Source organism: Sprattus sprattus (assembly GCF_963457725.1).
Source record: "Sprattus sprattus genome assembly, chromosome: 10".
Taxonomy (NCBI): Eukaryota; Metazoa; Chordata; class Actinopteri; order Clupeiformes; family Clupeidae; genus Sprattus; species Sprattus sprattus.
The window spans coordinates 20,119,931-20,337,460 of NC_137908.1; the positions used below are offsets into that span (position 1 = coordinate 20,119,931).

General features: G+C 43.1%; 8 protein-coding genes across 10 annotated transcripts in view; 3 read left to right on the forward strand and 5 right to left on the reverse strand.

Annotated features, from left to right (window-relative positions):
- srgap3 (SLIT-ROBO Rho GTPase activating protein 3) overlaps positions 1-41,265 on the forward strand; it is a gene marked incomplete at its 3' end in the record, with an annotated part of 71,021 nt that extends 29,756 nt beyond the window's left edge. The window contains exons 3-22 of one of the 3 annotated variants that reach the window (XM_080846148.1): positions 3,908-4,070; positions 8,239-8,301; positions 15,566-15,751; positions 17,707-17,835; positions 20,031-20,252; positions 20,515-20,616; positions 22,155-22,352; positions 23,165-23,249; positions 25,723-25,750; positions 28,585-28,687; positions 29,714-29,774; positions 30,863-30,940; positions 31,228-31,362; positions 32,504-32,609; positions 34,036-34,263; positions 34,556-34,629; positions 37,568-37,748; positions 38,911-39,060; positions 39,236-39,551; positions 40,744-41,265. In XM_080846148.1, the coding sequence (XP_080702274.1) occupies positions 3,908-4,070; positions 8,239-8,301; positions 15,566-15,751; positions 17,707-17,835; positions 20,031-20,252; positions 20,515-20,616; positions 22,155-22,352; positions 23,165-23,249; positions 25,723-25,750; positions 28,585-28,687; positions 29,714-29,774; positions 30,863-30,940; positions 31,228-31,362; positions 32,504-32,609; positions 34,036-34,263; positions 34,556-34,629; positions 37,568-37,748; positions 38,911-39,060; positions 39,236-39,551; positions 40,744-41,265 (3,130 nt within the window). Of the gene's footprint in view, positions 1-3,907; positions 4,071-8,238; positions 8,302-15,565; positions 15,752-17,706; positions 17,836-20,030; positions 20,253-20,514; positions 20,617-22,154; positions 22,353-23,164; positions 23,250-25,722; positions 25,751-28,584; positions 28,688-29,196; positions 29,228-29,713; positions 29,775-30,862; positions 30,941-31,227; positions 31,363-32,503; positions 32,610-34,035; positions 34,264-34,555; positions 34,630-37,567; positions 37,749-38,910; positions 39,061-39,235; positions 39,552-40,743 lie in introns of all 3 variants that reach the window. The other 2 variants (XM_080846149.1, XM_080846150.1) reach the window with 2 other exon arrangements.
- A 24,739-nt stretch (positions 41,266-66,004) lies between these two features.
- Positions 66,005-126,937, forward strand: rad18 (RAD18 E3 ubiquitin protein ligase; the record flags this gene model as incomplete). Its single annotated transcript, XM_080845805.1, has 13 exons — positions 66,005-66,055; positions 66,462-66,540; positions 66,815-66,876; positions 68,507-68,577; positions 75,154-75,575; positions 86,763-86,862; positions 88,366-88,547; positions 90,844-90,917; positions 91,023-91,083; positions 97,013-97,138; positions 100,938-101,082; positions 111,475-111,528; positions 126,814-126,937. 12 exons carry the CDS (start codon positions 66,005-66,007, stop codon positions 111,497-111,499), a joined length of 1,398 nt encoding a protein of 465 aa, XP_080701931.1. The 3' UTR covers positions 111,500-111,528; positions 126,814-126,937.
- Positions 126,938-152,450: 25,513 nt separating this feature from the next.
- On the forward strand, positions 152,451-159,924 carry oxtra (oxytocin receptor a). The gene is made up of 2 exons (XM_080846263.1): positions 152,451-153,368; positions 159,598-159,924. Exons 1-2 carry the CDS (start codon positions 152,453-152,455, stop codon positions 159,849-159,851), a joined length of 1,170 nt encoding a protein of 389 aa, XP_080702389.1. The 5' UTR covers positions 152,451-152,452; the 3' UTR covers positions 159,852-159,924.
- Positions 159,925-161,199: 1,275 nt separating this feature from the next.
- On the reverse strand, positions 161,200-163,389 carry cav3 (caveolin 3). Its single transcript, XM_080846264.1, has 2 exons — positions 163,133-163,389; positions 161,200-162,132 (listed from the first exon to the last, which is right to left on the reverse strand). The coding sequence occupies exons 1-2, from the start codon at positions 163,241-163,243 to the stop codon at positions 161,791-161,793; spliced, it is 453 nt and encodes a 150-aa protein (XP_080702390.1). The 5' UTR covers positions 163,244-163,389; the 3' UTR covers positions 161,200-161,790.
- A 4,174-nt stretch (positions 163,390-167,563) lies between these two features.
- Positions 167,564-169,817, reverse strand: LOC308371253 (caveolin-2-like; the record flags this gene model as incomplete). The annotated part of the gene is made up of 3 exons (XM_080846099.1): positions 167,564-167,714; positions 168,871-169,058; positions 169,575-169,817. The coding sequence occupies 3 exons, from the start codon at positions 169,815-169,817 to the stop codon at positions 167,564-167,566; spliced, it is 582 nt and encodes a 193-aa protein (XP_080702225.1).
- Positions 169,818-175,365: 5,548 nt separating this feature from the next.
- Positions 175,366-178,508, reverse strand: gpr61l (G protein-coupled receptor 61-like; the record flags this gene model as incomplete). The annotated part of the gene is made up of 2 exons (XM_080845495.1): positions 178,490-178,508; positions 175,366-176,743 (listed from the first exon to the last, which is right to left on the reverse strand). Exon 2 carries the CDS (start codon positions 176,653-176,655, stop codon positions 175,366-175,368), a length of 1,290 nt encoding a protein of 429 aa, XP_080701621.1. The 5' UTR covers positions 176,656-176,743; positions 178,490-178,508.
- A 1,071-nt stretch (positions 178,509-179,579) lies between these two features.
- parp3 (poly (ADP-ribose) polymerase family, member 3) lies at positions 179,580-192,226 on the reverse strand. The gene is made up of 11 exons (XM_080845439.1): positions 192,131-192,226; positions 190,919-191,120; positions 190,444-190,569; positions 190,140-190,319; positions 189,863-190,001; positions 184,569-184,792; positions 184,176-184,325; positions 183,668-183,754; positions 183,244-183,421; positions 181,869-182,012; positions 179,580-180,341 (listed from the first exon to the last, which is right to left on the reverse strand). Exons 2-11 carry the CDS (start codon positions 191,090-191,092, stop codon positions 180,172-180,174), a joined length of 1,572 nt encoding a protein of 523 aa, XP_080701565.1. The 5' UTR covers positions 191,093-191,120; positions 192,131-192,226; the 3' UTR covers positions 179,580-180,171.
- Positions 192,227-194,316: 2,090 nt separating this feature from the next.
- On the reverse strand, positions 194,317-216,943 carry grm2a (glutamate receptor, metabotropic 2a; the record flags this gene model as incomplete). The annotated part of the gene is made up of 5 exons (XM_080846606.1): positions 194,317-194,390; positions 195,032-195,209; positions 198,940-200,006; positions 202,051-202,888; positions 216,434-216,943. The coding sequence occupies 5 exons, from the start codon at positions 216,941-216,943 to the stop codon at positions 194,317-194,319; spliced, it is 2,667 nt and encodes an 888-aa protein (XP_080702732.1).
- Between the last annotated feature and the right edge of the window lie 587 nt (positions 216,944-217,530).

A 217,530-nucleotide genomic window follows, 5' to 3' on the forward strand; every position in this document is an offset into this window, starting at 1 on the left:
TTCTTCTTCTTCTTCTTCTTCTTATTCTTGTTACCTTTTTCTGCGATAACGTAGAAACTTCATTCAAACTTTGTCGCGTAGGTCTTGTAAAGGACACTTATGCTATGTATTTTTCACTTTTCTAAACTTTTATACTTTTTAAGCTATTAAATAAAAACGAATCAAAATTTTCCCATTGACTTACATTGGGCCATTATGACGTTATAATAGGGTCTTTAAACTGGCTTGCACCTGTGCTTCACTGACAGCTGCGCCAAATCAAAGGAACCTCTTCTCTGTCCCTCTCAATTTAACTGTAACTAGGAACATTAAGACACCTTCCATTCTCTACTTTTTTTCTCTCCATCTCTCCATCTTTCTCTCTATCCCTCTCAGTCTACTTTCTCTCACACTCAATCTCTCTTCTTCACTCCATTTGTATCTCCTTTTTTCAATATTTTCACTCTCTTTTTCTCTTTCACTCTTCTTTCCTTCTTCCACTCTTCTTTCCTTCTTTCACTTTTCTTTCCTTTCTTCACTCTCCTTTCTTCTTTCCTTCTTTCACTCTTCTTTCCTTTTCTTCTTTCCTTCTTCAACTATTATTTCCTTCTTTCACTCTTATTTCCTTTCTTCACTCTTCTTTCTTTTCTTCTTTCCTTCTTTCACTCTTCTTTCCTTCATCCTCTCTTCTCTCCTTTCTTCACTCTTCTATCCTTTCTTCTTTCCTTCTTCCACTCTTCTTTCCTTTCTTCTTTCCTTCTTTCACTCTTCTTTCTTTTCTTCTTCCTTTCCTAACTTTTGCATTTCATGCACTGGTATTTCCTTCAGGAAATGCATTTTCTAGTTTCTTTCTTTCTTTCTTTCTTTCCTTCTGTCTTTCTTTCTTTCTCTCTCTCTCTCGCTTTCTGGCTCTCTCATTTGTACAGACACAGTGTTGCATCCCATCTTCTCCGGTCCTTGATCAATAGCTCCTGTGAATGCTAAATATGGAGGTTGCAATAGCAATGGTAGTAGGGAGTGCCCAGCCTGTGAATCCAGAGATGTCTTTCAAGAAGACATGGGCCTGTTAGAAGCCTCCACTCATATATTCTTCAGAGGAAACTGTGGCCTAATTGTCAACCCTTTGCACTGCTGCTAATGAGGACAGTGGCTGAAAATACAGAGCCAATTTTTGTTGGAAATTCCATTGAAATGATTGGACTCTGAGGATTTGAATACATTCGTCTCATGGAAGACAACCTCCACAGCTCTCATCATTGGAAGCTTAGGCCGTTCAGTTTTCTGCCTCAAGAGCGATTGTCTGTGCCGAGTTGCTGATCTTACAGAGTAGTTAGAAAACTCAATAAACACTATAAAAGTCGAGGCACAAATTCCTCCAGCACATGCACAAACATTGATGAGTGCTCTTCTGCACGGCACGTGTCCATTGCAGAGCTCCCAGGAGCAGCGAGAGTGTGGGCTGTGGGAGACGGGCCTCAGGCCTCTGTCACGCAGAACAGCTGACTTTATTTAAATAAGCAGGAAGAGTGTTTATTTTCCATGGGATTACACTGCTAAGAGCTGTGTGGTCAGCACTTGTGTAGACGGGAGGCTTTGAAGGGAAGGCTGACCCACTCGCGTTGTCTAGTACATGTCAAGATGGCAGTGAGGCAGAGATTTCAAGCGAGAGTGTATGTAAGCCTGTCATGCTTAAGGCTGCTAATTTATCATCACAGTGTTCTGAAAGGGATTGATGGATAGAGGTGTTCTTTTTTTCTTCTCCCTTTATTCTTTATCAAGGCTCTTTGAATGAGATTATCAGGCGCCAGTCAGGGGTCGCCTACACTGATGATGTGTTGAAGTCTATAGCATTGGGCGACATGTTCAATGTGCTGCAATGAAGAGAATCTGCTGCAAGAGAGCACAAAAGCATTGGTTTAAGGGTTTTACAATGGATTCTGAAATTTCCTAATTTTTGGTTTCTTCCAACTTTTCATGAGAATAAAGGAATCTTGCTATAGAGAGAATAGAAGAAAGGCGAACCACACAATTCAATTAAAGCATAGGCGTATTTTCATATTTCCAATTCAGTTGAGAAATATAATCCCTCCTTTGATCTGCAATGCCCTTTCAGGGTGAAAAAGTTGTTAGCAAGAGGGTTATAAAGGACATGAGAGGGTGGTTCTCAATCTTTTTTTTTCTCAACCAAGCCTCCCTTCCTTCCTCTCTCTCTCTGTCTCTTTCTTTCATTGGCCTAATCTGTTTCTGGGAATGGTGGCTGGGGGTCCTGTAGTGAGTGTGACCTATTTCCAGATAGCTGCATACTCTAAAAGGAGACATTTGCCTTACAGTCAATCTAGGCCTTCCTCCTCTGATTGTTTGGAAAGCACAGATTCATCTGAGCAGAAGAACATTCCTTGAGAGAGACCCCCCTCCCCAACGCTGTTTGTATCCCATTTCTCGCCATTCCGAATGGAGGGGCCGGATTGTGACATCTCCCCCAAATCATCTGGTCTTTTTTCCTCTTCGCCCCCCCCCCCCCCCCCATTTCTTTCTCTATCTTTCTTTTTTTCCCTCTCTCTCTTTTGCTCTCTATCTGTCTCTAGACTATCCCTCTCTATTTCTTTTTAAATGGAAGTGAAATGGCACCATAGGTCAGCTGAGCTAATCTTGACAGCAGTGACTCCTATCTCAGTGACTCCTGAGGGCTTCTGTGCCTTGCGAGCGCTCTTCACTGCATGCAGCCTGGTGCTTAGAGTGGCTGCTGTGAGCTTCAGCACTACCCCTCGCCATCACTACTCCACCACTCCACCCTGCAGAGCGATTAGGCATGGCCTGGCCTAGTCTAGTCTAGTCTGGTCTGGTCTGGTCTGGTCTGGCAATGATTTCAGCCGTGCATCATGCATGTGTCTTTGTTTGTGTGTTTCTGTGTCTGCTTTGAGGTTTAGCGAGGATTAGAGCGGTCCAAATAAGGAGCTCTGTGCTGGAGCCGGCTGATATGAGCTTCATTAAAGGTGATTAGCCATTCGGAAGCCCCGCCGAAGGAGCAGGGGGAGGGATGGTGAGGGGGTGGCGGTTAGGGGAGGGGTGGCGAGGGGGTGGTGGTTATATGCTCAAGCACTTTGATGTCCTCCCTTCGTGCCTTCTATTCCGAAACGTTGTCGTGTTCACTGGCCTTCGTCTCCATCTGAAACCTCCTCGCCGTCTTTCAGAGCTTGACACCCAGGGGTCTCCCTCGTCTCTCGCTCGGGCTCATTGATTGATGTGTGCTGAGATGGGATTCAGATAGAGAGAGGTGGACGACGGTGAAAGCCTTGAAAGCTGATTAGCCCCAAGCTGAGACGCTCCCCTTCAGGGGTCATTATGGCAACCGGCATCAAGGAATTAAGCAATCAATGGAGTGGTGTCAGACCATTGCCAGGCGGGGAGTGGGCTGCCTGCCGTATGTTACCCACCAACAGCAGCATGGCAGTGAGACCTTGCTTGGGCATGGGCTCTCCTTCCTCTCTTTGAGTGGGGCACAGCGGGCTGGAAACGTGCCAGCTTCCTTTTTGTGGAGTAGGCACTTCAAAGGGCTGAAAACAACCCAGTCTGACAGAAAAAACAGGGGCAAATGTAAATGTAATGTGACTGCCTGTGTATGCCCCTCTGTGAAACATCCCTGAGCTGTAAACACAATTCGCTGGGGACATCACAGAAATGCTGGCCTTTGGAGTCAAGTTTAACACGATCTTTTAATGTTATTGTTTGCCTGTTTGCTTTTTAATTGTGGCATAATGCCTACATTTTTGTTTAAATTTTGTCAACTCAACAGATGCTAGATACTGACAGGAAATTACCTCTGTTTTTTTTTACCTTATGCTAGTTCTTTGTTTTTAGCTATTGGGTGCTGAAAGCTGACCAGTCACCTAAAGGATTCTAACCCTCCTGAATTTCTATTGTGTTTCAGGAAAGACCAACACCTGCTGTCCTCTGTGAACTGCTGGTACTTGGTCCTGAATCAAACGCGTCGGGAGAGCCGGGACCATGCCACCCTCAACGACATCTACATCAACAACGTCATCTTGCGCCTGTCCCAGATCTCCGAGGACGTCATCAGGCTCTTCAAGAAGGTCAGTGGATTCTGTAGGGAAATGTTAAGACCATTTATCCTCTATGTCTAAATGTCAAGGTCATCTTCGTTCTAGAAAAAGAAGATAATAGTTTATTTGTTTATGCACATCATTAGGTGTTGACAAAATTATTCAATAGCAGTTAGCATGAATAAAGACATTTAAGGATCAAAGATGACGGGGATAGTTTCTTTAGTTATCTTGATGCCATCAGGTCGTAGATTTTGTAGGCCTAAAACTTGGTATGACTAAGAATTAAACTGTCTGTAGGGTTTTGACCTCACAGGCTTTCACTGTGCAGTCGCCATGGGTTATTGGGCTGTTCGGAAGAATGAAGTCATTGTTGGGATGGAAGTCTTTCTGGATGTGTTCTCATGGTGATCAAGTTGCTTCATGTGCACAAGCAATCCTACTTTGGAAAAGTGTGTGTGTGTGTGTGTGTGTGTGTGCGTATGTGTGTGTGTGTGTGTGTGTACGCGTACGTGTGTGTGCGTATGTGTGTGTGCGTACGTACGTGTGTGTGCGCACACGCACATGTGTAGCTCTGTTGGAGAGAATGTGTGCGTGCCTACCCCTCTGAGTATATGTGTTTAAGTCTAGGTGTGTGTGTGTGTGTGTGTGTGTGTGTGTGTGTGTGTGTGTGTGTGTGTGCAGTATTTGTCTTTAAGTCTAGGTGTGTGTGTGTGTGTGTGGAGTATATGTGTTTAAGTGTAGGGGTGTGTGGGTGTGTGTGTGTGGGTGTGTTTGTGTGTGTGTATGTGTTTGTGTGTGTTCAGTATATGTCTTTAAGTCTAGGTGTGTGTGTGTGGAGTATATGTGTTTAAGTGTAGGTGTTTGTGTGTGTGTGTGTTTGTTTTTTGAGTATATGTGTTTAAGTCTAGGTGTTTGTGTGTGTCTGTACATGTGTGTGTGTGTGTGTGTGTGTGTGTGTGTGTGTGTGTGTGTGTTTAAGTCTTGGTGTTTGTGTGTGTCTGGCGAGGGTCTGTTGCTGCAGGGTGCCCCTCTGCCCAGCCTATCCTCTAGACCCCAGTGGGACGTGTTTGGAGCGCTGTCAGCACATAGCAGAGATGGCTGAGGTCTAAGCTAAACACAGGCACCGTGTTTTCACCTGGCTCAGCTTCCTGTAGGTGAGGCCCTGCCTGCCACCCTGGGTCTGCTCCCATTGCAGCCAGCCTGCCCAGAGTCCTTGGCCAGCCAATGACAAGCCTCGCACGACGAGAGCAGCCAAATGGCCTAAGAAGTTGTCCGAGAAATATGTCCTGGACTGACTTACCTCCTGTCACAGGGAATTAATGCAACTCTTAATTTCATTCCTGTCGTTCATTTTGTGGAAGAAAAAAACTAAATCGGCACATTCCACAGTGAGAGGAAAGGTGCATCAAATGAAGCCCTCTCACACTCTTGAATCCCACTATGGAGGTGGCGGGGAGAAGTGGTGCATAGCTGAAAGCCCTGTGGAAGAAACCAGGCAAAAACACTGGTGCAGTTATTTTCTTCTTCTTCTGCACTTGGAACATCCAAGCGCAAATACCTCAGCCTTGCTTCACAGCAGGAGGTTGTACAGCCTCTGGCTAAACCTGTTCCTCCCCTTGCACTGGCTCTGAAGCACACCGGGTTGTTTGGCTGGTATGGTAATGATGGTGTCTTGACCCGTGGGAAAAAGCCCCTTTGACGAGGACGTTTCTTAAACAGGACATTTGTTCCTTTTGAACGCATCACTCAGGCGCCCGGATGTTGCCTGTGAGTGCTTCAGTCGCCTGCCTACTTTGCCCATAGCTGTGGTCCACTGAGGTGATTCAGCAAACTCATTGAACATTGGAGAAGAAACAGAAATGTCCTTTATTAGTATTTTCATAGCTCTAGGATTCAATAAGGCCACCATTGCTATACATAAGACCACCATACTTAAGAAATGCTATACATAAGGATAGCAGAGTCCTCTGCTAGCCTTAATGCTTTCTCTCTCTTGCTAGCTCTTGCATCAGGGCTGTCCACTCCCTCTCCCTCTCCCTCTCTCTCTCTCTCTCCCCCCCACTCCCTCCCTCTCTTTCTATCTCTCTCTTTCTCTCTCTCCCCATCCTCATCCCTGTGGGCTCAGTGCAGTCCTCGTTCTCCGCAGTGTATTTGACATCACAGCCAGCCAACCATACAAATGCCATACGCTCGCCCTGATTTAATTTGATATTTCATTGAACCCGAGACATCCACAGCTCCTGCTCCTGTTTTTAAGATTAAAAATGGAGCACACATGGGGCACACAGATCAGAGAGGGTCAGATCACAAGGCTTTCATGCCAGTAAAACGTGGTGCTTCTCAGCATATCAAGGAAGCAGTGGATCCCCACAGACGCCCAAAATAAGGTTCAACGATGATGCAACAACTCTGCTACAAGTCTTGTATGGAGTATTGGCTGCTGGAATATTCCATAGGTGTCAGTGGGTTCTTAGGCATGTGTGTGTGTGTGTGTGTGTGTGTGTGTGTGTGTGTGTGTGTGTGTGTGTGTGTGTGTGGAGATAATCTCTGATCCATAAACATTGCTCGGAGCCCAGACTGGAGCAGTGCTGTGGGGGCTGTATTGATCTGGGCATATTAAGCTCCATTATGATTTATGTACAGAAAGGGCCTCTGTGGGAGTACAGGGTGTAATACATCTTTGTTGATGGCAGGAGGGGCGGGGGGGAAATGCACTGGTGTAAATGGAGCTCGGGTAGGAGTGGTTCTTAAGTAGAGAACGAGAGAGAGCAGGACATTTGGTGGTGGTGGGAGTGTAAACTATCCTGTGAAATATTCTCCGTGGGCAGAACGAGCCATTAGCAGTGACCAGCGAGGGGTGTGATGTCTGAAGCGGGGCGGCAAGCAGCCATTCTGTCACCGAACGGATCTCTTTTCACACTTCCGCGCTGCCACTCCTACATTCAAGGCCCATGCTGTGGCAGGTGGCTCTATCTCTCTCCAGTCAGGCCCCCTCATGTCAGGGCAATGCTTTTTTTTAACAAGTTTTACCAGTTTTTAGTGTATGTGTGTGTCATTATAATTCATTTATTTCGTTTTTTAGCACTCTCCGGAAGGCACAAGTTCTTCGTAGCTGTCGCCTTCCCACGTTGTGCTGTTTGTCGCACATGTAGTGCAGTTTTGCAAGTGTGTCGTCTTCTCACCTCTCTGCTCACAGCCGTGTGTGTGTGTGTGTGTGTGTGTGTGTGTGTGTGTGTGTGTGTGTGTGTGTGTGTGTGTGTGTGTCTTCCGATCATACCTGCCGATCATAACTGTGTGGGAGATGTGAGGAGCTCACTTGTCCATCCTCTTGATTCTCTTAACCTAGAGAGAGAAGTGCTCAGGTTCATTTGATGAACTTTCTCCACCCTTCTTTCAGAAGATCATTTTGATTATGCTGTCCCAGTTTCCTTGTTCCTAGTAAAGTGAAGGCCTCCAGCACGCGAGGAGACGCTTCAGGGTTTGTGTGCTGCACCCTCGTGTCTTCAGAGAATACGCAGAAAGCAGATCCACCCCCTCAGCAAGGTTGCCAGGCGCAAGAGGGAGTTGTCAGTCACAACGTAGCAGATGTGTGCCACTGTAATGAGAGGATTGACATTTAGTCAAAGCGCAGGCTAAGCATAGAGCGGCGATAATGACAGGAAAGGAGGAGTGGAGCAGAGTGGTGCTGGTGGCGGCAGCTTGGTGGGGTATAAATTGAAACATGAAACTTAAACGCACACACACACACACACACACACACACCCACACACACACACACACACACATACTGCAGCACTCTCGTAGAGTTGCCGAGAAGGCAACTACGAGAAGAGGAAGTCAAGTTAATCACGTTACTGTCATAACACACCCGACCAGCACGCGCTCCTCCAGAAAGCAATGTGGGTGATGGTGGACTGGAGACCCTTTTAGACCAGCTCACTGAGGGGCTCCTCTTATCTGGTTATGGATCTGATGGGTTTTCCATCCCAGACAGTTAATGATAATGTGCCCACCATGGTCTCTCTATTTGGGCTCAGTGCATTGTTGTAGCTTATCTGAGCTTTGTGCTGATTGTGGAGCTGTTGGCCCACATTTTGTTTTGAATGGAAATGTACTGGAGGTAAGTGGCTTTGTCTGTCATTGCTAGTTCTCAAATGCATAATTTATGTTTTTCTTCTTTTCTTTCTATTTTTAGAGTAAAGATATCGGGATCCAGATGCATGAAGAACTGGTGAAGGTGACAAATGAACTCTATACTGTGAGTAAAACCTGTTTCCTGTTTGACTCTCTTTTTCGCCTTTGCTCTTTTATGATCTGTCTACTTGTGTATCAAACATATCTATATAGCATATACCCTTAGCCCTCTGAGTGGAAGTCATCCTTGTGTTCCCCCATTTTGTCAGGACAAACATTAGTTGGAGCCCTCATTTCACATTTTGTATCTCTGTGTATTTTATCTTATCATCCTCCCGTCGCTGTCATTGTAATAGGTCAAATTTCTTATCTCTCATCTGAGTCCTCCATCTCTCTCTCACTCTCTCTCACTCTCTCTCTCTCTCTCACTCTCTCTCTCCCTCCCTATCTCTCTCTCACTCTCTCTTTCCCTCCCTCCCTCTCTCTCTCTCACTCTCTCTCTCTCTCTCTCTCTCTCTCACTCTCTCTCTCCTTCATCATCAGCCCTTCACTCTCCCAGCCTGATTCAAATTAAACTCTCTTCCAGGATTTATTCTTGTGGTGAAGTGAAAGGCAGATTATGCTCAAATACTTCTATCGCCCACCCTACTTGTCTTGATTTCCTCCTCCTTTCTCCTGCTCTTGTCTCCCCTCCCCCGGCTGAGAGAGTTGTGCTCTGAAGGAGACACTGTACCCGCTGCTGGATGAACTCCAGGCAACTTCAGCACTCCTGTCTCCCCCCGAGGAGAACAGACTGAGATTACTTATTCATCCCGTGTCAAAGGAGACAAGCTATCAAAGACTAACCTGGCCCAGATGACTATCTTTCACACAGGCCATCCAGCTGTCCGGTCAGGGACACAATTTGAACAGGTGGCCTCTCCAATATGCAAAATTATATTCTGACGGTAAAATAAAGGCACATCTAAGAGTCAAGCCAAGATTGAAGAAAAGGGGAAAAAACTCTGAACTCTGCACCACCTCATAGAAATGAAGTCACCCAGTGTATTCTCACTGCAAAGACAGCATGCATTTGTAGCTCTCTGAGTTAACATCCAGTTAAGACAATCTGGATTACATTAACAGAATTCCACTCTGTCTGTCAGCAGTATTTAAGTGAGATTGCGTAATAATGGGAGAAAGCATAGCAACCAGTGGAAACCGTGCTGAGCTTAACACCTCTGAGGGCTTGGTCCCTGTCAGGGGTTATCCCAGAAAGGACTCTGGACAAATGGCTGAACATCCATCAGCACTATGAAGATTTGTCTAGGGAGCAGTAGGGATTGGATACTGATTGGCTCCTTCAAGTCAGGCAGTATAGAGGATCTGACAAGACGGTGAGAAAAAAACCTTAATCCTGTAGTATCTTAAGTCATTGACGGCTTTAAGAACACCAGGTAAACAGTGCAGTTGACCTCTAATCCACACGAGACTTTTAGAGCAGCACTTTCATCTGCCCTTGAGCTTTTACTCCATTTCCTCAGAGATGATGTTTATGAATGAGGATGCAATTGCTCCCTCATCCGTCTCCCCAAAATGGCCACAAGTGGAGCTGCACTCTGTTCACTCTACAGCGCACCCCCATGGGAAGCGGTGTGCCTTTCAAGGTCACTGCCGGACGAGTGCGAGTGCCTCTCATTTTCCTCCCTCATCCTGCACAGTGAGAGCTTCCGTGGATATTTGTGGAGTCACTGATAAACTTGTAGGTTGTATCTTATGTGAGGATAAAGGAAGCGTGTCTTGTTCGCTTTCTACTAATTTCTCCTGTAGAGTACATACTTCAGAAGCGTTAACCTTGTGTGCTTTCATATGTGGTGTGGTGCTAAATATACTGATACAGGAAATGGAAATGTGTACGTGGAAAGGCATAGATTATGTTCTAGCGGTTAAAGTGGTGTGCAGATGAATGTCAACATTGTTCGACATTTGACATGTATACTTAAAAAGAGGCAGGGATTCAGGAAGTCTAAAATATGGTTGAGAAAGTATGTGTGAGGAAACTATGATAAGATCGGAGTATTTGTTGGGTTCACAGCTACAAGATGTTTGTTGTGTTCAGTTCAGCCAGCACACGAGGGCCCCTGGGAAACGCAATCGCACAAATGCTCTGCATTGATTCAGTAATGAAAATTAAAGGCTGTATCCATTTGGTTGTTGTGATATATGGCTGTTATTGATTGGAGGTGCAAGGCCCCTTTTACCCTGAGGGCTGTGGAGCTGTGTCTCGAATGTGAAATGAGAAATCTCAAAGCTCAACACACCCTGGCATTTCCTATAAACAAAAAGCAGTCACAGCGCTGATTACTCACCTTACTTAAAGAAAAAGGCCTAGAGCACATTGAATTTCATTTGGTTGCTCTGCGGAACCAGGAGCAATTTTTTTAATGAATTTGAAGCCTGCACTCCCGCTTGTAGTTCTGTTGCAACAAATTATGAAAATGTGCCATTCATTCAACCCCTGGCTTTTAAATCGCCACGGAGGCATTATTTTGGCTCCTCTCTCTACCCGCTTAGAAAAAGTAATTTCTGAAGCAGACATTTTTTTTTATTCAGGCTGGGGACCTCTTTGCTGACAGCCATTGAAACGCAATTGTGTTCCCAGAGTGTGATGATGCTCAGTCAACCAGGTTTGCACAATTTCTACAGATAAAGCCAGAGGTGGAAACGGAATAAAAGGAAGGGCTTGTGCAGTACTATTGCTTTTTGTCTCATTACATACCTCAGCATTCATTCATAACAGGTCTCCAAGGTCTGGGCAGTTGCTTTCAGTTAAAGCTCTGTCCTGGTGTGGACACAATAGCCATGTTTCAACTATCAGACCAGTGCGACCTAGGGCTATTTTTTGGCCAACCGGGGTTAATGGCCTGGGGCAATCACTGTAAAAAAAAGATGGACAGCATGGTGTCATGCACGTACATTCTGCAGTAATGAAGCCAAAATTGGTTGGCCATATTGGCTAAATTGGAGCCAGAGTCTGCACAGTAAGTGCTTTTTAGAGTCAGATGCATAGTCAACAGTTAATGTCCAGGTCCGCCCAGAATTAACCAAATTTGGTTAAATAATTTTTAAATCCCTGCCTCAGGCCACAAGAACGAAAACCATTTGCGTTTCTACTGTTTGGCTGATAGCCCCGCAGTATTGCCGTAAAACCATAGTATAATTGAGCATTTTGCGAATTGTACATGTTTACACAAGCAACAATATCAGCTTCATTGTATAACTTGGGTACTTGGCATTTGTTTACAAAGTTTTGAAAAATATGCATGTAAATATAACATGTAGAATTAATAGTTTAAGACAGGAATATGTTTTGAAAACAATACTTAATGCAGAGTGAATGCTACTTAAAGGCCTACAAATATCAATATCTATAACAGAACTTAGGTAGCCTGGATACCAGCCTGAACCCCGCCCACAAAAAAATGTGGTCGGGAAGTTCGGTCTGGCTCTTCGACCGTTGGGGAGAATTTTTTCCTGGTAGAAAACAGTACAGCCAATCAAAGTGCCAGGGTGGGCTTTATACGATGATGGACAGATGATCAAGCGGTAGATTCGAAATCCAACAAAGATGGCGGCATCTCGTGAGCCTGTAAGTGCAGATATTGACGGCACATTAATTTTGAAAGAGGAACAGAGAAACGCGATTAAGGCATTTGTCGATCGAGAAGATGTTTTTGCCGTCCTTCCTACGGGATCCGGTAAAAGTTTAATGTATCAGATGGTCATACTACGTTACTCTGATTAGTTCTAGGTATCCAATTGAGCGAAGAGGCATTTTCTTTCCTGGTTCGTTGAAACACGCCCCATAATCACAGCTCAATGGAGCAGACTCAGATTAAAGCAAGTCCGAGGAACAGAGGAAAACATGTTGTAGCATGTTGTAGCGTCACGCTATGGCTGATTTGTTTGAAATTGGGTAAAAAGCTTCTATATGCCATTATGAATCAGCCTACAAAATGTAATTAAAACTGGCCATATAGGCATGTATTGGCTGCTGAATTGTGTTTGGCTGTTGGCAGCCATTTTGTTGAGCAAGCCAAATTGAACTTTGGAAATGGAACTAGATTTTTGCTTTGAACATTATTCACTAGGTGGCACCATTCCACGAATTAATCGTAATGAGCTAGAGGCTAGTTTGCTTTAAAATGCACACAGCTGCAGTCCTAATACCCTTTATAATGTTTCATAATGTTATAATGTTTTTTTGTGAAGAACAATTAGCATGTTATGCTAGCCCACGTTATTAAAGATTATCCATTCTGAAATTGACGATAAATAAACATCCAAACATATTGTGTTCATCTGAGGCAGCTGGGATTTTTGTATTAAAATATATTGAGATTTGATCCACGACTGTTGTGGATCATGACGTGTACCATGTCTATAGCCCGCCTGCGACATGTCTGGAACACTTTTACCTGAGTCAGCAAGGACACCTATCAGAAGTATTATAGTTGTGTTGGTTGTTCTTTCCTACTTGCACATTTATGTTAGCCCAAATATTAAGTAGAGACCTGATTTTGCATTCTGGCCAGCTGGAATGATTCTCCATTTTAAATGTTTTGTTAAGATTACTCTGTAGCGTGTAGTTTACTTGATAGTGACTTGTTATCTTGTAGTTTTGAGGCTGAACACTCTTACCTAACCACGCTAATCCCACCTTTCACGTTGTCACGGCTTCAAGCACCATTTTGGTCCTGTTTGCCACAAGAGTAATAAGCGGTTCAAAAGCCCTGCTGTCTCCGAGTAAGCCCTGAGGAGGCACAATAAAGCCCCGGAAGTGACAGTGGAAATGCAACTGGCCTTTGCAGCACTAGCTCTTCTGCATTTGGCCTGATAGTGGAGATACGGTTAATGAAGGCTTTGAATTCAGTGACCCTTCTTTTGGGCTCAAGCCTGGACTTTTAGGTTTTGGGTGAAAACAAACATCCCGTCATGTGCTGCTTGTAGTTTAATCCTGAATCTCGTTATCACAAGCCTCTAATTGTCAATGTGAAGAACACTCCCTGTGCATTTCTAATTAGGCAGAGGGAGAAGCTGCTGCCGGTGCAGATGTGTTATTCAGTTCCCTTCCTCAGTTTGCGTAGCGCTCTCTTTAAAGGTGTAAAGGCAATCACAGCTGTTGGATCTGTGGGCACCTCGCCTCGCGGCAGCTCCACAGTGGTGGTTTTTAAAGCCAAATAGCTTAAAGCTGTCGAGCGTCATGAGAGCACCACCACCTCCAACTCACCACCCCTTTCCCCTTCAGCTGCATTCTGTCACGGTAGGGCTTTCAGTCAGGCAGGCCAGCCAGAGCTGTCTGAAGACATACTACATGTATGAAGAAAAGAAATGGGTCACTAGGCTGGTACAGACGCACAGGAAAATGCAGTAGATTCTTCACTCATGAAAACTCATAAAATATGTATGTATAGTCATGCTTTGATGAAAATATCTGTTCTTTTTATCTGTAAAATGGAATGATGCAGAACCCCAAGGTGGAAATGACTAACTGCGGCGCTCTGCCTAGAATGGTAGAGCCGACCTCAGTGTTTGCATGTTTTTGTTTGTATCTGTTTTGGGGGTTAAGAATACAAGCCTGGTTGACAAAGCAGTGCACTTTTAAGAGTGCTTTGAAGTTGGCAGTTTCTAGGTTAATAGCTTAGCCTGTTGGCTTCCCCTGTCAACAGCTGAGGCGCCGAGTGTGTGGCGTTCCCATGTTTAAAGATGCTCCCCACATCTGGGCTCTGTTAACGAGCCCCTGTAACTGTCGGGCTAGGGCGATGCAGGACATCCCAGGGTGGCCCTGCCTGTCCTGCAGGTCTTAGCGGGAGGGAGGGGAGCATCCTCTCATTAGGAAGCAGCCCAGTCTGACTACAGTGTGCTACCATCATCACATAACGTCTCTTATCCCTGAGCGTACAGGGAGGCATGCTCTTATTGCGTAAGTGCTGCTGCTCTTAGACACAGTCTGTGAGGAGGAGAGGCCATCTCCCCAGGATCATTGAGGGGAGGAGGTGAAGCGGAGGGCAAACGGTATACTAGCCATGAAATGACACACACCGCATACACACACACACACACACACCCACCCACCCACAGAGAACAGCAGGAATCTCTACAAACATTAGGGGATGAACAATCCCTTCTTCTCACAGAGTGTGTGCAAACAGGGAGGGGGGTGGATGCGTTGGTGGCGGTAGTGGTGGCGGTGGTGGGTGGGGGGGGGGTTGTGTCTGTATGCGCGTGTGTGTGTGCGCACATGTGTGCCAGTGTGCCTCTGTGTTTGTGTGTGTGCCAAGTCTGCCCCAGATGAGTGGCGCACGGATCCCCCCCTCCTGCTTCCTTTGGCAGCTTGATTCAGTCAGGCCCTTACTGAAAACATCATGTGACTGGCATCTGCACTGTGCATGGGAGACAGGATCTGGCTGAGTGGTGTAGCTCCACACATTTGTGTGTGTGTGTGTGCATATGTTTTGTGCAATAAGATTTGTTTATGCCCGCATGCCACAGTATGTGACGTTAGTTACACTTTGCACGCTACATTAAAGCCAAAATGCCTGACAATACCATTGTTGGTTGTTTTAGTGTGTTTTTTATGCAAATAATGACAGGCTTCAGGGTTCTGCTGGTAACACCCCAGAGGGCTTAACGGACCCTGGGTGTTTGGTGAACTTGATCATTTTGACTTCTACTCTCTTTCTACTGTGGGAGTGGCGTGTTGGCTTTAGTTGTTGTTGGCTCCGCTGGGAACACACATTGGAAGAACACACATGTATGTATTCGTATTGAGTGCGTATGGCTATAGCGTTTGTGTACATGTCGAAGCATCTGCTCTGTGAATAAAGTGTAAGCGGGCACAGGAGAGGGTATGGCCTTGGCACCGGAGAGGGTTAGCAGCCGGGGTTTGGCTGGCGTCCCTCTTGTCCTCCTCTCTGGCAGCCATTCTGTCCCCTCTTTCCTCTCCTCTCCTGCAAGCATATTCATGCTCTTCTCCTGACTGCAGAGCTGTGATGGGAATACTGATGCTCTGGTGTCGCAGGAGGTTGTGCACACAGGCGGCGGCCCTGAGTGTGACTGGGATCACAGACTGCAGATGGGCCACAGTGCCTTTCAGAGGGGAAAAGAGAACTGGAGGAGCTCGGGGAAAGGGTTGCATGATTGTTGGCTTAGTTCAGACTCATAAGGCAGGAATGGGCATTCACTATTTCAGATTTGACCTTTCAAGCAATGTGTGCAGTTTGCTGTCATGCATTTGGGTGTGTCTGTCCATTCTGACTCCTCTCTGTGTGTGTGTGTGTGTGTGTGTGTGTGTGTGTGTGTGTGTGTGTGTGTGTGTGTGTGTGTGTGTGTGTGTGTGTGTCCCGCAGGTGATGAAGACGTACCACATGTACCACACGGAGAGCATTAGTGCTGAGAGCAAGCTGAAGGAGGCTGAGAAGCAGGAGGAGAAGCAGTTCAGCAAGTCTGGTGAGCTCAACGTCAACCTGCTGCGCCACGAGGACCGACCTCAGCGCCGGAGCTCTGTGCGCAAGATCGAGAAGATGAAGGAGAAGGTAAGAGCTTGGCCCCAGCCACCGCCGCCGTTATGACCGGAGGCAACGGCCCCGCAATTTTCACTTCATTTCCGTCTCCACACAGTATCTCTACACATGCCTGCACAGACGCACACACACACACACACACACACACACACACACACACACACACACACAAACACACAAACACACACACATACCCGAATCTGATTGCAGACCCCCTCAGGCTCACAGTATTGCAGAGCACTGAGACACGTAAGTTGGAGGCCTTTGCAGTGGCTTAGCTTATAGCTCTCCCCCCTGCATCTGATCATCCCACTGGCCTTCTGGGAGATCATAACAGTAAACAAATATGGAGTTGATAAGCCTTGATTAGCCTCTGTGAAACAGCCTTGTGGAAGTCAGAAGAGATGAGTCCAGATGTGCGATGAGAGCTGGGATATGTAACTGAGGCCGAGGCCAAATGAGGCAGCCAGGCACAGTGCTGTGAGGAGCCTTAAACTCGCTCTTGGAGCCGGAAGGCATCCCTCGGCTCCGACCAGCCAGCCTAACAGACCAGCCCACCATTTCCAGATCACTGACCCGAACCCCGGGTAATCTCCCCAGCCCCAGCAGCGACTCTAATTCATGTGAGGCCACTGCCCGGCTGTGTGGCTGGGAGTGTGCCACCAGGGCTGACGGATCCCACTGTTCTCTGTGCTTGAGACACTGGTGTTGGTTTATCTTCCGGAGGCAAATTTGTGTGTGTTTTTTTTTTTCTTCTTCTGGGATGCGTTGTATTTTTCATGTAAATGAGCTGGTTGTTAGGGACAGTGCTGGAATCTGAAGGCAGTCGGAGGCACAGCTCTCTCCTCTTCCTCAGGCATGTGGCGAGCGCACTGAGAGGCTGGCAGCAAAAACTGCACAGGCCTGCACTATTTATATCTCTGTAGCTATGGATGCTGTCTCTCTGTCTCTCCTACCCACCCCTCTCTCTCTCTCACTCTCTCTCTCTCTCTCTCCGTCTTGCTATCTCTCACTGACTGTCTTTGCTGCATGACCTGATTCTGCAAGCTTGCAGTCTGCACTCCAGTCCTACCTGCACAAGGGATTTAAGAGGCTAGCAGAGGCCCTTGGTCCCTTACCTTTATCTTGCTAGGTTTAGGACAAATCTTTGGGCTTCTGTCCTAGGCATAGCAAAGAGGAGACTTCAGTTCTGTCATGTGTGTTTTCAATTTGTGTTTGAGGTTGAGATAAAGACTGATTTGGTGTTTATGTTTGTGCTTTGGCTTGCTAGACATTTTCTGTCAGTTCATTATGTATTGGCCTGCCAGCACGCACACTCTATTGCATGAGAACAGTTGACAGGTTTGGAATGCTGTTGTGTATGTTAAAATATGGAGGTCTTCCCATCTGGAGTCCACCAGCTGAGGAAATATGGGAAATGTTGGGAATATGGGAATATGGGAATATGGGAAATGTTAGGGGAGGCCATAAAATAATCAAACGTAAATAGCCTTGGATTTCGAACCTAATGAACGACCGCGTCTGAAGGCAGTGGCTCGTGTGTGCGTGTGGACAGGCCTGACACACATGAGGCGTAGACTTGAGTTAATTTCAGTTACTGTCATCTGTCCAGAGGCATGAACTGCGAGGACTGGGGTAAACAGCTGCTAGTTCTCAGTTTGTGTGCCTGTGGCTTGATAGCACTTAGATGCCAGTATCTGGAGAGTGTTCAGTGGGGAGACCAGCTGACTGCAGACTGCTGTGGTCCCTCCCAACCTTTTCCTGTGTCACCACTTGCCACGCTGCCTCAATTACGGCTGATCAATCCACTGCAACAACAACAACACTACAACCATCAGCCCAGATTTGTGAAATGTGAAATGTTGACTCGTGGTCTGTTTTGTCCTGTGCGTGTTTCACTAATGACTGTGACTGTGGATGGTAAAGTCTGTTGACATGTTTCCCCTCTGCTCTCCCTTCACCTCCAGAGGCAAGCCAAGTACTATGAGAACAAGCTGAAGTGCACCAAGGCGCGCAACGACTACCTGCTGAACCTGGCGGCGACCAACGCGGTGGTGGCGAAGTACTACATCCACGATGTCTCCGATATGATTGATGTAAGTGGATGCAGTGGGCCTGCAGTTGTTTTATCTGTTTATTTGTCTTTTATTGTCTGCTGGGACTCAGAACGGTGGGGTTGAAACGAGGCTACTGCGCCGCTCTGTTTTCCGACCGCAGTGTGAGCTGAACTTGCCGTTACCGCTTTATAACTCCCAGGGTTTAGTCCTACACCTTGGAAAGCTTCTAGCCATTTTTTCCCTTGCCTTGTTCTGTAGTCGTTTGTCAGAAGGGAGCCTGGAAAAACAGGCTCTGACATTTGAAATACTGCTCAGGCTTGCGGTGCTGGAGCAGGCCAGGGGTCCCTAACTCCTGCGGTTTCCTGATTCCGTGAGGCCGAGGCAGGGAGGAAGCATGGACCCATGTGGACCCACACACCCTCACTGGATGCCCCAGGATATTTCTTCTGACATGCTCTTCTCTTGCACTGACCTAGCTGCCCACAGCTGTTTCGGCTTTCCGCTTCCATGTTGTTTTTGATGTGGACGGGATGTGAACTGGAGAAGGAGAGGTCCTATCTGAGGCATTATGAAAGGGGGGGGGGGGCCATGAGCTTTTTATGATGGCCGAAAGAGCATGCCAACATTAACTTGGGGCTATGTGGAATTACCTTTGGTCACATTGGTGAGTTTGCTTTGAAAACCACTAATAGCAGTCTTGCACAGACAGACCCCTGTGGTTAAATGGTCTCACCCAGCTCCTTCCTGCACACTGGAGCTTTATTGGTGTCCATTTTCTGAGCTGAACGCCTGTCTCCTGCTCCTATGCATTTGAGAGCAGAGCAGTATGGGAATGAACTACCACAGTCTGGAGGGATAGAGACCGTAAAGCAATTGTATGTGGGGTGTTCATGTTGAGAGCTCACATATAGTGTGTGCTCTTTACTGAGGGCTGGGACTGCATTTGCCTCAGATGCTGCAGACTGTAGATGTCTGCGATTGGTTGCTCTGACGGCAGTGTGTCTTTTTTTTCTGTTTCTTGCTGAGGTGGACTCTTGAGTCTGTCATGTCCACTGGCCACGCCTCTCCGCGTGAGCCGAGCTAACGGCGAAAATGACTGTGAGCATTACATCCTTCGCTGGGAGCGGATCCGGTGTCAGAGCCAGACATTCGCTGGCAGCCTGACGCTAAGCAGGCCGGCTGCAGAGTGTTTCATCTGCACAAAATGCCAGGCACTCCTCCAAAGCGCTGAGCGTGGAAACAACCCCCCCCCCTGAAAAAAATAATAGATCTTAGATGATTAGATCAGACATCATAATAACACTATCCTTTCAAACTCTGTCTTTTTTCTCCATACTCATCAACTGTTCTTGTCATAGAAGCGAGATGCCTTTATCCTAACTTAACTCCGCTATTTACTGTAAGTGTGCCTTGTGTATTCAGGTGCTAATCTGTTATGCTAATAACCCCCCCCCCCCCCCCCCCCCCCCCTCCTGGTGGAACTGCAGCGCTACTGGGATTGCTTAGCTCTTGACGGCAGCTGCTAACAATCTGCTTAGTAAAACGCACACATCCTCGCCTCCAGCCCAGCTCAGCCCAGCTCAGCCCAGCCCAGCCCAGCCCAGCCCTGCACTGCGGTGGAAGATAAACGTGTGGCGTCACGCGCATTACAACACGCCGACCTGACTCTTGCTCTGGGGCTTTAGGAATCTTTTATTCCTCCTCTCTGTTAACCCACAGACTGGGTCACACCATAGCCATGTGTTCATTAGGGACGTTTAAGTGATTCACACTAGTTGCAGTCCCCTCTGGCATGTTAGGAAGTTGAACCTGGAGCGCTGCTAAATGAGGTTAGTTTTTATGCAGTTCTACTCTTTAACTAATTATGCCAGGATTCCCTGCTGTGCTTACGCTTCTAATTTTGTGTTGTTATATAGAGAGTTATATCACATTTTGCAGCAGGCTTTTACGTATTAATTTGCCGAAATGCGGAGCCTGTTTTATGTCTTTATCTCCAACATCACAGGAGCGCCTCCTCACAGCGTTTTTTTCATCAGCCAAGCACTGGCAATACTGTACTGCATTTTAAAGCCTTGATTTCATTTTGCAGAAAGAAGCGACTTTAGCTTGATTCAAATAGAGCTGCGTTTTAGCCAGATCGAGGTCTAACGTTTGCCTTTTCTGGAATACTAGATGAAGTGAACGGTGAAGTGTGAATAAGTCTCTCCTTTCCTGCCTTCTTCTCCATTCTTCAGTGCTGTGACCTGGGCTACCACGCCAGCCTGGCGCGAACCTTACGGACGTACCTGTCAGCAGAGTACAGTCTGGAGACATCCAGGCACGAGGGGCTGGACGTTATTGAGAACGCCGTGGACAACCTGGACCCTCGTAGCGACAAGCACAAGCTCATGGACATGCACAACCAAGTCTTCTGCCCGCCCATGCGCTTTGAGTACCTACCACACATGGGTGACGAGGTGAGACGGCACTATGCCTCTTCTAGTGCGTCTGTTTTTTCTTCTTTTCTGTAAACCTTTGAACATCAGCACCATGAGTGTGACATGATCTTGTGCCTTAAGCTGAGACCCTGTATGGGGAACCAGCTAAAAGAACAAAGATGTTTGAGTTGCTAAAGCCTAAGCCGGCTGCAACTATCTATTATGCTGAATAGTGACTGAACAATTGAATGCCACTGGGGTTGCCTGACGGATGCGTGTGCCCATGTTGCTCTCATCTCAGGTGTGCCAGGTGAGCGCCCAGCAGCCTGTGCAGACGGAGCTGCTTATGCGCTACCACCAGCTGCAGTCCCGCCTGGCCACGCTCAAGATCGAGAACGAGGAGGTAAGTGCTCCACTTGAACGCCCTGGCTCTTTTATTCCCTCCTTCATTTATTTTTCTGCTTAATTTGGGATTGGAGATATTTTTTCTTCTTCTGTGGATTGCAGTTGCACTCATTTCAATTTCAATTTGCAGGCCGTATGCCCTGGGAGCTCGTAGAGTATATATTTAGCATTTGTTCAGGATGCGGTGGGTTTTTTCAGAAGGTGATTCAGTTCACTCAGGTAGTCAGAGATCAGTGCCCACCCAGTCACAGCACCCAGCAACAGAATATGAGTGTAGCTCTCCTGGCTAAGTGTATGCAGGCTGCACTGGAGGCCATAATGACCCCTGTCGTTCTGTATTGATGGCTGTGTCTTATCCCTATCATCCTGCGTCTCATAAGTGCCTGGTAATGGACAACTGGTGCCACTGTGAGAATGAGGCCCATTCATCACTTTGCTCTGTGAATGGAACCACAAGCCATTTTACAGGCAGCCATGCAGACCCTGATAGACTGCCCTCCCTCAGTGCTCACAGGCTGAGGGGCGTGTGAACCTAAGGCCAACACGATGATAGGCAGACCTCCCTAAATTACAAGTGTATTTAACAGTAATTTCTTGAACGGTCTCCCAGTAAATCTTTTGAGATAGATGACGAGCAGCAACTTGTGCCTTATTGTCAGTATAGCCAACTCCAATTCCCTACTTGTGGATTCAAAGCTGTGCCTATGTGAATACCTAAAAGTGAGTCAGCGATTCTAATCCAATACACTTTCTGTCAAATTCAGCAAATTGCTCCTCACAGTCTTCTAGCTGTCCGTTTAGTCTGCGCTTTAAAAAAACTAACTCCTGGCTCTGTAAATGGAAAACAAACAAAGTGGCTCGCTCTGAGTCATAAACCTTTCTAGCCAATAAACACTCCGTCTCAAGAGGACGGAAGGGATGGTTGTAGTTTGATTGGCTGTTGAGCATAAATATGAACATCCTTTTGCCAGAATTGCAAACCTTACCTTTTAAGTCTGACATGACATATAAATCAGATAGATTTGTATCATGTGAGTCCTTGTGCTGTTGTTTTTGTAACATTTTATTTGGATAGACTGGCTACAGAGACTTTACAGATAGTTTGTTGTTAGTCTTTCTTATTGTTCACTAACTAAATCACCTTAACCAAACCCATCCCCTAACCTTAACCTTAACCATAAATTGTAGTTAACAGAGTTTAAACAGATCGTTTATTTATAATCTGAGCATCTTTAGAACTAAGGTCTAAAGGGGAACATCCAAAAAAAAGTGTGACCACTGTGTCCTTTAAAACGATCTGCAGACCTCATAGACCTCTTCCCTGCAATGACACTACGTGTTGAAAGAGTGTGTAATCTTTGTTATTCCCCATCCCTTTGTGCTTTTCTGACTCCTGTGTAGCTTCCAAAGTAAGCATCTCTAAGTAGCCATCAATATGAACTTATGGATCAATAAGGTTGAATTTAAAGGCCCCCTTCCAGCCAGCATATCACAGTATCACAGCATGTAAAACACCACTCCCTTTCCCTCTGTCAGGTGCGTAAGACCCTGGATGCCACCATGCAGACTCTGCAGGACATGCTGACTGTGGAGGACTTTGACGTGTCTGACGCCTTCCAGCACAGCCGCTCCACTGAGTCTATCAAGTCTGTGGCCTCCGAGACCTACATGAGCAAGGTCAACGTGGCCAAGAGGAGGGCCAACCAGCAGGAGACCGAGGTCTTTTACTTCACTGTGAGTGAGGATGGCCCTTTTTTGCTCTCGCAAAGCTAGACATCCATAGCTCCCCCTAGCCTAGATAATTCTCAGGTGCATGGCATCACCTTTACAGCCCTGTATATATACATAACAGTCTGCATATATACCACATATATACAATAAAGCTAACTTTACCAGAGTACACTGTCTGTATACAGTACTCTAATCTAGCTTCCCACTACCTGTAATACTGTTCCACTCCGTTGCATGCAGAATTCTACCACACTGTCACTACCTGGAGCTAAGTTTAGTTATCTTAGTTTTTCAGTAGTTTCAACGGCTACATATACCACATGGCTATAGCCAGCTGTACCCCAAAAGTCTAGCTTTCCACAGCTACATGGCCAAAACCTAGAAGATTTTTTTACACCCTTGCATACTTCCACACTCCATACATCACTAATAGCTTAGATTAGCTGTCTTACTTTTCCGTTATTTTCTATGGTTTTGCCTTTCCGGCCATAGCCCTGTGCCGCTCTGTAGCGATTCAGGAGCTGTGGTCTGCAGTACTGTTGTCTCATCTGTCAGAGCTGTCAGCACTCCCCCATCATCACGTAAACTCACCCAAAACACTCATGACAGGCCCCATGCTTGTGAAAATCATATGGAGATTAAATCCTGCGTGGAACAGATTGAATTTGGGGCCGTGCGGAGGGGAGCAGAGCAGGGGTGAAATCTGTTCCCCCGGCTGCCGCCATGGCCCACTCCACCCCGCCCCGGCCTGACCAGCTCCCGTCAGATAGCATTAGCTGCATTTGCTCGCTGACGCCTTCATCTTCTTCCTGCAGAAATTCAAGGAGTACCTGAATGGCAGCAACCTCATCATCAAGCTGCAGGCCAAGCACGACCTGCTGAAGCAGACCCTGGGAGAAGGTGAGGACACACACACACACACACTCTCACTATCTCTCTGTGTTCGGCACTTCATGTGAAGTGTAACTTTTCTAGTTGCTGAACGGTCACCTCTAATTAGCCTCCCAAGGGTCCGTCTGAACGAGCCTTTCTAATGAGATGGTGTGCTTTCATGCCTGCCTCTAATGGGATCGTATGTAACCGGGGCTGATTTCTAACGCAGTGCCTCACCATTAAGGGTCCTCTGCCCTAAGGGCAGGGAAATGACATGGATGACAACTGAAGGAAGTAGCCCAGTTTAAATGCAACAGGGGTGTAGGCTTGTGGGAGTTACTGGCTGCTGGATCAGGATGTCTCCATCTATGGCTGGACTGGCGGAAGGAAAGCGGAGGCCTTTTTTTTGTGAGGTGGTAATGGAGAGCCTTCTCTGTCCACTGCTCAGTGCTCGCCACATGGGTGTTGAGGGGGAGCGCTTGTCACCTTTTGCCAGGGGCCATTTACGCCCAATCTATCACCTCCACATTGCTCCACGGGCTCATTGCAGGCAGCTGCTCCCAGACGGGGATGCAATCTAATGGAGGGGATCTGAGGGAGGCGCCAGCTGAGGCCGGCCATGCCCTCGGCCTCCTCCCCCGTGTGGACCACCTTCAGCCCAGACGCCCCTGCTGGGGTGGAGTCGTCGGGATGCTGTGTGGTCTGGGCCAGAGCTTGAAATGCAGCATGCAGCTCACGTGGGAAAGATCTCCACCTGTCTCTGCAAATGGGTTTCCATCAGTCACATATGGTGGCTCCAAGCATTGCCCCACCCATCTAAATTATTCACGTTAATCGATCAGATGTGCATTCTGTTAATGAAGTCAGCTGTGTTCAGTCATTCTGCCTGCTTGTTGGGTGGGGTGGGTGAACTTGGCTGGGGTGGGCACCACCTGGCATCCACTGTCCAACACCACTAGAGGAGGAAAGACAAAGAATATGTAGCCCTGGTCATGAAGAACCACCTCCTATAATGAATAAGATTGAATTAACTTCTATTATTTTCAATGCAAATAAACAGTTTACCAAGGTTCTCAGTAAGAATAGCTGAGGCAGCATTGTGAATAAAACTGAAGTGAGTTTGCACACATGGCGTCGGATAAGGAGTTGCTGCAGACCTACTGCCGTTGTAGAACACTGATGATTTGAGAGCATATGATTCGCATAAAAATTCCTCCCTCTTGCAATATCCGCGTTCACAGTTCATTGGCTCTAGTGCATGAAATGAAATGAGACATTTGGAAGAAGAGGAGACGAGAGCTCTGCAGGTGCAGAAATGTAATTTTGGGGGTGGTGGGGCAGGTGGCCGAGTGAGGCCATCTCTCATGGAGATGACTGGCAGGAAATGCACTGTTGTTTTTCTCCCATGAACGCTCCAGAGACCTCATAGGCCTTCTCCCTGCACTAAAAGTACATATTGAAAAACTATGTAATCATAGCTCTCCCTTTTTTCAAAACGCCATGCTGTTGTAAATTGACAAAGCAATGCAGTTCTAAGTATCAGAGTTCAGTATCAGCTTATGGATCTGTGAGGCGGAAATTAAAGTGTTTTTGCTGTACCGGCATATGATTTTCGTATTGATTTTGAGATGTTTTTCTTTTTCTTGGGGTGTTCGCTATGATGGGTTTTTAGCTATGGAGAATCTCTCTTCCAGTAATTGCCAGGTCCATGACTTTTGACTTGAGATAGATAGAGACACACTGTGAATGTGTGCGGGAGAGAACATGTGCGTGAGAAAGAGCGCACATATTAAGGACAGAAAAAAAAATGCATGTCTGTGTGAGCGAGGCGGTTTGTACTGTAAGTGTCTGGCAGAGTGTGTCTGTGTGTGTGTGAGAAAGAGAGCGAACAAAAGAGAGAGAAATGAGAAAGACTTGACTGTGTGTGCGTACGTTTAGTGTTTAAGAGAAAGTGCGTGTGTGTCTGTGTGTAATGTGAGTTTGTGTTTTCTGGCAGCCCTGTCCATTGCTCTCAGATGGGAAGGGCTCGAGACAAAGAGCTCACTGAGCCGGCACAGACATCGCTCAGTGTCACCACTAAAATGACCCTCCCCTCCCCCATCTCCCTGCCATGTCCCTCCAGTCAAACCCCCCCCCCCCCACACACACACAGCCAGTCCCCAGACCCCCAGCCTTCCTTTCTTCCCAACTGACAGAGCAGGCTTGCACCCCACTGGCTCTCTGCAAGGTTTCTACGGAGACCGCTGAAAGCCTTTGTATCCAGAAGGGTGTTGTGGCTAAAGCCATTCATCTCCCCTCAATGGCCACAGCTATTCTCCTCAGAGTCCTTGCTGGGTTTGGGCCGATGCTTTTTAAGAAATGCAGCACAGGCAAAATGCATCAGATGCCAACTTTTAATAACATTTCACTCATGTCTCTCTCTCTCTCTCTCTCTCTCTCTCTTTCTCTCCCTCTCTCTCCCTCTCTTCCTCTCTCTTCCTCTCTCTCTCCCTCTCCTTAGGAGAAAGGGCTGAATGTGGAACTACGAGGTAAGTCACTCTGACAGAACTGAGAAACCAAGACATTTTCTGAAGTCCTCCCCCAAGTCCCAGTGTTGAACTGCTAATTCTCTCAAACAGATGTAAAACCTTCTAACGCACAAAGTGTAGACAGGATTTGAGAGATTAATCAGAAAAATGTGCTCTGAAAAGTTCATGCACTTGCGTCTCCAGTAGTATTTACTTTAAATATGAAAATATTGCTGACAGGCATAAATGTTTCTCTCCTTGTAGGTGTTTACTTTTCATTGTTTGTTTAGACCTATTGAGAGCTTTTAGCGCAATATGGTGTTACCCATGTCATCTTCACGTTAGTCAGCAGTATGCACAGATGAAAACAGTTTATTCCAGTCCATTAACTCTTGGTGGCAGTTGTAAAAACAAGCCTGACTGGCATCAAAATGGACAGATAGAAAATCAGTAGCACGAGGAGTCAGTGAAGTATGCACAACCGAGGTCGAACCAGGAACCATCAGTGAGCTGTCACTAGCCGCACCCCACCCCATCACCACCCCCAGTGCGTTGTGGTTAGTTCTCGGGTACACTCAGGCTGTAAATGGAAGCAGCACATTCCCCAGTGCCTTGCCTTGTTCTAAGAGCTGGCCAGACGCAAGCATCTGGATCCACATAAATCTGGTAACACATTAACCCATTTAAGCCGGGAAAGCATTACCGCTGTTCTACCATTAAAGCCGGAAGCGCTGTTGCGTCATTCTACCTTTAAGGCCGGGAAAGCATATACGTCGTTTTCCGGTATAAGGGGGGTTTTTGCCCAAATTGTCGGCCTCTGGGCCAATGAAATGCATCAAAATAGACACGTGATAGTGCCCCAAATGTTTTGCCATTAGTAGCTTCAAAAAAAATTAGTTGGCTTTCTCGCTTTGCTAAGTAACGTCTCCTCCACGACAGCCAGGATTATAGCTCAAAGTAAATTAGGCAAGGAGTGAGTTGTGAGTACTGGTAGTTACAGAATATGGTTATCTGTAGTTGTTAACGATTGTTACTTGCTTAAATGTAGGTTTACTTGAGGTAAATGAAAGGGAATATGGTATCATAGAGGGCTATATTAGCACTAAGCTAGCTTGCTATGTTGTTAAAACTTTCTCCAGTGAGCAAGAGTGTGAACGAGCGAATTATATCGACATCTCTCTATTCTTTGCATTATTATATATTCTAGTATTTCGAAACAATAATCAGTCCCTATAGAATGTTGTTTATAATCAGTTAATGCTACTGAATCCTCGTTTGACTTTATTATAGTGAATGCTTTGGTTGCCTTCCATTTCAGCCCAGCATACAGTATTTATCAGTTGATAAATAAGATGTACTCGAAATTAGTTTTTTATTTGAATTATTCCTTTTTTCTCCCTTTGAATGGAATATTTGACACTAAACTAGTTAATCTGTATCTCAGTGATAGTATCCAAATGAGCATAAAAATATGACTGGTATGTAAAAACTACATGGACAACAAAATAGTTATAATTGTTGATCAAATTCTTATTCCCTTCTGCTCATAATACAACAAGTAAACAACTCAGAGGTTGACACTGTCAGATCCATTCTCCATCCATAGTGTCCAAATGAGCATAAAAAAATCCCTGGTATGTAAAAACTACACAGACAACAAAATAGATGTTAATCGTATTCCCTTCTGCTCATAATAAAACAAGTAAACAACTCAAAAGTTAAAACTTTCCCTTTAAGAATTATAAACTTATAATGATATAGTTATATACTTAATTCACTTTGTTATATACTTTGTCATATAGCCAATTTATTTTTTTTCTACTGTTTTGTGCTGATCCTGCACTTTTACATATTTTTTTTACTTTTGAGAAGGTGTATGTAAATATTGTAAATATTTGTAAATAAAAATAAAAATTCCCATGAAAGCCACAAGTGTAAGCTCTCATATACTTTTTGAATTGTGTTCCTATCTGTTACAGGGGCTGAGAAATCAGTAATTTAGTAGGCGTCGACACAATTGCTGAATTTCTAGAAAAACTTCAGGTTTTGGGGGCTTTTCTGAAATCGCCTATAGGTTTTACAGGCATTTTTTTCAGGCGCTTTAGGCCTAAATGGGTTAAGAGAGATACTGCTGCTCAATTTTATGGCCTCTGGGTTTCTGTCAGGAAGATCTAATATAGCGTTCTTTTTTCTGCTAGAGCCTTAGGACATGCAAAAATATGGCCAGGATCACAGTTTAGCTCTTTGTGACCACTGGAAGACATCTTTACCCGTTCTGTCTATTAAATGCATGATGTACTGGATGCCTTGCCCACAAAGCTTAGACTTAGGCCAAGGTTAATGGGAGAAACCTCTGCCGTGTTTGTAACATCCTACAAACAGATATGTAATATTTCAGTCTTATTTTGCCCAGTTCTTCGTCCGCGGGCATTAGGGCTGTTCTAAGGAGGAGCAGTGAGGCCTTCTGGAGGCCGAGGGCCAGGTGCAGGAGGCAGGAGTCAGGCAGAAACTGAGCACTCAGCTGTGCATGCTATGGGTCAATTATGGGTCATATCCATCAGAGACGCAACAACAGCACTCTACACTGAAGCATTTCTGTTTGCTTAAAAAAGAAAAGACTCATTAATGACCACGTCCTCTCCCCAAATGCATTACCTTTTAAATAACAGGAAAGGAGGGTGGTTACAAAAAAAAGCCTGCTAATGCAGGATCAGCTTTCATTCATACATGCTCTGTGTTGTAAAAGGTCATTGGAACTGTTGTTCTTGTGTGTATGTATGTGTATGTGAATCTGTGTGTGTGTGTGTGTGTGTGTGTGTGTGTGTGTATCCCCCCAACACTCATCATTTCCCCAGGCCCCCAACCCTCCCCCCTAAGCCACAGAAACTACGAAAGCCTAGACCACGCTCCGTCTATAACCATAAGCTGTTTAATGGCAATATGGAGACCTTCATCAAGGTACCAGCTGTGCTGTATGAATGGGCTCCCCCTAGAGGGCTGGAGGCAAACTGGCAGCCTTTGACCTCTGAACTGTCCCTTCATCTTCCTCCCTCAAATTGATGTCACCACCCATCCCTTCTCTTTTCATGGCTCTGATGATGCAGACTACCAGGGTGTCAGCTTGTATGCCGCCTATCCCATATATGTCATATGACCTTTTAAAAGGTTTCCTAAACAGTTCGTATTCACATAGTTTAGTGTGAAACATTAGTGTTTTAGTTTAATAACATTGGTTGAACACATCCTATGCTAACTTGGCAGTCTTGAAAGCACTGTTCAAATCGATATCGAGGCATTCACATTTAAACTGCACCCTTATATCTGCATCTCGAGCCACCCAGACACACCTGCACCATGCCTCCAGGCCCACAGTGGGCACTCTCAGCTGTCTGCTCCTCTCTCTAACTGTTTGTGGTTCTCTGCTTCTCTTCCTCTGCTCCTCCTTGCTGTGGTGCTTTCTCTACCAGGGGAAGAAGGAATGCCCGTACCCGCAACCAGGTACCAGCAGCAAGGGTTGGGAGGGCTAGATACTCTACAAACATCAAGGGGTGGGGGGGGGGTTCTGTTATCACTGTTAGCAAACTTTGATTTCTTCTTCCCCTCACCGCTGGTACTAATGAGGGTGTGACTGGTGTGTCTTTCTCTCTTGTCAGACAGCTAGTTTTAATAGGGGACCATGAATAATGATGATGCCATAATGTTTTTGTAATGAATGCACCATGTAATTCATATTAAACCTTCTTACAACTTTCACTTAATACTCTGTTTGTGGTGTGGTGTCTAGGTGACTGATAACACTTTCATGCTTTGCTTTTGCTACACTTAACAAAGTGCCTGAACTGATCTCTTTAATTTCATAACATGTACGCAACGGATTGACATGGAGACTATGGAACTATATCTGGCAAGGTCTTTTAAGTGAAACTAATTGTTGTAGTTATGGGTTTCATCACTTATTGGACCTGGAAATCTTTTTTCTTTCAGGATTCCGGTCAACCCATCCCGTTGGTTGCCGAGAGCTGCATCCGCTACATCAACCTATATGGTAAGTTGGCATTTAGGTCTTTCTTTAAAAAAAAAAAAAGATTTTGTAGGCGTTTTTGCCTTTATTCATATAGGACAGTGAAGGTTTTTTGGACAGGAAATGAGATGGAGAGAAGAGGTGGGGAGTGGGATCGGGAAATGATAGCAGGTCTAATTCGAACCCGTGTCCCCGTGGGCGTTCAAGCCCGTATATGGTCGGGGCTACTGCTTGCACCACAGTGTCCCCCGCATTTAGGTCTTTCTTTGATAATTTGAAATATGAACCCATTCAAAATGATTGTTTCTGTTAACTAGCTGTATTCAGATCAGTCATAGAATGTTTATGCTATGACAAGTTACAAATTGATCAGGCAGCAGTGTGGCTAATTTAAATGCACACTCATCTGTTGCCATTGCTCTGTAGCTCTGAAGTTTGTTACTCCCAAGTGGCTTGGTGTGAAACTCGTCCCTCCAACAGATGGGTTTTATGGGAATGCCTCTGTAATATATTCCAGGCACTCAGTTGCCAGTGTGTAAATATTTAGCGGTGCCTTTGCTATGTGCTCTTTTGAATGTGTTTTTGTTTGGGTTGTGCTCACTCTCTAGCATCTAGCTGAGCATCAGATTCGTGTTTGGCTTCTGTTATCAAATAAATGACTCTTATGGAGCCACCAGAGCAACCCATCCATGCGACATTCAAGCCTTTGTCTCTTTAAACTGACGAAAAACACGACAGAACTGAGACTGAATGTTTTAAGCGGGGAGTTTAGCTGCAATGGTCTTTATTTAGTTGCTTTGGTCTTGTCTACCTTCATGTGTTATTTCATCCATGTTAGCCCCCAGGGTTTTCTACTTCCCCCTCAGACCCCTGCTATAATGAAAGTCCAGAACCTGATTAGGACTTCTCTAACAAAGACCATATGAGTCCAACAGAGAAGGGGTGGTTATGGAGGACTTCTGGAGGAGGGGAGAAAAATAAGTCTCTTTACAACTTGATCACATTCCCTCTTCTTTGCTGTGCCTTTGTGTTTGCTTTCATGTACCGAGGCATTCTACTGTCAGCGTAATGGCAGCTTTTTTGACCAGCGGATCATGTTTCTCTGCCTGCAGGCTTGCAACAACAAGGAATATTCCGAGTCCCAGGATCTCAGGTTGAAGTCAATGATATTAAGAATTCATTCGAGAGAGGTCAGTAGTCTATGTGACGTGCAGTAAATTATTATTTATTATCTGCCTCTATGAGAAAAAAAGTTTATCCTCAGATGTCAAAAATGGTCAATCAGGGTAAAGAATAATGTAATTTAAAAGAGTTGTGTTAGTCATCTTGTTTTAGTCTGTCTTTTGCCAAATGTAAACCACACATGGCCTGGCCAAGCTTTTCCTAATGATGTTTACAGACCTGTACTCTTACAATGATTAGGACCACCAACGGGAAGACCGGTGCTAACTCAGACCACATGTTGCCACATTCTCAGGTGAAGACCCCCTGGTCGACGACCAGAACGATCATGACATCAACTCTGTGGCGGGGGTCTTGAAGCTGTACTTCAGGGGCCTGGAGAACCCTCTCTTCCCCAAGGAGCGCTTCCTGGACCTGATCTCCACCGTCAGTAAGTCATGACTGTAGAGTGCGGGCTTCAGTGAGCCAGGTGCACAGTCAGGTGCTGACCTGGAATCTTAGCTGGCCAAGCCTTAATCAGGGGTCCCAGATGGAAAGAGACTGACATAGGGCGATAAGGCAGTGCATCACTGCCTCTAGCCCCTGTTGAGCAAATAGGACAGTCAGCTTCCTGAGGGAAAGAACTTATGACTCCCAGCTAATGAAGAATGATCCATCAGGCTTTTGGGTGAGACACTTAACCTAAAAAGGTATGCTCATGGGGAATGTGCCCCAGTTCTCCAAGGTCTCCTCCATGGCATCACCTTCTCTCTGGCGTCTGCCACAGGTTAGCAGCACGAGCTATAAGCAGGCCCCCAGTGGAGCAAGGGTTAAAAGGAGGAGAACTGTACAGGGCTGGAGGAGCAGCCCTCAGTAGGCTAATGCCTGAAGGGAAGGTAAGTGGAGAGACTGAGAGGCTTTGGCAGCGTTCATCCAGGATCTGCTTTTCCTTGAGCTCCAGCCCAGCACTGAGATGTGGATCACATTGCACCAGAGCTTTGCAGGACTTCAGGAGCAGCTTTTTTTTCAGGGGGTAGACGGAGTGTAGAGAGCGCCACATGGAAACAATCGTCACGCCACGGCTCTCTGTGATTTAATAGAGAGTGTATTGTGGCAGTGGAAGGGGGCCACATCAGGGCTTTTGTCGGCACTCATTTCTGTTAAGGACGTTCTGCCCCTTTGCAGCCCAGCAACCATGACATCAGTCTCTCTGTCAGTCTCTCCCCTTTGACCCTTCTCTTTCTTCTGATTGGAAAATGTTTATGAAACACTCAAGTGGTTTTGACAAACCATAACTAATATACCTCGCAAGACTGGCTTGTATTGAAACTGTGTCTAAGCCCTGGGAAAGTTAAAAGATAAAAGAGTAAATCAAATCTTGCCATGATGATAATAACAGTAGGAAACCTGTGTGTTTGTAACTGTCCATTGGTTTACCTGTGCCCCCCATTCTGATGGGCGTCTGATGTTTTTTCACACCTCATTGCTAATGTTTTGCTCGCTGTCAGATAGAGATGGAGCAGTGCTCTGTAATTTGTGACAGTGTTATGAATTGCCCTGCTAGCCCTCACATTGTTCTTTGTCTATTCCAGAGCTGGAGTGTTCAGCTGAAAGAGCTCATCACATCCAGCAGATAGTTGTGACTCTTCCTCGCAGCATCATCATCGTCATGAGATACCTGTTTGCATTCCTCAATCAGTGAGTGTGTATATCCTCTTGTGTGCCACTTCCCCCAGCATGGCAGCCTTTTGATTTTAATGATCCAGGATTTAAGTATGTGTGTGTGTGTGTGTGTGTGTGTGTTAACTGCCAGCAGGAGTCTTTGCTCTGAAATGACTAGCGTGCCATAGTTGTCAGGATCTGGATAGAGAAGGAGAAAAAAACAACACGCCTGTTGTCTCGTAAATCAGAATGTGCTCAGAAATCACGGCAGCCCTCGCAGCCCAAAACATTCATTTACAAAGAGTCGTGGAATGGCCCCACTGCTCGCATTCAATTTATGACGCCGTCTGTCAGCTCCACTTTAGAAGTTATTTATGAGCGCTGAAACTCATCTCTCTCTGAAGTAATATACCTGTCCCGGTTTATTGGATTGCTATTGATGCTGCCTATGCCTGGGTCCCCTCCAGAACAAAGAAGTTGATTTTGTAGCTGTAGTTTTTACAATATTTTTTTCAAACTCTTCTCCCCCCTTCACCCTTAACTACCAGAATGTAAACCTTCACCAGGAGTAAAGCTTAATGGCACTCCTTCTCTCACTCTCTCCCCCTGTCTCTCTATCTCTCTTGGCGCATGTGAAGAGTAAAGCTGGGGTTAATGTTAACAAAAGCTGTGTTTGTGTTCATTAGGGGATAAAGGCTGGATGTGCGTGAGAGGTATATGATGGCCAGTTTCTAGGTAGGGCAGGCCAGGTTGGCCATCATTGAGTCCCATTAAGCAAAGAGTGAAGGACATGATATAGACATGATATCCATGTTTGAAACTCTATTGGAAACAAGAGCAGTGATGGAGAACACGTTCTAATGGCAAACCGAGAACGTGGCTCAGTTCAGGGAGGAATGGTGTGTAAGGGAGCAGTATTTACCTTTAAAGACTTGAAATGGACTGAATGTTTTTTTATATCCAGTGTTTCTTTTCAATGGTTTTCAAATACTGTTTTAAATAAAGGGTCTTAAAAGTCCAAATCTCTCCCTCGCTCAGTGGGTCAGCATTCTTTAGCTGTGATCATGTGTATTTTCTCGTGTGTAGAGGAGTCTGGGGGCCCTGAGCTTTGCACATCATGAATAACAGCGCTTAATGCGGATGATGCGAATGCAGGCCTGCTGAACTTACATGTGTTATGAGGATTTGAGGAGACGTGTAACGATTTTCAGTGGAGAAGTCAGCATGTTGTAGGCTTACATTTAAAAAAAAAAGATTGGGATGTCACAGACAGATATTTACTTATCATGAGATTATGCTCACTGGTGCTGGGAGCATGTTATCGCAAAGTGAGTCTTTAGTTACTCCACAGAGTCATTTCTTTAATAGATACTAGCAAAAGAAGCTTAAAAATCAGGTGTGGTTATGCTCTGTTGGGATTAAACAAACGCCTCTTCTCTCCTCTCTAACTCCTCCCCTCCAGCCTGTCCGGGTACAGTGACGAAAACATGATGGACGCCTACAACTTGGCCATCTGCTTCGGCCCCACCCTCATGCCCATCCCGGACGGGCAGGACCCCGTGGCGTGCCAGGCCCAAGTCAACGAGGTCATCAAGACCATCATCATCCACAATGAGCTCATCTTCCCCAGCCCGCGGGAGCTGGACGGCCCACTCTACGAGAAGTGCATGACGGGAGGAGAGGAGTACTGGTGAGCTTGGCACAGGTTGTTGCATGGCAACACCAGGCAAGGACAGTATAAGCGAGGGCTTTTTGGATTTGGTTGCTTAACAGATTGTGCTTAACAGATTGTGGTTGGTTGTTTGGGTGTGTTCTGAAGTGTTCCGTGTTTTGAAGATAATGTCTATTCATTTCACAGTTAATTGGATAGCACCTAATTATAAGAGGTGCAAATTGTAATTATTGTTATTTTTAGGGTTAGTGATCAGGATTGTAAATGTTCCTTATTGAGTATTTGGTCACCTCCCTCCGTATCCCTGCAGTGACAGCCCCCACAGTGAGCCTGGGACCATCGATGAGGCCGACAACGGCACTGAGCCTCACACCAGTGAAGACGGTGAGTGGCCAACCTCTCCACATGGTTTCAATACTGGATGCTGTTTTTTTTTTTCCGTGGATGTTTATGTCTAGGAGAAAGAGCAGACACACAGGAGAACATCACATGGTCAGACATCAAACCATTTTGAACAGAACGTGATTATTCAGGCATTACATTTCAGAACTGTTTCAAACTTCCAAAAAGAGAATAATCTTTTGGCCTGCTTGGCAAATCGAGTTTTGAAGAATCTCCTCATGCTGTGGTGGTTCTCTCTCTGTAGCGAGGGCCAGTGTGCCTGCGTCTGACCCGATGCAGTAGTCAGCACTTTGGCCACGGGTTGCACACTGGCCTGATATATAGACTATATAATTCACCAAATGAGCCGTTCAGCTGTAGCAACGACTCCGAGCAAATCCTGTGATTTACACCATGGCAGAGCCGTGCGTATACAGTTCCGAGATGATGACTAATCTCAGCGCACAATGACCAGGCTTAGCGCTGACTGCAGCGGATATGCCACGCCAATAAGCAGAGAATGACACGGAGCTGTCTCTGCGCTCGACTCTAAAATGCGCACTGTTGATTTTGCGGTTCAGGATGGATAGATGGTTTTGTGAGGTGCGGAGGATGGTCTTGGCTGCGCGCTGCGTGCTGGGCGGGAGGAGAGCTTGTCTGCACAGATGGTTCTCCCGTCAGCGGTGGCTGACCTTATTCGCTGGCAGATAATGAGGAAGAGTCCTGATGAGTTGTGACAGCCGAGGCCTTGCAACGGGCCTTGTCTAACAAGAGCCCAGAAACACACTGTTAGCCAGCTCTCTGTCTCTCTCTCTCTCTCTCTCTCTCTCTCTCTCTGTGGCATTGTCTGCGGCCCCCTTTCACCAGCCTTTCACCTTTTAGCTTTTTTAAGAGCATTTCCTCCCTCTCCGTCCCAGACTTCCTGCATGTTGTCGTCTTTGTGTGGAGGCAGTGAGTACAGCCTGAAAGATCTCCCTCTTTGTGGCGCTGGTTCCCATGTCTTCACCACCCTCTGACAGATTTGTTTGGCTAGATGCTCTCCCAAACCACCCAAATGAGAGGTAGCCCGGAGGTCCTGACCTCTCTGCGGTCAGCCGGCTCTGAAGGGACCCACTCTGCCACAGCCTGTTAGGGCGGAAGAGAGAGGGTTGCAAGGCCTGTTCACGGTGACTGGTGGCTCAGTCATTTGGAACCATAGTTGGAGAGGAACTCTGAGTGGTCCTCCCCTCCCCTCCCCTCCCCCCCCCCCCCTCCCCTACCCTCCCCCCCTCCCTGTCACCTTTAATTGGAGTGCTTTGAGAGGAAGTGTGTCACGTGGTCTCAACCCTCCTGTCTAGCTGCACCGAGGGGTCGCCACAGCAACAGCAGTACTCTATGACACAGAAATAAAAGAATCACATGCTTGATATGCGTGTCTGACTTTAGTGCACGTTTGAAATCAAGAGTTTAATAGGCAATGATGACAACTGGTTTTCTGTGGCACTAAATCACTGTCCCGTTAGGAATATTCTTTCATATGACTTTAAAGTCTAAGCAGCCAATCTACCTTATCTGTAGAAGATGGCTTCCTCTGGGGTATATTCTATCCATCTACCCCTGTTCCTCTCTCTCTGTTTGCCCCCTTCTGCTGTTAGTACCACACCCTCACCATGGGTAATTTCACCCCTGGATGGAGCTGCTAATGTCATTGATTGAGCTCTGTGGTGAACGTGGAGATATCCCACTGCCGGAAGATTTAGTCTCTACATCTAATTAACCCGGACTGACCCCTGCTGTCTGACTGATTGAGAGACGCTGAGGCGTGGCCGAGTCTGTGGCCCTTACCCTCCAGGCACCAGTCTGAGGGCCTGGCGGACCTGCCCCTTTCCCTTTCCGCGGCTCACAAGCTAATCTGAGGGAGAGGATTGCTCAGCCTCCGAGCAGTGTGTGTGTGTGTGTGTGTGTGTGTGTGTGTGTGTGTGTGTGTGTGTGTGTGTGTGTGTGTGTGTGTGTGTGTGTGTGTCCCTCCTCTGCATTCAGGCTTTGATGGGATACTTTGAGTTGTTTTGGCATCAGCTGTGATACTTCCTATTACTGGGTCACATTACCCACTCTGTGTGACAATAATGGATGGATGGAGGATAACAATAGTGAATCTTGTGTGTGCGTTTGCGTGTGTGTGTGTGTGTGTGACTGTATCTTCTTTGACTTGCTCTGTGCTGCTGCCAGCGTGCCAGACGTGACCCCTTTGGCACATTTCTCTCCCTCTGGGACTGAAGAGCCCCTGGATGGCAGTGGAACCCACCAACCTCAGCCCCATGGCTGCATACTGCCGTCCCCTGTGGGAAAGCTGCAGATGGGCCGGCGTGTCTGTGCAGGCTGCTGTGAGGGAAGCTGAATGCGCTCCTCTCCGTTCTCTTTGTGAAAGGAGGCATGCTAGAGTGGGGAAGAGCGAGAGGGGATTGGATAGGCCTCTTTATGCTTTTTGATGAGACACACAAGGACCCTTTCAAGATTACAATGATTCCGAAGGTTTTTTTCCGCTGGCCACCTGAACACTTTTACATTGTATGCATTGAAAGATTTATTTTCACATCTCTGTCCTTCTGTTAAGTGTCTTGGTACGGTTTAGGTCAACGCACTGTAGTAATCCATACAGACACACAGCTGTGTGTAAACAGCAGCCGGTATCAGTTTCAGCACTTATTGGAATAACACAGAGCCTAAGGGGAACAGCTGAGGACTGTAGTATTAGCATTACTAGCATTAGAGCCTCTCAAGCTGCATAGACACAAGCTACTAGGCTGTTATTCGAGCGTGCACAGTCAACAAAACAAGAAAACACACTGAAAGCAAACGCAAAAACACATCTTCACAACAGACAATGTCACAATTTTGTGTATTTTCTCCTCCCTCCTCTTCTCTCTCTCTCTCTCTCTGACACTATTTCTGTCATGTGCAGAAGTGGAGCAGATTGAAGCCATTGCCAAGTTTGACTACACGGGCCGCACCCCACGGGAGCTGTCCTTCAAGAAAGGGGCGTCGCTGCTGCTGTACCACCGTGCGTCGGAGGACTGGTGGGAGGGCCGACACAACGGTGTAGACGGCCTCATCCCTCACCAGTACATCGTGGTGCAGGACCTGTGAGTGGACATCTCCTGTGTCATGGAACCACATTGTTGTATCCACTCTTCCATGAAGTAAAAACATGGCTCACACACTCTCAAGTCCATAGCTTCACATAGCTCTCATGGGAGGACGTCTAGTTTGAGTTCAGTGCAGGCTGCTTTGGATTAGGGCCTCAGTTCAAGTGAATTAATGCGGATTAGAATGTAAACACTGTCAATAACATCAGCAGCACCGAGACAAATAGGCAACCTATCGGGCAGCTGACCTTCCCATTCCAAAGAATTAGAACAGTTACAGACCAACAGAACAGGAGAACCTTAAAGGATTATAATTCAGAGGAGATAGCAGGATAGAAGGGTTGGGGTGATGAAAGAGCAGGTTTAAGTACCTCGGCGCACACAACCTTGATCTGATCACCCCCCACCTTTCATCAGCTCCATCCATAATGAGGCCCTCATAAACGGCGCCATGCATAATTCATGGCTGCTCCACTGACTGTCTCACTGATCTTGGCCTAATTTTCTGCCATGTATTTGCATACCATACACCCCATTAACGTTTGGGATTGTGATTGGCCCAGGCTCCGTTTCAGATGTGTGGTGTTGGCAACTGTGTATTTGTGTCACGTGTGTGTGTGTATGTGTCTGTGTGTCTGTGTGTCTGTATGTGTGCGCGCGCGCCATATTTGATCAAGCAGATTGTCAGTGGCATAAATTAAGTCAAAAGTAGGGCTAAGGCAAATGGTTCTTTCCGTTATTTGATTCTACAAACGGATCTCCCGGATATTAATTACTTCTAGAACTGAAGTGGTGTCCTTATAAAAGCGTTCATATGGTAGCTGAGTCAGAAGACACAGGTCTCTGCATAATTGCTCTTAATGGGGAATGAAAGAGGCAGAAAATGGATAATTTGAAGCTCTTAATGTGTGCCAGATAGTGCTGATGTGAGTTCTGCCAGATTGAGACATCATAGCCCAGAGAGAACATTGAAGGGCCCAGGGGCTCAGCTGGGTCTCTATCTGAGGCCTAAATTAGATCATCAAATTGATATCCGTGGCTCAATGGATTTGCAGCATTTTGGTAGGGGCATTAGCAGCCTGCTAAGTACCATCTCTGGTGATTCTTTTCCATTTCTGGTGGTTTATTCTTCCATTTGGTTGTCTGTTTGTGTCCACAGAGATGATGCGTTCTCAGACAATCTCAGTCAGAAGGCTGATAGCGAGGCCAGTAGTGGACCCCTGTTTGACGATAAGGCTTCGTCCAAAAATGACCTGCAGTCTCCCTGTGAACCAAACCCAGAGTACCCCTTTGGTGCCGTTATGGGCCGGTGAGTTTGCCGTTCGCTGCTTTTTGATCAGTTTTGTCCCATTATGCTTTTGTGTTTCATCCTAAAAAAGCATAGGATGAGCTGACCACTGAACATGGTCAGGGACGTCGGAGGCCATTTTGTTTTGTGTTTTTGTCATGCTGTGGTGCTGTACTGATCCTGATGATGCCTGCAGGGTGCGACTGCGCTCAGACGGGGCAGCGATACCTCGCCGCCGTAGTGGTGCAGAGACCCACAGCCCCCCAAGAGGTACGGACACCCCCCCACGCGCTGCCGCCTGTCCCAGCAGCCCCCACAAGGTGGCAGTGAGCCGCGGGCGCATCGACAGTCCGGAGAAGAGGCGCCTGGGCACGTTTGGTAGCGCTGGCAGCATCAACTACCCAGACAGGAAGGCCTACCCAGAGGGGCACCCACTCAGGCCTGTTCCTGGGGCCACGCGCCACAGCAGCCTCGGAGACCACAAGTCCCTGGAGGCCGAAGCCCTGGCTGAGGTAACTACCACCAATAGACTCGTCTTCACTCTCAGATCCCTCGCTATCATCCAGATTTCACACAGATCCAGTGTGTTCACCTCTGTTCAAAAGCAGTGTGTTTGGGTGAGACAGTGGAGGGAAGGTCAGAAGCCCCTGTGCATCCCATTCTCTCTGATTCAATCCTGTTCCATATTCCAACTGTACACTGTGCCAGCATTACCTATTACAATGAGTCCAAAGCATATTACTTTATTCCAAATATTAACGGGTGCATTAACTCTTGCATGGAGGTGAACTTATCCTTGGTGTGGTTGCATTCATAAAAGCAACACAAACCCCCCAGAGGGCTTTCTCTCTGTGGCAGCTGGTGCCACTCTGATTGCTCTGGTAGGTAATAGTCCATATGTAAATGGATCTGTGATGCTCTTCTTGTTCTCGCTCTCTGACAAAGCCCAGGCTCACATTAGTAGATGCGGATAGGCCTGGGTCCAGGCTGATGCACACTCATCTGTCTCGCTCCAGCTATAATGAAAGCCATGACGCAGTGGGCTAAATGGTCTTTATAATAATGGCACATGCTGTCGTCTTTGTCGGCTAATGCACGCTGGGGCTGTTAAGAGGAGTCAGTATTATGACCATGCAAACAACCCATTGAGGGCTCTGTTCTCAGAATGGCATACATTTGCATTCAAACTACTATGACTAAAAATGTGTGATTCAGTCTGTATCACTGTATCAGTAATTGCTCCATTTGTTCACTTTAAGACGAACATTCACAAAGGAAAAATTTGAGGCAAATATCCCCTATTGGTCTGGCAAAATTCAACTCGGTTCCAATGTAGCCTGACGGGAACAATCAGTTGGATGCTATTGGAAATGGCACTCGTAAAGAGAACTTTGTTTAATCCTGCAGGAATATTATAGTGTTTGGTCAGAGAAATCAAACATTATGTCCTAAATGCCCAAGCACTTGACCATTATGCAGTAATTACACCATCTTGGATGAAACACTCCGGAGCATCTTCTTTGAAGGGTCTTTAATTAGTGCTGCAGTAAACACTACATTAGCTTATTTGGTAGCAGCAGCAGCAGTGGCAAACAGTTAGACAAATTGCTTATTGAAATGCTAAAGAATCTCTCAAAAGACAATTCCTGTATATTGTACATGAATCATTTTTCAAGGTATCTTATTCAGTGATTTTCTTTTCAGTCTGTCATGTGTGTCTACTCGCAGGATATAGAGAAGACCATGAGCACAGCTCTGCATGAGCTCCGCGAATTGGAGCGCCAAAACACGGCCAAGCAGGCTCCGGATGTGGTGCTGGACACACTGGAGACGATGAAAAACCCGACCAGCTCCGAGCCGGGCAGCCCACTGCACACCATTGTCATCCGCGACCCGGATGCCGCCATGCGCCGCAGCTGCAGCGGCTCCACCAGCGAGATGATGACCACCTTCAAACCGGCGCTCTCAGCCCGCCTGGCCGGGTCTCAGCTCCGCCCGCCCCCAATGAGGCCCCAGCGCCCCGCGCCACCCCAGCTGCCGCACCACCACCACCATCAACACCATCACCAGCAGCCGGGGCAGGGGCACCGCTCCAGCAGCTCCAGCTCCTCCGGGATGGGCAGCCCTGCTGTCACCCCTACTGAGAAGATCTTCCCAAACAGCGGCGCCAATGCTAATGCTAATGCCAACACGGCCGCCGCTAATGATAAATCGGGCACCATGTAGTGACCAGGCTGGTGGGGTCCGTCCTCTCCAGGAAGCCTGGCTAATGGTTGCTGCATTTGGCCACTGATGGCCTGGTGCTGTTTCCTTAGAAAGAGGAAAGAATGAAATTGCAAAAAAGAAACAAATGAGTTCTTCATCCTCTGCCAGTTTCTATAAGTTATAATTAGTCCTTCTCTCCCTCTTTTTCTCCACTAAAATTCTCCCCCTTCTGCGGGTGAACCTGGGTTGCCATGGTGACCAACCCTGTGGAGAAGCTGAAAAATAATCAAATTTTAGCAGAGCTTCTCGAAGCACAGGTGAAACACAATGGAGGTGGAAAAAAGATACAAAATGCTTTTTTTGTTTTTATACTCTCCTTTAGTCACCTTTTATTTGACCTCAGAATGAATTCCATTATTAAATTCTGTATCTTTGGCTAGGTCCCATTCCTTTAGACCTTTTTTTGACTGTTAATAGAGCAATACGTTGTTGGCATTAGGTTTTTCTTCTCCTGCACTGGTTATCCAGAGACCTCCCTTCATGACGAGGGGATGATTTAGCTCCTCCTGGTTTGAAGGGAGGTTTCTATGGCACTTCTGCCCTCCTAAACTGGATTATAAATGTACATTTAGACTACCAGACTCTCTCAAAGACTGTGACCAAAATGGCTTCTTGCCTTTGAGCTGTACCTGTACATAGAGACTTCCTGTACTTGAAATTGTAATGCCTTTTGTTTGTAGTATAAGGGATGTTCAACTAAGTAATTACAATACATAGCCAAGTTGTAAACATAATGTATGAGATGCAGAAAACAAAAATCTGAAACAATATACCAACTAATTGTAAGAAACCTGTGGTATAAAAATAATGATGTAGTTTAACTTGTATATACAGTAACTCCTGAGCAGATTTTTTTAAGTGTATAGTCTAAGACAGACCAGGCATGGACATGACAATGGGAGGCTTTTCCATAGAGCAGGCAACCAACCCACCACCAAGCAACCAGAAAAGCATAGATGGAAAAACAATCATAGATCTGTTTTCTCTTTTCCGTTTCTGCATGAATGGGCCACACAACAGGCTTTGGCGGGGAGCTCATCCCACACTTTCTCCATTGCATTTTAGAGTATTCCAGTTATGCATAAACCACTAATGCACACCGTTCATCATGTCTAATTTCATTTAAAAAGCTCATTATTATGTTTTTCTTTAGTTACCATTTTGTCAATTGTCATCCAAGATCATCGGCCTTGATTCGGAATTCTATTAATTCTTCTGAAAGAGTCAAAGGGACTCTTCTTCACGGGTGACCAACCCCTCCCCTGTGATGTATGTCAGTAGACTGTTTATTCATGTGATGAAGTAATGAGAGATCTGTTCTACAGCTTGAATATCTAAAGATGCATTTCAACAGAATCATGCTAACATGGGCAGACATGATGACCCGCCCACTCAAACCCAGAGGATTACTCACTGAGGCGCTGTCTAAAGATGCCCTCTGTCTGAAAGCACGGGCCTTTAGCCTTACTCTCTTACACATAGTGTGATTGGAATACTTTTCTCTCTTCCATGTGTGTGTGTGTGTGTGCCACCAGTGTGAACTCTCATCCAGAGTAGATCGTTATGGATTGGAGAATTCACGCAGTGCCTGAACCCCTAGTGTGGAGGTCCTTCTGGGCATTTTATTAGGTCCACCTACAGAAAAGTGAAGGCCTGACCCCCCCATGCCTTCCGAGTCTCTTTCACTTGGCCCCAATCTGTCATCCTAGCTCCCTTTCAGATTAAACGGGTGCCCGTTTATGCCTACTGAAGGGATAGAGACAAATACTCACTCATGTACGAAATATTCGCCTGATTGACCCAGATACGCAATCAGATGGACTCCGATGAGATCTTTGGACAAAGTCCCAGCCTGGCACCTAATTTAGCATGTCCCTTTCAGGCAGGGTCACAGAAGCCTCTTGCTTGTATGGGTCTCGAGATGTAATGCTTGTATTACCACATACAGTACTATGCTGGAAAATACTGTTTTGTTTACTTTTGAAATGTACTAAAACTATGACAGCCTTGCTTGAGCAGATCTTAGCACAGTCCCAGTTAGTTTGTGTTTCTTGCCCTTTCTTTTCTTTTGCAGTGTCACAGGTTAGCTGTCGGTCATGTCCTTGTCTAATTCCTCGTCTCCTAATCACTGAATTAAATGATTATTGAGGAATAGGAATGAAGGGGAAAAACAAAGCGGTCGAATGCTGCTAGCATGTTGAATAGACATATTGACTTCCCTGTGGTTGTCCTCTGTCTCTGCTCAATGCTTCTGTGCTGGGGCAACACAAACACGTTCTCATAACCTGCATGGCCACTACAGAGGAGGGGCCTGTCAGAAATCGTGTCTCTGTTCAGATAGTGATTAGTAGCAAGGACTTGCTGCTCCTTACGCTCTTAAAAAAATGCATGAAGGAACATTTTAATCATGTACTGGCTGATGTACTCATGGTTTAGTGTTGTGATCGATCCGGATCCATGACAAAACAAACTGTTAAATCATAGGAGCTGGTTTACAGTGGGATTTTCTGTGAAGGCATTTTTTTTCAACCACAGCCTTGTTGACGGTTACTAAGCCTTTGTAGTCATTCTTGAGGCTATAATTGTCATGTGACCTCAAGAAACTTCTACTGACCTCTGGTGGCAAGGAAGAGAATCAGTGATGGGGGTTGGAGCATGCTGTGGCGTACTAGACACTTAGTAAACTGGTACATGAGCCCCCCCTGCAGGCTACTGCAGGAATTAACCCTTACAGAATAATTTAGTGTAGTGTGCAGTACAAGGTAGGCTCTTTGTGGACGTTTCTCAGGTGGAGCCCCATCTGTTTGTGTTTTTTTTGGTTATCTTTTTTCTTTGTTGGTGCTCCTGTCATTCAAACACACTTTACACCATTGCATCCATCAAGACTTCTCAATCAACAAGATTCTAAAGTGTCCACATGCCCAAAGAAAAGCACAGACTTGAAATAGTCATCATCAACATATCTTAACTCTCTCATTCACGAGGATATCGTTTATCATTTGGACATTTCCAAGTGCCTTTGGTGCACATCATTCATTGGTTACAGACTTGAATACTTTTTTGGAGAAGTAGTTTGTTTTGTATCATTATGCCTCTGTAATGTTTAAGTGCATTCCCAATCGTAATATCAGCTACCATCCCTGATTTATTACATCAGAGACTGCACTGTACTAGCTCTGCAAGATATTTTAATAGCATTAAAACCTTGCCTGTGTTGCCAACAAAGTTAGAAATATTTAGGGTTTTTGCAGAGATCGTGTTGGAAGCCATTTGATCAAATCCTATCATCTCATGTGGACATAATCGCTCTCAGTGTCTCCATCTCTTCTTTTCTGACATGTAAGACCCCTGACTGTCATAGTGGAGCTTGGCTATCCTAAGCAGTATGCTTTTTCTATCTACCGAATGCATTGCAGTATTTAAGTGAGCCTGTTTGAAGATCTTGTCACTTGCACGGTTACAGCAAGCACTCGTCGCACCCCTACTGTATGCGGTGCTCTAGGAAGAAGTCTTCATATCTGTATTAGGGTTTGATTTTAGGAATGTATGCTAACACAGGTTGTAATGGATGTTTGCTAACATGCCAAGCTCGCTCTTTTTTGACTCCTCTGAGCTCAACACTCACATGACCAAACTGGCTGTCTGTCTGTGGCATAGGTTGTGAATCTTTGTCATACTCTTTTGCCCTTTCGTGTCAAGTGATCCTGTCTGTGAAATGAGTGTCTGAGTGGTTGGATTCCCTGTGATGTAAATGTACACCAATGCCACTGTTTGGATGTGAAGAATCCTGATGTTTAAATAAATACATATAACTTTTTTTGCCCTCAATTGAAGGTGACTAGAGCTAGCCTCTTTCTACTTCTTATGCACGTATCTGCATGTGTGGTATGACACGTATGAAAATATTGTTCAGAGGAAGAAAGAATTAAGATCTAACATTGCACTATTTAATTATCGACTTTGTTAATGCTTCTTTAAATATTCAGTAGATTTCTAGAATAACACTATCAATTGCTTTTAAAGTCTCCTATATGGTAGTAGGGAATTTGTTCTAATAAAAAAAACAAATGGCAATCTGTCGTGTGTTGCAATAAAATCATAGGTTGGTGATTCCAAAATGTTTTGATCCATTGCACTGGCAAACCAAGAGTCCAGATATAACAATGCAGTGATTAGTATGTGTTCCGAAATATCTCATTTAAATCAAGTTTATACAAGTAGTCAAAAGTAAACATAGGAGCTGCGATGGGAGAGAATGAAGACATTAAAACCTGCACCTAAAAACCCACATTTTATCCCAAAGAATATGCCTGCTGGTGATGTGCAGCATGTACACATTAAACGTAATGCTAAACACCAGGATACCAGTTAAGCAGATGTTAAATAATGTCCTGGTGGAGGAATGTCATATCAAACGAGACATTTGTCACCATCCAAAGTGCCGGATCTAGAAAAACACCCTCTGAAGTTCCGCTGATGGCCACATGATGGAGAAATTGCATTGTGAAAAAACTGAGGCTGGGAATGGTGATGGACTGTTGTTCACCTAGGGTTATGAATTGGCAGTTGCTTTTAGGCTGATGACTTTTTCTCAGTATGGATTGGGCTTTATTTTGTATCATGCCACATTTACATAGGGGTCATCTTTCCATGATTATCCACAAGGAAGAGAAAGAGCATGAATTCAGACACGAGAAAGGAGAATTCGTAAAATAAATGCAATGCCATTTTCAAACATGGTAAAATCACCAAATTGGTTTCTGTCACTCAATGCAATCTCCTAAAAAGAATGAGGAAACCGCAGTGACTGAACTCCTGCTGAGAGCTGCCAGGGCACACTGGAGTTTTGCGACCTGAATGTGACTGTGCAGGGAATGAAAGTTGGGGAACCTGAGGGAGGAGGTGAGGGATCGCTGCCTTGGTGCTTTAAAGAAGCTGCTCAAGGGCACCCACCAAAGCACGGGAGAGAAAAATCTCTCCTGAGGTTATAGGTTATCATTATTAGTTGAGCCAGATTTACAATGTGCAGTTAAAGCAGAAACTGTTGACTAGGCGCAACAGGTTGGTATGATATTGCAGACTTCAATCGGCTTTGAATTTACTATAAATCTTCACACGGTGCCAGAAAGCCACCCTCTCGTCCTGTGTGGGTCCACAGATCTACACCGCTGACTGCAAATCACCATGGCACGGCAACTCTCAGGTGGGCAGCATTTAAAATCCAGATGGTGCAAAGCGGGTAAGTTAAATCCAGATCACGTCTCTCGGACAGCAGCTCCCTCGAGACATTTCAGTTATGCAGACCACTGCCAAATCAGATCGTGTATAACCTACAAAAGACTCGGATCCCACTATTCTAGGTTGGTTTCAGGTTGGCTTCCAAGGGCTAAATTAATCTGATGTTCTATTGGGACTTCCTGTCATATTTTAATATACATAAACTACCATAAGAGTACTCTATTGCATTTTCACCTGTTTCCCTGTTTTCACATTTTTCTGTTTCTTACAAGTAGTATTTGTGTACATTTCTAGGGGGATTTTATACAATGTTTGTCATCTAAAGTCTGTTTGTTAGTCTATTATTGTACATCAGACAAAGCCTGTCAGATTGTGCATATAATCTTTTAAATCTAAAGAGCAAAACTCACTGAATGCCAATTCACCTCACTTGACTTCACTCAACAGTTGTATGGGTGATAGCTGAACTTAGCATAAAGAAAGAAGAGAGACAAAATAAATCAATCCATCTGAAACAGTCATCCCAGGAGTCACAAGTCCTTCCAAAGACCTTGTAGGAGTCTCTCTCTCTCTCTCTCTCTCTCTCTCTCTCTCTCTCTCTCTCTCTCTCTCTCTCTCTCTCTCTCTCACTCACGCTCAACTTCATCCAATGTGCCATACAGGAATGCTGAAAACCATGTGGCAGACTGACAAAATCTGGAAACACTTGGAACAACAGGTTGCATAAGAATTCTCCAAAGACCCAATTTGGCCTTTTCTTCATAACAATTAGCGGGCAAATTAACGGACTATGTAACAATGCATAATTTCTTAGCTGTATGTCAGAGCAGGAAACATTATTCTAAATCCTCCCCTCAACATCCTCTACCTCATCTGGCTCATTTTTGCTTGATTGGGAGAAAACAAACGACCCAGTGATTTGTCGCATAACGGATAGTCCCAGGGGAGAACATACTCGTGCAGAAACATAATTCAGCATCTTTGTAAGTCTCTCCGTACATATAGGTTAGACACAAACTAAGGCATTTCAAAGCAAATCTGGTTTCAAAACAATTGGGGTAATTTTTTTTTCAGCCTTCACTAAACTCCTCAGTTCTTCAGGTTAGACACTGTTCTGAACTAAAAGCCTCAGTTCTTCAGGTCAGACACTGATGATGTCTTCCTCTCTTCATTCATTGTATAGAGACTACATTCTGTCCTCCTGAGTAATATATCTATCTGATAGTTGACAGCAGTTACTGACAATAAATAACAATAGAGTTACTGACTTAACAATAAATAACAATAGAGAAACCTCATCCATCTAAGTGGCAGACATTCACTTAGAGAGAGAGGCTGTGAAGGCAGACAACTGTTTGGTTGTGAAGGCAGACAGAAAGTGGGGTAGTGGTAGAAATTTCTCTCTCTTTCTCTTCCTCTCTTTCCTTGTCTTTTCTCCCCCCCATAGATTGACCATATATCTCTTCGGCACAAACACTGTTTATATAACATCAACCTTCCTCTATTGTGTATTTGCTTTCAGTCACACTGGCCCAGACATTATTTCACTCAGTCAGGCAGGGCGGCTGGCCAGGGATTTGAGCGGCCCCTCACTTCAGACACTCCTGTCTTAAACTCCACCGTCCAAAGAGGACTTCTTCCTATGTACTGTAGGAGCTTGAGACTCCACATGCTCAAAGTAACAAGCCCCCTGTCTCTGCCTCCATGGTGTTTGTATATTTAAACTGTGTTAACAATGCCTTGTTATGGTTGGGTTATTTGGTGCTTTATCAGAGCACAGAGAATCAGAGCTGCAACAGCTGTGGCTGAGACAGGGAACAAACCGACAAATCTAGCCTGCAGCGACATCTTGTATTTATATTTCCACAGCCAAGGTCTCCCAAGTGAGAATACACAAGACACTGCATGATTTGTTTGTTTTCTTCTGCTTCCTGAATTGCTCTCACATTCCGCCAGCGCCATTTCTCAATTTGTTTATTTTTCTCTCCTTGGATTGACAGTCGAATGTCCGTCGCCGCTTATTTATCTGTATGCAAGAGAGCTGGTAGTCCTGTAACCTCTGCTGATGACTTCTGTGTCCTTTGACCAGTGGGATTAGAGCATGTTTGTCTCCCAGTGTTGTTCCACAGCAAGATCACAATGCCCTGGAGGCTCTCGACGGAGATGGTCTACTCTCCGGTGTGTGCTTAACTGCCGCTGTGAAACAAATACACAAATGCCCACCCGCTCCACCAACCACACACACACACACACACACACACACACCCACACACACACACCCGCACCCACCCACCCACATACACACACAAACACACACACACACACACACACACACACACACACACACACACACACACACACACACACACACACACACACACACACACACACACACACACACACACACACACACACATACACACACACACACAAAATATTGGCTCAGACTGACTGCAGTTGTTGCATCCAATTGTAGCATTGGTGAAGTGACTTTTAATTCAAAGATTTGACAGGACTTGGACAAGCATGGGAAAGCAGCTATGTGTAAGAACATTAGAAGTTGATGGTTATGGGTATCACTTATTTATCATTTCGTTTGAATTTTTAGTGTTGACCGAGTGCAGTCGATGTGACAGACTTAGCTGCATAAAGTCATTTTAGAAGCATGTGTATTGGTTGATTGTAAGCCTTCTGACCCTTCTCATTTTAGCTTTAGTATGTCCTTCTCATGCTGGAGAAGTATCAAGAGCCAAATACTAAAACTAATTGTGCTTTTGTAGGTACAACAGAATGTGGTTTGCAGTGGAGATGGATGACGTTTGCTTTGCTCAAAATAAAAGCTGTTCAAGTGCCTCCAGACAAGTGAAATCCAAACAATCCATGTTTCATTGGCACTTTTTGTCTGCTGTTGAAAGAAGATTGATTTGCAGATCTTTTCCTTAAAAGACACATCTTTAAAATTGCAGAGTGTATTCCTTCTTAAAGGACTAAGTTGATAATAGTCTTACTCGTCGGCCTTTGTTGGATATTGACAGCTTAAGGAGCATCTTTCTCAGTTAGGTTCCTCCATCCATAAGGACCGAAAACACATCGGAGAGCCCTCCAAACCAGCTTGTCTCCAGCCTTTATGGATATGAACAAAACATATTTGACTGGATGACTTGTATATGAAAGACTTTAACATACAGTAGCACTCACTTTTTATTTAGATTCACTGTTCACCAGCATGAATTGCTAGCTTTAATTATTAACATCGAGATGAAACAATTTTGGTGACAGGGCGAAAGAAAACATTATAAATATATGTATTTATATGTATATATATTTTGCATAAGCATTGATAATATAGCTGGTCAAGAAGAGCTACATTTTTACAGATACCTTTGGCAGGACTGAGCTTTTGTTACAGGATTTCCAGGCAAAACCTTCTCCTTTGTCTCTTGATGCAGCTGATAGTGTCCCCATAATCGGGCCACATTAATTATGTCTGGCAAATGGTTCACCGCTGCTTCGTCCACTGTGCACATAATATATCAATACAGACAGCTCATCTAGCCCGTTGAGCCTGGTTTAGAAATGAAAGCCACTGTAATCCTGCCTCGTTTGAATTAAAGACGTTAATGACTCTAGGGACAATAGGAATAAATGAAGAGGATTCATGTTTTGAGTCAAGTACACAAGAGATGGCAATACTCAATCAATTTATTTGGTTGGAGGCTTTTGACTTTTAATCATTGGTGAACTGAATGGTCAGGTCACAGTATGGTCATTTGTATAGAACAAAACAAATACAGTACATACAGCAAAAGGAATTGTGAGTAGGGTGTCTAAAAAATGAATAATGAGTTCAAATTCTGGCTCCAAGGCAGTGTTACAATGTCGCCACGCTCCAGGGAACAAGATGAGGAAGATAGTGTGGAGTTCTGATTCTGAGAAGCTTATATCCAGAGAACTGTGTATCTACCTGAAAAAAAAGGAACTGCACAGGTAATGATTTTCTACATGGGTCGTGATAAATGCCTCTGCATTTTGCATTTGATTAAATCACTGGCCCCAGACCAGCCACCAGATTAATTATCACAGAGCAAGGAAGCTGCCTACTTTGATCTTTCTTAGAAACACAAAGTTGGCTCATCAGAACATTGAGTTGTTTACTGCTGAAGAGTGAGCTGTCAAATTCTCCTTGAGGCCAGCAGACAGCATGCCTTTAATTTTGCAAATTTGGTCCGAGAGGGGAGGACATTGTCTTCTGCAGTGAGCAGGCAGTCAGAATGACCATTCCTGCCAGCTGGGGAGTGTCTACCGCTGTGAACGTGCTTGAAGGTTTGGAGAAGCACTTTGGTACTCTGCCATGGCATCGCCCATGATCTGTGTGCAAACACAGCAGATATAGGTCATAGCAAGACCAAGGGAACAAAGATCGTGTCTGCAATAAAGAGTGATACGGCTCCAGTGTCCAGTGTCTGACCTGATCGAACGTAACCACAGGGGCAAGATGCATCTATTACCTATTGAAAAGATGAATCTGCCAGGCCCAAACCACAACGTTGGTTGGATTTCCTCTGTGTAATTAAATGAGTGCTTCTCTTCTCAAATGGAGGACATGGTGTTTTTGTAATGAACAGGGTTATCTGATTGGCTGCTATGTGCTTAACGACAGAGAGAGGACAGAAATAGGCAGAACAGGGTACAGGGTAAGAATGATGGAGTAAGAGGGAAGGGAGAGACAAAAAAGAGAATTAAACAGTCTGAAAGGGCAAAAGCAATTAGCAATAACAACAATGCACACACTGTAGCTTAACTAACTCCACTGATGTTTTGACAGGTGATGGAGTAGCTGCAGAATTAGCTCTGAGAGAAAGCTGGCAGCCATAGGATACTGCACTGCATAACTGGCAACTTCATGCCAGGGTGGAACCCATTTTAGGACTTAAGGATGTATTCTGCAGAAGCTTTGGAAGTGTGCACCACTTGACAACAATAATTTTGAGTTATAGTGTGGAGCTATGTGGAGCTAGAAACCAAATGTCCAAATGTCTGCTGTCAGCTACATAGTATAACACTAAATTATTAGAAGTTTGGTCTCATCCTGTTTTTTCGTGCTTCAGTTTTCGCTTGTAATTTATTGTCTTCAGAATAGTCAAGTTTTCCTAGAGTTGCAAACCTTCTCGAGATGTCAGTGCCCAAACACCTGGAGCATTTATGACCTACTTCTAACAGGATTTTAATTTCTGCCTGGCCACTTTTCATGCAATCACTGATGCAATCACTGATTAAAGCTGTCCGAACATACATACAGGACATACGTCCATACATACGTCCATACATACAAACATCAAGGTCCCACCATAGGTCACAGAATATTTGTTTTTTATTTTTGTATTAAGTGCAGCATATCCCCTCTGCTTAAAAAAAAACACGTTGGTTCTTGTCGTACCAATCAGGGAGACATTTTACACCTACATATAAACATTTGTCAGTACTTCACATAATTATTTCAATTCCAAGCACTGACTGCTTTTAGACCCAATCATCCTGCAACCATTTTCAGTGGTGAATCATGGGATGTGCGTTGCCATAGACACTCATTTTAATATGTCCAATTAAATGCCAGTAGCCTTCACCCTGCTGCAGGGGCTGCCTCTCCTGTTTGGACATCTGGATATCAATGTGCAAGGCTCAGTTTAGCACTACAACTACCTGAGCTTGCAATGGAGAGGACCTACAAACTGAATCCATACCAGATTGGGACTCCTTCATGTACAGTTCCACGTGCAAATATAACTGTCATAAAGGGACCATGGCCGGCTCGTCTTCTCTAAAATGTCCCACATGTCCCTGGGTTTAGTTTGAGTTCAATGTTAAATTCAGGAGGGTTCATCTATCAGGGAGCTTTTTTACCCCCGTGCATGTCTCTCCACATGACCCAAAGGAACTCTTTGTTAAGCTCTTTAATTTTCCTGGCCTCAGTGTGTAATAAGTCTGTGATTGAGGAAGGTACCATCCCTATCCATCACTGACAGTTCTGCTGTACCTGCGCTGGCCTCTGGTCTCTTCTCTCAGTGCGTCTCCGTACTGGCAGCAGGAGCCTCCCAGTGTCACAAATGGCCCTTTGGGGTGTGATTTGGATGGCCTGCGCTATTTCCTCCTCTGTTCTCCAAATTCTCATGAACATTCATTCCCATGACTTCCTCTGAGCCACACATTTGCTGAAGCAATCGACAAGAGACACTTTGTTTGGATTTACGGTAGTACTGGGTGTCCCAAGCGTATCTGTGCTGAGGAAGCCAGATAAATGATTCTGTGGTTATCACTTGTCCATATGCAAATGATTAAACACAGCTCTGACAGTTGATTTAGAGTCCCTCTTTCTAGGCTGACGTTCAATGGATATAAAGCCCCATCATTTTATTCCTTTTGTCAAGCTTACAAAGAACTTTCCTTTCTTATACTGAATATTATCTGGAGAACTTTTAAACTGCAGATCAATCTGGTGTGAGATCATTTCTGAAACAATATTTTTGTTTTTTGAAACATCTATCTTGTCTCCAATGAAAAGATATCCACTGTGTATTAAGGGACTAATACTCACTGTGTGTGTGATTACTGACCTTTTACAATGGTCTGGCCTTTTTTCCACCATATATTATTGGTGAAACCTACATAGTAATATGCACTTAAATTTAGGTTTGCCCATGGAATGTTAATACATAGGAATGAATGTAACATTTTACTGCATAGTATGTATTGATGATCAAATACAAATACAACAATACAAAGTCAAATGAAATCTGTCAGTTGGAGAACCGTCACTGACATGCATCTCATAAATGTGTCAGAAACTAGTGTCACCTTTCCATGGTGAGGTGTTGGTGCTTTATTAAGGCAAAGCTCGCTGAAGCCATGACAGAGAGGTGTCCAATCATGCCCAGGAACCGAGCCAAATCCTACAGCATTAGCTGACAAGCTCTGCACACTATGGATATGAAGACCTCTAAATGGCTCACTAATGCTTGTCACATTCTATCAATCCCTATCTTTGCTTCTCTGTGTTGCTTTATCCATTCGTTTTAAAAAGGAAGGCTTTGAAATGTCTGTCAACCTGAATTGGGAGGAACAGCTAGTATTATGTGTGATCACTACCCATTCAAGCAGTGCCATAGATTTTCAGTTGAACAACTGGCTTTGATGAACTTGGTGCTCTTTAATGTTATAACCCAGTAGATATCAATCTGGTTTCATTGTAATCCTGACAGAAACATCTGAATAAGGGTTAATGCAAAGATTTTGTACAATACAAAATGTGTGGCATCTAGCTAAACCTAGTGATGACATCTGGATTTATAAGAGATGACACTTAATATTATAACTTATATTATCATATATTTTAGTCTAATATGATTTTCTACTGCATGCTTAGAGACTTTGCATGTGGAACTGAAAACTCTAACGCCTGCAACTCTTCTTCTCCCCTTCTTATAATCTCTGGTAACTTGACCTCTTTTTGTCCTTACACTAAAATTTTGTAGACGTGACTGCAGACTGCAGATTGCATGATTAGACTCTTTTATACACTGTATACTTAAAAGGCCCAAGTAGGTATGGGTTGCACTCCAGCTGTTTTTAAACTTGATTTTCCATATTCAGTGCAAAGGGAAACTGAGTAGAGCCTAGATTTGTATTGTATTCAGAGTGTGGTGAGTGAGCTACTTTTTGCAGAAAATGATTAACTGCTTTGCAGAATCTCTGCAGTTCAAGGTGACTTCAGTATCTGTATGTGTGTGCTGGTAGTTACAAGTTCAACAACATACTGTATACACATTGTTATTCATATCACATAGTTTAAAAGTTTGACTGTGGTTATACAGGTATTAAGACGTTATCCATGAAAATTAGCAGATAATGACTGGAGTGGGAAATATAACAGAAAATCTGGATAATTGCCCAAGTTAGTAGGGGTAGAGATTTGTCATTAAATTATATAAAATGTATTTAGTTTTTCTGTTTACCTCTAAGATGCAGTAATAACACATACAATGTTTTTTTTTATGCACTGTACTCATAAAAAAAACAGTAATAGATTGCCTGCTCTGTAATTTGATATAGAAGGGGTTGTGACATTTTCTTTCAGACGGAACGTTCTCTACGCATTAATTAATTAATTTCCATCTTACTGGCATTGTGGCATTTGTGGGTGACCATATTCACAAGGCATGACAACATGGCTCTGCTCTAAAATGAATTGATATCTGATATAATTGTATGTGGGTAAAATTATGTTTAAGTTTCAGTTTATCACTGAAAGCCACTAATAAATCCCAAGAGAGTAAGCATTGTTTAGATGAGATTGTTCCTTGAATCACCTGCACTAACTGCAGTAATCAATAGAGTTCAGTTTTAAAAGATATGTAATACTTGAAGCTGGCTGGCTACTTAACCCATATATTGGAAAATGTGAGGGCACTCACCTAGTGCGTGTATTAAGTTAGATTTTTCCCCCTATATTATATTTGATTTGTAGTTCATTGTGCTTTGAATCATTATTTTCAATCAATCTTTCAATCAATTATCAATCAATGACTCAACCAATAGTTGTCAGCAAGCATTAGCAAGTCCTCCAAGAGGATAAAGTGAAAATGTTTCATGAATGAGTTGTAACACAAACAACACAGTTCAGATAGTCTCAGTCTCATGGGCCACTGCAAAACTTTCTCAGATGAAACATTTTCAGGCAGTCCATGGTGACACACTTAAAGCGGATGTACAGCTGTATAGCTTTAAATGCCAATGTATGCTGGTGATGATGCTGTGAAGTTAAAGCTGCTTCAGTGCCCTTGGCATCTAATGAAGAGGGAGAGTTTGGTTTCTGCTTGGTTGACTGAGCATTAATTGAACAGTCTCCTCTCCTTCATATCCAACAGCGTGTCAGAGGGAAACACTCACTGCTGGCAGCTTATAGCCACTGAATCATCTGGTGCTGAGCAGCCTGTGAGTGCATGGATGTGCCTGCAGGTTAATCTCTACGTCTGACTCGATACTAGCAAGCTGACAGGTGAGCATCATATTAGAATTCACAAGATGCATCAAGCGTGAACTGATTAAATGGATTTCTTAATTTAGGGGAAATGGTGAGCCAAAATCTTAATAGGAAAGTGCTAAGTAATATGTCAAGTCATGAGCAAGTGGTTCAGGTCTTTTTATGTTCCAGCAGTTGGAGAGCATTCGTGATTATGTGTCTTTTGGCTTAATCAGAGAAATTGAGGAGATGAATCGTACCACTGATGTCTGATTGGTTCTAACATTTTATGATTTACCTGAAGGTCCATGCATTTAAAACCCATCTGCACTGGGAATGGAAATTGTAGCCTATGCAATAACAAAATAATGGTATTTTAATCAGATATTTTAATCACAGACAATTAAAATGACATGAGAGAAACAAATCTGCCCTGTGAAATACCTGTTTGTTCTGCTGTCTCACTCACACCTGGCTGATGATGATGCTTTCCATCACATGGCCAGGATCTGTGCAGTGAGCAAACCCCACTCTGAATGATTTCCACCTGCCAGAGAATCAGTGGGAGATCTTCAGCTCATTAAATACATTTCATATGTCCCCTTGACCTTGGGTGCTGCCTTGTAAACACATCTGAGTGACTTGAGAGAGAAAGAGAGAGAGAAAGAGAGAGAGAGAGAGAGAGAGAGACAGGGAGAGACAGAGAGAGAAAGAGAGAGAGAGAGAGAGAGAGAGAGAGAGAGAGAGAGAGAGAGAGAGCGAGAGAGAGATGCTTCTCGTTTTGGAAAGTGCAGCACAACTAAATTGACAGTAATACCTTTGACGTGATGCCTGTCAGCCATTATTAAAGGCTTCCTTTTAGCTCAGAGCTGCTGATTTAGCTGCCTGAAGGGCTCATCTCTTTATGACAGGCAGATGCTTCACCTAAAGGGTTAGTAGTAGACCCTAGTTTTAGAGGAAGTCACCGTGTCTAAACAGGGGTGCAACTGCCCAGTGTCAGGGGGGTATGCAGCAACAATTTTGGCGCCCCCCCCACCCCCACCCCCACGTTTTTTCTCTTTTCTTAAACAAATAAATAAATAAGTGTGCCAGACATCATCATGTATGGGCTTTAAATAAAAAAGGTTTATATCAGTATCAGTTTATATCAGTAGATCAGCCACTGCATGCCTACCATAATGGTAATGGTACCCTATGGTGCATACAGTATATACTGTACACACACACACACACACACACACACACAAATATATATATATTAGTAACAATGTTAACAAATAATAAACAGTAGCAAACATTAACATTATAATGATAACCATTGCAACATAATGCCTTAATACGCAAAAGTAAGCCTACAAATGTAGTAATGAGTGCTCTTTAGTTGCTACTAAATAATAACACGCCCTGCCTTTGCACTTGCTCATTTACCTAGTATTGCACCATGCCAACAGATAGCCTGAATGTTTGACAGCACAGCTAACATGAACAGCTAATGGTAACCATGGTAACCAGAGTTACGTTTCCAGCTTCTTCTTAGTTACTGTGAATGCTACCAGGGCCAGTCTGCCACCTTATATTTACTAGTTGTTATTTTGCCTTAATAAAATTGAGATGTGTCATAAATGGGATTGGTACAGTAGGGTTGAACCAAAATCTAAATGTAGCTATCATCAGCCTAATTGATGAGGCTTAAGCTAGCCATAAACCCCCATTTGGCTGCTACATTTCTATGTTTGCAAACGCTAGCTAGCCTGCTAGCTAGTCTGTTAACATTATTTGCAAGCCTCCAAGCACAAACGTAAAGTCACCTTAAAACCTACCTGTTGTCTTTCACCATCCACTTATTTAATTGCTGTTGCATCCCCTGACATGTCTTCTCCTTTTCCCTCTTTCTTTTTCTGTTTTCAGCTCCCGACAGCTTTTTTGCTTTATCCATCTTCCATCCAACCAACTCACTACTCGTAGCCTAGTTCTAACTGCTTGTGTGTTCAGCGGTCACGGCGCTCACGCTCCCTCTTCTTTGTAAAAATTCTATTATGGAATCTTAAGAGATGAGGCGCCTACTCTAGCCTGTTTAGTCCTCTAAAATGTTATATAACATTAATGAAATGCAGAAATGATTTAGAAACGCACAACAGCAGCTGCATATAGAAAATTCCCCAAACATTTTTTTTTTTTTTTTACCATCGCTTTGGCGCTCCCATGGTGCGGCGCCCCTATGCGCAGCATACAGCGCATACCCACTTTTTGCGCCACTGTGTCTAAATACTACTGCCCCAAACAAGGACAAAAGCACAGGATCCAAGCTCTATTTTCCCAACCCAACAACATTTTAAATGAAGGAAACTCTTTTTCTCAAATCTCATTTCATCCAGGCCTGAACTGGCTTGATTGAGTTATCAAGGCTTTATGGTTCCTTCAATCTGTTTCAACAAAATAAGCAAAACATAGGAGAGCAATTTAAAAAATAATGTTGACAAAATCCAATCATTATATACTCACACCCAATTATTTTGCAATTATTTTGAACTCACAAAGTAAATGTACATTTTAGGCATGAATAATTTCCTCCAGAGCAGTGAAGAAGGGGTTAATTAGATAGAGAGTCTATAAGGTATCAGAGAACCAGGCCTGGGTCTTGTACAAAGTAGGAATTAGATGGTTGAGATGAAGTGAAATGGGGTATGTGAAAACTACAACGCTGCAACTCCAAAAGTTTCCATTTCATTATAGCTGCTGGTGTCAAAGTCAGAGAAAAGGATGGAAAATTCAGACAGGAAAAGAGACGGAGAGAGAGAGCGAGAGAGAAAGAGAGAGAGAGAATCTGTGGGCCAGCAAGTGAAAGTCAGAGAGAAAAATGAGAGAGTGATACAGCTGTGAAGCTGTTCAATGAAGAATACAATATATAAAAAGACAGAGTGATGCAGAGACAATGAGGATGACTAACAGGGAGACCCACTCAGACAAAGACAGAGACAAAGAGTTTCAGAGATAAAGACAGACAGAGAGGATCAGGGAATAACAATGAAAGCGAGACTCGTGCAAATTGGAGATTCAGCGTGTGTGGTGTGTAGCAATGAGATGTGCCCAGCAGGAACTGCTACATTCTTGTCTCCTCACATATCTGCACATTAACTACGGAAGCACACCAAAGCACCTTGGATGTCCATGGTAAACACCCATCCCCTTTAAAATTTGATTTCAGGGCTCATGCACTTGTTGTGTAAAACAGATGATGAAAACCTGTATATAAAGTTTAAATGTAGTGACATATGGTAGAGGCAAATATGACCTACAGTTAATCTAATGATGAAATGACTGTTCACTTTCGACTGCAGGAGCAGACTAGGGATGAAGTTTAATACCATGTGCCAGTTAACCAGTACCAGTTAAAATTGGGACATTCTGTGCTACCCTCAGTAGCACAGAATGTCCCAATTTTAACTGAAATTTGGGGCACCAAGTGTAACAAAACTTTTATTCAAAGACATAATCCCTTATTACAAATACATTATAGTAAATTCCTTATGAAACCATATTAGCCATTTTATTGACAAGAGCACATTATTTCGTGCCCAGCATGCAGAACAGAGGGTTCCTGTTGTGTACTAAATTGAGTGGTTTACTACACATTTTGTGGACAGAAGGCTGAATGCACTTCTCACTTTGTGGACAAAATAAACTAATTTAGACAAAGTAATTCTGTCCACGAAATAGATGTCCTTGGCCAACATTTGTACTTTTGTGGCACAAACTGCAGAATATTCTACTGTGCCATCCAATGTTCATTTTGACCACACAACTCTTCTTCTATATTTTATACACGGGAAAATATGTTTAATTCCTTGTGCTATTGATTGGGAACCTTGTACAGCTGCCAATCCTCTCACTGCCACATGCAAGAACTCATACCCAATAACCTAACCTAGCAATTAAAACAACTGCTTAACCATACAGTAGATCCTCAACAGCAGGATTCAGCAACAATGCACAACGGACTGGTGACAGCCACAACATGTGCCGCATGCTGTACCCGGGATCCGTAAAGGCCCTCCTTCACAGTACAACATGCCCTGCCAGTAGCCAACAACTGCTAAACACAACAACATAACCACAGAACCTGAGAAGCAGAATACAGCAACAACAACAAAGCTGCCTTCGTGAGCATTTTTAAAGTTTTCTTAGGTTAAAATGTAATGGCAACGATTAAGTGGTCTCACTACAAATTTCATGGTGAGAGTCAAAATATGTCTATCATCTTTGCTTTCAAGGGTAAAAAGCCTTTTTTACTGTTCAGGAGCTGTGTTCAGAGTCTAGACCTGTCATTTTTAAAAGTGTGTGCTCTGAAATGAGGAATAGTGCACACACATTCAGTGGATGACATCTGCAGAGGAATCAGCAAAAAGAAAATCAGCACATCTCTAGTATTCTGGAAGGTATCAGGGCTGCTGTAATACATACACATCAACAACAGGTCTGCTCAGCTGTGTTGACCTGGCACCCTATCCTGGGCCTCCCACAGTATCCTGTGTCAGTGGGTGATGGCAGCTGAGCTGGTTGTCGACTTGTTCCATTTGTCTCTTTATTAACGTAGGTCGGGTTTCTAGTAAGAAAGATAGATGTGTGTTTCCATGAGTGTAGAACCCATTCTCCATCATGGCATATCCAACCAGGAGCTTTTGGTTGGATTATAGGGATTTAAGTTGTTTGGCAGTGTCTTTGTAAATCACGGATATATGCTCGTGAGGTTTTCTTTCCATGTTAACACTCAGCTAGTGTTCCACTCTCCCTTCTCTTCTTAAAGTAAATCTTACCCACATAGTTGTAGAATTAATGAACACTTTTGGAATAATATTTTGATTAATTGTCCGTTTACTTTAGACTGACAGTAATATATTTGATGGACATTTCATGTGCGGAAGTGACAAACTTAATTGAAAAGATACAGGGTAAAAGTCTGACAACATACATAATTCAAACTGACTTTAACATTGAAATCATTGTTGTTCAGAGGTTATCTACAAGACACAACAGTGCTGTTAATCATATATCAATTATTCATGCAATATTGTCACATCTTTAAAATACCAACTTTACTTTAAAAACTCAATCTACACAATTTAGTTAGTCAGCACATGCTTAAGCCTGAGGCAAAATGTCCATAATAAATTCATTACAGAAAGTGCTTCATTACACTGCTCCCAGCATCATGAACAGTTTTAAATGACTGGGTCTCTGAAACAAGCTGCAGGGGAGAGATACAACTACAGAAGAATGAATGAAACTGATTTTGGGACAAGCAGGATAGATTTCATCACTACATTAACATTTACATTTACATTTAGTCATTTAGCAGACGCTTTTGTCCAATGCGACGTACAAGGGAGAGAACAATCAAGCTAAGAGCAATAAAACCTGGTGTAACAATAAATACTGCTTATTTAAAAAAAATAAAAAAAATAACATAGAAAGAAAAAGAAGTGCGGGCCTGTCACTGCTTAAGTGCAAGTTAAGACAAGGTGCCAGTTAGGAAGGGAGGTGCTCTCTATAGAGTTGGGTCTTCAAGAGCTTCTTGAAGGTAGAGAGGGACGCCCCTGCTCTGGTAGTGCTAGGCAGGTCGTTCCACCAACGTGGAACTACAACTGAGAATAGTCTAGATTGCCGTGCTTGCACCGGGGGCAGTGCCAGACGACGCTCACTGGATGAGCGCAGCGTCCTGGGTGTAACATTTGCCCATACAAGAGCATTTAGGTAGGTGGGAGCAGACCCAGTAAGCACTTTGTAGGCAAGCATAAGTGACTTGAATTTGATGCGAGCAGCTACCGGCAGCCAGTGGAGCTCAATGAGTAGCGGGGTGACATGTGCCCTCTTTGGTTGGTTGAACACCAGACGCGCCGCCGCGTTCTGGATCATCTGTAGTGGTTTTACCACGCATGCCGGCAGGCCCGTTAGGAGGGCGTTGCAGTAGTCGAGGCGGGAACTCACCAAGGTTTGCACCAGCAGCTGGGTGGCATACTGGGTTAGGTACGGCCTGATTTTGCGGATGTTGTATAGCGCAAAGCGGCATGACCTGGCGACAGATGCGATGTGGGCTGTGAAGGTTAGTTGGTTATCAATAATGACCCTGAGGTTTCTTGCTGTTTTGGATGGAGCAAGAGATAAAGAGTCAGTGTTGATGTTGATGTTGTGGTGGATGAACTGTTTGGCTGGGAAGACCATCAGTTCTGTTTTGGCCAGGTTCAGCTGACGGTGGTGGTTTTTCATCCATGTGGATATATCAGCAAGACAGTCCGAGATCCGTGCCGAAACAGTGTTGTCCTCAGGAGGGAAGGACAGAACCAGTTGAGTATCATCGGCATAACAGTGGTAGGAAAAACCATGCAAGCGGATGATAGGGCCCAGCGAGGTGGTGTAGATGGCAAAGAGAAGTGGTCCCATTACCGACCCCTGGGGCACCCCAGTGGTGAGGTGGTGGGGTACAGATAGATGACCTTGCCCCTTGAATGAGCGCTCAGTGAGGTACGATTCAAATCAGGAGTGCGCCTTGCCTGAGATGCCCATATTTGACAGTATGGACAGAAGGATGCGGTGGTTGACTGTATCAAACGCAGCTGATAGGTCAAGCAGGACGAGAGCTGAGGATTGAGCTGCTGCTCTAGCTGTTTTTAAGGCCTCTGTCACAGATAGCAGGGCTGTTTCGGTGGAGTGACCGCTTTTGAATCCAGACTGGTTTGGATCGAGGAGATTGTTTGTTGACAGGAACTCTGTGACCTGTTTGGAGGCTGCCCTTTCAAGTGTTTTAGATAGGAGAGTGAGAAGTGAGACCGGTCGATAGTTTTCCACCTGAGTGGGATTGAGAGACGGATTTTTGAGCAGCAGCGTTACCCGAGCCACTTTGAATGAAGAAGGAAATGTTGCAGAAATTAAATGAGGCATTAATCACCTGTGTTATTGCCGGTAAGACGGCAGGGGAAATGGCTTGAAGGATGTTGGATGGGATAGGGTCCAGCGGGCATGTAGTTGGACGGCTTCCTGCTAGGATTTTGGAGACCTCACTCTCAGAGATAGGGGTGAAAGAGGGAAACGATAAGCTATTGATGGCAGCGCCCTTAGGGGGGGAAGACAGTTGGTCGAATTGTTTCCCAATGGCTGCCACTTTCTCTGTGAAAAAGGAAGCAAAGTTATCGGCTGTGAGGTTAGTAGCTGGGGGAGGAGGAGGAGGGTAGAGCAGAGTTTTGAAGGTGGAGAATAGTTTCCGAGCATCAGTTGCACTACACTTCACTACAAAGCTCATGCTTGATAAACAAGGAGTCATCGCTATAATAGGTTTGGTAGCGACAATTTGCAAAAACCAGCACAACCTTCAAAGAGATACTTCTGTCAGTTGTAGAAAACCTTGATGATGTTTTATCACATTTGGCATTAGGACTTTTCTGAGCCATATTTTTAGTTGAACGTTATAGCCTACCAGTCTGCATATTCATTGTGGTCGGGACACATTTCATTAAAGGAGCAATATGTAGCCCGGATACGAAGGGTTAAAAATCGGTACTGAATCCCAAATTCGAAATATTGGAGAGCGCTGTCCCCCCCAGCCCAAGCTCCCAGCTCCGAAGGAGAAAAGAGTGAGGTCCTAGTGGTACAAGTGGCAGAGGATCTCTAGAAAGAGCAACAGAGAGAAGAGAGAGTGCAGGTCCTGCATGCCTGTCAAGTTAACATTACTGAAATCCGTGACGTCAGTGATTGAAATCCATGAAAATCGGTCATCCATCCCCACTGCCCAAAGATACAAACAAATGACAACACATGCTATTATGATGTTACTTTTGTGAGGCATTTTGTAAACAGGTCTGGTTCGCCTTGAGATAAGAAGGTGGCCAGTGATGCTGAATATTGAAAAGTCATTGACTAGTAGCATAAAACTGTTACACATAGTGTGCACAGTGTGAACATGGCAGTCTCCTCACTGCACAGCAGTCCTGTGCAATACTTACCTGTTCAGGAGAATATTAGCCAACTCGGCATCTGTCTTCAAATCATTCTGGATACTTAGCTGTCTCCATCTTTCAAATTCATCTCCAATATTCACCTGTGTTTTACTACATCTCTCGTCATGGAACTTTTGGGAATTATCCTTATTTCATTTGTCATCTGGCAACCAGGGGTATCGAAATACTACTGGAGAAATGGGCAGTGGACGGGATCGCACAGGCCAATACACAAACAGACTAAAATGAAATGTAAAAGGAGAATATACTGGCTGTAACATTGTTGTCAGATAGGCCAGTATTTCAATTTAGCATGAATCTCTGATGATGTATCATGTTCATTTTATAAATTAGTACAGTAAATGTATTACATATTGGTCCTTTAAAATTAAAATTAATACCAAAAAGTTTGTGCTCGATTTTCCATGAGATTACCCACATGCTATCATAAACTTAAGACAAAGACAGCACCTTCTACATGTTGTCATTATTTTGTGATCTTATTGTTTTGTTTCTGTTTTCTATTTGTTTTGATATTATATTGCATTGTGATTTACTTGTAAAGCACTTTGGTCAGCGTGACCTGTTTTTAAATGTGCTATATAAATAAATATGACTTGACTTGACTTGAGTTAAAAACTAAGTTGAAGAGTCTGGAAATAGCCAAGTCATTAAACATTTGACTTTAAAGATACAACTATTTTTGGAGGCTATAGTCCTGTCATGCAAAATCTATTAAATTACTTTTTTCAAGACATCAGATGTGATTAACACTTTATTTGTTATGGACTGAGGACAGGAGGACCACTTGTGTTATGATAATATTATAGGCCTAATGATAATATAGGCCTACAAATCAACCTACTATTTTGATCATCTCAAACCTGCATCCATCCTGCCTTCGTATTTTGATTTGTCAAAATGACACATTATTTCAAGGAAACCAAATATTTCAAAAGGAGCAACACAAAAACGCAGGCGAGGATTTTGTCTTACCTATGCTAGTCCAGTGTTTCCCCTAGGTTTACAGCTAAGGGGGGGGGGGGGGGAGGGGGACGGCGGCAGGGCCGCGTCGCGCCGCGGCGGCGCAATGCGCTGCGGCGGCGGACACAGACACAAACACTTAAATGAATTATGATGTTCATGTGTTTCTTTTAATGACAGCAGTCAATATAACATCTTACAGTAACAATATGCAACAATTATACTTCAGGATTAGGGGTTAGGATAAGCAGTTTTACTTAAAAAATAAGTATAATTTTACATGTTTTATGGTAAAGGTAACCTTAAATGACTTATTTTGTGATCTGGCGCTATATTTATAAAAAAAAATATATTATTATTATTATTTATTTTTTTTACTTGAGCTTCCAGGGGGGGCGGGCGGGGCCGTTGGGGGGGCGGGGTGCCACCCTAATATCATTGTAGGGGAAACACTGTAGTCTAAAACCCCAAGGGCTTTTTTTGACTCTGTAAGGTAGTTTGCCATGCCTGATATTTTTGTATATTTCATCTAACTAAAAACCATGAGGCAAAAGTGGCATTTATGATTATATTCTAGAACAACTCAGCAATAATACAATGAGAGTAAAAGGAATGTAGTAAAACAAAGTTTTGTATTGAAATGAAATATAAAGACACTAAAATGAAATCTAGTTTTAGAGGTGCTCAGACTTTGTACAAAAACACATTGTAAATATTTTGGAAGTTTTCTTTTTTACTCTGAACCTTGTAAACAAAGGTGTTTGCTCCAAAAAGGTGAGTTTAGCATTCAAAAGTGTGTGTGGTTTCTATACTTATTATAAGTAATATAGAAAGTGACACTTTTCTTCACTTAGACCTGAATGCATATTGATGAGAGAGATGTGAACATTCTGGGACACCTTGGTCGTCGACAATGGCCAGCACTTAATGGCCCTTGAATGTCTTTGTGGCCCTCTCCCCCCTACAGGTTTTGACACATCATGACCCAATAGTAATCACTGAATTACCATTCCCTTATCATATGACTGGTTGTCATTTGCTAATGGGCGGGTCGTAGGCTTCTGAAACCTCACTCACAGACTGAAATGTGCAAAGGATTAGTTATATTCTCCTTACAAAGTGATTATTTATATTTTAGTTTCAAACTGTAAATATTTTAAAAGAAAAGGGTTTAAGGTTGCTGTAGGTGTTAGTTTCATGTTTGTAGGACAAAAACTCACAGAGATTTTTAAATCTATGAATCAAAATACAACTAAGTGCCCCACGGGGCACCTTGGGGCTAGAAGGGCTAACCAATAAAAACCTCGAACGAAATTCACAACAAAGGATGTGACGTCATCCGCACAAGGAACTCTTACTGGCGCGGGAGTTCAACCAGCAGAAATATAGGTCTTTACCTTCATGTTAAGGCAGGCTTATTCTTAGAAATAGTTTCTTCATCGCTAAAAAAACAAAACTAGGTACTTGTTTCAAAATGGCTACTGCAAATGATGTAGATCTACCGCCGAGTCTAGGTTGTCTGAAAGTAAGTCCTTCTATAATCAAATATACACAAGCCAAGCTAGCTATTTAACTAACTTAGCCCAGTCTGTTTACCATAACGTTACATGTTACGTTAGATAGCAGCAGTGATCGAGTAGGCACACTCTGATCTGTTTATCGGACTTATACAGGACAATATATGATGTGTACTGTGTATGACCAGCAAACAGATCAAAAAAATTATGTTTGATCTGTATGCCAGTGCTCGTGGTAGTTTATTTAGTTATTACATTAGCAAGCTATCGCTAGCGAACAATACCAGTTCGCTTACAATATCTCTTGGCGCTAAATCAGTACATCACTTCAGTAATCTTTAATCAAACGTTATGTGTCGATGTTGAAGCTCTTGAAGCGAACAAAGTTCATAAACTTTCTCGTATTTTATGCAGAATATGGATACACTGCTGCGGTGCCCAATATGTTTTGACTTCTTGAGCATTTCAATGATGTCGCAATGTTCCCACAACTGTAAGTATTCTGTCACTAGTTACATTCCTCTTTTGTACATCAGCAGTCTTACCCGAGTATATTAAGTTATTTCTAGACCCAATAAACGCACCATTCAGATCGCGATGACAAAGCTTGTGGAAAAGCATGAATATGACTTTGCAACAACATGCAATGAAAATGCATGTCTGATTCAACAGACTTGGTATGATCGAATCGCTATGTAGCTTATGTAATAGCTTTGACCTGACAAAAGTAGCTGAAGCTCAAAACAATATCTTGTTTTCTTTTGCAGTCTGTTCCCTCTGCATACGAAAATTTTTGTCCTACAAATTGCTGTGCCCTGTTTGTAATTTGGTAAGTATGAAAAACCTTGACCTTTTGCACACCATTTCTTATGTGCAGGTCACTTGTGGGGTATGTGATTCCTACGTTTGCAAAGTAAAGTGGTATACATTTGTGTGAAGGCTCTGACAGATTATATTCATCCTAGAAGTCAGACAGTCCATCTTTTGGTCTTCTTGTTAGAAAGGTAACGCACCCTACCATTATATAATATTTACTATGGCTGTTCAGACAACAGTAGGTCCTTATTTCAAGTAAATTAAACCCTCTGAGCTGGGTTCTACTCAAGGTTTCTTCCTGTTTGAGATTTTCCTTTCCACTGTCTCCTGTGGGCTTGATCTATGGAATTGGGCTTCCTAAATCACTTCCAGACAATGTATATTGTTAATGGTGCTGTAGGTTATAAAAAAACTAAATTCAATAAAATAGTTAATTAATTACTGATTTTGAGTTGTGGCTTTCATATCGCTACCTAACCTGCTAGTATTTGTAGTCCTGTTGTGACTGTACAAACTGTATTGACCTGACACTTCCCTTTCATCCATGTGAATAGTTCCCTTTTATCACAATTTGTACCCTAAATCACCAAGGGTATGATGTCGTTTGTGATGACAGCAATTACATTTAGCTAATTATTCTTACCCAGGTGCTGTGGGGTGGGGTGCGGAAAAATTGCAAATTGATAAGGTTTAAGAACCACTTTGTGCCTCTGTGTCTGCTGGTGTTGTTGTGCCCATATGTTTGCCCATGGATGTGTGGTGAACCTCACACTGCCAAGACTTGATTACTTTGTTAATTCACCTCAATGTCAAATTTGACAGATTATTAAATGCTTCTCACAGCAAATTCATGCATGCGATTAATTTAGATTAGTTAATAACAAATCATGTAATTAAGTGGATAATTTAGTTTAAATCGCTTGACAGCCCTAGTTTTAATATATCTAACACACTAGAAAAGGATTGAACTGCATGAATAATGCATTTCTCTTTTGAAAAATATGTCAATGTACCATCTAGAACTTCTGTGTCTGAATACAGGCAATACTCTATTTCGAGTCCAAGTCTGAGTTGTCAGTGCTCAGGTCCAAATTCAGTCACAGGTCCTGAAAATAATTGAAGTTGGAAACTCAAAAAGAGATTTAGGTTTAATCTGAGAGCTCTGTAATAATATTTAAATCCTGGTTTCTTTGAATTATTCACATCTCTGGATATAAATGATTACCTGTACTTCATGGAAATCTTTGCTGTTTCCTGAAAATGATTAATTATGTTTACTCTTTATAACTGCCGTTTTGATGTTGTGTAAATGGAGCTGCATTTGACAGAAGATGGATGTAGGTTGGTTGTCAATATATTGGCTTTCAGTCTCTTATGATGTGTTTGTTAACAATTTAAATTGTAAATAAGTTAATTTCGACCTGACTCTCCCTTGTTATGTCCGTCCATGCCTCCATCACTGTAACTCAGACCAGTCCAACACTAGAGAATGTTGCTCCCCTTGCAAATCTCAAATGTCCCCTCCAGTCATGCACCCTGCAGCCAGCCCTGGCCTCGCCTTAATTTCACCTGGTTAACGTTTTCATATTATTTTGTGTCAAATTGATACAATTGGAGTCATTGGTACATGTTCTTCATTTCAGCCAATGACGGAACAGGATCTTAGGAACAACAGAATTCTGGATGACCTGGTGAAGAGCTTCCAGGATGCAAGGTACCATGTTACTGCAACTTACTCGCAATTTTTCGCCGTTCAGATGCAAGATGTGTCTTGAGAACAAGTACAAATGAGTGTCGATGTGAATTTGATCTTAATTGTCACAGTCTTGAGAATAGTATTGCATGAGTCTTCTATCCTGACCCCCTACCCCCTGTGTCTTCGAAATTACAGTGCTCTGCATATTGGACTGATCTCAGCGGGAATCTTGATTAACACTTCTGATTTAGCTAATTTAGAATATTTGACTTCAAACCGCTTTCAAACAGGGGTTGAAACAGCTGCTTCAGTAGCGGGTTGACAACCTCTGTTTTACATAACCAGTGCCTAATCGCCTTTGAGCTCACATATCGACAACCTTTCACCAGAATCGGAGGCACCATTTATCACCATGGTGATTTGTCACACACTTCTGTCATATACCATATGAGGGATTTCTAAGGGAAGAGCATTAATTCCAACTACCACACACACATTATCAACATCTGGTATGCAGCCTCCTTTTTTTTGTTTTTGTTTGTTTGTTGGGTTTTGTTTGGGATGTCCAACCAAGCTAACACTTCTATCATATACCAATAGGGGGTGGACCTTAACAATTAGTATTTAGAGTCAGTAATAATAATAATTTTATATCATTTGAGGGATTCGATTTTATGATTTCATTTGATGTTTAGTGTAGCCAATATTCCCCAACATTGTAAATATTCATACCTGTGGTTTAGTGACAAACATGGGTAAGTTAGCTTAGAGTAGGTGGTTAACCCCAATTAAATTGCCCTATGGTTTTGTTTTGCTAGGAGAATGAAACCATAGTGCTCTTCTATTAGGAGGTTTATCACTTACTCATAGCTTATTACCCAAGTTTGCCACTTAACCACGTAGGCTACTCTGTTTCTCACCAAATACGCCCCTGCTCTTCCAGTTGAGCAACAGGAACTTTTCATTTTTAGCTATCTCTCTAGTCTTTATAAAAACTAACAAATGAAAAGCACAGGGTGATGTTCAATGGCAACTGCACTGCTGAAAGTGGAAAGCTTGTTAATTTTTGCCAGGATATTTCGTGTATGTGTTTGTTGAAACTTGTTGTGACTAACCTTGACATAGTTTTTTTTTTTGTCCAGTGTCTGTAATCCACCCTCAAATAGGGGATTTCCCTTAACAATCAAATGGGGATTTCTGTTTAATAAACTGGCTAACTTTTTTGTTGCTGAAAGTTTACTTGCCAGATGGAAAGAAAAAAACTTGCATATTGGTTAGTAATCACATTATGTTCAAATTGCCATTAGAGTTATTTTAATTTCTTCAGAGCAGTTGTCATATGGGCCCTTCCTGTACCAGAGGTGTCAAAAAAGTAATGAGTGAGTAAAGTTTGTTTTGTGATTGCGTGCAGTGTCAGGCTTTGGGTTGAGCTGCTTCACAATCTTGTTTTTAATCGCTGCCGTGAACTACCGTCTATGAAGTCAGTGACTGCCATGGGAAGCTGTGATCTTCTCTGCCCCTGAGTCTGGTATGGCCACTGGGGTGGGTAGGGGCTGGCTTATAGAGCTCCCACAGTCCCTATTGTTTAATTTCCTGTTGTCTGCCAGTGGAAATTGGAAACAAGAGCCACGGTGGCAAGGGTGACCCTCACTCGCACCAGGTACAGGAGATGGGGGGGGGAAATGTAGGCCTTAAGTAATGTCTTGTTCTGTCCATCTCTACATCCGACCTTGTCTCTTCTGTTTGGTTTTAGATTCCCATGATTCCTCAGGGAGTTTGTTTGAAATGAAAAAATCATTCCTTTATGTCTTGATTATGCCTTCTTGTGTCAGGACACCGAGTGAGAAACCCTTTACTTGCTAGCAGATTTGATGAAGTTGAACATGCCTTTGACTCTTGATGGTTGTTTGTTAGCAGTTGAACACGCCTTTGACTCTCTTGATGGTGTTGGTTTGCAGTTGCTGAAATCTTTGCAGTGGTGCATCACCTTGACTGTGCTGACGGCCCATGAGTCCCTTAAGTGTTGGGTAAGCTAAAAGCAATTAGCTCTCTCTGCTATTAGGCCACTATATTGACTTTCTCCTGCTGCTCGACTAATCAATGAGCCCCTAAATGCCGACTAAGAGTTGGGGCCCTGTTACTGCAAGGCGTCTTGGGTCTCCAAGAAGGTCATATGGGTTTTGGTCTCCCTATATTTGCAAATACCACCCCAACACAGCTGGATACCAAGTATTGTTTGGCTCAGGGCTCTGGGGTTGTTAACCAGGACATAGAAAGTGCTCGAAAATGTCTTCCATGGAGATATGGAATATGGACATGAGGCTCTACTATAACTTGAGCTTCCAACACATTTATAATTTGAATGGCTTCTTTAGAATCCCTTACGGGATAACTTAATTGTGAAGCTGATCGACTCATTGGGGGGTTGGCATAAACAAGTACATAACTTGAGGTAGGGATCAGCAGGGAAGTTATGTGACAGTGTCCCAATTTGAGTTTCATCTGAAATTAATGTTCTGACGGTATCTTATGATACATCCTTAATGGTGATGCTGATGTGGGTAATCGGCCAAGTCAAGTGTAATGGTTTAGTTCTCACAGGAAAGCTTTATTGGCCGGTCATGTCAGGATTATGATGACATTCAATACGCATTCTCTGTTTGGTGCGTGTGATGGTGTACAGCTGGTTTAATGTCTAGGCTTTCCTGTCCCAGGTCTCATCCTGTGTTATTGAAATGTGCAAGATGAGTTGCATTGTGAAATAGCTCAGGGAAAAATCAGATCTCTACCCCAACCCACCATCCCCACCCTTCTACAAAAATACAAATAACTTTGAATCCCTTCAAGCTCTCAAAGCCTTGTCGAATAAATCAGCCAGGAAATCAGATTGATCTGTCACGTAGGCTTAGATCATCCACCGTTCCTCTCTCCTGCTTCTGCGGCAGTGCCTGACATCGTGCCAAAGTGCGGCCCAGGCCTTGTGGCTGCACCACTAAATCTGCTTCTTCTGGGGACTTATAGCGTCTCCCTTTACCCCCTGCTACCCTCCCCGCAACCCTCACCTCCCCCCCTCCTGCTAATCTTCAGACTGCAGGAAGGCAGGGCCCATCTAGAAGGTGTGCTCCAGACATTTGTTAAAATGCATACATTGTGTGCCTGTCCAGTCTGCTACATCTCCACAATTAATTCAAATGATTGCTGAAACACAGAGAAAGAAAAGCATTGGGATAGAGAGAGAGAGAGAGAAAGAGAGAGAGAGAGAGAGAAAGAGAGAGAGAGAGAGAGAGAGAGAGAGAGAGAGATTAAAACAGATGTGCAGGCCTAATTAGTTCTGACTGTCACATTTCCTGTCCCTCCTGATGTATCTTGGTGGACGCCCCTGAGCATTGGTGACTTTGAAGAGACTCGCAGACCTGAGATCCGCCTCATCCCTAATTCAGATGACTGCCGACATCTGGCAACAAAAGTGCTCCCGCTGTCCCGACAAAGCCAGCCAGCAAGCTGAGAATACCCAAATCAGGCCTTGACGTGACCTTCTGCCGTAAATGTCAGGGCTCTTTTCTGTGGGATTTTTGGCCGAGTGTTGGTGTAAGAGAGTGCTTTGGTACCACAGGGCTGGAATGGGGTGGGAACTGCATCCGTTTACAGTAGTCTATCAGCATGCACTCTCATCTGACGCTTGTAAAGTTTGCTGCAGTACATGCAGCCATTTGTCCGGAGTAGGAGGCGATGACAGGGCTATATTTTGTTCTCCCTCTTCATTATCCCTGACACCTCGGTCTGTGTCTTTATTGACTTCCATAATCCATATCGACATTTTGATAAAGTCTTTGCTGATAGAAAATCTGGAGGAGAAATAGCAAAAAGTGGGAGGCGAGAATGGAGAGGTCATTTGTTTCTTGGACGTTCAAAGATTGATTGTAGAATAAAGGTTGACCACATCCCTTTTTGTGCTGTGCTTCTGTTTTGAGCTGTGTGTTTCCTGTGGTGTTCTGGGAGCGGAGAGAGCCTGTATGTATGCATACAGATAATGTCATATTTCCTCTGCCTTGTAGATGAAAGGGCTAAATCGGCACTTTGCAACTTCTTCTGGAGTTCTGGAGATACTTATCTGCTATGCGTGTTTTGGTTTAATGTTCTTGTGTTTATTTGCAAAGTGCAGGCCATTCATACCTCTCTGTAAAATTATGTTGGGAAAGCGTAGGAAGGAACACTTCCAGAAATGTCTCAGATGGCAGATAAAGTGTTTTCAGATACCTCTATTAACTGTTTCAAGGGTTTGCGAATATTGTGCTGAATTTATGTTTGATTTGTAGGATTTATTGTTTTTGCAGCTGTCCTGCCATTACGTTGTTCTTGGATACTGAAACAAGTAATGTGTATAGTGCTCTAGTGGGTATAGTGCTCTTTCTGTAAGTAGCATCCCTATTCAGGTCAGTTGTAGAGACCTGAGTTATGTATTATGTGTCTTAAGTTATTATGTTTTTTTCTGATTTCCAACTGTATTTTAAGGTTTGTGTGTGGTGTGTGTGTGTGTGTGTCTGCAACACTAGTCTGCAACTACTGTTGTAAAAAGACACATCTCGTCCACAAAACCAGTTTTGTTTCTCTAACCTCAAGCAACTTTAGAAAACCTCTTCCCGATTATTATTGTGAAATTAAATTATATGAACCTGTAACCTGTGCATAGCCTTCTGTTGCGTAAGATTACCTTCCCTTAGGCAGCAGCATAGGCAGAGAAAACACACGCACGCACACACACACACACACAGAGACACACACAAACACACACACAGAGTACCTAAAGAACATGATTTGTGTGCAATGGAAAAACTGGACTGGTACAATGTGAAAAAGTCGGTATTGATTTTTTGGGGAGGACCCCCCGCCCCTGTTTGGTAATAATAGGGCCTGGTTTGAGTAGAGTAGACCGGTGGTAATCACAGTGGCAGCAACATAGGGGCAAAGAAATTATTAACCTGTGCTGTGTGATTGTCAATGGACTTACCATCAGTTCAGCACTATTACGGAGCAAACAGTTTGGATTGGTCAGAATGCCTGAATGTTACTAGGATACGCTAAGCTCATATTGATAAGTGTTGCCTTCAGTCAAGTTCAGCTCAAATAAATGCTGTGCACCCATTCTAATGCTGAACCGCAACAGAAAATCTATGGCCTCTGCTGTTACTCCTGTTGCTGCTACTGCCTGAGTTGTACAGCTGTAATGTCAAAGCGTTTATTTAGTCCTGGTTGGAAAGTGAGTGTTCATCTTTCCAGGACAAAAAAGGAACTTCCCCTCAATTGAAAATGTGTTGATTGTTGTAGAACACAGAAGACCGTGGCACTTATGTCTGTCATCTCCAAGCCCCATTCAATGACAATCGGCACTCATTTGCTTTCAGTGCGTTTTTGTGGAGGCTGCCACAGTGCTGTTGTGACGCTGCTTACAGTATGCGTCAATATTAATGTAACATTGCACACCAGCTGCTTGGGCAAGCAGAGCAACAAAAGCACACACACACACACACACAAGATGTCATTTTACGCTAGGCTGCTTGCCCCTTGTTGCTGTGAAATTGCTAACATGCTTCCATTGTTGCTGAAAATAAAAGCACAATGGTCAGAGCACAGTCTTGCTGTCTGAACTGTAATTCTCTGAGTGTGAAATAGCCTTTACTCTCTGTGAAACATTCTTGTGCCAGTTCAATTCACAAAAGAAAGTCCTAGTTACCAGTTAAGATGCGTTTTCATTAGGTTTCTGATGAATAATGATCCCTCATGGATATCCTTCATAATTAGCCAAATTAGGTGTGTACACGTCTACTGGAAATAAAAAGCATACATTTTTTCCCTAATAGCAACAGGGGATGAACACTGCTCCTGGTGTGTGTGCGTGGGCGTGGTACACAAGTGGGCCTAGCTGTGTGTGTGTGTGTGTGTGTGTGTGTGGTGTGTGTGTGTGTGTGTGTGTGTGTGTGTGTGTGTGTGTGTGTGTGTGTGTGTGTGGTGTGTGTGTTTGTACATAAGTGCGTGTGGAGCCTAGCTGTGTGTGTGTTTGTGCATGCGTGCGCAGGCTGCAGTGAGCACAGCTGTGTGCAGGACTGCTCTTTGGTCAGACCAAAGACAAATAAGAGGTTTTCAGCATGGAAATCTGAGCATTGCACACCTCATTGGCTCCACTTTATGACCCAGTAATGGCTCTGCCACCTCCGGCTGCATCTGTTTGCTTTTCACATTTCCAGCCGTGTGGTGAACAGGCTCTAGTGGCTCAAGTCTTTACTTGCGTGTATCTTTCTCTTCTTTCTCCCCCAAGGAAAGCCATTATTGAACATGTGCACTTTGTGTCAGGAAGCTTATGTTTCTCTCAGCGGCTCTTCACAAGCTAAAAAGAGTCAGTTCGTCTTGAAGACCCCTTGGAGAGAGAACTCCATAATTTTTTTCAGTGTGCCTATTTCTCATTAAGTTGGTGTTGGCATGTTGGAAGAGTGCCTTTCACACTAGGGTGATGTACCCTCGTCTGCTGAACCCCCTCCCATACACACGCACAGTTCACTGACTTTCTGTCCCTCTCCCTTCCTTTTCCTCTCCCTGCAGAAAACGATTGTCCCAGGCACAATTCGACTCGCCCCCCATTTCGCCCAAGACCCCCTCCTCAGCTGTCAAGCGCAAAGCTCAAGCGCCACCACTGCAGCAGAGGGGCCCCAAGAAGGATGGTTCCGTTCTCTCTCACTTTTTCCAGAAACAGCCCTGCGCAGCGTCTAGCTCTGCCTCTGAGCCCAGGAGGGAGCCTGAGGCGAGGGTTCCCTCGGGCAAACGGGCACGGACCTCCTCTCTCCGGACCGCTGTACTCACGGTGAAGCAGGAGCCTGTGGAGGAAGAGTTGCCGCAGGCCAATCAGAGGAGACAGGCAGTGCTGCACAGCAAGAACTCCTCCAGTGTCCTGGTGAAGGAGGAGAAGACGGACTGTGAGCTCAGCTCCCCGTCCACCTCTTTGGATCTCACACCTGTAGTTAAAGGTATAATTGCTCTTGTGCCACCCATAGATTGTGCCACGTGCAGAAGCACAGAGGCATAGAACAGTCACCCACTTTCTCAACCGTGCTTAGTTCAGACACATAAGAGCAAGTAATCAAACCATGTGGGCATGTGATATTTTTCATAAATAGAGCTCCTTGGAAAAGAAGTGAATCCACAAACATAGTGCAATTGACCAGTGTAGTATGATATCTCTACCCTCCAGTTTCCCAAATTATACTGTGCATTGCACTTGTGCAAGTGTGTTGGCCTTGTGTTAATGGATAACAGTCCTGTTTTTATTATAGGGGCAGAACTACCCACAGACTTGTCATTTATACTTTAACACCAGTTTTACCCAGTGGACCTTATATTAATTCTCTACTGACAGACATAAACTGAGATGATGTGTGCCAAAATAGGATGAGCTGTGCTGAAATTCAGTTTCCACTGAGTCACTACCGCCATCTTGTGTTTTGATCCAAAGCAGGTGTTAAAGGAGTTCAGTCTGATACTGAACTACTGAGGTGCCTGAGCCCGGGGAAGGCCTGTCCGACGCGCTGGATGTTAAGCGTGCTAAACTCACTTGCTTTGCCCTGTAGTAAACAAACGCCTATGGACAAATGTTGTCGTTGTAATCCAAATTTATTCCAGTAAAGCATTATTCCATCGCAGTTCCCACATTGCAATACAGAGTGCCGCGCACAAGCGGTCAAAAACCCTTTGCCCTTCCGGGTCAAACACCTACCAGCAACATTGTATGTGCTACCTATATACCTGACGCAAGTCATGGACATGCGCCACCCGGTGTTACATACAAGACATTACGACGTACATACAGACCAGCATTTTGGCTCTTACACACCGGCCCCTAATTGATGATGGCCAACAGACACAACAATTCAAACTAATTAAAACAAAGAGCCACAATGTTGCAAAATACCATGAGAAAATCAAAAAAATACCTTCACATTCATACCCCACACACTAAACAAAGTTTAGTCACAGGTCTATCAATGACATTAGACTTTGTCTGCAACTTTACAGAACGTACCAGGCCCTGTTTATCAGAAAAGACTTCCAGTACCCTGGCCAGTGGCCAAGAACCACGGGGAGCTGAAGCGTCCATAATGACAACAATATCTCCAGCCTTCAAACTCCTCTTTTTGTCATTCCATTTTTGCCTTTCTTGAAGTAAAGGCAGGTACTCCCTCACCCACCTCTTCCAAAACAAGTCCGAGAGGTATTGCACCTGTCGCCACCTCCTTCTCACATAGAGGTCATGAGGCTCAAACAATCCAGGTGGAAGGGCTGGTTTCCCTTTAAGCAAAAGTAAGTGATTAGGTGTGAGTGATTCCAAATCACTTGGATCATCTGACAGTTTTGTAAGTGGCCGGTCATTCAAGATGGCTTCAGCTTCACAGAACACGGTATGAAGACCATCGTCATCTAACGTCTGCTGACGTAGGACAGAACAAAGGACTCTTCTTATGATGCGGATCATCCTCTCCCACACACCGCCATGATGGGAACCGGCGGGTGGGTTAAAACTCCAGCGAATTCCAACTTGCGAGAGGACTCCTTCAATCTGCTGATGGTTCAGTGCAGCAAGAGCTTCCTTCAACTCTCTGCCCGCCCCGACAAAGTTTGTACCATTGTCCGATACCAGGTGAGTCACTTGCCCTCTTCTACTGATAAAGCGCCGCAGAACATTGATACAGGCGTCCGTCTCTAAAGACGCTGCAACTTCAAGATGGACGGCTCTGCTGGCTAAACAGGTAAGTATAGCTCCATACCGCTTACAAGTTCCTCTTCCTTTCTTCACCTCCAAGGGACCAAAGAAGTCTACTCCCGTGTTGGTAAAAGGGGGTAGATCTGGCTGAATTCTCATCTCTGGGAGATCCGCCATCTTTTGTTCTAGAAGACGTCCATTGTAGCGCCTACAGAAGCTGCACCCAGTAATCATTTTCCGGACGGCCGCATTTGCCTTAGTAATCCAGAATTTCTTCCTAACTGATGACAACGTGTGAGCACGTCCAGCATGGCCCAGTGTCTGATGAACATATCTGAGGATGAGTGTTGCGACATGCTGCTCTTTGGAGAGGATAATAGGATGTTTGACTTCCTCAGGCATTGCTCCCCTACTCAGCCTCCCTCCAACCCTCAGTAGTCCATCAACCAGGATGGGGTCCAGCCTGTAGATTGGACTCTGGCGACTCACTGCTGCTTTCTTAGAGGACAATGAAGCAATCTCCTCCTTGAACTGCTGCTGCTGGCAATATCTAATCAGTGCAGCCTCTGCTTCTGCCAGGTCGTCTACAGTCAAGGTTTTACTCCTAGGCCTCACAATGAACCTTTGTCCATCAGTATGCCTTGAATTGGATTGACTACTTTCTTCTGACTGGATTACCACAGGCCCTTTCAGCTGTTTTCTCCAGCGAGCCTTCTCCAACAACACTGCCTTCAAACGGAGAAACCAAGCGACTGTCCTCTTAAGCTTCCCCCAGTCAGAAAGGTGACTGACGAGCCAGTCAGTGGGCTTAACTGAGTCACACATATTGATGACATTCATGGTGGCCTCTCTTCTCACCTCTTGGTCATCAGGATTCAATGAAGTTTCCAGGGTAGTATTAGGCCAGTCCTCCTCCTGCTTCCACAGAAATGTAGGACCTTCCCACCACCTACTGGTCTGTAGAAAGTCTGCAACAGTCAACCCTCTCGATGCATCATCAGCTGGATTGTCCTTGGAGCAGACATGCCTCCATTGCCAGGGTTCTGATGCCTCTCGAATGGTTGAAACCCTGTTAGCCACAAATGTGTGAAACCGTCTATCCTCATTCTTGATGTACTTTATAACTGATGTACTGTCCGTCCAGAAGACAGAATCTTCCAACCTGACATTGAGTTCCACCTTTAGCATAGAGTCTACACGGACAGCAAGAACTGCTGCCGTCAACTCCAGTCGTGGAATAGTTATGGCCTTCAGTGGTGTCACCCTAGCCTTACCGAGCAGAAAGGAAACTTGAGTGTGACGTTGCTGGTTTAACATCCTTAAGTATGTGACACTCCCATATCCAGCTTCACTAGCATCTGCGAAGTGATGCAGCTGGGCCTGGGCGACCTCACCGAAGTTCACTGGTTTGACACATCTTGGTATCTCAAATGCATTGAGCTGGTCCAGGTCTTCCAACCATGCTTTCCACTGGCTTAAGATGTCAGGTGGCAAGGCATCATCCCATGCACATCTTCTTCTGCATAGTTCTTGTTGCATCACCTTTGCAGGCAGTGCCACTGGCGCCAGGAAACCTAGAGGGTCATACACTGAGCAGATGATTGACAGCATACCACGTCTGGTAAGTGCCTGTTGCCTCACTTCGATCTTAAACTTGAAACAGTCAGTTTCTACGGACCATAGTAAACCCAGAGCTCTCTCCACCGGCAGATTGTCTCGATCCAAATCCAATTCCTTTAAATCCTTAGCCCTTCGTTCCTTTGCGATGGCTTGCAAGACGGCGCGGCTGTTGCTAGTCCACTTCTCCAAGACAAAACCTCCCTTCTGGCACAGTGCAGTTAGGTCCTGAATCATCTGAATAGCATCCCCTTCAGTGGCTGAACTTTTCAAAGAGTCATCCACGTAAAAGTTTTTCTTGACAGCTTGACATACGATGGCAGAGAACTCAGACTGATGATCATCAGCACTTTTTCTCAGCGCATAGCTTGCACAGCTTGGAGAGGACACGGCACCAAACAAGTGAACGGTCATCCTGTGTTCCACCAGGTCGGTAGTGACGTCTCCGTTTGGCCACCAGAGAAAACGGAGGAAGTCCCGGTCTTCCTCTGCAACCTTTACCTGGTGAAACATGGCTTGTATATCGCCCATGAATGCTACAGGTTCCTCTCTGAACCGAAACAGGACTCCAAGCAGCGAGCTGGTGAGGTTAGGGCCCTGAAGCAACTCCTTATTCAAGGATGCACCTTGAAACGTGGCTCCACAATCAAACACAACACGAAGGGTTCCTTTCCTTGGGTGGTGGACAGGGTGGTGGGGGATGTACCACACTCTGCCAGGTTCACCTTGAAGCTTCTGCTGGGGCACAGGCTCTGCGTAGGTGTTAGTGATAAGGCCATTCACATAATGAGCATACTCCTGGTGCAGGCTTTCGTTACTCAAGAACCTTCTTTTTAAGCCCTGCATCCTTTGCTTCACGACGGCCAAGTTATTAGGCAGAGAAACATCTTTTTTCTTGAAGGGCAACTTCAAACAGTACCTTCCCTCTTGCAGCACTGCTGAATCCTCCATGATTTCCATAAATCTGATGTCGTCCCGAGACATTTCCCTTTCCTCTGCAGCCTTCTCACTGAAGTCATGGTTGTATTGACTGACAAGCAGCTCTTCGAGCCTTTGCAGAGAGATGTGGTTCACTGTGGCTGAGGATGATGATGCATCACTGTTTCCACTCAGTGGGCCATTAACCACCCATCCCAGCACTGTCCTGATGGCGTATGGGCCATTCTGGTCGCTATTGATGACCTCCCAGGGTTCTAATACCTTGGGTGCATTAGTTCCAATTAACAGGTCAACATCTGCTTTCACACTTGGGATGCGCACCTTTGATAGATGAGGCCACTTGGCCAGATCCTCTGGCCTTATCATATTACCCACAGTGACTGGCATTTCTTTCTGTGTGAATACCTCGGGGAGGGTATAGTAGTCATCACTGTCCGGATTGGACACCTCCAGACCTGACACAGAGTATGCGGAGACAACCCTTTCTTGCCCCATTGTGCGCAACATGAAGTTTGTTCCTTTGCCTGTGATGTTCAGCTTCCGCATCAGATGTTCAGAGCAGAATGTGGCTGAACTTCCAGGATCTAGAAAGGCGTAAGTTGTAATGACATGGCCACCCTTGGCAGACTTCACCTTGACAGGAAGGATGGATAGCACACTCTGGTCCTTACCGGCCCCTGCGTGTCCACATGTTTGAGGAGAGGACTGTTGCTGGCCTGGTGAAGCAAATAACTGTTCCTGAGTCACTTGTTTTTTAATGTGCAGCACAGTAGGGTGAGATTGTCCACAGATTTTACATGCCAAGCGACTCTCACAGTTCCTGCTCATGTGGCCGACGCGTAGACATGCAAAACAAACTCCCTTTTGCCTCAGGAAGAGGATCTTCTCCTTGTGCATTTTTCCTTTGAACTGCTTGCACTCCTCCACAGGGTGGTGTCGATCACAAAAAAGGCACTTAGCTTCCTCAGTGTGCTCTGTGCTCAATGGCTGCTCCTCTACGTCATGAGACAAGTCTTCAGTCACAGCAGCAGCAACGATGTTACCCCTTACATGGCTCCTGGGTTGAGAATAAAACCTTAATGGTGGTCTTGGTGCAGAGGCAGTAGGCGCATCCTGTATGTCGCCAAACAGAGGGTCTGACAGGATTTTGACACGGCGTTCGATAAACTTAACCAAGTCGTTGATGTGGGCTCGGTCATGAGACCTTTCCATGATGTCATGAGCTGTAGTTCTCCATTGCTCTCTCATCTTATATGGCAGCTTGGAGATAATGGCCCTCATATTAACTGGCATGTCCAGTTCCTGCAAGTAATGAAGCTCCCCCATTAAATTGCAGCAGCCACGTAAAAACAAGGAATAATCTTGCAGTGCTTTCAAGTCCTCTGCCTTAACGACTTGCCAGGCCAATGCCTTTTTCATATAAGCTGTGGCTACCTTATACGAATTTCCAAAATGCTCCTGCAGCAGACCCTTTGCCACTTTGTAGCCATGATCAGGCGCCATATGCTGACAGCTACGCACTAGCTCTTGTGGCTGTCCCCTGGTGAACTGCTCTAGATAATAAAGACAGTCTGCACTTCCAGCTTTGCTTTCCACCCCTTGTTCAAAGGCTCTGGTAAATGGTCTGAACTGAAGAGGGTCCCCATCGAACACAGGAATCTCTCTTGATGGTAGAGATGATGTCTGATGTTGGCGAACCAAGGCAGCGGTGATGTCATTTTGTCTCTGCATGATGGCCAGTAGATCTGGGGGGTGAGCTTCATTGGCAGGCTGGCACGTGGAAAGCCTTTGCTGTTCCTGTTCTTGCACGGTTGTCAACTGCTGCCGATAGTCAGCTGGTTCAAATGTTCCTTGCTGTAGGCCCCTTGGATTGTACTGAAGTATAGAGGCATCCATACACCACCGCTCAGTTTGCCTTTTAACTACCTCCGGTGACAGCGGGTTGTTAGGTGGGAACAGTCCTTTGGCAGAGATAATTGGCTTTGGTAATTGAGGTTGAAATTCCTTTGGTTTAGGATTTAAAACACTTCTTGATTGCATTTTCCCTTTTTCCTTTACCACACAGGAATTCATGCCTTTTGAGGGTGCTTCTGAACAACTTTTCTGATCGGCAGCCTTTAGCACAGACAACTTAGCAGCAGATGCAGCCAACTCTGCATCTACATCAAGCTGCTCCCTTCTCCGCCTTAATTGCTGTTCCTGCTCCTCTAGGGCGTGTCTTTCTTTCAAAACTGCAGCTCTAGCCACCAGAGCAGCTCTGTCGGCCTCAGCCATGATCCTAGCTGAGGAAGTGCTAGATCTTCCACTGCTACCACTTTTATGTGACTGTTGACTACTAATATTGGACACACTGTCATTTGGATTGACACCATCCCCACCCTCGTCATTTTCATGCCTGGCTTCGAAACCCATATTTGCTTTATCATGACCATTCACATTTAAACCAGCATCAAACATTTCAGGTAACACAATTGACAAAGCAACATTATCATTTTCAGACCACGTAGCAATAAAACCCTTTGTTTCAGAAATAACATCATTGTTAGAGATCATCTTTGCTTTAAACCAAGTTTCATGTTTTTCCTTCTCATGAACAGGCAATACACTCAACAAAGATTCATGAATACGTTTTGCAACATTGCATGTCTCAATCAGTTCTTTCAGAGCATTTTGTAACTGTGGTTTATCATTTTTTAAACATTGTATCGATTTTCTGATTATGCTGGCATTGTCCAGTTGACACTTTCTGTCTGCTTGCAATGCGATACATTTATTAACAAATGATTCTGAACGTTTAGAACGCTTATTACCAGCGCTAACAACACTGCTGTCTTTACTGGCGGCTTGCAAAGCAGCCTGTTCAATCGCGGGAGGATTCTCCATGATCAATCAACGCTGTTAAGGTAGTAATGCAAAGTTCGCAAAGTTCACAGTCAAAACAAAGTTCGCAAAGATCAGTCACACAAAGTTCGTCTCCACAGTCAACTGTCGTCGTTTAACACATGTGTTTCTTTTATACCCGGGTATGTTTGCACACAATTTAAATGGCCATTTATTGTAGCGCTACAAATACCTATTTTGTTGGGCGCCTTGCAGTCATCGGGTGGTTCCTTGTACTCCGTGGTCCGATTTCGGCATCAAACAAGTAGCTCCTTGTCACCAGAAGGCCCACATATTCAATCAATAATCCACAAGGAATCCGACGGTCCTTTGACTGTTCCTAATTCAATGCCTGCATGCCGATGACTCCGACGTAAACGAAAGTCTGAACTGATGCGGGGTTTTTGACTAATGTTAAAGGAGTTCAGTCTGATACTGAACTACTGAGGTGCCTGAGCCCGGGGAAGGCCTGTCCGACGCGCTGGATGTTAAGCGTGCTAAACTCACTTGCTTTGCCCTGTAGTAAACAAACGCCTATGGACAAATGTTGTCGTTGTAATCCAAATTTATTCCAGTAAAGCATTATTCCATCGCAGTTCCCACATTGCAATACAGAGTGCCGCGCACAAGCGGTCAAAAACCCTTTGCCCTTCCGGGTCAAACACCTACCAGCAACATTGTATGTGCTACCTATATACCTGACGCAAGTCATGGACATGCGCCACCCGGTGTTACATACAAGACATTACGACGTACATACAGACCAGCATTTTGGCTCTTACAGCAGGGCTAAAGTGTGATGGTCTTCTCCCTTAACCGGGGGTGTGTTTCTAAAAAGCTTCCTAGTCTAACCACTGTCGCAATCTTGGTCGTTACAATCGTAATTTCATCGGCCAGCGGATTGGTGTTTGTCAAAAGCGTAGTTTAAACGCAATATGCTTGCAAAGTTGGGTAGTTGGACCCACACTGAGCTTGACCCTCTCCCTACCTATATTTTAACACCTACCAACTGAGAATTTCACTTATCATAGAATTTTAGAATACTATTAGTTTATCTTGAGTGAACCATTGAGCCAGTCACAACACTTTCGAGAAATACATCCTCTTACCACAGAGCCTCTTTTTGTGTGCAGGTAGCTGAGCTGTGGCAGGCATTAATTATATATTGGGACACAAAACAAAACTGTTCTTACCCTTATTATGAGTTAGTTCTTCTTCTGTATTACGTCAATAGTTATAAGTAGGGATGAGAATTTATCAGAGTTTAACGATTGCGATTCCATTCTGATTCCTGCTTATCAATTCGATTCCTTATTGATTCTCGATAATTTTTGGACAAAGAAAAAAAAAAAGAGTAAAAACGTGTTTATTTACATTCATTTTGTTTTATATAATATTCTCTGAATAGATGATGCCCAGTTTATACAGTATGTATGTATCCATTTACATGTTTTAAATAACCAAAAACAAACCTAAGAATAGGTCAACAAACTCTCAAGGTGGGGTCCAGAGACCCATAGCCTAGGGATCCTTTTCCTTGATGGGGTGCCAGGTGGTCCCAACAAAGAAAAAAAGTATTTGTTTTTACTAAATCCAACCATAAGTAACACAATGTATGACTGATTTGTTAATGGGTTTCATACCATTTTTGTAATTAAACATCTAAACTCAAAAATCTCATCAGATGGGGGAGCCTGGAAAAGAATATTAATAAATAGGGATCCCTCCCTGGTCAAATTTTTTGGCAGTTTAGGGGTCCTTCCTTGATATACATGTGCGAAATATTATTTGAACATGCCAATTACAGTGCTGTATACAAAAATATTTTATTCACCCTGAACTAGAAGGTAAGGTAAGAAGTTTACCTTATATATTAACAAAAGAAGCGCTAACGTTAGCTGCGCTGCTGTTGCTTGGTTGAGATTTATTAACGTTACTGTCACTCCGCAGCTCAAAAACGCGACATTCCCGCAAAGTTATTGCATGCTGTTTGGACAAATGTTTCGGCAAATGGTAGTAATTCCCCCCTTTAACGAAAAAGACGTTTTGCAAGCATTGCAAGTGGCCCTGTGGTCATCTTTTAGCGTGAAATATAACCACACTTTGGAACGTCTCTGCCTCGATGCCATGTTGGCTGCAGTCTAAACAAACCAAAGCTGTGTGCGCTTGACCTCATCGCGAATGCGCAAACAGCACTTTCAACGATAGCGGAATCGTAAAGGACTTTGGCTAACGATTCCTAGGAATCTGTCCACTTCTTAACAAGAACCGGTTTTCGATTCCTGTCCCTAGTTATGAATGTCTTGATATTTCAGCCGACCCTCCAGCATACTCCAGTTAAGCAAGGACTTCCGTCGTTATTCTAGAAACACACCCCGACTAATGCTAGAGTTAAACCCCATATGTACTTATGTTATAAAACACATTATTTGAACCCCATATGTACTTATGTTATATAACACATTAGTTAAACCCCATAAGTACTTATGTTATATTTGGCTTCTGCTGACTGAATCAAAACTGAATCAAGCCTGAGTTAATCCAACTATCCCTAGCTGCACGTTGCTCTTGTGGAATGAAAAGGTTATGGTGATTCTCCCCATGTGTCCCCTTCAGGCTACCTTGGCAGTTTGATCAGATGGCCAAGTCATGCCAAAATTCCTAGGCTTACGACGTAAGGGTAGTTTATGCCAGTAAATAAAATCCTTTAAGTGATGAACGGATAAATAACTCACTTTACCTGGCATTGGAGTCAATTATGTGAGTTTATTCAATTAGGTAATTTATGAAATTAATTTTGAATATCGTTAAGAAAAAAATGTAATAGTTTCATTACGTTTCTCACATTATATAATGGTACCCGGTTCAGTTAAACTTTATTCAAAAGAAGTGATGCTAAGTAAAAGTATCAGGTATTTGGAGACAAACTCCCCTGTGCTAAGCAGTTCAGTTGATTTATCGAGCAGCATAAAATGGGCATTGTCATGTGGACACTTTAAAAAAAATATTTTTCCTTTTCTCAGTTTTATGCCTTCAGTATTTTAACAGTACTCGTTGATGATCAACACCCTCTCCAGAGCTGTCCTATTTAATGGAAATATAAATGATCCATGCTGCTCAGCACAGCTTGGCTCCAAAACTCTATGGAAAACAGCAGGAATGGTATGGCTATTACCCTACAGGCTTATGATTCGTGCTGCAGTAACAGCAGCAACCTTGTGAGCTCTCAGTGGTAGATGGGAAGACCTGTAATTCTGGCTCCTCTTTGCCGAATAGGCTATTTAATCGTTTTAAATAATAGTTCTGACATTATATCATTTCCAGTTTTCTTTTATTGTTCATTTGTGCCAAAAGTCAGCAGGAATGCTGTTCGTTCTGACGTCTTAATTGTAAGTGCTCTTCATGGAGTTGAGGGAGGACACATCTCAACTAACAGGAAACTTGGCCCTTGTGCCAGTGGGACGCTCAACATTGGTAGCACAGTGTGTATTGTGCCTTCCGTATCTAACAACCATGTGTGTATGGACATTTTGGAACAAATTTGCCCAGGCATTTCTGTATATTATCCTTTCAAAACTCTTCTAGATATCTCATTCTCATGGGAACACGTCCTAAAGTATCTTGACCCCCACTGAGCCACAACTGGCCTGCAGAATACACAATCAAATCTCCGGCATGGTTGTTTACTGAATGGCCTCTGCAGTGCTCGGCAGTTGCCGTGCCATTTTCCTCCCCATTTTCCTTCCCATACGGAGCGGAGGATCATCACAAAATCACAGCAAAATACTGGTCAGAAAAGGAGTTCTGCTCGTCAGTTATCTATCTTACTTCAGATTCCAGCATGCTGTTTACTCTCCTAGCTGTTTGAACATGAGTGGTGGTGATTCAATATGTGTGTGTTGAATGTTTAGTTAACAACCTATTCGAAATGAGTTTTCTCCTTGTTGGTTTGAGCTTTCTTTGTTATTTGAATTTGTGCGTTGTTGTGTGAAATTATTGTGTGTATTGTGTATTACTCCAGTGGAGTGTCCGGTGTGTGAGGTTCCGATCGCTAAGCAGCACATCAACAAACACCTAGACACCTGCCTGAGGAGCGGAGAGAAGAAGGAGGCCCTGCGAAGGTGTTTGAGCTCTCTTTCTCTTCCTTTCTCTCATTCTTTTACACACACTCACTCACACTCACACTCCATATTGTGTTTGTTCCATTAAAAAATGAAGCAGTGAAAGCCACCTTTCTAAAGCCTGAACAAGAATGTTCACCTCCATCTTTCAGAATAAGGTGGTTTTCTCATTAACTGGGAAGTCTTGTTGCCCTGCATCTGCTGGTCCAAACTTGATATTATCCGTGAAGATACACATTTTGCTGATCAAAGCCTGTGAATTGCTGTATGCCTCTGATCCCTGATTGATTGACACTGATTTGATCACTGGCAGACCTTGATGACAGGCTGTGACTGATGACTCCAGTGTCAGCGCTGGAATACCCTTGAGAAGAGCTTTGCATTCAAAATACGGAGATTGATTGATGGATGGGCTTATGGCATACTTTAATCCAAAACGTTGGTGCCTAAAATCCAAAATGTTTTTGGTTCTTTTTCTTTTTTTCACTCCAAGGTCCTCAAGCCTGGGCTGGCTCATTCCACTGATCTTTCCTCATGTGCTGTCCCCTCATGGGATGGCTTCTGCAGGATAGATTTTCCTTGTGTCTCACCCACTGTCCTCATCTCTTCCTTGTGTCTCACCCACTGTCCTCATCTCTTCCTTGTGTCTCACCCACTGTCCTCATCTCTTCCTTGTGTCTCGCCCACTGTCCTCATCTCTTCCTTGTGTCTCACCCACTGTCCTCATCTCTTCCTTGTGTCTCACCCACTGTCCTCATCTCTTCCTTCTGTCTCACCCACTGTCCTTACGTCTTCCTTGTGTCTCACCCACTGTCCTCATCTCTTCCTTGTGTCTCACCCACTGTCCTCATCTCTTCCTTGTGTCTCACCCACTGTCCTTACGTCTTCCTTCTGTCTCACCCACTGTCCTCATCTCTTCCTTCTGTCTCACCCACTGTCCTTACGTCTTCCTTGTGGAGGCCTTTTTTCAGCCATGTGTGATTCCCTTCAGAGTGCACACTCAACCAAAAATCTTCTGTGGTCACAAAGCCCAGACATAAGTTGCTGAGCCTAAACTGGCTTGTTTATTGGAGCGAAAGCCCATTGCCTCGAGGACAGTTAGTGATGCCAAGTTGCGTGCCCTCATTCTTCCCCACCTTGCCTAAAATACATGTAAGCAGACTCATCATGTTGGCAATAAACCAGCCTTGCCCTCCTGTCGGTAGGTTAGGAAAACTTGCGCCCTCTTTATATCTGGACCTCCACATTGCCTCTGATTCCTTATCTCCGAGGAATCTCTCTCCAATCTCTTAGACAAAATACACACATGTATTTGCATTTAGACTAAACAACACTCTTAAGCATTCTCATACACAGAGCAGCCTCTCAGACATAAACATAAATAATGCCTCACCTAAACATATACAATAACCATCCTGGTTCTAAGACTGTTGCAGTGAGCCTGTGCTGGGTTAGGTCACTCTCTTCTTACCCTTGTTGCACTGTGTTTGTGTGTGTCTGCAGCTCTGGAAAGCGGAAGCCCATGGCCAAAGTGGTGTATAATTTACTGTCCCTGATGGAGCTGAAGAGGAGGCTGCGGGAGTGCCACCTTACCACGCAGGGCACGAGGGACCAGATGGTCAAGCGCCACCAACAGTTCCTGCTCACCTACAATGCGGAGTGTGACTCGCAGCAGCCTCGAACTGGTGAGCATCATTCTGTAACTCTCTACAAGTGTTGACGTTTACCTTTGTCTTTTCAATGTAGGGAATAGGCATTTGGAAACGCTATGACAGGAGCTGTATCTGTTGAAAAAGTAATTGACCACACACTGCATTACTTTAATACCAGTGTATCAGCTCTGCTTTTGCCAGGGTTTAACCTCTTTTGAAACAGTGGAGCTGAATATCTTACAGGGGCTGGTAGTCTTAACTACAAAGGGCCAGGTTGGATACAGGTTTTCGTTTTTACCAACTGAGTCCAGAGTCGAGGAGGCTAATAAGGTTTGCAAATACTTGGGTTGAGATGGAAACTGGCTGGTGTTTGCAGATAAGATTGCCTGCCCCATCCGTATCAAAGTAGTTAAATATCAGCAGTAGTAAATGTCAGCCGCATGGGCAATCTCATTTGCGGCAACTCATCATGTGGTGAAATTACAGCCCCCCGCGAGAGGTTTTTGGCCAAGAGGATGGAAGGGAAATATGTGTTTGTGCATGTAGACCTCATTTATGAATAGGCTTTAGTGTTTGAGTTGGTGAAGCATGGGTGGCTGAGATATGTTATAATGGGGGAGGCTACAAAGGTTCAGTTTTAGCCTGTCCAGCGCAGCGGCCTGCTGGGTTAATTTACTCCCTGCCCTGTGCTGCTCACTGGAGGTCCGGCCCAACTGACGGCTGCAGTTGTGAATAACACTGTCGGCTGTGTCACGCCCCTGCAAAGCACCCTCTGAGTTACGGCTCCCTCCCACCGGGAGCTGCCGCTTGGCACAGAATACATTTGGAGTTTCCATGGATATGTCAAGAGATTCACAGAATCATTCAATTCTGTGTGTGTGTGTGTGTGTGCATGTGCTTGTGCGCGTGGGTGCCCCATCTCTTGCTGTGACAGGCTAGTTAGTTTAGGCTATGTTGGTTGGTTGGTTGTTTGGGTTTTTCAGTGAATGTTCAGAGCACTCCTCAGTAGAGGCCAACACCCCATGGGCGCACTTTTTGTTTTCTTTCCACTTGATTTCCCTCATAGACCTAGGGTCATGCCCCCCCCCCCTTACTGGCCATCTCACCTTTCAGGGCCATGAGTAGGATTCTGTGCTCTCAACGGCTCCTGTACTCCCTCAGAGGGCTGGAGGGACGTGGGGAAGGATGTTACACATATGCTGTCAAAATGTTATCAGAGCGTCATCTCTCGGCTGCTTGTGAAAAGTCATACTTTTTCCAATATATATGGTAATACATGGGCGGGGGGCACGAGACCAGACTTTAGGGAGCTCAACAGCTTTGGAACACTTGCTTAAGGTTAAACACATGAACACATGGCTTTAATGAAGTCTGTTAATTCATTCATTCAGAAGCTGTCTGTTGCATATGCAGGTCTTATAGATAAAGCATTTTTAAGCGTGATGACTTGTTAACCTTTTTGAGACAGAAGCCATGTGTTAAAAGTTTTTCTTCATTGGGTTCTGTATAGTATTTATTTTAATGGTCTTTAAAGGTATTCTTTTCAACCACGTAAATCTAAGCTTTTGCTGTTTTCAATTGGTAGATTTTGGTCATTACTCAAATAAACAAAAGGTTTCAGCCGCTTTATGATCAGCGCGTTTCCCTATATGTCCCTATGTCATGTTTACAGTAGCGCTGAATGATGCTGGACATAATTAAAATGACAGCATTTTAGGTTTCTATGATAATTAATGTAATGTTTGTCACAAGATCTGTGAAATATTTCCCAAACTATTTGCAAATCTCATTGTGAACCAAATGCCAAAAGGGGCCCATTTACTTTTGAAAATCCTACTAGCTTGATGGATTCTTTTCAAGTTTTTGCCTCCCTGTTTCTTTAAGATTAGAATCTTGGCTAGACTTTTTGTGTGATGGATAACTTCAAGATGACTGAAGTCACCCAAATTGAGCACTGCGGCCATTAAGGTGGAATTAATGTGTATGCAGAGTGATTTCAACTCTCAAAACAACTTGCAACTGCTGTTCTTTAAATGGTTCCTTATTTCTTCATTGGTTTTAGATGTATGTTTTGTAAAGCACATTTCGGCCTTCTAATAGTATACATTCTTTCTATGTACGTACACACATCCTTCAGGTGCCACCCAGGCCTGTATCCTGTTGATTTTGCTAAATGTTTATGCACAACACTAGAATTTCTTATCTTTCATTTCTGTATATTTTCTTACCTCATTGACTGGGGGCTTTGGGAGTCCAATGCCATTGTTTGATTGTAATATTCATGAAGGGAATGTTTGAGGAAGATTTGTAAGGGTTTTCTTCTGTGCAGCTGAAGACATTGCAAAGGAGGTAGAGACAAATGAGAAGATGAGGACGCAGTTGGAGAAGAAGACGACTAAAACTGTACGTACCCAAAAATAACCACCTCCCTGGCACATCCTGGAGCCTGATGGTAGTGCAGGCTAATAAGGCCACATGTTTTTTTTCTCTCTTTGATCCTGTTTGCAGACAATGGTGTTCAGAAAGGATCAAACAGAAGAGGAGATTGAGGCGGTGCACTCAAACTACCGTAAGTGATGAAAACAGTTTGTTACTAGCCAGGTTTCAGTGTTTACATATGCATCTGAGGAACTTGTCTGAAGTCCTGTCAGAAATGAACCACCACATTCAGCCACAGCATAACTTCCACATACTGTATGGTGTCATTATTACTGGAGATCCATCGTTTTTTTAATACATTTAATTTATTAGACATTTTGTTAACCTTAGAGAACAACACTATGTAACAATACCAAATGCTGCTTTTTGAGTTTTGATTTCTATAGGCAACTAGTTTTGGTATCATCTTAAAAATCAGGACAAATAAATACACCCTTCCTTCTCACTAGTTGCCCAGGATATGCACGGTGTAGTTCTGCGGTCTGGTCAAAGTGTCAAACCTGTGTGAATGTAAAACATCTTTCACAGCATAACAATTCCAACCACATTGCCAAAAGATGCCAGTTAGCATGCTAAAAAGCATTTATGAATGCCAGCTGTGCTGCTGTTTTGACATGCCATATAGTTAATTCATTTCCCTTGTTTAGTCCAAAACTCCTTACCAACGCATTAGTACAATGTCTGTTTATGTTTCACTTGAGTCATATCTCCCAGGAAAACACAGCCGATAATGTGGTGGAGTCTGAGCCACTCCAGAGACACCTCCCCAGATATTAATTACACGTGTCTCACATCCTGACATTCTTTATTGTGTGATGTAGCCATTTGATCAGTGGCTGAGATGCTCGTTTACCTTGAGGAGAAGCTCTGAACTAATGGGGCTGAATTATCAGTTCCAAACAGGCAAATATGGAAGCCTTTTTCAACTGGTCCTGCTGGTGTGTGCACCAGGATGGAACTCCTCCCAGAATCAGCCCATGCCAGCAGCCCAGAAATGCGCGATGGTGCTTTGGATGGTGTTTGTGTGCATGCTGACTCTGGTCCTGATTCTGTGGACAGAGCAGTATACGTGAAGGCCCCCAGAGTAAAGTCCTGATGCTGTGGTCAGGGCAGTATACGAGAAGGCCCCCAAGACTAAGGTCATGCATAGAGAGCACACTAAAGCACTCAGAAGGGGCTATAATGGGCTTATGCTAATGCAATACTAGCCACCTTTTCCCAGAGCGTTTCTTCAGTGGCACATATTTCACTATTTCAAGTGCAAAGCAGACAAGTCATGAGGCTTAAGGCCAAATTTTTGTGACCTGTGCTTGGTGTGCATACGTTGGTGCTGACCTCGTCTCTCACTCACACAGTCCACACTGGTCTCAGCCTCAGAGCCCCTGCCCTAAATGGATGTGATATTTTTTACTTCCTTTTTTAAATTTATTTTGTACCCTTTCCACTTCAGTCTCCTTTAATCACAGCTTTCTGTGCGAGTGCTGTAATTTAAGTGAGATTTGTTCACTGTGCTGGAGGGCATACCTGGTCTAGTAGTTGGGCTGGCTGCAGGGAGTGGTGACGGTATTTGTTTGTCCTATAGACTTAACCTGGCTGGAGATGCAAGCCTTTCTGAAAATAGCTCAGTAGACTTTGAAAATAGAGGGGGATATTGAAATATTGATGCAGCCCACGTAGGGTATTGGGGACTCTATAAATAGGCGTCTGGCTGTGATAACCTCTTGATTAATCATCCTGAAGGCTGATGACTCATTCCTGTGGCGGCATTCTGCTGAATGAAAAGGGGGAGGGTGGGGGGGGACTCACTTTGAGGAAACTAATAATAGTAGTGTTGGTCACCTGTGATGTGCAGTCACCTTCTCAGTGTGGGGAAATAAGCCTTTTTAAATCCTTAAAGGTGCGCTCCGTGACATTTGACGTAGGCTCTATTCCTGGGTTATTGTTTGTAATGCATTGGAAGTACGCACTGGAACAGAAGAACAGAACAGCTCATGTTTATGAATTCAGAATAGACACGAGCTGGTTCTCATTGCATTATACTGTGATGGTGAACACCACTCCAACTGTTATCATTGACACCTCAAAAACAAACTGATTCTTATTATAATAATATTACTGAATGTTTATCATAATGTTTAGTTATATATCAACCTTCTGGCAAACGCACAAATGCTTTACATAATTTGTTATTCTCAAAAACAAGTTGAAAATCCAAGGAGGAGGCTTGAAGGACAAAGGACCAAATAACTGAAGGCCAAAGGGTGTTGCTAAAGAAGACATCAAGTGGAAGATGAATGAAGTGATGGATGACTGATAATCATCCCAGTTTTATGAGTTTGGGGTGAATGAGAATGAGAATCAGTCATTTAGTCTAGATTTTCTTGACAGCTGTAGCTACTGTGTTGACTTTTAATAATATGCTGTAAAGAATTAGCAAAACTGTTCCTAAAGCAGTGGCAGCTGCTATATTTGCTTTTATATATACTTATAATATATACTTTTCATTTCAACTCTAGAAGGCAATATTTGCAATGATAACCCTTGTTGTTCAATGTGACTGGTTTACACTAGTCCTTATTTATGTGTGTCTATGTAGTGTTGTATGTATTTGGCACATTGGAAAAAAAGTGTAGACTCAACAAAAATTATTATCAAAGACAAATTTGCATTTATCTTTAGTCATGGTGTGTTTAAAAGTGGCTACAATAAATCGCAAACTATGATAAAATATGAGGCGATACTCATGACAACATTGTGTTATTGGCAAACAGCGAGAACGGTATATTGCTAATATTCATGCAAGCATAGTAGAATAAACACATCAACCCGCTGACGTTGGATTTGCCGGTGACGTACTTTCTAGCTGATCCGCTCAGACAAAAATTTGTTGTAACCTCTGTGGCTGAGAATGGAAGGGTCTTGATGGCATCTTGTTCAGAACACCTTGGAATTATTGAGGTGGAAAACTCAAGAGACATTCTGTTTTGACATTTAAGCCCTGGCCCCTGCCCCTGCCCCTGGCTGGGTGTGATTAGTCACTCACACAGGGCTGTTATTGAATTTGGCTCGGAAAATTCACTGTGTGATCTAATCGCACTATTCCTACCGTGACCCTCAAGAAGAATACCTATAAAGATGGAGCCGAAGAGGTTGTGTGTTGCTGCTTCCGACCTGAGCTTTTGGAATGCATTTCAGACCAAGTATGCTTCATAAACTAGTGAAGATTTTAGTGAGCCAGTCCGTCAGTCACAGGCTGAAGTCTGGAAAGAAGATGTGTGTTTGTGACAACAGTAACCACTCTGAATTGCTCACTTCCTTTCCGATTGCCTTCTGTAAAATACCTAAAGATGTTATTTTAAATAAACTCAAATATTTATTTGTTTTCTAAATGCTGAAATCGTTTGGTTTCTGAAAGTTAGCTTGGGCAATATCTGTAATTTCCTCCCTTCATGATCCCAGCTGGAGGTGTTCAGGATCTCATCATCCCTTTCGCTGCTGGTGTGTTGCCCCCCTGTAAGCCCCTAGTGCACCCTGATCCTACCTGAGGGATGAAATGGCTCCTCTGTGTTGCTGCTCTACTCACCACCTGCCTTTGAAGATCCTTGCCATTCTATCCCCCTCCCCCCCCACCTTCCCACACACCTCTCCCCGACTGATGACTTTCTCTTAAGGTGACATCCAGTGTGCCTACAGCTGTGACTCCTGGTAGGGACACCCCCCCCGTGATCACAGAGGCTCCACGATCAATCCCATTAGTGTTGACATTTTTGCTTCTTTTTACATTTCTGTTGACATTTTGTTCCTTGTTAACATCCCCTTGGAGTAGCAGGTGCAGTAGTTCAGGGAGAAAGTCATTTAACTTTAAGGGGGCGCTTCCATGCTCTAAAGGGAGAAGCGGCCTTGTTGGTTGACTCAAAGTGTGTGGCTCACTGCTGTGAAGAAAATGTCAATTGCGCATTTGTTTCGAGAGCAAATTTTATTCCAATAAAGTCCAATTATTGTAGTATTCACATCCTCATGTTTGGCCTGCACTTGAAAGGCTTCCATGATGGACTGAAGTGCAGTAGGAGTACATCAGGGAATCCTTGAGCACACCTGAGCTCACAGGCTGATTTCACTGCATATTTCAGTCCGTCATTACTTGTAATAATTCTTTAAGATGAATGTTGTGTTCTGTGCTGATCTGCTTCAGCAAGTCTGAATGTCATTATGTGTGCTTTAACTTGGATCTGTAGTCTAGCCTTTTGACCAGCAGTGTTTTGAAAGCTGGTCAGATGGCTGAAAGTGAGGTTTAGAACTTGTGGCCCCAGTGGTTTTGTTCTTTACCATAAATGGTGGTGTACACATTTTGGCATTCTTTAAAAAAAATGTATTGTGCTTTCATAAACAAGGCGTTATTGCTTTGATGATAAGATTACATATGCCTTCTCTTTTTTTTTCTTTTGTTAAAGTGCATTTAAGAGTAGGTTCCAAACACACTCTTGTTGTGTGTTGTTTGTTTCCCATCTTGTCAGTCTTGATGTGCGATGTCCTTTATGTGCAACCATGAACCGCTGACTCCCTCTTTACTGGGATGGGGAAATGGATTGGCCTGTGTAGCTGTGAAGCACACAGTGGGAGTGAAGACGTGGCAGAAAGTGCCTGATCTCCTGGAGCAATCCCCCTTGCGTCACTTCTAATGGGCTACTGTCTATTGGAAGTGACGCAGCTGTTGTTTTTCCAGAAGGGTTTTGGTGGCATTCTAAAGGCTTTAAATCCATTAGAAGAATCACAGCTATTGATCAGTGATCAATGTTGATTACATGTAAGGAAAGGGCATTCGTGTCTGGCTTCTTTTCTGCCAGTCCTCTTATGAGAATGGATGGTGAACTGGAAAACTTGCCAGCTCTGTGCGTTATCAAGGCAGATTTAAGCGAAACAGTATTGACATGAAACGTATGGAATGAGGATTTGTAGTGTGTAATGCACGGTGTTATGCAGCTCTTTGGTTATACTATGAAAGCCATATTGGCGTTCTCACTCACGAAAAGTACCAAGCAAATTGAATTAGCCTTTCTCATGTGTTATCTCCCTGCCCCCCAGCCATGTTTGGCTGATTGCATACCTCAGGTTTTACATTTTGTTCTGTCAGAAAAACCAGCTCCAGAAGAATCACGCAGCTCTGGGTCGTTTGCTTTAACCGGAGACATGAATCGCAAATTGTATTTGACTGCTTTTCTGGCCATTTGTAGCGTTGTTTCTCTCCCAAACTGCTTTGAGCCTGTCCTAGTTAGATTTGTATTCTCCATTGGCCAAGCCAATCTAATAGCTTTGTCTCCAGTCTGTGTTATGCACCATTTTTCCATTGTCTAACAATTTTTGTAGTTTGTTGTTGTTGCATCAGATTACACAGCAATTTCAATAAACCATTCTCACTTAGTGATGCTGAAGTAGTGTTTGTTCCAGGATCATACTGTGACATAATTTATTGAATCATTTAATGTTCAGTTCTAGATGTTTTTAAATCACAAAGAAATTCTATTACATTAATATGATTTGATTATGAGGTGCAAGATTCCGTACCCAGAAACTGCTCATGCCTGCATGAATGATTATGTATCTCATCTGAAGCCTTATGCAGGCTGGGGGATGCTTTGTGTTCGTTTAAATGCATAGCATGGAATTGCATTGGTTACCTTTTAAGGGCTTATCTTGTACTATTTCACCAGAGGCATGGTACTGAAAACATGGACTGACTCAGGTTTGTGTTCTGTAAATTAAGGGGTCTTTGGAGTCTCCAAATAGTCCCTGCAGACGGATTGCTCTTAAACTTTTCATAAGAGAAACCCTGCAGGGATGACCCATCACTGATGAGTCTGCAGTTCTTGTTCTCTGTTAGTGTATAAGCCTGCATGTAAACATACTTGCATTGTCGTATTGATTTAGTCACTTTCCCCTTTAGCCTTTAGTTTCGGAGAAGTTTCTGTTTGCCATCGATCTTGTGTGCGTATTTTAGGTTGTTTGCATTTTGTGTTTGTTTTGTTTAGCTTATTTTGCTGCTTTGATTTGACATTGTCCAGGGAAGCAGCACAGCAGTGAGTTCTCCCGCCTGGTGGCTCAGGTCAAAAGTCGCGTGGGGACTTCCAGGAGGGCTGAGCAGATCAAGCAGGAGAAGGAGGCAGCCGGTGAGGAAACGAGCCATGAAGGTAAGGCTAACAAAGCCCCCTTCGTCCCTTCAGCGTCAGACATGCATGCTGCGTAGAGATGAGACCATGACCCCCCTCCCCCACCCCCAAACACTTCAGAACCACGCAGGCTTCCTCCTCACGGGCTGAATCCCCCTAGGGAAGGAGGGAATGTCATCAGCCTCAGCTCTGCTTTAAAGCAGGTTTAAGTTGTCAGTGCGCACCCTGCCACCCGCTTGATTCCAACCACAGCGTGCAACAGGTAGTAACGCTTGATGGATCAGAGAAATCACAATCGATCAGAGCTCATTAGAACCAGTGGAATCGGCGCGAAATTGACGTTCTTCCACTGATTGCGGTGTTGACCTTGTGTCAGCAGCCCAGATTGGCAAAATCTCTCGCCAGGAAGTGTAAGTGCTTCCGAAATGGGTGCAGTTTTTCTCAATCAGTAGAAAGGTGACAGCCAATAGCGGCCCATGCTGCGATGCCTGGGTAGTTCCAGAGGAAGCACACGTAGCAATCAATGCTGTATGTTTTCCAACAACTTCGTCCCAGGTTGTTCCCTAGTCGACTCTCCCTGGAAGTTAGTCTAGGGGCCAATCAAAAAAGGCAATACGAATATTGACACAAATAAGACATGGGACAGATTAAACACATCCCTCTGTTAAAAGATAGTATGTGGTGTAAATAATAGTCCGTGGACATACGGTCATAATCCTTGCATGCACAGTTGAATCTGAATAGTGATTTTGTCCTAGAACTACGGAAGGTGATGAATGACTAGAGATAGCAACAACCTTAGAGTAACACTTTTAACATAGTTTAGTTGAAATTTGTTTCTTAATTTTCATTTGCACGTTTGCTCATTAAAATGTAGAATGGGTAACTATGCACAACCTCACAACAATCCACCATTGAAAATAAATAAAAACTCCAAACTGAAGGGAGGTAATGCACGGAACAGAAGGCAAACCAATTAAGCCGTCTAGAGGATAATCAGTGCATCATATCAGTGAAGAATTGTAAAGGGAACAGAGAGAGGGGTTAATTACTGTATTGCATTTAGCAGCAGTAGCAGAGTAGTATTAGACCCGGTTAATCATTGGCCAATGCTGTTCAGACGTTAATAGACTATAGGCAGTCTATAAACAACCTGAAACAAATGGTCTGATGGGCTCCTGGCCCAGGGGGGGAAATTTACATATTTTTTAGGGGGCAATTTTTGCCCCCACTGAATGAAATCCAGGGGCATTTCACAAAAAATTGGGGGCACTTTTAGAAACTTGAGAAAAACATTTAAACTTTGTTCAAAATAATAAACACACTTATTTAGGCTTAAAGCAGCAATAAGGAATTCTGTTCCAAAACTTGTACGCTAACTACCTAAAAGGCATGCAAAAACCTTGTAGCCACCACCAACAGCCCAGCTGACACTAATAGAAGCTTGCCATCACACTAACTGGTGTCTTTTTTCAGTATACCTGGCATGTCATGCATGTGAAAGCTTTTCTTCCATTTTTGCAGGGTGTTCCAGCCCGTTACACAGAACTACATAGGGCATATCTTGGATGGCTAGTGGGAAAGACACAGGTCTTGATCTGTCCTTCACATGACCATATGCGATCAAAATTAATTAGAGGATGGTACCAAAACTAGTTGCCTATAGAACCATACCTCAAAAAGTGTCAAATTGTTGCACAGTGTTACTTTAAAGTATATGAACAATTGTCATCAAATGGCAATAATAAGACTATTAGGCATTAGTCTACAAATTCAAAGTGTTTTCTTAGATTTTTTGAACAAAAACCAAACAGACAACGTAAATTAGACAATCATATTCACGTTTATTCTTATTTCTTTGTGGTTATGAGTTGTTATTACTACATTTCATTATTCAACTATTAACAATCGTTTTTTTCTTTCTTTTTTTATAATAATAACACATTATATTTATGGATTTTTGTGTTACCTTTAATCATGTTGTACCTACCATAGTAGGCCTACAGGAAATGCAGTTAAGACTAGTAAGCTAGCTTGCAAGCAAGCCTTTGTAGCTAACGCACTATCAAAGATAGCTAACGTTAGCTAACTAACATTAAACTAGCTTAACCGAACTAAATCATTTCTAAAAGTATTATTACCAGTTATCATTCACCGTAGGCGATGGCGTGTTGCTTGGCGCCTGTTGATGAAAGGCCATGTATTTCTGTATGTTTTCGCAGTCCTTGATGAAGTCAGCAGAAAAATGTGCCTGTGCTGGATTTACAACGACTTGGGCAACTCGTTGTCCATAAGTCCGACATGCCTTGAAAAAAAATCAGGTCTTTTTCTCGTCGTCGTCGTCATCCTCCACCCCAGGCCAATCTAACTTAAATTTTTTGACAGTCGATGGGTGTGTGAACTTTATCTTTTATTACACGGCTCTTCTTAATGCTGTAGAATGCTCCATTCACTTGCTGTAAGTTATTAGCTGACCGTTGCTTTGCAATAATGACCGCTGTCAAGGAAAGTGGCCTTTTTGCCTCTGATTCACGTCTTTCGTAGCACTCCGCAAGTAGTCCGGTAACTTGTCAATGGAGTTTCAGCGGACGGTTGAGCAGCTGTGTTCTAAAGAATGTTTGTTAAACGCTTTTTAATACTAATGGTAACAAATAAATTCTCAAGAAAACACACTGTGTGAAGTAATTTTTTCGTGTTGGCAAGTAGCCGTATAATAAGCGGAATAATGTATAGAACGCTGGTCATTGTCGGGAAAATAAGCCCCTTCAGGGTGAAGCAACACCCCTCCGCTTCGCGTCGGGGTGCTGTTCGCCCTGTCGGGGCTTATTTTACCGACAATGACCTGCGTTCTATACATTATCCCTTACTTAGAACCTGAGATGGTGACAGAGACTGCGCTGATCCTCATTTCTCCTCACTCTCGCAGTCACAGGTCTGATTAGGAAGCGCTCCAAATATTTTTTGTTAGAATGTTCGGTTCTTCACGCAACAATCAGTCAAGGCGAAAATCTAAACATTTAATGGCAACTGACCGGGTCATATAGGCTACGATGTTTGACACGTTCATCAAATTATTATACACAAAATTATGGGGGCATTTTTTTGCCCCCATCCTAGTAATTTTAGGGGCAAAACTATATTTCTTAGGGGCAGTTTTGCCCTTTGCCCTCGTGTATTTCCGACGCTGTCCTGGCCTAATAGATGCTGCATCCTAAGTAGAGGTTTTATTCACCGGTATAAAATAAGAAAATGTAATTGTAGAGGACACAAGCTGTGTTGACAGACGCAACGTGAGTGTAAGAGTTGTCCCAGTCAGCCTAATTTGCCTGGATTCTTTGTGGGTTAACTAGTCTCAAAGTTTGAGATGCAAAGCAAGTCGTTTTTGTCTGAATCAAATTACACAAGATTAAGGACAATGATTAAAATAGTGGTTTTAGTGCTGGGCACAGGTGAATTAGCAGAAGCATTTTGTATTTTGAGGTTTCAGTTGGAGATTGTTTTGTTCCTTTTCAAACATTTTGATTTGCTGTGCAAACCACTTCACTACAAGTGTTTTTAAGGATGTATTGATTCTGCCACAAACTCTTGAGATGTCAAAAAATGTGCGGTCACATTGAGCCAATTAGCTGTGTACCTGTCTCGGTCTAGTTCTTGCTCCAGCCGCATTAGTCATACCCCAAAGGCGCTGTGTGTTTATTGAGCCTGTAATCAAGGTGAAGGCTATTGCGGATTGTTGCGTTCATGAACATGCATTGTTTTGACCGCTAATCCTTAGATTGATTGCCGTCTGACATTTTTATTCCCCCAACAAACACAACAGAAGCAGTGGCAAGCTCCACGGCAAGCCCTTCCCAGCATGGTACGGCCCCGGCTTGTGAGAAGCCAGACTTGGACACAAATCCCTCCTTGCCAGAGGTCAAGTCAAGGTCACCGAGCCCATCCCCAAGTGAGGTGTCTATAAGCAGGTGAGTGTTATCTCTATGCAACCATGCAATACCTCACTGTTTATCAGAAGTATGATGAAACTTTGTGAAATTGTGGTGATTAGGGATTGTTAATTACATCGTGTGGTGTTATTCTTAATGCATTCACTTTGACCGCACACCCAAGCTGCTGAGCGGGTTGTTGGGCTAGTGCATTCTTCCGTGCTGTGGGCAGATGTGGTGGGAGATCTGCCAGAGCTCATACAGGATATTAAAGCCACAAAGCAAGAATAAACATGGACTTGTGCTAAATATCCACACAGCTTACTCGCTTGCAAAATAAACATATACATTTGTCTCCTGCAAACTCCTTCTTAAATGTAAATGCTCAAGCGACCAAATGTGACTTGTGTCAACGTTTTTTTTCCCTCTGGTTATTCTTGTCGAAAATGTGTTTTAAATGTTTTTCGCCTTAATGTGTGCCAGGTGACCTGTAAATGCTGCAGGAATTTGAACATGTTATGCATTTTCTGGTGTAATTGGAAAGCTCTGAGTGATCATGCAAGATTTTCTTTCCTCCCTTATAGAGTGATTAATACCATGCTTTGTTGAATAGTCTTCCGACAGTAGAAACCCCCCAAAACACATTTTGAGAGAGATCGAATGACTGCTCTTCCCTCGACCTTCTTAAACTCCACTTTCATAGATGGTATCTCAGGCAGTGTTGTGTTGATCCCATCTGCTTCTGAGCCGCCTTAAGCTGTACCTGTTCCTCTTCATTTTCGGTTATCTCCGTGTGCTCCTGTTTTTACTGCACTGAGGCCCTGGCCACTCGATTGCACAATGAGTGGAGCGAGGGGCATCTCCTCAGTTGATGAGACTGGCAGCCAATGTATGAAGAGCAGCTGTCCATCAACAACCCCAGGGCCCGCCCTTCCAGCCCACTTCCAGCTTTTCTGATAGATCCTCGCCTTCATCAGCCAGCACTATTGTCTGTCAGTGTCTGTCTGTGTGGTTATATGCGCGTGCACACACACACACACACACACACACACACACACACACACACACACACACACACACACACTCTCTCGCACCTTTGATGGCAGATGAGGGCATTAGTCATGGAGAGTGTGCAGAGACTTGTGCCTTCTCAGTCTGTCACCGCTAATAGTGGGACATTAGGGCGTGAGGGCCTCTCGTACCTCACGCAGATGGTGAGTCATCGCCACCTCATCCCTGGGCTGAGTGTACTGCTGTTCGAGCATGTTAATGTCCTCCACTCTTTGCCACTTCCCATCTTCTCGCCCCCAAAGTGCCTCATAAGGACCTTTTAGTACATTTTTTTCCAGATGGAATAGGGCTATAAGCCTTTGGAAAAGAGTAATTTTTTTGCTTTATGTTTTGGTCTCTTTGAAAAGGCTCTCTCTGTGACGGAAATTAGTTCGGCAGACACAATGCTCCGAAGAGATTTTGATTGCCTTGCATCTACTTAACCGTTGTCTGAGCCTCTGTGATTATTTCCGTATTCACATGGTAATCTAGCTGACCCTTGAAACGTCTGTTCAGGCCTGAGGCGTGGGAGGGTGTGGGGTGGCGTCACGGATCCAGCCTCAAACACGCTTCATTCCAGGCTGTCAAGACGTGGGCTGCTGCCCTGTGATCAGTCACCTGCCGCTATGCTACTGTCCTCTCGTGTCCCGTCCCTCAGACACACTCAGGAGCCATGTGCTGCTTCATGACAGTCTTGTCAGCCATCACTATGAAGTTATTCAGTGCATGAGCGGGCCTAAAGGAGCTGACCGGTGGGGCAACCTTGTGCGTTTCAATTTCCATGGAGAGAGTCAACATTAAGTGGATGGCTTGTGCTTGTGTGGAAGCTGTGCTGAAGCAGCAGGGCTCTCCTGTGAGGATAGCCTTGTTTTCCCTTCTCTTCTCTTATTTGTTGGTTCATAATCAAGGCCAGTATTTTTCTCTTTCTCTCTCTCACCCCGCCTATTTTATATTTTCTGTGCCTGTGATTTTTCTTTTCGTTTGCGAATAAAGTCGCAATAAATTATTAATTTAGTTATTTTTATTATTATTCGTCGAAGTGCGATCAATAAACCCACTGTTCCTTTGTCATTTCTTCTGTGTATTGGAACAACTGGGGTGAGGGGAGAGGAAATACTTTTATGATGTTCAGTGATTGTTCAGCGATTCATTGTTATCACACAACACGAGCTGTGTTTGTTTACATACACAGTCAGAGGTAGATCAAAATGATGCATCTCTAAATTCTGAGATGAGCTTTTAACAGAGCTGAGAAAAATAATGGGATAAGTAAAGCCTCCCATCCTCCTCCACCTCTGTCATACAAGCTCTTTTTTTAGTCTAACCTGCTTGCCCGTAAATCGAATGAGGTGACTCCTCAGTCTAGATGAGGCCAATACTCCTGTTAGGAAGTGGCTCTACTTTGAAGCTTTGCAGGAGATTGTGGGTCAGTGTGGACTCTTGAATATATTCAGAATGTGTGGTGAAGGTGTCAGGTATGTGTGTCCCACCCAGCGTTTCCGTTGTCCGGTAATTGCCGGTCTTTGCCCGGAAAAAAATTGAAATGTCCGAAAATATTAGATCTCACCGATTTGAATTTCCTAAAAATCCCGTCCCCCAAACACAATCTGAATCCTTATATTTAGGCCCATAAAGCAATTGTGCACTGCCCTTATTATGTTTTAAAGGAACAGGCTATTCTGCCGTTTGAAAGTTATTAAACAACACGCATATGCTGCATTTTAAATAAAGCACAAACCGTCGGTTACAAAGAAGGAGCGAACTGAGAGAGAAGGATCAAACATGGCCAAGCAGACTAGCCTTAAAAAGAAAAATTCAGAGGCCAAACGCAACTGATGAGGTTGAACCGTCTGACGAGGATGAACCTGTAATACCTGCAGACTGCCGTGTTGCGTCTGAACACGTTTCATTTCATTCTACTGTCTATGCCTGTGCATGAGAGCGCCAAAGTTGCGTAGAGGCCGAAAACGTTATTGCAGACAGATATAGATTTTGAAAAATTATAGCTCGTAACATATTGAAAAAAGGAACTGAACAAGTTCATTTTTTGGGAGCTGTGAACTCAGTTACAAATTAATTGATTTGATGAATGAATTTGAATTATGAACTATGAACTGAATGTAGAAAGTGAACTTTCCAAACACTGAATACCTGAAGCCCTAGATGTTCGAACAGCTTCACCAGAGAAAAGACAGAAGTCGCGTTTATGTCGGAATGGAGTGACAAGTTCCCTTGGCTTAGGTGCGAGGTAATTGATGATAACAGTAAAATGTTCTGTTAACACTGTGAAAAGGCAGGATGACGCAACAGATTCACAAGAGGGTAGAATAATTTTAGTGACCATGTTGCAGCGCTCAATTTAACGCCACAGCAGGTTGCGATTAAAAGCCACCTATTGACACGCATCAGGCATTTATGTTTTTTTTCTCCATTGTAAACCTGATAATGTAATTATTTAAGCTACGCATGCCGTCAGTTTTCTTCAATAGGCTAATTTAGAAGCAAAAATACCGGCTTTGACCGGCTTAACATTAAAATGGACCGGCAACATTTTTCTCTAGCGGAACCTCTGGTCCCACCGCATGCAGTGAGTCATCCTCAGATGAGGCTTATTGCCCTATTTTTCAATAATTTCCCAGGTAGCATCAAATTCAACAGTGGACCTCAGTAGACATGTTACCTGTACTATTTCAAATGTGGCTTATTTACCTTGATTTAGTTTGTCCTTACAAGCTGTGTGGTGTTTGGGTGACAAGGTCAGATATTTCACACGGAAATGGTTGTTAATGTTCTTGCCATCAAAGAAAAGTTTCAACCGTGTAAGCCATTCATGGCACACTCTTTCGCTAATGACTTTGAAGTGCAGTTGAATGTATTTCATTTTCAATTCTCTGCTCCGAGCATTCTGTGTCCGTAGCTTTCAGCCTTAATAGAGGCCCAGTGACATTGAAGGCTGCTTCAAAGAGGTGCGTGCTAATCCCTAGGGTTTGCCTTGCTGCTTTATTCCCGTTTTGGGACTGGTCTCGTTAGCTTTAAGAAAGATCAGGGCTTGTATGCTATTATACCTGGTGCTGTCAGTCCATGTTCGTCTGTTCAGAGGCCAAATCAGACAATTATCGCTCGTTATTCTCATTTGTTAAGACATAGCCACTGAAAGAATTCTGTTGGGTCCTGGCTTGAGTATTTCAATTAAAGTAGAGAAAAAAAGACCTAATGTAATAGCCATGGATTTGTAATTAACCCCCTTAATCCAAAGTGAAGAAAGACATATTACACACACACACACACACACTGTGAGATAAGCTGGTTTGCGCAGACGTCATGTCTTCGGTTTTTCCTGTTTCATTTACAGAGGGAAGAAAGGTAATTTGGTTGAAGCGGCGCCATCGCCAGAGTAGTGGAGAGGGGTCAGAGGAGAGGGCGTCTCAATCTCCCTCCTCTGGGCTGCTGCAGCCTTCAATCAGTCAGCACAGCAACTCCCAGCGGCTTGTGTCCAGCTTCTCAGCTCCCTCTCTCACTCCAGTGTGTGAGGTGTTGCTTTAGCTCGTGGCTCCACGGGTCTTCGGCTAAGTGCTGCATACATAAATTAAGCAGCCACAGGCGGAGCATGGTAGAGTGAAACCTAACGGTTCTGATGGTAAAACATTGCATATCAAGTTGCAAGTCTCTCTCTAAACCCGACAGTGTCGTACTTTTGCCTAGAAACCTTTGACGATATATAGCTGGCCATTCTTCTCAGCAGTACTCAGTGGTGGTCTCTTCATATAAATGTTGGCTTATAATTTTGATATTGAGGGGGTTTAGTATGTCAATAAATCCAATGTTCTCTTCCATGTGGTGGTGGTGATGATGATGATGATTGTTTTTCCTAATAGTGTTTGCAGCTCTTTGCCTTAGCATTTATCTATGCAACAATTGGCTAATTGCTGAGCAACTTCAGGGGTCACTTGAGACACCTATTGGCATGTACAAATTTAATTACAAGCTGTTAAAGCCTCTAATTTATCTTCAAGTTGAGAATCCATTATGTTGTTTGCTTATTAATAATCAGTAATGGGGAGCAGCCTCAGCATCCCTTGGACAGTAAAATAAAGGCCAACAGACCATTTGTAGGAAATTAGCATACCCAGACGCTATCCCCCATGGTCATGGACAATTTGCTTATGCTCCCAGCGTTGTTTATTAGGAGTTGTCTCTCTGACCCCCAGCCCACCGTGGACCTGTCCCCCATCGTGATAGTTTTCTAATTATGCCAAGTACATACTTGCTGGGTGCAAACACAGGTCTCTCCTGGGACATGTTGCATTATTCAGTTTTTTAAGCCATTCTTATTTGAGCTAAGTATGTCTAACTCTAAAAAGGACCAGCTTTTTTCCAGCTTCACTCTGTCATAAAAGCCATGGTCAACTCCAGGCCTATATAAGGCAAAAATAAGCAGAGAGCTTTGCAGCATGTGTTACCTTATGTTGTCTTTCTCCCCCAGTTTCTTTCCATTTGTTTGTGCCATCAATCTCAATTTCACTACCTATTTTTGCTCGATGAACTGGTTTCCCCTCGTCATACTCCTGCACTATTACTGCCTTTTACTTCTCTCCTCTTGTTTTTCTGTCTTTCATGGAAATTTGATTCATATTTGTTGATATGAACAAATAGTCCAGGCATTCTCCCAAAGTGTGGAGCAACCTCACACAATTTGCAACAAAAATACATGTTGTCAATTTGATCTGAAGGAGACAAAATAATTCCTTTTGTAATCGTATACAGGAAAACGTTTTTGAAAATTGTCTAAATGTGATACCAACAAATAACGCCTTTTTAGGCACATGTCTGATCTGACCATGTTGTATATTTTCCTTGAAGCAAAACAAAAGAAGGCACTCCCAAAGTGTAATAATGTTGTAATATAAGCCCTACCCACTCTATTAATAATATTATTATTATTATTAGTGTGCTTGCCCGAAGGGAAGCACAGTATTGTTATCGTCAAGTTTTCTTTATTTATTTATTCTCCCCGTTTTTATTGCAGCTAACTACTCCTCGCCCGATTGAGATAGAGACGCCATTCAAACACCAAAACGTCCGGCCCGATCCGGTGCAACCTGCTATGACTTTTCGTGGCGGTACTCCCTTGCCATTCCTTTTTTATTCCTCTTTTTCATCACCTTTTTCTCTCATTGACTAACATGGTGGAAGGTTAAGCCATTGTGACGTCACCCACTCTGAGATAGGAGAAGGCCAAGCTCTCTTTAATGCCATAAAAATCATGCTAATCGAAAACCACCATCAAGGGTTTATACCTCTTAAATGCCATAAAAATCATGTAAATCGAAAACCACCATTAAGCTTTATATCATGATACAGTAGTAGTAATTGCTAGCGAGTTGTTACAGTTCACAAACCCACAGCCAGTTGAAAAGGCCCGACAACAGTCACCAAAGAAAACCTAGATATACTATTGATACAATCGTGAATAGAGTGATGATAGCTAGCGAGCTATTTAGCCTTCACCCAGGCTCAGGTTTAATTTTGCTAGGTATCTCCGATATCGACGCAGAGACACAGTGTGAAAAAGGATGGAAAACTTACTAGGAAAAGTGGTTCGGGAACTACGTGTGCAGTAGTTGCTTAACAACTCAAGAAAACACCTGAACGAGTGGTTAGATAGAGAGATACCACGCTATGCTTTAATAAAACTCACGTTTAACGAGACACCAACAGAGGCACAACCGACAAGTCTTACCATTGAAGATCTTTGACGTTCGTTCTGAAACTACATACAGCCATCCAGGTTAATCATGTCGTTGTGGAGAACGAGAGTTGCATCAATCATATTTCATTAAAACTTCACACTTCTACATTGGACATATCCACCAGCCTAATTAGAATCTGAATCTGCATTGTCTACTGAGCAGAAATATCTCCATACAGTAGATTTCCCTTCGTTTAGTATCATTTTAAACTTTCCAGATGACTGTATTGCCCCCGCTCGTCAAGTGATACGTGTCCAAAAACAAGGCTCCTTTGTCTGGATAGCCAGAGTTAGCATAACTGCCATTGAAATCCAATGGTAATGCTACCTAGCTAGGTATGCTAACTGTCGGTATCCATCATTAACTCGTTAATCGTTAACCATCATGTCACTGGCTTTAATTTAAGAATGGCATGTTAGTAGTACATTTAGTAGTACATTTAATATTAGTACACTTGATTCATTACTGCTGATGTGTTACTTATATATGTTACTTATTAGCAGCTAGCTACCTAGCCACTATGTGTTCCAGTGTGTTTTCAGTTAGTGTTAGCGGCAAGCTAGCTGCTGTAATACTTGAGTTGAGCTTCAGTTAAGACGCTGCGTACTGTACTTCATCATCACATTCGATTATTTATTACAAACAAATTCGAATTCAGCTGTAGGCATGAGATCTGTATCTTGGAGACTAATTGCATCCACAATTTAAGTACTGCAAGCTAGATAACTATGCAGTTGACACAACACAGGAGGTCCCTGGGCCTGAGAAGGGAAGGAGTTTAATGTGGCTATAATATGGAATTTTAAATGTGCCTAAAACTAGACTAAATTGTAATGAGTTTTCGAAAACTAGACTGAAACTAAGAAGGATAACTATGACTAAATGTGACTAAAACTATTATGCATTTTTGTCTTAAGACTGAATCTAAACATAGCTGCCAAAATGAACACTGAGATAGGGGACCCCTTAATCTGCAATTCATGGTTGCTAGCTCTAATCAGATGTACTACCTAGGCTTATAAGAGAAGACTAACTTTTTATGCCAACGAACACCAATAACTAGAACTAATTTGACAGACTATAAACCAATATGATACACGTGCTCTCTATCTATACAGTAAAAGTGTTGCTTACGTTAGATACTAGACCTACAGTCTAACTCTAAGTGCATTAAGTCTAACAAGCTATATCTTACAATACACTTTAAGTAAAGCTGACTATGTAACCGCATTCATTCCAATATTGTTGCAGAGATGTTTTCTTTTTACCAAGATAACAATTTCAACAATTCACTTAGCTCAGTAAGTCAGTATAACGAAACTCTGGAACTATTATGACCATGATACCTGAAATGTTTGTGCTTAGTAAATATGCAAGTTTCATAATACAGAGAGACAATAAATATATTTACATTTGAAGCACAGACAAGATTTATTGCATCCGCAACCAATACAAAATCAAAACAAGCCCAAGTCTCCTTCAACAAATACCGCACAATTCAGGTGCACTCATTGATTAACACGACCTTTGGAGGAATAATTACACCCCATAAGAGATAATGTCACTTGGAGCCTATTTTAAGACTTCTCCAAGCTAAATGTAACACACTAGACCCTTTCACAATAAACAAGCAAACAAACAAACAAAAACAGAACAACAAAGATACCCTCATATGTCTAAACGTCAGTGGAGCCAAATTATAATGGTTGAGCTTGGTTGCTTGCTAAAATATATTGGTTGAAAACAAAAAGGTGTATTCAGTGTCACTGCAGACGGTTACACTGGAAGGCTGGCAGATTCATCCTACAACCTGCATTCAACGTTGTACTGAACACAGAAAACACAGTACTATACAGATTTTGTTCTCAGATATCAGTCTGTGAGGCCCCTCAACAACATATGCGCACTCGGCCACTGCACTGCAGAGCAAGCACACTCTCGCAGTTCGTTCACGAAACGCATTCTAGTTATTATTGTTATTATGAGAGCTATTGTTGGGTCACACGCCTTTTATAAAGAGCCTCTGATAAATAAACATAATTTTAAAAACACTTTGTGAACATTTATAAATTCATTTGTAGATTTGAGGAAAAATAAACCCCAAATCTGTATGTGTATCAGAAATTGCAAATGGGTCCTCTGGTGGTCCTGATGCACCACCATGTCTTTCTTTTCTGATTTCCGCTGTGAGTGTTGTAGCTGATCTCTCTCTAGTAGTACCCTTAAGCATTTGATCATTTCTGAACTCTTGACTTCTTCCCTCTTTCTCATTCCTTCCTCCTGTGCACACATGCTTGTGTTTCTCACTCCGAGTGGGAGGCTTTGCTATCGTTGCAGCCTGCCTAGCTGTGCTCTGCTCTCCTCTACAGCTGTGTGATTTGCACAGTGGGAGGCTGAACAGTGACCTGAGCTGACCAACACACAGCACAGTGTCGCAGCATGACTCTCCCTGCCTATTCAGGAAACCAGCAAAGATCAGTCATACACTTAACGACCCCAGAGAAGATCAAACATCTCCATTCTCCCTAAGAGCATTTGCCCCCTGTAACCTTGGGAGCGAAATGGAACTCTCTCTGTTTTTGGGTCATTGACTGCCACTGTTGCCCAAAGATGTCTGTCAAGATGTGACAAAGATTCTTTTAACTTTTTGATTCATTTGTACCAAAGCCCCCTGTAACCTTTATAGCGAAACGGAACTTTCTCTGTTCTTGGGTCATATAGAGCTTCTACTCTGCCTTCTCTCTGTCCCTCAGCTGCTGCTGTTGTCCATCTCCTTCAGGGGGTAAAGGGTTTAGCTACTGTCGTCATCCTCCTCCTCGTGAAAATCTCCCATTCAGCCCCTTTTTCTGCAGGCTGCAGTGACGAATAGCCCCCAATTGCTACAGCGTCTGCACCACAATTCCTGCATTCTGGGTTCTTGGCTCACTGCTTGGCTTGGTCTCCCAGTCCACCCCTATCCCTTCCCATCCCTTCAAACACACATACGCTCCGCACACCACAGACGCTCGAGTCATCCCCAGCCTCCTGCTGTCATTGCACGGGTCCAGATCTTGCTGTGAGAATCGTTACATCCATTTACTTGCTTGCCCTTACTCCTTTTTTCCCCTGAAAAAGCTGTGCTTCCTGTAAAACATTTCTATTGATAGGGCATACATCTCCATAATCCACATTTTTAGTGCGTATCTGGAGGCAAGACATCAGTGAGCCCTGACCTCTGAAAAGGACGCATATTATCTCCCACTGGTTGCGTGGCTGCTTCGGGGTTTGTGATCATGTTGGCATATGAGATGAGGCCACGTGCAGACAAAGGCGGGGGAAAATGTCCGCTGCTACTCGTGGCCGGACATGGCCTTTTAGTAGGCGAGCTGTGTGACGAAAGTAGCTCCTGCGGTCAGATAAGATTATCATCTCTGCTGCGAGCAGCCGGTGACTAAGTCCAGCATGTGTTGCTGCTGCAACGGCCCATCCCTCTGATCTTCCTTAGAGGGTGACTAACCATTTATCTCTGGTGTGGGGTGTGGAAGCAAGGGGATTGTGTTTTTTTGTGTGGACATAGTGGACTTGTTATTATAACACCATATTTATGGAAACTGTTATTAAAGTTTGTTTTTCTCTTTTTTTCCCCCTCTAGCTCAATTTCTGACGTGTTTAGCTGACAGTCAGGGGCAGCGGACAGGGTTTATTGGTGAGTACATTTCTAAAAGTTAATTTGAGAGTTCTTGTTGTAGATCATGATCTGCTGCCTTCTTAACTTTATATGGTGGAAGTACACATCTCGGTTTGCACATTTCAGTATGCACATGTTTTTGTACTTCTCATCTGATACAGGTTTCTAAACCCTTTCATGTCTGTTGCATCGTCTGTGAAGCCAAGACATTTAAGATCAGTTTTGTCTGGAATCTCTAATCCAATCTTTGCACCACATTATCACACCAACGCGATAATAGCATTGCCATAAACTTCAACCTCCAGGTGTCCGGGGGTCAATTCAGGCACTTTTGTGGTTCTGACATGCTGTGATATTTTTGAAAATGTAAGCAACTTTAAAAAGAAATTCCAAAGACAATAACACATATAATAATAGTGTCATATGGAGCTATAACTACTGAGTAACTATCTGTGGAGAAACTGGATGAGTAATGAGGATGGGTACACACAGGCTTACGTTTTTTTAGTTGTAAGTGCACACATGTTTAGACTAGGCTCTGGATTATTTTAGCATCATACTGGCTAGAAAATGTTAGCTTTGTCAAATATTTTAGCCTATCTTCTCCATTTGCCTAGCTTTTAGACTGAACAAGGTGTATTAGGACAGGCATTATCAGCTCTGAAACGCCAATGGCTTAAGATAATGTTAGACAAAAGTTGTTTTTTCTCTCTCTTAAGTGATGCACAGCCTGCACTCTTATTTTCTAATTTTCTGATTGACACTTACTTTACAAAATTACTGTGGGACGCATTGTTATTCCTGACTGATGGGCCATTATCTTTGACTTGTGACTACCTCCCCCCACATATCCGATGGAGGTGGACCTTCAAAAGAAGCAGTGTTAACTTAGAAGTTTAGTAACCAGAGTACATACAACTGATGAATGCTTTAATGGAGCTATCTGTAGTTCTGAAACCAAGCATTTCAAATTCAAAGTATTTGAGTTGTCTCCCTCCCACCCCTCCTCCCCAGACTGAAAGCTCCCGCGGATTGCCAGGTTGAGGACACTGAACCTACATGAACAAGTGCAAGATTAGCTCAGCATTAAACTTTGACAATGGCAAGCAACGACGAGTCTTACACTTCCTACACTATAAGTAGATCAGCCTTTAAATACGTTTGCAGTGTTTCTATTATATGCAAATTATAAACCAGCTCATATGATTTGTTTTAATACTCTGTCAGTATTCGCTCAATGCATGGCTAGGGTCCGTGTACTTTGCAGCCAACAGATTTTCGTTTTGAAATGAGAGAACCAAAATCGGGAATCGAGCTGTTTTCCCATTACCATTTGGAAATTGGAGAACAAAAATCAGAAAACAACCCATTTTCAGTTTTTTGTTTTGATAATAGAAAAAGTTAAAAGAAAAAACGACCCGTTATCTGTTTATTGGATGTGCTTAAACAATGAAATCAGAAATTAAAATATTTAAAATCTTTCTCAATTTTGCGTCGATTTTTGTGTTGTGATCCGGAAGTTGCTTCCACGAGCTTGACAGTCACATTCAGGATGTCAGCAGAGGGTGCGCTGCTATTTTTTCAGTGTGGAACGCTAATGTAGCGACCTGTTGTGTTGATGTGTTCATGTTTATTGTGATAACTGAGTGCCTGTGTCCTTGCTCTCTGTCAGCCGCGGCAGCTCATGTGCGGGGGGCTGGCAGAGTAGCTGGGGGGCGGGGATAATATAACGTGTTTGTTGTTGTTGAGCCTATTTGTGCTCGCGGTTCTGCGATAAGCAGTCACAGTGATTCACGTGTCAGTAGCCGGTGTTATAACCATAGACTTATATATATATATGCTATATATATAGAGAGATATCTATATGGTTATAACGGCCTTGGTGTTGAGCAATACAGTAATCATTCAGTACAAGTCTCTCTGCGCAGTGACTGAGATCGCTACGTACAATTCAAGTTGGCTATAGGGCATAAGTCCCTGACAACCCCCTGCTCACACCACCTCCGCACATTCCTCTCAGAAAAAAACCTGTGTCATTCCAAACTGGGTAGGCCTACATAACGCAGCGGCGATATCTCCACAAGCCATTCAATTTATTCTGTTTTCTGCAATAAAAACTGCATATTTGTTTACGTGCAACTCATGGATGTCTGACTTCAAATCAAATACTCCGCCAACTACTAACCCGGAGCCACGCAAAATTGAGGAAGAAGATTTCCGAATAGTATTTTAATTCCCGATTTCTATGTTTAGGCACATCAAAGAAAATCAGATAACGGGTCATTTTTTCGTTTTCCGTTTTGCTATTATCAAGACAAGAAACGGGAAATATGTAATTTCACGATTTTAGTTTTCCTATTTCTTAATGATAATCGGATGACAGCTCGTTTCCCGATTTTGGTTTTCTCATCTCAAAACGAAAATCCGTTGGCCGCAAAGTACACGGACCGGCTAGCTATATTAAAATAGGCTACAAACTGGAGTTGGAGTTAGGTTACCCGTTTCCAGGACCCGATACTGATAACATATTGCTCAGTTGATGGCAAATGACAGACGATGTATAAATCATTTCACATCTGTTTCGGAGTATTAGCCAACTGTTCTTCCCTGTAGCAGCCCGATGTAGATCTCCATTATGAAGTGCCCTCACCACTGAGGGCTGGACAGGTGCTGCTGATTCGAGAGGCAGAGGGTGAAGAGGATGAGCTAGAGAGAAGAGGAGAAGAGAGGTGCAGGTCCTAGTGGTACAAGAAGTAGATGATCTAGAGTCAGAGGAAGGCCGAGAGAAGAGAGAGTGCAGGTCCTGCATTGAGTCAAGTTAACATTACTGAAATCTGTGAGGTCAGTAGTTTGAAATCCTTGAAAAACCACGAGCCATCCACACCGCCCACACATACACAAACAAGTCAACATGTGCAAGCATATTGTTACATTTGCGAGGCATTTCATAAACAGGCCTGGTTCACTTCACTGAGAAAAGAAGTTGATCAGTAATTCTGAATATTGAAACTTTGTCTATAGACTATACAGCACACGGACCACAGAGAATAAATGTGAGTACTTGAGATTACTTTTAATGCTCATCCCTACTATTAACCATGATAAATTCATTAAGGTTGGCCAACCTTACCTGAAGCTCAATGTTTACCTGTTCAGGAGAAAATGAGTCAGCTTGGCATCTGTCTTACAATCCTTATGGGCTCTTAGCTGTTTCCATCTTTCAAATGCAATTTCTACCCATATTTTACTTTGTCTTTTCGTCATGCAGCTTTTTAGAAGGATATCAAAGACGTTGTGTTGGTTGAGAGATCATGTTCATTTTATGATTCAGTATAGTAAATGTATAATATACTGGTCCTTTGTACACTAGTGTAAGCTACACAAAGGTATTCAATGTTCAGCACATCTGAAAATGGGTTTTTAAATGTACAGTTGATTTAACCAAAAAGATATTTAAAAAAGCCCAGTACTGCTCTCATAATAATGTTGCTGAGGTTGTGCTTATTTTAGATAAACACAGGAACATTTTTAAAATCCCTTGTGCTATTGGTTGGGGTCTTCCAACAGTGGGCAATCAACTCACTGTCACATGCAAGTGCTCATACTCACCAACCTAACCTAGCCAATACAACAACTTCCCAATGATAGATCTTAAGCATTAAGATTAAGATGCAACCTCAACACACAACTGACTGGTGACAGCTGCAAAGTGCGCCACATTATGTACCCGGGATCACTCCTTCACCGTACAATATGCACAGCCTGTAGCCCACAACTGCTAAACACAACAACACCCATAGCCATAGAGCCATAGAACCTGAGCAGCAGGATACAACACCAAAGCTGCCTTTGTGAGCATGTCGCTGGGGTTTTTAAACAGGCATATTCATTAATAGCATATGGAGCACTTTGGGATCAATGTTTTTAGATGGAGAACAAAAATATTAAAATGTCGGCACGTCAGACTCCCTCAAAGGTGCCTGACCAACATCAGACTCTGGTTAAACAGTGTTTGCAGAAGCTTTCCAGATCTTCTTTGTGGCAAACCACCCCACATATCCAGATGCCTTAAATTAAGAAGCCAGAAATAACACCCCTTCTGTTCTCAGTGTATAAATATGGATTCCCCCCCCCACCACCACCTTCCATCAAATTTGATTCCGTTGACAATGCGATAAGATTGCAACTTAATGTTAACATTAGGTCTGCAGTCCAGCCTCACTGTAGATACCCAGATGCCTGATATCCGTTTTGATGGCCTGGGTTCAGTCAGCGTCTGGGCCGTGATTGGTTGGTGCCCTTGTGTGACCATTCATTGTGAGGACAACTCTGCCTCATCTTGTGCTCTTCACAGATGGAGGCAGACTGGGCACAGATAGCAGAGCGCCTTCTGCACTCTCAGAAGTATGGAAGTGGATGTGATGGTTGAGATGAATATGTGCAGTCTATCCGCAGTCTATCCGCAGTCTATCCACCCCTGCTTAAACTTACCTGCCACGTATAGACACATGCTTGTTCTCTCCAATGAACGTACACACACACACACACACACACACACACATATACATACAAACGTAAACACCATAAGTCAACACACCTACCCACTGGGCTGCCCTGGGTTTCTCTCCAGACCTCCTGTGGATGCTTTTGAAGTTCAGAGAAGGTTGTAATTCATGTTCAGGCTCTGGAGCAAAAATGTATGAGCACAGCAGGGCTTCTGGGATGCAACACTCACAGCACTCTCTCTCTCTTTGTCAGCTTTACTCTCTCTCTCTCTCTCTGCTGTCCAAAGCAGACCCTGGGCCTCAGTACATCTCTCAGCACAGACATGCTGAGATGGCCTCACCGGTCCCCAAATGGCATTCCCACATGTATAGGATTCACTTTCCCCCCGACCACAAACCCTCTAGCGTGGGACCCCATGACATCATGGGATATCCCTGATGGATGATTCTCCATCCTCTGTTAGTTCAGTCTACGATATCCATCAACGCTGTTTTCCAGAGAGTCTGCCAGACACGGGCTCCTCCTGAATTTGGGGAGATCTTTGGGGAGAATTGTGACCGCAGCAGTTGCATCAGTAGGTGCAAAAGACTATCTGTTTACTCTAATTGCAGCATATGCTCTTGCTCAAGAGCAAGAAGCGGTGTTATGTGATGGTCGGTCTCAACCTCAGGTGGACGTGCTCAGTAACACAGCTCATCAGTCTCCAAAGCCTTTTGAAATCCTTTGCATACATTGCATTTGTATTTATTCTCACCTCCTACTAAACGTGTGGGGAGGGTACGCAGGGCAGTTGTCCAGACTCCATGCGATCTCACGGAATGGAATGGAATGGATTGAAGAACACACACACACACACACACACACACACACAAATGCACTCGCCTTGACAGCTTACATGGTGCCCCAGACCCTCACCAGACGGATAAAGCTCACCCATATTACATCCACTGTTTGTTATCCCAAGGCACCACTGGTTCTCCCATGGAGGAGCAGTGACTATGAGGAGGTCCTTGTTTAAAATATATGCTCTCCCCTCAGTGCACATGATCATTTTTCATGTGACTTCCTCTGAAGGACGGGCATTTTATGGGACCCCATAAGCTGGCTTCATGGCTCCCGGGCCACCACGGCTATGCCTTTCATCTTTATTATGCGGGCATGAGTGCCGGTGCTCCTGCAGCTCCTCTGATCATGAAGGATGCTGGCCACATACTCCTCCTTTCAGCATGCATAACATGAAATGCAGGGCTTCTCCTTTATCTCCCTTGGCCAGATTTGTATGTTGTATTCCTTTTTTAATTTTCTTTTTCTTGGGGAGGTCTGTAAAACTAGCTTTTTTGTTGGCTGTTAGACTTTCATTTTTTCTTTTTGCGTTAAACCATTTTTCAAATGATTATTAAAAAATGATACCGGTGCTCTTTAAATAAAATTAAAATTAAAATAATGAACATTTACATTGACATTTAGTCATTTAGCAGACGCTTTTGTCCAAAGCAACGCACAAAGGAGAGCAGTCAAGCTACGAGCAATAGAGACCTAGTGTAACAATAAATACTATTTTACATAAGAAATAGATAAAAAGTGCAGGAATATAACTGCAGTAAATGCAAGTTAAGTACTAGTGAAAGTGCCTTCTCACAGCCCTTTGTGAGTGTGCGTGTGCGTGTGCATGTGTGTGTGTCCAACTGTTTGGTTAAGCTCTCTGTAGGGCTCAGAGCAGCCTTTGCTGCCCAGTAATGTGGCCAGTCGTTGTGCCCACTGACTTGCTGGAGACACAACAGAAGTGGCCATGTTGTCATTCCGTTCCAGGCCACTCCGGGTGCATTCTCCCTGCGGTGGAGGAGTGAAAGCACTGATTTATTTGCCACTTGGGGCGATAGCAGAGCCCAGAAGTAATAGATTCCTTTCAACAGCGCCTAAAAGGGCTTATCGCTAACGTTCAGCCACTGACATAAAATGGTTGGCACAGATGTTAATTGTTTTCCTGTATGTCTGTGTTCATGGGGCAGGATTGAAAGAGCAAGGGAAAGTATGACAGAGGCAAGAAGTATGATGAAGGAGAAAAATGGGAAGACTGGGGACGAGGTGGGGTGCGGGAGGTACAGCAGAGTCCCAAACTTCCCTACAGCCTTCTTGTGTATGGAAGTCTGACCCAAATTCCTGCTCTGGAATTTTGTTTTCTCCCCTGGGTTCAGCCCAGCTCAGACAAGAGGAGCGGCAGCAGCATTTCTGTAGCTTGACTGAGGGAGTGTATGAAGTGTAAACAGTTGTTGAAAGCTCTTCATGTCAAGCTCTAAATGATTCCATATGGGAGGCTCTGGGCTCAGGGGGGCAGGCTGGATACAGAAGAGAGGGAGAAATGGAGAAGAGGTGTAAGGGAGACATATCTGTTATTTCAGTGCTTCCTTCAGGGGAGAGACGGCTATGTCCTCATCCTAGAGAGAGTCATTGTTTCCTCCCATCTGTCTGGTTCATTAGACTGGCTCCATCAAACTAGTCTCTTCTCTCTTCTCTCGGTTTTGATATCTAATAAAATATTTGATTATAGTGTTGGAAAATCAATTTTCAATTTTTGATCAAATGTTATTTTTCATTCTGAGGGGCTTCTCTTGACCCTTCTTGCTTGAACAGAAAGAGTGGATTTTTAAATGCTTCTTCGGTCATTGAGTGTTGTTTTTTAGTTATAGATTTGTGTTATGTGTTTGATATTTATATTTGATTACACACTTTTTCTGTCCTAGCGTTGATTTAGGCTGGCTGGAAGTGTTCATTGGTAGTGTACATTATATCTTGATTAAATACTATTCATTTAGAAGGTTTTTTCCTTACAGGTGTGGGAAATAGTTTTTTTTCCTGACCTTCAAAGCTGTCAAGATATCAAATCAATAATGTACAAATGTCAATTAATTATTTTTTAGTTGACACAAAAATGTCATACCTGTATCTTATGTTATTTATGTTCAGCTGCTGTGGCAGATAATGCACAGTGCAGTTAAATATTTCACTCTTATCCTACATTGACCTGTTCATATCTCCCTTATTAAGGACTATGTACTAGGATATATTCATCCCTGGAAATAGCTCACAGGCATGCTTGAGTGAAATGCCAGGGTAGATAATGCCCTCTTGTTTTGTATGTGGCCTTCCTCTGACTGACAGCAAGCTGTCGTGCTGCTCTGGTTTGGTCTCGGCATGCGTGAGTTGGGAAGAAACCTCAATGCCCCTCAGACGCTGTCAGCCGGCCCAGATCGATTCTCCATGCAGGCTTAAGCCAAATCTGGATGACATTAGAAGCCCCACACTTATTTAAACCATCTGAACCCCCAGCTCCCCCCCACAAGATGTCCCGAGTCCCCGTGAGGTGTACAGTGCATAGGCGTGAGGCGGCCCTGGCCTCTCTGGGTTTCTAACCTATTGCATGGGGCCCTGTTCAGGAAGCTGCCTTCGAGCCAAGTGAATTATGTGACCCTGGCTTGAAAAATAGTTTTCTAGGGGCTTGGGTGGTTGGGGTCTGTGTAGAGGGTTATGAGAATGTAATGTAATGTAAACATATGATGGAGCCTGTGCCTCCTGCTCCCCTTCAGCATCTCATTAATGAAACCCTGAGCATCTTCCATCAGATAGTCCACCAGCCCCCCTGACTGGGACTCCAGCAGAGGTGTCCCTGTTGCAGGTGGGCAGCCTTCCCTGTGCAGTAGTTTTCTTCCTCCATGCTTCCACCCTTCGTCATATCTCCCATGTTTATGTCCCATTGTCCTTGTCCTGTTTTGTCCTTTCCCTCTGTTGTTTTCCTCCCTGTCTGCATGGTTTCATTTCCATCACTCCTGATTACTCTCTGTACCACCCACTGAGCCTCTGTAGGAGAGGCGTTCAGCTCTCAGTGCACCTGCCCCTCCCTGTCTTTTGAGCTCCACTGTTTCAGGTTTTAGATGTTGCCTTCTCCTTCATCATTCTTACAATAAAAGTGTTTTTTAAGTACTCAGGAGTCTGGCGGTCTCAGAGAGGCCAGTGCCTGCTCTGATCAGAGTTGGCACAGTCCCTAGCTGTGCAACAAAGCTGCTGTGGGTATTTTTCAGTGATCCAGGGTGGAATTTACCATATGAACGGCAAAATATGCTGTTTTTATATAAAGGTGAGTTGTGTCTGAAATGTACTGTAATGAAAGTAGGAATGAAAGATGGATGGGTTTCTTCCAAGTGTCCATTTCCATCCATTATCTTGCTGAGTTTGGTCTAATTTTAATGGCAGCTTCTTGAATCGCACTATTGACACATTGCGTAGCAATCGCGCTATTGCCCTTCTTAAGTTTTTATGGTGTGATTGTCATTTCATAGTGCGATTGTGTGATCGCACAGCATTGTGATTACATCATTTTTCTTCATATTATTATGCAAATGATTTGTGAGCAGGAACACAATAACTCATGATGAGGGGGTTGGGCGAATGTCCTTCCTTTATGCAGACTCTGTTTTGATGTTTCTGGGATTTGTAAGAAATCCAGCTGCCACACCAGTGAGGAAGACTACAAAATATAGGGATCACTTTCCATAATTTGTAGTGAATTAAATGACTAGTTAGTGAAACCAAAGTTATATGTTTAAAACAGAATGGGCATTTTTATCTGCTGGCCATCCAGAATTATATGAATTGATAGCAACAATTACTTTTTGAACACTCACCTGCCTGTATGGATCCCTACACTGAATGGCAGAGATCACCATAGAACGGGCCCACAGAGTGTAGCCACCTCTTAAAAAACAGAATAACACTTTACCATCATCTTCTCTTCAAATCCACCACGAGGCTACCCGGTTTCAGCAGGATCACTTTACCTCATCGCCAGAAAGAAGCTGTTTTGTATAAGATCCACAACCTGATACAAATCTGTAGCAGCTTGTCTACAGAGATAAACCTTCCCCACCCAGAGGAATCATCTGCCCATCCTCTAAAAAGTCACCGTTATAGCAATGTTTTACCGTTAATTTGTTCAATAGAGCTGGATTAATCTGTCCTTTTCTTGTTGCAAGATACAGAGTGTAGGTTAGTGAAAAGTGAGTGACAAATTAAATAAAAAGATTTGGCTAACAAAACTTTGCATTAACACTGGATCGGCACTGTAGGCTAATGATATATTGACCCATTGAAAACCATGCCTATAACTGAGATTTTATTTAAGGTCAACAAGGTACACACATCCATTGGCTGATTTCCTTACGATATAATACATTTACATTTAGTAATTTAGCAGACGCTTTTATCCAAAGCGACATGCACAGGAGAGAACAATCAATCTACGAGCCATAGAGACCTAGTGTAACAATAAATACTTCTTTACATAAGAAATAAAAAAAGTGCAGGAATCTTACTACTGTAAGTGCGAGTTAAGTACTAGAAAGAGGTAGCCTGGATACCAGCCTGAACTCCGCCCACAAAATGTTTGGTCTGGGAGATTCAGTCTGGAGTCGAGCTAGTTAGGAGGGATTAAACGTTTCAGAAAAGTTGAGAAAGCAATCTAAACCAATCAAATTGTAAGGGCGGGCCTTATACGTTGATGGACAGATCAACCAACGCTTGAGTTGAATTAACCGGTAGATTCGAACTCCGACCAAGATGGCCGCTTCTCGGGAGCTTAGTGGGGAATATTTTATGTGAATTAAGCTATCTACACGACTTTTTAATGTCTACATTGACTCGGTTAGTTGTGTATGTGCAACACGAATGTTGCAGAGTATTGTTTGTCTTAACTAAAGCTCTCTAGACCATTATTGAAAGGTTATGCTAACGCGTAGACAAAAAAAGCATTGAAACAAATGGTAGCTTCTAGCCTTGAGTGCTAATTAAGTAACGTGAGCAGGCATATCTCAACAGATATTGACAGCGCATTCATTTTGAAAGAGGAACAGAGAAACGCGATCAAGGCATTTGTCGATTGAAAAGATGTTTTTGCCGTCCTTCCTACGGGATCAGGTAAAAGTTTAATCTATCAGATGGTAATAATACTACGTTGCTCTGATTGGTTCTAGGTATCCAATTCAGCGAAGAGGAATTTTCTTTCCTGGTTCGTTGAAACACGCCCCATAATCACAGCCCAATGGTTCGGTCTCAGACTCATATTCAGACTAGAATTATGAGTATGACATCGTCAGGCTAAGAAAGAGGACTAATAATATAGTAATATAATATGGTTAGGATATATGCATCATCCTATTATCAAAAACTTTGTTTAACAGAATACACAATAATATACCAACCAATTGCTTTCCTACCTACATAAAATGTATCGATTAACAAGAATGGGTATTTTGGAAACTGCACAACATTATGACAGCCTATCAGTGAACCCCTGTCCCTGCAGAGGCGATGCTAGATAATTTAATGTAATGATAGAGATGTCTCTATTCATCAATATTTGTGTTCTTGTATAGTTTTATCGCTATTTCCTGTGCACTTTTTTCATGTCTGAGCCGCGCAGTGTCCCGTATAGTGGTCCTCAACTATTGCTGAGCAATCACCCTTCTTGTATAAAGGTTAAATCGTGAACTTTAAGTGAGCAAAGGGAGATGATTTTAAGCCCAAATTCTCGGGGAGAAACTAGTCTGACTTTATACTCATCGAGCATGTGGTAGGAGAGTAAAACTTTCATAGGGTGAAGTGCAATGTTCACCTGCTGCTGCTGTGCTATTACATTCACATTTTGTTATGGAAATGCATCTCTAGTCGAGTCTATAAATATTTTTTATATGCACATATAAGGTGCAAATGCAGCATCATAAATGTAGGCCCTAAATTAGTTGTTTTATCATATGAGAAATTCTCCTTCCATTCCTCATTAAATGATACCAATGATATGTGAACAAATCATTGTTTGGCAGAGTCCATTACATTGCTCAGAAAGGTCACATTTTTAAATCCTATTTACAGATTAGATTAATCTGGTCTCATTTTGAATAATTTTCTTAATTTTCCTGCGAAGTAGCAGCCCCAAGGTGGAGAGTAGGGGTGTAAAAAATAACCAATACGTATCGATATCCGTTTTTAGCGTGTAAGATACGACTACATCGATGCGTGAAGTCCCGTATCGGTTTTAAAATTTCATGAACCGGTCTTTGCCTGGTTTAAAAGTTATGCATCGGTTCACAAGCCTTTGTCCCTCCGTTTTAAAAAAAAAAACACAAAACACTCGCTGGCCTGTTGCATTTTATCTCAGTCAGACCAATGACAGCCTGTCATTGGCCAAAGCCTGCATATAAACCAATCAGGCAGTATTCTCAGTATTAACGCCAAGACCTGGAGAGAATGACAGATTACAACTCTCAACAATGCTATGCTAGCTACGCTATTCATTTTCAATGGCCGATGCTATGCTAGCTACTTCAGCCAATGAAGATACATCGTTGTTGATTGTGTGTTTCTACAGACATCCTCGAATTAAAATAATTATAAAATAATAAATATTGTATCATTAACAATTATGTTTAACATTTACAGTCTAGATTCCGAGACCGAGCCATCATGATGTCCTAACATAAATATAAGCACTGTATGAACAGTGCAAATGGCAGTGCAGACATCCCAAGTCTCCCGGAGGTTCCGGGAGTCTCCCACATATAACGATAACGAATCCCTTATGCCCGCAAATTACTTAAAATCTCTCGGAATCGAGAGCAAGCGAGCAAGACCGCGCACACGAGACAGACGTGCTCCAACATGCTCTGTGTAGCGCGCACACGACAGAGAGGGAGAGGGACCTAGAGACTGTGCGTGTGTGTGTGTGTGTGTGTGTGTGTGTGTGTGTGTGTGTGTGTGAGGCAGTGTGCGTGTGTGCCTCAGGAGCATCCTGATTTGGCCTGTTTCGGTAAGTCAACCAATCAACTTTCAGTGTGGGCGGGCTTTTATCGCTTCTCCCGAAGCAAATTAATCAGTTCAGTGGGGAGTGCCCCCAAAAAAGAAAATATAAGACATTTTACAACAGACTATACAAAGGTGTACCCCTGTCTTATAAAAGTAAATCACAATGACCATCTTGCACGCTGTACTATCTGTTACAGTGATTTCAGCATTGACCATGGTGGGTTAAATTACGATAATAGACATGTTGAGGTGAGTTCAACAAGTTTAATTTCATGTGCATATTATTCATGCCAGCTAGTTGCCAGGGCTACATGAAAACAACAAGCTCCTGAGACTTGTTTAAAGTTGCAATGGAATACAAATAAAAGCAGTTAACATAAATAGGATTGTATTAGCAGCATATAATAAATAGTAAAAGTAATCTACATATTTAAACATAATAAACAAAGACTTGCATAGGACTATAGCCTATAGAATGATATTATGCTTTTATTACTTTTAGGGACCACAACAGAAATACGTAGGCCTAGGGGGGGGGGGAAACCTCCCTGAAATGATTTTTTTTGTAGGTTGGGATGTCTGACTTAGTGTTTTCAGTAATTGAACGGCATCGAATCGTATCGTACTGAATCGTTTTTTATCAATATGCATCTTTTCTTGTATTGTATCGTGCCCATGTATCGAGATACGAATCGAATCGTTTTTTTCATGAGAGATTTACACCCCTAGTGGAGAGTATCACTCAACCTAGTGTGTAGTGTAACGGCCAATAGAAAGAGAAGTCTATGCCTGAATCAAGTTCAAAAAGTTATATTCTTATATATTATATTCTTTAATCTACAAACTTTTCACCACTGAAGACAAAACCAATGCCTTTGTACTGACAGCAAAATGATTGTCCTAGAAAACCATTTTGACTTGTTTCAGTGTACTTAGAATTAGAAAGATGTTGATTGAAAACACAAAATGGCATGAAATGGAGCCAGCCGTTGGTTTTTAAGGCTTTACAGTCAGAAATGCTCACCCATATTTGATGTAGTTTATTAGTTTGGATAATGTAGTTAACTTGTCAGGCACTGTGTGCGTCAAAGTGAGAAGAAAGTCTTTGTGCCAGATTTACATACAACTACCATACAGTCCATTTTCCAGTAAATAAATGAATGAGCCATGATTGATGACAAAGTATGTGGCATCAGGAAAATAGTAACTGTTTGCATTTAAGTATGCAGACATGATTGATTTCCTTCAAAAAAAAAAAAAATGGATAAAACAGGTTTTCAAATCGATTGGAGGCATATTCCATTCACTAATGGCTTTGGATCAGAAGGGATATGGTGTCTTACAGGAGCATTTTAGTTGAATACTGTATACTTCTTAGGTTGAATAATGGATGATGGCAAATGTAAATGAACTTCTACAGTTTCAATACATTTCCAAATATGGCTTTTCAATATCTTTTTTGTTTGAGCCAACTGTGTTTTGATAATTTCGAGTGCATTCACAGTCCCTCGGGCCTGTTTCAAGGTTGCATTATAGTGTTTCCAGTAAACTTGTCTCTTCTGCTCGCAGAGTACAAAGGCACATCATAAGTATTTTCTGTGGTAACCGACAGTTTTTGTTTTGGAGCAGCAGATATTTGATCATTGACATGTTTCCCCTCTGGGGACTTTTATCCCCTCTGGGGATATTTAAATTGTTGTTCTTGTTGTCAATATGCCTTTAAAGCTCCACAAGTTTTTGTCCTACAGTCATGCATCAATAGTTTTAGTTAAATATAGGATTAAATATACAAAAACATCAGGGCATGTCAGACTTTCTCAAAAAGTCTTACAGGCCTTAGTCGACAGAGGGTTTTAAAGTTCTCTTAAATTCAGTCAGTTGAATCCACACATCAGCAAACGGTGACTTTGTTTCATGGCTTGAACCAGAGACACTACAGCTTGATGGTCTCTGTCCATTGATTTTGATGTCCACTGCAGTTAGAGAGCCATGCCCTCACGTGGTAAAGAGCCCTGGGCTAATTGGCTGCTTGATGTTAGCTGGAGGTCCATGCGTGGTCATTTGAGCTTGTGTTCTGATGCTCTAACTCTGCGTCTTCTCCTTGAGTTGGTAGCTTCTCATCAAGTCTCTTTGAAATTCCCACATGAGAGAGAGAGAGCGCAGAAAATTATTTATATAGTGGTTATCGACCCGAAAGCCACTTACCCTGGGTGTTAATTAATTCTGAAAGTTTTTCTTGGAAAGCTTGTGTCATACTGCACATGGAGAGAGAGGCAACATGTCTACCAAAGTGGAAGAGGGGTGAAAAAGTTCAGGATTGGATGCATTTTGAGTGATTACACATAGAGGATCAGGTCAAAGAAGAATAACTTCTTTAAGGTGCTGCAGTAATTCAAGCTAGATGTATTTCTGGGTAATAAATGAGAAGCATTTTTTGGTGTAAATGAGGAACGCTGGCTCGATGAACAATTTGCCTGGACCAGTATCCCCCCCACTCCATTTTTTCCTTGTCAGGTCTCTTGAGATTCTGTCCCAGGAACTGTAGAAAAGTGTCTGTTTCGCCTGAGAGTCTGTGAGCTAGAGGTTAAGAGCTTAAGACTTTGTGTGAGGGAGGCAAAAACTGACAGACCTCTTGTGGTCATTACACAATAATTCAGTGGTCATTCCAGCAATCTAAAGTTATTGTCGCATGACATCTTCGTATAATTGAGTGTGAAGAAGAATAAAAAAGATTATAAAAAAGCCACCATTTCCATCACCGTGTTTTTTCCCCCAACTTCACCACCGACTCCAGTCGTACACTTCTCAGAACGTGGGGTGGCTGCCTCGGTCCCTCACAGAGTGTTTTTATTTATTTTCCTGATGGCTATGCATAAGAGGTCTCTGCATTGAAGTTGTGATGAGACAGTAAGGGCAGGAAAAATCACTCTCCGTTTTGTTTTCTAGAGACCAGGCAAGTCCTCAGGTGTAAACTCCGGGAATGCCTTGCTGACTCCTGCAGATGAAATGGACCCTCTGGAACTGAGGAGAAGTTGAAGGATGAGTCAGCCAACAATACATTTTCATCGCCGGCTTTGTGTTTTATTTTTTTTTACTCTTTTCATTGTAAATGTACATTTTTCAATGTTTTTAATAAACTATAATTTTATAAAATGTAATTCACCAAGGATTTGTCTTGTTTTGGCACCTTGAATTTTGAATTAGGTACAGGCTGTCAATGTAAATTCACTCCGGGCATTAGTTCCAGAGCAAATCCTTTGCCCAGTCCAGTGTACTCACATTGTCAGAGAGAGAATAGATTGTCCAATCCTAAGCCTTTCCCACACTTGTGTTTGTCCACTTCAGACAATGAACCTAGATTATGGCATACACAGCTGAGAAAGATTAAGCGTTTGCCGTAGAATACACATTTGATAAACAGCAACGAAGAACTCTGCATGCAAAGCTTGTGTTGGAAGCATTCCCTCTCATATGCGCCCAGTTACACAAAGCAGCGGCCTCGTTAATCAGAGTAAGCACGTAATGATACAGACCCAGGAAGCACAGTCTCTGCCTGCTCGGGCCCTCTCAATTTAAAGGATAAATGAGTTACTGCTTGTTTGTGTTCTTTACTCTTTGGAAGACGCTGATTAAGAGAAATCAGAAGAGTGGATTTGGTCCCAGACAGGACCGTATTAGCAGGCATTGCATATCACCGGGGATGTGCAAGAATCACAGCTTCAGAGCCCAAGGGAGCTGGTCTTTCTCATTTGCACTGTTGGACGAGGGGTCAGTATTCAGTCTTTGGGGGTTAACTGTGGAGATGAGGAGAGGCAGTCCAGTGGAGAGTGTTTGTGGGAGAGAGGAGTGCCCTCCCACCCACATGAGTGTTTTATGTAGTGTGCTATGCATCACTGAGGTGTCCATTTCCATAAAGCTTTGCTACAAGACACAGAAGACAGAGGGCTGGAAGGCAGGGCTGGAACTACTTTTGGCCAGCCGCTGGCTTGCTTTGCCCCTTTTCACGGGCCTTGTTATTCAAATTGCATTATTCTCATCTGATGTGACCCGAGGAACAAATAATCAAAACCGCATAAGATCCACAAATGTTTGGTGGCTAGAATCTGCCCTCTTGCCGGTGGTGAAATGTGAGGTATCTGCAAATGTTGAAAATCCCTTTCACGTTTCTCTTTCAAGAGCAGTTGTAAATGCATTACAAATACATTCTGTACCTCTCCATTTACTTATTGAACCAAAAATATCTAAAGTGACAGCAGTGCAGGAAAATAATGCATTGTTTAATCATTATGTGTAGGATTAGACCTAGGCATTATGTGTAGGAACAGACCCATTGAGCCATTTGCATTGTTTGCGTAATGCTCCTCCATTTAAGCTGCAGGAACACTATACAATTGATTAAGTCATGTATGAAAGGGAAGGGAAGTAATCATTTAGGTAAATTTCCATTATCTGTCAGTGTCCAAAATGCAACCGGACTTCCATCCATTTGGGGATGGAGGCACTAAAGGTTCTTCCTATATCTGCCTGATGAACAGGCTGAGTAGAGACGTGATGTTGGGTGGAGTGCCTGCTTTGAGCTCAGTGGGAGTGTAGACTCTCTTAGGCCAGTGCCTGGATGAAAGGAGATGTGAGAAGTTTGCAAAGCCAACGTGAAATACCCTTGATCAGTGTTACAAACCTAGTTGCCATCATTAGCACTGTGTGAGGGCGCAATTGCTTGCTGCTTTGGTTTCCTGCTGGTTATTCGTCCTTCTTTCCCATTTCTTTCCCATTTGTGAGTGTAAGGCTTTCCTCCTCTTCCCGGTTAATGGTGTACACTCCACTGAGGGTAGTCTGAGGTGCCTTGTCATTTGGAATCATGCTTGAGTGGCTCCATGTAAACAGCTTTCAATCTGATCTTGCGTTTGTTTGAAAGCGTACGGTGGGATAATGAAATGTGTTCAAGGTCCACAGAACGAGCACTAGAGGAGGGGAAGGGCGTCCAGGGAGAGAAACGGAAGAAGACCAGGGCCAGAGGCTCAGCAGAGTTCCTAGGACCTCATCTTTAATTGGAACCAGAGCTGAAGCCGGGGATGGCGGACAGTGACACGCAAAGCCTCAGTGGTTAGCTTACCGCTCCATGGCCCCGCAGTCACCGTGGGGGCCCGCACGCCAACCCCAGCAAGGGATGGAGGGTTCGCTCTCTCACACTTCCACAGGCATCCGGGGGAGTGCCTGCAGCAGTGAGGTGCCAGACCTGGCTTTGTCTGGCTGCCTTGTGATGCAGAGCCAGTTGTCCTAGACTGGAAAGCCCAGGGGCTTGCAATGGGTTGCCTGAAACCATAGGACAGTGATGACTGACTGACTCATCTCCCTCCTGGTGTTTGGGATCCAGTGAAGCAGGCAGCGTTATCGCCTCTACCAGGAACAGGAGAGTGCTACAGCAAGACACAACACATACATCCATGCACACACACACACACACACACACACACACACACACACACACACACACACACACACACACACACACACACACACACACACACACACACACGTACATACATACATACTCACACACACGTCCGATTTGCAAAGGGCACACACACGCATAACTTATCCACACATCCCAATGGAGACATGCATGCTAATTTAGGAAAATGGATTATGGATATTGGTTTGAAATAAGTTGCCTTTGTGCCTTGGTTGAATGCACATTTTAATTGTGCATTTAATGAATGCCTATCACTTCAAATTGTGTTCTTGTTTTTGTTTCAGCACATGAAGTGAACTCTCAAAGCCGATTAGCAAACCTACTAGTGCATATTTCAGCTCACTCTGGAGGGAACAACCAAGCGGTTTACTTTCTTCTTTTTTTTTTTTAATCCTCTGAAAAACAAAGGATTGGCTTAACACTAAAATTGAATTATTTTATTCAGGTCTGTGGCTGACCAAATGCATAATTACATGAGTCACAAAGTTTGACATGGACAGTTTGACGGGCTGGCCTGTCGGAGAGAGAATTTTGTGACTCTCCATCATGTCCTATTGATCTTAAGAAGAGAGTATCTATAATGATCCAAAACCAGTTAGTATGGTCTGAAACCCACACCTAAGCTCTGTGCTGCAACTACTGAATCATGTTAGTTCTGGGTTGCTCAGAGTGGCTGCAGTGACCCCATGATGACCTCCTAGAAAGGGTCCTCACTCCTGCCACACCTCTATGCCCTCAGCTCAATGGCCTCACCAGGCCACCTTTGAGCTCAAGTTCAAAAAGCTCATGTTGCCTTCTGCTGTGCTGTGTGTATAAACAAAAAATGAATGGCTGGTGTCTTCTATGGTCACCCCCTCCTGTGACTAGTGGTTTCTACCCCAAGGAGCAGAAGAACAGTTTAGAACAGACCACTCAGCAGTGCTCTGACCCGGGGAAAGAGGTCATTTGGGAAATTAGATGCTCTCTCCCTTCCTAGTGACAGAAAACAAGTTATTATGATAAAGCTTCGCCAATAAGCCATGTAGATATACCAAAGCCAGTGTAGTAATGAACTTTCAGTCTTGACTTGGAGTTCAAAGGTTAATTTTGCCAGCTTGTATAAACAATGAAGACCTCATTACACAGATGTCTACTGAGTCCAGCAGCCGGAATAAATCCCTCATTTGGAGTGTTTCTAAGTTTTGTGCGGCAAATAGCAGTGTTTATAGTGGTAATCATTTTTATCAGTTATTATTATCTGTTACGCTGGGTTAAAAGGAAAGGACTGGAAAGGATAATGTTTTGCTCTTGTGCGTCATAGTCCTTCCCTGTGCTCTACTTGGGTGCCTGACGAGTCCTCCTGACTGCAGACTATGGCACACTACTACTGCTACGTCCACAGGAGTTAGAGCAGGGTGTTAAGAAATAAGAAAGCAGATAGCACTCCTATAATATCACACCTACCAGCTTGTGTGCAGCTTAACATGGATCTGTTTCGTCTCCTATGACCTTTCACAGGAACTGCATCAGGTTGAATTAAGGAGGCTCAACTCTAGTGATAATAGACTTCTGGTACCTTCGTATGTGTTCATTTGGAGGCACATGGCTCAGTGACCTCGTTGAGATTCTTTTGTTTTAGATCCTCTGTTTTCTCAAGGTATCCACTGTCCTGCCTGGAAGTCCTGACTGTCCTCTCTCCCTATCGTTTGTTGTCTTTGGCTTTTGCTGAGTTCCAGTGTTGGATCGGCTCCAACTAAATTAATCCAAAACTTCAGCAGGGCCTTGAGCTGATTAGAAGTTTTAATTCCAGGTTTTTCATGACCGTATTTGTGTCTGCTGTCTTCTGCATAAGGATACATCACCCCCTAAAACATTAAACAGAAGTGAAGAAAATATCAGACTCTATAGGCTTGGAGTCATATAGTCTGGCATGTCTGGCATCTATGGGCTAAAATGTCTATTTATGACACAGGGGGCGTTTCTAGGGACTCTGGGGGGCCGAAGCAAGTCTGAGCATCCTGACCCACCCCCCACTATCTACACATCTATAAAGGGTATCCGTTCAAGCGAATGTTTGAAAGTACAGAATAAAGTTCTTGATTTAGTGAGTGGCATATTTCTTCATGCATACATCAAGAGCAGAGAAAAAGGGTGGAAAGTGAAGGAACAGTCACTGTACATTAATTGTAATAATGAAATACTGTGTGTGGACACCTTATGCAGAAGATATTTTGGAAGGCAAGTCTCTGACATATTTTAATTGATTTAATTTTCTGTTGGTTTAGAGAGAACAATGCTAGCACAGTTCTGCAATTGGCCTATTTATAAGAGCTTCATGAAATTCTTAACCCACAGCCTTGGCTGTATCCTAGGGTAATGCTAAAGCTTTGGGCATGGTGAAACCTGAATAACCATATTTTATAAAATACCTGTCATTTACACATTAAACACATGTTATTAAAAACACAGGACAGTGTTGGAAATAATGTAGCAGCTAGGACAAGAATGCAAACTCCTTACTATATTGTTACCAAGCTTTATAGCTTACTAATAACTTACTGGCTAGCTAGATGTTGTTAGAATTGAAAACCAATTTATCTGCAGTGACAAATGAAACAGTTGACTTACCTTTCTCTGCGCTTTTATTTCGAGGAGTATGACGGGTAATTGTGTTTCTCAGTGTTGCCATGCTGTAACCTAGTTATGAAGCCCCTAGCAGGCTAATAGTTTTGGCACCCCGAGGGAGGGTTTTTGACATGTCATTGTGGTTTCCTGCACAAAATCATACATTTCAAGGGGGTTCTCACGGAATGGTTGTTGCTGTGGACTGACTGAACGGCTGTCCTCAGGGGTCCTCTTTTCCAGCCCGGTGGCCCCAGAAGATGCATTCCTGCCTGCATTGCATCCCATCATGATGCCCCTGGATGTGCACTGTAAAAATGTGTTGTTGGAAAATAAAAGATCACTGGCTGTTTGCAGGAAATCCTTGTCGGCTATATTCAATAGTCTTCATTAAGCCTGTTTGTTTGTAAAAGCGTTGTTGCCAGTCAGATGTTCCTAGACCCATCAGCAGGATGAGGTTTCTGATTCGGAGGCACACTTGGCCTAAAAAAACCAACTCCAACAGATAGTCAGCATGCTTCTCTGGGCTTGAAGCAGCATTAGAAGAATGCCAACCGGTTATCAAAGCATTTTGTAAATGGCCGTGTCTCTGGCTGTGACAGTGATTCATCTACAAAGCCAGATCCACTTAACGAGCTCTGAACCAGCAGTTTCTTTGAGTTTGCCTGAATACACTCATCCTACCAGAGGGTTCCTCTTTTAGTACCCACTATGTCATTGTCAGAAAATACCCCTTCCAGGTATCAGCACATAATAACAGCGTCATTCTAGAAAGGTGGTGGTTGTACAGGTGTAGAAATTGACAGAGAAAAGAAATGTTCAAGGACACACTCCAAGTCAAGTGTGCCATCAAGGCAACTAGGAGTTCAATTATTTGTGCCATCTCTTGAAGTGCTGCAAGGTTACTCAACTGCCCAAGAGGCTGGTGATATCACAAGAGATGCAGGAAGTCTTCGACCTACTCATGAGCAGAGCAGGAGGTTAATTAGCAGCCTGGTCGAAACTTTATCAGAGTGCTTCCTGCCATCCCCTCTCATGCAATCACCTTAACTGTGATTGTGTATGTGTGTGTATAGACAGAGAGACATTGACTGTGAAGTGAGCACATTCTGTTTCATGGATAGTTGGGTTGTTGTGCTTAACTCTTAAGTATCTTTTAGGCTATTTACACCTGGAATTAAAATGCGTCTCATATCCAGATTGTATATAAATATGATTTTAACCAGATAACATTTACACCTGATATTAATCTGTCCCCAATGTCCACACTGAGATCCAATTATTGAGATCCTATTGCTCTGTCCAGCTCATTTAACATCCTCCTCTCATTTGTGTGGAGTCCAAAAAAAAATGGTCGCCATTTGTGGAGCTGTGTTATTGTGCTTTTTAAAAACCTTACTGGTTAGAAACACTCCTGCTCGATTACGTATTCCTGCCCACTTAGTTGCTATATGTGGATTAACAATGCAATTGCATTTACGCTTGTGTTCAGTGTGGTCACAATGTGTCCCTGACCACCTCTGATAGGTTCACAATCCATCCTCAATGCGTCTCGAGTGCATTTACACCTGTAAATAATAATGTGGTCAAGCATTATCCGAAATGCATTATAATGCCAGTTATAAACAGCCTGTTTCTTTCTCCATTGTGAGTTAGTTGAGCTTAGACAGAAAATATATAAATACATCACCGTAGTCCCTTGCAAAAATATGCGTGTGGTTGTGGTGTGTGTGAAAATGGTAGAGAAGTCTTGAAATGTTTTTCATAACTCATGTTTTTTTCTCTCTCGTTTTGAGCAGTGAAGATGGTTTTGGCATGGTTTTCTCTTCGCCTTTTCCCTTTTTTATTTTTCCACTTTGCCTTGAAGTATTTGGCGCGAAACTAATTTGACAACGGGTGGGATCAGCCGATGCTGATTGTCCTCGCTTTTGTTTTGATTTGGAGCCGTTGTTGTTCTGTTTGAGGTGAGTGGGTGTCTCGGCGCAGGGAGGTGACATGGAGTGTCCCCTTGGCGTATTACTTGAGGACAGATGTGCCTGTGGGTGGCTCTGCTCACTCGTCATCTCACATCTCACCCCTCCGGGGCCAGTGCTGTGCCATTATCATGGAGAAATGCACTGATGTGCTCATTTACCTTCAGAGGAAGTAGGACCCCTTTTCTTAGCCTACAGGCCTAACTGTCCTTTCACAACCCTCTTAGAATGGGGTTATTCAGCGGTCTGCCTGTTATGCTGGTATGCTGGTATTATGGTATGCTGCTACCTTAATGAGTTAGTGTCCTACACACACTGTCTTCTATTGTGGATCAATATTTTCCTTCTTATTAGTCCCTTCAGTCCAGGTACCAGGGAGACACCCGAGTTACTCAGATGGCATTTATCTGACATAATTTTTAGAGGTTCATTAGTGATCTAATCAAGACAACACCTTCCATGACCACCCTGTGGAGAGTGTGATTGGACTTAAGGAGTTGGAAGGAACAGGAAACAATACTCTGGTCGTGCCAATCTATTTTGTTGGAGTGCCAACCGATTACTGGCAATCCCATGGAGTTTAATTGCCCAACTCCATCTACTTTTAAGATGTTAATTAACATCCATGAACTCTTCTGCCATTACAACTACACCCAATGAGGCTCTATCCAGCTGAGTAAAGATAATCCCTATCTGCATTAGAAGTGATTTGTAGTTCATAATCAAGTTTACTTTCACGCTTGAATCATTACGGTACATTTTCCCCGCTCAGACAGCAGATGGCCATAAATCTGAAACAGAGTGATTGTTTTGTTTGGAATGGTGCCCTAAAAGCATAAACCATACCAACAATCTATTACTACTGTTGGCGGCAAGAGCACATACTATGCAAAATAAAGATTTTTTGTAGATAACCGACAGCTAAGCTTTACTGGCTAGTGTACGTTATACCCCATAGTGTTCCTAATCACCTCCATGATATAGGTCCCTTATCATTCCCTACAGTTTAGGAACACAATGGCTCGGAACAAATGGCTGTTTGTTGTTTGCAGTCGTAGTGCACCATTTTCTCTTACTCGATATAAATCAGACACAATTCATTTTTTCAATTTGGTGCCCCCATTTCACAGCCTGTGCTCCCCTCCCCTGTCTGTGCTGAGTGGGATTTGACCGTCCAGCTTGTCGTATCTGTAACATCATTTGTGTTATTCTCTTAAATTTGTTCCTGCAGCATGTTTGTGAGAAGGTGTGTGTGTGTGTGTGTCCGTGTGTCCGTCCCTGACTGTTTGTGTGAGTGCACCACCTATGTAGTGCATAAGTGTTTGTGTGTTGGAGAGGAGAAGATGGAAAGAAAGACTGTGTTGGCCACATCTGGTTTGCTATCTGGTATATGATAAGTGGGGCCAGGTGTTTGGGCAGATATGGAGGGAGCCCTTAGCCAGATCAGTGATGGGAGGACAGCAGGGAAAGCATTATTACATGGAGTACACACAAGAGCCATTTGATTTGACCAGGTTTTGTTGTAGAAGTATTACATTTTATATCTCAACTAGCAATCTTTCTGGTCAAAATAGTTGTTCAGGGCATTTATACCCAATGAAATATGGTTTCTGTTTTTCTTGACGTTAGGGAAGCTGGGAAACCGGTTGAGACATTAAGTATAATTTGGAGTATATGTACATGCTTAAATTATCTTCTTAAAAGAAAATGGAATTCTTAAATGATCTTCTACCATTCCACGTCCAAGGTCTGCTTTTACATTTACACATTATACTTTGAAATCCCCCCCCAAAAAACTGGTCCTTCTGACCTGCCACACGCTTACATTTTTACCTGACTGATTTAAGAGGAACCTATTTCCCAAACATTATTTTAAGGGCCAAATACATTACATCTGGTAAATGTATTTGTGTGTTTTAAAAAATAATGCTGAACAGGAGATTCACTTCAGACCTTTCTAGGTATATTTTCCTTTAATAAGAGGAAACTCTGGCCATACCCATGGCAGATATCTCTCTGTCTCTCTCTCTGTCACTCTCTCTTTCTCTCTCCGCCTGTCTCTCCCCCCCCCCTCTCTCTCTCTGACTCTGTATTGTGTCAGTGTTTGGGTGGTCCTAGGCGGCTTCATGCTGGTTTATGTTTAACCTTATCTTGTTCCTGGATGTGCCTTATGTTTAAACATAAGCAGTTCTTCAGACAAGTGCGTTGTTTTCTTTTAATACTCAAGCACAAACACACATTCAGAATGAGAGACCCTAACGTCTTAGACTCCTTGAATTAGCTTTATTAATGTATCATGCAAATGGATGTTGATGTAAAAGATGCTTGGAACACATTCATTGATTTATTTTGAAGCTGCATCATCAGGGACTACACAGGCACAATGAATAATCTATACACATTATAAAATAGTGTGTTTTCTTGCCTTCTGCATATGGGGAGATAAAATACGGTGAAATTTGTACTGGTAAAAAAAATATTTTAGACTAATCTGAATACTGAAGACTGGATTAGGCTCCTGATGTTTTTGTACAAAATCAAATAGATTCAGCCAGTGTTTCGTATCAACAACAGGTTGAGTTTGAAAGAAGGTACTCTTTATTCGATGAACTGTTATGTGGAATAACCACTAGTTCTGAATGAGACTTTGGCACAGAAGGAACCAGTTAATGAGAAGGAGGGAAGTTCTTACTCTTGTTAGAGGGTTCCTGTTCCCATAAAAACATAAACCTCCTATCCCATCAGAGAATTTGGGCTTCAAACTGTCGATTTCAAACTGACCTTCATGTGTGAAATTGTGAAATTTGGCCCTGGATGATGATGATGCTGTTGGTTTCATTAAACCCTTGTAATGGCTTCACATTTCTGACTCAACTATGAGATGAGCTGGAGGCTCATGACACTGAACATTTTCCTTGGGATTGGCAATTTCATTATACGACCAACTAAGAGACTTCACATGTTGCAGTGGACAGGAAATTAGTTTTGCACAATTAAATTCTGTCTCAGCAGCACATGACGCTGGACACCTGATTTAATTCAGAACCTCTGAACTTCAAATCAGTATTCAACACCTCTGTCTAACCTATTCAACTCTCTCTTCCCTTTTTTATGTCCAGTATGTCAATTATGCAAACATACTCATACCTTTCACATTGAACTCTTGCATACAGGTTCTTTTCTTTACACTTTTGTCCTGTCCAAAAAAATGTCTTTTGAGGTGTGCTCTGGTGTTGGAAGAGTTTCGAAGCCTGTTGCCAGGACAACTACAGTAATCGCTGGCTGGATTGCTCGGGGGTTTACTTTGGCTGCTTTCACAGCTGGTGCATTCAGTTATTTAGTGGATTATGTATCATGAAACACTGAATAACACTCAACGGAGTCCATCAAAACTGATATGTTACTCCGGGTTTGTGAATGTCAGCTCACAGACACAGTCATATCATTCTGAAAATAGGAGACTTTGTTTGTTTTTGGAAAGAAAACTTGATTAAATGCACTTTTATTTGCTTTTATTTCTCTTCAACAGTGCAGTGATCAGGTCTTGAGAGTGTGTCTGCTTAATACCTTTCATGGAATTATTTTTTGAAAAAGGGTCCAAATTATGAGTTGGTGAGAAAAACCTATTCCCATAGAGCTATTGGATTTATAACCACGGGGCTCTATTTTTAGTGCAATAATGGTCTTAATGGTATTTTTTATGGCTTCCTGTTAAAGCCACTCTGCTAATGAAACTAGGGATGAATATTCTGTTACATGACGATACAGAAGGATGACACCAGTAGGTGTTAAGTAAAAAAGTAATTTTCATTGTACAGGGTTTGATCAGGTATGTATGCAGGGCACATAATCAGTCATGTAGGAATGCTCTAGGATCCGTCAGATCAGGGGAGGCTGTGTGTGTGTGTGTGTGTGTGTGTCTGTGTGTGTGTTTGTGGCTTGCGTGTGTGTGTGTGTGTTGCTTCCGTGTCTGACTGTGTGGCTTGCATGTGTGTGGCCTGCGCACATGCATAACTGGTTTCACAGTGTTATCATGGAGTGTTTAAAATTCACATTATAACTGAGAAAAATAATGTGAATTGTAAACAGTGTGAAACCAGTGATGCATGAGTATGACACACACTCGCTCCTCAATCTGCCTGCACTGTTTGGACACAGGGAAAACTTCCCCACTAACTGTTCTGTCAGGATGGATGAGGATTGTAAGCAGTCTGGTTTTATCATGTTCTGACGACATGATATATCATTGGAATCTCAATTTAATATGAAACTCATCCACTTTGACTGCAGTCGTCTTTTTCCTGCAGATGAGAAAATTGTTTTTGCTGAGATGACTCAGATAACCGCTTTGCCCTGATGATCTGTTGGTCAGGTGCTGTTTGTAGTCTGGAAAGATTTATGCGGTTGCTGCAAGAGAAACATTGAAAAACCTTGAGTTTCAACTTATTTATTGATGTTTCCCAGGCATTTGAAATAGCTCTACCTAACATTATCAATAACCTCTCCAAGCAGTCTGCAGTCAGGTATGTGTGTGGGTGTGTGTAAAGGGAAACTGTCAAGGTTTAACACTGACACCTTCTCCTGGTAACTACAGCATGTGTGCATGGGGGCAGTGTGTGCGTAATATTCATTGATATTTTACAAGTGAAACAGCAGTACTGTTGGAATGGCCTTGACGCCTGATTTGCATTGCGCAGAACACATTGTTTCTGCGTCATCATAATTCACTTTCTCTAAAACTTCTCCCGTGTAGTGTAAAATGCTCAACAGCTCAACAGACTGATACTGGCTTTAATGAGCCAATCTGATTTCAGCACCTTTTGGTCGTCATGGGGATTGTAAAGAGGGTAGTAGAACAGCCGGGGGGAATTGTATCATCAGCACTTTTGCTGAATGAGTTCAGAAGACTGAGTGTGTTGTAATCCTGAAGGCTAAAATGGAAAAGTCTGCTGGGAGAGAACATTTCATTCATAAAGTGCACGCTTTAACCACGGTAGTTTTCAGAAGTTTTGGGTGCATATGCCTGAATATAATTTAATCTCCCACAACAGATTTTGTGGTGGTCAAATTCATTATGCATGCTGGCCCATCCCCCTAACCCCTGATTAGAGCAAGATATAGCACATAGCATAGAGCTGGAGATAGCACATAGCATAGAGCTGGAGATAGCACACAGCCACTGTCTAGGGCAGACTATACCTGCTTACAGTTTCATGTCATCTATTGCATATGTATTTCTCCTTTCTAGAACTTCTAAGCAATCCTACAATCGGTGCACTGGAATTTGAACACTGGACTACACTGTTGAAGCCAGTAGGCTGAAATCCAACCTTTGAGGCCCTAAAAGGAAGGGTGAGGTTCAGTATTGAACCAAGGAGCTGTGAGATGCTCCAACATTCCAGCCTGACCTTTAACACCAAGAAGTACCCCATGGTGCCTGTGTGTGTCCGACCCACTCTACCCCCAGCCTCCTTCAGACTGAGGTACAGCACTCTGCTTGTCAGGTGTGTTAGGCCCTTACAGTAACAGTAGCAGATTTGAATGATCTTTAAATATATATACCATTAAGGATTTAGTTTTAGCCCTGTGGGTCTAATTAGCACACTCCCAAACGAGGCTCATTATCCTCAAACTTAGCATTGCAGCCTTCGAGATACCCACCCCCACCCTTACAGCCTCCCTGCTAGACCTCTCCAGGGGGACAGCTAGGCTGCATCCTTTTGACTGAAATGTTCCTAACTATTTTTCTGCTGCCCATTTCAATTGGTATTCACTGGCAGTGTAAGAACGAATACCCACATTTTCAGTGACTGCCATGATGAGATGAATATTTTTCATTGCCAGACATAAGGTTTTTCGGTCTGTCTCTGTCTCTCTGACTGTATCTCGTTCCTTATATTCATATTTAATCTTTCACTCACTCTCACTCCAAACAACTAATATCCAAAACCACACACGCATGCACACACACACACACACACACACACACACACACACACATATCCCCACACGTACACACACACACACACACACACACACACACACACACACACACACACACACACACCTAGTACACACACAAACACACGCATACACACTTATACACACACAACATAACTGCTTTCTGACCATAGAGAGGCACATCAGAGTCCTTCCTGCTCTGTTTACTTCTGGCTCTATGCAGGGGCACGGAATGGACCCGTGTCACTGAGCACATACCAAATAGGCCTGCCATCAGCACTCCAGCTGGGTGCTAAATGCTTTGCAGCACGCTGTTAAGGGGGGTTGAGTGGTGGAGGAGAGTCCCGTCTCTCCTAATAAATGCCCATTACATTTCTATTCATCAGTGCTACCGCTGATAATGTACTATAGCTAACCTTGGGCTACAAATGCTTAGGGAAGCAACGGCAGTATTGCCGGTATGGTCTAAAACCCGCTGTTTGTTTTACTTTCTCTTGTTCCTTTAGGCACTAGCACATGTTCAAGTTATTCAAAAATATGTAAGCTTTTCATTTGTCAAAGATTAAGTTATTTTTGATACAACTATATCAGATTAGTACAAGAATGGTTTCAGGGCAGGTAGTTTCACAGTATTACCATTTAAAGCGTTTTTGAGGGGTTGTAACAGGAATTTCAATTGGCTCACCTAGATTTAATAGCTTTTAAAATAATTATAATGAAAATAATGGCAATGCTAAAACCACTTGCCAAGTTACACAGTGGTGAGGAAAATAGCTTTCTTAGAGGGAAGTATTTATGATATTTACTATTTATCTAAAGCAATTTCTAACAGAAAACTAAGACCTGCTAAATTCTGATCTCAGTTGGTAAGCCCTAATATCCTCACTCAGTGAAATATTCATATACCGATGGGTGCTGCAAATATTTTTCAGGGGTCACAATGATACTTGTGTTTGATTGAACACACAGATGGTGGTCCTGTTTAGCTTAACCCCACTTATTTATGTGGCTGCAGTCCATTTTCAGAACACCTGCACCACAGTGCAAATTAGAGGGCATGTAGATTCAAGTGGCGGAAGTGACAATGGGCAATATGCAGTCAATAGGGTACAATATGTGTTAATGTCTGTTTACGCACATGAATATGCATTTAAAAAATTTTTTTACCCTGTATTGCTGGACCACTGTATTGGTTGTTAATAATAGCCTACCTAATTGTTTTCTTTTATAAGCTAAGGATTTTATAATTCTGTTTTATTTTGCTGCCTCTGTGTAGTACTGTGTAACATGGAGTTTGAAAAGTGTTCTATAAATAAAGATTATTCTGTCAATAATTACAGGTAAAGTGACCAGTGTAAAAAACAACCAATTTCTCATCTGTGAACTCATGCACATTCAAAATATTGCTTCTGTATCTACAGTATAAATATGCAGCACAGTGCTCAAAGATCGTGAAATAGTTCTGTAGTTATTAAAGGAAATTATAATACACTCATAAGACACATAATAATAATAATAATAATAATAATACACTCAGATTTATCTGTTTTAAGTGTCTGCAGAAGTCATTACTGAACATTTTAATTGTTCAATGTGTATTTGTTGACAATAGTGAAATAAAAAGTGATGATACTGTCATAGCTTTCAGGGCGCAAAACAGATTATCGTTATGTGACATTATCGTTTGTTACTCAATAAAAGAGCACGTGTAGTGTTCACAGAAGTCCATAAGAGGGTCATGGCTTCTAACTACGGTAAGGGTCTATTACTTAGCCTACGTTTTAGAAGGGATAGCTAGCCTAATAATTTATAAAAAGGACACACGGCTAGCATGAACCGATCCAAAGAAGGAATGAAGCATAGCCAATAATAAGGCTGTATTTGACCCAGCCAGATTCGATTCATTCTAAACAAGAGCTCTGAACAAATAAAGATTTTTTTTTAACTGGTATAATATATTATCTATGCAACATCTGTTTTTTATAATTTTTTAAGTAAAACAGGTAATAAGCTATATGAGAGTTTCAATCATTTTTTAATCATTGTCAAAGGGGGGGGGGGGGGGGGGCTGAATTACAGGAATTATAGCCAAATTCCAGACCAAGTCTCATATTTGATTTCTCCATCTCAGTCTTATTGTCCTTTGAAGTTCCAGTTCAAAGAATCAAATGATAGTTGTTATTTCTTGGACATCAATGCATGTGCTTTTATTGAATTTTTACTGGATTCTTATCTTCAGGATGAGCAATGAATAACTTGCCATGTAATCAGAGAGGAGATCAATAATGTGTGTGTGTGTGTGTGTGTGTGTGTGTGTGTGTGTGTGTGTGTGTGTGTGTGTGTGTGTGTTCCTAGGGGAAGTACATCAAGAACCAAGAGAAGCACCATGTGATAATAAACATGGCCAGCGATTGGGAACCGGGAATTGGGAAGAGAGAGAAAATTAACAAACAAATGAAACAAAAGGATGGATGGATTTGGTGAAAGATGAGTTTGAACATGTCAGGAATGTGGTCTGAAGTTAAAGACAACAAAGGGATGTGCCAGTGAGGGTTAACAAGCCATTCCGAGGATTTCACTTCTGAACACTACCTGCAAAGAATAGGTTATGACTGAAAACCGCAATTCTATGAGGTATTGGGGATACTGACCAATAAAATAATGGCCTGGTTTGTTTAGCTTACCAACATGCAGGAATCTCTGTCTCTGCAGGAATATGCGATGGAGATGGCCTAGCCCACCATGCGTTTAATATCACTTTCAGAGCAGAGTTGAGTAAGAGAGTGCTTAGTGGCCTTCCAATACATCATATTTGCCTCTATCTCTAGATCTGGTCTGTATATACCACAGTAGATCTGGTCTGTATCTACAACGGTAGATCAGATCTGTATTTACCACAGTAAATCTGGTCTGTATAGTTATGGACTAAATGGCTCTCTATATAGCCTAACGGTCAGCAGAGCACAGACTACGGTTTGCCTGCATGCTACCTCAGGTGTAGATAGTTCGCCAAGTTTCCTCCAAATGAGGGAATACTTGACATATCAGTGGAAATGGTGGGGAGTTGTTGAATTGATTCTCGGTCACTCACAAGTCCCCTGGCCCACAAGGCATGTTTGTCCATCCAAGTGACACAGTGCTAGTAATTAATCATAGCACCACAATGCAGCTGGTCAGGTGCCACATTCACTAACATGATGCAGAATGGCACTCCACTCCAGCCCTGCTTGGGAAGTACTCACAGACCCTCCACATGAGGACAGTGGAGACAATACTGTATGCACCAGGGGCAGATTTATCCTAATCTAAATTGAACTTGTGTAATATGTCATAAAAGTACATTTTCTGTTTCTAAACACACAAACACATTTCCTATGGAGCTTTAAACTAGTGGGTATCAACAACTTTGTCAATTCCTTCACCAGGTGAGTTTATGGCTATGGTTTTGTGCTTAACAGACACTTTTATCCAAATACACTTTAAAAACATATTTACACATGTAGAACTTTAACAATAACAACATTAATGTATTATGCACATGGCAGATTATAATTTCACTGTTTTAGGTTTTCCTGGATTCATAAAGGTTTTAAAAACAACCACTGAAACTCAATAATCCACACTATCAAAATACAGTGCCCTCCACAATTATTGGCCCCCCTAGTGAATGTGACCAAAACGACAGGAGATGAATGGAATCAGCCTGGAAGAGGACCTGTCTGTAAATTGACCCCATGCAACGTGAGTAGGGTGGTTCAACTGGTAAAATCATCTCCAAGGATCACAGCTGGAGAATTGAAGAGGTTAGTTGAGCCCTGGGGTCAGAAAGTCTCCAGAACTACCATCAGACGCACACCACAAGTTGTTTTGGAGGTTTGCCAGAATAAAGCTTCTGCTGTCAATCAACAACAAACTAAAGTGCCTACAGTTTGCCAAGTCAGACTTTAACTATAGTGTTATATGTTCAGATGAGACCAAAATAAAGCTTTTTGGCAACAAACATCAAAGGTGGGTTTGGCGTCGACATAAAGATAGCCATACAGAAAAGCACCTCATACCCACTGTGATGTATGGTGGCGGAACTTTGATGTTGTGGGGCTGTTTTTCTTCCAAAGGCCCTCGACATCTTGTTAGGACATGGTATCATGGACTCCATTAAATACCAGCAGTTATTAAATAAAAACCTAACAGCCCCCTCTAGGAAGCTTAAAATGGGCTGTGGTTGGACCTTTCAGCAGGACAATGATCCGAAGCACACCTCAAAATCAACACAAAAATGGTTCACCGACAGCAGAATAAAGGTTTTGCCATGGCCAGTCCCCTGACCTAAACCCCAAAGAATATCTGTGGGGAGAGCTGAAGCAGAATCTACATGTGTTGACCTCAGAATCTGAAGGATCTGGAGAGATACTGCATGTAGGAATGGTCTCAGATCCCGTGCCATGTGTTCACCAACCTCATCACGCATTCTAGGAGAAGTCTCAGAGCTGTTATCTTGGCAAAGGGAGGCTGCTCAAAACATTAAATTAAGGGGTGCCAATAATTGTGGCACACCTGTTTTGGAGAATAATATTTATTTAATGTCAACATAATTTTACTCCAAGAGGGTAAACAGCAAAGACATATTTTTTCATAGCCTGTTTTGGTCACAATCTAGCCTGGATACCAGCCTGAACTCCGCCCACAAAATTTTTGTTCTGGGAGATTCAGTCTGGAATCGAGTTAGTTGGGAGAGATTTAACGTTTCAAAAAGGTTGAAACGCAATCTAAACCAATCAAATTGTAAGGGCGGGCTTTATACGTTGATGGACAGATATAGATAGAATATACCGGAATATACATCGAACAAAGATGGCGCCGTCTCGGGAGCTTAGTGGGACATATTTTATATGATTTAAGCTATCTACACGACTTTTTTATGTCTACATTGACTCGGTTAGTTGTGTATACGCAAAACGAGTGTTGCCGAGGATTTTAGGTCCTAACTAAAGCACTCTAGACCATTATTGATCGGTTATGCTAACGCGTTGGCCAAAATAATCGTGGTAATTATTACTAATGGTAGCTTCTAGCCTTGAGTGCTAATTAAGTAACGTGAGCAGGCATATCTCAGCAGATATGACAGCGCATTCATTTTGAAAGAGGAACAGAGAAACGCGATCAAGGCATTTGTCGATTGAAAATATGTTTTTGCCGTCCTTCCTACGGGAGCAGGTAAAAGTTTAATCTGTCAGATGGTAATACTACGTTGCGCTGATTGGTTCTAGGTATCCAATTCAGCGAAGAGGAATTTTCTTTCCTGGTTCGTTGAAACACGCCCCATAATCACGGCCCAATTGTCCGATCTCAGACTCATATTCTGACTAGAATTATGAGTATGACATCGTCAGGCTAGTCACAATCACTAAGGGTGCCAATACTTGTGGAGGGCACTGTATATAATTGCCAAAATCTAAAAATAAATGATCACAAGTTAAGATGTTTTTCAGAAAAAAAAACCCACTATTTCGTCTTTAAGTGTCTGTTCTGGATGGAGCACAACAACTGTCACAACAGCCCTGTCTGAGAAACTGCCCCCTGCAGTCAAGACACAAGCTCCACACACCTCAGGCGTCTCATAACTTCCACCATCCTCTTTATCTCATCCATCAGAATTGGGACATCTTGTAAATATTGCAGGGCACTAACAAGTCTTCCGTTTTGCTTAGTTGCATATCTGAGTTGTCTACCAAGATGCCTTCGTGTTCCAACAAGTATCTTTGTCATTTTAACTTAATTCTAATTGGGATGTAAAGAAGATTAATCAGAGTTGATCTCCCTGATTAAAAGTCTATAAGAAAAACACAACATCTACAACAATTATCCAGAATGTCTTTCTAATTGTACTGATTAGGGTTCTGTCTGACCCGTTATGTAAGCTGTCAGGGGTTGTTTGGCTTAGTTTCCCCTCTTCTGCTGATAATGACCCCAGCACAGGAGTCTCCCACTGAAAGGAGGGACTGGACAAAAAAAAAGTGCTGAGGGAGAGCTTAAGCCCTCCTCCGCAAGATTTCTTTGAGCACTGCTTTACCTATGGGCTGTATCTGGGTAATAAGCTATGTTTCACAGAGTAAGAGGATTAAATGTGTTTTAAGAAGGTAAGATTAAGCAGACTGGCATTTCATGTTCTTTTGAATAAAGATGAGGTGACCGGTCACCAACATAATTCGAACCCACCCGCCCAAAGAAAATGTAAAATATAATTGGTACACATGGACCTCCTGAACTTTGCCACATTTGAACACCGACCACAGCATACTGACTGGCACAACAAAACCAAGCCTCTCTTCAAAAATACCATCTTGCAACTCCAAAGACAGGCAGTTTGTAAGATCCAAGGATTATGGTGGAGATCTTCTTATTCTTGGATGCTTTACTGTTATTCTGGCTATCCCAGTTCATTTAAATCGGAGAGGGAACTGCATGCAAGAACAAACAAAATCCATATTTTTTATATAAATCCTCGGATCTGGCATATATGAGCAATCCTGGTGCTATTTTCCTAACCCCCAAAAACAAATTAAAGAATAACCTTTTGGAGAGGTGAGGGGGACTGAGATAGTGGACGGAAGTGATATGTCTGATAACCTTAGATGCCCCTACAATTGCATAAAAAGGTTTAGAAATCTGATCAGCTGTGAGCTACAATGTGTTTCAGCAGCTTTAACTTAATTGCAATAGGAATGTGCAATTTTTCCATCATGGTTTTGATGATGGAAGGTTTAAGTATGTACATATTTTTATACATAATTACTCTGTTGAAAGTGACCTTCCGAAAATCATAAAAAAGGTGTTTCTTCTTCGGTCCTGCCAGTGTAATCAATCTACTCCCTGAGCCTGAATTTGAGCATGGGAAGCAGGTCCACTGGCTCCAAAAGATAGTGATTTTGCATAGCACTAATCCAGTGACCTCAATGGGTTCGAAAAAATAAATACCATTTGCTCCTTCTGGTGTAACAAAAACATTGAACGCATAAGCAACTTATGCATAAACAAAGTAACTGACGCAAAGTCAAAAGATGAAACACATTCATTAGATAGAGTTTTGTATTTCTGTGCCATCTACCATAGCTGTCGCTCTTGTGATGGACAAATGAAAGTCTTACATTTTATTTTGCTCTTGTGCAGTGACAAATCTCTCTGACTCCGCCAGAGTTGCCATATTACATGTCATTATTCACCACGTAATGAATTATTCATGTGGAAACTCATATAGAGTAAGATCACAAGAAATAAGGAGGTCATTAAATTGTGTCCGACAAAGGATTAAAGTTAACTAGTTATGAAAATTTAAGCCAATGCAACATGTAGGCAGGCTACTTTTTCCATTGCAAATTGTTTTGCTTTCATTCAGTGGACCAAACAAAAACTAAATTTCACTCTCACATTTTTGTGTAACTTCCACAAAGCAAGCTAAACTAAAATAAGAGGTTACATTTCAGATGGAGATATAGTCCTCTTTTAGAAGAGTTTTGAAGACTACTGCTACACCTGATGAACTTTTATAATGAAAGTACACTTCTCTCCTTCTACTCACGCTGTTTGGTATTACAAGATCCCTGACCAGTAATCATGTGGCCTCCTGGTGGGTGAGGCAGGTTACACCTTGAAGGCTGAATGCAACAAATATCTCTGTGGACCCCTAGGTTATGTTTTCCCTTGCTTATAACACTAGTGACCTTCACTTTGAGCTCCATTCACATCATCATATATTGGATGGGTCAATGTGTTCCCAAAGAATCTGTTCCTGAAGGGGTTATTATTCGCTTCAGTGACCAGGGCAGGCAACAGTCCTAAATGATTTAACTCTAATCCATAACATACAGAAAAAAACAGACATTAGGGAACAGAAATATGTGCAGACTAGGCTCCAAATGACCCAGAGAAGACCCTACATACAAAAAGAAGTGTTTCTCATTGTTGTTTTCTTAAAATGCATTGACATGTATGTTATGAACCCAATTCTCATTGTTATTGCAGCAACTTCAGTCTACCTTTGCTTCATCCCCCCCCCCCCTCCCCACACACACAGAAACACACTCACAAACTTAACTGTCAATCACCTCGAATACAAAATACATACAGTACCTCTCCTCTCTGTCCCCTGTATACATTTTGTCTATATGTCCAAAGGCAAAAGGTTCATGGTCTTTGGCTAGAAAGCTCTGTGCCCACTCTCTCCATTAGCAGGGATTACAGCTTGTCTCTTCAAGCATGCTGAGTGTCCTTGCCCAGGCTTTGGCTGTGAGGGCCACTCTGCATTCCCAAACAAATGTTCCCTGTCCTGAAGCTGGGCTCCACCAGGAGTCTGGAGAGTGAGAGTGGTGAGAGTGGACTGAAGGTCGACCTGATCCTCACCGCCACCATGATTCATGGCTTTTGTGGGTTGTTATTAAATCAGTACCCTCCTTTATGGGGGGAAACAATAAATGGAGATAAAAAGGGGAAGCTTTCAGGCAGAAATTGTTTGTCTGACTGCATCTAATTGTGTAAGAGTTAATGACTAGCAATTTGCTCTGCTGAAGAAATATTTGTTGGAGGGAGGCAAACACGTGTGTGTGTGTGTGTGTGTGTGTGTGTGTGTGTGTGTGTGTGTGTGTGTGTGTGTGTGTGTGTGTGTGTGTGTGTGTGTGTGTGTGTGTGTGTGTGTGTGTGTGTGTGTGTGTGTGTGTGTGTGTGTGTGTGTGTGTGGAGAAAGTGTTGATAAGGGACCACCGCCACATGGACAGCTGTGGCTGTGTTTCCTGGTCAGACTCATGTTGAGACTGGACAGGTACAGACCAAATAGCCAAGGCACGTGCAGTCATCGACCGAGCATCATCGGATAAGAAAACGATAACCAGGTTTTGCGGGTGCTGGCTGCTTGATTCTGTACTCAGCTGGACGATAACATCCGTGCCCACATGTTGACACACGCTCTTGAGACAATAAAGAGGGATGTTTAAACAAGCGCTACTCGGCTGCACCACTTGCGTCATATTACCTTTCATCTTGCTAAGTGCTTATTTTCACTGATAAAATAGGAAGCCCACCATAAAGTGCCAAATTCACAGCTTTCTGCATTTACATTTCTTCATTATCAGGATGCTTTTAGCTAAAGTGACAAAGCTTCACCTAGTTTTTCACAATGGAGACTGTGGTTGATAATCATTTTAGCAGCCAAATTTGGAGCCACTCAAATAGATTTATATGGCCTCCCTTTTCCAAGAGTGCAATCAGTCCCCTACATAACTAGCCTGTATAGTCACTAACAGTTGGCTATACTGTAGCATCTGGAGCTTTGAACATAACCATTGTAAGCCATGTCTAGTCACTTATTATTACCCCTTCATGTCGGTGTGAATTGTGTCAAACTGAACACAACGGGCATATTAGGTTGCCTGACACGGATCAATTGTAATTCAAACAAGAAGAGTAAGAGGAGAATACATATAGGCGCATGTGTTCCTGGAGGGCCCTGGCCTAATGCAGCCAGCCATTTGTTTGAAACATGTAGTACAATTTTTTTTTTTTACAATTATTCTCATCTGATGTCCATTGGCAGGTGAGTCAGCATGAAACAACATCTGTTGAATATAAAACAAATCTGTGCATTTAGATTTCTCCAAATCCCATCGAGGGATCAAATGTTTTGTTAGGTTGTTGTTCCTCACTTGGCAGTGAGTCTCAATAAAGAAAACCTAATTATTATTGCCTGACATGATCTAGGCCCCTAATGAGGCCTGTGTGATAAGAATATGTGCATAATCACCGGATTACAGAACTCTCGATAACAGTACATTGGGAGTTATAGTTGATCAGGATAATTTGATTCATCTTTTGTTTTTGGAGGATTTCAGGCCCTGTTGAATGACCATGTTGGATTTAATACTGAGAGGGAAACACCCTTTAGAATTAAGCTGAAAATATTCTAATCGGATGCACCAGTATGTTTCTTTTAGCTCTTAATGCACTTAAAGCCACAGTAGAAAAGACTCTCCTGGAGCCCCAAACATGCCTTATGTTTCTAAAGTCAGACACTTACCTCTCTATAACTCAACCCCAAACATGCCTTATGTTTATAAAGTCAGACGCTTACCTCTCTATAACTCAACCCCAAACATGCCTTATGTTTATAAAGTCAGACGCTTACCTCTCTATAACTCAACCCCAAACATGCCTTATGTTTCTAAAGACAGATGCTTACCGTTTCTAAAGTCAGACGCTTACCTCTCTATAACTCAACCCCAAACATGAATGAGAGGAAACGAGAGACGACATGAGAAGCCCATGTCCTGTTATTGTTTTAGGGAGCTGGACTGCACAGGCGCTTGCCCAAACAGGATGTTTGTCGGATAACAAGATGTTGCCTGTGCTTCTGGACACCGTGACAGACGAAAGAGCAGCAGGCTGCTTATGATGTGCCCCACTGACCCTCGCTGGACGTCTGTAAGTTACAGCCCTTGGAGGTGGGAAATCTCTGAGCTGTTTGGGATCTGTTTTCTTTCTGCCTCGATACTCATGCTTTCTAGTACCAGTAGAAGCCACTTGGCATGTCAGTGCTGGCTTGAACTTTATCACAGTGGCAAACACAGTGGGCAGCCCTTTGTAAACATGTTATACTTATCTTGTCATCTGTGCTAAATCAAATGAGTGGGACGAATCCGGTAAGTCCCCCACTGTTTATAAAACTAAATGCCACTTCCAAGATAGTTGTTGTGTATTGCAGAACACCAGTATCTTGTAGTTGAAAGGAAAAATGTCATATTCCATTGTGGTTCAATGTACTGTTAAGAGATTTGATGTGTGGAAATGCTACTCTCATCAGTACAAGCTTGAGGGAATGACTGAAAGATTTATGGAGCTGGATGTAGTTGTCTTGGGCTGTAAAAAGAAAGGTGTTCATGTTGAGAGATTTGTCACCTTGCAGTGTGTTCTGAAATGCAGCTTATCACACATTGAGGTGAGATGAGAATTCCACAGCTGTGTGTCAGAAGAGAAGTGGCCATGCTACGAAAGCTCATGTGTGAGGTCCTTCACACATATTTGTGTTGTTTCTCGGGTCTTTTTTTCATTATCTGCATTTCATTTAGTCACTGAACCATATCTGGAATATGACCACACATCGTGAAAGTAGACTTCATGTTTGTGTTATTTGTGTGGATTTCATTAACTTCATTTAATGTTAATTTATGGAATTCAACGGATCCCGTGCATGCAGGTCAGTCTATTTGATTATAATAGGGATCTCTTTCCAACATAATTTTTTCAAACCCATTTTTTGGGTCATTAATCAGCGAAGGTGTGATTAAAGAGGAAAACATGTTGACAGATGGACAGAAGTGCTGGTGCGCTCCACTGCAAGGGTAATCGTCATTCCCCTTTTTTAGGTCTGCGTCTATTTCAGGAGAGCAATGACTTTGAGTAATTCTCTTTAACTCTAGGGTGGAGACTGTCTGCAGAGATGTTATGACGCAAACAACAGCGAAATATACAAATAAGTTTTCGTCGCCCCATAGCGACACGATCCTAAACATTAGCAGCATCCCCACAATATGCAGATGGGAAATATATATATCTGACTGATTGACACTTGAGAACTACCTTAGTTCGTGTGACGCGTAGCGACAATATATAATCCCGGTTAACGGTACAAATCTCTCGTTCTGAGATGAAATGACGAAATGGAAAAGTTGAATGCCGATGAGTCATGTTTTAATGGTGAATAGCCCAGTGGAATACTGAAAGAAGGGACATGATCGATCATCATAATCAACTCACACTAAGTGTATTGTTCTGTCTGTTCACAAAACAATTTGGCTGTAGATTAATCTGCATAAAATTAATATTCACGGGCCATCGACTGAAAAGTAATTTTAAAATATGATTTGGTCAGCAATTGACTGGACCTGTGACCACAATACACGCCGTTTGAGTCCTTCAGTGGCACACAGGGACACCTAGTGGAGATAATGTGGAAGTCTCACTCCTTTGCGTAGTCCCCTACAAGTATGCGTGAATGGGAAGTCGCGACGTTGTGTAGTCTCTGGAGGCAAGGTGTGGAGTTGGAAGTTGGATGCTTTATTTTCATCTAAAACCTATCTGTCCCTGGCAAGTGTGCCATTTCTCTGCAATTAATCGAGTGCTAATGGGCGCATAATGAGTACTGTAGGGGTAGTCTTTTCAAAATGTGATTTTGGACACTCTAACAATAACAAAAGTGTCTCTGTGTAGCTTACAATACATTTGATATTTCACTGATGATTGCCGATGCGCCACTGATTGTAAACGATTTCCCCATTTGTATCCAATATCCAGTATTGTTATTGTTTTTCTGACTGGCGGCTTGGAGTGAAGAAGTGACGCTTCAAGTGAGAGAAAAAAAGATTCATTTTGCGCGAACGCTGGTGGGACACAGTGGTCGGATGTTTTGTCTTCACATCTGTTTTCCTGCATGGAATAAGGACACTGCTTTTTGCATATGCCCTACCATGGCTGAGGACTAACTATATTTTGTAGCTATTCTATGAAGAGTAATTGAATACACGGTTCGGACATCATGGAGGATATCTTGAATGACTTTTGGTCCTTCAACGAGACATGGAAGAACTCATCCTTCAGTAACGCGACTGAAGCGGGGAACCGCACAGTGAACCCCTTGAAGCGGAATGAAGAAGTGGCCAAGGTGGAGGTGACGGTTCTCGCCCTGGTCTTATTTCTAGCTCTAGCCGGTAACCTTTGCGTCTTGGTTGCTATTCATACAACCAAACACACTCAGTCGCGAATGTACTACTTCATGAAGCATCTTAGTATTGCGGATCTTGTAGTTGCAATATTTCAGGTCTTGCCTCAACTTATTTGGGACATAACTTTTCGCTTTTATGGGCCAGATATTCTTTGCAGATTAGTCAAATACCTGCAGGTAGTTGGCATGTTTGCGTCTACCTATATGCTTGTATTGATGTCTATAGACAGGTGTTTAGCAATCTGCCTGCCACTCCGTTCTTTGCACAAGAGAAAGGACCGACTTTATGTCGTTTTGTCATGGGTCCTGAGCCTATTGTTCAGTATTCCTCAAGTGTGCATTTTCTCCTTGAAAGAAGTTGGACCTGGAGTCTATGACTGTTGGGGTGACTTTGTGCAGCCCTGGGGTGCCAAGGCATACATCACTTGGATTAGCCTAACCATCTATATAATACCAGTCGCTATATTGAGTATCTGCTATGGACTAATTAGCTTTAAAATATGGCAAAACTTTAGAATGAAAACAAAGAAAGACCACTGTATCACGCTTACTCCAAAGGCATCCAAAGGAAACGCGCTTGCAAGAGTGAGTAGCGTGAAGCTGATTTCGAAAGCAAAGATAACCACCGTGAAAATGACATTTGTCATTGTGTTGGCTTATATCGTTTGTTGGACGCCGTTTTTCTTCGTGCAGATGTGGTCTGCGTGGGATCCAGCGGCTCCAAGGGAGGGTAAGTTATCTTGATGTTCAGCTGTTTCGAGCAGCGCATGTGCGCATATTGAGCGTTGAAAAGTCTTGCTCATATCTATCTATGTTCCTTAAAATCTTTGTAATATTCACTCCTAATGTGTTCTATTTTCATACGCATTGTTCCTCTTGTCTGAGTTCCTTAACCATAGTTTCAAATATGATTAAGAAAATGTGTATAAATGTGTATAGATTGGGGTTTCTTTAATTAAATTATCGTAGAGATTGTAGTAGCATATACACCCAATCTCTATCAGTAAAAATGTTTACATGTTTTACGGTCAGTTTATGTGATGTACGTGATGTGCATACAACCCAGTTTGTGCGCCCTTTAGGTTGTTCATTGAGATAGAACTTGAGGTGTGGGACTGAAATTAATGATGCTTGGCCTGCGTCTTAAATTGACAATACATATTAGGCCTACTTAAATGAAATGACGTAGCCCGCGGCAAGAGTCTTGAAGGTATAGGGAAGAGTGGGGTAAGCCTTATTCCTTAGGCTACTGGTCGACTGCAGTAAAAAAAAAAAAAAAAAAAAAAAAACGGCTTACCTTACCCTAAGGAATATGAGGCTGTAATAAAACGAATGCATGCAAGACAAGGTCAGGATGTGTGTAATTGATTCAAACCTTGGCAGTGTGCCTTACTCAAATAAACTACACAATTAATAAAGTATCCTTCTATCTATGTATGGGGTCCCAACCAAAAGGGGTCCTGGCCCATGTGAGGGGTAAATTGATCCAACTGACTGAGGGGTAAATCGAGCCATCTAAGACAAACACATTGTATTAACCAGATTTGAAACTAAAATTCATGTATTTTTTCATGTACATGTACGTATGTATTTATAATATCCCCCATTCTGCTGATTGTATTGGTGTTAAGGAAATAAATATAAGGCAACAACTAATAAATCTATAGTTCTGAAACCTGAAGATGGGTAGTCAAGTCTCTAGGATTAAGAAATAGACATGTAGCCTATGTCTTAAATTGAATCATACTTTATTATTTGCAGGAACATCCACAGATTATTTGTTTTCCACTTTCAAGTGTAGACTTTCACTTTCATGTTTGGCATAATTGCAAACAGGCTCAACTTTAAACATAATATACACACCAACATCACACACTAAATACTAAGAGCGATGCGTCTACGTCATCCACAAGGAGATACACAAAAACGATAGGCACATAACTATGGAGCCCCTATATCTGTTCATCTTCTGTAGGCCTACGTGCCATGACCTCTATTATGTTACATTTAAACTATGAAATATATGCTATCTGTCAGTTATTCATGATTGGGATGCAACACTAATATAACCACATATTTGACCTAATTAAGTGTAAACCGCTGGTTCATCTTACCCCCAACGCTCTGGCTTATTTAGCCCCACTGCCACCATTTTGGGAAAAGTGCCTAGTCTAGCAACCCAGTGCTACACTTTTGCTATTTCACTCACTTTTTTACACACTGCCAGTTCATCAACCCAGCTATATGTATGTGTATATATCTCTCTTCTAAATTTAGATACATTACTTTTTACTTTGGCAGGGCAATACCAAAGTGTTTGTGTGAAGAAATAGACTCAGCCTACCACTACATCCTCGGATTTCTTTCTTCCACGGCAAAATGAAAATGGGGAATGCAACTAAATGTAGGGCCATAGGACACATTGTGTATATTTGCCCAGATACAGGTGTTGGGTGAACTTACCCAACAGCTCATCTTGATCAGAAAGGTTTAGTCGCGTTTGATCAGAAAGGTTTAGTCTCGTCAACACGCCATCGCAAATGCAATGTGATATAAATATAACGTTAGTGATTTAGTTGCTGTGATCTTTTATTACAATACCAGCTGTTACTAGACTGGAGATTTTAGAGGGTGTGAGCCCAAGTGCGTAGCCTACTGGTTGGTGTTATCAGGCATTGAGTAAACCACGCCTATTTACATCTGTCACAATTAGACTGGTTTGCTCCTGGTCACCGTGTTTTTGAGCATCAGACGGATGAACACAAACTCACATTTTTCTCATTAATCGATCTGAATCCCCATGACAACACCAAACACCAGTATGTATTATGCTCACGTCTTGAATTAAATTATCTGTCCACATCCACAGAGTTCCATTATGCTCGCAGCAGGATAGATACCTGTAATAATATCAATCCTTTAATGTTTACACACTTTTAAACAAATTGGTTAGTGAAGTGATAAGTGAAGTATGAAACTTTGAACATTACACATTCTGAATGATAACCCTGCCGCCTTGTATGCCTGGAGGATGCAGGATGCCTTACCATTTATTTTCTGTATGCTGCACAAAGTCAGTATCAGTTTTATGCCATTTGCAGTCTGAAACACACAAGACTGGTAAACATTGCTTACACTCCAACTGCCTCTTACTCATCTTAGAATATACTTTGCAGTTAGTGTATATTGGCAGTTAGATCATGTGGGGGAGGGGGGGGGGGGGGGTCATCCCTCTTGATAGCAAAATGCATCCCCCTTGTCAACCTACCTTCCCCCTTCTCCATCCCTGTAGCAGAGGGTCCGTTTAGTTGTTTATGTGAGTCTAGTCTGCCTGACTCTCTGATCCTTTAGCTGACTGAGATTTGAGATAAAACAGACATATCATATACCTCAGGCACAAATAATTATGAGTGGAGTGAATCCCACAGAAATCTCTGGGTGCTCCAAACCGAATCTAAGCCATGCCTGTGTTGGTAGATTAACAGTATGTTCAGTAATACATTGAATAAACCTAGAATCACCAATCAACAGGAAGAGCAAAAAGAGGCACATAATGAGACCATCATTATGTGTGCAGAACATATTCAAGACCTGAGAATAGGAACTGTTGCCAACATTGCAATTATGCTTCAAAGGTTCTAACAAACAAGGTCTCAAATGAACACAAAACCCCCAGTGTTTAAAAATATGTAAAAGATTAAATGGTATCCCAAAGTGCCTCCATCCACTAAATTGTGGTAAATTAGTGCAGGAGAAGAAATGCATATCCATGGTGGGGTTGGCAAAGACATGTCTTTCAAATGAGCCTCAGTTGAGAAGATATTATATTTAAGCGTGAGAAACTTAAGGAAATAATCAAGTCTTTCTGTGGGTAAAGAATACAAAACCAAAACCCAAAAGGACATGTTGGAATGGAAAACACATGAAATCAAGTTGAACAAGTGGTTAGGGAGGCCCCACACTGCTTGTGTGTAATCCTGCCTTTTTTTTATAAAAAGCTATCTTGTATATTTTGTGTCCTTCATAAAAATACAGTATGTTAAGGTGCATTTTGCAAGTAGTTGCCAAATGGCATATGCCCTGAAAACAGTGTCTAAGAACTCTCTAAGGAACATCTGAAGAGGGTAATGATTTCCCCCTGTCTGCTCGTGCATCAAACTGCAGACCCAACAGAACAGTCAAGGCTACTGCATTGGTTTCCTGTTTTCCACCTAAGTCTAGTGCTCAGCAGAAACAGGAGGCTAGAATAGCATCCTGAAGCAAAACATTTGATCCCAGCAACAAGAGCATTTCTTTTCTCCTATTTACTTTGAGTTGCTGACCCAAATTTCTGAGGGATTCACTGTTTAGATAAGAGATAGCGGACTTGTATGGATGGAATTTGCACACAACACATACTCTTCACATAAAATATTGCTGTCTATCCAAACACACATCCTACACACACACACACACACACACACACACACACACACACACACACACACACACACACACACACACACACACACACACACACACACACACACACACACACACACACACACACACACACACACACACACACACACACACACACACACACACACACACACACACACACACACACACACACACACACACACACACACACACTTACAGTATTAAGTATGTGTACTGTAGGATTCCAGTCCCTGTGCTAGTTGATATTTGTAGGAAGATCATTGGGGGAAGAGGATTAGATGCCAAACATTCATACATCCATCCATCCATCATATTTCATTCTCTTGTCATGGTGAAGGGCTACAAACTAAACGAAATCAATCTGCAGTCCTGCCACTGTATATTGTGAATCTCTGTATACACTGATGGTGGTTTAAGTCAAACAAAAAGTCCCATGGATGTTGTTCACATGTATGCTTTATTATACACTTTCAAGTCTGTTTGATGACTCATGCTAGAATAGGTGAAATTTTTGCAGTTATAGTGTGTAAACCATGGTCTGTCAGGCAACTGTCTGTATGGGAGGCCTTCCATTTTCAAAAGTACACAGAGCAGGTACACACTACTGGTCATGACAAATATGACCAAGGCCAAATGTGGACTTTGGACCAAAGTACAGACTTATGTTTATGAACACACACGTCGTCTTTTACATACTCCACTCATAAAATATGACTTGAAATGTCAGTGAATACATCAGCTCCTCCAGGAATGGCTAAGGAGCCTCCAGGCATCGTCAGACTACAGTCATTTGTCAGCATAATGCTTGACAGCTCCAGAATGGGAGACATTTTGAATACCCTTGCCACCTTTTATTCTGATTTACCTGCAATTTGTGGGGGCTATTTTCCCTTTGTCCTTAGGGATTGTGTCCTGGACATGAAGGATAAAACTGCATAAATGGTGATTACTCATGCACAACAATTTAGCATCTAGCATCATATGAGGGTTGGCAATGCATGTGACCATGCAAAGTAGTGATTATGCTCAAGAATACCCAGAGATTTTTAGATAGAGGGGACATTTCAGAGCTGCAACAGCAATTCAAATAAATGGCAAAAAACACATAACTTACAAAATACACACAGACCGGTAAAAAGTGAAATCCTGATTTAATTATATCTATTTATTATTTTATCTAGTATAGTAGTGGTTGTATATGCACACAAATACGACTATACTAGATGAAATATGATAAATAACTAGGAATCAGGATTTTACTTTAAGACAAGATATCTCTATTAATCTGCAAATTTAAATTTAAATTTGCTTTGTGAGTTATCTCCTCTCCTGGCACAGACAGGACTCATTGTAGATAGCTATTGCAGTGGACAGGAGGGAGCTCCTCTAACAGTCCTGATTGCAGCAGGGCTGACTGAAGACACTCTGTTGTCTGACCTGTAGGTTGTGTAGGGGCGTGTAGTCTTGTCCATTATGTTGAACAGCTTCTGCAACATCCTTCTCTCCACAACCAACTCTAGGAACTACTGAGCCGTCCCTAGCACAGAGCCAGCCTTCTTTATCAATTTGTTTCAAAGTTTCTTAGTGTCACTGGCTCTAATGCTGCTGCCCCAACACATGGTTACAAAGAAAGTTGTACTTCTAACAACAGCCTGGTAGAAAAATGTTTTAAGAATGTTGTTTGTATCAATATCTGCATTTATCACTACTGCCAATTGAAAGATGATCTATCAATTAGGATCGAAAAGTGAATAACAGTAAATATACAATAGGTAAATAGAGATTATTAACAATTGATTGATGCTGGAAAGCATAGAGAGGTAAAAGATTATCACCAAAAGCTCCTAAATAACTCCTCCAAGAGATGAATTAACATACTTTTGTATTTGCTGTATGTATTGTTAAGGCCTCATGTAGAATTTCATTATTAGCCAGTACATAACCACATAATCAGTGGAAGAGCTGTGCAATGTCATCAATCTGAATGTCCTTTAAAAAATATAATGGTGTAATGACTTTGTGGCGAGAGAAGGATGGTTAAATGGAAATTAAATTAGCGAACAGCAGGAAGAGGTTAAATGTGGGTCACCTACCAATCCTGTTCATCTGAACCTATTGTGACAAATGCCTGCTGAGCGGTGGAGTGACTGCGGTGTAAATGTCGCCCCCCCCCCTCCCCCCAACACCCCTCCCCCCCCAGAAGCCACAGGCACGATTGAGTGCTGCCATACAGGGAGACGGGGCCACTCTGCATCGGGGGCATTTCTACTCTTTTGACATTTCAGTAACGTTCTCTAATCAGGGTGCGCTTGTTCACTCAGCCAAATGAGCAGCCGATGCCCTGCACACATTTCTATGTCTAACAAATCAGTACTATTCTGAGGAGCAAATGGATGGTGTGACAATTTTTGCTTGACGTGCGTAAAGAAAATGATTTGAAATGAACCATTAATTATGACATTGATGTAGGATCTGAGTAATGTCTCCCTGGCCCTGTCCCTTGTCTCCTGTCTTAGCCATGCCCTTCATCATCTCCATGCTCCTGGGCAGCCTGAACAGTTGCTGCAACCCCTGGATCTACATGTTCTTCGCGGGCCACCTGTTCCACGACCTACGGCAGACGCTCCTCTGCTGCCCGGCTAACTACCTGAAGTCCTCGCAGTGCCGTTGCGAGCGAGACCAGGATTCCAGCCGTAAGAGCAACTCCTCCACGTACGTCATCAAAAGCGCCAGTAGCCAACGGAGCATCACTCAGACTTCCACCACGTAGTGTAGCTCCTGGTCCAGCTCCAGGTGCTCTCCCTCACTAACATCCCAAGTCAGCCCCATCACGGCAAACACTCTGAAGGGGGGACACGCCCTGCAGCTTCCCTCCCCGACTCATCAAGCCACCTCCTCATCCATTATCTCACCCGTCTGTGTGACATCGTCTTGCGTTCTGTAACCTGGTCTGAGACCTACCATAACTAGCGTGGTCGAATGTGGTGACATTCTTTATTTTCATTCTTTATTGCTTTATTGACTGAGACACAGTCGGTGTGTGAACTTTCCATGTCTGATTTGGTCATTTGACCCTTGTAAATGGCTTCACATCGTGCTTTAGTCATGTCCCGCACAATGGCCCCAATCTCTCTGTGCCGTAAAGCAAGGGCCTTTAAAAAGAAAACTGTTAGTCTACGGAAAAATATGGTTCTTTATTAATGCAATTCACCCACATGTGGCCTCATGATGTGTCTGTACTGTCCACGGTTGTTTGGCCTCACCTTGTGAACCCATGCCATACCTGACATCACCACTTTGCACAGTCATTGGATTGTACAAACATTACAAGATAGACTTAATGTGACAAGTCTACCCACTAATTCTTGTTTTCTTTTTTCCAGAGAGAGAAGGAAAGAGTTTGTCACTTTCTTTTTCCATGAAATAAATGTAGGACCTGATGAAGGAATGTGTATAGAAGAATCTGTGTAATATATTTCAATATTTATACTATGTTATCACAACTCTGAATGATCGCCCTTTCTGGATTCCTCTGAGATTTGCTATAAGCACACAGAAGACATAGAATATGTTTACACTTCACAGAAAAATACGACGTTACACAATTTCTATTCTTATTTATCTGTATTGTATAAAGATGGATTGGGGGACTATGAAATGACTAATGAATTGCCTTAACACACAGACTTGAAACCTTGGTCCACATATAATATATTACAGTATTAACAATGTTTTGGGATTATTTTATTACGTCGGCTACTCATTTTACAAAAAAGGTTCACCTAAGTTTGTAAGGTGTACATTTCACCTTTTCTTTTATTAGGCTACTGACTTTTTTTCTTTGAAAACAATATGGTAATTTTCAATTTAGTGTGGTATAATTAAAACTGTATAGATGTAGCTCTTATTTATTGAAAATGAAAATGTATGTGCCAATTGAGTCAAAGTCTATGGATGGTAAAGTTTTTTTTTCAGAGGTGTAATAAAAATAAATATGACAAAATAATAAAAGTCAGCATGTCATGTAGTGTTAGTTTTGTTCTGCCCAAATCCAATGCAGTAACTTTTAAATGTTTTAAATGTCACTATGAAAAGATATCAAAGATGGATCAGGAACACATATTTAGAATACATTTATTTAAATATACAAAAGGTAATTGAATGGTAGAATCATGTCTTTCTGCCAGAGTATTAAAAAAGTCAACATTGCTTTCTTTCCTCTACTAATACTGTAATAGTCTTGGTTACATGGCACTAGTTAAACAATTACTGTCAAGAAGTGAGAACACACATCGTCTGATACTGCATTATGTCAACATACTTAGTCTTCAAACAATCTCACTGTGGTGTTACATACAATTGACACTACAGCACAGCTTCTGTCGTCAGCATGCTGTTTGTCATTCACACAGAGGGTTACACTCCCTGCTGCAAGTCCTGTCACCTCAATTAATAGAGCTTATTTTCTTTCTCAGTATGGCCTCCACACGTGGTTGTGGCACAGATCTTTAAGTTGCACTTGTTCGGACTGACCAAGAGGCCATGACAGGGCAACAGAAGCACTAAGGCATGTCAGGGGCAGGTTGCAGGGGTTAAGGCATAGTGGGGATAAATGGGGAAAGATGCTGGGAGAGAACAAGCATGGAGAGAGATGCACTGCTGTTTGTGCCCAAACAGACCTGTAAACACTCCTGCTGTCCCCCGTGGCTTTACACCTCTTTACGGATGACAACGCGCACGCTGCTGCAGACCTTGCCCAAGGCTTCAAAGAGAGGGTCGCAGAAGGTGTGGATACAGAGCGAGTAGATCCGGCTTAGGCACTGGGACTCGATCAGGCAGCTCTTGATGCATGGCATGACAGCCCAGATGTGGCAGAAGGAAATGCAGGCAAACAGGAAGCCCCAGAGCAGGGCCACCGGCACGCCGAAGACAGCCGACAGCACGCGGTAGCACCAGTACTTGGAGACGGTGAAGGTAGTGTAGCTGGCCTTCCAGACTCCATCCAGACTGTGGGTTCCGTCTGGCTCAGCAATCACATCCTCAAAGTCCACCTGGGCATCAGTAAAACATATTACATATCTGACAGACAAGATTGGCAAATACTGTTTTCTTTTGGTATTTCTTAGTGGTATAGAAACTAGAGGTCCATAATAAACTACGATGGTAGTAGACCTTGATTTTAAAATGTCTATTTCAGATGACAAAATCTCACACTTGTTTTACCAGGTGGCATTAAAAGCTTTATCCGTTTACCACACCCTCAAATTTCACCTCTAGGCATTTCAGCAGGGGGCACTGTTACATCACACTCCAATATTTCAGTGCTTTTACCACAAATATCGTTCAGTCATACCATCGATGTTTTATTTTTGAGATGAGCAGCAGCACAAAGAGGTCAATTAAAATGTTAACTTGCCTTGGCAGCTCCACACCTGAACATCAAACATGAATAAGAAAATGGCATGGATTGTAATATCCTTGTAACTCTTCAGCAGAATATGCCTAATGTCTCGAATACAACGTCGCTTGTGTCACAAGCATTATGAAGCTTTAAAATAATCAAACAATACACATGGTAGCCAAAAGAAACTTCCCCATTACAGTGATTGCTAGCAGTGTAACAGGTTTCAAGGGAGGTAGAACATTCAAGGTATGACTCATCCAAAGAACATCTTCCCCATGACACTAGTATGGGGACTAGTACTATTAGTAGCATGGCTAAGTTGAACTATCAACTCCTATTATCTTATGATTTCCCCTTAAAATCGAACACCAAAACAAAATAGGGAAACTAGATATGAAATGGCCTAATCCATTTGACACACCCTTTTACCCCCTTTCCAGAAATAAACCCTACTGTGCCGTGAGCTGGCTGGAGAAGTAGGCCTCGGGTCTATTTTTGGCACATATCACACAAACCTCAGATACACAGTGGTCTGCAGCCCTTGGCAACCATGAGCTTTTGATTCTTTCCAGCCTTTTCTGTTTGCCACAAAAGGAGGCCATGAAGAATGATGTATGAGAAAGTTTCTAAATATCTCCACTGCTTACCTTCACAACATCTTCATTGATCTGCTTGGGGTCCCGGTTGATCAGGTCTATCTCCTTGGTGTGGCTGTCGTTCACGTACTTCTCCTCGTGCATGTTGTACTGGTCCGCCATGGTGGGGCAGTGTGCCCGGAGCAGGGAGGAGAGGTGAGAAACGGGGAGAGAAAGAGAGAGAGACGTGGGGATCCGGGCTTTGAGAGAAGTGAAAGAGTGGAGCGCTGGGTAGCAGTGTGTGTGTGCAGACCCCTTGGACCCCTGCCCCCCCCCCCCCCACACACACACACACGCTTCTCGGCACTGGTGTGACACTGGTGTGACGACACTTGTGGAATGCCAGTGGACAGCTGCTCCAGGCAGGCCTCCTGTCAAAAGGGTTCCTGTACAGTCTCCGCCCAAGGGACCTGTTAGGGTTCAGACATAGGGGCTCACACAGAGAGAGGGGGAGCGAGAGTGGAAGAGAGAGGGAAAGAGAGAGGGGAAGAGAGAGGGAAAGAGAGAAGGGAAGATAGAGGGGAAGAGAGAGGAGGAGAGAGAGGTAAAGAGAGAGGGGAAGAGAGAGGGATAGAGAGAGGTAAAGAGAGAGGGGAGTAAAAGCACGTCTTAAAGGGGAACCCACGGCTGTGTCACATTTCACACTGTCCTGTTGGGTTGAGCAGGCAGGAGTTGCACAGTGGCATGAATTTCCACTCAGAAGTCTTGTTTGGGCACCGCACCACCAGTGGAAGCTCTCTCCCTAAAAGAATCCAGACAATGCAACACAGATCCTCTCAATGATCTAGCAGCATTTCATGGATTTGTATATGGGGCAGCTTCCATTTCCATTTGCAAAGGATATTTAGTTGTATTTGTATCAAGTAAAGCAATAATATTTCACTACAGCTTCCACTATCTTATTCTTCTATGTTTGGTATAGTTTAAAGATTCAACTCTGCAATTTGGTAGTCATCAAAACATAGAATATTGCCACTCTATTCTTACTTTTAGTTCAGTCCTATAATTTGTGACCGTGACAATCCTTAACTGCGTAACAGATTCACCTGAGACATTGGACCTTAACATCTTTGGAGGATTTGTCAGGGAACATAAGATGAATTTGTGCATGGATTCAAGGAGTCCATTTCCAAACAAAGGGCCAATTTGTGTTTTTTTTCAGGGGAAGAGAAGATGAATATCAATAGTCTCAGGAGATGTGTGTTTCCTAGTGATTGATCTATCACAAGCCTGAATAACACTAGACTGGTAAACCAGACTTCCTGATCAGCAGCAGTTCCATGCGTGTTAAGTCAATGTTATATGTTCTCCTATACCTCCTCCCCATGCCTTACTGCCACCACAGTTGATAAAGTCATGTGGATTTTTTCATTGTCAGGGGATCAGGTGACAGACCTCTCCACTCCTACCCTCAGGAACTAAGGCACATGTCACTATCCTTCACACTACAGCAGGCTTATTATACAGACACTTTCATTATTCACTAATTCATCCAGAGGAAGAACATTCAGGTTGAGGTTTAAAATCTGGAGGACAGAAAGGTTTGTGTAATAAATCCTGAGGTATTTAATGGTGATTGCCGATATCCAGGTTTGAAAAATGAGCCAGTGGCATTCCTGTCAGGCCCATATGCAGCAGCTGATGAATGATTCACCCCCTATGTGAAACCTCGGTTGAATACGACATCCACAATATTTCTTCATCATTAGATCCTCCTGAAATTGGATTTATTGATGATCTGTTCTCTACCGCCCACTGATTTGCACTGTTAGCAAGGGTTTTATGAAAAACTCTCTGCCACAACTTTGATGAGGTATTCAGTCTATTCAGGTCGACATTATTGTGAAATGTCACTTTTATTTGAACTGACTGTTACCTGAGTTAGTGTTTTGTTGTGTCTGATGATGCTACATTGGACCACGGAAAGATGAAATTGCCTTGAGTTGCAGATGAAATAGAATGCTGGCGTGCTTGTTTCTAAAATGAACCAGACTCCTTTCAGCACTTGTAATGAAGAGTTGGTTACAAAAAGACCCGTTCTTCTTCCTGAACAAACTTTTTATGCCGTTTCATCCACATCACTATATTTAAAGTGGAGGACACCAGCAGTATCTGAAGAACAGGCCATTTTCGGATAGAGACAGTATAAATCTGGTCGTTGGAGGAATTAAAAATATATTTAGGTATATTAGGTTAGGTTAAACTGCTTGGAATGAGCCTGGTCTTAAAATAGCGGTTTTGGATAAACAGAAACCATAGTAATGCATAACTCATGATAAGTCTAAACCACCTATTAAACTCGATCCCCTTCCACTTTCTTCATAGACCTTTGATGCATGTTACCTGACCACACAGCAGGGATGTGTGTGTGTCAGTGAGAGGCAACATGCACATGTATTAGGTCAGAACACGCCTTATCCTGAACAGTTGATGAATTTGTTTCTATTTTAATAACATTACGTGTAATTTGACAATAATAGCAACAATAATTGTGCCGTGTCAAAGTACCACTGATCGTGTTTCATGGTATCGATATCACATTACATTTTAATGCAGGCAAATTGGGTATAATAAGCGTCTTGATGAGACTGAGGAGAGACAACAAGAGCGAGGGGAGCGGAGGAATGTCTCCAAAGCCGTGGTGGAGCAGAGCTAACCTCATTTCACAAATGTTGCCATCGGCCTGTGAATGAGGGTGGGGCGCGGCCCCGGAGGAAAAGGCTACAAAAATATCTTCCAGAGGGCAGGCTAAGCATGCGTGTGCTGCTGTTTATGTCAATACAGTAAAGTGAGCTGGGAAGAGGCACTCTTGTCTCTAACTAGTAGCCACAAATAACCAGACAGACAGACAGACAGACAAGCAGGCAGACAGACAGGCAGACTATAGACAGAGAGATTAATTATAAGAATTTTATTTTGTTATTATAGTTTTACATTGATATTATTTTCAATTTTTTACAACAGTTAAAATAATAAAAGATGCTTTCTTCATTTCTTCTATCTGTTGTGTGTTTTGGTAACACTGTGTGAACTGCCAAAGAGTTGCGTAGCCGTAGAGGAACTGAAAACACTATCACCACCAACACAATGTAAACAAAGTGCAAAGTTATAGTAATGATGATATCCTTAACCATGCATTGGACAGAACTATCAGGTAGTTGTGTTTGTTTGTAGCTATACTATGTGCCTTCCCCATCTGAGCACTCCCTTAAGCACAGAACCCAGAGGCCTACCACAGTGAATTGCTACTGAGTAACAATGTCACGGACCCTTGGGAATGATTATAGAGCACCCATACCATCCAGCCCTCAGTAAACATAGACCAATAATGAAAGTCAACGTTACGTAAACACAAAACAATATCTTAAGTAATAACACACACAGCAAAGAAATGTACGGATTAAATAAAATCTCAAATGTAAACGTCTTGGGGCTAAAACAATACAGATAACGGAATGAAAGGGGATGAAATCCATTAGATTAGACCAGGACATGTCTGCTCGGGAGGATATCTGGAGGGACTTTCTTCAGGCCTGGTCCTCTTAAGCTCGATCCATTCTCATCTGTGTGATGGGGAAGTTGGACTGGCCATTGTTCCTATCTGGTCAGCATGCTTCACTGACCACCTAATCAGACCATCCACCTGTTGACAGCTGGGTCTATTTCACTTTCACACACTTTTAGAACTTCCCTTGTGTATGGTTGAGTGCGTGTGTGTGTGTGTGTGTGTGTGTGTGTGTGTGTGTGTGTGTGTGTGTGTGTGTGTGTGTTGTGTATGTGTGTGTGTGTGTGTGTGTGTGTGTGTGTGTGTGTGTGTGTGTGTGTGTGTGTGTGTGTGTGTGTGTGTGTGCATCCACTTTGTAATGTGTAATTGACACTGGAAGTTAGGGGTTGAAAAGGTGTTTCACAAACTTTCTTTAATGGGATTTTGCACTAGGAGGTCAGAGGGGTCATTCTCCAGAGGACACCCACTAGTTTCATGTCACACTTGACAACTTGAAACGGCAAGAAATGTTAAAAAGTTAACAGAGTCCTACCTTCCTGCAATGGTTCAAAAAGAATGGTCTCAAAGTACAGTAGATCTGTTAGACATTTGATCACACCTTGCCTTTAAAGTGTCCATGAATAAGTCATTAGATGATGACCGATGTTATTTCATATTCTCTTATCTACATAGGCATAGCCTGACATTAGCAGGGTGTTTGATGTCCATGGCACAGTCCTTTCTCACTAAGATTGACAATTTAAGAAACTACCTCACTTAATTACAAGTTTTTTGATAAGTGATAAATGTGGTTTATATAACATAATTGTGTGTGTGTGTGTGTGTGTGTGTGTGTTTGTATGTGTGTGTGTGTGTGTGTGTGAGAGAGAGAGAGAGAGAGAGAGAGGGAGAGAGGGAGAGAGAGAGAGAGAGAGAGAGAGGGGGGGGGGTGCAGGGCTTCAGTCCTTGGCCAGGTGGATGTTTATAGCTCCACAGCACTTGCCCACGCTGCTGAAGAGAGGAGCGATGGCTATGTCCAGTACGCTCCCCCACACCACCTTGATCCAGTGCATGTTGATGAGAGTCAGCTGCACGCAGGGCATGATCAGCCTGGACAGAGCAGAGAGGTGTGTTTGAGTCGCCAGGGGATGCGGATTTGAAGTGTAATTACAATGGAAATCTTGCCGAGGCTTGTTTTCTATTCACAGTCAATGTCAGTCATTGTTGTCATCACAATATGAATGATGAAGGAGCAGACAACACGCTGTTTACCCGTCACCACACATGTTCTGATCAGTTAGTATTTATTCCACTGTCTAATTATCCCCATTTCACCTTCATACAGTCTCTCACACAAAATATTTAATTTTCCATTTTGTTTCTGTAATAACCTAGCCTGACGATGTCATACTCATAATTCTAGTCAGAATATGAGTCTGAGACCGAACCATTGGGCTGTGATTATGGGGCGTGTTTCAACGAACCAGGAAAGAAAATTCCTCTTTGCTGAATTGGATACCTAGAACCAATCAGAGCAACGTAGTATTATTACCATCTGATAGATTAAACTTTTACCTGATCCCGTAGGAAGGACGGCAAAAACATCTTTTCAATCGACAAATGCCTTGATCGCGTTTCTCTGTACCTCTTTCAAAATGAATGAGCTGTCAATATCTGTTGAGATATGCCTGCTCACGTTACTTAATTAGCACTCAAGGCTAGAAGCTACCATTTGTTTCAATGTTTTTTTTGTCTACGCGTTAGCATAACCGATCAATAATGGTCTAGAGTGCTTCAGTTAAGACCTACAATCTTTGGCAACACTCATTTTGCGTATACACAACTAACCGAGTCAATGTAGACATAAAAAAGTCGTGTAGATAGCTTAAATCATATAAAATATGTCCCACTAAGCTCCCGAGACGGCGCCATCTTTGTCCGATGTATAGGCTATTCTATCTATATCTGTCCATCAACGTATAAAGCCCGCCCTTACAATTTTATTGGTCAGATCACTTTTCGGTGGGCTTGAATCCCTCCCAACTAGCTCGACTCCAGACTGAATCTCCCAGACCAAAAATTTTGTGGGCGGAGTTCAGGCTGGTATCCAGGCTAGTAATAACCTATAAACCTTCCATTCATTATACTATCATGCAGCAAAAATCATTTCTAGTTGAGCTGTTCTGTCCATTCGCATCTTATTTCCATGTTTAAGAGCAAATCAAAAGCTCTGTTTAATCTCATGCTTTAATTAAAATGATCTCACCATATATGAAGGCAGCTGAGGATGGCAAACAGAATGCCTGCAATCAGTGACACGGGGACAGCCAGCAGAAGAGATATGAGACGGTAGAACCATAGCCGCGACACCTCAAACGTCGCGTGGCTCCCCAGCCAGACCTTATCAAAACTGCGCACCGACGGCGGCTCCGCAATCACATCCTCAAAATTGACCTGTGGGGACAGGTGTTTGCCATCAGTGCTGTGATCACATAAGCACAAAAACAATTCTCTAAAATCTACAGTGATTGTTCCTGATGGAATTGCCAAACAAAGAGGCTATGATTATCAGTGATGAGGTGGTGCTTCACTGAGGGAGGGAGACATTCCCCAGATCAGGGAGTTCTTATTCCATGACAGTAACTAACCAACCGAGTCTGAGATTTAATAAGTGCACAATATCATCATTTTTAATCAAGTCACAGAAAAATTTGACCAAACCTGTTGTGCTGTAATCTGCAGCTAGAGGGCACCATAGCTCCATATCTAGTGCCTGTTCAGCCTCTCATAATTACCAAAGTTACAAGGTTTTTAGGAGGCTAAAAGATAACCCTGGCTCTGTTTCATGTTGTGTCAGCAATATACCCTGAAATTCCCCATGTGTTTGGATGAAAATAAATACAACACTGTTATTCTGTTACTGCCATGGCTATTGCTGTTCGAGATACAGTGGGAGGTGAGGTAAATTACCTTAAGGCATTTGTTGACTCCCTTAGGGTCCCTGTCTTTCACCAGAGGCTGGATGCTGCTGGGAGAGGACGCGGCATCTCCGTCAGGGCCTTCCTCCCCCTGTCCCTCACTCTGCTCCTCGAGGGCCGTGTCTGCCTCTGCGGCAGAGTACACCCCTGGCTGCTCCCAGAGCTCTGTCCTTAGCTGCTGCTCAATGCACTCCAGGTCAATCCTGGTCTCCACTGGAGAGTCCCTATCGTCCATGGCTGTGTGCGTTGCGGCGTTGGTGATCAGGCATGAAGGGAAAGCAACTAAGGAGACCAGTAGGTGACTTGCAGCTTAGTCTCTGACAGGTCATTTCCACTCTTCTCTCTATGAGAGCCAGGTCCCTCACACCAGTGTGGGACATATTAGAAGCATGACTCCACTGCCCTCCAGAATGTCCCACTCTGTGTTCACGGCTGCCGTCACTCACAACACAGCCCCTGAGTCGCTCCAATAATTCATTAGGGCTTCCATGAGAAACACCAGACTGTGGAAAGCAATTAGTGTCCTGAACATAATGCTGCTGAGCAGGTACCGCAGTGATAGTGAGATACTTCTATTGGTGCAGGAGGACCTCATGAGTATATGAGACAGCTCTTGCAAAACAGTGTTTATTGCTTAAAATGTAGTTGCATTTTGCTAAGGCATGATGTTTAAAATCCTTTTTTGTGGTGATTTACTGCTACTACATCCCTCTTTAGATGATACAAAGCAAAGTGCTTTTTTATCATTGTACATTTTGGGAGTTTCTTGGTTTGTTTATAAGTGCTGATGATTTCATGGCTGTGTCAGCTCGGCTATTTCACACTGAAATCTGTATCAGCCTGCACCTCATCCTAAGGTGCACAGCACTCTCTGCTGGCCAAGCTTGGAATAAGGTTAAATATTTGATCATGCAATCTACAAGCCTTTTAAAAAACACCTCCCCCTCTCTCTCTTTCTCTCTCTGACACACACACACACACACACACACACACACACACACACACACACACACCCACACACACCCACCCGCAAACACACACACACACACACACACACACACACACACACACACACACACACACACACACACACACACACACACACACACACACACACTCAATACACACATCAAGACTGCCTTTCACCCTACAAAATGACAATCATATTTTGTTGATGGCATAGAGCAATACTAAAACATATGCGTTTTCATTTTTGTGACTGTAATTTGTAATGTTGAATCTTTGATGAAATGCTGTGTGCTGTGTAATCCTCCATCTCTGCTTCAGCAAATGGCAGACTGTGAAGAGGTGAAAGATCAGAGCAAGGACACACAGACTATCATGCAGCTTATGAGTGGTATAGGGTTGAAGTGCCATTGGTTCCCGTACGACTACAAAACATTCTCCATCACCTGGCAGATGCTGAAAGGATAATATCATCCATATAATATCATCATGTCAAAAGGTTCCTCACCACTTCCCAGTCCTCTGAATAGATCACATCTCCTCATTATATGTCCTTTCCCTTTGTTGTTATGCGCCTTGTTCTCCATCTTCTGGAGGCTGTTATTATTTCTGTTTACTTTTGTTATTTGTAATCGTTGTCAGGGGTAACCATTTTTTTTTTTTTATGTTGTTGTATTCCAGTATTATCATGTAAATAACACACACACATCACAAATCAGCTCAAGCTAAAAAGAGGCACAAAGGACAGACCATGAAAAAAAAAATTCAATCCTTGAGGTTGGTCAGTTACATGTGACAGTGATCTCTTTGAGACTGGTCACTGTCAGTCTATGCATTGTAGCCCCCTAGCAACAGAGCCTCTAGCACCACTAATGTGCGCTCAGTCGCCAGTCCTGCTTGACCTCAGCAAAGCTCTCATTTCCATGAGTGGGCTCTGCACCTCATTACCACTTCAGTCACCGAGGCTCCTAGCCTGACGATGTCATAATTCTAGTCAGAATATGAGTCTGAGACCGAACCATTGGGCTGTGATTATGGGGCGTGTTTCAACGAACCAGGAAAGAAAATTCCTCTTCGCTGAATTGGATACCTAGAACCAATCAGAGCAACGTAGTATTACCATCTGATAGATTAAACTTTTACCTGATCCCGTAGGAAGGACGGCAAAAACATATTTTCAATCGACAAATGCCTTGATCGCGTTTCTCTGTTCCTCTTTCAAAATGAATGCGCTGTCAATATCTGTTGAGATATGCCTGCTCACGTTACTTAATTAGCACTCAAGGCTAGAAGCTACCATTTGTTTCAATGTTTTTTTGTCTACGCGTTAGCATAACCTATCAATAATGGTCTAGAGTGCTTCAGTTAAGACCTACAATCCTCGGCAACACTCGTTTTGCGTATACACAACTAACCGAGTCAATGTAGACATAGTATAGAAATAGAAAAGTCGTGTAGATAGCTTAAATCATATAAAATATGTCCCACTAAGACGGCGCCATCTTTGTTCGATGTATATTCTATCTATATCTGTCCATCAACGTATAAAGCCCGTCCTTACAATTTGATTGGTCAGATCACTTTTCTGGGCCGTTTAATCTCTCCCAACTAGTTCAATTCCAGACTGAATCTCCCAGACCAAATTTTGTGGGCGGAGTTCAGGCTGGTATCCAGGCTACGAGGCTCCAGGAGTTCAAGCAGAAACAGCCACGGTGGGGGGAAACCTGCACAGGCACACTACATTTCCCAATGTGCTTTTAGAAAAATCTGCTTTCTCCAACCTTTGGACCCATTACTTGATCACTTTCCTTGCTCTATATATAGTCGGTGTCAGCCTCGACTGTGTTTGTGGGAAAGTTTTTTTTTCCCCTTTGCTGGAAAAAAAAATGCTAATCCCTCTCAGACAGCCCAGGGGAAAAGGTTGTGACAGGTCAGAGTCAGTTGACCCAGTCAGGAATCTGCTTTCTTCTTTTAACTACTGATATTCACATCTAAAGTTGTTATTTGATAATATCACACACCATTAAAAGTGACATTTTGAGGCAGTTGAGCTCAACAGCCCACCCAGCTTCACCTACTGAAGGAGCAGAAACATTGATAGCCTATAGACGGTCGATTTATTGTGTTCATTGCTGCATGCAAGTTATTGTGTTCATTGTTGTCTTGATTGAAGGAACTGATGGGGAAATACACCTTATACCAGGGGTCTCAAACTCAAATTACCAGGGGGCCAAAGAGCGTCCAGTCTGTTTTGTGAATTCAGAGGGCAGTGTTCCGCCAGTCACACCTGCCTCTCCAGCTGTTTCTTCAGCCTTGGAACATCATAACGCAGTCAGCCACTGCCAACCGGGGGGTGGCTAACTTAGCTTTGTGCCTAAGCGGATCGGATGGTTCAAGTCTTCTGTGTGGTCATTCACTGCTTTTCTCTCCTTTTAATTAACACAATGTCTCTGGTCCAATCAGTTGCTATTTTGGTCTGGCTCTGTTTTGAACCTGATAGGGACACTTAAGTTTATGAATGCCTGACCACATTATACAGTCTCTCTTTCACGCACACACACATACACACACACACACACACACACACACACACACACAATTCCTCGTGTCTAAAATGTCTAAATTTGTTTTATTGCCTATAGAGGTGAACCCAAGGCTTAGATGCCTGTTTTACAAAAAACAACAGCAGCCAGTAACCATAGCAACACTCACGTCCAGATCAATGACCTCCAAGGAGCTGTTTAAAACACCGACAAAAACAACAACAACCTTTTACATCTGGACATCACTTACAAAGATCTTATCAACAACTGAAATGTCACATACAGTTTGAAGTTCAAAGCCACACAAAAACAAAAGGTCATTTTGGGGAAACCAGTTAATTTGTTTTGTCAAAGCCACTGTCAATAAAAGTTGTGTAAGTAAAAAATCTACAGTATGTCAAGCTAAATTTAGTAAAATGTGTTGTTTGACAATATGATAATTCAGTATTCTATGAGTGGTAAAACAATCAAGCTTCCATGGCACAACCAAAAAAAACATGAAGATTTTTCTGTCCAAAAGGTTTTGGAATAGAAATGTGTCTCATACTAACATTTCTATACATGCTTAGATGGTCCCATTAAAACCCATAAAAAATGCAACCCCCAGCAGCACACATTTATGAAAGTAAGACTTATTGAATTATGTTCTGAATTAGGAAAAAACATTTATATCATCAGAGAGAGAGAGAGAGAGAGCAAGAGAGAGCAAGAGAGAGAGAGAGAGAGACTTGTGAATAGTGAAGTTGTCTGATAATCCAGGATCACAGTGAGGGTTTCTCTCATTTCATGCTTGTGGAGGGTAAATCCCTGGATGAACCACTTATCTGCAGGGCAAAAGTGTGTGTCTGTGTGTGTGTGTCTGTGTGTGTGTGTGTGTGTGTGTGTGTGTGTGTGTGTGTGTGTGTGTGTGTGTGTGTGTGTGTGTGTGTATGTGTGTGTGTGAGAGAGAGTGTGTGTGTGTCCCACATCAGTTTAAGCTTTGTCCTTTACACTGTGTACCAGTCACAGGTGATGCAAACCATGGGACAAAACATAGTTATGTAACGGCTGCGTATGCTGAGGTAAGGCTGAAGATGCCAGAGTGCAAAAAGGCCATCATCAATGTTTGCTGTGGACAACTATTTACCAGGGTGCTACACAAATGGGAAAAGACCATAAAATGACACAGTACTATCTCTCAGGGCACTTTCATTGCGCGTAATGATTTCGTCTGTCCCTAAGGAGCTTACACACACACACACACACACACAGGCACACACGCACACAGGGACACTGATTTTCAACCCTACACTTCTGCTGAAACGAGAAAGAGGGGCTTTGCATTGTCCCTCCACTTGCACAGTTTTGATGCAAGACAGAGCATAGCTAGGCAGTGGGTAGTGCTAAAGGCCAGTGGGGAGTAGTCAGGCTGCTGGCGTCACCTCTGAAGTCAAGGATCCTCCTAAACAGCACCTCCGCCCTACAGCGTGGGAGGGGGAACAGCAATGGTGACAGGGAACAGATGGCAAGGGGGTTGTTGAAATTTAAAAGGGATACTACATATCTGTCTTTCATTTATATTTGTTTAATAAATAATAGATAAAGTGTTTAACAAAGGCATCAATAAATAAAACATGTATCATTTCATATGTTTAGAGCAGGTTCATAATATATATATTTTTTTATATGTTTAGTTTCATCTCAACGGTGACGTCTAAAGAGAAACATTTTTAAAGTTTCATAAGAAACAGCTTCCCTTGCGATGTACAGTATTTTGGTTACTCATTGAACACTGAGGTGGTAATAGTACAAAATTAATCAAAGTTTAACTTCAGGTCATAGGTAAACATAATGAGAGCTGATAGTTATTATGGATGAATAACAGTGTTACTACAGGGGAATTGCATAATAGCTGGCAGTTTGGTCTGTGAATAGCATACCTCTTGACTATATTAATGCTCTAAAAGGTTATGATAATATGCAAATAACAAATGGTCCAGGTGTCTTATATCTGACAGCACATTTCATCCTTGGGTGAATGAGAGATTTTACAGTATGAGCTTCCCAATGTAGAATTGCTTTATAGCGCTCCACAACATGCGAACATCTGAACACAATTCACATATGGAGTCAGATTCATGAAAGAGTTTCAAAAGAATTTGCATGAAGCAAACTTTGTGATGTCCTGTTTGACCTATGATTGGCTTTCTAAACAAATCCCAACAAAACGTTTGTGGCACCTTTTCATTCAGTGACATCAAAAACAACATGGGTTGGGGGAGGGGGGGTAGCCTGTTAGCCGTACTCCTCTGGGATCTGGCCAGGGATCCTAACTCCCTGGTCCAGCGTGTTCCTGCGGCTGGAGTTGGTGCAGCTGGAGCGCGTCTCCCCAGTTCCGCTGGTCCTCTGGATGAACTGGAGGAAGTTCTCCTGGAGCGAGCCCTCGTGGCTGGAGGCCCCCAAGTCCACCGGCCTGCTGGTGCAGCAGCGCCCTAGCTTCACCAGCTGCTCCCGGATCTGCCGGTTGAGCAGGCCGTAGAAGAAGGGGTTGATGGCAAAGGAGGAGAAGGCCAGCCAGGTCACCACCTCCTCGATGTCCCCGGGGCTCTGGAGCGGAGCCGTGAGGGACAGCTGCAGGTGGAAAGCAAAGTAGGGCAGCCAGCAGACCAGGAACTGGCCCACGATGACAACCAGCGTGAGGGCCGCCTTCCCACCACCAAACACCCGCTCCGGGGAGAGCCTCTGGGGAAGGTTGCGCGTGGTGGTGATGATGGTGGTCTGGCTGCTGATAGAATCCGAGCGTCGCTTGGCCGCGTTGGTGGCCCAGGTGGGCATGGGAACGCGTTGCCTGGCGGCCGTGCGCGCCACCTTGTAGACGTTGCAGTAGACGGCGAAGATGACCACGGCGGGCAGCAGGAAACACAGCACGCTGAAGAGCACGGCGAACACCTTCCTGAGGCGACTGTGACTCCAGTGCAGGGAACAGTGGGCCGCCGCGATGGAGCTCTGGTGGCCGTAAGCGGGCCAGCCAAAGAGCGTCACCAAGGCCAGCAGAATGGACTTCACCCAGATGAGGACCATGACACCCACGGCCAGGTTAAGGGTCATTTTGACCTCGTAGCGCATGGGGTGGACAATGTAGTAGTAACGCTCCACGCTGATGGCCGTGACCGTGAGAATGGAGGCGCAGATGAGGAACACGTTGAGGAAGATGTACACCTGGCACTCCAGCACCGTGAAGGACACCGTGCCGAAGTACGTCGAGCTGGAAATGATGCCCAGGGGCATCAGCAGCACGGCACACAGCAGGTCCACTGCACACAGGTGGCACACAAAGGCAAACTTCTTCATGTGCGGAGCCCTGGCGATGGCCACCATGACGCCTGTGTTGCCCAGCAGGGCCGCCAGGTTGAGCGTCACCATGCAGAAGAGCCCCACCAGGTCCTTGATCTGGGACTCTGAAGTGGTGACCACCTCCATGCTGGGGGGCGTGGGCCGTGTGGGCACCCACAGGCTGGACGTGGCATTTGGCACTGAGGGGTAGGTCACAGGACTCTGCATTGGACCAGCCCCAGCATTCTCCATTGTTCAGAATATGGCCAGCGCCTCAGACGCCCCCATCACGGTGCTTCCCTCTCTACGTCCTCTGGTCAGGAGTTGTTTGCATGGATACCTGTAAAAAAAAAAAATAACTCAAATGAAAACACTTTCCACCACTGGCAATGAATTAAATATAGTGATACCACCTAAAAATATATATATTTGAACTTCCATTTGATGTTTATTTTGAGCAAAACCTTGCTGAATCACAGAAAAGTGTGGTTATCCATATGAAAAGAGATTTGCTTCTAGAATAATAGACAGCTCTCCTTAGAGCAGATCTTTACCCTTTGCGCATTTTCAATGATGTGCCTATTATATGTGGTATTCTACAGTACAATTCCATAGCTGAAATACATTTAGCATTTTGGTGTAGAATCTAAGAGAGATGTAAAGTGTTTGAAGTGCACAATGTGAGAAGAACTTGGAAGCTGAACGAGGTAGACAAGCAGAATAAATGACCTGAAGGGGGACAAAATGGTTACGAGTGAGAAGAGTTCAGTTATTGTTACAGAAGATAAGAATGATACCTTTGATACTTCTTGTGGCATTGGGTGGTGTTTTGAAGTCTACCATGACATGAAAATCACTCATAACCCTTATTATTTTGTAGTAGTTAATTATGGTCCCAGTGTTTAATTGACCTTCATTTGTACACCAAACAAACACATTATTTATAAACCTGAATAATTTACAATATCACCAATGCATTAACAATCCATTGCACCTATATATACTGTTCTGTGATGTATGCCAGTGTTTGTGTGGAACTCGTGTGGAGGATAATCACAAACGGTTCCATTAATGTAAATTATCTCAGCCAGGCAAGGGGACAGTGGAGTGCTTGTTGTCTTTTTAAAGCCATAATATCTATGTTATGTAAGCGTGCCCTTATTTTCAGATCATCATTTAGAACATTACTGCCAAAATATGTAATACTTACTGGATTTCTAGCTGACTGTTTCACACATTAATACTGGCTTAATATTCAATGATATTCATCCTCTGAATAATTTCTATAAATAAAAGCATGTGGCCTTCAGAATTCTCTGTGAATGCAAATGCAATGCATACCACCATTTAACATTTAAATCAACTCTGTGATGAATACTGCACTCTACTGCATTAGGGTCCACAGATTGATCAATGGGCCCTTGTTTTATGTTGTCATCAAGGCCAAAACAGGAGGGAGACACCGTAGGTGTTCTATTCTATGTTTTTCAAGAGGGAACTAAAAAAACAACCCTATCTCCCTCTCCAGTCATTTGTCAATTGCTTTCACCCGCCTCAAGAATAATATGTTTTCGCACTGAAGGGTCATTGACCTTCTGTAACCAATAATGTTAGTAGGTAGGTTCGTCCCTTCCTATTTGTGATGTGGTCGTACATGAGTCACACATGATTGTCCCCAGGTAATCCTATTCCAACCCCTGACCTGTCCTTCTCAAGGCCATTCTGTCTTTCCAGTTAACACCACACATCTGCTCAATACAACAGCCCCTTGTGAGAATATATTGAGCAGAAAATCAAAAACCTCTTCAAAAGGAAACCTTTGAGCCTTTTCACATTTTATACAAAATGATACTCCAAAAGGAAGAGTGAATAGCATGTGACAATGTGAGAATCATAATGAGAATATCCTTTCTATATGGATTATCAATGTATGTTCTATATGCATTATCAATTTACAACATAATCGTGAATGACGCCAAGTATGAATGTTGCACGATCATTTGTATATGTATAATTTGGTAAACAATTATCAGACATAGGCATAATATGTGTCTACTAGAACATGTAGATTATTTTTTGCTCTTACCTCTCCCACCTTCTATCCCTTGAGAGCACTGCAAGGTTCCACATGTCCAGAAAGCTTCTGTTTAAGAGTGAAGTTTCCAATTATTTTCCAGTTTTAGAAAACTTCCCAAGGTCAGTCCATTGGCCTTACGATCACAGAACTGAGGGGTGTCCCTGCGCAGGAGTGATAAAAGATCAGAGTGGCGGCTGGCCCCCTCAGCCAGGCAAACGGTGAAGGCCTGAGCAGCAGCAGCCTTAGATGGTTTCGCACACAAAGCCTGTACTGATGTTGGTATCTGTGAGGCTCTGCCTGACAGGCTCAGATAAGGTTAGAAGCCAGGAGGAGAAGCCCGCTGCTGTGTTGATCAACACTCACACCAGCGAGGAGAACGCCTGCCACCCTGGGGACGTGTGAGGGACCTGTGAAGATGCTCTCTCTCCCTTTTCCCTCATCTCTTGTCGTCTCTTCTCTCACTCTCTCACTGACCACCACTGTGTATGGCAGTGACTGTCACACATTGTGTGCCTGGGTGATTTTTTTCCTCCTCTCTCAGATAGACACATGCTCCTCTGTCCCCTTGACAGCCAGATGTCCCCTGGGTCCTAGTGTGCACCAAGTAACTGATACCAATTTCAAGCTCATGACTGCAAATTTAATAGCAAGTCGTTTTTGTGAGTCCCCTGCTTCAGGTGCCGATACATTTGATGAAAATACTCACTTTACATATATATTCTCTATTCATAACTTATTATTCTTAACTTCAGAGACAGTACCACACTTGACGACAGCAGTCATGTAATCATTTTGTGTATTCTGGTGCTGTGCAGTAGAATGCATACATTTGGTAAGTGCATAAAAACATGTTTTATGACCTAATGTCTTGGTGCCAGAGGAATGCTATTACAGTGCAACATGTGAGTGCTCTGGCCCTCCCCCACTGCCCCCAACACTGACATCACATGAGAAAGCTGAGGTTACACAGAGAGACACATTAAATGTAGTTTGCTCTACAGTTCCTAAACCAAAAACGTAGCAGGATGTAGACTGCAGGATGTGATTCCTCTGATAAAAATGCAGTCCTGGTTTTAAGGATTGATCAGACGCCATCACATTGGTTTAACAGTTTAATGGACCTCAACAGTGCCATCTTCAGGTCTCTATGAACAAGGGTTAGGGGCATCAGCGTGACCACAGCAATCTCTTTTACCACTGTGAACCAGACGTCTCAGGTGTCATCAGGTGATCTGGTTGATTCAACTCTAATATACATCACACTACCCTTAAGCATAAACCCATGCATACAATCGTATAGGTCTACCTGCAAACTTGTTGTTCTTCAACAAATTACTAAAACAAAAAGAGAGAACTATCTTTCATTCAGCATAAGGCTAGACAAATATCAAGCAGCCATATACCATCAAACTTGGTAAGCTTTGCTCAGTATTCAGTTTGACTATACAGGGAGCAGTATGAGAACACATGTCAGTGAGATACATAACTCTTCATCCTTCACACACACCAGGCTTTGCTGGAAGACATAGTAAGCTAACACAGGTAAATATTGCACTTATGTCAGTAGCTAAATGAAATAAAAAATAATGATCAGAATCATTAGATATGTAGAGGCAAGGCACAGAGGACTGAAAAACAGAGCAGGTATTTTAAGATGTTCCTCCTCATTTTCCTGTGTTGGGACGAGAGCGCTACATTTTGAGCTTGAGGAGATAGCGGATGCAGCACTGGCTCTCCTGGTAAACGAGGTACTCGCTTTGGGAGAAGTGGCTGCCCTTGTAATGAGGCTGCGGTATAGCAGGGCCATGAGGAACGGCCACTTCCTTGCCATCCAGAGTGATGGAGATGTCCTTGGAAGGATCTGAAAGTGGGCAACAACAACAACAAGAAAACAACAACAAAGACAGCAGTCTTTCATTAGCCCCACCATAAGCATGGTGGTTACATATTTCAGAAAAGTATTTATAGAAATGTACTCAGAAATGTACAAACAGGACAATTTACAATTTACAGTAAACCTTCGTTATGATCTGGCAGTAAAGGAAATATTCAGACTTCCCCTATGATCTAGACCTCTAACATGTTTTGTGGCATTTATTATAAGTCAAATAATTTTCAGCTTGTATATTCCTGTAAAATATCAATCATGATTGCTTATCAATGTCATGGGCCTGCCACTCCCTTTTGTACAGGAAGAACATCCGAGTTGAGCTCAGCTCCAATGGGGAGAGCTATCTGGTTGAGACTGGCAGAGCTCAGCTCCAATGGGGAGAGCCATCTGGGTGAGACCGGCCCAGGTGAGGGACAGAAAGAGAGGAGGGCAGGGAAGCAGCATTCCTGATATGGATTATCCTTGTTATCAACTCAAACGGATAGTGCTTCTCTCCAGGTTCTACTAGGCATGTGAGAAGCCTGGGTGGCTAAGTGACTAGCGAGGACATGCCATCAGCTGACCAATGTATGCGTGAATGAGCATCATCTGCAGTAACATAATTTTCTCAGCCTGACATGTCTTTCAGCGTCATAGCCTTGTTATATAGTGTTAGTTACCTCAAGAAATGCATAACTTCAAAGCACTTAAAGCCCTGTTCAACAGGACAGTGATCTTATCTGAACTCATTGAGAGACATACTTGTGAACAGCATGCTTCTTCAGGACAGCTCTTGCAGTGTCACGGCAGTGCACTGCTTCACATGGGTCTATTGGCCACATGGCCAGATGGGGAGGATACCCTCAGCTGATCAGCATGGCGGTCAGCACAGTGATTTTCTGTGATTCTACTGGAACTTTCTAAATACAAGTCAATTGATTGGTTCAAGCGTTGTACTTTGGAACTGCCTTCACATGACAATAGGCAATAGGCAACAATAGGCGTCTAATTTGCATACTTCCTGAGCAGAATGGTTAACCTGAGCAACTGCCGTGTAAATAAATGGCTAATTTATCACCTTAAATCTGCACAATGCCCCTAAGACATTGTGCGCATGCATGTGTTTGAGGGAAGAAGCTTTAGAGCAGAAGACAAAGGGATGGACTGCATTTGATTTGGACGATGAATTTCAAAACAGATCAATTATACACTAAAAGATTGACTTCTCTACTTAATAATGTCACATTGACGTTGGTCATGACATGAGTCAGTGGTGAGGCCCATCCAGGCATCTGTGTTTGGTGGGTTAGGGTTTGGGTGGGAGGTGTACTGGAGCATCTGTGTTTGGAGGGAGGTGTACTGGAGCACAGCCTTGTAGGCTCTGGCCCAGGGGATGCCACATCACATCTATATCAGGCTACTGATCCAGTTACTAGGGAACTGGATCACTGTAAATTATGTCTGCTATTGGAGAGAAGAAGTATGGTCAGGTTAGAGATAACGCTTATGTGATCCCACCTGGTTCTTGGGAGCCTCTGGCCACAACAGAGTTGAAGCCTGGAGGGGGCTTTTTCAAGGAACTGTCATCCCTGGTGATGGTATGCTCTTTACCCAAGGCCACCTCATTGAGGAACATCAATCCAAAGCCCCGGGAAGTAGAAACTGCAAAGAGCCAAAACCTTCACATCAACCGGATGGCAACACAGACCATTTCATACAAAAATAACATATCTGATTGCTGTGTCTAAAGTGTCAGTTACGTAACAATATTTATTGAATATGTTGACTAAAGGACCTCAAGCACCATGAAGACGCGTGTGTGACAATATCAGAGTGTGTGTTCCATGTTCCACGTACATATTCTCTGTTACCAGCCTCTTTATGGCTCCCCTGTCAGTTCTTGTGAAGGAAATATAGGGGCCATTTATTGTTTGTACTAGATGATATGAAAAATGGTGCACGCCTACAGCAACAGGTGATCTGTTCATCAGCCCAATTAATCTCATCCACCTCTGTAAACAATGAGCCAGGGGCGGAGGGGCACACAGCAGTGAAAGTGTGAGTGCTGTTACAATGTTTATCTCCCTCTGGAACGAAATACTGTTTTCTGATTGGCTAATGGGGTGTACAATAAGTTCGTATAGATGCACACCTTGGACGTAGTCCCAGTAGAAAAGTTAAATCGCCGTTCCATATCAATGCTCTTGAATGGTTACCATTGACAACCAATGTAACGTTTTTTAGGGGGGAAAAACAGCCTGTTCCAGGGACTTCTTTCTCTAACGGGAGCACTAGGCTTCAAATCAAGAATTCATCAGGTTATTATGCATATTAAGTTTCCTTAAGATAAAGGAAACTCTAAATAATAATAATAATAATAATAATAACAAAACATTTTTAAAACATTATTAATATTATAATATTATTTATAATAATAAAAACATTTTTGGATGTTGTAAACGGGAGATAAGCGGGATAACGGCCTCCGAGCTGTGCAGTTCTGCGCGTCGTGGAGTTCTTTGCCCCGCAGCGTCCATTCACTTTGTAGAACTGCACAGCCTGCGGCCGTTATCCCTTACATAGCCAATGTACTGAAATATATGGTGCTATTATGGCAGGGGTAACTGGGTAAAAGGTGCCATGAAAGTCACAAAAACAGGGTCAGTCTGTGATGGAGACATGTGTTGAGTGAGCATGAAAACAGAGCTGGTGGATCATCATCTTAAACTGTATTTGCAGCAAGTTGAATGCTAGTTAATTAACATGAGCAATGTATGTGCAGTGGAGAATAAGCTTGAAGCTATTACCTATCCCTGTTTTTCTCAGTATCACAACAATGTGTCATCTGAGCAAGGTTTTCAAGGGTGTGATTGCTTAAGATTTGTTCACTGACCATAACCGGCTGACTTGCAGTTCTCGGAGGCAAAGTAGAGGCCTTTGCCCACGCGGCCTCCGGAGTGTGGCATGATACGCAGGCCGCCCTTTAAGATGGCAGCCACCACAGCCACATTGGTGCCATGCCAGAGAAGTCGCCGGTTCTCCAGATGGTCATGCTTCTTGAAACGCGCGGCCTGTGAACATTCAGGCATGAGATGCTAACTGATGGAATGTAAATGTACAGGCAATCATTTCAAACACTGTAAAAAGTGGCCAATTCTGTCCCCTGCTTGAAGAGGTGCCACCTGGTGAAATCAGCTGGTAGCTTAACAGCTCTCCCTCCAACCATTAAAAGGAAGCCCTGCGGTGGTGTTAGTGACCCACCTAATTGCCCATGTGGCACAGAAATACTGTGGCCTATGAAAAAACCCAATCCTCACCTCGGTTTCTCTGTCCACTTTCCATACATCCACAATCTTAGGATTTCTGTAGCCTCCTGCTGTGACATCCAAGTATTTCTGAATGACCTAAAAAAGATGTACGTATAATTGTTACACTGCCTAAGGTCATTTCTGCAGAGGATCTTTATGTGTTTCAGTTATCAGTAGCAAACATTTAGACATTTCAAACAGGTTATAATATCAACATTGTTCCATGTACAGAAAAACTTTTTTTGACCTGCGCACAGTAGAGTACCATAAAAAAGTTGAAACTATAAAAAAATCTTAAATGCTTCACTTGTGTCTGTGTATACCATATGAAATGTGCTATATAAATAAACTTGAACTTGAACTTGAACTAAAGGGGCTTAACAGAGTTTTTGTCTAAAACTACCAAGCTAAGTAGTTAACAGCCAGATGATTGGAATGGTGTGTCTATTCCCATGACCATATCAAAATGAATTTGTCAAAATATCATTACATATGCAGTACATATGTGAATTCCTACCTTAAATTCCTCTGTATCGCTTTTTAATGAGCTGAGGGTGCACTTTAGAGACTGATAGTCCTTGTCTAAAGGATGAGGCACCGTCTCCACCTCCTGAGGCTTCCCCGACTCTGCCTGTAGACTCTGGGCCACTTCAATATCAGCAAGAACCTATTACAGATGTCAGATAAACATTCCAATAAACATTTTTAAACAGACAAAGAAGAAATGGGTTATCAATATGATTTGCCTGACGAGCAGCAAAAGATTTTTATGATTTGTAAGGTTTATGTTTTTTCCAATGCTTTTTTTCCTGATATGACATGGGCCAAATCATGTCTCAATGGTTGTAACATTGCACAAACTGGACAGGCAGCTCTTGATAAACAAAAGGCAGGGGCAAAACCATCTTACCAGGAGCATCTCCTTCTTCTTTTCAATGACCTCAGCATCATTGATGACGGGTGGCCTACATCGGCCGAAGTTGTGGGGGACTATGGTGAAGAAGCGGGACGAGAGCTCCTCCAGTCTCTTCTGGTTAGAGCCACTCTTCACCGCCTCCTCAATCTCTTCTATCACCTCGAAGCCCTTCGCAATCTGACTCTTGCTGAGCTTCCCCAAAGGCATCTTCTTGATGTCTGTGTGATTTTACAAGAGAACATTGTCAACTGTTAGATGGATTTTAGTTATTCTGACAGGAAATCAGGATAATAGAGAAATAAATATTCATTCTCTTGGCTTCTGTACTCAAGACTTGATCTGTCTGTATTGACCAATCAGGAAACTTAGTGGTAAAGCCATTGAAGCGATATAGGAGTGTAGGGAGACAAAAGAGCATTAACAGCCTTTGTTCATAATCTTAGGCGACAGTAGACTACAAACAATATTAATTAAAAGCTTATTCAGGTTCTGGTTTCACTTATACTAATAGTGATACATAGTGATATTACTGACATTTACCCTGGTGACATACACTGTAAAAAAACAACCTAATTTTACAGTTAATAACTCTACATTTTTACAGTGGTTTTCTGTTTTGTGAAATTGTATACAAAACTATGTATAATAATGGAGGTTAACTATAAATTAAAAACACGACTGCTATTTTAAGGATAATGCCAATAATGACAAATTACATGGATTTCAATTTTTTTTACAGAAAATAACTGTATTATTTATACATAATTTTTCCATTTTTCTAAAATACATGCAAATGTAAATAAAATGACACTGATAATCTGAAATGAAATATGTAGCTCATTATATTAAGGTTTATGTACATACTAACAATTTATCATGTTTCTATGTAAATTTACAGTGAATTCCTCAAAAATTCAGCAAACCCATTTTCATTAACCTGTTAGAACCTTGATGTTTTTTGGCAAATTCTACCTAAAATTCCATGCCCAAATGTAAAGGCCTACTTTTGAGTCTTAAGTATAGTATGATGGCAAATTTCAATTTGATGTTACAGAGTACCCCTCAAGCTATGATAAAATACCTTTAGAGTACCATACATGTTATCTCAAATTTTAGAAAGATGTTGATAACCTTCCCAAAATATAGGCGCCCCCTAATTCTTTTTCCTTTTGCATCTAGATTACTGTGGATTTAAGTGGGAAAATGAATTGAAATGGCCAGTTATGTCATAAAATTGTGTGCCCCCAAGGGTATGCCATCACCTGAACAAATGGAACTGATATCTCATCCCAATCAAAAGTTAGAAGATAAATAATCGGTGATCTCTCCATATACTCTTCCGTGACTTTTGCTGCTTTCTGATTCTACCAGACTCTATTTCAATCTTCTCGTCATCCAACGGTTGAAGCTCTTTCAATGCTGCTGTTACCCCATAAAAACAATCTTTTTGGGGGCTGATTCACTGTTTTATTTTTAGAAGCCATGATGATGTAGAATAAATGTGTTTCGTTGTACAACTGCATTTCGTTATAGAACTGTCTAAAACTTGCGTGGCTAAACGGCAAAACAAATGCACGTGAATTACTGATTACATCCCACCTTCTCTGTTGTGCACTAGGATATCTTTGCATCTCATTGGTCTACAGTCATGATTGACACATGTGTGGACCAGTCAAGGAAAGTATTAGTTTATGTTTTTCACGCACAGACTTAGCAAAGTTTACCATAGCAACCATGGACATATGATAGCAACAAAATAGTCTTGGGTGCGCGCATTGTGTCAGACTGACAGGTCAGTCAACCTATGATATTAGTTACAGGTTCCCGAATCTTGCTGGCTGATTGGGTTATCCTGATAAGATAAGACTCTGTAAAAGGTCGGGATAGCCTTCACGCTTAGAGCAAGATGTTACTCATAAGAGGACTCAGGAGGTTGAAGATGTTAGAAAGATGGGTATTTTTATTAACCCAAATAAGGCACAAAGGCAGTAAAAACACTGACAATACTAAATCAATATAAAAAAATACAATTTTCACTAAGGACAAATGCATGGCATTAAAGCCACCAACAAATAAGCAATTCACAGACCACATGTATAAAAAGGACCATTAACTGGACAGTGAGAGTTCGTAAGGCTTGCGCCTTATTAAACACGATCACTCTCACTACGAAACAAAACAAAAGCAAATAAAAGGACCAAGGTAACTAGCCCATCGTGAGAGCTCCAAGGACTTACGTCCTATTAAACTGGCAACTTACCTGAACAAAGAAAAAAGGTAAGTTTAAGTAGCCTTGACAAGCACCTTGAATTGGCTCATACCAATCATTGATTTCAGGTGTGTCAATCAGCAAGGCACCAACACCTGTGGCTCACAGCAGCCATACCTAAACAATCAAACTCCCAATCAACTAGGAAACACAGACTACACATGGTAGCAATTAGGCTTGGTGCCGGCATAGCCGACACATAATAAAGCAGCCAAATCTCATTAAACATAAACTCCATATATCGCGTCATCTTCACAACACAAACTTAGACACTAAACACCGGTTGACAAACGGTATGAAATATGACAATATGATGTATGATTGTTAAACTAAATAAACAGAACATTTCAGAGACAAGACATTGAATGTGTGCTGATTTTAACTGAACAAAGACATGAACGTCAAACATGTAACACACACACACACCAAAACACCTTCACCCAGTCCACAAAAGCAGCAGCCTACAGGCTGCAGTGGTGGGTCACACAGGTGCCCCGTCACAGACTCACTTTGTTCATTCGGTTAAAATCAAGCCACCCCTGAACTAAACACCACTATACATATTTGGGACCCATTCTAACGGCATCGGCAAGCCTGGTCTAGTCACACAAGAGCATTGTCCAAATTCCCTAATGCTGAATGGGCACTAAATCCAACAGACCCACTCCAAAATCTTGTGGAAAGACTTCCTATAAGAGAGGCAGCTGTTATAGAGTAGTTTTGGAATGAGATGTGCGTGAAACTCATATATGTGTGATGATCAGGTGTCCCAATACTTTTGACCTGACCTAACCTTGGATCTGGCTGGCCCAGAGCAATGCAGAACAATAAAGACGAGACAAGGGGGAAATTACTTTGCAATGGACTGACTCACTCCATGTAGTTTAATATGAGTCTGAAGTCAAATGTTTTAACTTTTGTGGGTAGAGGCTATTGTGATGTTCCTGCTGAGCTCCGCTCCGGCCACGCCCCCTTCAATCACACAAGCACATACACCTGTTTCACTCTCACTCATGCTCTCAGCTGCATGTCATCAGTATCATTCACCATCCCAGCTGCACTGCATTCAGGTCCCCAATCACATGATCACACACACCTGATTCACTCCTATATATAACCTGCACTCCACTCACTCCGTGTTTGGTCTCGTCGCTACAAGGGTGAAACCTTTGCCCAAGTCTTCTAGATCTGTGGCCCACTCTACGTCCCTGGGATTCCGGCTTCCGGCCACCGGCAACTACAACCCCATTGTCAGCTGGCTTCCAGCCCAGCAAGCTCTCTGTCCGTGGGCGTCCAGCCCCGCAAGCTCCCTGTCTGCTGGCTTCCGAGTCAGCCAGTTCGGTGCCGGCAGACTTTCAGGATTGCATTATCCAGAGTGCCGTGCATACGGCACCGGGAGTAATGTGACTGTCTTGTCCGGCCTGTAGCCGTGTACCTTGTTTCTTTGCCCTTGCGCACAGTAGCCAGAGTGAGACTCTGTGCGATCTTTAGTTCATGTTCCTAGATCTTTGTGTTAGAACTCTGTCTGTTAACCCTTTGGTGGATTTGTATACTCTGTTTGTGTCCTGTTCCCCGTCTGTACTCCATCAATAAACTCTGCATCACCTGAAACTGAAATGTTTGAAATAATTGTCTTCCAAAATAAAACCATCATTTTACAATCTTGAGCATGTGTCAGCACTTTATTGGATGTGTTTGATCATAAAAATGTAGGAGCAATCTGGAAAATGACAGTTTCTCTGCTAAATGTGAATTGCCGTCACTTGTGTGTTTCATTGTAATAAATGAGGGAAAATCTGTAAAATACCAGTGTTTCTCTGCAAAACTGTTAGGGCTGCCACTTTATTGAAGGTGTTTAATCTCAATTAAAGAAGCCTGACTTAATGAATGGTGTTTGCTCGTTATAAATTAGGAAGAATCTGTAAAATAACAGTATTTTTTGCTGAACTTGTAGTACTGTCACTTTATTGAAAGTGTTCGATATAAATAATAAAAAAATCTGTAAAATAACAGTTTTTCTCTGCTGAACTGTTAGGGCTGCCACTTTATTGAAGATTTTTAATATTAATTAAAGAAGCCTGACTTAATGAATGGTGTTTGTTCGTAATAAATTAGGAAGAATCTGTAAAATAACAGCATTTTTTGCTAAACTTGTAGTACTGTCACCTTATTGAAAGTGTTCGATATTAATAATAGATACAAAAATCTGTAAAATAACAGTTTTTCTCTGCTGAACTGTTAGGGCTGCCACTTTATTGAAGGTTTTTAATCTTAAATATCGAGGAAAACATTGTAAAATAACAGTGTTTCTCTGCTATACTTTTAGTACCCTAACGTAATAAAAGGTGTTTGCTCGTAATAAATTAGGAAGAATCTGTACAATAACAGTTTTTCTCTGCTAAACTGTTAGGGCTGTAACTTTATTAATGGTGTTAGATTGTATTAATTGAGGAAAAATCTATAAAAAAAAACAGTTTTTCTCTGCAAATCCTTAAATGGAAATATCTGTAAATATAGGGTTTTTGCACTTTATTTGAATTAGGATGTTTTACTTTAATTTTGCAGTTTTTGTTTGGCAGCCGTAGCTGCCAGTAATTTACTGTTTTTTTTACAGATTTTTTTTTTACAGTGTATGGTACAACACTAATGTTGACTTATTCTTATCACGCTGGCTATTCAACCAGATACTGATTAGGTAACTGTGTTACTGTCCAACCAACCAACTATTGGCAGCCCACTGTTACAATGTAGTAACACTGTTACTATCTTTCCAGCTTTATGCAGAATAGCAAGGCTGAAATTGCAGTGACTTTATTATGAAAGAAAAAAAATCAACTGCATTGTAAAGGAGCACTTGACCTATGGAATGTTTGCATTTAGGCAAAATTCACACACACAGGCAGTGTTTGAATACATTGATTTCAAAATTCCAAGTTCAAAGCTTGTTAAACTGGTAGTAGGTGGGGTTGGTAGGTGGCAGTCATGGCATTCATGTTGAAACAATAAAGAGGGTTCTGACCCAGGTTCATGGCTTCCATGGCTTCCTGGAACATTTGCTTGCTGAAGATCAGGTCAATCAGCTTCTGCGTAGGAACATCCAAGGCGCAGGGAAGGACATTGCTTGGCACTTTGGGTTGGGCCGCATCAACAGTATCCACCTGTAAATTACTAAGAACGTTAGAGGAACCAAACACAGAGTAGGTCTCATAACTCAAGTAAATGACCAATCTTTATAAAGACCAGTTCAAACATAGATTTTGGTCCACCACTAAAGCAAAATGACTCAGGGTCCATACCTTCACCTCAGCATCCTCATCCCCATCCACCTCAATCAGGGTGTACTTTCCCGGGTAAGTGATAAAAGTCTGGCGCTCACTCCAGTTGTTCTTTGTTTTATCTTTAAATTTCTTCTCAAATTCTTTTATTGCCTTTTCCTTTTCTGGGAAGTGACCAGGTTTGGAGGCGCCTACTTCCCCCTTAGTAAAAGAAAGGCAACAGGGCTTCAGTGACTCAAGCTTCAGACTTTCTTTAAGGAATTATTTTCCAGCTTCTTCATTTGTAGCAAAAAAAAAACGTTCTAGCAAAAATAATTTAACTTACCACTCTTCCCCACCTTGTCCAACAAATGTACCCATCTGTTGATTTTAGGACTTGAATGATGTAGAATTTGTTGTTGTTATTGCCAATATTGGTCTGATTGAGCATGCAATCGTAGTCTTCAACTACCTGTAAAGGAGCAGATCAAGCAAAGATCACTGATTAGCTTTCTCATCACTACCTTAAAATACACCACCTTATATCCTGTACATTATGAGACCATGAATTGGCCCAACAAACACTCAAGATAGAAACTGATCGGCAACAAGGACAGTATCAGTATACAGAATCCTGAATGACTGGATGTGTATATGCACATATATCTGAAATGAACATTTGTGATGAAGCACTACCATGATTATTTCACACAAATTATTTTTCTGTGTCATGTGACTTAAATGCATCCATTAAGATGTCTTCTGTCCAGAACAAAAGATGATACTAGAGTGGTGCCTACACACAGTAGAAGCACACTCACCTCAGCTGATAAGTCACAGTGGCTATCAACCTTTCTTTGGACTTCCTCCTGTGGTGCTGCTGATTTCAAAGCTTCTTTGGCAGTTTGGAATGCATCCTTTGGAGCCTCTTGTTCTTCCTTGATCTTCTTTCCCCGAGCCTTGGTGGACGAGGCTGCTTTTCTCTTTGGTGGCATGCTTCTTTCTTTTTTTCAGTAACTAAGCCTATATCATATTGCCCATATAAAGCATTAGTTGACTATGGCTCATTACAAGTGAAATACAATAGACAGCATGTTTTGGCCATGTCATACCATCAGTTTTGATGTCAGCTTCAGATTGTCACAGTGATGCTCAGGTTAACAATATCATACACAGGCCAACTAAGGGATCATATAGCCTAAAGGTTTTACAATGCTTGGGTCACATACTAAAGCTGGTGGCATTATTTAACTAATACAAGTCATGGATTTCTAGTCAGCAACAGATGTGGTAAAAGAGAGTTATGTAATTTGCTGTCAGTCATCTGTCACATTATTCACCCTGTGTTTGCATATTAGCTGAATTCAGACTATGCAGCTGCCATGCCATAAACGTATTCAACCTCATGACATTCACAGTATGAAGCTAATGTCTTTTATCCGTGTCAAGGTTTGTCTCGGCCAATTCAATGGAAGTCTTCAGCCACATAGTATTTCAGAGTTCTGTTCTTCTGTCACTCTTACACAAAAGTATCCTCTAAACAACTCTGCAGTTTGTTAGGCCTGCTATTACATAATGTCAACAACAAACTTACCAAAAGGTGTGGCATTATGTGACAGTATTGTCTATATTCAGTCTTTGGTTCTTAAACTGCTGGCTGGATTCGAGGAATAATGACTTACTGATTTCTCGTAATATGAATCGATTGGTTAGTAGCTGGGCTTGTCTGGACCTGCACGGTATGACGTCATTATAAACCAACCGTCACCACACCACACTGACAGCTAGACAGGCTAAACAAACTGATAAGCAGCTCCTAAAGAAGTTTTCTGTAACACACGAGTGATACGATTCCCTGGATAAATGTTATCGTTTGTATTACATATTTTCCGAGTTAGCACGCTGTTAAGCGACGTTCAGCTAGCTCGGAGAGCTACACCCTATCAGTACACCCTAACATTAATGTAGTTACAGTAATCTGCTGTACATAGCGATTCATATGCAGTTTGATATGTGCTAAAATGCACACCTACCTTTAGAGGAAGAATGGTGATCTCCGAACACTATTACGGCGGATAGTGTTGTGCAAGGGCTGTTGCAGCTAACTTAATTCAGAAACTTACTTCCGGTTTTTGATTTAGTTGCTGGGTCTTCATGCCCACAGACTATCCAATCCAAAGGCGTAAAGTCTAAAAACCCCGCCTTTGTTTGCATATTGCAAATGCCTGCATGCAAATCAATGCATTTAACTCTCACAATGGCAAGACTTTATCTAGTTTTTTTTTTAATTTGTTTCTGAGCAACAACAAGGTTAGACAATGGGGCTGTACTGTATGTTAACTGTGCATTGTGAACGGTCTAACATTGTTTACTCTCTGTCACCTTGTACAGATGATGTAGTCGACCCTATTTGTCTTTTTAAATAAATACCTCATTAGGTCTCTTGCAAAGAAATGTGTTTAAAATGTCTTATCATCTGTACTACCAATTTGTATTTTCTGCAAATACAGACAGGTAATGTTGTGTAAAGGGCTTGGCAATTCATCATGGTCAACACAAATCACTAATATAAAAGAAATGTACAATTTGAAACAAACGAGATCCAGAACCTAGAAAACATTTCTTGTTAAAATGAGGTGCAAACCTCAGATTCCGCTCTGGACCCAAAAAAGATCATCATTTAGATGAAGAAGAAATGATGATCAAGATGATTTAGTAAGAGAGATACAGTTTGTCTCACAAGTAACATGCCTTGTCCATTCCTATGCGCTGGACAGCTAGACTAGGTTTGGGTTCGCTTGAGATGTATGAATGTTCAGACAGCTGGGCACTCTGGTCTTACCAGTTGACCAGTGGTTGATCAGTGGTTGACCAGTAGTATATGTCTACGACCCCCCCCCCCCCCCCCCCACCCCCTGTTCATGCTACTGCACAGCATATCCATGTTAATGGCTGGCTTCATTACCAGGGTAGACACTGATAAATGTAGATTGTGAGCTAAAAATATATCACATAATTCAACAGACTGAAAAAAGGAAATTTGATCTCACTGAAGATTTCACCTCTATCAGGATTAGAATCAAAGGATTTGTTCAGCCAGCCAGGAGTTGTTATAACTACATATGCTCACTAGGTGGAGCTCCAGCCTTACACTTCAATGTGTTCAGTGACTTCACTGACAGGCATACAGTCATGTTCTAAGATTTCTCTGGATGTCAAATCAGTTGTGTCGTGTGTAATCCTCCAGTGTGGTGTAAGACCCCTTGGCCTTGGCCGATGTGAACTGGCCACTGAGGTCCGGCTGGTCAGGCGGCTTGGCAGATCACAAAGCATTATAAAGTCAAATGCATGAACTCTTGAGACTCTTGTGACTAAGAATTCAACTAAACAGGAAGAACACAAGCAGTTTCCAATGCCTTGGCCCCACTGCAAATCTGAGGTGTGCTAAAGAGAGGAAGAGGCCCTCTTGCTAATCATTAACTTTCTATCATTAACTTGTATCCATGGCAGACCAGTGTGGCTTGTACAAAATGTCAGGCTGTTAAGTGACTGAAAATGTCAGCACTTGAGATGCTTTCAAAAGCGGAATGTTGAAGGAGATTCTCATGGATCCCCCTTCAGTGGCTTTTGTGGGGATGAAAATGACAAACTAAATGTCCCAGGTTTCACTATTCATCAGCAATGAAAGCCACTCAAGGCTTAACCTATCCAGTCAGTAATTTAGCCAACAGGCTTTATAATGTTCTATCAGATAGCCAGGTTTCAGTAAACAGTGCCCGAAGTTAGAGACCCCCCCAGACACCAGCAAACCGAAAGAAAGAAGCAACACTCTAAACTTTACTCATATTCATAAAAAACACATTTTATTTACATAAATTACAAGAAAGCACAAACTGGTTTCACCAAAATCTACATTAAAAACATCTTGTATATTGTACATTGAACAGATTTACTATAATTTACTCCATGTCTCAAATAATCATTTACCTTTTTTGATAATAAGAAAGGGGTATACTGAATTGTATTGGCTTCTCATTTATCATATCTATTAGTCAGAGAAAGAAAAACAGAATTGGGACATTGTACTCACAGCACGCTGAGGACAACATAATCAGGATGGTCTTCGGTCTAACCGCCTCAATAAAATAACACCAGATTCTTGACTAGCACTTATATAACTCTGTATAACATGTCTGGCAGAGGAACACAGGTTCAGCTTCTACAATGAGGATGTTGTGGAGTCCACCACTTCTCGGCCATTGCACACCGTTGGAACAGTGTTGCAGGCTGACGCTGAAGAGATGGGCAGGAGAGGGGGCACATCCATAATGCAAGAGAGGAAAAGGACAAAGAGGAGAGGAGGGAAGGAAACATTTTCAGTGTCATGTGTGTGAATATCGTTCGTCTGTGATGGTTCAGTGACAGCACTGCAAAGACAACTCTGAAACTGTAATTATGTGGTTATGACTACGCTGGTCCTGGCAAACTAAATAAGCTTCCTCAGCAAGACGGCAGCTGATGGCAGAGTGGGTTGCGAGTGAGCCTCTGAAAATATGACGTTGATGGTGAGTGGTTGGAGACAAGCTGTGGCAATACATCCCATGGGGCGGACCAAGAATCTTGTGTCATGTATTCTGACTGATCTTAAATAGTCATTTAGTCTTTACTGAAGATTATTACAAGATTTTCACTTATGACTAGAGGTTTCAAACAAAAATGGTAAGGAATATAAAATGGATGAGTGCAATTGTGAAAATGATGATGATGATGATGATGATGACGATGATGATGATGATGATGATGAGGACGTTGATGATTGTGAAAATGCCGGTGGGTGCAACTGTAATGTTGCATTTTGAATTTTTCATACCGGCATTGTATTTTGAAGTTAACAATGATGGTGATGATTACAATGACTAAAATGAAGGCGCTACCTTGTGAGAAACTGGACCCAGGTCCTGTGGTCACACTGAAACGGGCGGTGGGCACTCTGAGAGATGTGACGTTCTTCTGCGGCTGGAACAGGATGATGTGGATCTTAGGAGCAAAGAGGCAGCCCAGCACGACGGAGCCACTCAGACTGACAGAGATGCACATGGTGGTGGTCTGCACCTGCAGGGCACAAGGAGTGTATGAGTGAGTCTGTAGACAAACCTGGGTGTGGGGCAAGAGGAACTCCCATGTAATAAATATCCCCAAAAAAGAATATGTCTTGGGTTTTTGGTTCTATATGCTACAACACTGATCAGTGATTCTGTATCTACTGAAGGTGTGTTTCTCTGCAGGGGATTTTCTGCTATTTTAGCCATTAGTTTTATTATCATTTTCATCTCCCAGCATTCCTTCCTCAGAGCACAGTGCTCAGCAGTAGCTATGGTAGGTAAATTAGGTGGTTCCCCTGCATCCTAATATAGGCATTAAAATGTGTAGCACACAGGGACTCCATCCAGAAAGATTCTTTCAACAGCCAAGCCATATGGGAGCATTGTTAGTTAGTGTTACATATGCAATGAAAGGTTGAGACAATATTCTCCTAACATAAAAATTACATTTTTAGAATTGAACGGGGAACATTAAGAATAGGCCTGTTAAATTGAAATGTTTGTGGTGATAAGGATTTGTTAATAAGTCTGCCAAAACAAGACAAAAAAACTGACAAAATCAATGTTCCAACCACTAAATGGGGATGTTTCAAGAACGTTTTTAGAATTAATTAGTAGTGGTAGTTTCACTCATCTCATGGAACTAAATCAACAGCCATGACAGAAACTCCCAGTGAAGTCTGTCAAGTTACGGGTGATGCACTATTCAGCCCCCCTGGCAAACCCAACAGAGTCACTAGCTGGGGTGAGGTCAGCAGCTGTAACCATTTAGCTTCCTGGGGAGAGCGTCTGGCTCTCTTAACACTTAGATCATGGTTTAAAACCATAGTTGTTTCAAGTTGTTTCCATTTTTGCCCTAAAAATAGACCCCAAGCCATTTCTGAGATAACTGTATTGCGTAAGAATATGTGTAAGTGCTTTTAATAATGCAGAGGATGTTTCTAACGAGGAGCCATGTGCTCAGGATTTGTCTGACTTTCCAGTAAGGGTTGTTACTTCCTCAACAAGGAACAAATATGGGACAAGCCACCCAGAACTGCATTCATAAGAGTGTTTCAGTCTGAGTGCTCCTCCGCTTTAGAAGACCTTGTCCAAAATGACATTCTGAATCACCCTTAAAAAATGCTCTTTGGTTTGCATTGCACATGAGCGCCATCTTGTCTTCAGCCATTCCTGCCCCGTCTGTGCCTACTCTTATCTTCTCAGACTATTTTGGTGTGTTTATTCCATTTGCATGTCATGAGAACACTCATATTTCTCAGTCAAGGGCATATGGATGGGAGTATGGAACATGTGTGAGCGGCTGCCCGGTGCCATTGTCTCTTTCCTTAAGGGTGTTTCTATCTCACCCATCCTTGTGACTATAAGTACTCTGACACCAGTGTGTCTCTCTCACATCAAGTGTCAATCAAACAAGTTGAGTTATGCCACATGATAGAATTAGAATTTAGTCCTCCAGGCATCACAATACGATACAGACAGTGACTTTCAAAACGCATCAAGCAAGCAATGACATGCCAGATGTCAGTTTCTGAAATACCTGAAATGCAGGCAGACAGGACAAGGTGAACCAAGACAATTATTCAATTCTTTTTTTTGGCAAGATAAAAAAAAAAACTTTAGTCTTTGAGTGAGTCAAAGCACAGCCTTACTGGCGCTGTGCTCCTAGATATTCAGTTTTCATACTTAAAGGCACTCTGGAACTGCATATATATTAGACATTAAATATGAAAAACAGCCCTTGGCCTCCATCAATATTCATTTTTCATCAAATCAGTGATTCCTTAGAAAACGAGATGGATGTCATTTCTCTTAGTAGAAGAATCCCTCTTTTGTCTTTTGGTCATGGATACAACTGCCATACAGGGTTTAAACACATGGTTTTAAAATGCACTCTTTACAGGGGGCATATCAAAGTTTTGCTGCATTTCTTTCACAAAAGTATTTAGAGTATGAGTAGTTGTGTATGGTTAATTTCTTTTTGTTTGGCAGATCTGATATGCGTATGATTTATAGGTTCTACCTCTTTACAATCCCTTACAAGTGCATGAGTTCTAGGCCAGCCTGATGCTACTGTTTGTCGGGCACCCCTTAGCCCCAAAGCACAGGCCGCAGCTGGAATCCAGTCCTTCCTCTTCACACTCCAGTCCACACAGCCCTCTGTGAGAGCAGGAACATCCTGTGCCTCTACCACTCCCTCCCCCACCTCCTCTCATGCCTGCACTCAACCTCCACGGAGCCAATACCTCTATGGACAAAAGATGGGGCCCCTTGGGAGTCTCATTCTCTCATCCTCTCTCTCTCTCTATCTCTATCTCTCTCTCTTTCACACACACACACTGTCTGTTTCTATCTTTCTCTTATCATAGTGGTCCACTCTCTTTTTCCCCATCCTCTCTCAAGTCATTCTTCTCCCCCTCACTTTAATATGAAATTTGGTATTAAGATTCTTAGTATTCATGAGGCACAGTTGTGTGGCTTCAAGTGTTCATTATTAGACGTTAAGCTTCCACAGGATGTGATAGTAAGCCTCTCCGGCTATGTGCAACAGCTGATTTGCCCCTCAGACACGCTCCCCCGAGGCTGTAGAACCCCGCCTGCCCATCGACCTGCCCCACCTCAGAAATTCACACTCACACACCTACTTATGCATGCATGCTCACACATTCACACAGACTTGCTCTCTCTCTCTCTTTCTCTCTCTCTCTCTCTCTCTCACTCACACACACACACACACACACACACACACACACACACTCATTCAAATACACACACACACACACACACACACACACACACACACACACACACACACACGCATACATGCATACATACATACATTCATCTAGGCTGTAAAAATTATGACAAATATAATTGATTCAAAACCAAGCTATGGCTGTTATTAGATGACTCTGAATAGCTTTAATGTACTGAAATCCTTTAGGGTCTTGTATATGAATCTGAAAAACATACATTTATTTCCTCAAAATAACATGAATGGCAGTGGCCATGAAGTAACCATTTTCAAAGACGTTCCGTCAGAATGTGGCGCTCCACTCATATACGCCCTTCATTTGCCAGGATATCATGTCTCCTGTTCCTTTGTTCTCTGCTGGAACACATTTTCCAGCCACATGAAAAGCAAGCTACTCCTTTTATCAGTACTAAAGACAGCCCATCAAAGGGATCTATCTATCTGTCATCTAAATCTGCAGGTACCACACAAAAAGATTCAATAAGGCAAACTCAAACTTCATGTGGATACTGCAAATACATGAGAGAAAATTCTCAGTTATTTCAAGTAATGCATTATTTAAAGCAATATATTATTTAAACTACAGAGATTTTAGCAATGTTGTTTCTTCATTTCATTTAGAAACAGTTCTGATGATATTCACTCTCTGCTGGAAACCCAACAAACATACTGCAAATAATCTCCCCCTGTGGCAACCTTTTCATAAACACAATGATGTGAGATCAGCTTTGGAAACACAAAAACAACTATACCAAAGAAATACTGTTGTATCACTGGAGCACAAGCTGCCATCAGCTTCACTCTGGAAAGCCTACATGAAAATTCCTTGTTAAACATGTTCCCATACAACTGTCACACGCACAGTCAACTGTAGGGAGAGCTGGCAGCTCATACCATCCATCCAGCTGTCACTCAAGAGCACCAGCAGGTTCTAAATAAATCCTGCTATTTAGACTAAAAATAAATAAATAAAAAAATAACTTACCCTGTAGTCACTGGCGGTGACGTAGAAGATGGGTTGGAAGGCCAGCCAGATGATGCAGGTGGTGTACATGGTGAAGCCGATGAACTTGGCCTCGTTGAAGTTCTCGGGGCACTTGCGGGTCTTGAAGGCGTAGACGGTGCACAAGATGATGAGCACGCAGTTGTAGGTGAGTGACACCAGCATGCTGGAGTCCTTGCTGTTGCACTTAAGCGTGACCACGTTGCGCCGCTCGGGGGTCACCTCCTTCCTGACGCCCGGCGCCTCCACCAGCAGCCAGCCCAAGGCCACCAGCAGCTGGCAGGAGATGAGCGCCGCGCAGATGGCCACCTGCGAGGTGGGGCTGATGAAGCGTGGCCGCTGCGCCCCAGCGCCCTTCACCCCGTTGAAGATGCGCGAGATGCGGTTGGTCTTCGTGAGAAGTGCCGAGTAGCAGACAGCGAAGGACGTGCCCAGGCCCAGGCGCCGCAGGGTGCACACGGCCGCCGATGGCTTGGCGATGTAGATGAAGGTCATGCAGTAGCACATGAGCACGCCCAGGAGCAGGATGTAGGAGACCTCGCGGCCCGACGCCTTCACCACTGGCGTGTCGTTGTGCTTGAAGAACAGCCCCACCACAAACAGCGTGCACATGATGCCCAGGCAGGAGATGGTCACCGGGCCGACTGCCCACGCGTCCTCCCAGCGGATGTACTCCTCCGGCAGGTCGTAGCAACCCGTCAGGTTGGCCAGGGGCCACTGGCCGAAGCTGCAGTCTGCGCAGGTGAACTCGTCTCTCAGGTACTGGTAAGCCTGGCAGGGGATGCAGATCCAGCAGCACACGTCGCCCGGCTGCATACTCTTGATCTCGTTCTGGCGGCATGGGTCGCTGCACTGGGATGTGGGCACCGCCTGGCTCTCCCATGGGATCAGGGTGGTGTTGAGGGTCAGGCTCTGAGCCCAGTAGCCCACTTTCTGGTACATGTACTTGCCATCCTCCTTGTGGTAGTGGAAGATATTATAGCGGCCCAAACTGTCACCGACAGCATCAAACCGAACAACGTGATCACTGTCTGCTGGTCGGAATGGGGCTGCATGTAAAGACCGAAGATTAACAGGAGTCAGTAAGACACACTATATCAAACACATCAAAAGGTTTGAGTTTGTAAAATTCATCCGTTACTTCTTCATTCCTAAAAAAGCTAAAAAACAATCTTGATTAGTGATTAGTGAGTATCACACACAACTAACACATTTTTTTAGAGTTCAATTCAGGCAGTAGGTGAATAGGGTTGCTGTAGTTCAGGAACAATACAGATACGTAAAGTAATCTATAAAATAGACGTGATCAAGACGAACACCGTGTTTCTTACACCTAACAACTATGATTAGTTCAACAGCCCTGGATATTCCCAGGACTGCTTGACTAAAGCATTAGACACAATGGATTGCACTAAACAAAACAGGAGCCAGAGGATAGGCTCACAGAGCTGTCCACACTCTTTGATTTAATCTGCTCTCATTGCCTTCTACTAGCTTCTTTTTTTCTTTCTCTTGTTTCAAACAAAGTTGTTCCCAAGTTTAAATTGGAACAAATAAATTAGATTACTTCCCTTGCGTACAAACTTTGGCAAATAACTTTATGTAGTGCTCCACCAGCAAAATAATACCCTCTGAAGTTTGTACATATTGACTACTGAAAATGAAGTCCATTCGGGAGAAAGATTAGGCTAAGGCTAATTTGTCAACAAAAACATAATCATGGCATCTGCTCTCGCTCTGTCATCTTAGAAGATATTTGCCTTTTCTATATCAATTCAGTGAAACGTGTTCCAGCATGAAACTCCCTGGTGGCTGCATCTCAGATCAACAGCTATTTGAGATGTTTGCTGGACCAGCCTGGCAGGTCTGAGACCCAGCAAACATCTCACATACAAGGATGGTATGGTCTTTGCAAGCATAGTCTGCAGAAGCCATATGTAGAGATGCTGCTGCTGCTGCAGTAAATCCAAGCTCAAACAGTAAATCCAAGCTCTATACTAGTATTAAAACAAGGGATGGGGGTGTTGGCCCACTTGCGGGAATGCTAAAGGATTTAGACAAAAGCCTCTGAACATGGAGAATGTGCTGCACACAAAAGGGAGCATGCATAATTCAAGGCGGTTGCTTCTGAGAGGATAGCATCTGACAAGGTTATGATTTTTTCTCTGCTAAGTACCTCACTGATGTCTGTGACGGAGATATGCATGTTTTTGGGGCCAAATCCTTTTCTCGCCTGGAGTGTGACAAGGCTGTTTGCAAGCATGATAATTATGGCTATAATGCAACCTTATCATGTGACGCAAAATGAAAAGAACCTAAATGAATCCAAAATTCCCTGCAGGTGTTTATTTGTCTGGAGCTGTCACTGATATTATTCAATTTGATAGTTGCTGAGGGGCTATTGAGGAATAAATTAGAGGCTTTTAGACGCCTTGATCAATCTTGTATGGTGGTGCAATCATCAGGGGGATGCAAATGCGACAAGATAATCCTGATAATCTTGTCAACCCAGCTTGTATTAAAGTATGTAATGCACAAATACAGAACAGAATTTTAATAGTTACATCTATATATAAACAGATGTATTTATTATATATATCTGCATACTGTGTCTTGCATGCTGCACAAAGAACACATCAAAATCCAAGAATGGGCTAATTGATAGGCTTGGGTGGTATACCATTTCCTAATGGTAATAGTGGAAATAATGGTTAACCTGATTTTGCTAATGATTCTGCATTTGATATATGTTATCTGTGCTATGCAGCCCTCTCTTGACCCACTGATCTACAGCACCCGGTCTTCATCTGATGTACCTGACTTTCCACCATCATGCCCTCATGCTCCATTCAAAAGAAAAACAGTTAGTCATAAAACATGAAGAGATGTGTGTTTAGGATTCCTTTAATACCCTAACCCTAATATTTACAATATGATATTTCACAATATTACCACACAATTAATGTTAAAAAAAAGGTCACTCCCTCTCGGTACTTACGTGAACATTGTGCTACTGATCAGCGGTAACCCAGCCATACAGTACAAGCAGACGAGACCACAGGGTAATTCCCTGTTCCAAACACAGATACTCACCATCAAATTTGGTCTTCAGAATGTAGTCCTTGTAGAACTTGCGGCCGTTGCCTGGTTTCATAGCACTGCAGACCTTAGTGTTGTTGAGGCACACAGCCTGTCTCATGTTATGCAAGGCGTGTGCCATGGCATAGACTGCATTCACTACAAACATGATCTTCGACTCTTGTTCGAATTTGCTGTCTTTGAGGGAGTGCTTTGCACAGCTCACGTTATGGAGGCTGCACTGAAAGTTGTGCTCCCAGAACTCTCGGAACCATGGATTTCGGGTGTTGTTGTAAGGGTTCAGGCTGGTGAAATACTCGGTAAACTGGGGAAGAGGATAGGAGGCCAGCTCGATGGTGAAGGCCCCGTTTGCTGCCGCCTCGCTGCCTCTCACCACACTCTCCTGAGCGCCCCAGCCGTCACTTGCCACCCAGATGAAGGTGACGTTCATGCGTGTGGCAGCCACAAGCAGCTCTCGTGCATCCTCACTGCGTGTGAACAGGATCACTACTTTGGCGTTGGACTTCTGCTGCAGAGAGCGAATCACATTCTCGTAGCTGTAGCGGTCCATGGAGCGGCTCACCTTGGCCGAAATTGCAATACAGATCTGGAGTGCCCGAGCCTCCTGCTGGAAGGCATCGATACCTGTCTCACCATAGTCACCCTCTGAGGCCACGGTGGATACGTAGGTCCAGTTGAAGAAGCGTAAGATCTCCGCTATGGCTTTGGCCTGGTAGAAGTCAGGTGGAACAGTGCGAGCAAAGAAGTCATACCGGGATTTGTCACTCAGTTTAGCGCTGGTTGAGGCATAGCTTATTTGAGGGATCTGGAACAGACGAAGCAAGTTTGCCACCTGTATCAACAGAAAAAGATTCACCCTTAGACCGACCATGCCACGACATAATTGTCAGACTGAATGAAAAGTGGAACGATATCAGTTTAAAACAGTGACATCCACACTTTAAAACAGATGTATAATATGTGTGCATATTTTATCTTGACATAATAAGAAACATTGTTGCTCCCCCCCGAAACAAACAGACTATATTTAGTAAATCAGGAGAGGTTTGTGGGAAATAAGTGCAATAAGCCAAAAAAGCATTAACATCCCGATGATTAGTTCCTGGTCACAGAGGCATTTCGTAGCTCTCATCTCTACACTCAAACAGCCTGCCTCACACATTGTCATGTTTCTGATTGCCTAATAAGATCATGGAGTCACTGTGGACTCCACATCCACACATCCACAAAGCTGTCTTCAAGCATCTGGGGTTGTTGCCTGTCTAGCAATTCACCCCCTGATGTGAAAATGAGAATACAGAGAGACAGGTCATGATCATATTTACAGGAGTAGCAAATAGTGTTATGCTCATTATAATGGGATTTTGTTCAAACTGAATCATGGATTTTGATACAAATGCATACTGGATTCTGAATTAAATCTGTAAAATATCTACATTGCAACCAGTTAGAGCTTAATATCCATGTGATAATATAGTAGCACTGCAGTACATTACTATAGTGTTAGTTTGATGTTGAGTACAGGCTCCTAACTATCAGTACAGTGTTCTTTGCAGTATACCCTGCAATCACAGAACTATTACCTCATTCCCGACTGTTACAGGAACACACACTTAACTCCTCCTCCTTCATAGTTTGAGGGCATGGCATGACAGAGTTCTATACAAAAAATACTCGTGTACTTTAAAATGAAATGTCACGAAAATGTAGTTATAGCTTAAATTGATTAATGATGATCAGTTTCTGGAAAGAGAGAGACAGAGAGAGAGAGAGAGAGAGAGAGTGTGTGTGTGTGTGAGAGAGAGAGAGAGAGAGAGAGAGAGAGAGAGAGAGAGTACAAATGTGTACAATAATGTTCAGCAATAATTCATCTTTGAAGAAGAAACTCAAGTGTGAGAAAATGTGAGAAAATTCTCGAGAAATGCAGGTATTGGCAGAATCTCATCTGCACACAGCTACAGTATAGCTTAGTGTGTTGTTCCACCTGTGTTGATTCAGCTTTTCATTCCCAAGAAAAGAAGCCTACACTGGCTGATCATACTTTTTTATGTTTGTTTCTATGGAAATAGTTCTGAGACAAAGGTTTGTCTCTGGTAAATGGAAGAGAGTGTGTGTGTGTGTGTGTGTGGGGGGGGGGGGGGGCTGTCAAGAAAGGTTTCCCTTGAGGTTTCCATCCTCCACAGACGTGATCTTAACTTTGGGTTCATCGTCAAAAGACAGAATCCAAAAATAAAAACACACCTTCCCCTAACATAAGTTGTCTTGACAGCCTATTTAATCTTGTTAGCAGATAGCTGCCAACAGAGGAGTGGCAGAGAATGAGAGATTTTTTTGAATGCAATACAAAAATGATTGACATTCAGAAATTATAAAAAAAATATTTGTACCTATGGTAGTCATGCCAAAGGAGCTGAATATTTACCTTAGTGGAGATGTTTTTTGAAAGTTTGTTTTTCCTTTAGTCTTTCTATAAGATTTTTTTTCCCTGACCTCCTTTTGCCTGACATGACCTTGTTTTCTCCTGTGTAGAGGACATAGAAGTGGCCTATTGATGAAATTCACAGAACCCAAAGTGCCTCTCCAGAGAGTCTAGTGTAGAACTTGAAAGGAGTCCATAAATGTTAGAAATATGCACTGCATTATTCTTTAACACCAACCCCCACCTCTATCTATCAGTGGTTTTAAAACCCAGCATTAATAGTGCAGTTAATCTAAATCTTGTCTCATTCTTCATTCCATTCCATTCTGCAACCATGAATTGCAAATCTATCTTGCCTGGCCGACTGCGCAGTCTCCTTCCTCTTACTACAAAAAGAAAGGGCACATTTGAATGCATTTAATTAAAGAAATGTATCTGTTGTGCTATCATTGAGAGTATCTCAGACTAATCGCATATTGCAGATAACAGCTGGAGAGTAAAAATCTCATTTGAAGCTGCTCTAGGTTTACATTTCTTCTGATTCCTCCTGCCAGCCTGCAGATGTGTGAGTCTACCCCTACCCCCTTACATCTTCAGTTAGTTATCTCTGAGTGGCAAATTGCCACTAGATGTAAATCCACTGCAAACACAACGAGTATAGCGGCGTGGTTGTAGGTTAAGGCTGTGTAATGCTTTATTTGACTTCTGAAAAGAAGTTGATATAGCATTGTAAGCTAACTAACTGGCTATACTAAAAATTGAGGGATCAGCAATTCTAAGCAGTTTTGGTGGTATAGTTGTAACCTAGTAAGTAGTAGATCCTGGGTTCAATTCCCACCTAATTCAACATATAGGAAGTGAGGCAGGGAGTCCACGAGTCAAGTGGCTTTTAACAGCTACTTCAGAGGAATTATGTACACAGTAAGGTGCCACTATAGTGTGCTTAATAGTGTTACTCTGTGCTATTAGACCTTGTTTGGTTAATATTTCCTGTGATAAAAACCTTTCTGTTCATACTAATGTACCTCGGTCTTGAGGAATGAACACAAAGCTGTAAATGGTAGTTAAAGCTGGGGTATTAGGATGGAGAGGAATTGCTTGCTTTTTCACAGCACTTTTTGATCCTGGAATGGTACATGTGTAGGTCCTGGAACAACACATTAATTCCGGCCCAGGGACAGCCTACATGTCACTGTGTCACCACAACTCCTGCATTCCCAGGAATTATTGACCTTGTGCCTGAGAGCATATGAATGTATAAAATGTATTAAGTTAAAACTATGGGTATTTTCATGAAGATGAGCACCTTCACAAATTGAGAAATATAGCCAATAAAAGAGTAAGCAAAGAAATAACCTTTGACTACTTGCCGTACAGTATATTAGTAGTGTTCTCTCTGGGAATGATTAAATCCAGAAAATAGACAAGTACTGTTTGGCCAGGGGATCAAAAGTCAATGGTCACACCACAGTTTCTAAACCTGGAAAATAATAACTACATCCTACATTCCTTTAGCTCTCGGTTGTTTGCTACAGCCATCCCCCCACTGTCACAGAGAGAACTCTAGTTATGTGCATATATGAATGTAACATGTTTGGTCTTGATCCCAATGGTGTAATCAGGCAGCAGCCTGATCATGGTTTCATTGCAAAATTAAGTACCTGCCATAGTTGCATAATTTGATTAGCCCATTGTAACCTCTGGGGTTGGTGGGAGGAGAATGTTATCTTAGGGCATCAGGGACAGAATGCAGCCAAAGGGGATTGGCTTGTGGCAAATGCATAGCAATGGGTTGTGATGTACAAAACCAAGCACGCTAGAGTTTTTTGTCTCTTTATCTCTTTATGCTGCTTCTTATCTCCTATCTTTGACCTTATGGGATTTCCTGTTTCCCTACTGTCTTACTCTATAACACCATTTATGCCATTCATTCATTGTAGGTTTTAGGTTGTGTTCTGTCTCATGCATTCAGGTTCATAATGAGACTTCTCATTAGCCATGCCATGACCCCTAACACCTGCTTGGTAATATTGTAGGTCATTTAATCATAGTCAGATTAATTGTATTTTCTGCAATAATTAGGCTACCACTCTAATGAAGAACATAAAGATGCTTGTGCAATAGCTTGATGCATACTTCATGTATAGGCTGAATCATCAGACATGAGCTCCACCTGCACCCAGCTGTTTGTATAATCCAGTTGTTACTTACAGGAACCTCTGCCACATGGCATGAAACCTGGTGTGTTCCATCTTTGGTAACATTTTGGCTGCCCTTACAGAAGTAGTAGAGAAGTTCAGCTAATATAATTAACTGCTAAACATCTATTTTAAATGTCTCACAACTTAATATCGACATGTAGAAGGATACACTCAAGATTTCCTACCGGAATGAATTTAAATTGTCCATTTTAGATATTATGTGTCATTCTGTTATTTTGTTTCGTTTTGCATCTCAGTGGATGTTCATTCACTGTTTCTTGACAGGGACAGCTATCAAAATCTCATTACCTCTCCACTGGTGTACCCCAGGGTTCGGTACTTGGACCACTCCTACTTTCTATCTATACCACTTCCTTAGATGAGATCAAACATATATAAGATGGAGCACTGTTCACTGCTGGAGATGTAGGACCACATGCCATAGGCTCACAAGCCTGTGGAGCCTGGCAAACATAAGGCCGTGAAGCTGAAAGTGCGGTGAGCTGTTGAGGGTCACCAGTTAGTTTGACGCGGTGCTCAGGAGTGGTGGGGACCAAAGTGTTTGAATGGTAAGGCTTCAGCCAATTATGGTGAACCGCCTAAGGTTTGGCCCTTGAGTCTAGCTGGTCATGAGGGTTGTAATCCATTTCATTTCCTCTGAGGGTGGATCAAACCGTCGCAGCACTCTGAAAGAATCTGGAATCTGAAAGATTGACCAATGCAAGTTTGCCTGGGTCACATGACGGCTGAGACGGTCAAACACCTCTTTTAAGTGGTGTGTCATCGAAGGTACACCAAGCATGTATTCCAGAATAGCCCCTGTAGTACCAGTTACATGGTACTAAACACAGAAGAACCATACGGCGCATCTAGAATGTCATCAGTTCTGGGCAAAGCGTGTGTGTTCAGTAACTGAATTTAAGCCTCTGTAGTCAATTCCCATCTTTTTCCCGCACCATGGACTATGGATAACCTCTATGATGTCTTGTGCCAGCATGCCATCTGCTTTTGACTGGATCACAGATTGTATATGAGAAAAGGGGCAGTAGGCACGCTTTCTGATTGGTGGTGCTGACTTTGTGTTGATTTTGTGCTAAACTAAAATAGGAATCTGAAAGGCTGCCAAACAAAAGTAAAGACTGTGATAATATTGACAGGGTGTATCTGCACTGATTGCCTGAGACCATTGTCTGCTCTTGCAAGTGTGCTACTGCAATCCCATCACAGTCCATCTGGTAAGGCTCAAGCAGGCCATTGTCTCCATTTGGTGCATACAGTTTAGCAGCAGAAGGTGTCAGTTTGACTGTACAGTGCATTTCCCAAAAGGGAGGTATGGAAGTGCACTCAAAGATCAATGCAGCAGAGCTGTCTGGTGTAATTTCTGTGGTGCACAGAATAGGTGATATCTACCTAGTTATGAAAGGTGTGAATACCAGCAGACAGGGAGGGTCTTGCTGACCATTTGTGTCCAAATTTTGCCCAGTCACCGACTTCAGCACAATTTGTTTTGAGAGGCGTTCTGTTCAATGATGGGAGTGTCATTCTTAAATGCTTACTGTTAAATGAAATGCTGAGATTGTGTTGACTGGCTGAGCTGTGCCTCTGCAAGTGCTTTGCGATGGGGTCGGTGGTAGTACTTTAGAAGCCTGACCGGTACGCTCCACTTCGGTGGTAACATCTCCTCATCCCCCATCTCCCTAGCCTGGATACCAGACCAAACTTAGCCCCGCCCACAACATTTGAGGTCTGGAAGTTCGGTCTGGCATCGCTCCGTTGGGGAGAAATTATTGCCGACCAAACACTACAGCCAATCAAAGTGTCAGGGCGGGCTTTATACGATGATGTACAGATGATCAACCGTAACGTAATCAACTACGTCACCAACGCTTGGGTTGAATTAGTTTTCAACAAACATTGCTGCTGCTGTAGAGCTGAAATGTGGGGATTCAAGTCTGTTTTAGAAGATATTGACAGCGCATTCATTTTGAAAGAGTATCAGAGAAACGCGATCAAGGCATTTGTCGATCGAAAATATATTTTTGCCGTCCTTCCTACGTGATCCGGTAAAAGTTTAATGTATCAGATGGTCATACTACGTTGCTCTGATTGGTTCTAGGTATCCGATTGAGCGAAGAGGCATTTTTTGTTGAAACACGCCCCATAATCACAGCTCATATTCTGACTAGAATTATCAGTATGACATTGTCAGGCTACAATCTACGAGCTACACTTAACCTGAAGCTCTTGATCCAGCCCAGCCAAAAAAATTGTGTTTTTCAAATATTCAGTGGCCCTTTGGTTCAAAGTCTGGGAAAGCTTCTTTTACTAATCTTCAAATATCAGCAGCATACACTTCCATGGCCTCATTGGGGCTGCCTGCTAAGTGAGTTAGGAAAGGACTGTAAAGAAGCTATGATATCTTTTCCATTTCTCCATTTCTTGAACCATTTCTCTCCTTCCTTATACCCCAGCTTATACTTTCATTACCATTTTCTGCTTATTGTTCATTCCTCAAGACAGAGACACACTTACATGAATGGGAAAGGTTTTAGTAGAAGGAACTACTTAAATGCTAAATACTGCTTTCACTGTATTGGGTTTGCGGTGGATTTACATTACAACATTTACAACTATTGGCAGTTGGCATTGGAATGCATCTGTCCTCATTCATACTGTATACAAATAACATCACAGGCTCAAGCTCTACAACGATTGGCTGAGGTACTTTATGTCCCTGATGCAACAAAATACATCAAGGGCCGGGGACAACTGTTACCCAAGGAGTCAGAGCGATCATTCCTCCCGTTTCCATCAAGAGAGCTAAAGTTTGGGCTATCAGGAATGTTTTGCTGTTATATGTGAGAAGGGCATCTTTGAGTGAATTAGTGGCTTACCAGGGGTTGGTGGACAGCACAGAGCATCCTCATAGTGACGTTTTAGTGCAGGCTCAGTGACACAGATGCCTCTGACCACTGATGTCTCATTGTCTCAGACCCCTGAGAGTGGAGAGTGGCAACTGTCCACCACTAGAAAGCCCAAATCATTGGTATTTTAGAGTTGACACAGTGGCAGTGACCAGTGGTAGACAACAGGTGTAGCACAGGAACCACAATTATTGTGGTCTTCTCATGTCTAGAACCTTTAATGGAAAATTCCATGACAATGTTGGAGTATTCTAAGAAGTTATGCTTGCTGCTGAAATGGGATTCAGTTGCCACCGTGTGGCAGAGGTTACTGTAAGTAATGACCGGATTACACAAACAGCTGGGTGCACCTGGCGCTCAAGACAGTCTGATGATTCATCCTATACATAAAGTATGCATTAAGCTATCGCACAAACATCTTTATGTTCTATATGCAGGCCATGTATTTGCTCTTCTGGGCTTGGATCTTAGACAGCTTTTTGTTAAGGTTGTGACCTAGTACACATGAAAAGACTAACAGAAAGCGAGAGAGAGAGAGAGAGAGAGAGAGAGAGAGAGAGAGAGAGAGAGAGAGAGAGCGAGAGCAAGCAATGGAATAAACAGCCTCTCTTCCAGATCACAGCAGCACTACCTCATGAAGATGTCATGATTTTTTCAACATGAAAAGCCCATCTGCTCTTCCCAGAAGGCTTTCTCAGTGTGCTCCTGCAGCAATAACACAAAATCCCCCGAGCTGCAGGCTGGGGCCTCGCTGCACATAACTCATGTGCCCATGCGAAAAACACACAGCACAACACACACCCCACTGCCCACTACCATGCTGGCGCTTAAGCCAAGCTTCTCCATCGTGTGTAGAGGTTTGTGGTCGACAGGTTTTGCCACATTGACTTTAAAGATCCCGTGATAGCTCAGCTCAGTAGAGTTTGGTTGCTAAGCAACCTCCCTTAGTGTGTTCCAGCAGGTGGAGGAGTGACCCGGTTAGACACCAGGAGGAGAACATCTCTCTAATCAAACACTGATCCACCCAGCAGTGGCAGGGGGGGCGCTGCACAGCCACACTTAAAGAAGCTCTTTAGGAGGCAGCAACCTCGAGCATCTGGCAGCACAGTCACCTGCCACCCAGCCAAGAACAAACTCACTAGCAGTCCAGCACTGCAAAGCAACAACTGCAACAAATCCACCGCCTTTCCATCTGTTTGTCTTCCCCTCCTTTGTCTTTGTCCACACAACCACAGGAGGAGAATGCAAATGCATTAAATAATATCAACTAACAATTTCAGCCAGATATCTTCATTTAGAATCGTGTGGCCCTTTTAGTGTAACTGTGGATAGTAAGGTGCATTGTGCTTTTCAAAAGTGTAGACTGTGAAGGGATTCATAGTGAATGCTAGAGAGGGAAAACAGTCACAATGGATGTATATTGTGAGAGAGACTTCAGTATTAAAGTCTGCTAAACCCCTGAATTATCCAATCACTTGTAAATTATTTATTACTGGAGGGCGCACATTCTATACTTTTACTTATGAATTATGGATTCACATGAAACCTATGTGATTATCCCAATAATTATGGTACCTTTCTGAAAGGGCCTCCATGAATGTCAATTTCAATGCATAACTTATAAAAGGGGGTTTGCCATGTCATGACAGAAATGAGTCTACTATAGTTCAGTTTATGAGTCACTGTTCTTAATGTACAGAATAGATGCTTATATTTTAATGAAGTCTCATTAACCTTTCAGTTGGATCTCATCTTGCTCTTTCTATTCCATTCAAATATTAATATACAAACACCACAGATCTAGTGATCACAAAGAAAAATACAATAAAATAATTCACTGCATTTGATTCCCCCTGTTTGTTACCAAAGTATATGTGGGTGGAGTATAGGTTGTGAGCATACATATCTTTGAACACAAGAGTGCATTCAGGCTCTTTGATCACATTGAGTGACTCTACGAAATATGGGGAATTTACAGTGATACCTTTTGAGTGCAAACAGCCATCATGCGGATTGTGAAGTTTATCTTACTTCTTTAACCACAATTGCAGGTGTGATATTTTTGAATGGCAGAGAAAATAAAGCCAATTTCATCTCTGAGCATGAGGAAATGTGAACATCTCAGTTTGAATGAATTTAAATTGAGGTGAAAGGATGCTGTCTCAGAATGTCAAAGCAGGACTAAAACCTATGAGCAGTCATGGCAACAGATATGTCACAGTAGAGCACCAGGTCTCAGTAACTGTAACACCTTTTCACAAGGATATGAAATCAATCAGCAGCTTTGTGATGACAACTGTCTTCAGTGACAAAGGCCAAGAATTCAGCTTAAAAAAAAGGAACAAATAAAATGGCAATGTTTTGGATTTCAAATTCCGCTCCATAGTCCCTGGCACTTCACACAGCGTCGGGGCGCTCAGTAGAGCTGCAGCAGACACACTCGAGCAAATGACTCACTCTCATCACAAGAAGCCTGTCCAGGTCTGGGCATGAGCAGAAAAAAAGAGCTGGAGTTTCAGCCATGAATTAATTACTGGAAAGCTCCAGGGCTAGATGTTCTTCTTGTAATTGCAGAACACAGAGCGTTACCAATCAACATGGAGTGTCTGATGTTTGATGGTGTAAGGCTGTCTCAGACCAAACTGTGCAAGCTATGTCTATTCTGAGCACCTCAATGTTTAATGCAACATAAACAACTTTTTTTTTAGTTCATTTACACAAGGGTAACGTATGACAAGAGGAAAGAATACGTCATTTGAAGGGGCAATAGTAGACTTTCTCCAATATCCTTCTGCAAATGGTGGTTTGAAGTACGTACATATTTGACACTTTCTCACATGACCCTCTGAACAGTTAAACCCTTCAACAAAAATGCAGCGCCACAGGAAGCTTAAGCTATTTACTATACATGTTGTTGGGGTTATTATTTTAATATTATTTTAATAGATACATTAGCTTCTTGAGGGCATTAATGATATGCTGATAAGTTGGCACATATATCTGCCATGGCATCACATTTAGAACAGGGGAACAAACAATGTTATCTGTTTTCATCTTCGGTACTGGTGATAAATCTCAACCACACCCATAGAGCCCCTATGACAGACATCTGAGGCTTACAGCTCCACCCACTGGCCCCCACAACAGCCTCAGTTTGTGTCGGCATGGCAACATCATGCCAACAGCTCAGGGTGCCTATGTGCCTCACAGCCACACAGCCAATGGCTGAGCAGCCTGGGGCGATGCCCAGGACCCCAGCGTTGCACCCACAGCCCTCTGCCTCGACACCCATCAGAGGAAGATCTCTCACCCCCTGTCTGCTCTGCAGTGTCATACAGCTGTCAAGTGTATGCACAATGTTTCTGTTATATGCATAATTAAGTACGTTAAGCTATTTTTCTATCTCCATCTGAAACATCTTCCTCAGCTTCCACTAGCTCCACAAAAGCAGAGGGCAGGATGAGGAGCTCTTCACACATCTGGACTGTGGCTGTTTTTGTTGCAGCGGTGCAGTGAAGGTGAGAGGGGCCGGCTGGCTAAGGTAGCCATGTCTCACATCACTCTATTCATGCCATCACCAGAGGGAGAAGGAAGTTAGAGCCCCATTATCAGACCGGATGATAGCTCTGGGTATGAATACATTAGAAGCTGCCTCAAGCAATCAGTCCGTCCAACCTACTCATTCCATTTCCAGGCTAGAATTAGCAAGACCATGAAGTATTAATTAGCATCACAATGATGGATATTCAGCATTGAAATAATGAAACATATAAATCGTCCACATCTTGCGGAAAGCAGCATCAAAATAAAAACAGTTAAAAATGAATGGAGCTCAGAGAAGACGGATAAGTAGAGAAGAAGAAGAACAACAAGAGATGATTTCAGTTGGTTAAAGATTCACATGAAATTAAATCACTACAATTGAACTCTGAACATGGAAATGTTCAGTAAAATGATGATGTGTGTTAATGCATGCAGAGGGGAAAAGGTCCAGCTGTGTGTGTGTGTGTGTGTGTGTGTGTGTGTGTGTGTGTGTGTGTGTGTGTGTGTGTGTGGCACCCCAAATGTGTCATTGTACAAACACTCCCGTATAATACCGGATTGGTTTGGCAGCTCTGATGATGTGTTCTGCAACATTCCTAACACCCCTGATGTCTTTTTCTTGGACAAGGTTAAAAGAGAGGTAATAATCCTGGAGGTAGCCTGTGTCTATGACCTCTACATGGACATAGCTTTCCTTGATAAACTGACCAAATACCAGCCCATTGTCGCTAAGATAAGAGACCTAGGCTATACATGTAAGCTGTAAGTAATGATATTTGGAAGTCTGGGGCATGTCCATAAGCTTTCGGTCAGTGGGCTAAGACTGGCAGGACTCAAATGTGTGTGTGTGTGTGTGTGTGTGTGTGTGTGTGTGTGTGTGTGTGTGTGTGTGTGTGTGTGTGTGTGTGACAGCAGCACCGCTTTAAAACAAGCAGAAATGACTCCAAATCAATTTTACTAACATGGGATAGAACACATCTCAGCATCATCCACTGCCAGAATGATAGCCCATATAAGACTCAGGAGGACACAGACACCTTCCCAAATGTCTGTCAAACAAAGACTTGTTTTTCCTCTCGGAGAGGCTCGTGAGAAAAATCCTTAACAAAAATGACATCTTATTTGTCAACCTTTTTTTGTGGCATTGTGCTGTCAGTGACCAAAGTACAGGTATGTCTCTCTCTCTCTCCCACCCCCTCCATCCCTCCCTATTTTCTTCTTTCTTTTTGCTCTAGTTCTACCTGTGAGCCTGTCTGCTGGTTCTATTTAATGAGAGCTCTGGACTCTGGGGCTGAAGAGCCTGAGGCTGAGGCTGAGCACTGCTCCCCCTGTGCCTTTGAGGCAGCTCAGTGCAGAGTCACGTCTTACCTGGTCTGGGGCCGCTACTGAGATGACACTGCAATTGGCGGGATGATGGAGCGGGTAAATGAGGTCTGGGACTGCAGAGGAGGCATTGCTCTGCATTTATGAAGTATCACTTCTGTCACTGAAGGCTGGGATTCAAGCCACAGCTCATGCTCTGCTGACACATCTACCAGAACAGAGCTCTCTCCGCTTGGACATCACAGAGTGAACACACACAGTGGTAGTAACAGCCCCACTTCCGACACGCACACACACAGACACACAGACACACACACACACACACACACACACACACACACACACACACACACACACAGACACACATACACACACAGACACACACACACACACAGACACAGTCACAGACACACACACAGACACAGACACACACACACACACACACACACACACAGCCACACGGACACACAGACACACTCACATACACACACACACACACACACACACACACACACACACACACACACACACACACACACACACACACACACACACACACACAGACACACACACAGACACAGACACACATACACACACAGACACACACACACAGACACAGTCACAGACACACACACAGACACAGACACACACACACACACACACACACACACAGCCACACGGACACACAGACACACTCACATACACACACACACACACACACACACACACACACACACACACACACACACACACACACACACACACACACACACACACACAGACACACACAGACACACACGCACGCACACACACACACACACTTACTGAGATGCATGCAGTTGTCCACTGCATTATTAAAGCTCCTCATCCCCCAGACCCAGCCCTGCAGCTATCATGTCTGTAAAGCTGAAAGACAGAGGCCAGTCATCACCTCCTACAGCTATGCCAAGGCCCTGCGAGGAGCTGCCTTGCCTTTGCCTCTGAGTGTCCACAAAAGGCAAGTCATCTCCAAACAGCCCGTGTGGTTTTTCCAGCATGGACCCTCCCTAACCTTCTAGTGTGATACAGCCGCAGTCTGTAGTAAATCAGCGCCTTTGACCGCCTGCAGCCAACAAAATTGTCAGATCCTGGTATCCGATCTCCCTGTCTCTGTGAGTCTCTTCCAGGGTTTGCACTCCATTGGAGGTGTTACAGAATCGCTCGCACGTACAAACATATCGACAAAGCCATTGTTGGGAACCCACTGTGACAACGGGCCAGGGCTTTTATCAAGTCGCTCTGAGGAGCCAAAGCAAAGGCAATGATGCTGTCACTAGTTATCGCATCACACCCCTACAGCTTCCATCCCTCCATCCCAGTCACTACTTATCAAATCACACCCCTGAAGCTTCCATCCCTCCCTCTCCACCGCCCTCCCTCTCCTCCTCCTCCTCGTTTTCAACATCTGTGAGACGTCTGCGTTTGACGGACTGACTGCCAGTCTGAATTGCCAGTGGCAAAGAAGGCTCTCTGAACGGAGCGCAAACTAAATTAGCTCAGCCAAGCATATGGGCGACAGGTATGGTAACGTGCCACGTGTGCTCAGTAAGGCTCCTCAGTGTACAGTTTGAATCATCCACATTTGCCTGTTACTATGTGGCATCCCATTGGTAGAATGTTCCCTTCTCTGTGAGCAGTCACGCTCAGCTGGGCCCGATTGGCATTCCATGGGGCTAATGCGCATCAGCATTCACGGAGGCTGATCACGGGAGCGAAACATTTTGATTGGCTTAATTTTTCCGACAAATTTAGACGTGCTGTAGAAAGAAATGTGGTGGGCACTTATCAAAATAATAGGATGTCATTAATGTGGTACACATGCACCATGGTGCAGAATCTAATTAAAAAAAGATTGTGTTAAACATGGCTACTTTACATGAACGCAACAAATAAACCCTACACATCAGAGGATGAATGTGAGCTCGTACCTGAATGGATACGTCGCTGTAGGAGCCCCCTATGACTCCAGAGATGGCCAGGGCCACGTCGTCGTGGATGGCGTAGGACCCATCCGGACAGGTGTACTCACTGTCGTCCACCTTGGTGAGCGAGGCGCGCACGAACTCCAGCGACTGCTCCAGCGCGTAGGTGTCCTTGGAGCAGGTGTCCAGGATGTGAGCGCCAAGGGTGAGCCCGGGCAGGATGCGATCGTCACGGTTTATCTCGTCCAGTGCCAACAGCATGGCCTCCAGACGCTGGATGCCACGCTGGGCGTTGATGCGGCCGCAGTCCTCCATGCCCTCCCCTTTCTGGTGCACGGGGAACAGGCCTCCGATCACCAGGTCCCCCTCCACCACAATCTCACGCTTGGGGTCGGAGCTGTAACCGGGCAGGGCCAGCGCCCCCGGGGTGTGGGCCAGCAACAGCAGCAGCAGATCCATGTGGAGCAGCCAGCTCACAGGCGGCACTCTGAACCCCGGCGACCTCCCGGCCATCATGTCTGCAAGGCAGGGCAAGGCAGGCTGGGTCGGGTCGGGGCAGGTCAGTCCTTCCTCCTCTGCTCCTCACTGCAGTCCCCTCTGTCTCGCTCCTGCTGTCACCTCCTTTCTGTTCTCCCCTTCTTATTCTAGAGATGAGATCGCTGGGTGTGTTGCAGCCTGTCTTTAAAGACGCTGTGTTTCTGCCCAGGCCGAGGCTATCTCCATCAGTGACATCTTCTTCTTTTCAGGTTTGGAGATCACAGCCCCTGTGGATCAAACAGGAATAGCTCCAGTCAGTGTCTCGCTCAAACACAATAAGGCCTTTGTCTGCCTCTGCACTGCCACACAGAAGGACAGTTGTGTGTCTGACTTCCATTGTTGTTTGTGTAAGACACATAATTGTTGTTTATCATTATTTGTTGTTAATATTGTTTTATTTATTGTGCAATTTACATAATCTGATGCACATTGGGTTATGAAACAGCTTGAGAAATGCTCATGTTTGCTAGTAAACCTTGATGAAATGGCATAACTAAAAGCCAAATAAACACTGCTTGGGTACTTCATTCAAATACAAATGATATATGCAATGTGCATGAAGGCTG

Excerpts from the sequence above, each read along its gene's own strand:
- oxtra (XM_080846263.1), top strand. The coding sequence starts at position 152,453 with ATGGAGGATATCTTGAATGACTTTTGGTCCTTCAACGAGACATGGAAG. Across the intron at positions 153,369-159,597 it reads TCCAGCGGCTCCAAGGGAGG|CCATGCCCTTCATCATCTCC; the intron begins GTAAGTTATCTT and ends CTCCTGTCTTAG.
- cav3 (XM_080846264.1), bottom strand. The coding sequence starts at position 163,243 with ATGGCGGACCAGTACAACATGCACGAGGAGAAGTACGTGAACGACAGC. Across the intron at positions 162,133-163,132 it reads TCAATGAAGATGTTGTGAAG|GTGGACTTTGAGGATGTGAT; the intron begins GTAAGCAGTGGA and ends ACTGATGCCCAG.
- parp3 (XM_080845439.1), bottom strand. The coding sequence starts at position 191,092 with ATGCCACCAAAGAGAAAAGCAGCCTCGTCCACCAAGGCTCGGGGAAAG. Across the intron at positions 190,320-190,443 it reads GGACAAGGTGGGGAAGAGTG|GGGGAAGTAGGCGCCTCCAA; the intron begins GTAAGTTAAATT and ends TCTTTTACTAAG. Across the intron at positions 180,342-181,868 it reads CAGAGGCTCCCAAGAACCAG|ATCCTTCCAAGGACATCTCC; the intron begins GTGGGATCACAT and ends GCCCACTTTCAG.